The 253,315-nt window shown below is 46.0% G+C and overlaps 4 protein-coding genes and 1 long non-coding RNA gene across 18 annotated transcripts; 2 read left to right on the top strand and 3 right to left on the bottom strand.

Moving 5' to 3' along the window:
- The first annotated feature begins 17,994 nt into the window (after positions 1-17,994).
- On the top strand, positions 17,995-18,369 carry LOC141086082 (uncharacterized). The gene has a single exon (XM_073571776.1). It carries the CDS (start codon positions 17,995-17,997, stop codon positions 18,367-18,369), a length of 375 nt encoding a protein of 124 aa, XP_073427877.1.
- Positions 18,370-23,791: 5,422 nt separating this feature from the next.
- ABHD18 (abhydrolase domain containing 18) lies at positions 23,792-89,025 on the bottom strand. Of its 8 annotated transcripts, none has more exons than XM_073572067.1 (13): positions 88,908-89,025; positions 79,898-80,004; positions 73,072-73,156; positions 72,536-72,636; positions 63,604-63,682; positions 48,515-48,582; positions 46,969-46,986; positions 43,484-43,622; positions 36,969-37,058; positions 33,671-33,772; positions 30,858-31,191; positions 29,649-29,811; positions 23,792-25,090 (listed from the first exon to the last, which is right to left on the bottom strand). In XM_073572067.1, the coding sequence occupies exons 2-13, from the start codon at positions 79,987-79,989 to the stop codon at positions 25,039-25,041; spliced, it is 1,323 nt and encodes a 440-aa protein (XP_073428168.1). In that variant the 5' UTR covers positions 79,990-80,004; positions 88,908-89,025; the 3' UTR covers positions 23,792-25,038. The 8 variants fall into 8 exon arrangements, with proteins under 8 accessions (XP_073428168.1, XP_073428165.1, XP_073428167.1 ...); XM_073572064.1 differs by lacking the exon at positions 88,908-89,025 and adding an exon at positions 88,129-88,340; XM_073572066.1 differs by lacking the exon at positions 88,908-89,025 and adding an exon at positions 85,155-85,592.
- MFSD8 (major facilitator superfamily domain containing 8) lies at positions 87,754-184,627 on the top strand. Of its 6 annotated transcripts, none has more exons than XM_073572061.1 (13): positions 87,754-87,878; positions 115,058-115,142; positions 117,379-117,464; positions 137,477-137,520; positions 138,823-139,063; positions 147,618-147,731; positions 147,819-147,963; positions 148,073-148,131; positions 152,048-152,153; positions 155,542-155,676; positions 157,349-157,452; positions 159,936-160,171; positions 184,096-184,627. In XM_073572061.1, the coding sequence occupies exons 2-13, from the start codon at positions 115,081-115,083 to the stop codon at positions 184,300-184,302; spliced, it is 1,539 nt and encodes a 512-aa protein (XP_073428162.1). In that variant the 5' UTR covers positions 87,754-87,878; positions 115,058-115,080; the 3' UTR covers positions 184,303-184,627. The 6 variants fall into 6 exon arrangements, with proteins under 6 accessions (XP_073428162.1, XP_073428163.1, XP_073428160.1 ...); XM_073572062.1 differs by having other exon boundaries at positions 87,770-87,815; XM_073572059.1 differs by lacking the exon at positions 87,754-87,878 and adding an exon at positions 88,616-88,758.
- On the bottom strand, positions 102,670-103,325 carry LOC141086220 (uncharacterized). Its single transcript, XR_012231548.1, has 3 exons — positions 102,964-103,325; positions 102,813-102,891; positions 102,670-102,732 (listed from the first exon to the last, which is right to left on the bottom strand). It is a non-coding gene; the product is annotated as an uncharacterized lncRNA (long non-coding RNA).
- Positions 184,628-194,291: 9,664 nt separating the features above from the next.
- On the bottom strand, positions 194,292-252,388 carry PLK4 (polo like kinase 4). 2 transcript variants are annotated; one of them, XM_073572056.1, is made up of 16 exons: positions 252,179-252,386; positions 249,563-249,658; positions 249,346-249,441; positions 249,144-249,258; positions 246,965-247,988; positions 242,904-243,004; positions 235,050-235,357; positions 234,850-234,954; positions 227,119-227,221; positions 222,533-222,682; positions 215,805-215,938; positions 215,280-215,371; positions 197,545-197,692; positions 195,137-195,268; positions 194,900-195,006; positions 194,292-194,713 (listed from the first exon to the last, which is right to left on the bottom strand). In XM_073572056.1, the coding sequence occupies exons 1-16, from the start codon at positions 252,206-252,208 to the stop codon at positions 194,614-194,616; spliced, it is 2,841 nt and encodes a 946-aa protein (XP_073428157.1). In that variant the 5' UTR covers positions 252,209-252,386; the 3' UTR covers positions 194,292-194,613. The 2 variants fall into 2 exon arrangements, with proteins under 2 accessions (XP_073428157.1, XP_073428158.1); XM_073572057.1 differs by lacking the exon at positions 222,533-222,682 and having other exon boundaries at positions 252,179-252,388.
- Positions 252,389-253,315: the final 927 nt, after the last annotated feature.

The raw sequence follows: 253,315 nt of genomic DNA, 5'->3' as shown, positions 1-253,315 counted from the left end.
TGTATCTGTCTTGTTAGATGTTACTTGTTGTATCTGTTGTTATATATTATGTTGCCACAAAGAATTCCTTGTATATATGTAATATGTACTTGGCGATAATAAATTTGATTGATTGATTGGTTTTTAGGCACAGTGTGAACACAGTTTAATGATCTGGCTGCTGAAAAGATCACACCCTCCAGGACTGTTTTTTTTTCTCATTAAATGCATGTATTTTGGGCTAAATATAATCAATAGTGATGAGTGAGTATACTCGTTGCTCGGGTGTCCTCCGAGTATTTTGGCGTGCTCGGAGATTTAGTTTTCGTTGCCTCATCTGCATGATTTGCGACTGCTAGACAGCTTGAATACATGTGTGGAATGCCTGTTTGTTAGAGAATTCCCACATGTATCCAGCCTGTCTACAAGTCGTAAATCATGCAGCTGAGACAACGAAAACTAAATCTCCGAGCACGTCAAAATACTCGGAGATCACCCGAGCATGCTCGGGAAAACCCGAGCAACGAGTATACTCCCTCATCACTAATAATCAAGTTTCAAAACTATTGCACCGTTTGGCATTCAGGGGCTCTTTGTTTCCCTGCTCATTACTGGCTGCATGAGTTATCTAAGAATCCGACAGTAAGTTAGTTCTGAGTTTGTAATTCTTAGGCTAGACTCTTATTATTTTCCCCATTAAAATCTCTTCAAAAACTCTTCTTAAGTGTTTTCATGGGAAATCCACGTCACTGTTCATACAAGGTGCTTTTTTTTTTAGAGCAACAACGAGGTTGTGAAAAACATGTAGTAGGAAAAAAGAAAGTTCCTGTCTCTTTGAACTAAATCTTGGATGAAACCAATACTGTGGTACTGCAATATATAATGTAAGTGATAGGGATTTGAATCTGTGATTATCCCATGGGGACTAATGAAGTAAAGAAAAAAAAAGTTTTTCATAATAAAAAAAAAAGTTTACTAAAAACAAAATTTGCAATCATCGCATTCATAAAACTAAACTGAAGTAAAAAAAAAACTGTCAAAGATTAACCTTGAAAAGAATAGGAAGAGTCTTTCAAGCGTTTTTTTGTGTGTGTAGCGGATCCCCTTAAGTTGGCCATACACATTAACTGGCTGTTGGCCAACATTTCAGCTGACTCTCCCATACACAGGAGTGCGTCGCTCAGCCGAACGCACACGTGTTCTCTAGAAGTTTGTCGCAGACTGTCACATCGACCGGGGGCTTATCTCCAGGAGAACAATGCGATCGATATCTCCCCCGACCATCAGTTAGTGTCTCCCCCATACACAGACTGTCGGCCAGACCTGTTGATATCGGTGGGTTTAGCTACATGAGGCTAATACGCACTTACTCCGCTGTTGTCCAGTGCGGCCAGGAAACTCCGCCTAGGTCAGATAGGAGCGGTCCCCCTAGGCAAATGTGACTCCTCGCTACCCTTAACCATGTTGGTCCAAATAATTTTTGAGAATAGGCGCTACTCTGAGTTTGCATATGTGGATTCGGGCGCAGCAGGCAACTTCATAAGTCTAGAGGAGGTCAGTAAGCTTCAGATTCCGGTCAGAATTCTAGAGGTACCCCGGCTGATTTCCTCTGTAGATGGAAGGACTTTGCGAGAGACCATCACTAAGGTTACGGAGGAGGTGGAGTTGTGAGTGGGAGCCCTGCAGTGCGAGAAAATCGCATTCTACGTCCTGCCCAATTTGTCCCACTCAATTCTTCTCGGGCTACGCTGGCTGAGCGCGCATAAACCAATCTTTGATTGGCACTCTGGAAACATTCTTCGTTGGGGCCCACAATGCCATGATCGTTGCCTGTTATTGCTTCGTCCATATGGAGAGTTTCGACCTGTCTCTGCTCCCGTCGGATTTCCAGCTGCTTATTGGCCCTTCGCAGATGTGTTCTTCCTCCGCATCGGCTGTATGGCTGGAGTCACACTAACCTGCGCAAAATACGCTCCGTATTTTACATGCGTAAAACGGATCAATGACCCCTAAACAGTGCTCCGTAGGTCATGCGTAAGCAAGGTGTGGTTGCGTATTTTGCGCATGTGTGCATCCGTATGTAATCCGTGTGGCATCCGTATGCAATCCGTATGGCGAGATTTTCTCGCAGCCTTGCAAAATGGACATTTAACGGTTTTGAGGCCTGCAAACAATTTAAATCATTAGCCTGCACCCTATTTAGACACTCAGAAACAGGTGGCTGCCTACATTCTGTACATTTCTCACCTTGCTTTCACGAGGTGTGTTGGTGTTCTTTGTGCAGCATGGCAGAGGGTCTGACATTCAATACAACCGAGCAGGTTCTCTTTACCTGGCTTTTGTCACGGCGCTTTGGCCAACCATATCCTGTGATAGTGGATCCGCGGAGGAGGAGACGCATGTGGGTACATCCACTTTTGAGGCAACGACTCACAAGAGGTCATTTTCACCGCCTCTATTCGTCTCTGCGGGAGCATCCAGTGAAATTTTACCAGTACTGTCGTATGAGCATTTCCACATTTGATCGCCTCTTGGAGACAGTGCGCCCTGGGATAACCTTTCAGGACACTAGGATGCGCAAAGCCATATCTGCAGAGGAGCGACTTCTACTCACAATACGGTATGTACTACACAACCACATTCTCTATGTTCATAATGTGTGTGTTAATTTATGTTTTTTGGCCTTCTTGGACAAAGTTTAATACCCTCATCTTACTCAAAATATGTTTCACCTGACACAGCAGAATGTTACATCTAAGGCCTGTTTCACACTTCCGTTTTTGTGTCCGCCAAACGGATCCGTTTCCGTTTTTTTGACGGAAACTGATGCAAACGGATCCGTTTTTTTAAAAACGGATCCGTTTTTTTTACGGATCCGCGGTAACCGTAATGGAAGTCTATGGGACAAAAAAAACGGATCCTGCAAAAAATGGCGGATCCGTTTTTTTACGGAAAACAACGGATTTTGACGGATTTGAAAAAACGGAAGTGTGAAACAGGCCTTATATGTACTGCATATCACTTAGTCATTGTGCCACCAAATATGTGTGTGTTGTTCTCTCTCATTTCCTACCAAGTTTCGTCGGCATGTAACTGATTTTTTTTACTTTAGCCATTCTAACCTGTACTATTTCTGTTGTTCTACAGCTTCCTGTCCACTGGCCTGTCTTATGCCACCCTCCACCATGAGTTTCTCATTGGAAAGTCAACCATTTCAGGCATAGTGAGTTCTACATGTGCAGAAATCTGGACAAGACTCCATCAGGTGGTCCTACCCGAGCCCAGGATGGAAGACTGGTTAAGGATTTCAAGGGACTTTGAGGAGGACTGACAGTTTCCAAATTGTATTGGGGCCCTGGATGGCAAACATATCAGGGTGCGTAAGCCGCCGAACTCAGGCTCCCAATTCTTCAATTATAAGCAATACTTTTCTGTTGTATTATTGGCTCTGGTAGACCCTCAATACAAGTTTATAATTGTTGACATTGGGGCCTATGGAAGGACGGGAGACTCTAGAGTCTTCAATACTTCCATAATGGGTCGGCGGCTACGCACCAACCAGTTGGATCTACCACCACCACGCCAGCTACCAGGCTCCCCCGAACAATCAGTCCCTTATGTCCTTGTGGCAGATGAGGCCTTTCAGTTATCACGTAATGTCATGAGGCCATATCCCCGGCGCAACCTTGACCACAGGCGCAGAATTTTTAACTTGCGCCTATCACGTGCTAGGCGACTGGTGGAGTGTTCCTTTGGGATTCTTTCTGCCAAATGGCGAGTACTCCAGTCTGCCATTCAGTTGAGTGAACAAAATGTGAATGAAGTTGTCAAAGCCTGTGTTGTTCTGCATAACTTCACCAGGATACATGATTGTTCCTCCTCTGATGGTGTTGTGCGTAGGCCGGACAATGTGCGCAGGGTGAGACCACCTATCATCCCTCAACGTAGACCGCTCTCTGGCCTCAAAGTGCGTGATATATTCACGAATTACTTTATCTCACCTGAGGGGGCAACTTCTTGGCAAGAGGATGCTGTGTCTATGGTATAATTTTTTTTTTTTCAAAGTGTGTCTAAATATATATTACTCAAGCCTTTTTATGATTCTATAAGTGTTTCTTTGCATTGGTTGGTGTCTGTTAGTATGTTGTGAGGGATAGTGAGAAATCACACAGAGACGTTAACTAGAGTAGACAAATTTTTAGTTTTGCCTTTTTTTTTTGGGTTTTGCTTAAAGGCAAACATAATTTTGCCATAACACAAATTTGGCAATGGCCAAAATGACCCTTTTGGCCTTCTTTAACTTGGTGTAACATTAACATTACAGAAAAAAACTGCAACAAACATTATGCAATAACAACATTGCTGCATGCCTACATTAACCTTGATTAGGCAACAAAGGGTGAGCTCCATCACCTAAATAAAGTCAATAAGATAACACTCACATTTCCTCATAATGTTTTCCAATCATAGAAAGCTTCCACCATGACAGGCAAGGCTACCTCACATCTTTCACACAGATATTACCTGTCTGTAGAACAGACAATATTTAAGCATGCTATACTGGAAAGGATGAAAATACAAAACTCACTTGTTAAGACATAGAGAGAGCGTTATATTCTGTATGCTGGTCGCCTCAAATTGTTTTACTAGAGAATGCTAATAACAAAGTTGACTACTTAACTAAAGGCAAGCACGCCTTTCCTATGCATTAGCAAGTGATTAGTGTATTTTCATCCTTTCATGTAACAGTATAGCGCATTTAAATATTCTCTTTTATACACACATGTAATATCTGTGTGAAAGGCGTGAGGTAGCGTTGCCTGTCATGATGGATTGTTTCATATGTTTGGAAAACATTGTTTAAAAATGTGAGTGTTAAATTATGTTCTAAATGTTGGTGAAGGAGAACACCTGTTTTTTTGACTAGATTAGAAGCACCAGTTACCTATTACTGGACATCTCCAAACTTTGGATTCGTAAATCCTCTTATGTAGGGGAAGGGGAACGGGGAGGAACAGCCTGTGGGTGCTGCTGGACATTGTGGCCAACATCGCCCTGTGTGGGGCCATACTGTTGCCCATGATGCTGTTGTTGTCCAGCCTCCTGGGCCTGTTGGTGATACTGGCCAGAGTAATAATGATGATGGTGAGGGGCTTCTTGTTGGCTCTGGTAGGCCCGTGGCTCATACCCACCAAGATAGCCAGATCGTCCCCAACCAGGTTGGGACCAGCCTCCAACACTGGGTGGGTACAAGTGGCCATATTGGTGGGGTTGGCTTGATGAAGACATTTGGGGCTGCGGAATAGAAGGATGGGTAGGGGGAGGAAGGGGTTGAGGTGTTGGCCCACGTATTAGGGGCTGTTCAGACCCTGCTTGAGCAAGCATCTGTGTGGATGGTCTCATGCGCATTAAATTTCTTGGTGAGAGCTGCCACCTCTCCAGAAATTCAAACACCTCATATGGGGTATTGGGGGGGGGGGGGTGCTTGCATCAAACAGGATCTGAATACACCCCCTAATACGAAGCCTGACCTCACGGGTAAGGGCACGGAGATAAAGGGTGAGGCTACGTGCATAGGCCTCCTCACCATCATCTGTAGTGACTCTGGACAAGTAATTCAGCACCCCAGTGTCCACATTGGTCCTGCTCTCTTGAATGGTGACCTGGCGCCTTCTTCTTATTCGCCGTGATGCTAGAGCAGCCTGTGGGGAGGGCCTGATCAGGGCAGTTGGGCTGCTGCTCAAGTTGCCCATCTCTTCCAGGATGGGTGAGGTTGCAGCTGCAGACCGTCCTGGTGGTGTGTTGTGTAGGGCAGCTATTGTGTGTTCTGGTGATGCCTCCTCTTCAGCCATCCTTCTTGTAGGGGGAGAAGATGGGCCAGCCACCTCATCCCCTACAGGATCTATAATGGGCTCTGCCTCTGAGGCCGTTCCTCGATCCGTAAGGTTGGATTGAGTTCTGTTATGAAATAGAACAGAGGCAAAAATACATGAATATTTTTGTCCCTGTAAAGTGTTTGTGTAATGTTTTTGTGTCATGTGGTGTGAGGTATGTACTTACGGTCTCAGAGCCAGAATTGGGGCGAGGAAGTTCAGCCGGTCATAGTAGATATATTTGCGCTTGACATGGCCAGCATCCCCACTCCTGGACCGCTGCTGGCGTTCCCAGCGGTACTGGTCCCGGATGCTTCTCCACCGTTTCATCACATCTTCCACTGCAATGTGACAGGAAAGATTGTCAAAATCACATATTTGAGAGGTCACATTTTCAAACAGTAGTCTAGGCATGGGGCCTTATGGGGTGTGCGTTCTACCCATGGTGGCATATGTAATTGTGCCGATACCCAGGGTCTCATTAGCTCCCCTGAAACTAATTTTAGTGGCTAGGAGGATGAGGAGCTTGTGGCCTAACCCCTAATTATGGCTGTGTGAAGCCACGTGTCACATCCTAATGTAACGGCCTCATGAGGCTAATAAAAGTACATGCACAGGAAGGGGGGGGGGCTGATTGTAGATTCATTTTATAGCGCGCGCTAACGTTAATTATATTTTTATGGTTGCACTTACGAATTTTATGCTGCTCATCACGTGGTCTGTCACCAAAGTCATGGTACATCTGGCGACAGATGCGCCTCCATGACGCCTCCTTTCTTGTGCGGTTCGCATAGTTTGCGTCGCGTGGGTCCCATATTTCTGGACGCTCCTGCACCAGCACAATGAGCATCTCTACATTAATATATGTGGACGCCATGCTGCTGCTGTACTCCGTGGAGGCGTACTTCCTGGATGTCTGGAGCGCTTTTTGAGCTCATTTGCATGTCTAGGCTTCCTGATGATGGATTGGCCCATTTCCTGTTCACCAGCCAAAAGACCTGCGTATTGCTCGCAGGTCACACGTGTGTTCCGTGTGTAATCCGTATTTTTTGCGCACCCATAGACTTGCATTGGCGTACTACGGGCGTAGTACGCTGACAATCGCAGCATGCTGCGAGTGGCACGGTGCGTAGGATATGGAGGAGAAATATACGCCTGGTGCGAGTGACCCCATAGAGAATCATTGGTCCGTGTCTAATGCGTGCTTTTAGCTCCTCTCACTCTCCCGTATTCCTCGCCAGTGTGACTCCAGCCTATGACTGCCTGATCAAACTCATTCCTGGCTCTACACCCCCCCAGGGGTAGAATCTATCCTCTATCCCCAGCAGAGACACAAGCCATATCTGAGTATATTTAGGAGAATCTGGCCAAAAGCTTTATTTGAAAGCTTTATTTGAATCCGACAGTAAGTTAGTTCTGAGTTTGTAATTCTTAGGCTAGACTCTTATTATTTTCCCCATTAAAATCTCTTCAAAAACTCTTCTGTGTTTTCATGGGAAATCCACGTCACTGTTCATACAAGGTATTTTTTTTTTTTTAGAGCAACAACGAGTTCGTGAAAAACATGTAGTGGGAAAAAAGAAAGTTCCTGTCTCTTTGAACTAAATCCTGGATGAAACCAATACTGTGGTACTGCAATATATAATGTAAGTGATAGGGATTTGAATCTGTGATTATCCCATGGGGACTAATGAAGAAAAGAAAAAAAAAGTTTTTCATAATAAAAAGAAAATGTAAAAAATGTGTTTACTAAAAAAAAAATTGGAATCATCGCATTCATAAAACTAAACTGAAGTTAAAAAAAACTGTCGAAGATTAATCTTGAAAAGAATAGGAAGAGTCTTTCAAGCGGTTTTTTTTTGGTGTGTAGCGGACCCCCTTAAGTTGGCCATACACATTAACTGGCTGTTGGCCAACATTTCAGCTGACTCTCCCATACACAGGAGTGCGTCGCTCAGCCGAACGCACACGTGTTCTCTAGAAGTTTGTCGCAGACTGACACATCGACCGGGGGCTTATCTCCAGGAGAACAATGCGATCGATATCTCCCCCGACCATCAGTCAGCGTCTCCCCCATACACAGACTGTCGGCCAGACCTGTTGATATCGGTGGGTTTAGCTACATGAGGCTAATATGTATTGGGACCTTAAACAACAACAAGAGGCAATTAGGGCATGCGCAACCAATGCTCATCAGCAATGGCAACAGATGAAAGGGAAAACAAAAAATCTGGAAAAATCGGCCACACGTTATGATAAATTACATGTTTCCATTATCATAAATTAAAAAATATATATTTTGAAGTAACTTATTAGAAAAATATATAAAAAAAAACACACTAAAAGCATATCGGTCACCCGATTACACACTTTAAACTTTTTGCATAAGAGATTTCTTAGATCTGATATGGAGGCAATATGTAATTTGAAAAGATTAAAATGGCTGCATAATCTTTTCTGAAAGTTTAACAGCATTTTCCACCCAGCACCTCCCCTGCTGCTGTGATCTCACACTGTTCAGTACAAGCTGCAGTTGACAGTCAGGCTGGATAGGGGGGAGAAAAACCGGAGGAAGAGAACTACTCAACAAAATTAAATATAAATTCTTTATTGGGTAAACAACATTATTAAAAAACACAAAAAAACAAAACAAAGATATGATGCAGAGAAAAACTGTGGACTCTTAGTGACGTATAACAATACAAGGCATATAGGGCTCAGCCCCCCCAGTTGCATGAGGAAACTCAGATTTAAGACAAACAAAATAAATTAGATTAATAATGTGAATAAATAATTACAAAATCATATACTGCCCTAATATAGAAGTTATTCTCACAGATCTAAAATATCTGAATTATTCAATAGTATCCAATACAAGTAGCATATAACTCCACCTAGTGGCTGGATAATATATCACAAGCTGAATGTTATATGAAAGTGCTAGTGACTACAATAGAATAAATCAATAAAGTCATGATGACTAGTGAATAGATAACAAATCACGAGCTGAATGTTATAATAAAGTGCTAGTGACTACAATAACATAGAATAAATTCATGATGACTATGAAGTGGTTTTATTCAACGCGTTTCAGGGGCCTCATACCCCCTTCATCAGGAAATACCACACAGTACATACAGGCATCACAGACATATGTATGTACTGTGTGGTATTTCCTGATGAAGGGGGCATGAGACCCCTGAAACGCGTTGAATAAAACCACTGCAATCTTACAGCATTCTCCTAGAATTTGTCTCAGCAGCAGCGTGGAATATAACTACGAATTCCCTTTGGATATATAATTTCTTCTAGTCACTAAGGACCTGCGGATCTGCAGCAGCCGCTACCTACATGCTCTTATCTCATCCTAACCAGGTGAGGAAATTTCATTATATACTCTATCCTTTGTAACATGGAGAAGACCCTATTGCGCTTTCTGTCTGCCCCCCCCCCTTTTTTTTTTGCAATAGAAACCTCACTTGAGTATAAGCCGAAGGGGGAGTTTTCAGCACAAAAAATGTGCTGAAAAACTTGGCTTCTCGAGTATATACGGTACTTTAACTGTGAGAGACAGCTTCTTAAAAGAAAATCCAGAAAAATCACATTATATGATTTTTACAATTAATTAGCATTTATGCATGAAATAAGTATTTGGTCACCTACCAACCAGCAAGAATTCTGACTCTCACAGATCTGTTAGTTTTTCTTTAAGAAGCCCTCCTTCTCTGCACCTGTTTGAACTCGCTACCTGTATAAAAGACACCAGTCCACATATTCATTCACACTCCAACCTCTCCACTATGGACAAGACCAAAGAGCTATCTAAGACACCAAGGACAAAATTGTAGACTTGTAAAAGGCTGAGATGAACTACAGGGCAATAGGCAAGCAGCTTGGTGAGAAGGCAACAACTGTTGGCACAATTATTAGAAAATGAAAGAAACAAAATATGACTGTCAATCTTCCTCGGTCTGAGGCTCTATGCAAGGCCCGTTTGAATTTCACCAATGACTATCTGGATAATCCAGAGGAAGCATGGGAGATGGTCATGTGGTCATTTGAGACCAAAGTAGAACTTTTTGGCATCAACTCCACTCGCCGCATTTGGAGGTATTACCGCCATGTCCGCCCGCGCTACGGTCTCTTGACGGGCTGCTGAGATGGGGCGCGCCGCGCTGTCACTGTACCGCCAGCCTTGCAGTCTCCTCAGGTCCCTCGCTGTCCGCGCATATGTGGCGCCCCTGGGGGTTCAGTCGCCACAGAGGTACTGCACCTCCTCCTGAGGTGTGGTACCCCACTATTCAGGTAAGGTGGAGACTCCTGACCACTCTCCAACACCTGCATCCCACACAACATAGTAGTGTAGCAAAGCACCTTTGGTGGCTCCCTGCTTGGAACACGAAGAGTGCTGGGAGGTGGGTGGAGTTTAGTATGCACCAAAAGAGCGGGAAGAGTTTAGGATTTAGTCAGTCTGACAGAGTCAGTAGAAGAGTGAAGATCCCGAGTGGGATGGATGAAGGAAGTGCTGCAGCCGACCTCAGTGACCTGGGTCCGCTGGCACAAGAAAGAGACATTGATGGAAAGCCTGACTCTCTCTATAAGAAGGAAGGATTAGTACGGAACGTGAGGAGAGGAGGACTAAGGATCAGGGTTAGAGCAGAACCCTTCCCAAGTTCACAGCGCAAGGCCGGGGTCCGGTCCCCAAGGTTGTATGAATATTGTTAGGAGTCTGATTTCTTCCTTCCCTATGATGAACTCTAGACCCTTACATGCTGCAGTTTCCTGCGTTTCATCTGCGGTAGAGGAGATTGCAGAGGAGAGTGCCTTGCGGCAACTCTCTCCAGAGACTAAGTCCTCTGTTTCCTCCACTGGGCATGCTCATGGGACGAGCTCCCATTGGAGTTCGGGAGTCACATGCTCAGGTCCTGTGTCTAATCCTATTGGCTCCTCCTGGAGCCTTGGAGACTTCTGGAAGGTCCCGTTTGGTATAAAAAGCGCGGTATAAAAAGCTGTTCCGCCATGCGCTAGTATTTCATACTTGCTGCTGTATGTATGGTGATGGATGCTTGGACTGGTGACTGACTTATTAAGAAACCCCTTCCCTCTGATAATACGATTGTGTGAGTGTTTGGGTTCAGCCAGTAGCAGCGCTAGCGCCAGCGCGCATATGCTTCATCTAGCTCAGCAGCTTAGCGTCTACATTGCGCTAGCGTTATTGCAGCGCCTTGCCAGCGGCTCAGTTCCTGCCGCGCTGCAGTTGCAGCTTTCTCTGCGTCCGCGGTTGCGACGCTTCGCACTTTATTTGACAGTAGGTCTAGACGGAGTAGTCCCGCTGTTTAAGGCTACTCCTGTGACCGCGAATGCCGCGACTGTATCGCTGTGAGTCTGTGACACTGCACAGACTCAGCATTTAATTTGAGCTTATTTGCCTGCACCTCTGTGAGTATAACAGAGCTTGTTTTGTGCACTGGGTGCCGTCTAACCCTTGTGCACATTACCGCCTTGTGCTCTGCTTCTCTAGCAGCGGTTTTTCCATCCACCGCACGGTGGACCCCGGGTGGCGAAGGCACTTTATTTTTTATTTAGTGTTTTCCGCCACTCCTAACATAATACTAGCGCCAGGGTCTGGCTAGAGATGGCAGATCAGCAGCAACTGGTGCAGTGTGTGCGACAGCTCGAGGCTCGCTTGGCCACCCTTGAGAGGTCTCTCGCAGCTGCGCAGGCCACAGATGCTGCTGTTCAGGCACTCACAGATGCCGTGGGGCGTATGTCCGTGTCCTCCCTTGTGCCGACAGTTACCTGCCTCCCGTTGCCCGAAAAATTCTCTGGGGATAGCGCCTCCTGCAGGGGTTTCATCAGCCAGTGCTCTATACACCTGGAGCTGCTGGCTGCGCAATTCCCTACAGAGCGGGCTAAGGTGGCCTTCATTATCTCCCTACTGTCGGGCAAGGCTCTGGAATGGGCTACGCCTCTATGGGAACGTGGTGTCCTCGAGATTCGGACTGCGGCCAACTTGCTAACAGCCATCAAGCATTTCTCGGTCCTCGGGTCACGCACGATACGTCTCTGCAGCTGCTCGCCCTTACTCAGGGGTCGCTCTCGGTTTGCCAGTATGCCGTCTGTTTTCGGACACTGGCGTCCGAGTTGGAATGGTCCGACAGAGCGCTTATCCCCGTTTTTTGGCGAGGTCTAGCAGAGCACGTGAAGGATGCTATCTCCACTAGAGAGATCCCCACCAGTTTGGAAGAGCTAATTTCCGTCTCCTCACGTATCGACCTCCGTTTTTCGGAGCGCGGTATGGAGAGGGCTCACTCCAAGCGAAGAGCTGCCTCAGCTCCTAAATTTTTTGTACCTCCTGAGCTGTCTGAGCCAGAGGTTATACCCCCTGAGCCCATGGAGGTGTCTCGTACCGATCTCAACACAGACTCTGATCAGGAATCCATTTGCGGTTGTCCCCATGTATGTGCGGTCTCTCCGGTAGCCAGCTCCCCGCAATGGTCAGAATCTGAACCGGTCACCGAGACTTTTGTCCCTCCTCATCTTAGGGCTCAAGTTCTCACATGGGCGCATGCCTCCCATGCGCCTCAACATCGAGGTTACATGCAAATCTCGAAGCTCTTGGTCGGAGCGTATTGGTGGCCTCATAGAGCTCGGGATATTAAAAAATTTATCCAGGCTTGCACTTCATGTGCCCAGGTTAACCTTCCTAAGCGGAGAGTGGTGACGGTCGCCGATTCGCGGAGGCGTTCAGTTGCATCGCCAGCTCCTGCCATCTCCCAGGTGTCTCTGTTGAAACCTGGTGACTTTACTTCCACTGATGCCTTCCAGGTGTCCCGGTTTACTGTAACACCTACCAGGACATCAAGCTCGCCTTCGGGTGAGTTTGAGCCCAGGTTGATTGTTCGGAAGGCTCAGGGAGGAGGGGGCCCTAGGAGGGGGGTAATGTTAGGAGTCTGATTTCTTCCTTCCCTATGATGAAATCTAGACCCTTACATGCTGCAGTCTCCTGTGTTTCTTCTGCGGTAGAGGAGATTGCAGAGGAGAGTGCCTTGCGGCAACTCTCTCCAGAGGCTAAGTCCTCTGTTCCCTCCACTGAGGATGCTCATGGGACGAGCTCCCATTGGAGTTCGGGAGTCACATGCTCAGGTCCTGTGTCTAATCCTATTGGCTCCTCCTGGAGCCTTGGAGACTTCCGGAAGGTCCCGTTTGGTATAAAAAGTACGCATGGCTGTTCCGCCATGCGCTAGTATTTCATACTTGCTGCTGTATGTATTCTGATGGATGCTTGGACTGGTGACTGACTTATTAAGAAACCCCTTCCCTCTGATAATACGATTCTGTGAGTGTTTGGGTTCAGCCAGTAGCAGCGCTAGCGCCAGCGCTCATATGCTCCATCTTGCTCAGCAGCTTAGCGTCTACATTGCGCCAGCGTTATTGCACCGCCTTGCCAGCGGCTCAGTTCTTGCCGCGCTGCAGTTACAGCTTTCTCTGCATCCGTGGTTGCGACGCTTCGCACTTTATTTGACGGTAGGTCTAGACGGAGTAGTCCTGCTGTTTAAGGCTACTCCTGTGACCGCGAATACCGCGACTGTATCGCTGTGAGTCTGTGACACTGAACAGACTCAGCGTTTAATTTGAGCTTAATTGCCTGCTGCTCTGTGAGTATAACAGAGCTTGCTTTTGTGCACTGGGTGCCGTCTAACCCTTGTGCACATTACCGCCTTGTGCTCTGCTTCTCTAGCAGCGGTTTTTCCATCCACCGCACGGTGGACCCTGGGTGGCGAAGGCACTTTATTTATTTTTTATTTAGTGTCTTCTGCCACTCCTAACAGATACTAATGGTCCTGCAGCAGACACCGGAGGAATAGAAGTTGTCACCACTTTATTCCCACACAAGACTTGGGGGCACAACAGCAACGATAGTGAGCCGGGACTTGGTAGGAAGTAGTCCCCGAAGCAGGCTACAGCTGTCTGCAGTACAAGTAGAGTTCATAGGAACATCTGACAGGAGGAACTCCAGTGTAACTCAGTACTGAGAGTACTTCACTATAGGCACAAAAGGGAGACGTTCAGAAAAGGCACTTATGTTGGCGGAGTGTTGGAACGGAGGACTTCATCTTGCCTGGTGGTTGGCTGAGCCCCTGACCCGGAGGACACGGCACGGATGCGGGCACCTGTATGCTCAACAGACTGTGAATAAAGATTTGGAACTACATGCCCTGGTATCCTACACTTATTCCTGCGCCAACACACTCAGCACTGCTGCTTAACTGTGCCTGACACCACACCATCTACGTCTCCTCCCTATCTCTGCACCTACACTGCCCTGGGACTACAGCCCTACCTGTGGAGGGCCACACCATCATTGCTGCACCACACCATCTGTCCCAGAGGATCTGTCTGCAGCGTCGGCTTAACATCTTCATTGCCGAACACCACAGGTGGCGTCACGAATCATTCACTCATAAACTTTAAACAGCATTCGCACACTCAACATTTCCCCCTTTTACAATGGACGCCCAGGGCCACGGACCGGGTCACAGCTACCGTGACATCTCCCATTGAAATCCACCGGGCCCGGCTCCAAGTACCCCGCCGACGCCCTGGGGGTGCTCCACATGCGTACCCTTAGGCCTCGACTGCGCACTTGCCGGGGGTCCTAGACTTCTGCTGGAGTCCTGACCTGGAAGTGATCTTGCACGGCGCCAGGTATATCCGGCGGCTTCGGCCGTTCCTTTGTACCTGATTATTTCCTGCACGCAGTTGCCTTGTGCCAGTGCTCTCCCAGGTCCCTGTATGCCTCCAGTGCATGCCCTGCTCTGCTCTGTATGCTTCCAGTGCGTGCTCTGCTCTACCCTGTACGCTTCCAGTGCGTGCTCTGCTCTGTCCCTGTACGCTTCCATTGTGTGCTTTGCTCTGCACAGGATCCCGTGCCTTGTGTGTCACTCTGCCTTGTCCCGGACCCTGCGACTCTCTGTTCTGTCTGGTTCTTGGTGAGTACTCCAATTCTTCTCGTTATCTTTGAGCTGCCCCTGTGGTACTAGCTATTGCAGTATACCTTTCTCCTAGACCTGTCCCTAACAGTCCTTGAATAGGAGTCGGCTCCACCTCGCCCGGTACCGCAATCGAGTGGGTCCACTCCAGGATTCATAACAGGATAATCAGGCCACGGACCTCACTGGTGCCTCGGCTACAGTTCAGAAAGAGTTGGTGTACTTGTGGGAGAATCAGACACGTATAAATGTCTTTTATGAGACTATGGAGTCTTGGTTGTCTGTCTTACAGGCCTCTGACCCAGGGAATGCCTCTCAGCTCGCCAGTCTCCAACAGGAGCTTGCTCAGCAGCGTGACACCCAGTCTCACATTTTAAGCTATATGGCTTCTGTGGATGACCGTTTGCTATCCCTTCAGTCTACAGCCTCGGCTTCTGCACAAGTCCTGTCTCGTAATCTCGATCCCACTCCGCACCCTCCACCCCGGTAAAACACACCGCCGGTCTGTACAGGCCTCACATACCGCTGATACCGCAGTGTCTGCCAGAGCGGCGCCGTGCGCAGCTACGTGCGATTACCAGCACTGTTCTTATGCTAGTTAGTGGTGTCCACCACAGTAGACATTGTACCCGCTCTGAGCGGTATTTTACTTAGTCGTGATCTGTGACGTTTAACAGCTCATGCTTATACGCCAGCTAGTGCGGACTCCGTGAAGTAACGGAGTCTGTCCTTGCACGCACTGGGTCTGTGGTTACCCGCCGGTGTCCAGCTACCTCTTGTTATATATCATTCGTCATTGTCAAACTGCAGTTTATCACCTCTGCCCTCTGCATGGTGGACCCCGGGCTGCTAACGCACCATATACCATATACTATCTTGATTATTTGGTGCCAGCACCTAACACCCTCCTCTTTAAAAGATGTAATTTCCCTGGCCACATCTATTGATTTACCCTTCCAGGAGCATTCTCGTGAGTCCGCTCGAGTGAGAAGGTACTGTCGTCCAGTTCCTGCCACCAATAGGCCTCCCAGCCCGCGGTCCTCAGCGTCCCTTTCCGTTCCCGCACCTGAACCTATGCAGATAGATAGGGTCAAAGTGGCAGATCTATGGTGGAAAGAGAGGGTCACACAAGGGCTTTGTTTTTACTGTGGTAGTGCTTCGCACTTACTCCGCTGTTGCCCAGTGCTGCCAGGAAACTCCTCCGCCTAGGTCAGGTAGGAGCGGTCCCCCTAGGCAAATGTGACTCCTCTCTACCCTTAACCATGTTGGTCCAAATAATTTTTGAGAATAGGCGCTACTCTGAGTTTGCGTACATGGATTTGGGCGCAGCAGGCAACTTCATAAGTCTAGAGGAGGTCAGTAAGCTTCAGATTCCGGTCAGAATTCTAGAGGTACCCCGGCTGATTTCCTCTGTAGATGGAAGGCCTTTGCGAGAGACCATCACTAAGGTTACGGAGGAGGTGGAGTTGTAAGTGGGAGCCCTGCAGCGCGAGAAAATCGCATTCTATGTCCTGCCCAATTTGTCCCACTCAATTCTTCTCAGGCTACCCTGGCTGAGGGCGCATGAACCTATCTTTGGCACTCGGGAAACATTCTTCATTGGGGCCCACAATGCCATGATCGTTGCCTGTTATTGCTTTGTCCCTATGGAGAGTTTCAACCTGTCTCTGTCTCCGTCGGATTTCCAGCTGCTTATTGGCCCTTCGCAGATGTCTTCTTCCTCCGCATCGGCTGTATGACTGCCCGATCAAACTCATTCCTGGCTCTACACCCCCCAGGGGTAGAATCTATCCTCCGATGTCAGCGCTGCGGGGATCCGTGGCTTCGTTCTGCCCGTCCGCGAGCGCACCTCCATTCATTTCAATGGAGCGTGCGGCCCGCTGACGTCACGCCGCTGGATCACTGCGAGTAGGCCGCAACCGGAGGACGGGAGGCGGACGGTCAAAACGAAGCCACGGATCTCAGCGCTGCGGGGATCGAGGTAAGAGCGCTGCGGGGGAGGACATGTGCACCTTAAAAAAATAAAGGTGCACATGTCCTTTAGCGTTAATTTTCTGTGAAATATTGCCTTAACATAAATTTAAATTCTATACTCCAGAACTACCAGTGCTAGAAATTTTTCTTTTCATAGACTTTAACCATCCCAGTAAAATGTCTGTTAAAAAAATAGGTTGTAAATTAATTGCCAGACTTACCACTAGTACTAGGCTCCTGGTGCATAAGAAGCTGTGGGGGTTCATTGACATTAGTTGTATCACTATCAACATCTTCATTTCCCTTCTGGTTGCAGTTTTCATAATGTGATTTCAAACGGCAAACAAGTCCTTGGATATCCTTTTGACAGTATTTGCACTTTGCTCTTGCACCTTTCTTTCCAAGATCTGCTGCTGGCATCTCAACAAAATTAACCCAAATAGGGTCTCTCTTACGACCTGCTGCCATGGCAGGCTCACACAGATCACTTATGAAGTTTGATTGTTACTACAGCCTGAGCCAAGCACTGCTGATGTTACTACAGCCTGAGCCAAGTACTGCTGACTATCCAACAAGTTTGGGCATGTCAACTGAATGCAGGGAAAAAGAAACTAAACCAAAACTGAAACCAAGCTAGAAGTGTGGAATTAAAGGGGCAGTATGAACAAAATGTGGAGGCTATTAATAGTTTATACAATTAAGACATGCTGCTTTTAAACACCTACCTATTGCCATATAGTAAAACAAAAAAGATTTTTACTTACTTTGGGGTCCCCCCCTCACCCTGGCGTTAGATCGTTGCCCCTAGTTTCGTCCGTGTAACTATGGGCGCACATGCACACTGCTCTCACTTCTCAATTTAATCGTGATTTATATTAAAAAAAAACCTTTTGATTTAAATCAGTGATTTAAATCATGATTAAAATCATGATTTAAATCGATCCGATTTAAATAGAAAAAAATCTTTTGATTTAAATCGTGATTTAAATCATGATTTAAATCGGCGTGATTTAAATCAATCCACCCTGCCATTACCAGTATGTAGTTATGCCCTTCGGTCTCTGCAACGCTCCTGCGGTTTTTCAAGAGTTGGTTAATGACATCTTCTGTGATCCTGCTTGGTAGTGTACCTGGATGACATTCTAGTTTTCTCCCCGAATCTGCCTACCCACAGAATGAATCTTTGCCAGGTATTGCTACGACTGCGAGAGAATCAGCTTTATGTCAAGTTTGAGAAGTGCATTTTCAAACAGACATCCTTACGTTTCCTGGGTTATGTTGTCTCCGATTCCAGTCTCATGATAGATCCTGAAAAGGCGTCTGCCATTCTCATCTGGCCACAACCTCAGGCGATTAAAGCCATTCTACGCTTTCTCGGCTTCGCAAACTATTATCGACAGTTTATTTCTCATTTCTCGTCCCTAACTAAACCAATATCATCTCTCACCCGCAAGGGATCAAATCCCAAAGTCTGGTCGCCTGAGGCAGAGGAGACCTTCTTAACCTTTAAGCGAGGGTTTGCAGAGGCTCCTATTTTGCATCGTCCTTAGGCCTGCAAGCCATTCTTTCTTGAGGTGGACGCCTCATCCACGGGGGTTGGTGCTGTTATCTCCCAGAAATCTTCTTTGGGTCAATTAATCACCTGCGGTTTCTTCTCCAAAGCATTCTCCACTTCATAGCGCAACTATTCCATCAGGGACAAGGAGTTGTTGGCCCTTAAGTTGGCGTTGGAGGAGTGGCGGTATCTTCTTGGAGCCATACATCCTTTTACTGTCTACACCGACCACAAAAATTTGGCATACATTCAGTCCGCGCAAGGCTTAACCCTCGACAAGCCAGATGGTCCCAGTTTTTCACTCAGCTTGACTTCAAACTCCATTTTCTGCCAGGCATCAAGAACACTAAGGCAGATGCTATCTCCAGGTCCTTCCAGTCAGAGGATACTGAGGAAGGTCCTTTTCACATCATCGACCCCTCTAGGGTAATCACTGTGGCTCCACTCAGGTTTACCACTCCACCACCAGGTGAGACCTTTATTGCAGAGAACGACAGGGTCAGGATTCTTCTTTGGGGCCATTCCTCTAAATTGGCTGGCCATGTTGGAATCAAGAAAATGCTTTCTCTCATCTCTCGCTTTTACTGGTGGCCTTTCCTCTATCAAGATGGGGAATTTTACTGCTTCTTGCCTGTCCTGCACCAAGAACAAGACTCAGAGGCAACTGCCCTCCGGGCTTCTGCACCCTCTTCCAGTACCTTCGGCCCTCTGGCAACATATCGCCATCGATTTCATTACTGACCTGCCACGTTCTTCAGATTGTACGGTTATTTTGGTGGTTGTGTTCAGTTTTTCCAAAATGGCTCATTTTGTTCCTCTACTCGGTTTACCATTTGCTCGAGTTGGCAAAGATCTTCGTTTGTCATATTTTCAAGTTTCATGGTTTCCCTCTACCCATAGTATCTGATAGAGGTGTTCAATTTTCTTTGCGCTTCTGGAGAGCGCTCTGCAGACTCATGAGGGTAACTTAGGATTTTTCCTCAGGCTATCACCCTCAAACTAACCGCCAGGTAGAACGAGTCAACCAGGTCCTGACGTTTTATCTTCGGCACTATGCTAATGTCCATCAGGATGACTAGGTCTGCCTTCTTCCCTGGGCAGAGTTTGCATAAAATAATCATCCCAGCAAATCTTTACCAAATCTCCATTCTACATAGTTTCCGGTCAACATCCCGTTTCGGGCGTGCCAGCAGCTGACTCCATGTCTAAGGAGTTTTCTCTGATCTGGAGGGACTAAGGATACGCTTGAAAGAGCTTCCAGCAGGATGAAGAGGTATGCAGATAAGAGACGCTTGGATTCCCCCACGTATCTTCCGGGTGAGAGGCTTTGGCTTGCGTCCAAGTATATCAGGCTCAAGATACCGTCCTACAAATTGGGTCCCCGCTACATCGGTCCTTTTGAAGTCCTGAAGCAAGTCAATGAGGTTACCTACAAACTGAGGTTGCCTGCCTCGCTCCGTGTTCCCAACGTCTTCCATGTATCGCTCCTTAAACCCGTGGTTCTCAATCGCTTCCTCCAGTCACTCTCCTCCATCCATTGACACCGGAGATGTCGTTGAGGTAAGATATACTGGCCACAAAAAGGGTTAGAACTTTCTTTTTGATTGACTGGAAGGGTTTCGGTCCTGAGGAGAACGTGGGAGCCCCGAGAGAACATTCATGCCCCCTGTATTCTCGAGAGGTTCCTCTCCAAACATAAGAGGAAGGCGAGTAAAGGAGGGGGTACTATTACTACCATGTCTGCCCACGCTCCGGTCTCCCGATGGGCTGCTGGGACTGGGGCGCACCACGCTGTCATTATACCACCAGCCTTGCAGTCTCCTCAGGTCCCCTGCTGAACGTGCTTGTGCACCCTTAGACCTCGGCCACGCGCTTGCCAGGGATCCTAGGCTTCTGCCGGAGTCCTGACCCGGAAGTTATCTTGCACGACGCACGGGTCAGGTACATCAGGCGGCTTCGGCCGTTCCTCGGCGCCTGATTATCATTTCCTGCACTTACACTGTGCCGGTGCACTCCCAGGTCCCTGTATGCCTCCAGTGCTTGCCCTGCTCTGTCCTTGTACGCTTCCAGTGCATGCTCTGCTGTCCTGTCCCTGTACGTTTACAGTGCATTCTCTGCTCTGTCCCTGTATGCTTCCAGTGTGTGTTCTGCTCTGCCCAGGAGCCTGTGCCTTCGGTGTCACTCTGCCTTGTCCCAGACCCTGTGACTCTCTGACTTCTCTGCTTCGTCTAGTTCTTGGAGAGTATCCAAGTTCTCCTCGTTATCTTTGAGCCACCCCTCTGGCACTAGCTATTGTGGTATACCTTCCCCCTAAGCCTGTCCCTAACGGTCCCTGTAAAGGGGTCGGTTCCACCTGGCCAACTCGCCAGGGATCAGTCGGTACCGCGATCCAGTGGGTCCACTCCAGGATTCATAACAGGAGGAAGAAGGAGGCGTACGACCCCAAGAGCAACATCTCAACTCTTAAGAATGGTGAGGGAAACATCACACTTTGGCGGTGCTTTTCTGAACAGGGGACAGGACGACTGCACCGTATTGAAGGGAGGATGGATGGGGTCATGTATCGTGAGATTTTGGCCAACAACCTCCTTGCCTCAGTAAGAGCATTGAAGATGGGTCATGGCTGGATCTTCCAACATGACAATCACCTGAAACACATCCAAGGCAACTAAGGAGTGGCTCCGTAAGAAGCATTTCAAGGTCCTGGCGTGATCTACCTAGCCTCAAGACCTGAACCCAATAGAAAACTCTATGGATGGCGTGTGTTACATCTGTGGCCGTACCTCAGTGAGACCCTCAGCAGGGTCCCCGTCCCCATGTTGCAGTGGCTGTACCTCAGCGAGACCCCCATCCTCATGTACCTCTGCGAGACCCCCAGCGGGGCTCTAGCTCTCAATCCATTGCTGGCTGTCCTGCTTCTTCCCTTGCTCCCTAAGGCCGTGCGCGCACTCTCTCTAGGTCTCTTAAAGAGACAATGCGCATTTTTCAAAAACCAATGGCAGCGCACTGATTTCCATTTCTGGCTCCTCCACCATAGGAGGGTGCCGGAGCAACTTGTATCTACTGTTGCTAGTTCTGGTTCTGTGCCTGCTCTGTCTGCGCTTCTGCAGTATTCCGTTTAGTACTCTACTTACACTGTTTGTTTCCGCAGAATATCAGTGACCTGTTATTCAGCTGTCCAAGAGTACGTTTGTACCGGCTGCCTCAGTTCTGTCTCGTCCCATCCTAACCTCTGGAATACGCCAGTTCCATTGGAGCCAGCTTCCACCTGCATATCCGAAATTCGCCGGTCAGTCAGTGCCAGCTTCTATACGGTCAGCTCCACCCACCGGTCCGTTTACCCGTTCGTCCCGCTGGGACAGCTGCCACGTGTCTGGGGTCTAACTGGAGGTAGCACCTGTGTGCCTCTGGTATTCCATTCTGATTCTGTTAGAGGGGTCTTACTACAGATACCTGGGACTCACTAGTCACGCCCCTTCGGAGCCCCCCAGACCATGGTCCCAAGGTTCCACTCAAAAAAAAATTAATGTGAACTTCACCACCTGTGCCTCCGCTTACATTTGTTACAGTAAGGAGGAAGACCGGGCCGCAGGTACCTGTTCTGCGCTAGGTCCTGAACCATTGAAGCTGTCTCCTCTGTTGCCTGGGGGAAGGAAAGAGAAGCTGGACCAACCTCATGAACCGGAGAGGTGGGGCAAGATTAAAGAAAAAACGTGCGCAGCAGAGGGAAGCTTGGCACCAACCAGCCACAGCACCCATAAAGGTGTGCAGCGTACTGTAGAATAAGCTGCAGGCACAAACTGGCATAATATTTTTTTTCAAAGAAAAGTCCATGCTCGCCTCAGAACTGGCATTGTTAGTACCCCCAGAAGTTGTTTCTGGGACAAGGTCCATTGCTTGGATTCTCAGAGTTGGGCTCTCTCTTTGTTCAGGTTCCATGGTACTTTGCTCCGAGTCCTGCTCCATCAAGGCAACAATCAGCAGATCCTTGGATTTGTCTACTGCCTCTATTCAGCTATGCTCATAGAGGTTAATCAGGGCCTCCTTACTCTGCTTCTTGTATAAGGCTGCCATATCGGTATACAGCCTTTCACCAAATAAAAGTTAGAAAAGAAAAAAAAAAAAAAAAAAGAGAAGGGGAAACTGTTTGCAAGTATGTCTAAGTAAGCACTGAGTTGGACCTTGTAGAACTAGTGCACTCCTCACAAGAATGGCAGTTCTTTAGTATCGGGAATAATTGTTTAAATCAAGTACTAATGTTCTAATAGAAGCAAAAAAATATATATCATACAGCTTGCCATTAAGTTGTCAAGTACACACTTCTCAGTACGTGATGCGAGGTGCGCCTGCAGGGGTTAATTTATCTCCTCTCACTTAATCCAGCTCTCAACCTCTGTTTTTGGCTACAAGGGAGCATAAATCACACAGTCCACACACCACCACTCAAACACACAGGGTAACAAGACCCATAAATGTTACCGTCAGAAAATAAAAAGGTCACACACTCTGATCTTTGTGTGCTCTAAAGAATCCGGTTTTCAAACTTAAAGATTTTAAGATTTAATTTAAAAATATACAGTGCTTACAATAAGATGTAAAAAGGTAAAAATAAAACATGCAAAACAGTTATAAAATAAAAAAAAAAATACCTAAATTATTTCCATCTACAGCTATCTAGTTATCTTCTGTTTCCTTAACAGAAGGAGAAATGGATTATGGATCACACCAGCAAATGCAGCCCCCACGTGAACAACATCTTTTGTTCCACCCAACTTATTTTTAGTCCTGACCGTAGGTTGATATTTCCAGGATGACCTGGATTGGCAGATTTAAAAGTTGGTTAGTGACTGGACGATGGGTTAATTTATGGTCTTGCATTTCAAATATCCTGTGTCTCCCTCACTCCTCTCTATACAGCCAAAATTAACTATTCTTCCTGGTACCAGACCATTTGCTACCCCCTTTGAAGCTAAGGGTCTAATGGCGGAGTTGCCATGTTTGAGGCCTGTCAGTATTCTCACGAGACATACCCTGTGGTTCTTAGTGCAATAAGAGTAGGCAGATGTTATATATCCTTTGTGTGGAGTCATTTGGACTGCAGCCATAACTAGCTATTTTACTGATATTATAGTTTCTCTCTTCCTCTTTAAAGAGGCAATTTGTATATTACATTTCCCAGACGAGCATGCCTGGCTTATAAGTCTCCTCACTCTGACAAGAAAGGTCTGGTTTATCACTCTACAAGGAGAAATTTTACCCCTTAGAACTTAAGGTAAACTAGACACTCCATTAACAGATTTGAATAAGGAACGATTTCTGGAAGCACAACAGATTTGACCAGATTAAATATGGCAGATGTGAACTGAGCCCAACAACAATTATTGCCTTGTCTACTTGATTTCATAAAAGACAAAACATATTATGAATTTCTTTTATTCAAGATTATTCATTTCTTGATTAGTCAGGAAACGGTGTGCCATCATACCACAAGGAAATTCTTCACAGCAAATAATTTACAGTCACAAAAGGTACATTTCATTTTTAATTCTTCTCTGAATCGTGATATACTAGATTTTTTTTTTAAAAAAAGGGTATAAAAATGTTAAAAATTATTAAAGTGTCAATGTTCACACTCTTAAATTTGAGAAATAAGTAGTCCAATCTTTTTGCATCCAAAGCTTTTTTTTTTTTATCACAACCCTGAAATAAAAAAAAGAGGATTTCATGTATAGACAAACATTTTTCAGAACTAAAAAGGAGGGTACACTGAATTAAGGGCTGGGTGATTAATCAAATAAAATTGCCACTGGAGGTTGGCACAATTCAGATTTCTGTTCATGCAGAATCAAAAATATGATTTCAGCTTCCCCCCTCTGCTCCCATTTTCTGTAATAGGTGGAGCAAGCACTGTACGAGAGGCCGTGACTGGCAGGACTGCTCAAACCCGAGCGGGAGCAGAGTAATGAGAGCGGCGAGGAAAATCTGGCTGTTTATTGGTAAACTTGGAGGATGCAAGAGAACTCTGCACACTTCCCTCATTCCTCAGTGGTAAAGTGTGACAAGTAACTTGCTCACCTTTCTGTGTGTGTGCGGGCCTAACCCTTTACTTCCCACTGCATCTAGCATGTGAGCGCTTTGTTTTCAGTGCAGAAGTGAAGGTTAAGGATAACCCCCTCACAAGTGCCCCTTTTCCATTTAGCTTCTCACCTCTGCTCCATGACTACAATAAACAGTTGCTTCTGACCCCTGGCCTCTTACCTCCCACCACCTTCTCTTTCCTCTCTGACCAGCCCTATCAAACCTCAAACAAAGCAAGGTGATGTTGGTATCAGAATTTTACTCCAGTCATGAACTGGAGTAGAGTTCTGCTATCTTAAGCCAGTTTTGGCACAGATTACAGTAAAGTCAATGGGCTCTAGGCTGCCACGCACTACTAAGCCCCCACAAAAAAAAAAAAAAAAAAAAAAATATATTTTCCAAAAATCCCCCAGCACTAGTTGAATTAAAAAGGCAGCTGTAGCTGTTCCAAATCCTAAAAAGAATGTCCTCTTGTCTGGAGACGCGGCACATTACTGAAGAGTACGGATCTTCTATCAAAACCGTGCTTAAATAATGGTATCACCAGTCTGTAATATGAGGATGGAATGGATGTAGATACACAAAATCACATAGGATATTTCTGAAGAAACCGATTGAAGGCATCATAGATTGCTTGCCTGTGGGGGGAAAAGAAAATACTGTAAAATCATTGCATTCAACAGAAACAAGTAGAACATGGGCTACGTATCTATTGTTATTCATCAATTAACAAAGCTATATGGGGACTTGGCTTTAGGGGTAGAGTTGTAGTTTTCAATTTCATCATTTGCTTAACCACAAAGTTTATTAAGTGGGGAGGGGAAACATTAAAGCAATTCTGCCATTGCTCGTATTGTTGGGTTTTGTTTTCACGGTGTTCCGTATAACATGGCAGCATGATTCTACAGATTGATGAAAAATCTAGATAGATAATATATATATATATATATATATATATATATATATATATATATATATATATATATATATATATATATATATATATATATATATATATATTAATATAAATAGCAAAAAAATAGGTGTCAGTGATTTTTATCCTGGTGACAGGAGTTACGGCATAGTTGCAATATACCATAATTATATTATATTTAATGGGAGCATATATTTGGTTCGGAATAGATTATCCAGAAGAGTTAATTCAATTATAGGGGTTAACTAGTAATACTGATAATGATTTATTGTTCCTTGTAATCTTTGCAATTTTACATGTAAAGGTACTGTTTCCGCTGAGGCGGTTAAATTGTATGTGTTTTTATATGTCTGCACTTAACACTTGTTTGTTTCACTTGTTAGTTCTGTAGTGGCTGGCAGGAGGAGTGACTGGTGTGCATAAGTATCCGTCATTTCCTCCTGCACTTTGACCAGTGAAAGTGCTCGAGTAGCGTGAAACGGCCGTAGTCAGCCATTTGACACACTCTCTTTCACATCTCCGACGTGACATGTAATTCAGTGTCAATAAATATTCATCATTATCCCGTAGAGTGCGACCTTTTTCTCTTGGAAACTACTATCGTCTTGGTACGAGGTCAAGCACCTGGGAGTCCTGGATGTGAGCTCTCCGCCTGCTGCCAACCACGGACATTAGTACGGTAACAGCGGTGCCACCCGCTTTCTTGTATTGAGATAGATAGAGATAGATATATATATATATATATATATATATATATATATATATATATACACACACATATACATACACACACACATACATACACACACACACACATACTATACACATTTTTCCTAAGTATGTCACAAGATTTAAAACATGCAGAACATAGAAAATGGCAACACATACAGTGGGGAAAAAAAGTATTTTGTCAGTCACCAATTGTGCAAGTTCTCCCACTTAAAAAGATTAAAGAGGCCTGTAATTGACATCATAGGTAGACCACAACTATGAGAGTCAAAATGAGAAAACAAATCCAGAAAATCACTTGTCTGATTTGGCAAGATTTGTTTTGCAGATTATGGTGGAAAATAAGTATCTGGTCACCTAAAGACATGCAAGATTTCTGGTTCTCACAGACCTGTAACTTCCGCTGTCCTCCACTCATTACCTGTAGTAATGACACCTGTTTGAACTTGTTATCAGTATAAAAGACACCTGTCCACAACCTCAAACAGTCACACGCCAAACTCCACTATGGTGAAGACCAAAGAGCTGTCGAAGGACACCAGAAACAAAATTGCAGCCCTGCACCAGGCTGGGGAGACAGAATCTGCAACAGGCAAGCAGCGTGGTGTGATGAAATCAACTGTGGGAGCAAGAATAAGAAAATGGAAGACATACAAGACCACTGATAACCTCCCTTGATCTTGGGCTCCACGCAAGATCTCACCCCGTGGGGACAAAATGATCACAAGAACGGAGAGCAAAAATCCCAGAACCACACGGGAGGACCTAGTGAATGACCTGCATAGAGCTGGGACCATCGTAACAAAGCCTACTATCAGTAACACACTACACAGCCAGGGACTCAGATCCAGCAGTGACACACATGTCCCCCTGCTTAAGCCAGTATATGTCCGGGCCCATCTGAAGTTTGCTAGAGAGCATTTGGATTATCCAGAAGAGTATTGGGAGAATGTCATATGGGCTGAGGAAACCAAAGTAGAACTGTTTGGTTGTAACAAAACTCGTTGTGTTTGGAGGAGACAGAATGCTGAGTTGCATCCAAAGAACACCATACCTACTGTGAAGCATGGAGGTGGCAATATCATGTTTTGGGGCTGCTTCTCCTCAAAGGGACCAGGACGACTGATCCGTGTATATGAAAGAATAAATGTGACCATGTATCATGACATTTTGAGTGCAAACCTCCTTCCATCAGCAAGGGCACTGAAGATGAAACATGGATGGGTCTTTCAGTATAATATTGATCCCAAGCACACCTCCAGGGCAACGACAGAGTGGCTTCGTAAGAAGCATATGAAGGTCCTGGAGTGGCCTAGCCAGGCTCCAGATGACAACCCCATAGAAAACCTTTGGAGGGATTTTAAAGTCCGTATTTCCCAGCGACAGACCCAAAACATTACTGTTCTATAGGAGATCTGCATGGAGGAATGGGCCAACAACAGTGTGTACCAACCTTGTGAAGACTTACAGAAAACGTTTGACCTCTGTCATTGCCAACAAAGGATACAAAGATGAACTTTGTTAATGACCAAATACTTATTTTACACCAGAATTTGCAAAATAAATCTTGCCAAATCAGACAAGGTAATTTTCTGGATTTGTTTTCTCATTTTGACTCTCATAGTTGTGGTCTACCTGGTGTTGTCAGTTACCGGCCTCTCATCTTTTTAAGTGGGAGAACTTGCACAATTAGTAGCTGACTAAATACTTTTTTTCCCCACTGAACTATTTTTTTAGACCCATAATTTTGTATATTTTTCAGCAATGGAGAACGTTAAAATCTTTCTCCCACCTGCTTCTCCCTCTCTCTGCTTCTCCTCATTGCTGGCGACATATATCCCATACTGGACCCCTACAGCTCATCCCTCCTATTACTACACCCTCCTATCGCTTCCAACCCAATATAAACACTCAAAATCTTGCCCACTTCAAATCCGTGCCCCTGACGCCCACCACCCTGTTCCCTCTTTCTGAATCACTCTGGAATGCCCGCTCCGTCTGCAATAAACCCCATGTTATTCACAACCTCTTTACCTCTCGTAATAATTACTTCCTGTGCCTCACCGAAACATGGCTGACACCCTCCGATACAGCTTCCCCTGCTGTGCTATGTTACGGTGGCCTCAACTTCACCGACACTCCTCGCCCTGGCAACAGACATGGTGGAGGAGTGGGCTCTCTTTTTTCCATCTGTACCTTTAAACCAATCCCACCTCTTCCATCCCTTATCCTCTCTTTTGAAGTCCACTGTGTCTGCATCTATTCTACCTGCAACCTCCAATTGGCTGGCAAATACCGACCTGCAGTTCCGACCACTGCCTTTATTGACCAGTTCTCCACCTGACTTCTTCACTTTCTCTCTGCTGACATTCCCACCCACCATCATCATGGGTGACTTCAACATCTCCATTAGAACAAAACCGTTGGCACAACCCTGGTAAACGGAGGTGGTGCACAAGTAGGATCCCAATCCGTGAACTTCAATTTAAATAGACTTGGCACACACCAAAAAGATTCTGATGCAGAAAGGTGGTTTTAATGAATTGCAGTACATACATACAGACGTTTCGGTCTAGGACCTTCATCAATGTACAATAAGTTGTACTGTGAGCTCTTAGTGACTGGGCTTTAAGGGAGACACCAACACTGCAAGGAGGCACCTGCGGCCGTCCCACGTGGTTCTATATAACAAATGGACGCAGTATCCACCGCGAAACCTATGGGGTTTTGTTTGGTATTTATTTTGCATAATTTTCCAAAGGCCTCCTTAGGGACTCGTATGGTCGCTTGCACAATATAATGCAACATATTAGTTTTACAACATTTGGTGAAATTAACGATCTACCACAATCTCCCAGATACAGACAATGGCGTTCTGTTGATCCCTGGATGCTATGATAACCAATCAGCATCCCACAATTGTGTCGCAGGGTAGTGGGTGGGCAATTGGCATTTAAAAAAAGATCAGCTTCCCAGGTTAAAACAACTTACATTGGCATGTAAAATTTTGGGCACCCTCGGTCAAAATTACTGTTAATCAACAGTAATTTTGACCAAGGGTGCCTAAACTTTTGTGTACCGTTAAGCAAGTTGAAGACAAAACGATCTCTAAAAGGCCTAAAGTTAAAGATGACACATTTCCTAGTATTTTAGGCATAAAATCGGCATTTTGTTCCTTTTTACACATTCCTGAAATTTCTGAATAAATTGACACCTGACTGTTACCCTCTCCTCCATGTCACTATCCATTCTGGCGCTGGTAACACCAATTGGAAAGGACATGCACTTAAACTTGTGTGAATAAATTGCAACGGGGTATTACGAGTTTGGGTGGATGTCTTTTCCAATTGGTGTTACCAGTGCCAGAATGGGTAGGGACATGTAGGAGGGTAACAGTCAGATGTCAATTTATTCAGAAATTTCAGGAACTAGTAAAATGAACAATACAATACAGACTTCTATAGGAAGACTCCTGAGAATTTTTTAATGTGAAATATAAATACTTAATATATATGTAATAACAGCATCATTACCTGAACAGCCCTTGTTTAAAGAGGTAGGCACTGATATGGCCGCCTTCTAAATATCGGACCTCACACCCAGGCCAAACCTCCTGGAGGCTGCGTACACCAACCCTTGGGACGTAGGCATCCTCTTTGGCTTGAACAACTATGATCAAAGATGGGTCCACTGGAACTGTAACAAATATGATTATAGATTATTATAGTCAAATAATTTATCCACATGGAGGTGTGAAATTAGCAGTAGGAATTTTAATCAAAGGGGTTGTCAAAATTATAAAAAAAAACAAACAAACAAAAAAAAAACAAAAACACTCGCCATAAGGATTCCCAACCCCTCTCCCTACAGTATTACCTGGGCTCCCCACCAGTCTTCTTGCTGCTGGATCCAGATGAGAATCCAATCACATGTGATCACAAAGAGCAGGATCTGCAATGACTGGTGAGGAGCCTGGGTAGCAACTTAAATATTGCAGGTCTAACAAAAAAAAAAAAAATCCTTTAAGCACTTGCATTTTATTTAGAGAATACCCATCTTTTTTTTTATTTTTTTTAATTGCAGGCATGATACCCAACATGTGTAGCAGACCCAGTCCCCCACCAATTGATAAAGGAGTTGTTCCGTATACTTCTTACTTCACTTGGCAGGCCGATGTGTCGAGCTCCTGCCTGGGCAAAGCTGTCTATGGGGTCAACAGAAAGTCTATGACACTGTACAAAGAGGGGCTCAGACTTTGAGCCTGTACACAGTGCGCATGGTCAAGCACAAGCCCAGGTCTTCTGCCTGCTGAGCAGAGGGCTCTGTACAGCGCTTTTTGAGTGATCAGACTCTGAATGAGGGCCTCCACTAATCTGCTGCATGGTATGTAGTACATAAAAAAAAAAAAAATGTACGCTTTAAAAATCTTTGTTTTATGTCTTTTAGCCATATGTACGCTTAATTGGAGGATAGGGCATGCACAATAAAACGCTATTAAATTACTGTATACATTCCAAGTTGGGTGCCTATTAGTATATAGAGCTATGTGCCTGGAATAATTAAACACCATTTATACAGCTATTTTTCATCATTCTCTGTTGAGCGTTTTCTTTTTTTTTTTTGCAGTCTGAATTTTTACCATGTATCATATCACCTTGTTGTGTATTTACAGCTATTTGACTCATAGGTTGCAGAAAATGGCTTCAGATCTCCCTTGTACAGCAATTTATACATTTTCATACCAGAAAAGTTGGCCACATGTGTACATTCATCCATGACGCCTTTCATGAATAACAGTGACTCCCTCTGCAGAGCTTCACTTCTTTTTGCCTGTTCGCTTTTTAGGTGACCGTTAAGCCCGCCAGTCATCGCTCGCCTGATGTACATCCCTTTGGGGTCACTTTGAAACATCAGTTCATTGTTGTGGTTGCTTGAGGCTTGCATAGACTCCGCAGATAATGGTTTCCGGGTGCTGTTGAGGCGGAAGATACTAGCAGCATATTTTAAGTGGGTCAGGCTATCAACGCTTTTTGGAGAATTTTTCACAAAGTCTTGTCCCATCTTGAAAGAATCTGTCTGAAGATAGGGGAACAGATCGAAAACATAAGACACAGGTCATACAAATTAAAAACATATGTGACATGCACAAGTGTGAACAAGTCGGTCAGACAATGCTCACACCACCCAATGGCTGAAACACAAAATGACAAATTTGCAAAAATACATGACAGTAATCAGCAAGTGCTGTATAACAAATACAGGGTATTTAGTCAATCCGTTTTTTGCAAAAAATGTATACCAAGCCGCTTCACCACGTCACGGTAACCCTTCATGAAGCAGTCCCTATCTAATGTATTTAAAACCTGAACATGTGAACAGTTTCTAAATGAACAGGATACAGACAGGTGCCTCCTAGTGTATGGGCTTGTGGTGTAAGACAGCTCATTTATGTGTATGTCACACAGGAGAGGGGTGGGGTCTCCCAAACCATGCTTAGCAAGGAAAAAACGGATTAAAAACATATGTGACATGCACAAGTGTGAACAAGTCGGTCAGACAATGCTCACACCACATCAGATAGGGACTGCTTCGTGAAGGGTTACCGTGACGTGGTAAAGCGGCTTGGTATACGTATCGACTAAATACCCTGTATTTGTTATACAGCACTTGCTGATTACTGTCATGTTTTTTACTGCAGAGTATTTTTGCAAATTTGTCATTTTGTGTTTTCTTGTTGTGTTACAGGTCATACAAATGTATCAGCTGCATCACTATGCTTGGCATAAACAAGTATAAAACAATACATGTGATTTCTTTGTCAGCTCGGTAGTAAAAAGATTTTGTACATGTCTTGTCCCTGGCAATGTATAGTCAGCACAGTACGATCTGGACATGCCACCTTGCAGGACATATGGGAATTAGGGGCCAGAGTGGTTGGCTTGTAACCTACCCCATCATTAGCGCTCCTGTAGAGAGAAGCAATGGAAAACATACCAGGCAACCAACCACTTCCACCCCATCAGCTACAATGAACATTATTCCCACATGTATGCAGCACTGAATACAGCTGTGGGTCAACTATTATCTTACAAGAACACAATCTTTAATAAGATTCCTAAATATATTATCTAAACAAACATAAAAAGTAGAAAACATTGGCATAAATTGAAAAAAATAGCCCCATGATACTATTCTCAAGGGATTCCTGTGGCATTTTTTTTATGTTGGTTGATGGGTTGAGGGGTGGCTCAGTGGTTAGCACTGTTGATTTGCTGCTCTGGGGTCCTGGGTTCAAATCCCACCAAGGACAACATATGCAAGGAGTTGGTATGTTCTCCCCGTGTTTGCGTGAGTTTCCTCCCACGCTCCAAAGGCATACTGATAGGAAATTTATATTATGGGGCTCCATGATGATGATGCTTGTACAGCGCTGCAGAATATGATGGCACTATATAAGCAATGTATAATAACTACTGAGGCTTTCAACTTTTTTTTCACTTTACTGCTTTTCCCATTCTGGTTCATTTTATATTTTAAAAGATTGAACCTTTAAAAGGGAGTATGTCGCCTAAACTTGTAGAAAATCAACCGCACTCGCGGATTTCATTCAGTTTGATGCTGGTTTATTTAACACAATAGTTCACCCCAGGGATAGGTAATGGGACAGAAAATAGAAGCTGGACGTTTCATCCCGCCCCGAGTCATCTTCAAAATTAGTCGCTGAATCCTGGAGTACATGGGAGTAGGATATCGGCGCTGCATGCGCTCCAGCAGTGATGTGGTACACTGATACCAGCAGTCAGTGTAGTGGGCGGCTGCGGATACATGCATTCTGGCAGCGAGCAGCCACTACAGTCAGACCAACCTTGGCAAAAAGACATCAGTATTACATTGTAGACAGTCAGACTCTCAGCACCCCTTTTGACCTGCTGTTTGAAAAGGCCACGGCCCTCCATGTGGCAGTTTTTATAGTTTACTACATCTTGACCACCTCCCAAATTAATGGGTGTAACGAGGCAAAGTGACTACTAAATGTAGGAAGCATTGGCGGACTTTTAAACAGCTCAATAGTAGGACTGTCATAAAGGAACAATCTTTGAAGCCCTGAAGTTGGACACTAAAGTTAAGATTTTTACTAGGTCTATATCCTATACAAGGTGTAGGTTTCCATGGTTATGGCTAATAACAAGTAAGAGTCACTGTATGAGTGGTAGTAACCATGGATAACTAAGCTACTGCAATGCCCTGCACGTGGGGTAAGCAACATAGTTAAAAGAACTATACTACATTTCTAATTGGAGGTATTTGTTATTACTACTACTACTACTACTACTACTACTACTCTAATTACATATAGGGATAGGATCTTGGAGACGGGAATACAGCTTTAATGTATGGCATTGGTTTCAGTATAAAATCTGTTAGCTTCAGTATTAATACAATGTGTTTCACCCGGCGCTTGACTACATTTTCCAACTAAAAGTTATAAAGCCATTGTGAATGTGGTACTGAAAAATAAAAAAAAAAAAAACGAAGAGACATAAAATGTACCTACCCCACAGTACTCCAGCAGATGCATTATCTCCTCCTCGTAGACTGACTGTGTGCAGTATTGTTTTTCAAGTTCTTCCCAGCTAACAGCTTTACTTAGAACTCCCTAAACAAGAATATGATGGGAAAAAAATCATGTACGAAAGTACAAATTAATCCACACCTTGCTTGTAAAGCCCCCAAAATTTACATAGAATAATACAAACTGGAGCGGGAGAGAGAAAGGAATAAAAAGCACACAAGCAGTTTATAGATTGCATTGGTATAGATCACGAATATTAACCTTATCGATGTAGACGGATTGTTTACTAACCTGGGAACCAAATGATTGTCTGGTGAACAATCGTTACACATAACTTCATTTGAAAGAGGACCTTTTACCAGTATGAGCATGTGAAAACACCCACATCACAGAATGGTGGCTGCAAAGCGGAGTAAAACAATGATTTTTATCTCTCTTCTATGTTGCGGAAATATTAGCTTGTAAAGTTTAGATTTGAAATTGGAGGGCCGCCTGACTCCACAGGAAGGGCCGGGCTCTGACCCTCCTCACATACTGACTGCAGACATATGAGACCTGGCAGTGTTTGTAATGATACAGCAGAACTGGGTAGTGTATCTCTACACAATAGCTGCAAAGCTCAGGGAGGAGCGCTTGTTCTTTTCTCATGCCTGCTTACGGTTGCTCTATCTTGTGCAGAGGAAGAAGTAAGCACCTCCAGAGAAAAATTTCTGATAACACCCAGCTACAGTTTAACATAACAAAATAACTTAACCTTTATAAGTAAATATTTCTGCAATGAAAAGGAGAAATTAAAAAAAATAAAACTACTTTTTATACTCATCTCTGCAGCCATTATTATTTCAAGATGTGGACAGTTAAATATGCTCTAACTGGGGAATTCAGAACACATTTAAAGAGGACCCATCATTAGAAAAATGAGCAATTGTTTAAATCAGGCTTTTTGTATTACATGTATTATTTTTAATAAAAAATGAGGACTTGTTCCCTCATGTTATGATTATTTATACAAAACAAAAACACCTAAAATAGCAAAAAGAAATTCAGTTTACCTTTACTAGAAGACACAACGCAAGGAACCCTGAAGTGCTGCAGTCCAAGACCCCATGTAAAAAGATGAAGAAAATCCAGCGTGGTTGTCTTCAACAAAATTTAGAAGTCTTTATTTGCAAACCTTGCTTGTTCTGCGTTTTTTTATTCCTATGCACACTGTTGCGACTTAAGGTTTGCAAATAAAGACTTCGAAATTTTAGGGTATGTGCACACGTTGCAGAAAATTTCTGCACAAAAACCTGAATCCCTTCACAGAAACCGCACCTATTTTTCCGCGGCGGTTTTTGTGCGTTTTTTGCGCGGTTTTGATGTGTTTTTTACCGCAGCGGTTTCTAAAAGCATGGGAGAAGCCTAAACCACGGAAAAAACCGCAAAATTAATGTTCATGCTGCGGTTTTTACCGCGATGCGTTTTTTTCGCGGTAAAAAAACGCATCAATGTGCACAAAAAGTGCAAAATGCATAGGAATGACTGTGCACCTTATTTTTAGCGGTTTTATAGTGAAAACCGCGGTAAAAACTGCTAAAAAAACGCTGTGTGTGAACACAGCCTTATTGTTCTTCATTTTTTCACCTAAAATAGCAATCTTGAAATTTTCACTTTGGCCACTCGGGCTTTTATATACTCTACTTTCTGTCCTTTCATAAAGCATTTATAAGCGTTTTTTAAGCAGGATAACAATGACAGGCAACACCTCGATATGCCGCTGATAACAGGATCCACCAATCACAACTGCCTTGCTCCCTGGTCTTCACAGTAAATCATATCACAACTTCATTAGACACTTCAGTACAAAAGTTAGTGTCAGAGTCTGTCCACTGGAGCTAATGTACATGTGCATTTCCTGAGACAAAAGGATACAGTCTAAAATAGCTCCAGTCACCAATGTGAAAACAGCAAGATTTCAATTTAATACAGATTGTGCAAAGAGATATATAAAAAAAAGTTCCAAAATATTTTTTTAAATAAAATTAAAATCACACTTGATTTAGTCAATAGGTAGCTTACTGATGATAGCTTCCCTTTAAGTACATATTTGCGTTACAGATATTCCAACTTCGGAATGGGCAAGGGATTAAAGATCTTTATGGGAACATATTCTTCCCAAATTTCATGAAATAACGATGAAAATTTTAAACACAATGGTCTACCTTCCAGTTGATGAGCCTGTGCTATAGGTTTCGTTATGGCTAGTTTCATTAACGAGGTTGTCTAGCATCCACTACTTTTCATTGATGACCTATCCAATGTCTGATCTGTCTGTGTCCGACGTCCGCACTGATCAGCCGCTCTCGGAGGCGGCATCCAGTACTGCTCGACTGCGGAGCTGCTCAGTCTTCCGATAATGATGGCAGCAGGGGAATATACATCCACTGCCTATTGATTTGAATAGGAGACAGATTTATAGTACCCTGCGCAGCTACCATCAAAAGATGAAGCAGCTCCGCAATCAAGTAGTTCTGGCTGGCTTCCGCCAACACCATGAACAGCTGATCAGACATAGATGATTAATCCTAAGGATAGGTCATCAATGAAAAAATTGTGAACAACCTTTTTAAATGTAGTCTAATGTGTATGGGTTCCTTTACCCTTGCAAAAAATGTAAACCGTGGGACGTTTCCAATAGAAGCGCCTGTGTGGCTTTGAATGACCATAACTCTGGCATCATTTTGAGCCCCCTAGATAGTTTGTTACTTTTCCTTTCTTTAGAGTGGAATGAGGAGTAACATTAATCAGCTAGCCTGTGCATAAAACGTTTTCCCTGAGTGTTATCTACACTCAGGCCAACAGTAATGCTGAAGGGTATGTTTCCACGTTCAGGATTTGCTGCAGATTGAACGCTGTTGTACAGCCGCAGCGTCCATTCCGCAGCATCCAGATGTTACAGCATAGTGGAGGGGATTTTATGAAATCCCGTCTCCACTATGCGTGCAAGAACGCAGGTGACACACCCGAAATTACGGACATGCGGCGCATCTTTTTAGACCGCATTTCTATTTATCTTGCGTAGATGCTCCATATACGCAAGATAAATTACACAGTCTATGGATACGATGCGGTGATACCGCATGTGTTCAATGAACACATGCGGTATCACCGCGCATAGAAAGGGGGGCGGCGCTTTGGGCAGAGTGGGGTTTCCGCAGCGTTTAAAGTGCCGGCAATACTGAAAGTGGAAACCTACCCGAACACAATCACAACTGTACAAAGAACAGAAAATAATTACCGTAGTAAAGACTGCAGAGGCTGTTGACCATGACAGGCATGGAACTAATGGTATTGGTTTAGGCCAGTTGGTTACTGCTAAAGAAGCCATCTGAAATGTAAAGTAAAAATCAATAGAAAGCAAGTCAGATCAAACATTGTACCCACAGGCAATGGTGGGGGGTCGGAGCTACATTAATGAAGGATGTCTACTAAAGACTTGAGAGAGCAGTCACTGAAATAACTTGAAATTTGTCAAATTTATTTTCAATTTAAATTTATTAAATATCAATTAATGAAAATCAGACATTGCTTTTAAATTGTGGTTTAACAGAAAATTACAAAAAAAAAAAATAATGATAATGGCCAGAAAGTTTGTAGCCTTAATTTTATATTTTGTTGCACATTCCTTTAACGCAGTCACTGCAAACATGATCTGTTACACTGGGCAGCACAGTGGCTCAGTGGATAGCACTGCAGCCTTGCAGCGCTGGGGTTCAAATCCCACCAAGGACATCATCTGCAAGGAGTTTGTATGGTCTCCCCGTGTTTGCGTGGGTTTCCTCCCACACTCCAAAGACATACTGATAGGGAATTTAGATTGTGAGCCCCATCAGGGACAGTGATGATAATGTGTGCAAACTGTAAAGCACTGCGGAATATGTTAGCGCTATATAAAAATAAAGATTATTAATTTATACTTCGGCACCTGTCCACAGCTCATGACTTGCCAAAATGGTCCAGTTTTGTCTCATCTGTCCAAATAACATTCTCCCAGAAGCTTTGTGGCTAGTTTTCCATAAAGACTACTTTGGCCAAGACAACGACAAATTACGATCTGTCACTGACGTACCCGGATCTTGGAGTTCACCTCTAATTTCTTTGGTTACTATTCAAACTATAGGTCTCTTTAATTTGTCATGAATTTTCCTCTTGCTGTCACGTGCAGGGAGGTGGGCTACAGTCCATAGACCCTAAACGTCTGAATAATATGTGCAACTGAAGCAACAGGAACATCAAGTTGTTTGGCGATGGTCTTACAGGCTTTACCCTTTACATATTTGTCTAAAATTTTCATTCTAATATCCTGAAACAATTTGTCCTTAGCTTCCATGTTCAGTGTGATACACCATGATACCAAATAGCACAACGACTAGTCACCTTTTAAATATCCAGAGCGACTGATTACAAGTTTGTAGACATCAGTTTAAAATATCCCTATGGTCAAATTATTTTGATCATTTTCTAGGGGTAACAACATTTTTGTTCAGGCCAATTTCTTTTTTCTGATGAAAAACAATGTCTAATTTTCATTAGTTGATATTCAGTAAGTTTCCATTAAAAATTACTATTTTTCACAGTTTCATTGTGACCATTGTGGGTTTTACTTGCTTTAAAGCCTCCTTCACATGTCCATATTTAAACATGTACGTGAAAAACGGTACTGGTGTCAGAGTTTTCTATCAGTGTGTCATCGCGTTTTTCTGGTATGGACTAAAAAAATTTAATTACAAAACTTTTCCTATACTTTGCAATGTTAATCATTGGCAGCACGAGAATGCTATGTGTGTACTGAACGTTTTCACAGACTCAGACTTTTATTTTCCGGTGTCATCTGTGTTGCCAGAGGGGGAAAAAAAAAAAAAAAAAAAAAAAAAAAAGACATGTCTCCGTGTGTTTTGCATGGTGTACAAACACGAACATGTGAACAGCCCCATAGGTTATGATGGGTACGTGTGGTGGAGGAGACAGACATGTAGAGGAGGCCAAAGAGAAGGGTATCAACAATTTTGTCCACATGTGTACAACCACAGTAATTCTTTTTATCATCTCTCTTGCCATGTGGATTTATTTTTAAATCCTGTAAACCAGCTTAAAAAGTAAAAACAACAAAAAGAAAACACACACAAAGCAATTCTAGACCCAAGTTTACTACTAGGTTTGAGCGAATACGTTCGGAATTGGTCGCCGAATCTGAATTTGCCTATTGGTTCCATATTAGTGCCAAATTTACGTTTGATGATCGGTTCCAAAAATATTCGGTCACCACTTCTCCGTTGACTCCAATAACGTTCGGCGAATATTGCAAATACAATATTCGCCGCCGATCGTAATCGGAACCGAATTTCGAAAAATTTGCTCAATTCTATTTACTACTTTATTATCATGGTGCACAAAGGGGAAAAAAAAATGCAAAATGATCTTCAGCTGGAGTTAGATGGCACAGACATTTGTCATGCAAACAAAGTTCGTCACATTGCAATCATGAGGGTGCTGCGACAAGCTAATCGCAAAAAATCAGATGAGGATGGACTTCTTGAGACTAAGTTGACGTGAGCAAATTCACTTGTATTGCGCTGTGAGCTTTGGTCACACTAATATTGATATTTATAAGAAAAAAAAAAAACTGCTACCAAGTATGGTGGACTCATATGCAGCACTTTTGTGAATGTTTATTGCCATTTCTGCAGCAAAATTGATACAATTGCCATTACTGTATAACTCAATGACTGACTCCAGAGGTATCTTAGCTTAAGGACACAGTCAGATGGCCATATAACATGGACAACGATTGTAATTGCAGATGGCTCCCCTGACCATGCCATCACACTCAGGTCAGGAGAGCCGCCGCCGGCCAGTTCTAGCATTGCTATGCAATCATTGTCTGTGTTATAGGACCGTTTGATGGCGGCCTTAAAAGGGAATCTATGTATATAGAATTAAGCCTCCTAACCCGTCTATACGGGCACACAGGTCATAGGAAGCTGAATAAAATGATACCTTGATTAGAGCTGAGCGACTTTGGTCGGATCGGGTTTCATGAAACAAAATTTGTTTCAGATGAAACTGGTCCGACTAGGGCAAAAAAAGTCGGAGTTTCGTCAGAAACCCGACCCCAATGCAAGTCAATGGGGAATAAAAGTCGGCATTGGGTGGATGAATGTCATCCGCTCAATGCAGACTTTTATTCCCCATTGACTTGCATTGGGGTCGGGTTTCGGACGAAACTCCGACTTTTTTTGCCCTAGTCGAACCAGTTTCATCTGAAACAAATTTTGTTTCATGAAACCCGATCCGACCAAAGTCGCTCAACTCTAAATATAGATCTCCCTGAGAATCGATCTCCAGAGCTTATTTTAAATGACCGGGGGGCATTACCAGTGTGAGACATTTAATGACCGACAGTCATGATCCCACTGCAAAGCTCTGCTTGATTAAAATTTACAGAATGTTCACAATGAGTATTTGCAGCAGATTTTTCTACACGAAGAACGCATCTCTAGGCAGGGAAAACGCAGCATATAAAATGTGCACTCATTTCCTTTTTTATGCATTCACTTGAATGGGTGCAGAACACAGAATTGACGTGATGCAGATTTGAAAGAATAAAAAAAAGCAAAACTGATGTTGAAAGATAAAAAAGCAGCAAGTGAATGAGATTTCTGAAGTTTTATTCATATTACTGTAAAACGCAGTGTTTTACTCCATATGGAAAAAACAAACAAACAACTGCAAAAATGCAGTATGTGAAGATTCCCTAACACTTCAGCTTCCATCTCACAGGCAGCTAGTGTGAGGGGAGGTCAGTACAGCTGGGATAACAGAACAGTGTGGGGACAACTGCATACGTGCTTTCAGATAGAAAAAGCTCAGCTCTGCTGTACTGTGTAATCACATTCCACTCCGCATTGAGATCAAGAGTGCAGACGGTCAGTCATTACATGTCTCACACTGGTAACTCTCCCTTTCATTTAAAATTATCTCTGGAAGCAGATTCTCAGGGAGATCTGTGTCTGGCCTATAGATCTTTACAGCTCGTTTACCTATTAAGAAAAATGTGTCTCTCTGTAATAAGACATCGGTTCGCAGATATCAAGGTATCATTGTATTCAACTTTCTATGACATACATGCCTATATAGACAGCTTAGGAGGGTTGATGCTACTGATAACCCCTTCAAAGGAAATTTTTCTCATGAACAAAAGTACATTACAATCAATAGATCTAGGGATAATAATTTCCACAACTGGATGTTAATAAGATGTTCCTGTGCTGAGATAGTCTTATAAATGTGTCCTTGTACTGTGTGATGGCTGTGTCTGACTGTACAGGAACATGGTCTGATCATACCACAGCTCCTGGGCAGGACAGGAAGCAAAAGAGTATACAGACATTATATCAATGGAGCAGAGCGGACTCTGAGGTAATGCATTTGCTGCATGTTTTTAAAAATGTTTTACGTCACAGAAAGATCTGTTGTATATTCAGATTATGCTCCTACATGATGACACACAGCCATTACACAGTACAAAGCAGGGGCACTATGAAGAAACCAGATTATACCTTAATTACCCAGATGACTATGCTTAGCAAACCAAGAAGGATGGACTTTATCTGTAGGATGGATTTTGGATTTAAGTGTTGAGTTCTGGTTGGTCAAGAAAGCAAACTATTGTTTATGGAAGCCTGTAATATTGACTTGTAAGCTGATATTTGATATAACATAGTGTGCTCTCATCCTTGTTAAATAGTGAGGTCTACTAATATGCTAATTATACATTTATAAGCCCAGATAGTTTGTTGATTTTTAAAACAGAGGAGGAAGACCTATGCAAATAGATTATGTAATCAAACAAGATTGTTGCCATTCTTCTCCTTATCTGTGAGGGTGAACTGAAGGACACTGGGTAAATCAAAAATAGGTTACATGCCTCTGTATAAAGAGACTCGGAGAGAGAGCGACACAGCCGGACATTCTGAAAAACACCTGATGGACGAGAGACAGGAATGCAGCCAATTCATCAGGGACACAGATCTATCGTTCTACAGGTAACAACCTAGGGGTTTTCGGCTCCAGTTGGAAGGATACAGATCTGCTCCATTGACCATCGCTAAACAATGGACACGTTTGGAGAAAGTCAGGAATGGGACCCGCTGGTCTCCTGGCTCCATGGAGATGTTTGGAGAAGCCAGGTGGTGACTCTCGTGTCAATTGGCTTTGGACCTTCTATGGACTTAATGGACTGTCATCTTCCTATGCTTGTCATTACCTCCTCTCTGTGTATGTACCACAGGTTGGGTAGCCGACCCTGGGAGTTCTGAAGTAACATCTGCCATTATCCCGGTGGGTCAGCGGAAGGGTGAGACTCTGTAATATGCACCATCTTGGGCTATTTTGCTGGGACTGTTCTATGTGTTATATGCCTGTTTTGTGGTTCAATAAAGCATTACCACACTGTTTTACCCTCACCTTGTGTTAGACCAACAACCTAGTGAGGATCACTCACTTATCATACAAATAACATATGAGGATATTCATGAAAGATAATGAGAACCTACTCCGAAGAGTGAACAAACCATAAAAGTCCAGTTGGGTAAAAGACTTAAAAATATTTTTTATTTAATTACGCAATTAATTAAATAAAAAATATTTTTAAGTCTTTACCCAAATGGACTTTTTTGGTTTGTTCATTCTTCTGCGTAGACCCTCACCTTGTGTTGACCGTGTAGCGATATGCCCAGGTTAACAGGAGAGCGGGACGATTACTGGTCCATGCGGTTCCGACTAGTGGACTTGAGCGCCCGCCGCCGCGGCCCCCCCCCCCCCCCCCCCGTTTCCTCCACAGGCACATTTAAGAGATTATTTCAGCACAGGAACACATTTTTTTAGTAACTCCCAATTGTGGAACTTATTCTTATCCCAAGATCAATTCATTAAATTGTACTTTGTTCATGGGAAAACCCTTTTAAATCCAAAATATCCACGCAGAAGAAGCTGCTGGGACACTTTAATGGTATATAATTTTTACAAATAATGTTTTTTCTATTTTGCATTTTTATTAATATGGACATTTAGGCTCAGACCAATGTTTGGAAAATGTGGAAAATTGATTTTGGTAATGCAATTAGGCATAATGTAGACTATATACCGAAAATCTAGGCCAGAGGTCTCAAACACGCGGCCCCTGGGGCAGGCATCTGCGGCCCGCAGTGCACCACGTCTCACTCCCTGAGGCAGGGGGAAGGGCGCATTCAGGAGCGCGCTATGGCTGTTCTGTGTGCTCACACTGCACAGGACCTGGGATGAGGTCACAGGAGGGGCAGGAGTCAGGGGTCACATGATCAGGGGCCTCAGTGTATGCAGGAGTTGCTTCTGTGCTGGTTGTCATGGTGCTGGATAAAGGTAAGCTAATGTGTGGGATCAGGAGGGGTTTACAGGGTGGATGTAGCCGAGCCGCGCGTGCACGAGGTGTGCGGAGCCGAGCCGCGCGTGCACGAGGTGTGCGGAGCCGAGCCGCGCGTGCACGAGGTGTATTAAGTTTGAAAGGAATGCGGCCCACCAGCTCAAATTTTTTTTTTATGTGCGGCCCATTTACTCTGCCGAGTTTGAGACCCCTGATCTAGGCAGACAAGTACATGCGTAGAACCAAAGCACAGAAGGTGGAAGAATTGTTTCACTTTTTTCACAGGTTAATCTTGTAAGTTTTGTATTACATACAGATCAGAATGTATGAAGAAAATCCCATAAAGAACTTACATGTCCTCCCATTGAAATGCCAGTCATTAGCTGAGGGCCATATCCTTCTCTCTCCAGCCAGTGTAGGACGACGGCCGACTCCAGCACCAGAGCACCACCCATTACAAACAAGTCAGAAACGTTCTTTAAGCTCGATCTCCTTTTATTTCAGGTAAGAGAACACAATCACATTCAGATTACAGCAGAAATTGCCCTTTCCTTATTACTGCGGGAATAGAACTTCTTATTTTACAATCTGTGATATCGGCTTTGCTTTCTGCCACTCACTGCACAGCAGATTTAGATTAATTGGCTGAATACCGTCAGCCTCTCTTTTGTCCCCCATTCTAAAATCACATGACTGACCCGTCACATGTAAGGCTCAAAGACTATGGACACAAAATTAAAATTATTTCCTTGTTGGCTAGTACTAGCCAGTGTATTCACATTGGGATGGTCACTCATGTCAGTCTCAGCACCTTTGTTGTATTCCCACCCATTTCTTGCATGTCATGTGACCACAGCGCTCAATGATTGACTTCAAGTCTCCTGGACGAGGTGTGTTATACTATTCACATTGTGTCCCTACTATAACCCCAGCTCCTCCTAACCATGTTCCCTCCTGACAGCTCTAACTCCTAAGTTCATGATGCCTCCGCACAGCGGTCCAGATTAGCCAGGGTCTTTTCATCTCAATTCTGCATTGAGCTATGGTCTGTCCTGGTGTCTGTTCTGTGAAGGTCCAGTGAAAACTTAATAGACTTAATAGCTGTCTACAAATATCTAAAGGGCTGTCACATTGTAGAAGGATCAACTTTATTCTCATTTGCACAAGGAAAGACTAGAAGCAATGGGATGAAACTGAATGGGAGGAGACACAGATTAGATATTAGAAAAAACTTTTTGACAGTTAGAGTGATCAATGAGTGGAACAGGCTGCCACGAGAAGTGGTGAGTTCTCCTTCAATGAAAGTCTTCAAACAGAGGCTGGACAGGCATCTGACTGGGATGATTTAGCGAATCCTGCTTTGAGCTGGGGGTTGGACCAGATGGCCCAGGAGGTCCCTTCCAACTCTATGATTCTATGAAAACAAAGTAGTACAAACAGTCTATCCTGAACATTCCCTCTCTGTAAAACCTCCCCACAAAAAAAGACAAGAGGGTACTCCTTCTGTTTGGAGAAAGGGTTCAATCTCCAGAGAAGACTGTGCTTCCTCAAGTACAGGTTGAAGCGGGAACAGTCGATGCTTTAAGAAAAAAGTCCTTGTTCCAAACGTTGATCCAACAGATCGACACCTGCCGTATGGCCACGTTCACATTATCAGTATTTTGCCAGTATTTTACCTCAGTCTTTGAGAGTCAAAATTAGGAGATGAAAAATCAGAGGAAAAGTATAATAGAAACACGTCACCACTTTTGTATTATCACCCACTCCTGGTTTTGGCTTACAAATACTGAGGTAAAATACTGACCAAATACTGAATGTGGCCTAAAGGAGGGAGGATGAAATCTGCTTTTTTAGGGCAGGCTGGATCATGCATTATGGATATATCGATATCCTTTTCTTATATCCTCACCCATCTCTTGGCTGAACTTGATGGACATGTATTTATTCAACCATGCCAAATATGTAACCATCAGTAGATATGTGTTATGAATGGGTCACCGAGGAGGAAAAACACCACAAGCTAAGTCTCAGAAAACCAGAGAGGTTGGTAACTATGCAGATTGCAGATCCCAGATCTTAACCACACAACTATCAGCAGTCGTGGAGCGTACCTACGATGATCCTAGACGCCTCGTCACAACCGGAGAGCTAAATAAGCCTAAAGCAGGAAAAGAGGAAAACTAACTGCCCCAGAGCAGACCCCAAAGGAAAGACAGCCCCCCACATGTATTGACGGTGAAACAAGATGAAAACACAAACAAAGGCAGGAATATAGGCTGAGCAAACGATGGGGCCAAACTAACTAGAAAGGACAGGAAAGGAAAGACACTGTCTGCAATCTGCCAAAAACCCTATCAAAATAATGTCCAACACTTCTGATAGCAAAATGAACCCTGAAGTCACTAGACTTCTCCCACTATATCAACACTCTGAAATATTCTGAGACACAGCAAAAAGAGGCCAATCTAACAAAGGGACAAAAAAGGCAAATTGGCAAATACAGATAAATAAGAGTGGAAATTCAGCACAGCCCCAGCCGGGGCTGGCTGACCACACAAAAAGAGCAAGTGTGAACATTAGCAAAAACAAACTTAACTTGAGAAGACTGGAACAGAGCTGAAGTCCAAGACCTGAGAAGCAGACTGAATCACCAGCACCAGGATAGGGCGTCGGCTGTCTTATATCCTGTCTGATACTCCAGAGATCCAATCGTTATCCTCCTCACCAGGTGGCAGATCACTACCAATTAAACCAACCTCACTACCTCCTGTCACCACCAGAGGGAGAACGGAAGGAGAACTCAACTGGTGGAGCAGAAAATGAGTTCACAACAGATATGGGTTAGTGGGCAGACAGGGTCAGTCTAACCAGAAGGGCAAAGGCTCATGCTGATCCTTTGTAGAGTTCTGACGTAAGGAATGTGTGGTCTACTCTAGACCATCGATTCTCAACTTTAGTCTACAAGGCCCACCAGCAGAAAAGGTTTTCAGGATCATGCCAACACCTATACAATAGTAAAAGTAATATTGAATACATGATCTGTTGGGCCTTGAGAACTGATGTTGGAGAACACTGATGAAGTGAAGGCAGAAGAAGCTCCAGTGCTTACCAGTTCACATGACACATGGGAATCTGGTGGGATGACGCAAAACAGCAAAGACAGTAGTAACCACCTGTAAGTACACTGACCAGTACTAGCTAACAAGGTAATTATTAGTGCACAACCCCCTTTAAGAGTGAATCTGTCAGAGAGCTCTTCTGACAACAGGATCTATAACCCTTATCTCTCGAACCATCTTCTAAACAGATTAACCAATCCAATACTTTTGCCTTAAATCACCTTAGCTCATCATTCATGAAAGGAGAGAAAAGACTGCAGAAAGCCATCAAACAAACTCACTGATGGATTGAGCTGCAAAACTGATGAACATTTTGCTGATATGAAAACAGCTTATTACAACATACCTCATAGTCATTAAGACTGGTGATTTTGAGGGAGTGTAGTGGTGTCAGACAATCCGGATTCATGAAAAGGTGCACGCTTTTTCATGAATCTGTAGCGCCTGATGAGTGTTGTGCAATCAGGAATTGGAGTGAGATTTTGACGTACGAAACACCACTGATTGTCATGAATTAGACGAGCTATGGTATCACGCCCCAGTCATAACCTGGTTACGCTCACATTGGCAAAGTTGGAAGAAACCAGCATAAAAACATCAACATTTTGTAACTTTTCAAAGCTTTTACACCACTTTTTTAGCGTAAAAGCCTCTGATGACACGGGTTCCTAAACATTAGTTTTATGGAATTGGTAAATGTAAAACACATGCAGACTTACAATTGGTCCTTTGGTTTTCTGTAGCCATTTAAGAAGCCACGTCAAGGAAAGTATGAAAGGTACTTGTGCCTTTCATTTCAGTAAAAGAAAAAATAAAAAATGTTAGGTTTTTTTTCTTATTAGCCACTTTTATTGGCTGCTTAACTTCAGTTCCTTTGGACTAGATGTTGAACTGATGATTAACTGATTGTAGCTGCAAGGGCACCAGACAGACCCTGCTGAAGATCATGGGCCCCTTAACCCCTTCACCCCGAAGCTTGTTTTCACCTTCCTGACCAGGCCACTTTTGACCACTGTCACTTTATGAGGTCATAACTCTAGAACCCTTCAACAGATCCCGCTGTTTCTGAGACTGTTTTCTTGTGACATATTGTACTTTATGATAGTGGTAAGATTTCTTTGATATGACTTGTGTTTATTTGTTAAAAAAAAAAAAAAGCAAAACTTGGCAAAAATTTAGCAATTTTCAAACTTTGAATTTTTATGCCCTTTAACCCCTAAATGACCGATACACCTTTCAACGGTGGCAATTAGGGGTACTTCAACCACAACGCCGTTAATTAATGGGGCTGAGGAAAAGTGGTATAGCGACCCCCAGAGTCGGAATTTCTCGGGGGTCTCGGCTCCGGAGAACATGATTCTGGTCGTTTTTTACCGACCCCGATGTTGCGATCGGTAAAAAAAAAAAAAAAAAAAAAGTAGATTTTCCATTTAATTTCTCTCTCTTCTGATGTGATCGCATATCAGAAGAGAGAGCAATAGGGTCCCAGGAAAACATGATCGCATTGCGATGACCAGATGGAAGTGCGCAGGGAGGGGGCTCCTTGCACGATGCTTCTCTATGTCGCTGTCACTAGTGACAGCGGCATCACAGAGGTTAAACGCCTGCGATCGGTGCTAGCACTGATCGTGGGCATTGCTGCGGGTTGTCAGCTGTCACATACAGCTGACACCCGCACCCGATCACTGCAGCATTCAGTGTGAGGCCGCGCAGTACTAGTACTGCTGTTTGTGGGAACGCACCTCCCGCTGAGCAGTACTTGTACGGCTCATGTCGGGAAGGGGTTAAGTTTCCTTTGCATGCCTGTCATTTTAGCAGAAAAAATAAAATGAAATCACAGCTGCGTTTTTTATTTTGTTGAACATGGTGGAACCATGACAGAACTTCTTACACAAGTGGGGCGGCACGGTGGCTCAGTGGTTACCACTACAGCCTTGCAGCGCTGGGGTCTTGGGTTCGAATCCCACCAAGGACAACACCTGCAAGGAGTTTGTATGTTCTCCCCGTGTTTGCGTGGTTTCCTCCCACATTCCAAAGACATACTGATAGGGAATTTAGATTGTGAGCCCCATCGGGGACAGTGATGATAATGTGTGCAAACTGTAAAGCGCTGCAGAATATGTTAGCGCTAGATAAAAATAAAGATTATTATGAAAAAAAAAAAAAAAAAGTGGGGGCCTTTCCTAAGATGTTAATAACAAGATCCTTGGCGACCAACAGTTATAACATACAAAAAGACAAAGGATATAATAAGGATTTTCTAACATCAGGGAAGCAATACCAGCTTCTTTCAGCATAGGACGGGCCATTAATGTTCGCCTTCTCCAGAAATACTATAAAAGTGAGGAAAAATAAAAACATATTAGAAGATATTTCTTATGAGGTTACAGCAATAAATAGGTACACTTTCAGCCAATTTTAAAAGCATACATTTTTATTAACGTACTACCATTTTCTGCAGATTGATGGTCGTCCAGGTTCTGAGACTGATCAATCAAAAAACTGCTTTGAAGAGTTCAGCCGTGTGCATACTGAGCTGAGTGCTTCTGTTTGCTGAACAGGTTTTTTAGTGATCGGAGCCATATTATAAAATTTCACCCTGTGGAGCATATTGGAAAGCTTTTTATTATTAAATAAATTAAAAGAAGGACGTGGGCCCCCCACCATATTTTTTGTAACCAACAAAGGTAAAGCAGACAGCTAAGAGCTGATATTATCATGCTGGAAAGGTCGATGGTTATTGGGCCCTATTCAGCCTAAAAATACATTCTGACGGGTCGCCTTTTCTCTTCCCAATTGTCCTCCTGGTGTGTTGGCAATCGGGGTAATAGAGCTTCGAGATGATGTCAGCTGTGAATTGTCCGAAGAGAAGGATTTTTGGTACTCACCGTAAAAATCTCTTTCTTGGAGCCTTCATGGGATACATAGGTAACCATGGGTGTATTGCCGCTGTCGCTAGGAGACTGACACTATGCAAAAAAAAAAAAAAAAAAAAAGGGAAAATAGCTCCTCATCAGCAGTATACACCCACTGACTGGAACAAAACACGTCAGTTCGTGTCAAAGCAGTAGGAGAAGCAACAATAACATGATTATGTACAAGGCCAAAAAAATGCACAAAACCAGGCATGGTGCTGTGTCCCCAAGTGAAGGCTCCAAGAAAGAGCTTTTACGGCGAGTACCAAAAATCCTTTATCACTTTATAGGGGGACAGAGGTAACCATGGGACGTCCCAAAGCAATCCCGAGGGTGGGAAACAGAGCAAGTAGAAAAATTAAGTCTGACGGTGGGCGACTGCCGCCTGCAGTACCTTTCTTCCCAGGCCTGCATCGCATCGGACGAGGCATGGGTATGAACCCTGTAAAACCTCGCAAAACTGTGCAAAGATGACCAGGTCGCAGCCTTACAAATCTGAGAAACAGAGGCCTGGTGGAAGATGTCTGTCCTGATCGCGATATGCCCCCAGTATTACTGAGCAAATCTAGCGGGCAATGGAAGATTTGGAGGCTGGAAGCCCCTTACGATGACCCTCAGAAATGACAAACAAGGCGTCAGAGTGACAAAAGGAAGCAGTCCTTGGAGAGATAGACTGAGCGCTCTGACTAGATCCAGCTTGTGAAGAGACTTCGCCAAAGGATGGACTGGAGAAGGACAGAGGGAAGGAAGAACAATCTTCATTAATGTGGACTGAATAGATCACCTTAGGCAGGAAGGAAGGAATGGGTCTGAGGACCACGTTGTCCTGATGTAGACCGACAAACGGGGAACAGCAAGATAGTGCTGCCGACTCAGACTCTCCTGGTGGATATGATAGCTACCAAAAAGGAGAGAAAACGGAATGTCCTGAATGGGTTAGAAATGAAGGACGCTGAAGAGCGCCTAGAACAAGAATAAGGGTTAAAATCCCACGGCTCTACTGGAGGAAGAAAAGGAGGTGCCAAGCGAGCCACTCCCTGAAGAAAAGTCTTGACCTGGGGACGAGAGGCCAGATTTCGCTCAGAAGGATTAAAAGCGTGGAAACCTGATCCTTAAGGGTACTGGGTACGAGACCGGAGTCGAGATCTGATTGAAGAAAAGCCAGTATGGAAGGAAGGGAAAATGGCATTGGAACAGAAAGGTTTTCAAACTCTCCAATGAAAGAACGCTTTCCAGTATCTATGTTAAGTATGCGAGGATGAATGACCTGAGGAGAAAATCTGGGCCTCTTTCAGAACGGCAGCCTCAACAGCCATGCCATTAAATTTAGAGACCGTGAACAGTGATGGAGGAGGGAGCCTTATGAGGGCAGGTCTGGAGTGTGTTCACCAACTCCGAGTATCAGGCCATTCTGGGCCAGTCCAGAGCTACCAGAATTACCGGATGTCCTTCCGCCTTGATCTTTTTTACGACACTCTGACTCAAAGGGAGAGGCGGAAATAGGCAGGGCAGCTGTAATTGGGACCACGGAATTAATAGGGTATCCTAACCAAAGGGGTCTTGGGAACTGGCTACAAACCAAGGCACCTTGTGGTTCATCCGAAACGCCATCAGGTTGACGTCCGGGGTGCCCCATCTTTGACAGATCTGGTTGAAGACTGCGGTGTTGAGAGACCACTCGCATGATGCAAAACCTTGACTCAAAATCAGCTGTCCAATTGTCCACCCACGGTGTGTGGACAGTCGATATAGCGGGTATGTGATGTTCCACCCAAAGAAGGGTCCTTGCTACCGCTGCCATAACTGACATGCTGCGCGTCCCGCTTTGATGTTATATATACACCATGGCAGTGACATTTTCCAATTGAACGCATACTGGGTGACCTGAGAAGTGGTTCTGCCAGTGGAGAATGGTGAGGTAAATTGCTCTGATTGGGCAGAACGGCCTCCTGAGAATTCCAGCAACCCTGTAATGTGTGATGAAGAAAGACCGCTCCTCCAGCCGAGGAGACCGGCGTTGGTGGCGACGACTTACCAGTGGAGAGGAAAGATATCTTGCGCAGAACGGAGGCGGAGAGGGTCCACCGTGTCAGAGACTGTCTCACCCGGAGAGGAGGGAGAATGGGTCAGTCCAGGGAATAGGTCCTCTTGTCCCAAGCTGACAGGAGGGCCAGGTGAAGAGGATGGGTATGGAACTGGGCAAAGGGTATGGGGCTTCCATGGCGGCAATCATCTTCCCCAGTACGCTCATGAAGAGTCGCGGGGGATGTGGAGATGGCCGTCTCAGAGCACGGATCCCCAGGTGGAGAGATGAGAACTTCTCCCCTGGAAGGAATACCATGGCTTGGGCTGTGCAGAACAGCATGCCCAAGTACACCAGGCGCCGAGACGGGGTCAGGGAAAATTTTTCCCTGTTGACTATCCAGCCAAGATGGGCGAGAGTGTCCAGGGTGATCAGAAGGCTCTGACGGTAGTCTCATGAGGATCAACAGATTGTCTAGGTAAGGGATGACGAGTATTTCTCTGGAACAAAGGATGGCCAGGACAGCTGCCATAACCTTCATAAACACCCTGGGGGGAAGAGGCCAAGCTGAAGGGAAGGGCTGCAAATTGATAGTGCTCCTCCATGATCGTGAACCAGAGAAATCTCTGATGCGGGATACAAATAGGAATGTGAAGCTAAGCATCCTAAATGTCCAGAGAGCTGAGGCACTCCTCTGGGTCCATAGAGGTGATAACCGAGCATAGGGACTCCATGCAGAAGTGACGGAGCCGGACTTGACGGTTTAACTGTTTGCAATCCAGAATTGGACACAGAGAACCATCCTTCTTTGGAACCACAAAGAGATTGGAGTAAAACCCTGAAAAGCGTTCGTGAAACGGAACAGGTACAATTACTTCTGTCCGTAGAAGGAAGGAAACTGCTTGAAAAAAGCCAGAGATCTGAGCCGGGAGCCTTGGTGGATGGGACTGGAAAAAAAAGTCTTCCCCGGGGAAGGGGAGAAGAAAACTCAATGTTGTAGCCTGAAGTCACGATCAATCTAACCCAGGTGTAGTCAACCACTGACAACCAAGAGTCCCGAAAAAAGAAGTAGGCCCTACACTCTGGAAGAATTCCCGGGTGGAGTGACCTGTCACGTAGAGGAAAACCTGCTGGAGCGAAACCCAGAGGGCTTTGAAGAGCGATCCCTTGGATGCCAGAGAGGGGCTGGCTTGAAGGACTGCTTCGTCGTCTCCTGCTTGGCGGGAGAGCGGTACTGATGGGACTAGGTCTCACGGGGGGCAAAAGGAACAAAACTGGAGGGATTGCTTCCTGGTGAATGGGCACTTTGGCTTAGGCTGAGGAAGGGAAGTGCTCTTACCGCCAATAGCGTCTGAGATTATCTGATCCAGCTTGGATCTGAAAAGCCTAGAACCCTGGAAGGGAAGGTTTGTAAGAGACTTCTTAGAAGGTGGATCCGTATTCCAGGCCTTCAGACAAAGAATCCGGCGTGCCCCCTCATGCTGGTAACTGGAGCGGAGCAACTGGCCGCACCCAAGGACGCCGTCAGTAGATATTTGCCAGTGAGGTCTGCAAGGTCAGCTAGCTCATCAGGAGAAGCTCAGGCTAGAATACCCTGTCGAAGGAGTCTTTGTCAAGCAGGAATAGATTTCACTACCCAGTTGGAGGCGAAAATGGGACAGAGTTAGGCGCCGGCTGCTTCAAAAGCTGACTTAACCATGGATTCGCTCTGTCAGTGGAGTCATTGAGCGAGGGTTCGTCTGGCAGAGAGATAACCATCTTAGAGGACAGCCGGAAACTGGCGGATCGACGGTCAGGACTCTGTCCATTTGCTAATGAGGTTCGAGCTAAAAGGGATAGAGAATATCCAGTTGCTTTCTCCCTGGGAAGCGCTTTTCAGGGTGTTCCCAGTGCTTGGTAAAAATTGCTTGAAATTCCCTGTGGTTGGAAAACATCCAGGACGTTTTACTCGTTTGAAGGAGGCAGAGTGTTCCTGGGGAGGGACTTCGTTCTATAGGAAGTGTCTGGTTAATCGGCAAAATAAGGCTGTCGACCATATCCTTTAGTTTAGAATTCTGTCCCGCATCAGACTCAGAGTTTGAGTGGGAATCTGGATCAGAACCCAGAGCTGCCTCAGAAGAAGGGAAGTGGGAAATCGAGGCATCCTGGAGGATGTACAGGGGACGGGAGAGCTGGAAAGAACTCACTTCCTGCATTTTGTCCTTGATCTATCCTTATGAGGGTGGTGTTCAGGTGCATGCCAATCACCATGAGAGGCGTGCAGAGCACTGGTGGTGGCGGTCAGGCTTGGCAAGTGCTCTAGGACCTGGACCAGGGAGTTTGACACCTCGGTCAGATCAAAAACTGATTGCGGCATAGCAAGAGCCCACTCCGGGGGAAGGGCTGTGCTCTCTTCCTGGACGGTGGGGAGCTTCGATACAGGCATGATAGAATGGCCGTAAGTCAAAAAGAAAGGTGAGGACTAGCCTGAGGGCCACTTCCTTTTACAGAAGGTACAGGCGTAGTGATTATACTAGAAGCATGGCAGAAAAGGGCCTCCCTAGAGTTGGGCATAAGTGAGGACTTTAGGAATACTACTGTGGATGGATAATGTCCCGAAGAGAAAGAATAGGGTTGATAAAGGCAGAACCTACCAGATGTCAACGACGATCCAGCTGAAGCTGCGGTCGGCTGTGTCCCCCTGCAGGCTGTGGTGTCTGCAGAGCAGTAGCTGTAGGCAGCAGAGAGCAGAGCTGCATCCAGGCTGTATATTTGTGTGCAGGCTGCAGAGGTGAGGATGGATCCAGAGAGTCCAAGCATCAAACGCTGAGGGAGGAGTGGTCGGCCAAAAAACAGGCCGAGGATGAGCTGTAAGGGGCCTGCCCCTAGATTGTCTGTCTCGCCAACGGCGTGTACTGGCCAGGGAGAAGAGGTCTTATGATAGGCCTATAGGTGCGCGGAGAAAGCGTGCGCTGATTGCGACGTGACCGTAAGGGGGGCATGGCCCGGTAAGGACGAGGCAAAGAGAGAAATTGGATTAGAAACGTGAGATCATGAAGGAGAACTGTGAGTGGTCAGCAAGCCGGGAAGGGAGGTATTAACGAAGGCCCGAAGCCAGCCATTAAATCTAAACAAATGGCCTGGACGGGCACAGAGTCCCAAATCTTTTTTCGCCCTTGAGGATAACATCATGATCCCCTGGGTGGATGAGGGTCACTGGGATATGGCATCCTCCTTCCTGCACTATCATGGGTCCGGACAATGCTGAAGATGGTGTCAGCCCCTAAGAAAGTAAGGTGAAGGCCACCAATGGTGACCACAGTCTTCACCCAGCCCGCTCCGAGGAGAGGGCTGGGGTGAGGAAAAGGTTAGGACCGGCCATCGGGAATCACCCTGAAGCACTGAGAGGTGACATGGTATAAGGTTCTGCTTTGCTGGTCCGAGAGTGGGCGACACCACACTGTTCTCTCGGTCGCACAAGTGTGGGAAAACAGGGTGAGAAATTACACCCTGTAGAAGGAAAACGCGGAAGAAAAAGGGGAAAGGTTAATAAAAACACAACAGGTTACCTGAAAAGGAAAAGACAGATCTGTAATCAGATCAAACTTAGCCTCCTACTGACACTAAGCTAAAACTGGCGTGCCCTGTGCCAGTCTGTGTGTATACTACTAAGGAGGAGCCATTTTCCCTTTTTTTGCAAAGTGCCAGCCTCCTAGAGACAGCAGCATACACCCATGGTTACCTGTATCCCCCAATGAAGCGATAAAGCACAGCTGACAAAGCTGTGGTTCTAGTAATGGAAAAGTGTCTATCAGAAACACCCATTACTAACCCAATTATAAAAAATTAAAAAAAAAAACACAAGCATACTTTATTGAAATAAACTCCCCAGACACCATCCCTTGTTCACCAATTAATAAAAAATACTGTATTTTTCAGATTACAAGATGCACTTTTTTCCCCCCAAAATTTGTGGTGAAAATGGGGTTGCGTCTTATAATGCGTATGTACCTTATCGGCACCCTACTGCGGGTGTCCGGTGCTGCTGCCCTGCCCTGTGTCTGGCGGTGCTGTTGGGGATTCTGCAGACATCTTGCGAAATGCCAGAGCCCCTGGCAGTTCCATGGTTTCCTGTGCGGTGGACTCCGGGAAAATGGCCGGCCTTTCACAAAATGTCGTCAGAGGCCCCCGCAGCACCACCGGACACAAGGCAGGGCAGCACCGGACACAGGGCAGTGGTGCGGCACACCCCCTCATCCCAGCCTGCAGCAATGTTTCACTCTTGCTTCCTCCAGCAGCAACCCTGGGACCCCGCTTCACCGCAGCCACCACCCCCAGTAAGCAATAAGACGCATGGATTATAAGAAGCGCCCCCATTTTATTAAAAGTTTTTTTCCCCCATTTTTCTCCTCAAAATTTGGGGTGCGTTTTATAATCCGAAAAAAAACGGTATATTAAAAAAAAAAGTCCCCACAAAGGTCTGCCGGAGTCTATCAAATCTGTCGTAGTCCAGAGCGCAGAGTGACCAGAAATGTCTGAAGAGCTGGGTCACACCTCCCTTTGAAGAGCGCTCTGGACTACATGGATTCAGTAGACTATGGTGAACCTGAGTGGGAACTTTTCTTTCTAATAAATGAGTGACAGTGTCTTATGTTATTTCTCTCTGTTTAGGTTTTTCAGGTTTCTATTTGTGGACTACATCGAACTTGGACTATGGCGGCTGTGAATGAGGGCTAGTGTGGTGGTGGTTTGTGTTTATTTTAATGCGTGCTTTTCTTTTTTCTTACTGTGCTAGTAACGGGTGTGTCTGATAGACACCCCCCCCATTAATAACGCTAAGGCTTGATGTCAGGTGTCTATTTGGACACTACATACACAGCTGACATCAGGGCAATCAAAAAGAGCTAAGTAAAAGTATCGGAACTGGTGCATCTAATGTGATAAGTCACTTCAGGGGCGGCTCAGAGCTGATATTTTTAGGCTGGGAAGGGCCCAAAAACCATGGACTTTCCCAGCCTGATATCAGTTCACAGCTGTCTGCTTTGCTGATTACAAAAAAAAGAAAAAAAAAAAAAAAAGGTGAGATCCCACATAACTTTTCATTTATTTAAACTCATAAAAAGCTAGCTCCATAGGGTGCAATTTTATGTTATGTGTCTATCTCTATAGCATTCACTGCTGTCTAAAAACGCATGCAAAAGTCACAAGCAAGAACGCTACAAAAATGCAACAAATATGCAATCATTTTTAGACCTGCGGTTTTAAATGAGGTCATTGAAGTCAATGGGTGAAAAAAATGCTGCAAAAACGCTGAAAGAATGGTCATGCACAAATAAGCAACATGAGACTTCAGGATTCCCTTCAGGTTTTGTAAGAAATACTTGAGGCAAAAACATAGTGTGTGCACGCAGTCTTTGAGATGGAAGTGGGGAAGGACTAAGGCCAGGATCATGAAACCAGGACGGAGATAGCAGTAATCTGCAGTGGCGTAACACAAAGTTATGCCCCCCCATGCCAAAAAACAAGCGCGGCTCTGCACACCTCGTACACGCGCGGCTCCGCTCCGTCCAAAATTGTACACACAGCTCTGCTACATCCACCCTGTAAACCCCTCTTGACCCCACACAGAAACTTTACCTCATCCAGCACAGCAGAGTCCTACAGACACTGAGGCTCCCGATTAGGTGACCCCTGACTCCTCCCCTCCTGTTACCTCATCACAGGTCCTGTGCGCACAGAAAAGAACAGCCTAGGACAGTGATGGCGAACCTATTTCACGCAGAGCCCTCTCAGCTGGCACGCGGCCTCAGGGCCTCACTGCTCCGGAGCTGCAGCTTCCTCCTTCTCACACATTGAGCAGTGCGTCCGTGGAGCTGAATGATGCCATCGAGCCGCGCCTCTCAATATGTGAGAGGAAGTGAGAGGCGAGGAAGCTACTGGCGCGCAGAGAGGTGTGTGTGTGTGTGCGCGCGCGCGCGTGCCAGTGATATGGGGGGAGAGGGCCAGTGATATGGAGGAGGGAAATGATGGAGGTGGTGGAATGGGCATATTTCTACATGAAGGGGATCATGATGGGGCATATTACTACATGATGGAGATCATGATGGGGCATATTTCTGCATGAAGGGGATCATCATGGGGAATATTACTGCATGAAGGGGATCATGATGGGGCATATTACTACATGAAGGGGATCATGATGGGGCATATTTCTACATGAAGGGGATCATGATGGGGCATATTTCTGCATGAAGGGGATCATGATGGGGCATATTTCTACATGAAGGGGATCATGATGGGGCATATTTCTACATGAAGGGGATCATGATGGGGCATATTTCTACATGAAGGGGATCATGATGGGGCATATTTTTGCATGAAGGGGGATCATGATGGAGCATATTTCTGCATGAAGGGGATCATGATGGGTCATATTTCTACATGAAGGGGATCATGATGGGGCATATTTCTACATGAAGGGGATCATGATGGGGCATATTACTACATGAAGGGGATCATGATGGGTCATATTTCTACATGAAGGGGATCATGATTGGCACTTCGTCATAAATAATTGGGTTTTAGGTTGCAGTTTAGGCACTCGGTCTCAAAAAGGTTCGCCATCACTGGCCTAGGACGTCATTGCAGGCTGTGGGGGGCTGCGGTGGGTCTATCTGGGAGGGCAAAGATGGGGTGCATGGGGGGGGGGGGCGTGGCGGCTCAGTGCCGTGCAGGAAGAATAGACTCCCGGGAGGGACGCGGGTCGAAAACGGGACTGTCCCGCGAGAATCGGACGGTTGGGAGATATCATGGTCTGACCTGCCGGGCCCCTGACTCCCCCCCCCCCCCTCCGGTCGCAGTGGCGACTGCTGCGACCGTGGTAGTTACGCCCCTGGTAAGCAGTAAGATAGTGACCGTTGCAAAATAAACCAAAGAGTCCATTCTCTGGTGAATGTGATGCATTTTGTGAATCCAGTAAGATGTGACTTTCCGGATGGCTGGAAATCATGGTCTGGCAGAATTCAATAAAAAATCTGAATGGTCATCAGCTCTCCACTCTTTGTGGTGCACATGGAAATAAGTTTCACACGTGTTCAAAATTGTTGGTACCCCTCGTTTAACCCCTTTCTGCCATATGACGTACTATCCCGTCCCTGGGAATTAAGTCCCAGCGGCGCTCACATGGTCGCGGCCGGGTGTCAGCTGATAATCACAGCTGACACCCAGCACTATGTGTCAGGGGTGGTCAGGGACCGCCCCTGACACGTTAACCCCTGGCACACTGCGATCAAACACGATCGCAGTGTACTGGGGGTTTAGGGGGGCTCCCTCCGTGCTTCTCTGCGACCCCCCGCAGCAGCGCAATGTGCAGCGCCGCTGCTGGGGATCGCCTTCCCTGCAGGTCCCCGGATCCAAAATGGCGGCGGGGACCTTCCGGGGACTGCAGGGAGCTGGCTTCCTCAGTGCCTGCAAAGCGCAGGCACGAGGAAGCCTTCTGTACTGCCTGTGACAGATCGCTGATCTGTGATGTGACAGATCAGCGATCTGTCACATGACAGTTATGTCCCCCCTGGGACATTGTAATAAAGTTAAAAAAAAAAAAAAAGTAAAAATTAGTTAAAAAAATAGCTAATTAAAAAAAAATATTCCCTAATAAATTCATTTTTTGGAAATAAAAAAAACAATAAAAGCACACATTTTGGTATCGCCGCGTCCGTAACGACCCGCCCTATAAAACTGTCCCATTAGTTAACCCCCTTAGCGAACCCCTTAAAAAATAAAGCAAAAAAATAAAGTTTTATCATCATATCGCCGAACAAAAAGTGCAATAACGCGCGATCAAAAAGACGCATATAAATAACCATGGTACCGCTGAAAACGTCATCTTGTCCCGCAAAAAACAAACCACCACACAGCATCATCAGCGAAAAAAAAAAAAAAAAAAAAAGTTATAGCTCGCAGAATAAAGCGATGCAAAAATAATTAATTTTTATATAAAATTGTTTTCATTGCATAAAAACGCCAACACAAAAAAAAAAAAAAAAAAAAAAAAAGACATAAATGAAGTATCGCTGTAACCATACTGACCCGAAGAATAAAACCGCCTTATCAATTTTACCGCACGTGGAACGGTGTAAACGCACCCCCCAAAAGAAATTCTTGAAACGCTGGTTTTTGTTCATTCTGCGTCAAAAAAAAAAAAAAAAAAATATATGACTCGGTGGGTCAAAATACAGAAAAATTATAGCTCTCAAAATGTGGTGATGCAAAAACTATTTTTACAATAAAAAGCGTCTTTTAGCGTGCGACAGCTGCCAAAAATAAAAACCCGCCATAAATAGTAAATCAAACCCCCCCGTTATCACCCCCTTAGTTAGGGAAAAATAATAAAATTAAAAAAATGTATTTATTTCCATTTTCCCATTAGGGTTAGGGCTGGGATTAGGGTAAGGCTGTGTTCACACACAGCGTTTTTTTAGCGGTTTTCCCAATAAAACCCGCTATAAAACCACTAAAAATAAGCTTCCCATTCATTTCTAGGCATTTTGCACTTTTGGTGCATATTGATGTGTTTACCGCGAAAAAACCATTCGCAGCAAAAAACGCAGCATGCTCATTAGTTTCGCAGATTTTTCTGCGTTTCTGGCTATTTCTATGCGTCTTGAAAACGCGCGGAAAAAAACGCATAAAAACCGCGCATTTTTTGCGCAAAAAAACATGCGGTTTCTGGGAAGGGAGTCAGGTTTTCCAGCAGAAATTTTCTGCTACGTGTGCACTTAGCCTTAGGGGTGTGTTGGGGTTAGGGTTGGAGTTAGAATTGGGGGGTTTCCACTGTTTGGGCACATCAGGGGCTCTCCAAATGCAACATGGCGTCTGATCTCAATTCCAGCCAATTCTGCGTTGAAAAAGTAAAACTCTGCTCCTTCCATTCCAAGCTCTGCCATGTGCCCAAACAGTGTTTTACCCCCACCAATGGTGTATCAGCCTACTCAGGACAAATTGCAAAACAACTTTTGGGGTCCAATTTCTCCTGTTACCCTTAGGAAAATAAAAAATTGGGGGCAAAAATATGATTTTTGTGGAAAAAAAACATGATTTTTTTATTTTCACGCCCGGGTGTTATAAACTTCTGTGAAACACTTGGGGGTTCAAAATGCTCACCACACATCTAGATAAGTTCCGTGGGGGTCTAGTTTCCAAAATGGGGTCACTTGTGGGGAGTTTCAACAGTTTAGGCACATCAGAGGCTCTCCAAACGCGACATGACGCCTGCAGACCATTCCATCAAAGTCTGCATTCCAAAATGTCACTAGTTCACTTCCGAGCCCCGACGTGTGCCCATACAGTAGTTTTCTCCCACATATGAGGTATCAGCGTACTCAGGACAAATTGGACAACAACTTTTGGGGTCCAACTTCTCCTCTTACCATTAAGAAAATAAAAAAATTGGGGACTAAAAGATCATGTTTTTGGAAAAATATGATTTTTTTTATTTTCATGTCCGGGCATTATAAACTTCTGTGAAGCCCTTGGGGGTTCAAAGTGCTCACCACACATCTAGATAAGTTCCTTGGGGAGTCTAGTTTCCAAAATGGTGTCACCCCTTTACCCCCAAGGGTGGTTTGCACGTTAATGACCGGGCCAATTTTTACAATTCTGACCACTGTCCTTTTATGAGGTAATAACTCTGGAACGCTTCCATGAATGCCGGTGATTCTGACATTGTTTTCTCGTGACATATTGTACTTCATGTTAGTGGTAAAATTTCATTCATATAACTTGCGTTTATTTGTGAAAAAATGGAAATTTGGCAAAAATGTTGAAAATTTCACAATTTTCCCACTTTGAATTTTTATGCCCTTAAATCACAGAGATATGGCACACAAAAAACTTAATAAGTAACATTTCCCACATGTTTACTTTACATCAGCACAATTTTGGAACCAAAATTTTGTTTTTTTAGGAAGTTATAAGGGTTAAAAGTTGATCAGCGATTTCTCATTTTTACAAACCTGTTTTTTTTTTTTAGGGACCACATCACATTTGAAGTCACTTATGATAGAAAATACCCAAAAGTGACACCATTCTAAAAACTGCACCCCTTAAGGTGCTCAAAACCATACTCAAGAAGTTTATTAACCCTTCAGGTGCTTCAAAGGAATTTTTTGAATGTTTAAAAAAAAACGAAGAATATTTGTAATTGAGAGTCCTCAGTGGTTGATACCTTTTTCTTATCATTAACCCTTATAACTTCCTAACAAAAAAAATCTATCATAAGTGACTTCAAATGTGATGTGGTCCCTAAAAAAAAAAAAACAGGTTTGTAAAAATGAGAAATCGCTGATCAACTTTTAACCCTTATAACTTCCTAAAAAAACAAAATTTTGGTTCCAAAATTGTGCTGATGTAAAGTAAACATGTGGGAAATGTTACTTATTAAGTTTTTTGTGTGCCATATCTCTGTGATTTAAGGGCATAAAAATTCAAAGTTGGAAAATTGTGAAATTTTCAACATTTTTGCCAAATTTCCATTTTTTCACAAATAAACGCAAGTTATTTGAATGAAATTTTACCACTAACATGAAGTACAATATGTCACGAGAAAACAATGTCAGAATCACCGGGATCCATGGAAGCGTTCCAGAGTTATGACCTCATAAAGGGACAGTGGTCAGAATTGTAAAAATTAGCCCGATCATGAACATGCAAACCACCCTTGGGGGTAAAGGGGTTAATGACAAAAACCCACAATGGTGACAGAAATAACTTGAATCTGACAAAAGTAATAAGTCAAAAATCTATTAAAATGAACAAATGAAAGTCGGACATTGCTTTTCAACCATGCTGCCACAGAATGTTTTAAAAAATAAAACTCATGAAATAGGCCTGGACAGAAATGATGGTACCCCTGAATATAATGTGACAAAAGGGACATGTTAAATCAAGGTGTGTCCACTTATTAGCATCACAGGTGTCTACAATCTTGGAATCAGTGAGTGGTCCTGTATAGAGGGCTACAGATACTCACTGTCCTGTTTGGTGACATGGTGTGTATCACACTCAACATGGACCAGAGGAAGAGAAGGAAAGAGTTGTCTCAGGAGATTAGAAAGAAAATTATAGGCAAACATGTTAAAAGGTAAAAGTTTTTGATTACTACTTTTGTCAGATTCCAGTTATTTCTGTCACTACTGTGGCTTTTTCTGTCATTAAACAAGGGTTACCAACAATTATGACCACGTGTGTGTATATGCAGTAAAGAACTGACGGTGAGTGCTAGTAGTTCTTCATTCATATGGAAGTATTCAATAGACATTTTCAAGAGTAACTGTCAATTTAAGGTTTTTATTTAAATTCCATTCTTTCTCCTCCTGAACTGCTCATCATTCATTCTCAAAATTTTCAATTCACAGCTAAAATTTATCTTAATGGAATACAGATTTCCCCATTATTGAGATAGGGGATGACGGCTGGTGCTCAAAGTTCTACAGAGAGCGGCAACTTACAACAGAAAGTCTGACAGTTCCCCACTCCATAGAATGAGACAAAAACCTGCCATCTGTTCTCAGTAATGGGAAAATCTGTCTTTACTTAATACAGGTTTAACCATTAACTGTATTGATTTATGAAGTTAAAAATTTAAAAACGATGGTTACGGTACTCTAAATAGGGGTTATCCTGAATCACTATATTCCCCCCCCCCCCCCATGTAAAATAATAGACTATACCCTCTGCTGCAAGAGTCGCTCCAGAGACATCAGCGCCTGGTCTACTAGGGTTTGCTGACGTTGAACAAAACTGACATATGGAAGAAGCCAGAGAGCAGCAGCCATCACTTTCAGAGTGTCTGTTTTGTCCAAAGGAAAAACAGAGGAGCTTCAAAAATAATATATACACTAGAGGTGTGCCTGATGCTATTGCATCGGGAGGGTAGTGTGTGTGTGGAGTGTGTGTCCCGCCGCTGCCTGCCCACCCACCTCCATACAGTCACAGCCAGCAGGAAAGACTGTGGTTTGCAAGCCGCGGTCTTTCCTGCCGGCTGTGACTTTACAGAGGTGGGTGGGCAGGCAGCGGCGGAAACTGGCGTGTGTACTCAGGCGGCATCAGGTCCCGGCGGTGTCCCGCTGGTGGTACTGCGGAAGGGCCTGGTACCACCATCGGGGTTCCATATTGGAATACCCGTCACTTGGGTATTCCAATATGGCGGTTGGCGTACTTCCAGTGCGGCGCGGTAGATTTTGTGATTCAAGGACGTCTGGACGAAGTGGATGACGGACAATTTTAGGTAAGTATATATTAGATACTTCAAATGATTGCCACACATTTTCCCAGCAAATTAGCACATGAAGGTAGAGTAAAAAAAAAAATCACGGGCTATAAACAAAAATAAAATGCAGCTATATGAAGAGAAAAAAGAAAAATCGTATAAGACTTACATGATCACCTGTGCCAGCTAGATGGATGCATACAGGCCGATACTTGCTCTTCCATTCTTTAGGCACAATAAACTGAAATCTTATAAAAAAAACAAACAAAAAAAAAAAAAAAAAAAGTACAATTAATAATTTAAAACGATTATATAACACTGCACCAAAAAGTATGGCTGTTCACAAAGAGCAAAAATACAATGCAATTATACTATTTATTTCACAGACATTAAAAGCAAGTGGAGTTCCAGATTCACAAAATACAGTTATCACTGGAGGCCTTAAAGGTAAGGTAAAACATATAGTCATCACTAGTTCCCACCACATCATGAAGAGACGAATGCCACTATGTCATGTGAGGACTACAGACTAGGTCTCTCGTGACATCATGCCCAGGAGATTTTAGGAAAGGAATATTGGCCAAAGTAAAATCCAGCTGCAACAAAGGATTGAACAAGAGGTTGGAATGTGAGACTGTATTTTTTACCTCATATCCATCTGTAATACATCAAATCAGAGAAATAACAGGATTTTTTGGGTTGCTTACCGTAAAATCTGTTTCTCGGAGCCTTCATTGGGGGACACAGAGACCATGGGTGTATGCTGCTGCCACTAGGAGGCTGACACTATGCACAAAAAAGGTTAGCTCCTCCTCCGCCCGGCAGGAAATTCCTCAGTTAGTGAGAAAGCAGTAGGAGAAGTAACGGAATAGATTGAAAACAGAACGAACAACTCAACTGTAACCAATCGACAAACATAAGAACAGGAGTTGTAGAACATGGGAGGGTGCTGTGTCCCCCAATGAAGGCTCCGAGAAACAGATTTTACGGTAAGCAACCCAAAAAATCCTGTTTTCTCGTTCGCCTTATTGGGGGACACAGAGACCATGGGACGTCCCAAAGCAGTCCCTGGGGTGGGAAACAAACTTCCATCAGGCCAGTGGACTCACCACCGCGGCCTGCAGAATCCTTCTACCTAGGCTGGCGTCCGCCGAAGTGTAGGTGTGGACCCTGTAGAATTTCACAAAAGTGTGAACCGAAGACCACGTTGCAGCTTTGCAAAGCTGCAGCGCGGAAGCTCTGTGGCGCACCGCCCAGGAGGCACCCACCGCCCGGGTAGAGTGCGCTCTGATCCCTGAAGGAGCTGCACGATGCTTGACCCGGTATGCCTCCAAAATTGCCGATCTGATCCAGCGAGCAATAGTGACCTTTCCTTGCACCGTCTGGAATGATAAACAGAGAGTCTGACTTCCGCAAGGAAGATGTCCTGGCTAGATAGACTCTCAATGCCCTGACCAGGTCCAGCTTGTTCAAGGATCGCTCCCGAGGATGAGCTGGGCTCGGGCAGAAGGATGGCAGAACAATGTCCTCATTGAGGTGAAACGAAGATACCACCTTTGGAAGTAAAGAGGGCGGAGGCCGCAGAACTACCTTGTCCTGATGAAGTACCAAAAAGGGAGAGCGGCAAGAAAGGGCCGCTAATTCTGACACACGTCGGATGGAAGTAATGGCCACCAGAAAGGCCACCTTCCAAGAAAGGAGGGCAAGGGAAACATCCCTGAGAGGTTCAAAAGGAGGACCTTGCAGAACCCCAAGAACGAAATTAAGATCCCAAGGATCCACGGGCGCTCGGTACGGAGGAACCGTGTGAGCCACACCCTGAAGAAAGGTTTTGACCTGGGGCCGGGAGGCCAGCGTCTTCTGAAATAAAATGGACAGTGCCGAAACTTGACCCTTCAAGGAACTGAGAGCAAGCCCCGCATCCAGCCCTGTCTGAAGAAACGCCAGAACAGAAGGAAGCGAAAAAACCATGGCCGCGATGTCAATGGCCTCACACCAGGAGAAATAGGCTTTCCAAGTACGGTAATAGATCTTGGAAGAGGAAGGCTTTCTGGCGCGGATCATGGTATGAATCACTCGGTCAGAGAATCCTGCCCGTTTCAAAACCTCGGTCTCAACAGCCACGCCGTTAAATTGAGCGACCGAGAATTGGGGTGGCAAATCGGGCCTTGCGACAGCAGATCTGCCCTGTCGGGAAGCTTCCAGGGGGCATCCGCGAGAAGGTTGACAATGTCCGCGAACCAAGACCTTCTGGGCCAATTCGGGGCGATGAGGACGACTGGAATCCCTTCTGCCTTGATTTTCTTCAACAGCTTGGGAAGAAGAGGCAGGGGAGGGAACAGGTAGGGGAGCTCGAACTGTGACCAAGGAACGGCCAGAGCGTCGGCGCCCACTGCCAGGGGGTCCCGAGACCTGGACACGAATTGTGGTACCTTCCTTTTGAGGCGAGACGCCATGAGGTCTACGTCCGGGGTTCCCCACCGACGGCAGAGCAGATGAAACACCTCCGGATGTAGGGACCATTCCCCTGCCGCGAGACCCTCGCGGCTTAGAAAATCGGCGGCCCAGTTGTCCACGCCGGGAATGTGAACCGCGGAAATTGTTGGAACAAAGGTCTCTGCCCATTGAAGAATTCTGGACACTTCCGCCAGGGCTGAGACACTCCGTGTCCCCCCTTGTCGGTTGATATACGCCACCGCTGTGGCATTGTCTGTTTGAATCCTGACAGGCAGGCCCTTGAGGCGCCGTTCCCAGTGGACGAGAGCCAGAAGGATCGCTCGTATCTCTAGGACATTGATCTGCAGAGCTGATTCCGGAGTCGACCATCGACCCTGAACAGTGTGATTGCGGAACACTGCACCCCAGCCGATGAGGCTGGCGTCCTTTGTGCCAATCTGGGAAGAAAGGACCGCCCCGAGAGAATGAGGGGAGACGTCAACCACCAGTTGAGAGACCGCTTGATCCGGCATGAAAGACGAACCGGACGATCCAGAGATAGAGCCGACCTGTTCCACCTGGACAAAATGGCCTGCTGGAGGGGCCTGGCGTGAAACTGGGCAAAGGGAACTGCCTCTATTGCTGCCACCATCTTCCCCAGAATCCTCATGGCTGTCCTGAGAGATGAAAACCGTGCGATCTGTAGTGATCGGACGCCCTGCTGCAGGGAAAGAATCTTGCCTTGTGGGAGAAATACCCTTGACCGACGAGTGTCGAAAAGGCCCAGAAACACAAGGCGTTGAGTAGGGATCAGACAGGACTTTTTCCGGTTGACGATCCACCCAAAACTGGACAGGGTGTCTAGAACGATCGCCACACTTAGGCAGGCCTGATGAAAGGAGGGAGCCTTGATCAGAATATCGTCGAGATACGGAAAAAGAACAAGACCTCTGATCCTCAACAAGGCCATCAACGCTGCCATAATCTTCGTGAAGACCCTGGGAGCGGTGGCGAGCCCAAAAGGGAGCGTGACGAACTGATAATGTTCGTGGTGAATCGCAAACCACAGGAACTTCGGATGTCTGGGAAATATGGGCACGTGTAGATAGGAATCTTGGATGTCTATGGAACACATGAATTCCTGCTCCTTCATGGAGGCTATCACCGAGCGAACCGACTCCATCCGGAAGTGGCGGAGGCGAACTCTCTTGTTGAGTAACTTGAGATCCAAGATGGGTCGAACCGCCCCGTCCTTTTTCGGCACCACAAACAGGTTTGAATAAAACCCTGTGAATCGTTCCGATTCGGGAACGAGCACAATCACCCCGGAGCTGAGGAGAGAGGCGATGGCCGAACCGAACCCCGGGATCAAGGCAGGATCCCGTGGCGGATGGGATGGAAGAAGCGATCCTGTGGAAGAGAAACGAACTCTATTTTGTATCCTGTCGATACAACCTCTCTGACCCAAGCGTCCTCTACTGAGGCGAACCAGACGTCGCTGAAGAAAAGAAGTCGACCTCCCAATTGGAAGGGACCCACGGAAGACCGATGATAGTCATGCGGACGTAGACCGTCCAGATCTAGATCTGGGTGGTCTTCCCTGGGAAGAGTGGGACCGCCAGGACGGAGTGGGCCTGAAGGAGACCTTCTTTCTTTCCTGACGTGCTTGTGGCCTTTGCTGGTTGGAAGGGTTTTCCGCCGCATTGAAACGGCGGAAAGACCGAAAGGGACGGAACTGACGCCTTGGAGGAGGTCTGCGAGGCTTGGATTGGGGGAGAAGAGAACTCGTACCTCTGGTAGCGTCCTTAATAATCTGGCCCAATTGGGACCCAAAGAGATGCACTCCTTGAAAAGGCAGATTAGTCAGACTTTTTAGAGGACAAGTCCGCCTGCCAGGCCTTGAGCCAAATTGTACGTCGGATTGCCACGATGTTGCTTGACGCCTGAACCGCGCAAGATGCGGCATCCAAGGAAGCAGAAAGCAGATAATCCCCCGCATGGGAAATCTGATTGGCGAGATCGGCCAAATGCTCCGGTTGTGCCTTATCCAGAATGCCCTGCCGAAGGTCCTCTGCCCAAGCGGATATAGCCTTTGCTGCCCAAGATGAAGCAAAGAGTGGACATACCGCCGCAGATGCCGCCTCGAAGGCAGACTTTGCTCGGGATTCTATGATTCTGTCATTAGAATCTTTTAGAGACGCTACACCCGACAGCGGAAGAACAGTATTAGAGAGTCTGGATACGGGAGGGTCCACTGAAGGAGAAGCGGCCCAGTTGTCCGTGAGCTCTTTAGCGAACGGATACAGCACGCCGAGACGCTTTCCTCTTTGAAAGCGTCTAGTCGGATCTTCCCTTTCCTTGGTAAAAATCTTCCCAAACTCGGAATGAAAGGGAAACACCCTGAAAGGTGTTTCCGCCCGTCTGAACGAAACCTCCTGATCTGAGGATTTCGCAGGGGCGTCAGGGATGTCGAAGGTATGGTGAATCGCGGCAATGAGGTTCTGCACCGTAACCTTCATGTTCGCATCCTGATCCGAATCCAGCTCTAAGACCCCTTCAGATTCCGAAAGCGCTTCACCTGACTCGGGAGAGGAGGCCCGAGAGGGAGACTGCTGGGGAGTATGGGGTGAGGTAGGGCGAGGAGAGGACTCCGCCTGGAGATCCTGCCTGGGTCTCTTGCGACTGACACTGGCTGGCTCAGATGGGACGTCCTGGGACGTGCTAGGTCCCGCAGAAGCTCCCAAGGGCAACTTATCCAGAACGGCTACTAGGGACTGAGACACCTTGGTGAGGTCTGCCACCGACTGTGATAGGGAGGAGGCCCAACCCGGCAAGGGGGGCTCACTCACCCCTGGGGCTATGGATGGCTCCTGAGCGGCGTCGGGCTGGATTGGATTGCTACAGTCCAGGCAGAGGGGAGAGGACTGACCCCTGAGGTCGTGCCGGAAGGTTGGGGGACAGAGGGCGGAGAAGGGTCAGTCTGCCGTGCAGAGCTACTCACGGTCCGGTGTCCCCAAAAGCGATGCTGCTCGACCTGTCCGGGGATGCAGATCAGGGAGAAGTCCGGCTGGCCGTCCCAAAGAGGCAAAAAGCTGTTTGCAGAAACTGCTCAGGGGCTGGGGAGCGTCTCCAGCTGCGTCCGGCTGGCAGGCTGTGAAGATGGCACCTGCCTGTAGAAAAGCGCGGGTCCCGGGGAAGGGGAAGGGCGGAGCTCCTCGCAGGGTTAATAATTGCTGCCCTCTAGCCATAATATGCTGGGCAGGAGAGGGAAAGGTGGGGGGAGGGCCTGGGGAGAGCGGGAGAAGCCCGCTTAGAAGAAAGGGGCGGGGGGCGTGGCCGCGACGCTGCGGTAGGCCCGAACACAAGCCGGGGCCTAAATTAGTTGCGGCGGCCGCCTGTCAGCAGGGGGTCGGCGCGGAAGACGCGTCGCAACACCGGGCCGCGTCCCTGCCCAGAACTGCCCGACTCCAGCTCTACCCCTGCCGAGATGGAAAAAAGGGGGGGAAGCGCAGAACGAGGCCCGTGAAGACCCGGGGCCTGCATGGATGCGGTGACCGTGGGGGGATGCGGAGCGTGCAGGGACCCTAACGTGGTCCCCCTGGCGACCGCTCCAAGAGAAAATGCCGGGGGAAGACTGACATACTCACCCAGGCAGGGGGCCTTACAATAAAGGTACCTGAAAATCCCACGCTGTCTGTCTCTATGAAATCCGCGCCTCATCCAACCTTCAGGCTCTGGTAGGCGAGAGGGTGGGAGGCGGGGGGCAAGGACCGTCCGTGCGGCTGGCACCTACTTGTGCGAGGCTCCTGGTCCTGCTGCGGAGACCTATGAGGATACGGGGTGGCAGTACACGCCGTACTCATAGTCTCTTTGTGGGAGTACGGATGTGACTGTTCACTCCGAATCCCTCCGGAACCTGCAAAGAAACGACGCACACTGAGGTAGATATGGGTCTAATAAAAGACCCGTGTCCACCTCCTACTGACACGAAGCTAAACTGAGGAATTTCCTGCCGGTCGGTGGGGTGTATACGGCGGAGGAGGAGCTAACCTTTTTTGTGCATAGTGTCAGCCTCCTAGTGGCAGCAGCATACACCCATGGTCTCTGTGTCCCCCAATAAGGCGAACGAGAAACATTTCTTTTGCCACCTAGGAGTCATTTTTTGTAGCGATTTGGCAGAAGTCGAATTTGCCAAATCGTATGGATTTTACAGGGAAATCTGTTTGGCAGCAAAGCTATTCTCCGTGAATAGAATGACTCTGGGGTCTCTCTAAGCCCCAGAGCATATTAAAAAAAAAAAAAATACTATGATCTTCACTGTCCCCTGCCGGGTCCTCTCTTCTTATCACTGCCACAAGTGTTGAAAACCTGTGTCCACTCCTGCTAGGCCAGGACTTCCGGCTCTGAAGAGGTCCCGGACGGTTCTACACATGGGTATTTTGCAAGCATGCACCCATCCCAGGCTTCATCAGAGCAGAAGCCAAGGCCTAATAAGAGACACCAGGGGATTTCAGTGCTCAAAGCCGGATAACAAGTTGCAATGAGGACTGGATGGGGACAGCAAGGAGCGGAGGGACCTAACAGGTGACTGGCAAGGTGAGTATAAGTATTTTTTTTGTTTTTAACCTTTTGATGGCCCTGTATGATTTAGTGGGCAGAAGAGAATTACAAAAAAATTGTGGCTTTTTGTAAAATATGAGTAAAATACAATTCCACTAGAATAAATTATCTTGTCTCTTGTACTGATCATTCACTCTAAAAAATTGTTTAAAAAGGGCGCCGGTCACTTGATTCATGCTGCCCAAACGACGTGCAGCATGAATCAGAGTCTGGAGGCACGCTCCAGTGGATTGATAGGGCTCTCCCTAGGTATACACCTGCCAACCAGTGCAGGGTGTGGAGAAGCAGGCCAGGGAAAGGGTGAACAGGATGGGCAACCCCTATTATTCTCTCCCTGTAGTCCCTAGTAGGCTCTTAAAATATATGTGGCTGAAATCATGCAGACAGGCTCCGATTCAAGTTGCCCATGGTTTGGGCAGCATGAACTGACTGACAGGTTTCTTGACAGATTTAAAGGGAACCTATTTGCAGTCCCAATGGGGTAAAAAAAAGTCTAAAGAATGAAAGGCTGACGAAGCCCGAGGGAGAAAAGGAAGAGCACACAGAGAAAATGCTGAGAGTGCTAATGAAGAAAAAAATTGTTAAAAATGCCGGAAATAAGTCACGTCATGGCTAGAAATCATTATTCTTCAGGTACACAGACAGGCCTATTATGAAAATTACACATTAATGGGGTTACTTGATGAAAAAAAAACTATCACATGTCCACAGCTGATAACTAGAGTTGAGTGAATATGTTCAGAATCACTGAATCTGAATTTGCCATATTCCAGCCGTATCACCCTATTTGTGCTGAATTTCTGTTTCCGAACTTATTCGTTAATTTCTACTCCCATTGACTTTGATGACGTTCGGCGAATAGTGCAAAAACAATATTTGCTGCCGAAAGTAATCGGAACAGAATTTTGAAAAATTCACTCGACTCTAGTGATAACATATTGATCAGTGTGAGTCCAACTAATTGAAGCCTGCACTTGTAGGCAGAAAAATAAACTCTTATCCCAGTTAGGCCTCATTTACTAGTCAGTGTTTGAATGCCAAAACCAGGAGTGGAACTTAGTGAAATACTACTGAAAGATTGACACCTGTTGTGTGTTTCGGAGACTCCTGGTCTTGGCATTCAAATACTGATGTGAGCATCAGAATGTTTCAGCAAAAGTCATTCTATTCATTCTCTATGGGGCTGCCAGAAAAAGCCGAGCGCAGTGCTTGGCCAGTCCATACAGTGTGAATGAAGCAGCCATCAAGCATGCAAATTGTCGCTCTATTCTAATGGGGATAAAAGTGCCTCTATCACGTATAAAAGTTGCCAATTCACTGCTGGTCCCAACTATCAGACCCCCACCAATCTTTACGCCATCACCAATCCTGTGCTTGTTTTCACTTGACAAACCCTTGAAAGGCAATCTGTCACCAGGTTTTTGCCACCCCACTTCCGAGCAGCATGATGTACGGGAAATGCTGAGCTCTGCATAACGCCACCCACACCTCTGATTGGCGGCTTTCTGTGTACACTGTGCATAGCCAGAAAGCTCCCAATCAGTGGTGGGGGTTTTAGAAACCTCATGAATATGGAGGATTATATGGCATCATCTTTACTAGTCATGTAGTGATAATCTTACCAAAACCACAGCAATCAGACCAGTAAGAGACAATTCACTGGAATCAGGGTTTCTGTCCCTAAATCATGCTGCTCTCAGATTAGGAGGCAAAAACCTTGTTACAGATTCTGTTTAAAGCTCAGAAAATTCATGCACAAGAAATGAAACGTTTCGACCCAGTAACTCATTAGTTAATCGCTAAGGGTACGGATTTTTAAAAACTAGACAACTATTTAAACATAAGGCCAGCCACAAAAAATTACAGGACACCTTTCCAAGTAAATTGGAAATTTTAGAATACATTGTGGATCCGAGTTTGTTAAGGGAGGAGAATGCTTGTATCATACTAGATGTCTATTTTGGCTAAGCAAGGGGACGGTCCGCAGTGACAATGATCAGGTTTTACAGGTAGGTTATATAACTTCTTAAGTAAAGGTAACTTACCGAGCCGTTACGGTTTCAGGAGGCATAACATCTGGCACATAGTGGACCAATGGGGAGGTAAAATGGCCATCAAAAATCTTACAGTCAGTTTGTTCTTCAACCTAAATATCAGAAATATGACATGTGACTCCATACTAATGGAAGGACCAGCCAAAGAATTCTAGCAGCAATTTGCTAATAGGATAGGCTGCCAGGAGAAGTCTCGTCTTTACCCTAGGTTCTTAGGAATGTGTTGGATACCTTTACTTTAGGGATTATGCTTCTCCACTATATAGTACATGCAAATCTACCTAATTCACAATGAAGCAGATTCCCCATCACAGACAATGTGATCATTCTACCCATCACTGACCGGATACAGTAATTGCCTAATCCCGCCACATTAACAAAGACTCCGTACACCTGTTACAATTCATTAGGACTCATCAGGATTTCACATGTCACAGCTCGATTCATAATGGAAGCCATGACAAGCCTAAATGAAAAAAAATATATATATTAATCTCTAAAGAGTTCTAGAAGGCATGCAGCATTACCGTGTCAATTTGCACTGGATAATCTTTTGGCACCAGGTTCTGGCATTTCTCTCTGTTTCCAATGATTTTTCTAAATTCGAATAGCCTTTTCACAAGTGAAAATTAAAAAAAAAAAAAAAAAAAAGTTGCAATTATATTACAGATAGACAATCTTCAAAGCAAGTAACTAGTGACAAAAGAGTCAATTCCACAAAATTCCCCAGCACTTATCTGCTCTTAATTTTAACAAACATCAAAAAAGAAAAAAAAATCTCAAAATATGGTCTCCACTTATATTATCTATCAGGACATGTTCACACATTGCGCTTTTCAGTTTTGTTTTTTTCTTACACATGAAAAAAAAAAAAAAAAAAAGAGGTTTTCTTTCTATGTGTAAAAACACATAGCGTTTACAAATCACATTCAAACTGTTTTCTGTGCGTTTGTTTTTTTGCCACGTGCCTCTTCATGACCGGAGCTTTTCTTGGTTTTGCGTTTTCGTTTTTTGCTCCCCTTCTTCTCAGAGCCATAACTGTTTAATTTTTTAGTCAATATGGCCTTGTGAGGGTTTGTTTTTTGCCGGACAAGTTGTACTTTTGAACGACACCATTGGTTTTAGCATGTTGTGTACCAGAAAATGGGAAAAATATTCCAAGTGGGGTGAAATTGCAAAAAGAAGTGCAATCCCACACTTGTTTTTGTTTGGCTTTTTACTAGGTTCACTAAATGCTAAAACTGCCCGGCCAATATGATTTTCCAGGTCATTACGAGTTCATAGACAACAAACTTGACTAGGTTCTATTTTATGTAAGTGGTGAAAAAAAAAAATTCCAAACTGTGTTTAAAAAAAATAAAATAAATAAATTGCGCCATTTTCCGATACTCGTAGGGTCTCCATTTTTCATGATTTTGGTGTGGGGTGAGGGCTTATTTTTTGTGCGCCGAGGTGACATTTTTAAACATACCATTTAGGTGCCGATATGATCTTTTGATCGCCCGTTATTGCATTTTAATGCAATGTCACAGCGACCAAAGAAACGTAATTCTGGCGTTTTGACTTTTTTTTCTCGCTACGCTGTTTAGCGAGATCAGGTTAATCCTTTTTTTTATTGATAGATCGGGCGATCTATCAATATGTGTATGTTTAATTTTTTTATTATTATTTTATTTTGAATGGGGCGAAAAGGGTGTGTTTTGAAATTTTTTTTTTTTTTTAATTTTGGCATGCTTCAATAGTCTCCATGGGAGACTAGAAGCTGCCACAACCTGATCGGCTCTGCTACAGAGGAGATGGTCAGATCGCTTCTATATAGCAGATTTACTCACTTGCTATGAGCGTCGATCACCGGGTGGCGCTCACAGCAAGCCGGCACTGACAACTATAGAGGTCTCCATGAGACCTCTGGTTGTCATGCCAATTTACCGGTGACAGGCGATCATGCGACGAGGGTCACCGGTGGGCGGGTTTCCGGCCCCATGGCTGGAAGCACGAGTTAAATGCCGTTGTCAGCGGCATTTAACAGATTAATAGCTGCGGGTGGATCGCGAATCCACCTGCGGCTATTGCAGGCACATGTCAGCTGTTCAAGACAGCTGACATGTCCCGGGAAAGATGTGGGCTCAACACCAGCGCCCACATCAAAGGGAGGGAGTCCGATGTCGGCGTACTATTACGCCTGACGTCGGAAAGGGGTTAAAGAGCAACCGCTGTTCTAATCAGAAGCAGCCGCCATGTCCTATCTCAGTAATAAGACAGTCTGTCCTCACTGACTACAGATTTTTACCTCCGAACTGAGAAATTTGATAATGACGGATCAGTTCTGGCAGAGACAGAAGCAGATGTCTGTGATAATATATTACAAAATTATTTTCAAGTGTACTATTGATTTAGGAAGTACAAATTAAAACGACGGTTACACTTTAAGTTTTTGTTGTTTTTTTTACCACTTCACACAAATTGATTAAAAAATAGAAAAGATTGGTTTAATGGATGCAGTCACAGCATCAAGGGTTGTTTTTGCACCAGCGATCATGAGAATGGAAGCTATAAAACCTCACTGAAAGGAGCCAACATATAGCGTGTGAAAAAGTCACTAGTAAGGTAATAGAGGGGAGATGTGTCACTGTGCTTAATGGCGTCAGTGATAATAAACCAGAGTATTTTCCTCCAGCACACTACATGTTGTGAGGCTTAAGTTAAAAGTGCGTAATGGGCTGGTTTTAGTAGATCTTCATAGAGCGAGTGGGAGGAGGTCCACCGTATCTCCACATGATCTTGACATCACACAGGTCCTGTCAGGACTCTGCATGTGATCAGTCAAATGATGGAGAAGTCACATGGTCTTGGGTTTACACAACTGGGCTCTAGAGGCAGTCTTTGCTCAGCACGATTAAAGAGATGATTCTCCAGTGGTTTGGGTCTTGTGGAGGAAAGACTAAACCTGTGTTGCTCCAGAGCGGGATGTTACCCGCCATCAGGGCATTACAGCCCTTACTGCTGTATGGGGCCCGGTGAACACTAGTACAGAAGGGGGCCCCGCTCCTGTGCTTCTAGTCATCGCGCCCCAAGTGCTGTGCGCAGCGGCACGCCACGCACACATTAGCAGAGCCGCCACAGCGGCCATCATCAGAGCTGCCTGCAGAAGTGGAAGCGCTGGCTGAAGAACCTGTGGTGAGAGCACTACAGCAGCTGCATCTTTGCCGCAGGAGCGCGGCCAGGTAAGAAGAAAGTTTTTTTTTTAATTTTATTTATGGAAAGAGGCCAATATGTTTCCCCCATGTGTCTACATCCTGCCAGGGCAGATTGGAGGCACTTGGGCAGATTGGAGACACGAGGGGCAGGATGGAGAAGGGGCATGATTGGAGGCACCGGGGGCAGGATAGGAGACAGATCTTGCAGGCTCATGGGGCAGGATGGATACGATGGAGACAGATGGGGCAGGATGGGGAGATCATATAGGGCAGAATGGATACTCATGAGGGCGGGATGGGAGAACATATGGCTGAAGCCAGGAATGAGACACACTGCAGTGATGTATTTATTTTATTTTTGAGTATACTGCTTTAAATGGGGGGCGATCCTGTTACTGTGTAGAGTGATACTATGTCGCCTTTTTTTCTTCATGTGGTGTAATGTAGAAGTTGGGAAAAAAAATAAGTAATGTGTTCTGCAAGTGGAGTTCTAGATAACTGTTATTTCCTGCAGAGACAAGCCCTGGCTGGAAGAAGTGATGGCAGTCTGTGCTGGATGAAAGATGAAAAGCAAAGATGAAGGACTTCACCTAGAGACGTCACTGGTCAGTGTGTTACCCGTACACTGACACTATACACTGTATACTATATACAGAGGTCCTGTGTATAATGTCACAGTGATCACTGTATTACTTATACATTATATACAGAGTTCCTGTGTATAATGTCATTGATCACTGTATTACCTGCACACAGACACGGCATACCAAGTACATATCTCCTGTGTATAATGGCACTTATGGTGATAGCATTGTTTTTGGGTTTTTTTTTTATTACTGATCAGTATTCATTCACTATGTGGTGGTAATATGTGGTCTGGACATGTTGTTGCAGTATTTGTCCCTTGTATGTGCTATTATTTGGTCACTTTGTGGTGGTAATATGTGGTCTGGTCATGGTGTGGCGGTATTTGTTCCTTGCATGTGATATTATTCGGTCACTGTGGTGGTAATATTTGGTCTGGTCATGATGTGGCGGTATGTGTTTCTTGTATGTGATATTATTCGGTCACTGTGGTGGTAATATGTGGTCTGGACATTGTGTGGCGGTTTTGGTTTCTTGCATGTGATATTATTGGTCATTTTAAAAATTGAAAAATAAATAAAAATATGTCTAAATTGTATTGCATATTTTAACAAATATTTAATAGGTTACAGTAGAGTAGAGCTCGGCCAAAAGTGTCTACCATGTTATGGTGGCGGTTTAAAAAAAAATAATCTTTTGACCAAAAGAAAAGCTGCCGGCTATATGTGTGATCTGGTGATGGGAACTGTTAATGTGTGATTGGTGAGATGTGGAGTTTTTCCAAGAGAGAGCAGTGGGACTGTGGACAATTCGAGGGGTGGAGGCGGGGCTGGGGTGGAGCCTGGGCGGAGTCTCAAGGGGGCCCCGAAAATTTTGCCAGTATGGGGCCCTGAAATCTCTAGTGGCAGCCCTGCCCGCAATCCATGGGCTGTGTTACAGCATTGTTTTCTTTGTTGTTTTCCTGTTGTGCCCAAAGAGTTGTGTTTACTTTCCACTTCTAGTTGGTTTATGCTGCCATATAATAAACAAACTGAAGACTTAAATAGACAGTGTTCCTGTTTTTCCTACTTCCGTGTACCGCCACTTGAGTTTAATTACCACAAGTGCATGTAAAAGTTTGGGCACCCCTGGTCAAAATTGCTGATATTGTGAACAGTTAAGCAACTTGAAGATGAAATAATCTCTAAAAGGGCTAAAGTTAAAGATGATACATTTCCTTTGCATTTTAGGCAAAAAAATAAATAAATAGAGATATATATGTATATCTCTCTCTCTATCAGGGGACGTGAAGAAGCATTAGCAAAACACGTGCTGGGGGTCTCTCATCCTCTGCGTCTGTTGCAGGTTTGTTTTCCTTGTCTTCTCATGCCTTTGTATTTTATCTATCTGGCCTTTCTGAGAATAATTCTTAATTAAGATTCCTGTTCATGCCCCTACTACTGTTTGTCATTTCACTGTGGATATACCATTGGTTATTTGATTGTGGGTATATATTTTGGCCATATGCTTAGGCACTATACACTTTATATTATAATTTTATTCTGAATTTTTTTATTATGTATATTTATATACATCACCACTACCGCTGATATCTTCAGTGTTTTTTTTTCATGCCTTATTATTGTTTGTCACTTGACTGTGGTCATGTATACTGTTTGTTTGTGAGGCACTTGCATTTTGTAAAATAACCAATGATTATATGGATTTTTTGTAACTACTATTATATATCTGGTCAGACTTTCTTTAGGCTTTTTAATAGACTCTTTTTAACTTTCCTGTTCTGACATGGTAAAACAGGAAGCGATGCCTAATTATTTTTAATTTGTTCTGTCTACATTGAATTTATCTTGAATTTTGTAATAAAAATTTACTATGTGTTTTACATAGCTCAGGTATTCATTCCTTGTTGGTTTTCAAATAGTGATTTATGGATGAGCCCCTCTTATTGTTTGCACCTTCTTGGGTTAAATGGTTAGTACATAGTAGCACGCCCTTTAGAATGTATCACAGCTGTAAACTCTTTATAGCCAGCCAAGAATCCTTCTATTCTTTGAGGGATTTTCAGCCATTCTTTCTTGGAAAATTCTTCCAGCACTGCTATTTTGAGGTCTAGCTACAGATTTTGAATGATGTTCAGATCAGGGGGCTGTAAGGGCCATTGTAATACCTTCAGCTTGCGCCTTTTGAGGTTATCTATTGTGGATTTTAACCTGTGTTTAGGTTCATTATCCATTTGTAGAAGCCATCATTATTTCAACTTTTTTTTTTTTTTTACAGATCGTGTTATGTTTGCATCAAGGATTTGTGGAAATGTCACTGAATCCATTCTTCCCTCCACCCGTGAAATGTTTCAAGTGACGTTGGCTGCAATAAGCTTGTTTAGATGTTCTTTGCATACTTCTGACACTGAATAATATGGCAAGTATGAAGGAGAGGTTTTCTACTGATGATTCTTCCATGAAGGCCATATTTGTGCGGGTGTCTCTGAACAGTAGAACAATGTATCACAACTACAGCATCTGCTAAATCTCTCTGAAGATCTTTTACAGTCCAGCGCGGGTTCTGATTTGCCTCTCTTGCAATCCTAGCAGCAGTTCTCACTGAAATTTTGTTGGTCTTCCAGACCTTATCTTGACCTCCACTGTTCCTGTTAACCGCCATTTCTTAATTACATTTCAAACTAAGAAAAGGGCAACTTGAAAAATCTTTGCTATCTTCTTATAGCCTTCTCCTGCTCTGTGGGCCTCCACCATTTTCAGAGTGCTAGGCAGCTGCTTAGAAGAACTCATGGCTGCTGTTTTTTGGCACAAGATTAGAGGAGGCTGGGTTTTTTTATAAAGCTGGGAAATTTGCATGACCTGCCCTTTCCTAACACAAGCCATAACCCTAACCTGCTAATTAAGGTCTGAAACCTTGGTCAAAGTGATCAGTGCACACAAATTTCCAGGGGTGCCCAAACATTTGAATCGACCCATTTTCCTTTTGGTAATTTTTAAAATGTAAAAAATTAAATACCAGTATTTTTTTTTTTTTTGCTTAAAAGACAAAGTAAATGTGTCATCTTTAACTTTAGGCCTTTTAGAGATCATTTCATCTTCAACTTGCTTCACTGTTCACAATAACAGTAATATTGACCTGGCAGTGCCCAAACTTTTGCATGCCACGGTACATGCACAACCTTCAGTCACTGTCGATGAGACTGGCAGACATAGCTAAGCGCCGTACTATGGGGTCTCCAGTGGCCCAATAGACAATTAATGAAGCGAGCATGAGCACCTTTGCCCCATTCAAGATGGGACTGTGCAGAGTCCATTCTCGGAATCTCTGGGGGGCCAGCAATTAGCAAGTGAACCACTATCCTAAACTAACTGTTTAAAATGAAGCATAAAACATTTCTTATGTTGCTAGCCAAAAAGCTGACAACCTGAAGAGGCTATAACATACAAAGTGTAGTAAGTGGTAACTGATAAAACTAATCAGCTCCTTACTGCCATTGTGTAAACTATAGAGATAAAATGTATAAACCACATGTAGGGAGAAAACAAGCTTTCCTGTATTCCATTAGACATACTGCTTCAAGTCTTCTGGTTTGCCCCATCCTCGAATGAAAAATTTAGTAAGGAGTAACCGCCTGTAGAGAACATCCAGTTTACTCAATCCCATTTGTATAATTCACATCTGAAAATGAATAAGAAAATACATTAATGCTAGTCAGCACCTAGAAACAGACATCTGAATGATCACGAAGGGCAAGGCCACACAATGCAGTCTCGCAGAAAGAAAACATGGTTTTGACATTGCAATTCTGAAATCATAACCAAAAGGTAATAACCCATCTGTAATAATATTACTGATTATCCAGAAAGCTGAGGCATTACTCAGCAATGCACCAAAGACTTCTAGAGCGACTGGCCTGTATGCAAAGATGAAAGCCTGCCAGCAAAAATGCCACCAGATTAAGACGGAGGATTTTTGTTTTGTTTTTTTAAATAAAACACATTAGTTCTCACTCTCCACATGATACTCCGCTATTCACAAATTTTCGGGAAGCATGCCTAAGACTCACGTGGACGTCACACTGCCCAATGATAGTACATAATGCAACACTCCTGTCGGCTTTGCGGTTTCAGATGCAGCCAGAGAGAACATGATACTGTCGTGTCCATGTGCAGCTCTAACAGTTCATGTAAACTCTGGAATACAAAAATCATTAGTTCCTAGTAATCCACTAAGGGTGTGTGTCCACGGGCCGGATATGCAGTGGAAACACAGCTTCGCCCAAAGCGCCGTCCCCTGTTGTACACGCGGTGATTCCGGATATGTTCATTGAACACATGCGGAATCACCACATCCTATACATAGACTGGGTTATTTATCGTGCGTCTCCGCAAGATAAATAGACATGCTGCAGTCTATAAAGACACGCCGCATGTCCAGTTACGCAGGGCCGCCGGATGCGCCCATGCACGCATAGTGGAGACTGGATTTAATAAAATTCCCTCCACTATGTTGTAACACCGGGACGCTGCGGCTGTACGCAGCAAATACTGAAGGAATCCTGACCGTGGAAGCATATCCCAATGCCTACACAGTAGAGGCTTTATTATTTTATTGGGGCCGAACATTTGCTTTAAGACGAGCTTGTCCTAGTAGTGGACAACCCCTTTAAGCAGTATCTAAGGACTCTTTCAGGTGGCTGTGTTCCATCAGTGTTTTTCATGGATAGAACACCTACCCATGACAGTATATGGGGATGTTCATATGTTTGTTTACGTGGATGAGGCACCGCCATGAACAATTATACTTTAGGTCACGTTCCCATGATCAGTATTTGGTCAGTTTTTTACATCAGTATTTGTAAGCCAAAACCAGTAGGGGGTGATAATACAGAAGTGGTGACGTGTCTATTATACTTTTCCTCTGAGTGTTCTGCTCCTGGTTTGGGCTACAAATACTGAACATGGCCATATACTGCTTAAGAGATCATTTCACTTGGACAAGCTGGTTCACGGGCCGGCCAGTTTACACATCAAGCTCATTGTGAAACAACACTCATTCACGATCATGCAGTGTACAGACCCCTAATCCAAGCCACAAGACTAAATGAGCACCTTGTTACTGATGTTAGCGGATTTGCCATGATGGGACTCAATTCATGCAACGAGATAAATTGCAGCACTCACCAATACGAAAAAAATTCTGTAGACTAAATATTTAAAAAACAGCCAAAAGGCATAAAACCCCCCACTAAATTACATGGAAAACAACCGTGCTGCCGAACAAGCGCCTCTTCCTGCTCAGTGCGCCAACACTGCGATTATGCACTTAAAAATGGAATGATGTTTTTTCAGGCTCCCCATACAAACCTGGAGTGAAAATGCACCAAAATACACACAAGTCAGGAGCATCATAGAAAGCAAAGTGTTTTCGTCCTATCATAACCACTTTGCTGGAACTATTAAATGCTGTGGATTTGTTTTTCTATATACATTTAAAGGGAACCCGTCAGCAGGATTGTGCACAGTAACCTGTGAGGGCAGAGCAGAGTACGGCAGTGCACAGGCCCGGGAAAGGTCAGAGAGGCCCAGCACCTGCGTACTGCAGTACTTTACTCGGCCTTCACCAGGGCAGATAAGTACGCCTGTGCAGGAGCGCCATACCAGGGAGCGATGAAGCAACAGGAGGCCGGCTTTGCAAGAAGATAGGAGGCGCCGGACCCGGAAATGCAAAACCCATCGGACCGGACAGCCCCCTCCCTGGGTGAGTATAATAAAACGTATTTTTCTTATCTTTCAGGTCAGACCAGTGGCAGCCACATCTTATAGCTGCCAAACGAGGTGACAGGTTCCCTTTATTTTCAGCTTTGTGTTAATTAGATTCTCGTGCCCTATGGCAGGGTTCATGTATGTGGTGCTCTGATTAGCTGTTCATAATGCAGACTGCTGACAGGTCACTGATCCCTCACTGACCTGCCCTCTAGTTTGTATAATGAATACCTAACATAATGAAGAAAGACAAAAAATGCTTCTGCAGGCAGGCACATGTTTACTGTGCCAAAAATACATTTTCTTGATGCAAGGGTAAAAAAAAAACAATTTGAAAATGGCGCCCGCCGTGCAGTTTGCATTATGAATACCTAATCAGAGAACCATATACCCCAGCCCCACCTTAGAACCTCATTAACACAAAACTGAAAATAAAGATTAAAGAAACAACCACAAGACGGATTTCATCACCAGGTATCATTGTAATCAGTATAACGGTGCCGATCTGACACTGTCTGTAGGTTACTGGGCACAATAGGTTCCCTTTAAATGCTGCAATAAAAACACAACTACGTTTTTACATTGTTTTCTAAATTAAAACCTACACAAAAAAAAACAAAAAAAAAAAAAAACACGCAGCGTCAACAGTATGTAAAAGCAAGGTGACAGTAAATTTTCGTGAAATCACTTCTACTTTGAATGGTAGGTCGCGTTCACACAATGTGTTCCTGATGCAATTTTTATTGCCACGGTTACCTACAAATAGAAAAAGTGGAGCGTTTTTACAACATTTTCACCTAATTTCTACAAAAAACATCAGGAACTCGTCTTGTAGCACGACCTTACGCCTCGGATTTTCTGCACAAAAAACTGCAGCTTTCAAGCTAGGTGAGACCATGGTAGGCTGACCGCTGGGCGCCTATGGAGCATGAATAAAGCACATTCTTGACTCTAGAATAAAGGCAGGTGAAGCAATGACACCCTGGTCACAAACGCGCATCTATGTGACAGCACAGCAGACTTCCTATTTTATACCATCCATTACAGTTTGTGGAGCACAAGTCCTCAGATCACATTGTGACCTTCACATTTCACCCAGTTCCCAGTCTCCACCCTCAGCACAGCCCATGTATGGCGGCAGCCCAAGCACCAGGTCACAGGAGACTCCTGGAAATGCTTCTGGGGCTTACAGCACGTGCACAGGCGAGAAACAGAAAAAGCAGAACGCTCAAAGTAGTCGTTGTGTAATGGAAGCAGAATATCTACTGTGGGGCTGAAATGTGATCAGGAGCGCCGTTCTATCGGCTCGGGCTACGTCATCGGCGACCCAGCCACCGTGCAGCATAATCCCCGTGGATGGGGCCACAATGCAACCCATAGGTTACCACCAGCAACACACAACCACAGCTTGGATTTTTGTGACTTTCTTATTGCGGTTGCTCGACCTCATTCACCTGCATATGTCTGCAACGTAACAACTCCAGAGCGTGATCGGTGGGTGCGAGACCTATGTCGTAGCCAAGAGTCGCCATGTACCCCAACCCACCGACGAGCGACAGATAAGTCAGTACTGCGGCAATAAATAGATCAGATGCATCTGCAGCCAATTACGATACACCTCATTGATCCCGGGGGGAAAGTACGGATTATTATTAGGGATATTATTAGGGTATTTAAGAAGCACTCCCATGAAAACAAGAAAACAGATGACTAAATGAAGCCTAGGGAAAGTCACTGGACTGCAAGGAAGGGTAGAGTAACAACCTGTCAAAGGCGTTTTCTGCCAGTTAACATTTATCACTACCAAAGGGAGAAAGGTCACATCACTGGGAGACCCATCTGGAGCCCCCAACAGACACTTCATGGTAAGACATGTACACTCACTGTCCCATCAGCAATCATTGGCTGCAGTGATAAGTGCGGGCACAGATGGAGCCTGTGATTGGCTGCAGCAGGGAACTTGGGAGACTGAAGGGGAACCCTGACAGTGCTGGAGGTGGAGCGGCAGGGGATTAGAAGCAGCAGTTATTTTAACCCCTTAGTGACAGAGCCAAATTTTAAAAATCTGACCAGTGTCACTTTCTGTGGTAATAACTCTGGGCAGCGTCAAAAAAAATTCCAGTGATTTTGAGATTGTTTTTTCGTGACACATACTTTATGATAATGGTAAATTTAGGTTGATGTGTTTTGTGTTTATTTATGAAAAATATCAGAAATTTGACAAAAATGTAAAAAAAAAAATAGCAATTTTCAAACTTTGAATGATTATCCCTTTAATCCAGTCAGTCATACTATAGCAAAAAATTAATAATATTTCCCACAGGTCTGCTCTACATCAGCGCCATTTGTAAAATTGTACTTTATTTTGTTAGCCTTTTAGGAGGTTTAAAACTGTAGCAGACATTTTTCATTTTTTCAAGGAAATTTACAAAAAATTTTTTCTAGGGACCTATCCAGGTTTGAAGTGACTTTAGGGGTCCTATAGATTGTAAACCCCCCAAAGTGATACCATTTTAAAAAAAACACTTTGTGACATACTGAAAACTGCTGTCAGTTTATTAACCCTTCAGGTGCTTTTCAGGAATAAAAAGTGGCATGATAGGAATGAAAAAGATGATTTTCGCCACCTAATTGCCACTGACTTTTGAACATGTCACTATAGCCAGCAGACTAAGGCCGCTATTTGCTCGTCAATTGCCATGGCAGACATCAGAACCACACAATCATGATCTCAGGGCGCCAATAGGGATAAAGAGGGAGAAGCCACACTCTTTTAAACATTTATATGAAGTAGTCAGTATTGGCAGCAGCATCTAAGGGGTTAAACAGATATGGACGGTGACAACGCTGATCGTGGCTGATGCAGTGAGTTGTCAGCTATAGTGGACAGCCGACAGCTGCTGGATTGTCACCTGTATGGGGATGCTAGTCTCTTATATCTCAGGTCAGTTAAAAGACGCATTGACAGTCATTAAGGGGTTAAGGGTCAGTTATGTTTCTAATTTTTCCTGTAAGAAAAAAAAACAAAAGCCCATTGCGAACACAGCGCAACATGACAGTAACCTCAAGAAGTAGTTATTTTGGCTTCAATGGAATGATGATCCCCGAGGGTTAGAAGTGATCCATTCAGTGCGAATTGTCAATCCTGCTAAGGGGGTGACATCGGAAATTGCGTTCTCCATCCACCCAGCTCAGCTGGACCAATGCACCCCCTCACACACACCCAGCTCCACTAGACCAATGCATCCTCCCCTCACACACACACACACACACAACTCAGCTGGATCAATGTATCCTCCCCACACACCCACCCAGCTCAGCTGGACCAATGCACCCCCTCACACACACCCAGCTCCGCTAGACCGATGCATCCTCCCCTCACACACACAACTCTGCTGGATCAATGTATCCTCCCCACACACCCACCCAGCTCAGCTGGACCAATGCACCCCCTCACACACACCCAGCTCCGCTAGACCGATGCATCCTCCCCTCACACACACACACAACTCAGCTGGATCAATGTATCCTCCCCACACACCCACCCAGCTCAGCTGGACCAATGCACCCCCTCACACACACCCAGCTCCACTAGACCGATGCATCCTCCCCTCTCACACACAACTCAGCTGGATCAATGTATCCTCCCCACACACCCACCCAGCTCAGCTGGACCAATGCACCCCCTCACACACACCCAGCTCCGCTAGACCGATGCATCCTCCCCTCACACACACAACTCTGCTGGATCAATGTATCCTCCCCACACACCCACCCAGCTCAGCTGGACCAATGCACCCCCTCACACACACCCAGCTCCGCTAGACCGATGCATCCTCCCCTCACACACACACACAACTCAGCTGGATCAATGTATCCTCCCCACACACCCACCCAGCTCAGCTGGACCAATGCACCCCCTCACACACACCCAGCTCCGCTAGACCGATGCATCCTCCCCTCACACACACAACTCAGCTGGATCAATGTATCCTCCCCACACACCCACCCAGCTCAGCTGGACCAATGCACCCCCTCACACACACCCAGCTCCGCTAGACCGATGCATCCTCCCCTCACACACACACACAACTCAGCTGGATCAATGTATCCTCCCCACACACCCACCCAGCTCAGCTGGACCAATGCACCCCCTCACACACACCCAGCTCCGCTAGACCGATGCATCCTCCCCTCACACACACACCCAACTCAGCTGGATCAATGTATCCTCCCCACACACCCACCCAGCTCAGCTGGACCAATGCACCCCCTCACACACACCCAGCTCCGCTAGACCGATGCATCCTCCCCTCACACACACACACAACTCAGCTGGATCAATGTATCCTCCCCACACACCCACCCAGCTCAGCTGGACCAATGCACCCCCTCACACACACCCAGCTCTGCTAGACCGATGCATCCTCCCCTCACACACACACAACTCAGCTGGATCAATGTATCCTCCCCACACACCCACCCAGCTCAGCTGGACCAATGCACCCCCTCACACACACCCAGCTCCGCTAGACCGATGCATCCTCCCCTCACACACACACACACATCTCAGCTGGATCAATGTATCCTCCCCACACACCCACCCAGCTCAGCTGGACCAATGCACCCCCTCACACACACCCAGCTCCGCTAGACCGATGCATCCTCCCCTCACACACACAACTCTGCTGGATCAATGTATCCTCCCCACACACCCACCCAGCTCAGCTGGACCAATGCACCCCCTCACACACACACACCCAGGTCCGCTAGACCGATGCACCCCCTCACACACACACAACTCAGCTGGATCAATGTATCCTCCCCACACACCCACCCAGCTCAGCTGGACCAATGCACCCCCTCACACACACCCAGCTCCGCTAGACCGATGCATCCTCCCCTCACACACACACACAACTCAGCTGGATCAATGTATCCTCCCCACTCACCCACCCAGCTCAGATGGACCAATGCACCCCCTCACACACACCCAGCTCCGCTAGACCGATGCATCCTCCCCTCACACACACACACACAACTCAGCTGGATCAATGTATCCTCCCCACACACCCACCCAGCTCAGCTGGACCAATGCACCCCCTCACACACACCCAGCTCTGCTAGACCGATGCATCCTCCCCTCACACACACACAACTCAGCTGGATCAATGTATCCTCCCCACACACCCACCCAGCTCAGCTGGACCAATGCACCCCCTCACACACACCCAGCTCCGCTAGACCGATGCATCCTCCCCTCACACACACACACATCTCAGCTGGATCAATGTATCCTCCCCACACACCCACCCAGCTCAGCTGGACCAATGCACCCCCTCACACACACCCAGCTCCGCTAGACCGATGCATCCTCCCCTCACACACACAACTCTGCTGGATCAATGTATCCTCCCCACACACCCACCCAGCTCAGCTGGACCAATGCACCCCCTCACACACACCCAGCTCCGCTAGACCGATGCATCCTCCCCTCACACACACAACTCTGCTGGATGAATGTATCCTCCCCACACACCCACCCAGCTCAGCTGGACCAATGCACCCCCTCACACACACCCAGCTCCACTAGACCGATGCACCCCCTCACACACACACACCCAGCTCCGCTAGACCGATGCACCCCCTCACACACACACACCCAGCTCCGCTAGACCGATGCACCCTATTCCCCCCCAGCTCAGCTGGGCTGCTGCCTCGAAGGTAAGAGCTGCAGAGTACAGCAGCAGCCGGCAGAGGCTCTCAGGGTGGCGATTGCTGGTTATGGTGAGCATTACCCAATGACTACCCGGGCACTATTCACATCCAGATTGCTCCATGAGCCGGCAATGCCACCTGGCTTGGAGCTGACCATGAGTACAAATCAGGGCAGAGAGGAGGCAGCACGCCTCCACACACCAGCTGCTGCCGCCCGGGGATAGCAGTGACCCCCAGAGCTGGAAGGTGACACAACGAGCCAGCAGAGCGACTGCCATCCGGAGCGCGCCCGACACTGAGGGGCCCAGCACGTACTCACACGATACTCGGTGGGGGACCGGGCGGGCAGGAGCCGCGGTGCCGGCAGGAGGCGCCTCTCACAAGTGATGTGTCGTTCGTGAACGATCCAATACAAAGAGCCGGCTCCCTGATGTGAACGAAATGAGCCGGCTCTGCAGGGTGAATGAGCCGGTTTTATTTCTGGCGCCTGGAAGCAGTGAATCCTGACTGTGACTCATCTGGGGGGAGGAGCGGTCAGGAGAGGAGGAGCTGTGGATAAATGCACGAGAGTTAACCCTTCAGTCCCAAATATATCCTGCCAGTTCCTCCATGGCATATATGGTGTGTGACTATGTGTAAGAGGAGGGACGCAGCACATTGTGGTGATGATGATGATGATGGCAATGTGCTGCGTCCCTCCTCCTACACACAGTCAACACACCATATATGCCATGGAGGAACTGGCAGGATATATTTGGGACTGAAGGGTTAACTCACGTGCATTTATCCACAGGCTTCACTGCTTCCAGGCGCGAGAAAAAAAAAAAAGCGGCTCCTTCACCCTGCAGAGCCGGCTCATTTCGTTCACAGCAGGGAGCCGGCTCTTTGTATCGGATCGTTCACGAACGACACAGCACTAGGCCAGTGCTGTGCTGAGTGCAGGCTGGAGGTAAGGAGAGCTGCAGGACCCCCAGTGCTCCGCAGATGGAGTGAAGCACATTGTGTGTCCCGGCTGATCTGTGTGGTGTCCTGGTAGCCCCCAGTGACACACGGCCATGCTGAGGCGCCGGGCTGTGTCCTGAGGGATGGGGCTCCCACCTTTCCCAGCAGTGGTGGCACCAGGTGGACCCATCTCTGACCCTACAAGTCCTCTGCGGAATTCCTTCCTGTAGTTGATGAGGCAGTCTGTCATTCCTCCAGCAAGCTGTTGCTCCACTACTGGAGAAAGTGAACTTTCTGTATGCAAATGAGGCTGAAGTGCTTTCAGTGCGATTGGAGCACTTGCCAAGCCTCTGTCTCCCTGATCATGGCTTCAGGTTTTCCTTAGGACATATTCAGTATTTGTAGCCAAGACCAGGAGAGGAGCAATCAGAGGAAAAGTACAGTAGACCCTCGTCACCACTTCTGGATGTATCACCCACTCCAGGATTTGGCTTCCAGATACTGATGGAAAATACTGACCAAACACTGCCAGCACCACTCCAGTGTTTTTCTTGCACTGCTGCTGGAGTGGTGCTTTAACCCCTTCCTGACCTTAATGACCAGGCCATTTGTTGCAATTCTGACCAGTGTCCCTTTATGAGGTAATAACTCAGGAACGCAGCAACGCATCCCAGCGATTCTGAGATTGTTTTTTCGTGACACATTGGGCTTCATGTTAGTGGTAAATTTAGGTTGATAATTTTTGCGTTTATTTGTGAAAAAATCAGAAATTTCGTGAAAATTTAGAACATTTTGCTATTTTCAAAATTTGAATTTTTATCCTGTTAAACCAGAGAGTTATGTGACACAAAGTGCTCACTAAATAACATTTCCCACATGTCTACTTTACATCAGCACAATTTTGGAAACAACATTTTTTTTTGTCAGGAAGTTATAAGGGTTAAAAGTTGACCAGCGATTTCTCATTTTTATAACACCATTTTTTTAGGGACCACATCACATTTGAAGTCACTTTGAGGGGTCTATATGACAGAAAATACCCAAAAGTGACACCATTCTAAAAACTGCACCCCTCAAGCTACTCAAAACTACATTCTAGGAGATTATTAACCCTTCAGGTACAACGTGGAAAGAAAAAATGGACATTTTAACTTTTCCAGCAAAAATTTTCTTTTAGCATCAATTTTTTCATTTTCACATGGGCAACAGGATAAAATGGATCCTAAAATTTGTTGGACAATTTCTCCTGAGTACACCGATACCTCATATGTGGTCATAAACCACTGTCAAACATGTGCGCAGTGTACATTTATGCGCACGGCATGACTCAGAAGGGAAGGAGCACCATTTGACTTTTTGAATGGAAAATATGCTGGAATATTTAGCGGTTGCCATGTCTCGTTTGGAGAGTCCCTGTGTACCTAAACATTGGAAACCCCACACAAGTGACCCCATTTTGGAAACTAGACCCCTTATAGAACTTATCTAGATGTGTAGTGACCACTTTGAACCCCCCAAGTGCTTCACAAAAGTTTATAACACAGCAGTGAAAATAAAAAAATTTATTTTCCTCAAATGATTTTTTAGCACGCTATTTTTTTATTTTCACTTGGCTATTTTCACATGGCTAACAGGAGATATTGGACCACAAAAGTTGTTGTCCAGTTTGTCCTGAGTACGCTGGTACCCCATATGTGGTGGGAAACCACTGTTTGGGCGCACGGCAGGGCTCAGAAGGGAAGGAGCGCCATTTGACTTTTTGAAATGAAAATTACCTCTAATCGTTAGCGGACACCATGTCGTGTTTGGAGAGCCCCTGTGTGCCTAAACATTGGAGCTCCCCCACAAGTGACACCATTTTGGAAACTAGACCCCCTAAGGAACTTATCTAGATGCCTAGTCAGTACTTTGAACCCCCAAGTGCTTCACAAAAGTTTATAACGCAGAGCTGTGAAAATAAAAAATATTTTTTTTCCTCAAAAAATTATTTTTTTAGTGCGCAATTTTTTATTTTCACAAGGGTAACAGGAGAAATTGGCCCCCAAAAGTTGTTATCCAGTTTGTCTTGAGTACGCTGGTGCCCCATATATGGGGGGGAACCATTGTTTGGGCACACGTAAGGGCTCGGAATGGAAGTAGTGACGTTTTGAAATGCAGACTTTGATGGAACGGTCTGCGGTCGTCATTACGTTTGCAGAGCCCCTTATGTGCCTAAACAGTGGAAACCCCCCACAAGTGATCCCATTTTGGAAACTAGACCTTCCAAGGAACTTATGTAGATGTGTGGTGAGCTCTTTGAACCCCCAAGTGCTTCACAGAAGTTTATAATGCAGAGACGAGAAAATGAAAAAATCATTTTTTTACTCTTCGCCACGACAGCACCCACTTGGAGAGAGGGATCCGCCCATAGGAACAGGAAACCTACAGAGATAAAAGAGGGCGGTCCGCCTCTCCCCCTCAGTTGGTTTCCTGTTCCGAAGGGGAACCGCAGGATTCGCTACAGTCTTACCTGGGCCAAGGAACCGCCTGTGCAGTGTCTGCGAGAACGGCAGGGGTTCCGGTCCAGAGGCAGCGACGGGGGAGTGCTGGAATCCGGCTCCCTCCTCGGCTGGTATGGATGACGGGCAGAAACCCCGGTACCGGGTGGCGCCGACCGGGGTTCTTCTGTGGACGACATGACACCTGGCGGGAGGATCCATTCCGGTCCATGTGGGGGCGCAGGAACCGGAGAAAACGGCAGCCTCCGGTGTTCCTAAAGGGCTTCAGCGTCCAGGAGGACGCGCAGCAGGAAGTGGTAAGGAGGAACTTCCGGGTTACCGGAGGTTCCTCGGCTCAGAGCGCATGGGCGGCGCTGCAAGCAGAGAGGCGCTCCCCGCCCCCTCCAGAAAGAAGAAGAAAAAAAAACAAAAAAAAAAACGATTTGATCTGCAGAGCGCGGGCGGCTAGTCTCAGCGCTGTAGCGAGGAGCCGCAAATAGGCGCACCTGGAGGGGGAGGTACCACGTATGAAGGGGCTTATAAAAGGCCTGGGGCACAGGGATATGGCGTGCAATCATGTCTTCACCAAGGCAGGACACGCATCCCCATGCAGGCGACGCAGCAGCAGCCAAGGACCACGCAAGACGAGGGTCCTCGGATCGTAGCCACAGAAGCCATGCCAACAAGCCTCCTTCTCAGCCTCCTGAGCCGGTACCTACAGCTTCTCTGGGTGAGTGGACGACGCTCTGCCTATCAAGCTGATAAAATGTTTGTCTCTCTCTCTCTCTCTGCGCAAAAGATGCATAAACGAAACGGCAAAGCAGGCGTCAACATCAGCCGCAGACATAAGGGCTATAATTAGGGAAGAACTACAGGCCCTAAGTCAGTCTAGCAGGCCTACTAATATCGAAACAACTAGGCCAGCAGACGCCGTAGACACCGATGAGGGCGAAATAGCCTCGGATAGTTCTAATGCATCTACATCGGCATCCTCCTCAGAGATGGAGGGCCGTTGCTGTTTTCCCTTAGATCATATGGATAATTTAGTTAAATCCATGAGGAATACAATGGGTTGCACAGATACAAAAGAGCCGCAAACGACTCAGGAAATTATGTTTGCAGGTCTAACAGACAGAAAGAGGAGAGTTTTTCCGGTTATTCCAGCGATAAAAGCTCTGGTTAAGAAGGAGTGGGAGAGACAGGACCAGAGAGGGTATCTTCCCTCAACTTCAAAGAGAAGGTACCCCTTTAACGACGAAGACTTGTCGACATGGGTTAAAGTCCCGAAGGTAGATGCGGCAGTGGCCTCCGCCTCAAAGCAAACAATCTTACCAGTGGAGGACTCGGGCGTTCTAAAAGACCCTCTGGACCGTAAAGCTGACGCCTCATTAAAGAGGGCATGGGAGGCAGCTACCAGCACGTTTAAACCGGCAATAGCTAGTACTTGCACAGCTCGCTCTATGCTGGTCTGGATCGACCAACTAGACCAGCAAATAGACCAGAAGATCTCCAGAGACAAGCTACGAGCCGCCATACCTCTAATCTGCGGCGCAGCGGCATATATAGCAGATGCTTCGGCTGATTCCTTACGCTTGGCAGCCAGAACAGCAGGGTTGGCTAATAACGCCAGACGTAGCCTATGGCTAAAAAGCTGGAGAGGTGACACCCAATCCAAAGCAAAGCTTTGTACCATTCCTTGCGAGGGTGAGTTCTTATTTGGGAAAGCCTTAGATGAAATCCTTACGAAGGCAAAAGAAAGGAAAAAAGGATTCCCTAACCCTCCTCTCCCATTTTATAGGAGGGCGTTTAGGAGAAGACCATTTGGCCGAGGAAGACCAGCAGAAAATCAAAACCGCTGGTCCACAAAGGAAGAAAAGGGCAAAGGTGCCATGTTTAGGGGATCCTCCTTCCGCAGGGACAGGAACTGAGGAGCCAGTCCCTCCAGTAGGGGGGAGGCTAAAAAATTTTTTTTTTCGAGAATGGGAGAAAATTACGCTTAGCCCTTGGGTCCTGGGCATTATTAAAGAAGGGTTAAAGATAGAATTTCATCAAGTACCCCATAATTCGTTAATCATAACATCCTTCAGCTCGCCAAATCAACAGCAGGCCCTGGAGGCTGAGATTTGGAGCCTTCTGGACAAAAAAGTTTTGGTCCATGTGCCTAAAAGGCAGGAAGGGAGAGGATTTTACTCCCCTCTCTTTCTGATACCTAAACCAGACGGGTCATTCCGGACGATAATCAACTTGAAGAAATTAAATTCATTTATAATAAATCATAAATTTAAGATGGAATCCATAAGATCCACGATTAAACTCCTCTTCCCTAATTGTATGATGGCAGGCTTGGATCTGAAGGATGCTTATTATCATATTCCCATCCATTGCAGATATCAGAGATACCTCAGAGTGGCGGTCCTCCTCGATGGCACCATACAGCATCTCCAGTTCACAGCCATGCCATTCGGCATTTCCATCGCACCACGAGTATTTACAAAGGTGATGCTGGAAGTGATGGCTTTTTTACGCCAGAAGGACACACTAATAGTACCCTATCTGGATGATTTTTTGATAGTAGGGAATTCAATTCGGCAATGTAATGAGCGGGTTGCTGATACAATCTTGTCCCTACAGGCCCTAGGGTGGATAATAAACTTCAAGAAGTCCAGAATCGAGCCGCAGTCTGTTCAGTCCTTCCTAGGTCTCGAGCTAGACTCCATACACCAAAAATGTCTACTGTCTCAGGTAAAAATTTCAGCAATTAAAAAGAAAGTGAGGATAGCAATAGATCGGCCACACATATCTTTAAGGGAAGCAATGTCCCTCCTGGGATCCCTTACTGCCTGCATCCCCGCAGTTCGCTGGGCCCAGTTCCACACGAGGGAACTACAACACCAAATTCTCTTAGAGGAATCCCGGGATCGGGGGAATCTGACAAAGAAAATCACGCTATCCCAGGAGGTCCTAACCTCCCTTACATGGTGGCTAAGGGATGATAACTTAGCGGGAGGAGTACCTTGGGTTATAACACCCTCCCGTATAATTATCACGGACGCTAGCCCCACAGGATGGGGAGCCCATATGGGAAATAGTTTTGCCCAAGGCCTATGGGATATAGGCGAAGATCAGGATTCGTCAAATTTAAAGGAACTAAAAGCAGTCTATCATGCATTGTGTCATTTTCTTCCACAGTTACAAGGGGAAAACGTGAGAATCCTTTCGGACAACACCACAGTAGTCGCATATCTGAACAGACAAGGGGGAACTCGATCAGTCACCTTAATGTCTTCCGCAAGAAGGATTTTATCCCTAGCAGAAAAACAATTTTTGTCTCTCTCAGCCCTCCACATAAGGGGAAGAAACAATTGGGAGGCAGATTTTCTAAGTCGCCATACACTGCGACAAGGAGAGTGGTGTCTAAGCCGGGAGATATTCACACGCATCGTGGCACTATGAGGTCGTCCCCAAATAGATCTCTTTGCCACCAGAGAGAACAGACAGGTGCGAAGATTCGCCTCTCTAAATATGACAGACAATCCGGAAATTCTGGATGCCCTCCAGGCCCCGTGGCAATTCAAACTGGCATATGCATTTCCCCCAATCATACTTCTACCGCAGGTGATCAGGAAAATCAGAGCAGAGGAAGCACGAATAATCTTAGTAGCACCATTCTGGCCCAGGAGGCCTTGGTTTTCTTGCCTGCAAGCAATGTCAGTGACAGACCCATGGGTGCTTCCTTCAACCCCCAGGCTCCTCTCACAGGGGCCATTCTTCCATCCTCAAGTGGACAATCTCCACTTGACGGCTTGGAACTTGAAAGGGAAATGTTGAGATCAAGAGGATTCTCGGAGGGATTAGTCAATACACTCCTACAAAGTCGAAAAGTGACAACGACAAAAATTTACACCAGAGTATGGAGAAAATTCCTAGAGTCCCACGCAGAGCCGGATTTCGGAGAAATTCCGATTACAGCGATCCTAGAGTTCCTACAGAAAGGGAAGGAATTAGGGTTAGCTGTTAACACACTAAAAGTACAGGTGTCGGCTCTAGGGGCCCTCTATAGTTATAACGTGGCAGGCAATAGATGGGTAAGCAGATTCATTTCGGCCTGTGAGCGGAGTGAGCCGGTGCACATACCTAGAGTTCCTCCTTGGGACTTAAACCTGGTTCTGGATGCTCTAACACGTCCTCCCTTTGAACCTTTAGATTCAATATCCCTTAAACACCTATCCTTCAAAACAGTACTGCTAGTTGCACTAACCTCAGCCAGAAGAGTTAGCGACATACAAGCCCTTTCAATAGAACCCCTTTTTCTGTTGACATTTCAGGATCAGTTAATATTAAAACCAGACCCCTCATACTTACAAAAGGTAGCAGGGAAGTTTCATAGATCACAAGAGATCCACCTCCCGTCATTTTTTAGTAACCCTTCTACTCCAGAGGAAGAAAAGTTCCATACACTAGACGTTAGAAGAGCTGTATTACAATACATCGAGAGGTCTAGCAGCTGGAGGAAGAGTAGGGCTCTGCTTATTTCCTTCCAGGGCCAAAAGAAGGGATATGAAGTCACAAGGGGTACTTTGTCTCGGTGGATCAGAGACGCAATTGGGCTGGCATACTCCGAGAGCAATGAAAATCCTCCGGAGGGTATCAGAGCACATTCCGCCAAAGCTATGGCTTCCTCCTGGGCAGAGAGGGGAGACGTCGCAATCGAGTCTATATGTAAGGCGGCAACCTGGTCTACACCCTCTACCTTTTATAATCACTATAGGCTTGATTTATCATGCTCATCCGACCTAGCCTTTGGTAGAGCGGTCCTCAGCACGGTGGTCCCTCCCAGGTGAAGGTCTCTGAAAGTCTCTCCAAGTGGGTGCTGTCGTGGCGAAGAGTAAAAAGCCGGATTACTTACCGGTAATGCTCTTTTAATGAGTCCACGACAGCACCCGTTCACTAACCCTCCCTAGAAGTTAACATAATGTATATACACCTTCTTAGTTGTAAAGTTAATAAATTTAGAATATTGGATAATTTAATGGCCTAATAATTGGCGGTCCTCCTGGTACTCTGAAATCCAACTGAGGGGGAGAGGCGGACCGCCCTCTTTTATCTCTGTAGGTTTCCTGTTCCTATGGGCGGATCCCTCTCTCCAAGTGGGTGCTGTCGTGGACTCATTAAAAGAGCATTACCGGTAAGTAATCCGGCTTTTTTTCCACAAAAATAATTTTTTAGCCCCCAATTTTTTATTTTCCCTAGGGTGACAGGAGAAATTAGTCCCCAAAAGTTGTTGTGCAATTTTTCCTGAGTATGCTGATACCCCATATGTTGGGGTAAACCACTGTTTGGGAACACGTTTGACTTTTTGAACGCAAAATTGGCTGGAATCAGTGGTTGCACCATGTCGCGTTTGGAGACCCCCTGATGTGCCTAAACAGTGGGAACCCATCAATTCTAACTCCAACCCTAACCCCTATACACCCCTAACCACAGCCCTAACCCCAACACATCCCTAATCCAAACCCTAAGACTGAGTTCACACGTGGCGTTTTTTTCGCGTTTCCGTGGCGGTTTTAACTGCGCGATTTTGCCGCGAAAACGCGAAAAATAAGCATCCCATGCATTCCTATGGGATTCCGCAATGCTGTGCTAATGCTGCGGTTTTTACCGCGGCGGAATCGCTTCGCAGTAAAAACCGCAGCATGCTCATTAATTTTGCGGAATCGCGGCGATCCCGCACCCATAGGAATGCATTGTTCCGCTTACTTCCCGCATGTGGCTGTGCACACCATGCGGAAAGTAAGCAGAACATTTGCGGATGGTACCCACGGTCCGGAGGAGAGGAGACTGTCCTCCGGGCTTTGGGTACCATATCTCTGTAAAAAATAGAATTTAAAATAAAAAATATTGTTATTCTCACCTTCCGGCGTCCCGCGCAGCATTCCCGCCTCTCTCCACGCTCTCGTTCCCAGTAATCCTTTGCGAAAATGCCCGCGATGGCGTCCGTTCTCACGGGATCGCGAAGTCTCGCGGTCATTCACGCGACATCATCGTAAATTACCGCGAGAACTGACGTCATCGCGGGCATTTTCGCAAAGGATTACTGGAAACGGCTGCGCGGGACGTCGGAAGGTAAGAATAAAACCATTTTTAATTTTTTTTTTTGCATTTTATCTTTTACTACTGATGCCGCATAGGCAGCCTCAGTAGTAAAAAGTTGGTCACACTCGTCAAACACTGTGTTTGACGAGTGTGACCAACCTGTCAATCAGTTCTCCAAGCGATGCTACAGATCGCTTGGAAAACGCTAGCATTTTGCAAGCTAAATACGCTTGCAAAATGCTAGTTTTACCGCGGGAAAATCGCGGGAATTTAAAATGCGATTTTCCCGCGGAATGGAATTCCGGAATTCTAGCGGTAATTTCCACGAGAGTTCCGGTACGTGTGCACTTAGCCTAACCATAACCCTAACCCCAACACACTCCTAACCCTAATCCCAACCCTATTTCCAACCCTAATTTTTTTTTTTTTTTGATCAAATAGATTTTTATTAGTCAGAATTCAAAATACAGAATATACCATAAGGCTAAGTTCACACGTACCGGAACTCTCGCGGAAATTACAGCGAGAATTCCGGAATTCCATTCCGCAGGAAAATTGCATTTTAAATTCCCGCGATTTTCCCGCGGAAAAACTAGCATTTTGCAAGCGTAATTAGGTTGCAGAATGCTAGCGTTTTCCAAGCGATCTGTAGCATCGCTTGGAGAACTGATTGACAGGTTGGTCACACTCGTCAAACATAGTGTTTGACAAGTGTGACCAACTTTTTACTACTGAGGCCGCCTATGCGGCATCAGTAGTAAAAGATAAATTGTAAAAAAAAAAATTAAAAAATGGTGTTATTCTTACCTTCCGACGTCCCGCGCAGCCGTTCCCAGTAATCCTTTGCGAAAATGCCCGCGATGACGTACATTCTCGCGGGATCGCGACGTCTCGCGGTAATTCGCGATGACCGCGAGACTTCGCGATCCCGTGAGAACGGACACCATCGCGGGCATTTTCGCAAAGGATTACTGGGAACGAGAGCGTGGAGAGAGGCGGGAAGGCTGCGCGGGACGCCGGAAGGTAAGAATAACAATATTTTTTATTTTAAATTCTATTTTGTACAGAGATATGGTACCCAAAGCCCGGAGGACAGTCTCCTCTCCTCCGGACCGTGGGTACCATCCGCAAATGTTCTGCTTAGGCCTCTTTCACACTTCAGTTTTTTGCCATCAGTCAAAATCCGCCAAAAATTTGAAAATGGCGGATCCGCAAAAATGGAAACAAAACGGATGCAAACTGATGGAACGGATCCGTTTTGTTGAGGATCCGCCATACCGATTTTACTGCGGATCCTCAACAAAACGGATCCGTTCCATCAGTTTGCATCGGTTTTGTCATCCGTTGGATCCGTTTTTTTGCGGATCCGTTTTTCCACACCTCCAAAATGGGATGCTCCCAAATATGATTCGCTCTTGGAAAATGCTCTCAAATGTGATTGGATGCTGGAAACTAGGGAGAAATATATCTAGGGTGTTGTGATACAATTTCTTTGAAAGGTTTTAGAGCTAGTGGCAGCGATGGAAGGAGTTAGTGCGAGTCTGGAAGGAGTTATTGCGAGTATTGACAGCTTCTGTGTGGAATTGGATATTCACTTGAATCGGTTGGCAATTATTGCTATCGAGAGGGAGAAAAGAAGACTGCGAATCCTGCGTATGAGGAGACGGCGCCAGTGGATTCATCCCATTAATGCGCAGAGGTTCACCCGTGGCGTTTTTTCCACACTGTACCTGGAATTGAGGGAGAATCCGGACAAGTTCTTCAACTACGTGCGCATGCGGATGGAATTCTTTGAGATATTGGTGGATCGTGTTGGAGAACAAATCCGGAGAAGGGACACCTACATGCGGTTTTCTATATCACCGGCGGAGCGTTTGATGGTGACCCTTCGGTAAGTTATCTACCTTTTAAAATGTTTCAGATTCTGCAGGCTTTTATTGTTATGTTATGGCTTGTAGTTTGTATTAATTTTACTTTTTTTCCCTTTTTTTAAGATTCCTGGCAACTGGAGAATCCTTCACCTCCCTCCATTTCCAGTTCCGGATTGGGATTTCCACTATTGCTGGAATTGTACAACAGACCTGCCGGGCATTATGGGATTCTCTACAGGAGGAATACATCCCAGAGCCAACCCAGGAGAGGTGGCTGGAGATTGCAGAGAAGTTTCAAGATATCTGCCAGTTTCCAAACTGCATCGGTGCCGTGGATGGCAAGCATATCAGGATTGTGAAACCCATGGGATCTGGTTCACAGTTTTACAACTATAAAAAATACTTTTCCATTGTGCTTATGGCCATTTCGGATGCAAACTGCAAATTCATTGCCGTGGACATTGGTGCATACGGTCGTTCTAACGACTCGCAGGTATTCAAGAGTTCCACCATGGGCCGTCGCTTGTATGGACACAATTTTAACTTCCCACCTCCAAAACCACTCCCTGGAACAACAGGCCCACCAATGCCTTTTGTGTGCGTTGGCGACGATGCTTTTCAACTTTCAAAACACCTACTGAAGCCATATGGTAGTCGTGGATTAACACACCAGAAAAGAATCTATAACTATCGGTTAACCAGAGCGCGCAGAGTGGTGGAGTGCGCGTTTGGAATTTTAACTGCCAAATGGAGAGTACTGTTAACGGCCATGAAAATGAAAACAGAGACTGTGGATGAGGTGGTAAAGGCCTGTGTAATCCTGCACAATTTTGTCCTTTCAAAGGAACCAGTTTCCATCGATGAAAATGTGTATGAAACCACCTTGTGGGATTATGAGCAGCAAACTTTTCGGAGTACTGGTTCAGTGGCAAGAATTAGGGATACCATTGCAGATTATTTTGTTACACCAGAGGGACAAGTGGACTGGCAAGATGACATGATATAATTTTCTTCATACCAATTGTGAGTAATTTTTTATTTTTTTTTTTATCTGAAATTTTACCAAGTGTTTGCTTTGCACAAGCATTGTGTTTTACCATGTGATTTGGTTAGTTTTACACTTTGCAGTGTTAACAATTGTTGGGTACCAAGCGTAAAGTTATCCAAGTGTTGTGTACCAAGCGTAAAGTTACCAAGTGTTGTGTACCAAGCGTTTTACACTTTGAAATGTTCACAAGTGTTGGTTATCAAATGTTGTGCTACCAAGTGTTTTTTTGTACCTTGTACACCACCGGTGTACTGTGAAATATTACCCAGGGTTGTGTGTTGTGTTAACAAGTGTTGTGTTTACCTTTTACACCACTGGTGTAATTTGAATAAAGAAGCAAAAAATAAACATCACAATAAAGTTTTTTGAAAAAAAAACAGTTTATTTCTGACAATTTGTATTAACTGTATTTTTTTTTTTAATTTTTTTTTCTTAACTTTTTTTGGTATATTACCTTTTTGGTAACTTTTTTTTGGTATAATATTACCTTTTTTAATTTTTTTTGGTATATTACTTTTTTAATTTTTTTTTGGTATATTATAACAGAAAAATTACAAACTATGATAATGTTGGGTGGAGATAGTATTGGAGGGGGGGTTAACAGGGTTGACCACATCGAGGGGGGGGTAGGGGACTGGGGAGGGAGTTGGTGAGGACCAGAAGTGGAAGGGGGGTTTAACACATGTGGTTGGGACGGGAGTGGATGGACAGACGAGGTTTGTGGGTACATTGAAGGTGTATGTGGGGGTGGGTATGGCGAGGGCATTGGGGTATAATGCAATGGGGAAGGTAGGTACTGGGAAGAATGGAATGGGGAACTAGAGAAAGGAGAGGGAGTGGTAGGAGGAGGGACGGCTGTGTGATTGATGGTGGTGGAAGGATGGACGGGGGGAGGATGGACTGTGGAAGGATAGACAGGGGGAGGATGGACTGTGGAAGGATAGACAGGGGGAGGATGGACTGTGGAAGGATAGACAGGGGGAGGAAGAGATGCTTCAGCAAGCACTTCCACTAGAGCATTCTGACAGGCTTGCATCACACGCATCTGCTGGTGAGTACTTAAACCTTCCATTTGCCGGACAACAGATTGAAAAAAGGTATGTCTCGGTGTCTGGTTTGATTCTAAACTCATCTGTTCCATGTATCTTCTGAGTTCCATGATACTTTGATTGATCATGGTCAACCCAGAAGATAACCGTTGTCCATAAGTGTGGAAACCGTGTTGAACAGTTGAGTTTAGACTCAAACAGTCAGACAAGGTCAGCCTTTCCTGACTCCTCAGACGCTGCCGGCCAGAACCAAAAGTTGGTCGAGATGTTGCGGCAGTGTCTGAGGGGTGGGGAACAGGGAACAAGTCGTCACCAGCAGCTTCATGTGATGAAGTCTGCCCTGCTGCTCCAGTGCTGGTGGAGGGGATAGAGGGATCAGACAAGAGGGTAGGTACAGAGGGGTCGGATACCTCGATGTGGTCACCGGGGGCGGTCTCACTAGGGATCACTCCAGAGGGACGCAACTCTGATGCAGACTCCCGAGTGCTGCAGATGGTGCTAAAAAAAAAAAAAAAAGAAAAAAATGTATATTAAAAATATTGATATTTAATTTAAGTCTGCTGAAAAAAAAATTGGTTAAACATTTCTACTACAGGAATTGTTTGGGGAATATTTACCTTCTGCACGCCATTGTAGATCGCAGGAACGCCAGGGCTTGGTAGTTTTTGTACTGGGGTCCCCGGCGTCCTCCCGACGATCCACTCGGGGTCTGAATCTCTTTGTTGTAGTCCCTCTTGAAGCGATCCCGGAGCGACCGCCACCGTGTGATAACCCTGTCACCTGTGAAGCAAAAAAAAAAAAAAAAATGTTTAGTATTCAACACTTCACATGCTGGAAATATAAGTTACTGAAGTTGTAATACTTACGCACAAAATCCCTGGCCCTCGCATTGAGTTCCTCCCAGTTGTCAATAACTGAAGAACAGACTTCATCCCAGAGCCGTCGTGTGGTTGGTTGGTCGGCATGAAGACGGTTTGCCATGTTCCACAGCGGCTCCCGGATTTCCACCTCATGGATGAGGTCATCACTATCAATAATGACACCCTCCTCCTGATGTCTGCGGGGAGCACGCTGTGAAACCTGTGAAGATAAAAAACAAAACAAAAAGCAAAAAATTACATTATATTCAAACACATGATGTTCATTTAAACAATTATCAAAATAGGGTTACTTACCGTTTGCCGACCACCAGAGGCATCACCTTGACGACCCTGGGATGTCCTGGGAGTCACTCTAGTGCGGGCACCGGATTCTGAAGACTGTGGGGAAAAAAAAAAAAAATGTTTGGATGGATGCATAGTTATGGTGTGCACTGTGATGAATGTTTGTGTTGGGTGTAGCATTATGTATCTGTGTATGTGCTAAACTTACAATCTGTGCACCCCCTCCGTGTGTCTCTCCACCCTGCACGTCTCCTCCTGGAAGCTCCTCTGAATCAGCTTCCTGTTAAAACATAATAGGATAGTGTTTTTAACCACAAAAAAATTATTTTAAATAAAAAAAAAAAACAAAATTTTTTTTACCTCAGCTCGCTGATGTGAGGGGGAGCTTTCAGGAGAAGACATTACGGCTTGGGGCAGCTGTGTTGCTTCCTGAACTGATCTGCAAGTATAAACACACTTGTTAAGCTACTATACAAAGTATCATAATAAGCTTTCAGGCTTTTATACTTACAGGGAAAATGTTTGGCTGGCAGTATCTGCTTCGGCCTGGCTGGCAGTCTCTGTTGCGGTCTGGCTGGGCCTCTCTGCTGCAGCCTGGCTGGCTCTCTCTGCTGCTACCCTGCTGGTAGTGCTTGAAGTGATCTGCAAGTATAAAGAGACTTGTTAAGCTACTATACAAAGGATCATAATAAGCTTTCAGGTCTTTATACTTACAGGTAAACTAATGGTTGCCTGTACGCCGCGGTGTGGCTGTTCCTCTCTGCTGCGGTCAGGGTTGTTTCTGCTGCGGTCTGACCGGTCATGTCTGCTGCGTTGATCACTGCTGCGGTCTGAATCTCTGCTACGGTTGGGCTGGCCGTGTCAGCCGGTATGGTGGCGCTTCATTGTGTGAACTGAAAGAAAATGATATGAAAGTTTAAAAAAAAACAAAAAACCACATTTTGTATGTGTAATTCCCTGAAACTAATTATACGCAATTTTAAGTGTTTGCATGTCTACATTCCCTTATCTCAGAGTGTAACCAGTGATTGAAGGTGTATAATATTTTGTGTAAACCTACTTTCTTTGTGTTTTGTAACTGAGTGTAACCAGTAATTGAAGGTGTGTAATTGCTGTGTATACCAGTTTGCATTCCCTGAAACTCTCACCGAGAGTGTAACCAGTGATTAAAGGTGTCACCGTGTAACCAGTGATTGAAGGCGTGTAGTGTGTAATTGCTGTGTATACCAGTGTTTGCATTCCCTGAAACTCTCAACAGAGTATGTAACCAGTGATTGAAGGTGTTTAATTTCTGTGTATACCCACTGTGTTTGCATGGTTTTGAATTCCCTGAAACTCAGTTGTGTATACCCATTTTTTCATGGTATGTTGCAATCTCACTTTTAACCACACTTGTATACCAGAACACTTCAATTACCTTTATGGTAACTTAATTTTACCTTTTTTAAAATGATACAAAGTAGATTTTTTGAAAACAATTTAATTTTTTTTTTTTTATAATTTTTTTTTTTTCCAAAAAATAGGAGCTACTCTGCTCTTTATTTTAAATACCACAATACATGAAAAATAAAAAAACGCAAACACGCATAACACACAGCCAGGCTACACATTCCAGGTGTCTTGCAGGTGGAAGATTTGCAGCGGAGTTTGAAATTCTATCAGTCAGGCTGGTGTTTGATGTCTGGTTCGGTTTCTTCAGTGTGGCTGTTGCCAGATGTCTGGGCCCAAACCACATACAATACCATTTAGGCCGGTTTCACATTTGCACTTTATAGCGCAGCGATGGCCTGCACACGTCCGCCACAAATCCCCACCTACTACCGCACATGAATGCTTGCGATCTGCGCACCCTATCTTTATCATAGGGTGCGCTGGCAGGATTTTACAGTGTGCTGCGCACTTTTGAAGGTGTGCCGTGCGCGCCAAAATGCAACATGCTGCGTTTGGCGCACAAGGGCACACCTTCAAAAGTGCGCAGCACACGGTAAAATCCTGCCAGCGCACCATCTACGCACCCTATGATAAAGATAGGGTGCGCAGATCGCAAGCATTCATGTGGGGTAGTAGGCGGGGATTTGTGGCGGACGTGTGCAGGCCATCGCTGCGCTATAAAGTGCAAATGTGAAATCGGCCTAAATGGTATTGTATGTGGTGTTATTGGGCCCAGACATCTACATTAAAACACCAGCCTGACTGATACAGTCAGGCTGGTGTTTGATGTAGATGTCTGGGCCCAATAACACCACATACAATACCATTTAGGCCGGTTTCACATTTGCACTTTATAGCGCAGCTATTTCCTGCACACGTCCGCCACTAATCCCCACCTACTAGCGCACATGAACGCTTGCAATCTGCACACCCCATACTAAAGATAGGGTGTGCAGATCGCAAGCGTCCATGTGTGCTAGTAGGCGGTGATGACCAGATGGGACGGGGATTAGTGGTGGACGTGTGCAGGTTATCACTGCGCTATAAAGTGCAAATATGAAACCAGCCTTACACCACACAATCACAGCAAGAAATACAATATTAAAGTTGTATGAAAATAACATGCAGTACACATGCAACAGAAAAAAAAAAAAAAAAAATGCAACACACACGCTCCAGGGGTCTTGCAGGTGGTAGACTTGCAGCTGTGCAGACAGGTTTTATAGCTCTAGTTGAATCTTCTGTAAGGCAGGCTGGAGTCTGATATCTTGCTTGGAGTATTCAATGTTGCTGGTGCCGGATTGTCTGGGCCCAATTACACCACATACAATACACCACTCAATCGCAGCAATCACAGCATAAAAAATACAATATAATTACAGTTGTATGAAAATAAAAAGCAGTACACATGCAACAGAAAAAAAAAAAAAAAAAAAAATGGAAAAAAAAAAAAAATGCACACACAGGCCACACACATACACACACACACACACACGCGCTCCAGGGGTCTTGCAGGTGGTAGACTTGCAGCTGTGCAGACAGGTTTTATAGCTCTAGTTGAATCTTCTGTCAGGCAGGCTGGAGTCTGATATCTTGCTTGGAGTATTCAATGTTGCTGGTGCCGGATTGTCTGGGCCCAATTACACCACATACCATACACCACTCAATCGCAGCAATCACAGCATAAAAAATACAATATAATTACAGTTGTATGAAAATAAAAAGCAGTACACATGCAACAGAAAAAAAAAAAAAAAAAGGCACACACAGGCCACACACATACACACACACACGCTCCAGGGGTCTTGCAGGTGGTAGACTTGCAGCTGGGCAGACAGGTTTTATAGCTCTAGTTGAATCTTCTGTCAGGCAGGCTGGAGTCGGATATCTTGCTTGGAGTATTCAGTGTTGCTGGTGCCGGATTGTCTGGGCCCAATTACACCACATACCATACACCACTCAATCGCAGCAATCACAGCATAAAAAATACAATATAATTACAGTTGTATGAAAATAAAATGCAGTACACAAGCAACAGAAAAAAAAAATATAAAAAAAAAAAAAAACCAGACATGCAACACTCGCAGACCACACACACACACACGCTACACACTTGCTACACACTTGCAGGCCATACACAGAAATGTCATAGGTATACTCACACTTGGTAAAGCTGGTACTGGCAGGCCTCTTGATAGCTGTGGCTGCAGGCTTGGTGGGTGTCTGGCAGGCTGGGTGGTCTGGCAGGCTGGGTGGGTGGTCTGGCAGGCTTGGTGGCTGTCTTGCAGGCTTGGTGGCTGTCTTGCAGGCTTGGTGGTGGTCTGGCTGGCTTGCTGTCTGGCTGCTACTGCATGTCTGGGCCCAATTAGCCCATCTTATATAGTTTTGGGACTGTCTGGAAAAGTATCTTTTTTTCTGGGCATGCGCAGTGCGATTTTGCGGATCCTGCCGGCGGATTCCGCAAAATTGCGGATCCCGGCGGATCCGCCGCCCATAGGGCCCCATTCTACCGCATGGCTGATGACGGCGGATCCGCCGTCATCCGCCATTTTGACGGCGAAAAAAACGTTACATTCTCCGTCCCCCTCAGACAGAATCCGCAAAGAATTTTGCGGATCCGCCGAATATCGGACGCAACGGACGACCATCCGTCAAAATCCGCCACTAATGTATCACAATGGGGAAATTGGCGGATCCGCAACAAGAAAAAGCGGATCCGCCAATTTCAAATTTTGGCGGATTTTGACTGATGGCAAAAAACTGAAGTGTGAAAGAGGCCTTACTTTCCGCATGGTGGGCACAGCCACATGCAGGAAGTAAGCGGAACAATGCATTCCTATGGGTGCGGGATCGCCGCGATTCCGCAAAATTAATGAGCATGTTGCGGTTTTTACCGCGAAGCGATTCGCCGCGGTAAAAACCGCAGCATTAGCACAGCATTGCGGAATCCCGTAGGAATGCATGGAATGCTTATTTTTCGCGCCAAAATCACGCGGTTAAAACCGCCGCGGAAACGCGAAAAAAATGCAACGTGTGAACTCAGCCTAAATCTTCCATAAACAATAGATTTACAAATTGAACATCCCTATTCCCCCCCCTCCCACCCCCCCCCATGTAGACAGCATATATAACTCTTTTCTCCATATGATTTCTCTTACACCGTAATTTACCATTAGTCATCCTCTTTACCCATATTGTCAATCAAACCATACAAAACAGAAATTCCTATGTTCGGGTATTAATGGTTTATCCACAACACCAACATTGTAAAATATAGCACATTCCCATCAGTTAACTGTACCGTATTGTAACCATGGATTCCACAACCTCTCATAGGTTTTAGAATTGCCTCTTTTAACATATATCCTTTCCTTTAGCCGAATGATACAAGTCACCTGTTTCACAAACTCTCTCCCGGAAGGTGGTTCTTTCCTGATCCAGTTCCTCGCAATCAGCTTCCTTGCTACATAAAGCAGTCTGGCTATAGCAAGCTTTGCACTATTAACTATTTCAATTTCCTCTACATATCCCAGTATGCAGACCAGTGGGTTTTTGGGTATAACACATCCGTAAGCCCCTTCTATTCTGTTTAGTGACATTAAACCAGAACGCGGATAGCCTGGGACAAGTCCACATCATATGAAGGATTCCGGCATCAGACCCTCCACATCTTGGACAGTGAGAGTTGTCCCTCAGTCCCATTTTAAACATCAGAAGGGGGGAGCGGTACACACGATGGATCACATAAAGATGGGACAACCTAGCTAGTTCACTCATAGTGAGTTTGGGGGCATATTCTAGGACCCTTTCCCATACCTCGTCAGTCATCGCCCCAATCTCTCCCTCCCATTTGGATCTTGCTTTAAGTGGGAACCCCATTAAATGTGTATGTAATATATCTTTGTATGTGTTAGAAATTACCCCTTTCGTAAGTCCAGCACCACCCCATATATAGTCCAAAACTATGTCAGATTGTATCTGCAGGTTTCTGGAAAGTTTTTGAGCTTTAATGGCATGCCGTACCTGACAGTAGTGGTACCATTCAGAATCCGGCAACTGAAACTCACTCTGTAATTGCATTAACGGTCTCAGCTCCCCGTTATCCATAATTTGAGACTTTAATGTCAGCCCCCTACGTTTCCAGCCTTTCAGTCTCCCAAGTTTCCGAATCTCTGGGAGGTTACTATTATCCCATATAGCTGTGAATCTAGTCAACCCGGTCACCCCTCTCACCCTCTTCAGTCTGTTCCACAGGTCTTGCAAGAGTCGCAGAGTGGGACACCCGTCTCCCATTACACCCATCTTCCCATCCTCTAGGCCAAGTATCAACGGGCTTCCATTTAGTACGTATTCCAGTACTCCTCTGATGATGCCTGCCTTCTCTTGATTAGACCACCCTCTAAGATGTTGACTTTGGGCGGCTAAAAAATACAGTTCCGGATTTGGCAGTGCCAGTCCCCCTTCATCCTTTGGTCTCTGCAAGGTTTCAAGCCTTATTCTAGGTTGTTTCTTACCCCATACCAAGGCTCTGAACAATGAATTCACCGCCCCGAACCTTTTCTGCGGTATCCAGATTGGGGAGTTGTGTCATATATATATAAAAGTTTGGGCATTAAAACCATTTTTATTAGGTTAATCCTTCCCACCACCGACAAGTGTAATTTGTTCCAAGTATCCACCTTAGTTCTTAGAATTGCCAGTAGGGGTACCAGATTAGTATTAAGGTACTCAGTCACCGGCAAGGAAACCTGTATCCCCAAATATTTAAACATTTCCACACATTGTAGTTTATTGGCCCCTATGTCTTCCTGAGTCCATACCACCTTCTTGTCCACTTTAAATAGGCTTGATTTAGACCAATTTTTGGTCAGTCCTGAGATATCACCGAACCCCTCAATGGTCTGCACAGCGTGATCCAATGAAGCCGAGGGATCCCCTAGGAATAACAAAAGGTCATCCGCATATAGGGCCACCTTTTCCTCCAAATCGCCATATTGAAACCCCTTTATTGCCTTGTTGCGTCTAATAGCAGCCGCCAATGGCTCTATCGCAATGGTGAACAGGAGCGGTGACAGTGGACAGCCTTGCCTCGTTCCTCTGTGCAGCTGTATTCCTGCGGACATAACCCCATTAATCTTAACTCTAGCTGTGGGTTGAGTATACAATAGCTGAATCCATGCTGTAAATTGAGGACCAAAGCCCATACTATGTAGCACTCTCCACAGGTATGACCATTCTACAGAGTCAAAGGCCTTATGGGCATCAAGTGAGGCTATCACCCTCCCACCTGGGTTATCGACTGGCAACTGCAGATTGAGATATAGTCTCCGTATATTGGCTGCTGTTGACCTGTTGGGCATAAACCCTGATTGATCCATATGGATCAATGTATCAACAACACCAGTTAGTCTGTTCGCCAGCACTTTTGCCAGTATTTTCACATCATCTGTCAGCAAGGATATTGGCCTGTATGAGTCCGGAATTCCTGGATTTTTACCCTCCTTAGGAATCACCACTATCACCGCCTCCCGCATAGACGCAGGCAAAATCCCTTCTTTCATAGCCCCTTCAAACATTATCAATAGCTTGGGTAGCAGAATTTTATCTAGGTGTTTGTATATTTCGGTAGGAAGACCGTCTGCTCCCGGGGCCCTCTCATTAGTCATGCCATGCAGAGCCATCTCCAACTCCTCTACTGTGATAGGAGACTCCAACTTATTCCTATCTTCCATAGATAGTGTCGGAAGCAGTCCCGCTCCTAGAAATGCCTCCGCCCCTCCCATTCTACTCGATGAATAGAGATTCTGGTAGAATCCTGTGAAGACCTCCAGAATGTCGGGCGTCTCAGTAACCCTTGTCCCCTTTGCAGTATCCATACTATGTATAAATGATCTGCCTCTCTGGGCTGCAGCTATAATCGATAATAGATGACCAACTTTTTCCCCTTCTTCGTAGAATCTAATCTTCTGAAAAGCCTGCTTCTTAGTTGCTTTATCTAGTAGTAACCTATTGACCCTTTCATGTGCCTGCCTAAGTGTCAGTTGAGTGTCGGGTGTAGCGTGCTGTGCCATTTCTATTTCCGCCCTAGTTAGGGCTTCCATACTCTCCACCTCATCTTGCTTAGTTTGTGTCTTTTTCCTACATATATCCCTGTGTAGAATTCCCCGGAGATATGCCTTCATGGCGTCCCATACCACCAGAGGGCGAGCACTATCATCATTATGGACAAAGAATTCCCCAATCTCCCGCATGATGCCCTGCATATTTATATGTTGTATCAAGGCCGGATGTAACTTCCACTCTCCCCTTATTCCCCCTCTCAAACGCTCCCGTTTAATGGACACAAGGATGGGACTGTGGTCCGAGATCACTCTCGGTAAGTATTGCACATCCCCCACCACTGCATTCATCAACTCATTAGCCAATGCCATGTCGATGGGAGATACTGTATTATAAGAAGCTGAATAGCAGGAGAAGCACTTTCCCATCATTTCTTACTCTCCAAATGTCCATCAAACCCTTTTCCCGAACTAAATTGCCAAACGGGGTTATAGTGTCACTCAGTACTCCCAGCTGCCTCCTATTCCTGTCCCAATAAGAGTCTATTACATTATTATAGTCATCCACTATCAAAAGAGGCAATACTCCCCCTCTTCCTGAGAATTCCCAAGTCTCCCTCAGCTTAGTACTCGAGTAGGGGGGTGGAATATAAATAGCGGCAATGCACACAAGGTAGCCAAATAATTTACATTTGATGACTACACACTGCCCATCTGGGTCAATATGCACCTCTCTTTCCTCATATTGTACTGAAGTATGAATTAGCACAGATACCCCCCCTTGCGTAGCTAGAGAAAGTAGAGTGATAGGCCCTCTGTATCCATCGCCTATTCAAAAGTCTCGTTGTGTCCGGTAAGATGAGTCTCCAGGAGGCATACCACCGATGGACCCTGGTCTTGTATATATTTGAATATAGCTGCCCTCCTAGTTTTATCAGATAAACCCCTGACGTTCCAACTTAGTACTTTAATTTCCCTCCCCTCCATAGGGTTGATAACTGGAATTATTGATCGGTGTAGTTTTCCCCCTTGCTGTCTGAACCCATCCCTCCTCCCTCACCCCCCCTCCTCCCATCCCCCCCCCATCCTCTTCTCCCCCTTCCTAGTGCATATACTCTCAAAGAGAGCTGGGTAATCTGGTCCCTGGCCACCCTCCCCTCCCGCCTCCCCCACCACTAGACTTTACTTCTACATTCATCTAATTGCATATGTGGAGCAGCAAACTTCCCAGCCCCCCCCCCACCCCCAGTTTTGTTGTGCAGGATAGAAGATCCCAATGTATAACATCATCAATAATATAATAAAACATATAAACAATTCAAATTTTGGAAACTATAACAATAGACACCCCTGCTGTGCCCAACATTGGGCAACCACCAAATCTCAATCATCTTGCCCCGCCAAAGCCTCAGTCTCAACCATATGTCAGTGGATCTAAAGAAGATCATATTCAGGAGATCAAGAGGCGTATAATAAAAAGGCCAAAGAACCGATGGCAAAGAAACAAGGCCGAAATCTACCAAAAATCAGTTCTTCAACAGGAAAAAACAGGTTAGGAATTCCTTGCGAGACATTGAAAGATGTAATATGTCCTCAGCCGACCATCTCGGGCATAGTCCTCTTGACTAATCAATCAATTCCAGCTCATGTCTTTCCACGGAGTTTATGTGCATTAATGTCAATCCATTGGTTAGCTTCTATCGGATCGATGAAAAATTGCACTTTATCAAGCGCCACCACCCTTAGTTTGGCCGGGAAAATCATGGAGTACTGCACTCCCAGCTCTCTAAGACGCTTCTTCACTCCTCCAAATTGCATACGTTGTTTTTGGACTGCAATAGAAAAGTCTGGGTAGATAGCTACTTTTTCACCATTCATGGCAAGGTCCCCCATCTCTCTCGCCCTCCTTAGAATTATGTCTCTATCCCTATAATGGAGAAGCTTAGCAAGCATAGTGCGTGGTCCCCTACCCGATGGTTGTGGCTGCATGGGAACTCTGTGTGCACGCTCCATGGCAAAAAACTTGGTCATCTGTGCCAAATTTCTCCCTGAGCCACTCTTCCATAAATTCTGTGGGGTTTCTCCCTTCGGATTTTTCCGGGAGGCCAACAATCCTTATATTATTACGTCTAGAGCGATTCTCTAGATCATCATTTTTGCCCACTATTTCAGAGATTTACTGAACGAATCTTTTTTCTGCTTTCTGGAGTTTAGTTATGTGATCCTCTGCTTGCCCCACTCTCTTCTCCACCGCCTCTGTTCTGGTATCAGCTTTTTTCATATCTTTTTTTAAGCCAGCCACTTCAGATTGAATTCCCAGAACCGGCTGTGTCAGCGTGGTTAAGGCATTCTTACAGAAGGAGACCGCGGCAAATATGTCCTTCAGTGTGGGATTCTCCTGATCCTCCCCTGCCTCCTGGGTCTCACCTGCCCCCACCACAGCTCCTCCATTTTGCGGCTGCTCTTCTTCCTCCCCCATCTCTCCCGGGGAATCCTCGGAATCATTCTCCTCTTCCCCTTGTTTACCTCCAGATCGCAGGGAATCCTCCTCAGTTCTGGCAAACTTCTTCAGCTTAGCTGCAGCCTCCATACGTCTCTGACATTCAGTGTTGGCTCTCTCCGCCTCCTTCCTCGCCTCAGCGCCATCTTGTGAGCCGAGTCCATCTCCCCTTCCCGCATCTTTCTGTCTCCGGCGGGTCATGGCTCCTCACCAGGGATTCAGAATGCAGCTGAAGGTAGTCTCCCCCCTTATCTACCCGATCGTCCGGCCGAGGATATCAGTGGTGTCAGCAGGGCTGCGGATTACTCCAGGCACCAGAGGGAGAAACAGACCCTGCGTCCTTTCACATTGCCTACCAGGCCACGCCCCCTCCAACCCTAACTCTAACCCTAACCCTATTTCCAACACTAACCCTAATGGAAAAATAAAACTAATTTCTTTATTTTATTATTTGTTCCTGCCTATGGGGGTGATAAAGGGGGGGGGGTATTTACTTTTCATTCTATTTTGATCACTGTGAGTTTATCACAGTGATCAAAATGAATGAATGGAATCTGCAGCCGGCGGGCGCTCATGGTCCGGGACCGCGGGACACTGGGAGCGATAGCGGCGCTCAGTAGGTACCGGGGGGTGGGAGGGGAGGTAATCAGAAGGTGGGGGGGAGCGGAGGGAAGGGGGGGAGCAGATGATGACAGTGGTGGCACATCGCCGCTGGCAGGGGGCAGATCGCCCCCGTTAACCGGTGTGGGGGGGTCAGATCGGTGTCACCAGCCATGTCCGATGCTACTGCAGCATCGGCCATGGCTGGATTGTAATATTTCATCAATTTTCATTGATGAAATATTACTATCGCTCTGATTGGCTGTTTCACTTTTAACAGCTAATCAGAGTGACCGTAGCCACGTGGGGGCGAAGCCACGCCCCCTATATCTGCGGGCTGGGTGACCCTTCAGTGACCCCGGTCACCCGACCCGCAGGGGGGCTTTAAAGTCATGACGCCACATAGGCGTCACTGGTCATAATGGCACTGGTTTTCATGACGCCTATGTGACGTCATTGGTCGTGAAGGGGTTAAATGGAAGTCCCCTGCCTCATACTCAGCCTCATACTCACCTGCCGCCTTCATCTGTTTCCAGTATCGCTCTGGTCGCTCGTGAAAAGTAACCTGCCCGCAGCTCCAGTCTTTCATGGAGCGGTGCTTGGCTCACATTTCAGTACCATTCTAGGCGAGGCTCGTTCTGGCTCTGATAGACTTGCATTGACGTAGCTTCTGAGTTCCAGCCAGTCAGGAACTGCGCTCACAAGGTGACGCTGGAGGATGAGTATATGACCGGGGGCAGGGGACTTACATTTAAAGCACCACTCCAGCGCTGAGAAAAGACACAAACCCGCTGGAGTGGTGCTTGAGCGTGTGAACCACCTTTAATACTAAGGAATTCCTGAAACATGTTGATGAGCCTGGAGGACAGGAGCTGAGGAGCACGGCTCTGTGTGACAGCTGTTTGCAATATGCACACCGTCAGGATTCTGCTCTGTTGCCAACTGGAGCGTTCATCATGTAACAGCTTATCTGTGATGTGCGTATGTCATCACTATCAATAGTACATTGCGAGAAGCAGGAAACGTTGCTAGTTTGCACACAGCCACTAGTATGCAAATATATTTACTATCACATGGCAGCAGCTGGCAGCACAGCAGAATCCCGATGGTGTGCATATTGCAAACAGCTATCACATAGAGTACTGGAACAGTATACAAAGAGTCCAGAAAACCCTTTTAGTATCAGAATTAATACAGCCATGGTGTTAGTGACTATCAAAATAAGTCCACCAGTCTCATCAGGTCTAAGATCTGTTTAATTATGGATGCCATTTGTATTGTGAAATGTTGTACTGGTGTGTGAGTGAGTATTGAGCCCATACATATATGACCTATTGCCTCTTTAGTGTCTGGCTTGTACACATAGAGAACAGGATGAGAAACTAGGTCTTAGCTGAAAAAGTAAATTAATGTGTATGCAAAATGTAAATGCATATAAACACATGACCTTTACACAGAGAAAACCAAAAACAAAACACAAACATCCGAAAATAAAAAAGTAAAAAATAAATTGCAAAAATTGCATGAAGGTAATAATGATAATAAGGGTATTTCGTAAACATAATTTTGATCCAAAGAATGTACAAGCCATCCCGCCACGTCACGGCAACCCTTGTGGGACAGTCCTAACTCTTGTACTTAAAACCTTTCCACTTGTCAAGTGACGTAAATGTGAACAAGGACCGAGGGACTGAACCACCAGTAATAGCATTACTACCTTCATGCAATTTTTGCAATTTATTTTTTACTTTTTTAGGATATTTGTTTTTTTGTTTTTCACATGGAGAACAGGGAATAGCCTGACCCTACCAAGATGGCCAAACGCTACCACAATTACAAGAAAGAAATCTGAACTAGTGGCACGTATTGTCCATGCCCCGAGCACGCTGCTGATGGGTACATGACAGGGGAGCCAGCTGCTTCTCTAAATGATTCTCTGCCCCCCGTGTTGTTCCCTGGGTAATGTTCATCTGTTTGTGGTCATTTGTCTCTGCTTCATTGTTCTTCCTGTGTAGAGAAGGCTCCTCTGGTAGATGCCATGGCGTCCGTGGTAGATGAGGACGATCAGTGCACACCATTGCTGCCATCCTCAGATCCTGGGTAAGTTCACGAAGCAATGGCGTTCCTAGGCCTGCGGCGTTTCTCACTTTAACTGTTTGTTCTCGTATATCTTTATAAGGAACACAAGTTTTTTGTTGAGGCGGCTAAAAACTGCATGTTTTTTCCCCGAGTATGGCTGTGTTCACACGTGATGTTTTTACAGTTTACATGTCTTTGCAGTTAAGAAGCTGCAGGAAAAAAAGCAGGTTTTGTTTGTCTTTTCTTGCGTGTCGCTTGCGTGTTTGTCATGCTCCATTTATCTCTTGTGCGTGCCGATAAAGTTTAGTGACGAAAGAAATCATATTGTACTTCATAAGGTTTTGTACACAAAATGCAGCAAAACCTGATACCTGCGTTTTTTTCAGCATTTTTGCCCCACCAATTACTTTCATTGGGTGAAAAACACTGATAAAAGTGACATGCTCCATTCTGCAAAAACCAAGCAAAGCACAAAATCGTGAGGACAAAAAACCCCACTGTGTGTGCATGAGATTTCTGAAATGTCATAGACTTTGCTGGTACTGAAAAAAAATGCAGCTGGAAATTTGCATAAAAACCGTAGCAAAAACGCCACGTGTAAACATGACCTAAGACCCTTCAGGAATTGCTCCTCATTAGTGATGAGCGAGTATACTCGTTGCTCGGGTGTCCTCCGAGTACTTTGGCTGCTCGGGGATTTAGTTTTCCTCGTCTTATCTTCATGATTTGCGACTGCTAGACAGCTTGAATACATGTGTGGAATGCCTGTTTGTTAGAGAATTCCCACATGTATCCAGCCTGTCTACAAGTCGTAAATCATGCAGCTGAGACAACGAAAACTAAATCTCCGAGCACGTCAAAATACTCGGAGGACACCTGAGCATGCTCGGGAAAACCCGAGCAACGAGTATACTCGCTCATCCATACTCCTCATGTTTGATGTTCGCTAGACGTTTTATGCTAGTGTCTTCTGTAAACCATTTAATGTCTCAGTATTATGGCAATGGACTCCTGTTTTCTAAATCCATTTAAGAATAAAATGCCAACGTTTAATGAGGTGAAGAATTAAAAAAAGTGTTTACAGAATGCTAAAAAATACCTAAATACCGAGGCGTCCTTTGAGCCTTCATACTGACTTCTATTATAAAATATGGAGCGGCTTCATAGCAGAAAAGGCCTGAAGAATGGTTCATTCACTTCTTTTAAAGGTTTGGCGTCTTTGGAAAACTGAAGCTAATAATATTCCTTATAAAGTTGGAATGTGTGACCTGCAAGCGGTTCTTCAATAGAAATAAATACGAAGAGTCTTTCTAGTTTTTAATATTTTTTCAGGAGGTTTTCACAACGGACCTGGTCCTACAGACTCCTCCAGAAAACTCAGTGTGAACGTACTGTTAAAATAAAGCACTGACCATGTGCCCTTACGGCTGTTTTCGGTCACGATCCTCCATGTGTACTGAGACTGTCGCGATCACAAGCTTTCATAATAAGGAATATATAGCCGCTTACTTGTAGGTACTTGTCTTACATTGCAGCCCAATTGAGAGATCCCAAAGTAGTGTCCAGTAAAACCCATGGGAATTTGAGAACATTTTTGTTTTATTCTATATCCTATGACTTAAATGGAATCTGTCATCAATTTTTTTTCCTATCAGCTGCGGCCACTGGCATCAGGGGCTTAACTACAGCATTCTGTAATGCTGTAGATAAGCCCCCAATGTTACCTGAAAGAGAAGAAAAATGAGTTATTATACTCACCCAGCGGCGTGCCGGGTCCGGAGGGAGTCGCGGTCCGGTGCCTCCCATCTTGCAGCGATGACGTCCTCTTCATTCCTGGCCGTCGCGGCTCTGGCGCAGGCGCATTTCTCTGCCCTTTTGAGGGCAGAGCAGATTACTGCAGTGCGCAGGTGCCAGAAGAGGTCCTGCGCACTGCAGGACTCTGCTCTGCCCTCAACAGGGCAGAGCAATGCGCCTGCGCCGCGACGGCCAGGAATGAAGAGGACGTCATCACTGCAAGATGGGAGGCGTCGGACCGGACCGCGACTCCCTCCGGACCCGGAACGCCCCTGGGTGAGTTTAATCTAACTCATTTTTCTTCTCTTTCAGGTAACATTGGGGGCTTATCTATAGCATTACAGAATGCTGTAGATAAGCCCCTGATGCCGGTGGCCACAGCTGCTAGGCAAAAAAATTGATGACAGATTCCCTTTAAGCATCATTTTACATTCTTTTTATTATTTATTTTTTTTTTTTACAGATTCATTGTAGAAACACAACTGGAACATAAAAGCAGATGGCGGTCAATCCGAGTCATGTACCTCACCATGTTCCTCAGCAGTGTGGGCGAGTACTTCTTTCCTAACTTTATTTCTGGTTTGCTTTTGATTTAAGAATGCTGTAGGCTAGGGGTGCGCAATTAATTTTCCCAGGGGCCACATGACAAACCTTGACTGTCGTGGAGGGCCAAAGTCAATTCTGCTCATTATTATTATTTTATAATAAAGGGAATCTGTCACCCTTTTTTGGACTATTAGCTGCTGGCACCGAGATCAGGGGCTTATCTACAGCATTCTGTAGATAGATGTAATCTGAAACAAGAAAAAAGTTAGATTATACTCACCGCTGCATCTGGTCCGATGGGTGTCGCTGTCCGGTCCCGCGCCTCCCATCTTCATACAATGCCGTCCTCTCCTTCCCTTCCTGTCGTGGCTCCGCCACAGGCGCACTGCTCTGCCCTGTTGAGGGCAGAGCAAAGTCCTGCAGTGCGCAGGCGCCGGGAGAGGTCCGGCCCCTGCTCACTGCAGTATTCTGCTCTGCAGTGCGCCTGCGCAGGAGCCACGACAGGAAGGAAAGAGGACGCCACCGTTAGAAGATGGGAGGCGCCGGACAGGACGGTGACACCCATCGGACATAATCTAACTATTTTTTTCGATGACTGTGACGGCAGCTCATAGTCCAAAACAAGGGAGACAGATTCCCTTTAATTTTCTCACTTTGTATGGAGCAGAAATTAAGAGGTTGTCCAGGTTTGTGAAGAAAGTTAGCACTCACTCTGTGACTTCAGACTTTTGAATCCTCACGGCACCAGAACTGCTGAACTTTTTTGACGTTTTTGGAACTTCTGCAGGAAGCAGCATGGCGGTAAAACGCCTCATAATTTTTGCCACAAAAGTGGTGAAAAGTGCAACAAAAATGTACTCCAGCCATTATTATTATTTATTTATATAGCGCCATTAATTCCATAGTGCTGTGCATGAGAAGGGGGTGTTACATACAAAGTTATAGATATCGTTAACAGTAAACAAATTTACAATGACAGACTGGTGCAGAGAGGAGAGGACCCTTTCCTTGCGGACTTAAATTCTACGGGATAGTGGGGAAGAGACAGAAGGTCGGGGGTGCCGCAGCTCTGGTGGTGATGAGGCGGCAGCTCAGGTGGTGGTGAGGCGGCAGAATGGTTATTGCAGGCTGTAAGCTTTCTTGAAAAGATGGGTTTTGAGGTTCCGTTTGCAGGATCCGAGGGTGGTGGATAATCGGACATGTTGAGGCATGGAATTCCTTAAGATAGGGGATATTCGGGAGAAATCTTGGAGGCGGTTGTGTGAGGAACGAATAAGTGTGGAGGAGAGTAGGAGGTCTTGGGAGGATAGAAGATTACGTGAGGGAAGATATTGGGAGATTAGTTCAGAGATATAGGCAGGGGAAAGGTTGTGGATGGCTTTGTAGGTCAGTATTAGTAGTTTGAACTGGATTCGTTAGGGATTTGCAGAGGGGAGAGACAGGGGAGTAGCGAGGAGAGAGGTAGATTAGTCGGGCAGCAGAATTGAGGACAGACTGGAGTGGTGCAGGAGAGTTAGCAGGGAGGCCAAAAAGGAGAGTGTTGCAGTAGTCAAGGCGGGAGATGATGAGGGCATGTACAAGAGTTTTAGTAGATTGAGGGCTGAGGAAGGGACGGATTCTGGAAATATTTTTGAGTTGGAGGCGACAGGAGGTGGCAAGAGTTTGGACGTGTGGTTTGAAGGACAGGGCAGAGTCGAGAGTTACTCCGAGGCAGCGGATTTCAGGTGTGGGAGAGAGCGTGATGCCGTTTACCATAATAGATAGATCGGGTAGGGAAGATACGTGAGATGATAATGAGTTCACTTTTGTCTACATTGAGTTTTAGGAAGTGAGAGGTGAAAAAGGAGGATATGGCTGATAGACACTGTTATTCTGGACAGCAGAGAGTTGATCTCTGGGCCAGAGAGGTACATCTGAGTGTCATCTGCATACAGGTGGTACTGGAAGCCATGGGACTTTATGAATTGTCCTAGGCCAAGAGTATAGATGGAAAAAAGTAGGGGTCCTAGGACAGGGCCTTGGGGGACTCCAACAGAGAGTGGGCGGGATGAGGAGGTAGTGTGGGAGTGGGAAACACTGAATGTGCGGTCAGAAAGGTATGAGGAAATCCAGGACAGGGCAAGGTCTTTGATGCCAAGGGAAGAAAGAATCTGTAGCAGTAGGCAGTGGTCAACTGTGTCAGAGGCAGAGAGGACAGGTCGAGAAGGAGGAGGATGGAGAACTGTATGTTAGCTTTGGCTGTAAGTCATTAGTAATTTTGGTCAGGGCAGTTTCAGTGGAGTGGTGGGGGCGGAAGCCAGATTGCAGGATGTCAAGGAGGGAGTTAGATGAGAGGTGGGAGGAAAGTTGAGCATGGACAAGTTTTCAACAAAAACAAACTAAATAACATTTGTGCAGCTTATGAATTTGTTCTAAGAAATAGGATTGCCTCCATCAGATCCTCCTTCATAGATGACCTCAAATCTGACCCAATAATTTTAAGGCTAGAGAACAACCTCTCTAAACGTGTAATTTTTTAGTCACGGTAAATGGGTGATTAACCCCTTCACCCCCAAGGGTGGTTTGCACGTTCATGACCGGGCCAATTTTTACAATTCTGACCACTGTACCTTTATGAGGTCATAACTCTGGAATGCTTCCATGGATCCCGGTGATTCTGACATTGTTTTCTCGTGACATATTGTACTTCATGTTAGTGGTAAAATTTCATTCAAATAACTTGCGTTTATTTGTGAGAAAAACGGAAATTTGGCGAAAATTTTGAAAATTTCGCAATTTTCCAACTTTGAATTTTTATGCCCTTAAATCACAGAGATACGGCACACAAAAAACTTGATAACTAACATTTCCCACATGTTTACTTTACATCAGCACAATTTTGGAACCAACATTTTTTTTTGTTAGGAAGTTATAAGGGTTAAAAGTTGACCAGCGATTTCTCATTTTTACAACACCATTTTATTTTTAGGACCACATCACATTTGAAGCCACTTTGAGGGGTCTATATGATAGAAAATACCCAAAAGTGACACCATTCTAAAAACTGCACCCCTTAAGGTGCTCAAAACCACATTCAAGAAGTTTATTAACCCTTTAGGTGAGTCACAGGAATTTTTTTTGAATATTTAAAAAAAATGAACATCTAACTTTTTTTCATAAAAAAAATACTTCAGGTTCAATTTTTTTTATTTTACCAAGGGTAACAGGAGAAATTGAACTGCAAAAGTTATTGTGCAATTTGTCCTGAGTACGCAGATACCTGATATGTGGGGGGGAACGACTGTTTCGGCGCATGGCAGAGCTCAGAATGGAAGGAGCGCCGTTTGACTTTTTCAATGCAAAATTGGCTGGAATTCAGATTGGACGCCATGTCACGTTTGGAGAGTCCCTGATGTACCTAAACAGTGGAAACCCCCTACAAGTGACCCCATTTTGGAAACTAGACCCCCCCAAGGAACTTATCTAGATATGTGGTGAGAACTTTGAACCCACAAGGGCTTTACAGAAGTTTATAACGTACAGCGGTACAATTAAAAAATCATATTTTTTCCACAAAAATGATCTTTTCACCCCAATTTTTATTTTCCCAAGGGTAACAGGACCCTAAAAGTTATTGTGCAATTTGTCCTGAGTACGCTGATACCCCACATGTGGGGGTAAACCACTATTTGGGCGCATGGCAGAGCTCGGAAGGGAAGCAGCGCCATTTGACGTTTTTGGCTGGAATTGAGATCGGACACGATGTCGCGTTTGGAAAACCCCTGATGTACCAAAACAGTGGAAACCCCCCACAAATGACACCATTTTGGAAACTAGACCCCCTAAGGAACTTATCTAGATGTGTGGTGAGAACTTTGAACCCCCATGGGCTTCACAGAAGTTTATAACATAAAGCCATACAATTAAAAAATCATATTTTTTCCACAAAAATGATCTTTTCACCCTCAATTCTTATTTTTCCAAGGGTAACAGGACCCTAAAAGTTATTGTGCAATTTGTCCTGAGTACGCTGATACCCCACATGTGGGGGTAAACCACTATTTGGGCGCATGGCAGAGCTCGGAAGGGAAGCAGCGCCATTTGACATTTTGGGCTGGAATTGAGATCGGACACCATGTCGCGTTTGGAAAACTCCTGATGTACCAAAACAGTGGAACCCCCCCACAAATGACACCATTTTGGAAACTAGACCCCCTAAGGAACTTATCTAGATGTGTGGTGAGCACTTTGACCCCCCAGTGCTTCACAGAAGTTTATAACACCCGGGCGTGAAAATAAAAAATTCGTATTTTTTCCACAAACATGATCTTTTAATCACCATTTTTTTATTTTCCCAAGGGTACCAGGAGAAATTGGACCCCAAAAGTTGTTGTCCAATTTGTCCTGAGTATGCTGATACCCCATATGTGGGAGAAAACTACTGTATGGGCACACGTCGGGGCTCGGAAGGGAAGTAGTGACGTTTTGGAATGCAGACTTTGATGGAATGGTCTGCGGGTGTCATGTTGCCTTTGGAGAGCCCCTAATGTACCTAAACAGTGGAAACCCCCCACAAATGACACCATTTTGTATACTAGACCCCCCAAGGAACTTATCTAGATGTGTGGTGAGCACTTTGAACCCCCCAGTGCTTCACAGAAGTTTACAACGCCCGGGCGTGAAAATAAAAAAATTCGTATTTTTTCCACAAACATGATCTTTTAGTCACCATTTTATTCGGTCGTCCATGACAGCACCACCTGAGAGAGAGGGGATCCGCCCTTTAGGAACAGGAAACCTACAGATACAAAAAGGGTGGCACCTCTCCCACGCATCAGTTGGTTTCCTGTTCCTAACAAGGAGAGAACTCCCTACAGATCATCCGTCATGGATAACTGAAGACCCAGGCCAGCGGACCGGCTCAGGTAGCGGGGGGTTCTCCTACCTCGGTCCCGCTGGGAGCCCTGGATGCGCCACGGTGGGTCCGGGTAGGATTTCCACGGCAGTGGTAAGAGCAGGCGGAGACAGGGTCCGGCGGATGCCTTCTCCATGGGACCGGTGAGGTAAGTGGGGTCCCCCTGTGTCTCCTTCCCCGGAGCGGTCCGTTCGGGCGGTGGGCGCCGCCGGCGGTGTCCCACAAGGGAGCGACGGTTCCGAGCCGGCGGCGCGGTGCTAGCCCCTTGGCGCGTCCCCGCACGCGGCGGAAGTGACGCGGCGGAGGGGGCGGGGCCTAGCGCCGAAACCGGAAGTCGGATGCCGGTCGACTTCCGGTTGTTGAGGACACGCGCCGATGCGCGCCCGCCGCCTGGCGGGCCTGAAGGGGAGGGGGAGGATCGCAGAGCGGTCCAATGGGGGGCCCGAACACCGGACGCAGTTCCTGCTGATCCGGAGGGGGAGCCTTCTTAATGCAGAAGGCATCGCTGCTGAGGTGCTTCTGGAGGCCAGCGATGGACACAACAGAAGCCCCCATGGACCCACAAGAGGTGCAGCCCGTGGCAAAGCACCCCAGTGACCAGCCTAAGAGGCGGAAGGAAGGAAGTAGACAGAGCCACAGTAGTTCCTCTAGGCCAAAGGATCCTCCTGCAGCCCCCCGTGATCCGGTACCTATCCTCGTCTGCAAGGGTAAGAGATCTGCGAGAATGTACCCTGATGCAGTGTCCCTTTATATTTTTTTGATTCTCAGGGGAAGAAGGCCACAGGGACACAGAAGCACAAGGAATGTGCCCTCTGTAGTTGCCCCTTACCAGATGGTCACCCTAAGAGATTATGTCAGTCTTGCGTGAGACAGACGGTAGGGACGGAGATGAGGGGTAGAACGTGAGTGGAGTATCAGACTCTTACACTCTTCCCTATTTATGCAGGTAGCGGAAGAAGCTCCAAGCTTCGCTACGGACCTGAGGCAATTAATCAGGACGGAAATAAAAGCCCTATCAAAAGAAGATTCTTCAAAAAGAGCTACTGTTTCAGGCTCAGACTCTTCAGTCGGCCCTAGGAGGGAAGATATCTCCTCAGAGTCCTCGGCCTCCTCTTCTTCCTCCGAAGAAGATTCCAGCCGGTTCTGTTTTCCCTTGGACCATATGGATAAATTAATTAAAGCCATAAGGTCAACCATGGGGGTAGAAGAAAAAAAGACAGAACTGTCTGCTCAGGACATTATGTTCGGGGGTCTAGACCCCAGAAAGCAAAGGACCTTTCCGTTAAACGAAAAAGTCCAGAACCTGATAGACAGGGAGTGGAAAAAAATGGAAAAAAGGGGTTCTATGCCGCCTGCTTTCAAGCGGAGGTACCCCTTTGAGGACCCAATAGTAAGTCGATGGGATAAGGCCCCCCAAGCTGGATGCCGCGGTAGCTAAGGCCTCCAAAAAGTCATCTATACCCTTCGACGATATGGCCTCCCTTAAAGACCCCCTAGATAAAAAGGCAGATTCCTTTTTAAGGGGCACTTGGGAGATGTCAGCAGGCGCCCTAAGGCCAGCAATAGCAGCCACGTGCGCAGCCAGATCCATGATGGTCTGGCTGGATCAATTGGACTCCCAGCTAAAGGATGGGACCTCGCAAGCTTCCATCCGTAAGTCTCTTCCAATTATCCAGAATGCTGCTGCCTTTCTGGCAGATGCCTCGGCAGACTCTGTAAGAATGGCGGCCAGGTCTGCAAGCTTGTCTAATTCGGCCCGAAGAGCCCTCTGGTTGAAATGCTGGCCGGGAGATATCCAAGCCAGGTCCCGTCTCTGTTCTATCCCCTGTGAGGGTGAATACTTGTTCGGCCCCGTCCTAGACGAACTGTTAGAGAAAGCCGGGGACGAGAAAAAGAAATTTCCGAGTCTGCCGAATATATCCTGGAGACGTCCCTTTTCTAGGAAAGGGTATTCCCGCAGGAGGCAGGCCAGAGATCAGAACAGATGGGACAACAAGAAAACCAGAGGTACGGGCTTCATGTTCGGAGGAGGGGGGCGCCAAGAAGGTCCATCACGGGATAATAAGAAACCGCCCCAATGACTAGTAGCTCCGGTAGGAGGAAGATTATCTGCCTTCTACCCGGCCTGGGCCAGAATCTCAAATAGCAGCTGGATACTGGGGGTAATAGCTACAGGACTGCACCTAGAGTTCTCCTGCGTTCCCCAAGACCGGTTCAAGGTAACTCCGCTCAAATCTTCCCCGCTAGAACAGGCTGCCCTGGAAACCGAGGTCCTCGAGCTACTGGACAAAAAAGTCCTGACGAGAGTTCCAGAGGAAGAGAAGGGGAAAGGCTTCTATTCCCCCCTGTTCTTGGTCCGTAAACCGGACGACTCATTTAGGGCTATATTTAATCTCAAAGCCCTCAATAAATTTCTGGTCGTTCGACCATTTAAAATGGAAACAATTAACACCGCAATAAAAATGCTGTTTCAAAACTCCTTCATGGTGGTCCTAGATCTGAAAGACGCGTACTACCATATACCCATATGTCTAGCTCACCAACCTTTCCTTAGACTGGCGGTTCAGTTGGAGGGGTCAATCCAGCACTTCCAGTACGCGGCCTTACCCTTCGGGGTGGCAGTTGCACCCCGAGTATTCACCAAAGTGATGGCAGAGGTGATGGCCCATCTGCGCGAATTAAATATTCTAGTCGTTCCCTATCTAGATGACCTCCTTATAATAGGCAGTTCAGCCGAGCAATGTTTAGAACAGTTACAGAAAACAACGGCAGCTCTACAGCGGTTGGGATGGTTACTTAATATCAAAAAATCCCGTTTGCAGCCATTAAAAATTCAACAATTTTTAGGCCTAAACCCTAGATTCTAAAAAACAGGAATGCCGTCTGCCCCCAGAGAAGCTGCTGCACCTACATGGCCGGGTCCTGAACGCTTTCAACAACCCCTCCATGTCCCTCAGGAAAGCCATGTCCCTGTTGGGTTCCCTCTCGTCCTGCATTCCCGCGGTCCAGTGGGCCCAAGTTCATACGAGAACTCTACAGGGCGAAGTTTTGTGGTATCAGAGGATTCTTGGGGATAACTTAGAAGGTCGACTGACCTTATCCAGAAACACAATAGAGTCCCTGGAATGGTGGCTAGAAAGAAATAACTTGTCTAGAGGGGTCCCTTGGGAGTATAACATTACCCGCGTGGTCACCACGGATGCAAGTCCTTCCGGTTGGGGGGCGCATATGGAGGGAATTCTGGTCCAGGGCCTATGGGAACGGGATCAAATACAAATGTCTTCTAATTTTAAAGAATTGACAGCGGTAGCACACGCAGCTAAAGAGCTCCTTATGTATCTACAGGGCCATCACGTACGAGTTCTCTCGGACAATCGAGTGGCCGTGGCCTATATCAATCACCAAGGCGGAACTCGATCCAAAACTCTGATGAATGTGGCAGGACAGTTGTTCCAGCTAGCGGAGCGGCATTTTTTATCTCTCACGGCTCTTCACATAAGAGGGAAAGAAAACGTCGCGGCAGATTTCCTAAGCCGCAATCTGTTAAAACAGGGAGAGTGGACCTTAAACACCTCCATTTTTGTTCAGATCGTACAGAGATGGGGTCAACCAGAGGTGGATCTATTCGCTACCAAAGAGAACTCAAAAACGAGACAGTTTTGCTCCCTAAACCCCAGGGAGATTCCTCTGGCAGTAGATGCGCTACTGATAAAATGGGACTTCAGGCTAGCCTATGCCTTTCCTCCCCTATCTCTACTTCCTCTGGTGTTGAGGAAGATCAGGAAGGACAAGGCAAGAGTCATAGTCATTGCCCCGTTCTGGCCCAGAAGAGCATGGTTCTCGAACCTCAGGATCATGTCGATAGACGATCCTTGGGTTCTCCCGGACATCCCGGACCTTCTGTCCCAGGGCCCGGTCTTCCACCCTCAGGTGGCTGGCCTACATCTCACGGCGTGGAATTTGAGCGGTCACTCCTAAGGGGTAAAGGTTTCTCCCCAGACCTAATTGACACTCTGCTAAAAAGTAGGAAAGTGGTGACAACTAAGATTTACGTCAGAATTTGGAAAAGATTCCTCCAAAGCTCAAATATAAATAATGACGATTCCGTCCCTATAGGCCAGATCTTGGAATTTTTACAAAAAGGGCTGGACCTGGTCTCTCCACCAGTACCCTTAAAGTACAGGTATCTGCCTTAGGGGCCCTCTTTAGCTGCAACATCGCGGCTAATTACTGGGTCAATAGGTTTATCAAAGCAGCAAGTAGGTCCAGACCAATAGTAAAGAATAGACTCACGCCATGGGATTTGAACCTAGTCCTCACAGCTATGACAGAAGCGCCATTTGAGCCCATCTCGTCAGCCTCTATTAGGAGCCTGTCCCTCAAGGTAGCTTTCCTGATAGCCATAACGTCAGCCCGTAGGGTAAGCGACATTCAGGCATTGTCTAGGCGCCCACCTTTTCTTCAGGTAAAAGAGGATAGGGTAATACTTAGACCTGACCCAGCGTATTTACCAAAAGTAGCCTCCAGCTTTCATAGGTCGCAGGAAATAGTCCTCCCATCCTTCCTCCCTAAACCATCTAATGAGAAGGAGGGGAAGCTACACACTTTAGATGTTAGGAGATGCCTCTTAGAGTATCTAGCGGCTACCGATCCCTGGAAGAAGGACAATGCCCTCTTTGTCTCCTACCAAGGCCCTAGGAAAGGTCTTAGGGTGTCCAAAAGTACTCTAGCCAGATGGGTTAGAGAAGCAATCTCGTTAGCTTATACCTCAAAAGGTAGAGTAGCTCCGGAGAAATTGAAGGCGCATTCCACCAGAGCCATGGCGACCTCATGGGCCGAGAGATCGGAAGTCTCCATCGACCAGATTTGTAAGGCGGCCACTTGGTCCTCTCCGAGCACTTTTTATAGTCATTATAGGCTAGACTTGGGTGCCTCTGCAGACCTCTCCTTCGGTATCAGGGTTTTGCAGGCTGTAGTCCCCCCCTAAAGTAGTGATTACTCTCTGTGATTCTCTCAGGTGGTGCTGTCATGGACGACCGAATAAAGTCTTAGTTACTCACCGGTTAACGGTATTTTTCGGAGTCCATGACAGCACCCGTATATTCCCTCCCTTAAATTTAATTGGGGTGTGCACGTGTATTTCTTGTATGCTCACTGGTGATAAAAGTTTATAATTGTAAAGAATACTGTACATAAATCATGCATTAACCTTGGAAGTCCTCTTGTGCTCTGTAATCCAACTGATGCGTGGGAGAGGTGCCACCCTTTTTGTATCTGTAGGTTTCCTGTTCCTAAAGGGCGGATCCCCTCTCTCTCAGGTGGTGCTGTCATGGACTCCGAAAAATACCGTTAACCGGTGAGTAACTAAGACTTTTTTATTTTCCCAAGGGTACCAGGAGAAATTGGACCCCAAAAGTTGTTGTCCAATTTGTCCTGAGTATGCTGATACCCCATATGTGGGAGAAAACTACTGTATGGGCACACGTCGGGGCTCGGAAGGGAAGTAGTGACGTTTTGGAATGCAGACTTTGATGGAATGGTCTGCGGGTGTCATGTTGCCTTTGGAGAGCCCCTAGTGTACCTAAACAGTGGAAACCCCCCACAAATGACCCCATTTTGAAAACTAGACCCACTAAGGAACGTATCTAGATGTGAGGTGAGCACTTTGAACCCCCAAGGGCTTCACAGAAGTTTATAATGCCAGGGCATGAAAATAAAAAAATCGTATTTTTTCCACAAACATGATCAATTAGTCCCCAATTTTTTCATTTTCCCAAGGGTAACAGGAGAAATTGGACCCCAAAAGTTGTTGTCCAATTTGTCCTGAGTACGCTGACACCCAATATGTGGGAGAAAACTACTGTATGGACACACGTCGGGGCTCGGAAGGGAAGCAGTGACGTTTTGGAATGCAGACTTTGATGGAATGGTCTGCGGGTGTCATGTGCGTTTGGAGAGCCCCTGATGTACCTAAACTATTGAAACTCCCCACAAGTGACCCCATTTTGGACACTAGACCCCCCACGGAACTTATCTAGATGTGTGGTGAGCACTTTGAACCCCCAAGTGCTTCACAGAAGTTTATAACACTCGGACGTGAAAATAAAAAAATCATTTTTTTCCACAAAAATGATATTTTTGCCCCCAATTTTTTATTTTCCTAAGGGTAACAGGAGAAATTGGACACCAAAAATTGTTTTGCAATTTGTCCTGAGTAGGCTGATACCCTACATGTGGGGGTAAAACACTGTTTGGGCGCATAGCAGAGCTTGGAAGGGAAGGAGCACCATTTGACTTTTTCAACTCAGAATTGGCTGGAATTGAGATCAGACGCCATGTTGCATTTGGAGAGCCCCTGATGTGCCCAAACAGTGGAAACCCCCAATTCTAACTCCAACCCGAACCCCAACACGCCCCTAACCCTAACCCTAGCCCTAACCCTAGCCCTAACCCTACCCCAACACACCCCTAACCCTAGCCCTAACCCTAATGGAAAAATGGAAATAAATACATTTTTTTAATTTTATTATTTTTCCCTAACTAAGGGGGTGATAACGGGGGGTTTAATTTACTATTTATGGCGGTTTTTATGTTTGGCGGCTGTCGCACGCTAAAAGACGCTTTTTATTGTAAAAATAGTTTTTGCATCACCACATATTGAGAGCTATAATTTTTCCGTATTTTGACCCACCGAGTCATGTGAGGTCTTATTTTTTGCGGGACAAGTTGATGTTTTTATTGGTACCATTTTCGGGCACGTGAAATTTTTTGATCGCTTTTTATTCCGATTTTTGGGACGCAGAATGAACAAAAACCAGCGTTTCATGAATTTCTTTTGGGGGGGGTGCGTTTACACCGTTCCGCGTGCGGTAAAATTGATAAAGCGGTTTTATTCTTCGGGTCAGTACGGTTACAGCGATACCTCATTTAGGTCGTTTTTTATGTTTTTGTCGGTTTTATGCAATGAAAACTATTTTATATAAAAAATAATTATTTTTGCATCGCTTTATTCAGCGAGCTATAACTTTTTTATTTTTTCGCTGATGATGCTGTATGGCGGCTCGTTTTTTGCGGGACAAGATGACGTTTTCAGCAGTACCATGGCTATTTATATGCGTCTTTTTGATCGCTCGTTATTACACTTTTTGTTTGGCGGTATGATAATAAATCATTATTTTTTGCTTCGTTTTTTATTTTTATTTTTTAAGGGGTTCGCTAAAGGGGTTAACTAATGGGACAGTTTTATAGGGCGGGTCGTTACGGACGCGGCGATACCTAATGTGTACTTTTATTGTTTTTTTTTTTTTATTATTTCCAAAAAATGGATTTATTGGGGGAATATTTTTTTTTTTTTTCTAATTTATTTGGCGATTTTTTTTTTTTTTTAAATTATTTTTACACTTTTTTTTATTTTTTTTTTACTTTATTAAATAGTCCCAGGTGGGACATCACTGTCCTGTGACAGATCGCTGATCTGTCACATCACAGATCACTGTGACAGATCAGCGATCTGACACAGGCACTGCAGAAGGCTTCCTCATGCCTGCGCTTTGCAGGCACTGAGGAAGCCAGCTTCCGCAGGCCCCCGAAGGCCCCCGTCGCCATCTTGGATTCGGGGGCCTGGAGGAAGGGAGTCCCCCGCAGCAGCGCTGCACATTGCGCTACCGTGGGGGGCTCAGGGAAGCACGGAGGGAGCCCCCTCCCTGCCTATGCTTCCCTTTAACCCCCGGTACACCGCGATCGTGTTTGATCGCGGTGTGCAAGGGGTTAACGTGTCGGGGGCAGTCCGTGACCGCCCCTGACACATTGTGCTGGGTGTCAGCTGTGATAATCAGCTGACACCCGGCCGCGATCAGCGGCGCTCACCACGTGGGCGCCGCTGATCGCGCCGACGTACTATCCCGTCCCTGGTCATACGGGCCCGGGTACCGTGGACGGGATAGTACGTCGGATGGCAGGAAGGGGTTAAGCAATGCCTTCAATTCAGCCACCTGTGTCCATTGACCTTCATTTAGGGTTACCTGAGGGTTCGCCATATCTATAAGAAACGGTTTTAGTTCAAGCAATCGCTCAATCATTAAATAAGTGCTGCCCCACCGAGTGGCTTGATCGACAATTACCCCTAAGCACGTCTCTTCAAGATGGAATCAATTTTAGGGGTTCTGGCGGTAATAACCAATTTCCTCACTTTTCCAATCAGATTTCCAGCTTGTCCCTCTTGCAGACTGTCTCTTAGGGTACCGTTACACCTAGCGATGCACCAGCGATCCCGACTAGCGATATGACGCGGTCAGGATCGCTGGTACATCGCTAGGTGGTCGCTAGTGAGCTGCCCAACAGGCAGATCTCACAGCGACATCGCAGGGGACGGGGGGTCGCTACTTACCTGTCAGAGGCGGCGATCCTGCGTCCTCCCACCCGGCTCCACGCGTCGCTCGTTGTCACAGCAGGAAGTGCCGCAGGAAGTGACCGACGAGAAATGATCCAGCTTCTCGCGCGATCAGCGATAATCAGCGGGGGAGCGGTCGGAGGTAAGTATCACATGCAGCAATATCGCTGCAACGTCACAAAATCGGTGACTTTACAGCGATATTGCTAGCGATATCGCAGTGTGTAACGGGGGCTTTATTGCCAGCTGCAGCGTGTGCACAACTTTCTCACTTTCTCCAGCTCGGGGCCCAGGAATTGGATCCTGTGCAGGGCAGGCACCCCTCCCCCTCCTCTCTCTGGTGAAGATGGCAGAAGACAGGACAGAGGAGGGGAGATTGCCCCCTGCAGTCTGGAGCCGGTGCAGGACGGGAGCACTGCAGCATACAAGTGAGTTTTGATAGGTGCGTGCTTCTGGGGGGGGGCAGCTGCCCCCCCTGCCCCTCGCTGGCTACGGCCATGATTCACACGCAGCGTTTTTGCGGATCCGTTTTTTGCAGTAATATGCAGTGACTCTGGGCATCCCAGCAAAATCAATGTTTTTCAAGATGTGACATTCAGACACAACGTTTTGTGAGGATCCGTTTTTGGGCTGAATGAGTATGTCAGTTTGTGTGGCATTTTTCTAATCTGCTTTTGCTATTAAAAACATTATCTATTAGAAAAAACCTTTCAGGTGATGCTGTTTTTTAAAAAGCTGATCTGCTTTTGGAGCTGAAAAATGTATCCTCAAAAACACAGCAAAAACGCTGTGTGTGAATGTAGCCTTAGATCAGGAATAGAACAGCCATTAATAGGACATTTCATAACTTTCCCAAATTCCTATGAAAAAATATTCAGCACATTCTGCATTGAACTACTGTACCCAATTTATTATATATTTTTGGAGTCGGTCCATTTTATACCGACTCCAACTCCACCTCCACCAAAATGAGCACCGACTCCGACTCCACAGCCCTGGTTGGAGGTGGCAGTGGTGGGCGGAGGAGAGAGTTAAATGTGCTGAACAGTTGTTTTGGGTTGTGGGACAATGAAGATACAAGGTTTGTGAAATAGGCCTGTTTAGCAGAGGTGAGGGCTGGTTTAAAGGCAAGTGTAGCTTGTTTGAAAGCAGTGAAGTCGTCTGGCAGGCGTGTTTTCTTCCAACGCCGCTCCGCGACCCTGGATGCTTGTCGAAGTTTTTTTGGTGAGGTTGTGCCAGGGTTGCCTATTGGTTTGTCGCACTTTGCCATGCATGAGAGGAGCGACTGAGTCTATGGCTGATGTGAGGGTGGCGTTGTAGAAAGCGGTGGCACTTACCGTGTTGTGGAGTGAAGATATGGAGGACAGAGGTAGAAGAGAGGCTGAGAGTCTGTGAATGTCTAGGTGTGCGAGGTTTCTGCGAGGATGTGCTAGTGGCTGGACATGGGTGGGCAGGTGAGAAGGACAAGGATGAGAAGGTGAGTAGATGCTGGTCAGATAGGGGGAAGGGAGAGGTTGTGAGATTAGATGGGGAACAGAGGCGGGTGAAGATGAGGTCTAATGTATGTCCATCTGTGTGGGTGGCTGTGGAGGACCACTGAGTAAGGGCCCCGTCACACATAGCGACTCACCAGCGATCCCGACAACGATATCAACTTGTCAGGATCGCTGGTGAGTTGCTACATAATCGCTGGTGAGCTGTCAAACAGGCAGCTTCACCAGCGATCAGCACCAGCGACGCCGAGAGCGCGGCGTCGCTGTGTACGTTAGTTACCAGCGCGCTGATGCAGAGAGCTGGTAACTAAGATGCACATCGGGTTTCTAAGGGGCATGCGTCACTTAGAAACCCTATGTGTACCTTGGTTACCAGCTCCCTGCATCAGCGCGCTGGTAACTAAGGTACACATCGGGTTTCTAAGCACTGCCCGGTGCTTAGAAACCCTGCGTTTACCTTAGTTACCAGCGCGCTGATCGCTCGTCTCCCACCTGTCACATGCAGCGATGCGTGCTGGCCAGCGGGAGACCAGCGATCAAAAAAAATGTCCTGGCTGTTCCAGGACGATCAGCGATAACCCGAAGGGGGGCCGGTCGCTGGTCAGTGTCACACACAGCGATCTCGCTGGTGAGATCGCTATGTGTGACGGGGGCTTAAGTCCAAAGGATGAGGTAAGTGACAGGAGTTTGGAGGCTACTGGCTGGTGGGTGTCAATGGGGATGTTGAAGTCCCCCATGATGATGGTGGGGATGTCAGAAGAGAGAAAGAGGAGGAGCCAGGTGGAGAATTGAATGAAGTAAATTCCTTGCTGGGGCACGCAGCAGCTGAAGGAGGTGTACACCTCCTTGATGAATTTAGTGCACCTTGCTACAACAAACTGTTAATCGAAAACTGGTCCACAAAACACCATTTTTAAGCAGTCTTCTCTTTTTACAACTATACAAAAAAAATTCCTCACTGACAAAGGATGACCCCCTCCTAAACTACTGCAACTAAACCTACAGCGATATAGTGGGAGAATGCATGAGCAATACATAATAGAAATATATCTATGTAAATTGTTCATTTGCATATATAAAATACAAATGGACAGGATGAAGAGAACAATGCATATATACATCTGGAGGAGATTCAGAGAAAAACATGTAGCTAGGTGCCGTAATATTGAATAACCTAAGAATTGAACATGTAGCTGTAAGAATCAAGATACTCTCAATAATTACTGTTTATACTCAAGTATAAGTCGGCCTGAGTATAAGCTGAGGCTCCTAACTTTACCACAGAAAACTGGGAAAACGTATTGACTCGAGTATAAGCCGGGTCTGCACGGCCCCCTCATTCCCCCGTCCTGGTCTGCACGGCCCCCTCATTCCCCCTTCCTGGTCTGCACGGCCCCCTCATTCCCCCGTCCTGGTCTGCACGGCCCCCTCATTCCCCCGTCCTGGTCTGCACGGCCCCCTCATTCCCCCGTCCTGGTCTGCACGGCCCCCTCTTCCCTCGTCCGGGTCTGCCCCTCATCGAGTATATACGGTAACTGTTCACATGACTTGTAAACTCAACAAAAATGACTGCTTCAAAAAGATATTATGTGTGGAAAGAATATCACAAAGATTCTGCTAGCCTCAGTGTGCCTTATAAAGTGTAGTAATATGCAAATCATCACATATGATAACACAGTAAGATAAATAACATGAATAGTAATAACGTAAAGTTATAAATAAAGGCAGCCAGGCATATGTTTGTTATAATAACCATTACTTGTCGCCATTGTAATAATTGGGCAGAGAAATCACCTTGACGCGCGTTACACGCTGCCTACGGTTTCGTCTGGAGGGCAGTAAGCGCAGTGAGAGTAAGTTTAAATAGTACCGTAAGCTTAATTACCGGATGTATTGGCCGATAATCCAGGTGCACGTCATTGTCTTGATGCAGTGAGGCCAGCGCTTACCCCACGCTTCACACAGGCACATGATCCAGCGGGTAACATAGTCAGTTACCCAGGAGAAGCGGGCTAATGTTAATGAACAATAAACTTTGATATATTTCTTTTACGTATTGAACATGCATGCTTCATCTAAATCGCTGTTTAGTTTAGTTCTCTTTTTATGACATTAGTTGTGCAGTAAAAATTACTTTAACGTTATTCCCTGAGCCCATATTATGTTGCTAATCGTGTACAGCAGGGGTCTCAAACTCAATTTACCCGGGGGCCGCTGGAGGTAGAATCTGGGTGAGGCTGGGCCGCATCAAGTTTACCACAAGAAAAGCTCTTACAAAAACATTCCAATGTTATCAAATGTCTTTATTTTTTCATCTTATTTTGTGTTAAAAAATAAAAATTAACAAAATCATAAGAAAAAAAATAAATTAATCAGTAATAAATAAAATGAAAATGATAATAATACAGCAGATATAGAAGACTGAAGAAACCACATATAGTTGCTGACTAGAGAAATGTCATTATTATTCTGCAACTTTCTCTGTGCAAATAAGACACGTCGGGATGCCCCTGTGCTCATCAAAGAAATATTGCACTTCCCACTTTTTCTGAAATTGTCTGTGCTCATCACCAACCTTTCTCTTCACTGGAGGCTTTGAAAAAAACATGTTTGGGGCTGTGTAATAGATAATTCTACTTGGTGTCACTGTTTCAGTGTTAGCCGATGCGGCTTTTCCGCTTTTTTTCTGTCCCGCTGAGCAGCAATTTCCGCAGCAGCCTCCGCTTCTGAGCCCGGGGTAATGGCGCAAGTTCGCAATAAGGCCGGCTGATGTCCCGCCTCCGAGAGCAATATACCGCACCGCCCCACCGCTCATTCTGAACCCAGCGCACCTGAGTCTGTGGCGCGGTCCGGTCCCTGCTCGGCTGCTCTTGCTGCATGTGAGTGTGACTCATACGCCTTGCTTGCTGACAGCAGGCTGCTGTGACTGTCTAGCCATCATCATACTCGCCTCCTCCTGCTGCAGCTCCGATGGTCCAGTGCCGACATCTTCCTGTATGAGTGCGCGGTCACACGTCACGTGGAACTGCTCATTAAGCTCATGAATATGGGCGCCACGCCTATGAGAGTGGAGTGGCGTCCATATTCATGACCTTAATGAGTGGTACTACGTGTGACTGGGATTTCACATGCGAGACTTGGCCGTGTTTCTCGCATGTGTGATCCCGGCCGAGGTGAGGGCCGCAAACTTTTGTCCGGAGGGCCAATGAGGTGAGGGCCGCAAACTATTGTCCTGAGGGCTGCAGTTGGCCCGCGGACCGCGAGTTTGAGACCCCTGGTGTACAGTCATGGCGAAAAGTGTTAGCACCTTGCAAATGTTCTAGATAATGAAGTATTTCTCCAAGAAAATGATTGCAATTACACAGATTTTGTTATACACATGTTTATATCTATTGTGTGTATTGGAACAACACACAAAAAAAAACCAGAGCAAAAAAGGCGGATTGGACATAATTTCACACCTTCCTCAAAAATAGGCTGGACAAAATTGTGGGTAAACAACTTTGTTTCAACAATGTGATGCTCATTGATACTCACCTGTGGCAAGTAACAGGTGTGGGCAATATGGAAATTACACTGGAAACCAGAAAAAAGGAGAGAAGTGTGTCTGCATGTGCCACATTAAGCATGGAGAACAGACTGAGGAGTCTTGACCTGTCTGAGGGCTTCAGAACCAAAATTGTTGAAACAATCAACAATCTCAAGGCTACAAGTCCATCTCCAGAGATCTTGATGTTCCTTTGTCCAAGGTGCGCAACATAATCAAGAAGTTAACAACCCGTGGCACTGTAACTAATCTCCCTGGATGGCAGAGAAAAATTGATGAAAATTGCAATGCAGGATAGTTCGGATGGTGGATAAGCAGCCCCCATCAAGTTCAAAAGAAATTCAAGCACTGAAGAGTTCTGAAGTGACCAGCAATGAGTACGGATTTAAATCCCATTGAATACCCGTGGAGAGATCTTAAAATTGCTGTTGAGAAGGCACCCTTCAAACATGAGAGACCCGAAGCAGATGGCAAAATAAGAGTGGTCCAAAATACCAGCTGTGAAGTGTAAGAAGCTTGTTGATGGTTTTAGGAAGTGATTGATTGCAGTTATTTATTCGAAAGAGTGTGCAACCAAATATTAAATTGAGCATCACAACAATTTTGTCCGGTCCATTTTGGAGGTTTTGTGTGAAATTATTTTAAGTTTGCCTTTTTTTTTTTTTTTCTCTTTTCTTTTTTTTTTTGTGTTGTTCCAATACACACAATAACTGTAATAATTATAATGGGAGAAAACCAGAGTACCCAGAGGAAACCCACAAAATACAGGAAGAACATACAAACTCCTTGCAGATGTTGTCCTTGGTTGGATTTAAACCCAGGACCCCAGCACTGCGAAACTACAGTGATAACAACTGAGCTACTGTGCCCTAAAATATGATGTGATATTTTCTTAGTTCGAATCGTTGATCACTGGTACAGTATTTGTAATACTATTCTGCCTTGCCTTCAGCAGCACTGTGCCATCAGGTGTGGGTTCGTGTGATTACTCTAGAGAACTACATTCATGGCCTAGTAAATGGTGACTGTGGAATTTTAGGGGGTTAACTAGTTCTTTTGTAGCTAGCTCCAATCGCAGTAGTTATCAGCCGCATGACTACCCCCACTCCGTACACTTAAGCCCCCGTCTCACATAGCAAGATCGCTGATACGTCACCGATTTTGTAACGCAACAGCGACGTCGCCAGCGATCTCGCTACATGTGACACATAGCGGCGACCGGCCTCCCGCTGGATATTGCTGATCATGCTCGAATGTCCTGGGCCATTTTTTCATCGTCGGCGTCCTGCTGGCCAGCATGCATCGCTGTGTTTGACGCCGACGAGCGACCTCGTCGGCGACGCAGAACTCAGGGTCGCAGGCGGGAATCATCAGAAAAGCTGCTGTGTGACAAGGTCCCAACGACCGCCGAGGTCGTTATACGGATCGCCGGATCGTTGCTGCGTCGCTGAAGAGATCTGCCTGTTTGGCAGCTTACTAGCGACCATGTAGTAACGCACCAGTGATCCTTACCAGGTCGTATCGCTGTCGGGATCGCTGGTGCGTTGCTATGTGAAACAGGACCCTTACACTCGACATGTCTCAGAGGAGAAAAAAAAATGACACTGACTTTTTGTATTTACTAATATTTGAAAACTACTGGATTTATTCTTATATCTTATGAAATGAGAACATGATATTTTTTTTCCCCAGGATTTTCAATCGTGGTGACGTCAATTTGGCCGTATCTTCAAAAGGTGAGTGTTCTTGGCCTGTAGGAAATATACTGCCAACGAATTATTAGGTAAGTAAAACCACAGGGGGTTAAAACAGTAGAAAAAAAAACCTATAGAAAAAGAAAGTACCAATGGGCCAGTTTTTGCACTATACGTTCACAATGTATTTTTTAATGAGATTTTTCAAAAATGCTATAAAAACCTGTTGATTTTTACTGCGTTAAATGTGACCATGGTTTACTTTCTATGATCTATTAGCCCATATACACCACTTAGAAGGGCTGATGCTACCGACAGGTGGACAACCTTTTTAACCCCCCTCGGCTGCAGTAATGCCAGTTGATGTCACTGTAGACTAAGGTTTGACACCACCAGCCTGTAAGACAGTGGGTGGTCTGTTATTTGCCGTAAATATGTATTTTTTTTTTATTTGGTGTAAATGACGCTGTTCTGCTGAATCTTGCCCTGCTTTTCTTTTACTCCTGTGCCTCTCCATTCCTTTTGTCTGTATATAAATCTTATATTTTTATCCAAGTGAGCAAGATGATGTCAGACAGAGAAGCGTTTAGAATCATGTCCACTTGGCTAAAGTATTATATTTATATAATAAGAGAAAGGGGCCGTATCTCACAAATGAAGAGGCGCAATAACAAAAAGAAAACAACTCCAGGTTCAGGAGAACAGCGGCCCATATAAAACCATTACATATTTATGGCACGTGAGCGGTCCTCTTTAAGGAGTTAGACATTTTTGTGCGATTGACATTTTATACCACTGCCATTGGATATGTCTTATAAGAGCTGATGGAGATTGGAGTCTCATAGGTAGATATGTAATATTAATCGTCAGAATGTGCTTCTAAATAATGACTACCTAAATGTGTTCATGTTATCTACAGATACATTGTAGAATGTTCTATATTTAGTAACAATATAATCTTACAGGGAATGTATTGTCAGGAAATTATCTATTCTAATATCAAGACTTCATATTCTTTCCATGGCATTATCTTTAAAAAAAAATACAATCTTTCTGACTCCTGAGTCTTCTACTAAGCAGCACTTTGTGTTCTGCAGAGGTCACTTCTCAGCATTGAGTGCATTATTTCCACAGCCTGGAGAACATTGAACGCCATCATCTTCACTGTAGCTGGAGGCAGATAATATATGATCCACTATTGACAATAAGTGATGGCTCGTGGCCAGAAAATAGAATAAATACATCAGTAAAAATCATCTGTTTCAGTAACTGGTTTTAGGGAAAAAATCTATGTGATAATTGTCTTTCTTCTACTTTATTAACCTATCCAATCCTTTAATTTAGATTGACCCAAGTGCTAATACAAGCTTTCTTGGCTGGGTAATAGCATCCTACAGTTTGGGACAGATGTTTGCATCTCCTTTGTTTGGTTTCTGGTCTAACCACAGGCCAAGAAGAGAACCTCTGGTGGTCTCCATATCTATACTGGTAGCCGCTAGCTGCCTTTATGCCTATGTGCACGTTCCAGCATCACACAACAAGTATTACATGATCATTGCCCGAGCATTGGTTGGATTTGGATCAGGTATGTTATTCTAAAGTAAATTTCCCAAATAATAATTGAGGGAAATTGGCCTTGGGGTCATTTTACACAGATAATCTATCCATAACAAGTGGTTGTCATGAGGCACGCAAAAATGTCACTCATTACACTTAGGCCATATTCAGTCATCATGTATCATTGTGGGAGCAGTTACTGGCCGTAGGTACCCTGACTTAAACTTGACAGACTCATCTGCATATACAGTTGCTTCTCACTAAATTAGAACATCATCCAAAAAGTTAATTTTTTTCCGTTCCTCAATACAAAAAAGTGAAACTCTTATAGAGCAGTGGCGGCGAACCTATGGCACACGTGCCAGAGGGGGCACACAGAGCCCTCCCAGTGGGCATGTGCGCCATCTCCACAGGACTAGCTGGGGAAGGGGAGTAGCGGGTCACAGGAGGCAGGAGCCAACAGCTGCGGCTGTAACTGTGCCCACTGCTAAAGAGAAATTAATTTTCACTGCACTGGCAATGAATACTCATTTCTCTTATTCTCCACTCCCATAGGCATGGAGAGAGGTGAATATTCATTACCTTAATGAGCGGGGACACATAATCACTCGGCCACAGATGCTTCTGGCACAAGAACAAAATGCTGCGAGGTCGCGCAGGGAAGGTAAGTAGGATGGTTTTTTTTTTTTTTGCTTTTCTCATGGGGGCCATGCACACTAGAACAGGGATAAGGAGCCATGCAGACATTGCTTGAGCAGAAGGAATCAACTGTTTTTCCAGGATAACCTTGTATGCGGCTTGATCCATACGTCCTTCGCAAAGATTAACCTGCCCAATTCCAGCCTTGCTGAAGCATCACCAGATCATCACCAATCCTCCACCAAATTTCACAGTGGGTGCAAGACACGGTGGCTTGTACTCCTCTCCAGGTCTCTGTCTAACCATTAGACGCAGGGCACTTTGTGAAAAATAAGTGGATTTTGGATTGCAGTTTGGGCACTTGGTCTCTAAAAGGTTCGTCATCACTGATAGTCATTACAAACAGAGTGCTCTATTTCAAGTGTTTATTTCTGTTAATGTTGATGATTATGGCTTACAGCCAAAGAAATCCCAAAAGTCATTATCTCAGTAAATTAGAATAATTAACAAAAAAACACCTGCAAAGGCTTCCTAAGTGTTTAAAAAGGTCCCTTAAGCCCCATCACACATAGCGAGATCGCTAGCGATATCACTAAAGCGTCACCGATTTTATGACGCAACAGCGATATCGGTAGCTATCTCGCTACATGTGACACTTACCTCCGACCCAGCTCCCCGCTGGATATCGCTGATCGCGCGAGATCGTCCTGGTCCATTTCTCGTCATCGGCTTTATGCTGGCGCTGACAAGCGACTCCATGGCCCCGGGAGGAAGTCATCACCAGAGCTGCCGTCTGACAGGTAAGTAACGACCGCCGACTGCTGCTACGTCGCTGGTGAGATCTGCCTGTTTGGCAGCTCACTAGCAACCATTTAGCGATGCACCAGCGATCCTGACCGGGTCGTATCGTTGTCGGGATCGCTGGTGCATCGCTAAATGTAACGGGACCCTTAGTCTGTTTCAGTAGGCTCCACAATCATGGGGAAGACTGCTGACTTGACAGATGTCCACAAGGCAGTCATTGAAACGCTCCACAAGGAGGGTAAAGGCCCTTTTACATTTAGCGATCCGACCCTGTCAGGATCGCTGGTGCATCGCTAAATGATCGCTAGTGAGCTGTCACACAGGCAGACCTCACAGTGATGCAGCAGCGACGCAGCGCACAATACTCACCTCTCACACACAGCGATCCTGACGTCCTCCCGCCCGCCTCCACGCGTCGCTCGTCGTCACAGCAGGAAGCTGACGACGACAAATGGAGCTGGACATTATCGCGCGATCAGCGATGGACAGTGGGGGAGCCGGTCGGAGGTAAGTATCACACATAGCGATATCGCTAGCAATATCGCTATAACGTCACATAATCGGTGACGTTACAGCGATATCGCTATGTGTAAAACCCCCTTAAGCCACAAAAGGTCATTGCTAAAGAAGCTGGCTGTTCACAGAGTGCTGTATCCAAGCATATTAATGAAAAGTTGAGTGGAAGGAAAAAGTGTGATAGAAAGGGGTGCACAAGCAACTGGGATAACCGCAGTCTTGAAAAGATTAAGAAAAGGCCATTCAAAAATTTGGGGGAGATTCACAATGCGTGGACTGCTGCTGAATTCATTGCTTCAAGAGCCAACACACAGATGTATCCAAGACATGGGCTACAAGTGCCGCATTCCTTGTGTCAAGCCACTCATGACCAATAGACAACATCAGAAGCGTCTTACCTGGGCCAAGGAGAAAAAGAACTGGACTGTTGCTCAGTGGTCCAAGGTGTTGTTTTCAGATGAAAGTACATTTTGCATTTCATTTGGAAATCAAGGTCCCAGAGTCTGTAGGAAGAGACAGACAATTCAAGCTGCTTGACGTCTAGTGTGAAGTTTCCACAATTAGTGATGGTTTGGGGAGCCATGTCATCTGCTGGTGTAGGTCCACTGTGTTTTATCAAGACCAAAGTCAGCGCAGCCGTCTACCAGGAAATTTTGGAGCACTTCATGCTTCCCTCTGCCGACAAGCTTTTTGGAGATGGAAATTTCATTCTCCAGCAGGACTTGGCACCTGTCCACACTGCCAAAAGTTCCATTACCTGGGTTAAAAACAACAGTATCACTGTGCTTGATTGTGCAGCAAACTCATCTGACCTTAACCCGATAGAGAATCAATGGGGTATTGTCAAGAGGAAGATGAGACACCAGACCCCACAATGCAGGTGAGCTGAAGGCTGCTATCAAAGCAACCTGGGCTTCCATAACACCTCAGCAGTGCCACAGGATGATTGCCTCCATGCCATGCAGCATTAATGCGGTAATTGATGCAAAATGAGCCCCGACCGAGTATTGAGTGCATTTACTGAACATTTCAGTAGGCCAACATTTTGGATTATATAATCCTTTTTCAAGCTGGTGTTATAAAGTATTCTAATTTACTGTGATAATGACTTTTGGGTTTTCATTGGCTGTAAGACCATCCTCAATATTAATCATCAATATTAACAGAAACAAACATTTGAAATCACTGTTTCTAATGACTCTATATGAGTTCACTTTTTGTATTGAAGAACTGAAATAAATTAACTTTTGATATTCTAATTTAGTGAGAAGCACTTGTATGAGGCTGTCGTGTTCAGGCAAGGAGATCTGCGTCCAGTCTGTACTCTGGCTGTGATACACTGATGTCTGAATTCAGCTTTACACTTACAATGCCACAAAAAAGTATTCATACCTGGTAAACTGTTACACCCACAAACATAGAATTCCAATTGATGTGATATACCAACACAAGTAGCAAGTATTTGTGAAGTGTAAGGGAAAAGATGTATGGTTTTCTAAATATATTTAAAAAATATAAATCTAAACATTGTGACGTGCATTTGTATTCAGCCCCCCTGAGTCAATGCTTTGGAGGAACAAGGACCACCTTTCACTGCAATTACTGCTGCAAGTCTTTTGGGGTATTTCTCTACCAGCTTTGCACATCTAGAGGCTGGAATTTTTGCCCATTCTTTTTTGCAAACTAGCTCTAGATCAGTGAGATTGGATGTAGAGTGTCTGTGAACAGCAAATTTCAATTTTTTCCACACATTTTCAATGGGATTTTGGTCTGGATGATGAGTGGACCATTCACACACAAATATGCTTTGATCTAAACTACTCCATTGTAGCTCTGGCAGCAAGTTTAAGGTCATTGTCCTCCTGGAAGGTGAACCTATGCACCAGTCTCAAATCTTTTGTAGCCTCTAAGGCCACGTTCACACGTTCAGTATTTGGTCAGTATCCTACATAAGTATTTGTAAGCCAAAGCCAGGAATGGGTGAAAAATGTAGAAGTTAAGTGTTTCTATTACACTTTTCCTCTACTTGTTCTACTCCTGGTTTTGGCTTACACATACTGATGTAATATACTGTCCAAATACTGAACGTGTGCATGTGGCCTTGCGTGTTATCATCCAGGTTTGCCTTTTATTCCCATCAACTCTGCCCCCCCCCCGAAATAAGCCTTTCCACAGAATGATGCTGCTACCACCATATTTGATGGGGAGGATGGAGTTTTTAGGGTGATTTGCAGTGTTAGTTTTCCACCATATATAGTGTTTTGCATTTAGCCCAAAAAGTCCTTTGTCTCCTCTGACCAGAGCACCTTCTTCCACATGCTATGTCCCCCTACATGGCTTTTTGCAAACTGCAAACACTACTTATGGCTTGCTTTTAAAAAATGGCTTTCTTCCTGCCTGTCTAACATAATGGCCAGGTGTGAGGAGTATACGACTAAGGCCACATTTACATGTTCAGTATTTGGTCAGTATTTTATATCTGTATTTGTAAAGCCCAAATCAGGAGTGGAGCAATCAGAGGAAAAGTGTTATAGAAACACGTGTGCGCCACTTTTGCATTTTTACCCACTCCTAGTTTTGACTTACAAATACTGATGTAAAATACTGAACATGTGAACGTGGCCAAATAATTGCCCTGTGGACAGTTTCCTACCTGAGTTGTTGATCTTTGCAGCTTTTCCAATAGAGTGTCCATGGGCCTTTTGACTACTTCTCTAATTAGTGCTTTACTTGCTTGGGATGTTAGTTAGGTGGATGACCATGTCTTGGTAGGTTTGCAGTTATTATATGCATCTCTGGCAAAAATTAAGAGACCACTGCAGAATTTTCAGTTTGTCTGATTTTTCTCTTTATAGGTATATTTTTAAGTAAAATGTAAATTGTTGTATTATTCTATAAACTACTGACATGTCTTTTAATTTCCAAGCACTAAATTTGGTATTTATTTTCAGAAAATGAGAAATGGTCAAAATAACAAAAAAAAATGCTGTTCTTGCAGACCTCAAATAATGCTAAGAAAACAAGTTTATAATAATTTAGAAACAACAATACTAATGTTTTAACTCAGGAAGAGTTCAGAAATCAATATTTTGTGGAATAACCATGATTTTTAATCACAGCTTTCATGTGTCTTGGCATGCTTGCCACCAGTTTTTCACACTGCTTTTGGGTGACCTTATGCCACCTCCTGGTACAAAAATTTAAGCAGTTCTTCTTTGTTTGATGGCTTGTGACTATCCATCTTCCTCTTGATTACATTCCAGAGGTTTTCAATGGGGTTCAGGTCTGGAGATTGGGCTGGCCAGGACAGGGATCTGATGTGGTGGTCCATCATTCACACATTGATTGATCTAGCTGTGTGGCATTACGCATTGTCCTGCTGGCAAAACCAGTCCTCAGAGTTGGGGAACATTGCTTGAGCAGAAGGAATCAACTGTTTTTCCAGGATAACCTTGTATGCGGCTTGATTCATACGTCCTTCGCAAAGATTAACCTGCCCAATTCCAGCCTTGCTGAAGCATCCCCAGATCATCACCAATCCTCCACCAAATTTCACAGTGGGTGCAAGACATGGTGGCTTGTACTCCTCTCCAGGTCTCCGTCTAACCATTAGACGACCAGGTGTTGGGCAAAGCTGAAAATTAGACTCATCAGAGAAGATTACCTTACTCCAGTCCTCTGTAGTCCAATCCTTATGGTCTTTGGCAAACTTCAGCCTGGCTCTCCATTGCTTCTCATTGATGATGGGCTTTATTCTAGCTTTACATGACTAGAGCCATGCCTCTAGGAGCCTGTTACGAACCATTCTTGCCATGCACCCCAGCTGCCATTTGACATTCCTTTTGTAGGTCACTTAATGTCATCCTGCGGTTGCTGAGTGACATTCAAATAAGATAACGGTCATCCCGGTCAGTGGAGAGCCATTTTCGCTCTCTACCAGTCTGTAGCTTTGTTGTCCCCAATGTCTGCTGCTTAACCATGTTGTAATGGACTGCCGTCTTAGAAATTTTAAGGATGGAGTCAACATGACGCTCACTTTATCCCTAGCTAGTAAAGCCAGAATTGAGCCCTTCGCTTCCTCACTCAAGACTTGCTTTTCAACACCTTTGGAATGGTTAAAAGTTATTTTTTACATTCCTATTACTTTTGAGATATTACTAGCACTTGTTTTGCCATCCAGCCTGTCCTATTGCAAGAGGATTGTGAACACCACAGCAGGGTTTTTTTTTATACTTTCCTTTGTTAAATAAGATTTGGTTCAGGTGATCACCTAATCAGAAGCACATTAAGTAGAATGAGGAGTACTCTGGTTAGAATTCATCTGACACTGGAATGGAATGGCTGTCAGACATATAGAGAAGCTGATTTTTATAAAACTGTGCAGTGTTCTCTTAATTTTTGACAGAGCTGTGTATGTACATATATGTGTGTGTGTGTGTGTGTGTGTGTGTGTGTGTGTATATACACTCACTGGCCACTTTATTAGGTACACCTGTCCAACTGTGTGTTAAGACTTAATTTCTAATCAGCCAATCACATGGCGGCAACTCAGTGCATTTAGGCATGTAGACATGGTCAAGACAATCTCCTGCAGTTCAAACCGAGCATCAGTATGGGGAAGAAAGGTGATTTGAGTGCCTTTGAACGTGGCATGATTGTTGGTGCCAGAAGGGCTGGTCTGAGTATTTCAGAAACTGCTGATCTACTGGGATTTTCACGCACAACCATCTCTAGGGTTTACAGAGAATGGTCCGAAAAAGAAAAAAAATCCAGTGAGCGGCAGTTCTGTGGCCGGAAATGCCATGTTGATGCCAGAGGTCAGAGGAGAATGGGCAGACTGGTTCGAGCTGATAGAAAGGCAACAGTGACTCAAATTGCCACCCGTTACAACCAAGGTAGGCAGAAGAGCATCTCTGAACGCACAGTGCGTCGAACTTTGAGGCAGATGGGCTACAGCAGCAGAAGACCACACTGGGTACCACTCCTCTCAGCTAAGAACAGGAAACTGAGGCTACAATTTGCACAAGCTCATCGAAATTGGACAGTAGAAGATTGGAAAAACGTTGCCTGGTCTGATGAGTCTCGATTTCTGCTGCGACATTCGGATGGTAGGGTCAGAATTTGGCGTAAACAACATGAAAGCATGGATCCATCCTGCCTTGTATCAACGGTTCAGGCTGGTGGTGGTGGTGTCATGGTGTGGGGAATTTTTTCTGGGCACTCTTTGGGCCCCTTGGTACCAATTGAGCATCGTTGCAACGCCACAGCCTACCTGAGTATTGTTGCTGACCATGTCCATCCCTTTATGACCACAATGTACCCAACATCTGATGGCTACTTTCAGCAGGATAATGCGCCATGTCATAAAGCTCGAATCATCTCAGATTGGTTTCTTGAACATGACAATGAGTTTACTGTACTCAAATGGCCTCCTCAGTCACCAGATCTCAATCCAATAGAGCATCTTTGGGATGTGGTGGAACGGGAGATTCGCATCAGGGATGTGCAGCCGACAAATCTGCGCCAACTGTGTGATGCCATCATGTCAATATGGTCCAAAATCTCTGAGGAATGCTTCCAGCACCTTGTTGAATCTCTGCCACGAAGAATTGAGGCAGTTCTGAAGGCAAAAGGGGGTCCAACCCGTTACTAGCATGGTGTACCTAATAAAGTGGCCAGTGAGTGTATATATAATCTTATTATGCTATTTGATCCCTAATGTTCTAAAAACAAACCTCTGAGGCCTTCACAGAACAGCTGTAGTAATACTGAGAATAAATTACACATAGCTGGGCGCGATTTACTAATTAAATGACTGACTTCTGAAGGTAATTGGTCACTCAGGATTTTATTTAGGTATATCGGACTATAGGGGGCTTAATACAAATGCATGATTCCATTTTTTAGATTATTTTTAAAATGCATAGAAACCAATGTACAGTATCACTTCCTTTACACTTCACAAATACTTTGTCTTGGTATATCACACAAAATCCCAATAAAATACATTTATGTTTGTGGGTGTAACGTGTAAAAAATGTGGAAAGGTTTACAAGGTATAAATACTTTTTCAAGACACTGTACATGTGGCAACTTTCTGCAATTGCAAAATGTATGGTGATGAGAAGAGTTGAGCCAATTTTTCAAAATTCGGTTCCGAATAAGATCGGCGGCGAATATTGTATTTGCAATATTCACCTAACACAGCTGAATATCATTGGAGTTAATGGGAGTAGAAATGACTGAAAATGTTTGGAATTGATCGCGAAACACAAATTCGGCACAAATATGGGAAATTCAGATTCGGCGACCAATTCCCAACATATTCGTTCAACTCTACTGATAAGCAGTTTGTTCCTATAAAGTTTGCAAATTGTTGGCAACGTACCCCATTTGGACGTGTTTGCTGCTTATGCCTGTCTATGCAGGTTCCTGCTTATGCTTGTCTATGCAGGTTCTCTGCTGTTGTCTACGGAAGTTCTTATTGTTTGATCAGGCTTTCTAACTAAAGATATTTAAAATTTATTAAGCAATTTGATGAATAAGGAAGCTGTCTGCTGCCATAGTATTGAGGGCCTACTTGTCTTACACTGATAGTCTATATTTTATGTTGTGCATTCTAGGAAATGTAGCTGTTGTCCGGTCATATGTCGCTGGTGCAACCTCTCTATCAGAAAGGACAAATGCCATGGCTAATATTAGTGCTTTTCAAGCTCTTGGCTTTATCCTTGGTCCTGGTAGGTATGTTATTATTGTCTGTTGGGTAACGTTTTAGGCCTCTAATTTTAGGGTAAAACATTAAATAGAATAATTCTGATTTCCAGCATTTCAGGCTGCATTTACATTAATTGGAGAAGTAGGAGTGACCTTCACAGCCATCGACCTCCAATTGAACATGTACACTGCGCCATCTCTTCTGGGTGCTTTTCTTGGCATTGTGAATATAATTTTGATCTTTGCAATATTCAGGTAAACTGTTTTCATACAAGGACAGTCCAGTTGTGGGCTTTATCTGTCTTAAACTACCTGCACATGAAATATTCCTTATGAAGTCTAAACCCAAAATATCTTCTTTCAGAGAACATCAAGTTGATGATCATGGAAAGCGAATAGCAAGCATAAACTATGTATCTGAAAGTACGTATACTGGATTGGTTTTTGTTCAACCTCCAGAGTTATGTGAATGTGCTTATTATTCTATATGAAGCAGTACCCCCAGAACTGGCATTGGGATGGATGTAGCTTTCCAAAATATGCTGATTCTTGAATCTTCCTCTGTAGAGGCTGTGGGTTGTCATCAGTAGTGAGCAACACATACGTGCACATGCTTTATCGATATGAGCTTCTATTCTTAAAACCATGCAGTAATTTGGCTAGACCGGGTCAGAACATCCAGAAAACAGCAACTCTTTTGGGATGGTATAAGTGTGCAGTGGCTAGTACCTACCACTAGATGCCCAACGGTGAAACAATGGGCATGCGCACCTAAGGCTCATTGATCTGTGTGTGCGCAGCCTGGTCCAATCACACAGAAAAGCCACTAAGGCATATATTGCTGGCTATAAGGCCACGTTCACATGCTCAGTATTTTATATCCTTTTTTGTAATCCAAAATCAGGAGTTGGTGAAAAATGCAGAAGTGGTGACTAGTGATGAGCGAGTATACTCGTTGCTCGGGTCTCCTCAGGCATGCTCGGGTGTCCTCCGAGTATTTTGGCATGTCGGAGATTTAGATTTCATCATCTCCACTGCATGATTTGCGACTTGTAGACAGGCTGAATATATGTGGTAATTCCCTAACAAGCAGGCATTCCACACATGTATTCAAGTTGTCTAGCAGTCGCAAATCATGCAGCTGAGAAGACGAAAACTAAATCTCCGAGCACGCCAAAATACTCGGACACCCGAGTATGCTCGGGGAGACCCGAGGAACGAGTATACTTGCTCATCACTAGTAGTGACGTGTTTCTATTATACTTTTCCTCTGATTGTTCCACTCCTGATTTAGGCTTACAAATACTGATGGAAAATACTGACCAAATAAACTGAATGTGTGAACGTAGCCTAATATTATTAAGGTGTCGGAACATGACAGCTCGCTGTCTATGGGGCTGTGAACCCACAAATTGGTCAGAGTGCCCATTCCAATCCCCATCCACTGCCAGTAATAGCCTATGATGGGCAGGTGAGCTTCACTACTGAACCATCTAGTAGGTGGCATAATCTGATGAATAACTGTTTGTGTATGGTTGGGTGTGTGCGCGTCACTCAGCTGGGGATAAATAAAAAAGGGATTTGGTACCATGTTAGCCAGTTGGAAAAAAAAGAATGCTCTGATTTGGAAAAACAAGATAATCTTGTAGATGTGATACATTTTAATGGATCTCAAAATTAAAATAAATGATGTTACAAGGCAAGCTTTCAAGACTTCTTAGGTCCCTTCCTCAGGCATGATATAACAAGTATATGCACAAACAAAAAAAGGCATGGTGTGATAAACGAACATTTACATAAACAAAGAAACTGAGCTCAGAGAATGAATCCTTAATCCAATTTAAAATCCATCAAAATGTCATATGTACCCCATACTGGTATTACTAAAACAATCAGCTCACTATACAAAAATAAGAATTCTCATACCTCCATTGATGGAAACCTAAAACCATTGCGGGCAATAATACGCACCTAGGTAGAGGAGTAAAATAGAAAAAAATATGAATCAAAATGTAGACAATTCAGTACTAATATAGCCCATTATGTTACCATATTATTTGGATTATAAGACGCATGTTTTTTTTCCCCCAAATTTGGGGGAAAAATGGGGGTGCGTCTTTTAATACGGATGTGTCTTATCGGTGGTGCTGCTGGGGGCTCTGTCAACATTTTGGTTTCCTGTGTGGTGGACTCCGGGAAAATGGCCATGTGCAGATGGAGATCTCAGTGCTGAAATCTCATCTCCCAAGATCTTGGTGCCGAGATCTCCATCTGCGAATGCGCCGCCTTCCAGTGGCCACTTTCCCGGAGTCCACCGCACAGGAAACCCTGGAAGAACTGCCGGGGGCTCTCGCCTTTCACAAAATGTTGGTTGAGACCCCCCGCAGCGCCAGGGACAGAGCGCAGTGGCAGCATCCGACACCCGCAACCGTGCGCCGCACATCGGAACAACCCTTCATCCCAGCCTGCAGCAACGATCCACTCTTGCCTCCTCCAGCAGCAAACCTGGGACCTCGCTTCACAGGAGACACCACCCCCGGTAAGCAATAAGACGCATGGATTACAAGAAGCACCGCCATTTTATTAAAAAAAAGTTTTTTATTCCTATTTTTCTCCTCAAAATCTGGGGTGTGTCTTATAATCCGGAGTGTCTTATAATCCAAAAAATAAGGTGTGTGTGTATATATGTGTGTGTGTGTATATATACTGTGTGTGTATATAATATCCCCTATCCTGGTATGCATGGTCCCCTCAACCCCATCCTGGCTTTCATGGTCCACCATCAGATAAACATAAAAAAAAAAAAAAACATTCTGCTTAGCTTCCCTGCGCTCCCTTGCAGTGTCCTCTTCTGATGCCAGCAGCTGATTTATGCTTGTAAGCAGTGGCATGGCAGTGACGTCATGCGCTGCTTACAAGCCAAGCATAGCTGCCGAAATACTCACCGCCTCCCACACCCGGGACTATGGGCATGTGGAGCAGTGAATATTAATTTTAGTTTAACAGCAGGGACACTGTTAGCCACAGCCGTCAGCTTCCTGGAGCTGCTGGGTGATTAAGTGTACCTGCTACTAAAGGGAAGTAATATTCACTGCTCCCCACGCCCATGGAAGTGGAGAGGAGTAAATATTCATGCTCTTTAGTAGCGGGCACATGTGATCACCCAGCTGCTGCAGGAAGCCGGTGCCTGCGGCTAACAGTATGCCTGTTGAGAAATGAATATTCACTGCTCCACATGCCCATAGTCCCTCCCACCTCTCTGTGTCGGCGTCAATGCATAGAGGTGGGAGGGACTATGGGCGCGGGGAGCAGTGAATATTCATCTCTCTTTAACAGTGGGCACAGGGGTTTCTGCCTCCTGTGACCCACTGCTCCGCCACTGCTGCTCCCCCACCTCTCTTATCCACAGCCAGAGCAGGTACATCCAGACTACAAGACACCCCCCCACTTTCCTCAATTTTTGGAGGAAAAAAAGTGTGTCTTATAGTCCGAAAAATATGGTAATTCTTTTTTTACAAAATTCATATTTCACCTCTTCACACCTAAAAAAATCTATTGATGTTTGGTATTGCTGTAATTGTACTGAACTGAATCATATTTCCAGATCATTTATACAGTAAATATTGTATGAATTAAAAGACAATGGTGAAATTCCTTTTTATGTTATGCCAAAATAAGTGATGTAATTCAAAACTATTTACTCGTCCCAAAAAAGCAAGCCTTGATATTCGCCCATGAAACAAGAAAGGTGTATTTAGTCTCCATGTATAGGCCAAGTAATGTCTGAATGTTCACAAAGGAAGTTAGTTAGATGAGGCTTTAGAATGTGTTTAATTCCTTCCTTTGTAAGGCTGGGTTCACATAGCGTTCAGGTGCTGCGTTTAACACATCCATTACATAGTGGCATTAACGCTATGTAACGGATGCGTTAACACACCCATACACTCCTATAGACGAGCGCATCGCTAACGTATGTCATAAGCGGCATACGTTAGCGATGTGCCGTCATTATGTGACAGACCCTCAGACGCGGCCTGCAGTGTCCGAGGGTCCATCACTGCTAGCGCAGATGAAGCATCTGCGCTAGCGGGATCACATAACGCGATCGCGTTATGGGGTAGCATTAATGCAGTCCGTCAACACTATGCGCTGTGCTGCCGAGTCCGAGAACGTTAACAACCATTTCACCTTTTGCTCACTTGCCGGGTGATGTCCACCCTGATTAAACAAGCCGACTTTCGGTAACGATTGTTGCTAGGATCGCTCACTCCCAACAATCGTCCAGTGTAAATGCAGCCTTACTTTAATCTGAACAGATCTTTCACTGAATTTCTTGTAGGCACAGAGACCGTAAATGAGAGTGGAGAGCCTGTCGATCAGATCGCCGTCGTCTCATCAAATATTCTATTCTTCATCATATTATTCGTATTTGCCATTTTTGAGACGTACGTATACACAAATTGTCATTTACATGTATTACATATGCTGTGTGTGTCTGTGTGTGTATGTGTGTGTGTGTGTATGTGTGTGTGTGTGTGTATGTATGTGTGTATGTATGTGTGTGTGTGTGTGTGTGTGTGTATATATATATATATATATATATATATATATATATAATGTGTACATCTATTTACAACTGTAACTATATATCTTTTATACACTTTAAACTGTGTACATGTAGATTATACGGTATCTACATGAAAAGTGCAGGCACTGTCAGTACATGGTTCACAAAATAGAAAAAACACGGCACTCAGTGTGGAGGGAGGTGCACAAGTCGGGTATCCAGCCAACTAACAATGTAGTACAAAAACTTGGCACTCAAAAGAAAAATTGATTTGACAGTTCCTTTATTGTAAAAGGCATCCAGTTAAATATACTTCTTTTACTTCTTTAAACGTTTTCGGTCATACAATTGACCTTCATCAGAAACAGATTTTTTTCACAGTTGGTTTTAACTAGAATGAGTTTACAAGAAGACAAGACAGTATGGTTAGTGAACAAATAAGTATCTAACAAATATCTGAGCAACAGGATGCTGATAATGACCGTATGAACATCATGTAAAGTTTAGACGAAAGGTCGATGACTAGATAAATACTGAAATAGCGAATCCTGAGACAAGGTTCAAGTGAGCTTAGTGAAACTCCACAGGTTCCATGGGCAGTGATAGAGAGTCCGTGCTGTGATGGTATGTAAGGAACATATGTAAAAGACGTGCCCTAGCTGGTTGAAAACAAACAACAAGTGTGACACTGGTAAATAAAGGATACAGTGAGATTCGTGGTCGGCTGGTGCTACTGGATGTGCAATACCACATGAAAAGTAATAGCCGACTGGAATGAGTGCCAAGACAGGTGCCTGAGAGGAACTGTAATGGAAAATTCCATATATTATTATTAAAGAACCGCTGTCATAAGTAGGCACTATTCAGTACTGGAAAAAAAGAGAGAGAACAAGACGGTGAGTGACTATGGCACATAAACATATTGGGCGATGTTATGTGAATGAGGAAGGAGAAAAAATCCAAAACAGTCAATTAATACCTGGGTATATTCATTAATAATGTGGAGAAACAGACGTCTGGGAAGCAGCAGCTACTGAGAATGAAAGGACACTGAGGATGTGTTCATACGGTCATTATCAGCATCCTGTTGCTCAGATATTTGTTATATACTTATTTGTTCACTAACCATACTGTCTTGTCTTCTTGTAAACTCATTCTAGTTAAAACCAACTGTGAAAAAATTCTGTTTCTGATGAAGGTCAATTGTATGACCGAAAACGTTTAAAGAAGTAAAAGAAGTATATTTAACTGGATGCCTTTTACAATAAAGGAACTGCCAAATCAATTTTTCTTTTGCGTGCCAAGTTTTTGTACTACATACATGGTTCACAAGCTGCTAAGCTCCGATCAGACAAGTATTTGTGGTGTTTTTGATGTTGCATATTTTTTACTGCATTTCTGATGTCATGCTCTTAAAAAGCTGATTTGTTTTTGATATGTCCCCTGGTATTTAGTGTTGACACAGTCATGCGTGGATTACGTGTATTTTTAGTGCATCTCTGCAGTGGATTCTCTGCATCTAATGCAATTCTATGGGAAAAATCTCTTCATATAACTCGGCGTACTCGCAAGATAAATGTTATCATGTTGCAGATTTCAAACACGCACCGCAGCGTAAAAAGTAAAGCACAGTGGGCATCAGATCTGTGCAATAAAACCTGCAAGTGTCAAACTCATGATGGGAACGTAACCTTCTAAGCTATTTTATGCTAGAGCGGATTTTAATTTTTTTGTACATTATTCTAAATACACACACACACACTTTAAGGGTATGTGCACACGCTGCGGGTTCCGGACCCGCAGCAGTTTTAGCTGCGGTGTACAGTACCAATGAATGGTAACCAAAAACCGCTGTGTAGACGTTGCGGATAAATCCGTGCAGTTTTGAAACCGCAGAAAGAATTGACATGTCAATTCTTTCTGCGGAATCCGCAGCGGTTTCCTATCTCCACCATTGTGGAGATGGTGAAACCGCAGGACCAAACCGCAGGCTAAACCGCAGATAATCCGCAGGTCTTTTGACCTGCGGTTTTATCTGTTGTTTTTGCAAAATCTGTGCGGATTAATCCGCAGCGTCTGCACACACCCTTATGGTCCTAATTCAACTATTTATTAATGAATGTTTTAATGCAGGACGTCCTTTTTATATAGTTATCATAGTTATGTTTTCCACCAAAGAGTCTCATGGCATAGCCTAACCTGAGAGCGTCCTTGTTGCAGTGGTGGGACTCCCACCAACTAAATCATATATAATTAATCATCCCTTTAAAGCAGGGGTCTCAAACTCGGCAGAGTAAATGGGCCGCACATAAAAAAAAAAAAATTTAAGCTGGTGGGCTGCATTCCTTTCAAACTTAATACAGTCACAATTGATAGCAGTATCTAAGGGGTTAAATGGCCGCGATCGGTGCTAATACCAAACGTGGCCATTCAAATAGGTTGTCAGCTGCGATGTACAGCTTACCTCAGTGGATGATAGTGTTGGCTCTGCATGTAAGCTGGCTCTATCATCTCGCTGTACACGCACAGCCACAGTCACCTGCAAAATCCAGCAATGGGGGGAAGTCACGCCTCTGCTCTCTGCGTGCTGGTGTGATGTCATTACACAGCACCAGAGGGATGTCATCACTTAGGGCCACAGCCACTAGGGAGCGGCGCACTGCTCCTCTTTTCTAGGCGTGAGCAGTGGCATAACTACAAAGTTATGGGCCCTGGTGCGAACTTTCAAATGGAGCCCACCCCATGCCAAAATACACACACCTCTCCGCTCAGCACACCTCGTACACACGCGGCTCTGCGCCACACAGCTCGTACACACGTGGGTCTGCACACTTTGTACACGCGCGGCTCCACTTCATACACACGACTGCTCCCTAGACCTCGGTCCTTGTCCATGCGCGGCTCGGCTCCGTGCACCCCGTCCACGCGCGGCTCGGCTCCGTGCACCCTGTAAACCCCTCCTGACCCACACAGAAACTTACCCAGCACCATGACAACCAGCACAAAGACAGCAGTGTTCTGCATACACGGAGGTCCTTGATCATGAGACCCCCTGACTCCTCCCCCTCCTATGACCTCATCACAGGTCCCGTGCACACAGGACACACAGCCATCGCTGCTCTCCTGGATGGCTGCATGCCTTCCCCCTTCTACCTGCCTCAGGTGGTGAGATGTGGTGGGCCGCTTATTTGAGACTTCTACTTTAAAGTGTATGTCAGAGATATTTAAATGCTAACGTCTCCTAGGTAACAAGTGTTTCCCTCCAGGATCTCCACCCCACTGACAATGGATATGTATGCATGGACCAGGACACAAGCTGTGTTCTACAATGGAATTATTTTGGCCGCTATTGGCGTCGAGTCCGTTATAGTGTTCATTGCTGTGAAAATGATTTCTAAAAAGTAAGTTTAAAATGATTCTGTCACTAATATATGCACCTATGAGGTTTAAAGCTGTTCACTTTTTCTCAAGTGTAAATAGCGATTTTATTTATTTATTTTTTTGCTTACAATTAGATATCTTGCAGATTTTGTCTGCATGTAATAACGATCCCTGATTCTTTTGTTAAAGGAAATCTGTCAGCAGGTTTTTGGTACCTCATCTGAAAGCAGCCTGATGTAGAGTGAGAGACCCTGAATCCAAAGGTGTATCACTTAGTTTACTGGGAGGTGCAGTTGTGACACAGATTTCTTAGATTTAGCAAAGCGAAAAGGCTAATCCCACCCCCACCAGGCTCTATGTTTACATAGTCTACAGACAGTGAGCTGGTTATCACAGACGGGCAGAGTCGGACTAGAGCCCTTGTACCAGCTAGTCAACGCAATGATAATCACTAGGTGATAAAACCTTCAGTTGAAGTAAACAGCACACAAGCCGGACATGTCTTTGAATTTAGGGTTTTAACTTCAACGTCAGATTTCATAGAACCTGCTGACAGATTCCCTTTAATTTCTATTTGATTATAAGACCGGGGTTTGTTGTGAACTCCCTTGTTCGGACTTCTGAGCCAAAGCTCCCTCTGCTCCCCCTGGTGGTTACTAAGAGTAGTGGAGCTGGCCAGGTTGATGGAAGTTCCCCACCTGACGATAATTGGGAACCTGGGATTACTGGCTGGGAGCATATAATTGAGCTGGCTGCTCTTGGTGGTTGCTGGTGATTTCCTCCATGTGCATTTGGAGTTCTTTTGTCCCCTGCCTGATCTGCATGGTTCAGTTAAGTGATTCTTTTGCTAATCCTTTGCATCTAATCTGGTCGTGCCTTTTTTTTTTTTGATTTCTGCTTTGTTGCTAGTGTTTAGCGTACTCCCTGCTGGGGGCAGCGCTGGGCCCAGCTCCATATGTTAGCTTGTGTCAGTTTGTTCAGTCCCCTGTTATGTTAGTATATTTTGCTTTGCTTATACCAGAGTGCTGATCTAGCGGGGGAGAGGTCGTATGGCCTCAGGCTTTTTGTATGTTAGAAGCGTTGGATTTTTTTTTAGGGTTTTGTTCGTGATTGCAGACATTATCTTTTCTGTCCTGTCCTGTCTAGACATCTTGGGCCCCATCGTTTGCTCAGTCTGTTTTCTGCCTGTGTTTGTGTCTCATCTTGTCTAACCGAGAATATATGTTTGGGGGCTGTCTATTCCTTTGGGGATCTGTTCCGGGGCAGTTTAGATTTCACCTTTTTGGCTTTAGGCTTAGTTAGTTCTCCGGCTGTGACGAAGCGTCTAGGGCATCTTAGGAACGCTCCACGGCTACTGCTAGTTGTGTTGATAGGATCAGGGGTCTGCAATCTGCTTAGTTACCAACTTCTCTGGTTTTCTGGTGGCCTAGACTGCTCCTGCCATCCTCCTCAGTGACCCATTCATAACAGGGGTCACTCTTGCGACTGCAATGCGAGAAACTCGCCTCAATACCCTCACTGCCGCCGGAGGTTCGGACCGAAGCGTTCAGCTGCATAGAAATACACATTCCGGTCCCGAGTGCCAGCGGCAGTGCCTGGTATTGAGGCGAGAGACTTGCGCGAGTTTCTCGCATTGCAGTTGCAAATGTGACCCCGGCCTAACTGTGTTACAAATTGCACTTTATATTGCAGGACTGGAGAACGAATACTGCTTGTTGGGGGACTGGCTACTATTTGGGTTGGATTCTTTATCATGTTGCCTTGGGGAGATCAGTATCCCAGCATACAGTGGGTTGGTAAGTTAATATAATATACATTCCTCAACATTGAAATTGCAACACCTAGAAGAAAAAGTCATGGAATTAAGGAAATCAAAGGATCGAAAGACATGTAAGTGACGTGCACATCTCTATATATAAAACTGAATGTATGTATGTGTGTGTGTGTATCACCAACCAATCACGAAGCATCTTTCATTTCACCAGAGCTGTTCAAAAGAAGCTGAGCTGTGGTTGGTTGCTATGAGTGAGTTTTCCCAATTGACAACACCTCAGCAGACACTGACATGGTGGGAGAAATCTAGCATCCCTGGGAACATAAGCTCCCAGCCATTGTCTGCCCCCCAGAAAGGAGCACAGAGCACATGACAGAAATGAATTCCCCCTCCCGTGCCCATATACCCAACACATATCCTCCATCCCATAGGCACATCTTCCCTCTTAAAGGGATCTCCAGTATGGAAGTCAGGGAAATCCATCCAGCGCTTTGGTTTTGACCCCAAGCCTCTCTTAAAGAGATCCCGGTATAGAAGTCAGGGTAATTGCCTTCAAATGCTCTGGTACTGACCCCAGGCTCTCTTAAAGGGAACTCCTGTATGGAAGTTAGGGCAATCCCTCAGCACTCTATTCTGACCCCAGGGTTCTATTAAAGGTATCACTGGTATGCAAGTCAGGGCAAATCCATCCAGCGCTGTGGTTCTGATCCCAGGCTTTCTTAAAGGGATCCCTGGTATGGAAGTGAGGGCAAATCCACTCTGCACTTTGGTACTGACCCCATGCCTCTTTTAAAGGGATCCCGGTATAGAAGTCAGGGCAATTGCCTTCAAATGCTCTGGCATTGACCCCAGACTTTCTTAAAGGGATCTCCGGTATTGAAGTTAAGGTAAATCCCTCAGCGCTCTGATTCTCACCCCAGGCTTCAATTAAAGGGATCATTGGTATGGAAGTCAGGGCAAATCCACCAGCGCTCTGGTTCTGACGCTAGACTTCTCTTAAAGGGATCCCCAGTTTGGAAGTTAGGACCGTTCCACTCAGCGCTCTGGTTCTGACCCCAGGCTGATGGGATGATGTGGGATATTAGGGGTAGTAGTCCGGTGGCTCTGGCTGACGAGATGATGCGGGATATTAGGGGGAGTAGTCCGGTGGCTCTGGCTGACGAGATGATGCGGGATATTAGGGGGAGTAGTCCGGTGGCTCTGGCTGACGAGATGATGCGGGATATTAGGGGGAGTAGTCCGGTGGCTCTGGCTGACGAGATGATGCGGGATATTAGGGGGAGTAGTCCGGTGGCTCTGGCTGACGAGATGATGTGGGATATTAGGGGTAGTAGTCCGGTGGCTCTGGCTGACGGGATGATGTGGGATAATAGGGGTAGTAGTCCGGTGGCTCTGACGGGATTATGTGGGATATTAGGGGTAGTAGTCTGGTGGCTCTGACGGGATGATGTGGGATATTAGGGGTAGTAGTCTGGTGGCTCTGACGGGATGATGTGGGATATTAGGGGTAGTAGTCCGGCGGCTCTGGCTGACGGGATGATGTAGGATATATGGGGTAGTAGTCCGGCGGCTGCGACACGATGATGTGGGATATTAGTAGTAATTGTCCGGTGGCTCTAGCTGACTGGATCATGTGGGATATTAGGGGTAGTAGTCAGGTGGCTTTGACGGGATGATGTGGGATATTAAGTGTAGTAGTCCGGTGGCTCTGGGTGACGGGACGTTGTGGGATATTAGGGGTAGTAGTCCGGTGGCTCTGGCTGATGGGATGATGTGGGATATTAGGGGTAGTAGTCCGGTAGCTCTGGCTGACGGGATGATGTGGGATATTATAGTGAATGTGGCTATGCGGAGTGGGCAGGGCTATACACTCAGTTTTATATATATAGATATAATCATTATAATTTGTTATAACTAACCGTTGTTAGTTACTATGCCCGGGCAGCGCCGGGCTCTTCAGCTAGTGATAAATAAAATAGAACGACATTTAGAACACATCTCAATTTATTCAGTATCAAGTATGAGTGCCACACGCAGAAATGCAAGCGCTTAAATACTTTGGCCTGTGTGGCCTAAAGGTGCTACCATGGCCTACAGATTCTCCGGATTTGCATACCATCGAGCATATCTAGGATTTCATCGGTTGGGAATTGCAAAGACAGCTGCCAGCAGCATATCTTGATGATCTGCTACCCAAGAGCATTCAGTGTCGTAGATTATTCCTCAGACAACCATTAATAGCCTCATTGATGGAATATCAACTGTATTTCTGCGTGTGGCATTCATAGTCAATACTACATAAGTTGAGATGATTTCAAAATGTTATTTTTTGTTGTTTGAATATCAGTAACATACTGTAGCTATGGTTCCAGTGATTTCCATAATTCCATGACATTTCCTTTCTTTCAATTACAATTTTGAGGAGTGTATAAAAAAAAAAAATACCTATCAAAATGGAAAAATCTATCCCATCCTTATTTTGTTACCTGATGTGTTTATGTGCAGAAATCCAGAATACAACCAAGCATAACTCGACCTTGTTGGTTTCAAGTCCCTCAACTTCTGGCAATCACACAGCAGAACCAACGGGGTGTCCAGCTACTCAGTCCTGGTGTTTCTATACACCCATTATCCACCTAGCCCAGTATATCATGTCAGACATTTTGATCGGTCTGGGTTACCCAGTCTGTAATGTCATGTGTTATACTTTGTACTCTAAAGTCATAGGTCCGAAACCACAGGTAAGATTCAGAAACTTTGAAATTTGTTGTTAAGATTTGAAAGGTTCACTAAATAGTACTCTATGAATGAAGCTATAACTCAGTAGGTTATGTTGGGAGTTGTAATTTCACAGCAGTTAGCATGCTGATCACTGCCCATGAATACGGTTAACTTTAAGAAAAGACATCCTATTCTGATTCAACTCCTTGGCCCTGATTCATCAATACCACCGGTTTCCTGTTGAGAGTGTGCTAGAGTCAGATGTTCTGGATTTTTTAACCTTTTTACCCCCCCCCCCGAGGGTGGTTTGCATGTTAATGACCGGGCCAATTTTTACAATTCTGACCACTGTCCCTTTATGAGGTAATAACTCTGGAACGCTTCCATGGATCGCAGTGATTCTGACAGTGTTTTTTCGTGACATATTGTACTTCATGTTAGTGGTAAAATTATTTTCATATGACTTGTGTTTATTTGTGGAAAAAATGGAAATTTGGTGGAAACTTTGAAAATTTCGCAATTTTCCAAATTTGAATTTTCATGCCCTTAAATCACAGAAATATGTCAAACAAAATATTTAATAAATAATATTTCCCACATGTTTATTTTACATCAGCACAATTTTGGAAATAAGTTAGGAAGTTGTAAGGGTTAAAAGAGAAACAGCGATTTCTCATTTTTACACTGCCTTTTTTTTTTTTTTTTGGGACCACATCACATTTTTTATGTCACTTTGAGGGGTCGATATGATAGAAAATACCCAAAAGTGACACCATTCTAAAAAATGCACCCCTCAACGTGCTCAAAACCACATTCAGGACGTTTATTAACCCTTCAGGTGCTTCACAGGAATTTTTGGAATGTTTTAAAAAAAAATAAAAAAAAATTCACATTTAACTTTTTTTTCACAAATTTTTTTAGATCCAATTTTTTTTTATTTTGCCAAGGGTAACAGGAGAAATTGGACTCCAAATGTTGTGCAATTTGTCCTGAGTACGCTGATACCTGATATATGCAGATAAACCACTGTTTAGGGGTATGGCAGAGCTCAGATGGGAAGGAGCGCCGTTTGACTTTTGAATGCAAAATTGGCTGGAATTGAGATCGGAAGCCATGTCGCGTTTGGAGAGCCCCTGATGTGCCTTAACAGTGGAAACCCCCCACAAGTGACCCCATTTTGGAAACTAGACCCCCCCCCAAGGAGCTTATCTAGATGTGTGGTGAGGACTTTGAACCCCAAGTGCGTCACAGAAGTTAATAACGTAGAGCCGTGAAAATAAAAAATCATTTTTTCCACAAAAATGATCTTTTCGCCCCCAAATTTTTATTTTACCAAGGGTAACAGGAGAAATTGGACCCCAAAAGTTGTTGTGCAATTTTTATTGAGTAATCAGATACCTCATATGTAGGGGAGTACTACTTTTGTGGCACAGTGCAAAGCTCAGAAGGGAAGAGGCGCCATATTGGAGTTCAGATTTTGCTGGAATGGTTTGAGGGTATCATCTCACATTGGCAAAGCCCCTGAGGTGCCAGAACAACAAACTCCCCTATATGTGAACTCATTGTACAAACTACACTCCCCAATGAATTCATCTAGGGGGTGCAGTGATCATATTAATAGCACCTGTGCCTCACAGAATTTTAGACCATTGGGTAGTGAAGACAAAATAACTACATTTTTACCACCAAAATTTTGTTTTTGCCAAATATTTTACATTTTCACACAAGAAGTTAGTAAAAAATGGCACCAAAATTTGTCTCACAATTTCTACTGAACGTGGCAATACCCCATATGTGGCTGTACTGTGCAACTTAGCCATGTGGAGGGACTCGGGAGGAACAGAGCACTATTGGCCTATTCAAGTGAATGGGTCTGTGAACATGTCAATTTGTTTCCATGGACTGTGTGTCTGTGGGCAAAACACACTGACATGTCCATTTTTTAATGTCAGCACGCGCCACAAAACATCTTGCACACGTGCATATGCATAACACACGGATGTCAACCGTGTGACACGCATCAGCGCCGGGGAAGAAGCGTTACAGTAAGGCCGGGCTCACACTACCGTAGAATACGGACGAGTGCTATGCGAGAAAACATCACATAGTACTCGGACCAGTGTTAATCTATGGGGCAGCTCATATCACCGTATCTTTTCTCAGGTGTATTCGACGTGCGTGTAAAATCGCAGCATGCTGTGATTGTACCCGTATATTGTTCGAGACTCTCCAATGCAAGCCTATGGGTGCGAGAAAAACTCGGACACCACACGGACCATTCATCTAGCTTGCGACAAATACGCACACATTTTCCTCATTTCAGCCCATTGAGCCATTAAATTCAATGAGGAAAATAAATGAGAAATGTAAAGCGCATTGCAAACGGATTACACACGGATGACCATACGGAGAACACTTGCGCGACTCTCAGCAGGGAGACTCGGACCAACTTTTCATACGTTAAGTGTGCCCTGGCCTTAGTGCTGTTCCCCGGCGCCATCAGCCGCCGCCTGCTGTCTCTTTTATCACTTATATGTATCTCATCATTCTCCCCTGCTCACACCGATCGCCGGCAGAGCCGGGGAGAATGATGAAAGCTGTGTTCAGCACCCAGCGTCGGGGAACAGTGCTTACTGTAACACTTCTTCCCTTGTGCTCGTCCGTGTGATACTGATGCAGCACACGTGTGCCGCAAGTATTACACACACGAACACTGACATCTCCCGTAAATGAAATATCAAGATGTGTGAAACAGGCCTTATAGCGGGATTTTATGTTTGGCTGCTTTCACACACTAAAAGATGCTTTTTATTGCAAAAAATAGTTTTTGCATCACCACATTTTGAGAGCTATAATTTTTCCATATTTTGGCCCACAGAGTCATTTGAGGTCTTGTTTTTTTCAGGACGAGCTGACGTTTTTATTGGTACCATTTTTGTCCACATGACATTTTTTGATCGCTTTCTATTCCGATTTTTGGGAGGCAGAATCAACAAAACCAGCAATAGCTGAATTTCTTTTGGGGAGCAGGGTTTATATCGTTCTGCGTGTGGTAAAATTGATAAGGCAGTTTTATTCTTCGGGTCAGTACGATTACAGCGATACCTCATTTATATTTTTTTTATGTTTTGGCGCTTTTATGCAATAAAAACTTATAGAAAAAAATAATTTTTGCATCACTCTATTTTGAGACCTATAACTTTTATTTTTCCACTGATGGAGCCGTATGATGGCTTGTTTTTGGCTGGACACAATGATGTTTTCAGCAGTACCATGTTTATTTATATTGGTTTTTTTTTTTTTTTTGTTTTTGAACAATAAATTTTTTTTTATTGAAAGTTTATATTTTACAAATAAGGTGATTGCAAATCTCAATACAGAGCTATATTTGCAATATGCATAAGAGAGCATGTAAACGGTTGACAAACAGACAAACTAACAACAGGGTAGGAGGTAAAGGAGGGGAGGGGGGAAGCCCGAGGAGGGGGGTATGTTGTGTCCAATTATCGTTAATGATTCAATCAGAATCAGGGGGATTTGGGTTGGTTAGATGAAATACAGGTGTGGCAAAGGGGGTGTGGTTGGCGTACTCCGCCCAGGGAAGCCATATTTTCTCAAACTTACCGACTTTATCTGTAAGTATGGCAGATAATTTTTCGTTGATCATATACCAAGAAAGGCGTGTTTTAACCGCAGATAAATCTAAATTTTGTTTTTTTCCATGCCTATGGTTTGTTTGGCTGCCAGGAATATGAATGCAATGAGGGTTTGAGTGTGTTTAGGGATGTTGGGGATGCGTTTGTTGAGTAAGGCCTCCCAAGGGTTTTTTTTAAGGTTTATATTTGTTATAGAGGAAACCAAATGGTAGATTCTGATCCAAAATCTACGTACGGTCGGGCATAGCCACCAAGTATGGAACATATCTCCTGTGGAGTTGCACCCTCTAAAGCAATTTGGAGAGTAGTTGGCGACTGCCTTAGCCACTCTGGCTGGGGTCAGGTACCATCGGGTTAACACCTTATAGTTAGTTTCCAACATAAGGGTATTTAATATTCCTACAGTAGAGGAGGACCAAATTTGGGACCACTCCGAATCTGTCAAGGTGGAACCAATGTCGGACGCCCAGCGAGAAGTGTATTTTAAGCAGCGCCTATGAGGGGAGGAGTTGATATGTGAGTAGAGGAGAGATATAGTGGATTTTGACGGCATTTTTGTTCGAAGGGAGTAAAGGAGTAGGGAGGAGTAGAATTTTTTAGTAATGAGTTGACAAAGCTTTTAAGTTGTAGATAGCGAAATACCTCTCCAGGGGGGGAAATTATATTTTTCACTCAGGACTGAGAATGGAATAATCCCGTCACGTTAAAAAGATGGTGGACTCTGGTTATCCCTGCAGCGACCCATAAACGAAAGTTCCTAAGGGATTCCATGCCTGGGGGAAACTGGATATTGCCCCAAAGGGGGGCGGGGGGAAAAATGGTGAGATTAGCTGCGAGGAATATTTCAACGAGTCCCAAATCCTAAGAGAGTGCGTTATAATAGGATTCGAGATGTGTTTTCGCTGGGCTGGGAGAATCCATAATAGTGTGTCGAGGGTACCTGAGTGAAATTCAGGGGCCTCTAGAGATGGCCACAGTGGGGGTTCGGAGTAGGCATGATATAGGGTCAGTTGACCCAATTGGGCTGCATGGTAATATTTAGAAAGATTGGGAACTCACAAGCCTCCTTTAAAATGGTGAGGGTAGCTCTATTAACCCTGGGGAAGCCACCTCTCCAAACAAAAGCATCTACTAATCGTTGGGCTATTTTGAGGTAGTGTGAAGGGACAGGGACTGGCAAGACACGAAATAAGTGAAGTAATTTGGGGAGAATGGTCATCTTTAGTGCTCGTGCCCGGCCGAGCCAGGAGAGATGTAGCTTCTCCCATGACTGAAGTAGTAGACGGAGTTTGCGGAGCATGTGAGGATAATTGGCTGCATAAAGGGAGTCTAAACTAGCAGTCAGTTTCACCCCTAGGTAATCCAGATGGTTAGTGGCCCATTGAAACAGAAAGTCGTGTTGGAGCTGTGAAACAATAGGTGAAGGGAGGGATATATTCATGGCATAAGATTTTGAAGGATTAACCTGTAGACCGGAGATAGATTCAAAATTACTAAGGGTTTGAAGTAGGGCCGGCAAGGATGTCTGAGGGGTTGATAGAAGAAGTAGCATGTCATTGCAAACAAAAAGAGCTTGTGAGAAACTGATGCTATTTCTACACCCTGTATATTAGAGTTGAGGCGAAGATGAATAGCTAATGGTTCGAATTCCAAAAGGAATAATAAGGGCGAAAGCGGGCATCCTTGCCGAGTGCCTCTACTAATGGGGAAAAGTGCAGAGGAAAAGCCATTGTAGCGTACGTAAGCGGATGGGGAGCTGTAAAGAGTGTGAATCCAAGAAAGAAAGTGGTCAGGGAACTTCCACTTCCGCAAGACCGCAAACAGTTAAGGCCAGGAAATGGAGTCAAAGGCTTTTAATATCCAGTGACAGTGACATGCTTGATATGTTGCGCTGTTTGCAGAGGTGCAGCAGGTGGGACACCCTCCGTATGTTGTCTGAGGCTTGTCTACAAGGGACAAAGCCTACTTGATCTCTATGTATTAGGGTTCCCAAACCTGAGTTCAACCGCTGAGATAGAATTTTAGATAGTATTTTAAGGTCTACGATAATAAGGGATATTGGTCTATAATTAGACCAGAGTAAGTGGTCTGAGTTGGGTTTTGGTATCATGGATATAGCGGCCATTAAAGAGGCTCCTCCTGGATTGTTACCGTCCCTTAAAGAGTTAAAGTAGTTAGTGAGGTGGGGAATTAGTACCGATGCATATTTTTTATAATAGAGGGCCGTAAATCCGTCGGGACCTGGTTTTTTATTAATTTTCAATTGCTGAATAGCTAGTTCTATTTCACTAGGAGTAATGGCTTGATTCAGGAGTTCGATCATGTCAGAGCTAAGGGCTGGGAGGGTGGGTAGAATCTAAAAAAGCATCTAACGTTTCTGAGTTTATAGTGGTAGAGACGTTATATAACTGCCTAAGTTTTTGTTGGAACATATGAGTAATTTGTTGTGGGTTGGATGTAATGCCTGAAGGTGTATGTAAACGTATGGGGGGGCGGGGTAGGGTTAGGCATTTTAAGCAACAAGCTAAGTTAGAATTATTCTTATTATTAAGGGCGTAGAAGCGTTGTTGTGACCAGCGTATGGCCCGGTCCGCGTTCTCAAAGACAGAGGTCTAATTCTGTACGAGCGTGGGAAAGGTCTTGGTACGTAGCAGGTGAGGGTGAATTCTTCATCTGGGACTCTAAAACTGATACCTTGCTCTCTAATTCAGCTACCCTTGCACGTCTGTCTTTTTTCTTGCGCGAGGCCTCTTGAATCCAGAAGCCTCTTAGCACTGCCTTATGAGCTTCCCATAGGGAAATTGGCGAGGAAGCTGATTGTTGATTCAAGGAGAAGTAATCATCAAGGTGGTTTTTCAGTTTTTGAGTGATATCAGGGTAAGAGAGCAATGAATCGTTCAGAGTCCAGTTGAATGATCGGGGCCGTGGTTGGAGAGTAGAGCATGTGAGTTGAATTGGAGAGTGATCTGACCATGGAGTAGATTGAATAGAAATATTTGACACATTTGGAATAAAGGGTGGATGAACAAAGATATGGTCAATTCTAGTGTACACTAAGTGGCGTGAGGAGAAGTAAGTATAGTCTTTATCTGAGGGATGCAAGTCTCTCCATAAGTCCACCTAATGATGTTGGGAGAGGAGCTTGTTAAGGGCAGCTGAGTCCGCAGAAGAATATAATGGCAAGGGAGTAGGGGATTGAGGGCTTGTGGACTTGTCAAGGCTGGCTCTAAGTATACAGTTGGAGTCCCCGCATAATAGCGTAGTCCCTTGGGCATGTTCGGAGACTAGTTCCAATAATTGGGGAAAAAAAGGCAGCTTGATGAGTGTTAGGAGCATAGCAGGAAACAATAGTCACCGATTCATCTGAAATTGAGCCCGTCACCATTAAATAACGGCCTTCTTTGTCTATAACCGAGGATTTAAAAACGAAGGGAACCGATTTTTTGAAGCAGATAGCGACGCCTTTTGTTTTGTTTGGGGCGTTCGCTAAATAAAAAAGCGGGTGAGAGCTAGTTGAGAAGTGTGTCTCTTGGAGACATACCACGTCTGCTGAGATCTGTAGTAGCGGAAGGCCTTAGTGCGTTTATGTGGAGAATTAAGGCCTCGCACGTTGTGTGATAAGATTGTTAGTGGCATGGTGAAAAGATGATACACACCTTTGATAGCTGTTAATCGTGGTTTGTAGGTAATAGTAGAGGTATTAATATGGAATGGACTAAATTGGTGGAATTCACTCAGGCAAGTAGTAGGAATGGGAGATTGGGTAGACGAACAATACATGTAGTTTGAATAGGATAGGAGAAACCTATAGGGGAAAAAGGGGTAACTTTAACATTGGCTAAGCACGACGTGCTGAGCGGCAGTGTGTAAAAACACTGTGGGGTCATGTGGAATTAGGGACAACGCAGTATAATATATAATAAGTAAAATTAGATGCAGGGGGTGTATAAGAGTGAGGTGGGTCAAGGTGAGCTGGATATATAAGTCAACGGACTTAGGAGTATTCAAACAATTACCAGGATTTTGGATAAGTATGTTTATAATGTAGGGAATGTGGTACGGGTAATCAGAGAGTGGATCTAGTTATGGTCTAGTGTCCCTGGAAAAAGAATTAGACAACGCAATTGTAGAAGAGGTGTAATCCGATTAAGTAGTTAGGTACCCAAAGTGGAAGGTAACATAGCATAGTATATTACTGGATTAACAAGAGAACAATAGAATTAGAAGAAGTCGCATAGAGGTAACAGTATTAATTACCAACATAACCAAAGTAAACCGTTATAAAGCAATGTATAATATTTGGTTTGCAACAGTATAGTAAAATATAGAACAAATCTCCGGTATATAATGGATGGAGTAAAAACCATCGACATGTAAATTGAGCATAGTCACTTCACCTTCTTGGAGATCGAGTCAAGGGGCAATCACCAGTCCAGATCGCCAGAAAAAACGAAGAACTCGACTACCTCCGAAGGAATGAATGTTGGAACTGCGCGCTCCAAAGATACCTGAAAAAATTAATCTGAGAAACCATATATAACGACTTTGTCAAAGAGGACATTAAGATATTTCTAGAACTCGGGTGAATATGCACAGTCAAAGTTTCTAAGCAAAAAAGAATAGGCTGACAGTTGGTATATAAGGCCATAGAGACATCATGTAAAGTAGCCTATGTCCTAAACTCAAAGTAAAACTAATGTTTACATAGATTATCAAGGGGGAATAGGTGGATCTTGCGGACTGGAGTGGCGATTCCTGGGCCGAGGCTGTGAAGATGGTGGGGGGGGCGAAGGGGGATCCATGAGCTGTAGCTTAGTGAGGCAGCGGCTCGCCCCTTCGGGGGAGAGGACTGTGTGGACCATTTCGAGATGAGTGAACATCAGTTTAAAGGGGAATCCCCAACAATACTTAATGTTCTTGGAGCAGAAAATGTCTAGGTATGGTTTCATAGCTTGCCTTTTGGCGATGGTGGTAGGGAAAAGTTCGTAGTGGTGGCCTTGGAATACCAAAGGTGCTGACTTTCTCGCCGCCTGTAAGAGTTGTTCTTTTGTTTTGTAGAAATGCAGCTTAAGAATTATGTCCCTTGGTGGGCCTTCTGGCTTGCGTTTGCTCAAAGCTCTGTGGATGCGGTCCATTTCCAAGCGCTCAATTGAGATACCCGGTAGAAGTTCCTGAAACAGAGCTGTCGCCGTGGACTGAAGATCAGTGATTGTCTGAGGCAGTCCCCTGATTCTAATGTTACTCCTACAGGCTCGATTTTCAAAATCTTCTAATCTATTATTGAGGGTGTAGATCTCGTCATGAAGCATCTCGATATCTTTTTCATGAGTGGCAAGATTTGTGAGGGTAGAGTCCATCTTGTCTTCAAGGTTGGAAGTACGGGAACCCAGCTCTCTGATCTCTTTAGTTAGGTCTTTAGTCAATTTGTCCGACATTTTGAGTAATTCAGAGTGTAAAATAGACTGGAACTGCGAAAGTAGAGCTGTTTGGTCCGAAGTTGGGGTGTTAGGGATTCTGGTTGTAGAAGCTGGAATCATCTCTGAGTCTGCTCCATCTGGTATAGAAGAGTTGGAGGATTCTGACTGGGAGAGTGGTCCAGGGGACATGTTGGCGTCCAGATCCGTTAGTGCTAGAAACCTATTGCTAGAGTACTTTAAGTTAGTTTTGCGCAGTCTAGGCATGAGGGCGACTATATACTGTAAGGAATCCCAGTATTATATGTCCAGCTTTAGAAAAATGAAGTCAGAGGTGAAGCATATGACGCGTTGTCCCTGCAAGGTGTGAGGGGGCGTGGATTAAGTCATTATGGAAGTCTCAGGGTATAATATAGAAAAGATCTAGCCCAACTGATGGTATATTTTTCAATTGGCCAGTAGGTGGCGCAATTTGACTAAAAGTCTGAAAAGTGGCCAAAGTAGTAGAGTAGAATGGCTTTAGAGCAAGTTATATGGAATGGACACTAGGTGTCGCTATAGAATCATTGGAAAGAGATATGAATGCAGTTCGTGCAAAACAAATAAGATGCAGGTATATTGTTTTGAAAATCTTTGTATCCAAAAGGTAATGTAGTCTGTCCTTCTGCAATAATAAAAGGACTTTTATATTTCACAGGTTCTGTGAGTCTCTCCTGCTCAGAGCCTGAGGCAATATGGCTTCACAAACACTGCAGGGACTTTTTTTTTTTGTGCAGGGAAAGCGCTAGTCAGCGCCTAATAATTCCCCTGTATTAGCTGTGCCTCTGAGAGCGGCTTTGTGACTAATTTAATTCAGGGGATCTTGTCTCACAGCCCTGTATGGATGGCACTACTGCTCCTTACACCAGAGGATACAAAGAGAGAGCTTGTGATGCTGAAAACGTCCGGACCTATGTATATCCCTCCGCCTGTAGATACGATGCAGCTCACCCAGTTTTGCAGATAATCCCTTCTTTGTGCCACCCCTGGTCAGTTATCAGAGGGTCTCCCGAGGTTGGGGTAAGTGCCCACAGGTACCTTAATGTGCCACTAAGGCGGCACACCTAGTTTCTCACGTGCGGGGTGGACGCTGAGCGGTGGTATCCCTCCGCGTCTCCTCTGCTCTTCTCCGGGTCGGTGCTGCCGATGTTTCTGCCTCTGTGTCCCACAAGGAGGGTGGAAGGGCTCTCCTGGGGCTTTGGGATTGTTTGGTAGAGTCTCCGCTGCTGTCTTCTTAAAGTCTGGAAGATGTGGCACTACTTTTTTTTTTTTTTTCCTCCCTCCACGCCGAGTTGTTCAGGGCAGATATCCTCTCGCCTCCTTCACACTGCTGCTGACAGCTCCGGATTAGTGTAGCAGGAAAATTTGCTGTTGTGCCTCCATAAGAAGGGCAAAGGGGAATCTCCTAGGGCTGTGGGTACAGTTTAAGGCTGTGTGCCCACGTAGCGATTTTTAAGCGTTTTTGCCGCGATTTTCGGCGCAAAAACGTTTAAAAATCGTGTACAGAACGCCCCCCCATGCATTCCTATGGCATTCCGCACATGCTGCGCTTTTTTCCGCAGCGGAATCGCATCGCGGAAAAAATCGCAGCATGCTCATTCTTTTGTGCAGAATCGCAAAGAATTGCCGCGATTCCGCACCCATAGGAATGCATGAGAATCGCTGACTTCCCGCATGTGGCTATGCCCACCATGCGGGAAGTTAAGCGTCTCATGTGCGGTTGGTACCCACGGTGTGGAGGAGAGGAGACTGTCCTCCAGGCCCTGGGTACCATACCCCTGTAAAAAAAAGAATAAAAAATCGGGGTATATTCACCTTCCGGCGTCCCGCGCTGCATTCCCGGTCTAGCGTTCCCAGTAATGCCTTGCGGCAAGGCCCTGTAATGACGTGGTCTCGCGAGATCGCAATAGCAACGCGAGACTACGTCATCACAGGTCTCGCAAGGCATTACTGGGAACGCTGAGGCCCGGGATGGCAACGCCGGAAGGTAAATATACCCCGATTTTTTTTATTTTTTTTTAGCATTTTAACATTCTATCTTTTACTATTGAAGCCGCATAGGCGGCCTCAGTAGTAAAAACCTGGTCACACTTGTCAAACACTATGTTTGACGAGTGTGACCAACCTGTTAATCACTTTCCAAGCGATGCTTCAAATCGCTTGGAAAGTGCTTGAATATCGCACGCGAAAATCGCGGCAAAATCGCGATCATAATCGCGGTGAAATCGCGCGGAAAAAACCGTGCGATTTCTGGGAAGGAGTCCGGTTTTTAGTGAGCGTTTTAAAACGGCACATAGCCTAAAAGTGTCTTGAAGTGCCAATAAAGCGGCACCACTTTATTCTTCTTGTGTGGAGAGCTCTGTGAGGGTATATCCCTCCGCCCCTCCTTCACCACTGCTGTCTGTAGCTCAGGAGCGAAAATGCTTCTTATAGAAGTCCAAAATGCCAGAAACCGTTTTCAAGGTGGTCCCAATTCCCTCAGGAGGACTGTAGGGACGGTTAGGAGATATTTCCGTATTTTGGTCCACTTATAAGTCGCTTTATCAATTGACTTGATGGGAGCCTAAAACATCTTGCCTGGCCAGCGCTCAAGCCACGCCCCCTCTATATATCTGTCTTTTTGATTGCGTGTTATTCCACTTTTTGTTCGGCGGTATTATGATAAAACAGGATTTTTGGTTGCTTACCGTAAAATGTTTCTCGGAGCCTTCCTGGGGGACACAGGAAACCATGGGTGTAAGCTATGCTGCCACTAGGAAGCTGATACTATGTAGAAAAAAAAGTTAGCTCCTCCTCAGCTGTGTACACCCCGACAGAAACTAGGATATTCAGTTAGTGAGAAAGCAGTAGGAGAAGCAATATGTAAGAGACAGAAAAACTCAAACTCAAACTGTAACAATATAATACAGTAAACAGAGCTGTTCAACATGGGAGGGTGCTGTGTCCCCCAATGAAGGCTCCAAGAAACAGATTTTACTGTAAGAAACCAAAAATCCTGTTTTCTCTATCACTTCATTGGGGGACACAGGAAATCATGGGATGTCCCAAAGCAGTACCCAAGGGGAGGGAACAGCAGACAACTCCCCATCGTCACCTGCAAGGTCTTTTACCCCAAACGGCACCCGCCGAAGCTAGGCATGGGCTCTGAAAAACCTCGCGGACCTGTGGAGGACATATCATCACACTGCAGAGGTGCCGGGCGGAGGCCCCAAGAGTACTGCCAGGAGGACGCACACTGCCTGGGGAGAGTGCGTCTAAACCCAGAAGAACTCGGTCTTTCCTGACCTGGCAACTGTACCAATGCCGACCGGATTCAGTGAGCAGCCGCTGACCTGGAGGCCGGAGGACCTCTACACACCAATCCCGAGAACCGAATAAAAGGGGGGAAGGGCGTCTTTAGCCTGATGGGCACCGTTGCTCTGGCCAGGTAGCCTGATGAGAGAGCATCACGAAGGATAAGTCCGAGCTGGACGAAAGGAAGGGAGTTAAGAATGGTGGACACTGAACCTTTGATCCACAGAAAGTACACAATGGCTGCCACAGACTCTGCGAGACTTCGGGAGTGGTTGAGAGCCTGAAAGGGAAAGCTAGCCAGTGAAAAAGAAAATGGACCCGTCCCTTGCAAAACGCAGAAATCTCCGAAGCCCTGAAGAAATCAGGACCTGGATAAAGGCTTCATGGAACAAAAGAAAAATCATGCAATTCTCAGAAAGCAACTACTGAACGAACAGATTTCCTTCTGAAAGACAAGGATGGACTCAATCCTAGATCCCCAACGAGCCACACTGAGGAAAAATCACTGGAGAATGACAAGGTTTACCTTGAGGAAGGAGACAGCTTGTCCCTCCGGTGACCTCCTTAATAATTTGGTCCATTGGAGCCAAACCGAAGGGAAACCCCGGAAAGGCAAGTTGGTGAGGGACCTCTTTTGGGGATAAGTTCGCTTGTCAAGCCGTAAGCCAAATGGTCTTTTGGATGGGAACGATTTTGCTGGATCTGGGAAGGTGGAAAACCATGTACTTCCTCTGCAAGAGAAATTTGGGCAGTGAGGACGGTCATTTCTTCTGACCGGTCTCTAGAAAGAATGCTCTGATGAGCAACCTAGCCACTCGTCTATAAAACTTTGCAACCTGGGTGGAAGCAAGGGCAGGACACAATGTAGCAGAGAATGCTTCCAAGGATGACCTTGCCAAGGACTTTGAGTCTGCCGTTGGTATCCCTGAGGGATGCACGTCTGGGAGAGGAAGGACCGTATTGGTGGAAAAAATGGAAACCGGAGGGTTCATAGTCTGAGACGTAGTCCAATTTGCGGAGCGCTCAGGAGAGAAGAGATATACCGAGGCTCTACCTTCTTTGGAAACGGATGGACTCAGTTCTTTGAGAAAATGACAAGGAAAGACCTTAGAGTAGGCCACCGTGAACCTGCTAGAGAGCCGAACGCTGAAGACGTACTGAATGGGACCTGGGGAAACCCTGGATCTCATCGCCGCGATGTAGGCTCAGACTGACTAACAGAGCAGCACAGAAAAGGAGAACCATTAAAGAAACAATTGCTTGCCCGACTAAGCAGGTAGAACGTAGACTACTGGACGACTATGCAGACTGAGATTAAAAGAAAATTACCTAAGCATACAGGGATGAGGATGGGTATGGAAAAAATAGTCTAGATGGGCTTTGAAAGTACAACAAAAAGTGAGCAGTCAAACGAGGAAAGTCCATGAATAAAACATGGAGTATGTCAACTGCAAGGAAAGTTGGCTCTAGGAAGATCAGACTCCAGAAGACAACTAGGCTGACGAAAGGAAGATCATTCCCTATGACGATCTGAGCGACCATATCCCTCCTGGACCCTCAGGTAAGCGGGTCTACACACTACAATCCACTCCCCGTTCCAAAGTATAAGACGCCACGCGTCCGAGGATAACAGTGAAAAAGATACGAATCTAGCTGAAGGCATAAATTTGTTATCACCAAACTCCTCATTGGATCCAGGACTGGAGCAGCTTTCTACTCTGGTTGATGCTTGCGCAGAGTAAGATCCCATTTCTGTCCCAGGTGGGAGACTTGTTCCTGCCACGCTCGGAAGACATTCCGGAGCTGCTGGAGGCTTTATCCGGTGTCTAAGAAAGAATAGGCAAGTACTGACAAATGGATAGGGAGCTTCGGCAATGTGGTAGCTTAAAGGCCCTTAGGATAATAGTTGCATTATATATAACAAGTAGTGCACCGCGCTGAAGTTGCTGCTATACAGGTAAAGACTGTCTGCTAACAGTGATTGATGGCTGAAAAGGATGTAGAAAATGCGGCATGTAAATAAAATCCTGCCTACCTTAGGATAAAACGGTGCTTAGGCGATGGAAAGGTCCTGGGCACTGGAGCAGGAAGATGTGATCTGAGCCATACACCTGTGATCACACCGACACGTGGGATGGAATGAGTGCACCAGATTGAGGGAGGCTGGGGACCGTAGAGCGTCCTCCCCTGAATGGCACCCACCTGCCCTCGCCAAGGTCTTGATGCACGCGGCGTGCGCCAGCCGGGAGACACCGCTGACAGTGTCAGAGTGTGGAGGGGGCGTGGTCTGTGTGACGTCACCTAGAACGGGAGCTAGGGATAGAAAGACGGTAGCTGCGAGGGGCCATTCACCAACGCGTTTCGAAGGTGCACGGACCTTCTTCGTCAGGGCTGCTGGTCTAGCTGCCGTCATGACATTAAATAGGGAAAAAAAATGACCTTGGCGAGGGCAGGTGGTGGGTGCCATTCAGGGGAGGACGCTCTCCAGTCCCCAGCCTCCATCCCACGTGTCTGTGTGATCACCGATGTATGGCTCAGATCACATCTTCCTGCTCCAGTGCCCAGGACCTTTCCATCCCCTAAGCACCGTTTTATCCTAAGGTAGGCAGGATTTTATTTACATGCCGCACTTTCTACATCCTTTTCAGCCATCAATCACTGTTAGCAGACAGTCTTTACCTGTATAGCAGCAACTTCAGCGCGGTGCACTACTTGTTATATATTTTGCAACTATTATCATTACCAGTTATTAGCACAGTAACGGCTAGAGCACCTGCAGCTTTAGTGGGTACTGCTGGGAGCGCCGGTGTATTGTGATTATATTTAGCCCTTAGGATAATCTTTATTTTATTTTTTTATATAGTGCTAACATTCCACAGCGCTTTACAGTTTTGCACATATCAGAGAGAGACAACCAGAACTTGTAAACTACGATTGGCCAATCATTATTGATAGGTGTAACGCACTGGGCAGTAAAGATAGCCTGCGGGCAGTACTGTAAACTGACCAACTGGGTAGTTAGAGGTAAGCCTGAATAGTCAGAAGGTGTGGAAAAGCCCCTGTGGAGCAATTCACACTCAGGGCCCAGAGCGCGGCTGAAGGAAAAACTGCGACCATCCGGTACCTGACACGAGCGTGTGTGACCTACCTACCAACTTGAAAGTGGAGTATCCACTTAGGCTGCTGCCAAGATTCAACCTGTGGTACTGAGATCCACTCCGTTTGTACGTGGTAAATTTTTTGTTTAACTGTTAACAAACCACAGAAGTTATTGAACATGAAAAATGCAGCAGAAGGTGCCTCTGACTCACCTGAAGGCGGCCTGTAACCGCAGTTGCAGCCCACCAGAAGTGATAAATACCGGACACCTCTCACTGAGTGGCAATTAGACGAGAGCTTAGGCAGATTCTGCAAAAGACCCTGAGGAGCGTGATAGAGGGCGCTTCTGACTCACCTGACAATGGGACAGAAGAGCCATACCGATGCAGCCAATTGACCTCGGGTACGTTAGAGCCACAGGAGAGACGGCATGTATTGATTAAACGTGTCTGGTAGAGGACTATCTAAGTCCTGGATAACGGATAGAGTACTGCTGCAATAGAACGCGAGGAATATGAATGCGAGAGCGTCTGACTCGCCTGAATATGGTTTAGAACACCAGTAGCACTGCATCAGTCAACCCAAGTCACGTCTGATCCACTGAAATAAGACCGTCTCAAACTACTGTACCTGGTAGGTGGGGTGTCTGAAGCCTGGATAACGGATAGAGCACAGCTGCAATTGACTCTCCGTATCCTGTGACTAACTCATTGTGGAGAGGACCTGGAGAATGGTATAGGCGAGAGCCAATTCTGTGTTGCGGTCTAGGCCTGGATACCTGACGGCATTAGGCAGAATAACAGCTTCTCGTGTAATAAGCTGTACCACGAAGTTTGTCCTGAAGTATATTCTGACCTGTCATTTCTCCTGATGGTAGAACAGTAGGCTTGGAATCAGAGGGAGACTAAACTCTACTCTCTGTTGTGCGCCTGGGTTCAAACCCTTGGGCCTGCGACTTTTGGTCAGTTTCTTTATCCACTGAGCCACAGCAGACATGGCTGGTAACACGGACTTCTATCCAGCTGGAAGTCAGGCCCAAACACTGCAGTCGTGAAGGGGTAGGAGCAGCTTCCCTCTCTTCTTTGACAGGCCCGATGATCCGATCACCTATTCACGCTTCTGTGTTAGTGGCTGGGGTCCTGCCGGCTAGACGTATGAGGATACGAGGTGGCAGTACACGCCGTGCTCATATTCTCTGCGTGGGAGTACAGTAGTGAATTCACAATGTATCCCTCCGGAACCTGAAAAGAAACGACGCACACTGAGGTAGATATGGGTCTAAAGACTCGTGTCCACCTCCTACTGACACTAAGGCCTGTTTCACACTTCAGTTTTTGTCCATCAGTCAAGATCCGCCGTTTTTTTTCCCATTGAGTTGCATTACCGGCGGATCTTGACGGATGGCCATCCGTTGGATCAGTTTTTTGCGGATCCGCCAAAATTTTGACGTCCGCCGCCATGCCCGAATGGAGCATGTAACGTTTTTTCAGGCGGCAGGATCCGCACTTCACACTGCGCATGCCCGAAAGACTTCACTCAGCCTGAAAATTAACCCTAAAGTCTGTTCTGGCGGCTGGAAAAAAAATTCTCTCTCTCTCGACTACGGTTCCTTTAAAATTCTTCATTCATCGGATCCGTCAAAAAAAAAGGTCCGGTGGCATCCGTTCACATCAGTTTAGCAACGGATCCGCTTTCCGCCATTTTGGCGGATTTTAACTGACACAAAAAACTGAAGTGTGAAACAGGCCTAAGCTAAACTGGACATCCGAGTTCCCGTCGGTGGGGTGTACACTGTGGAGGAGGAGCTAACTTTTTTTTCTACATAGTGTCAGCCTCCTAGTGGCAGCATAGCATATACCATGGTTTCCTGTGTCCCCCAATGAAGCAATAGAAAAAGCATTGTTTTTTGCCTTTTTTTTTATGGTGTTCACTACATTGTGTTCCAAATTATTATGCAAAAAATATTTCCTCATATTTTCTCTAAATTACCTATATGAATTGCAGTCATCTACTATTCTAGTATAATTGCAATGTTTTTGAACAAACTGCCTATGAAAACAATATATTTTTAAAAATAATAAACACTCAAAATGCATGTTCCAAATTATTATGCACAGCAGAGTTTTCAAACGTTTTTATTTTTATTTTGAACAAAAAAATGGTCAATTGTGAAATTATAAGCATTATCAGCTTATTACAAAATGAAATCAAACAGTTTTCAAGTCAAAACTTTATTCTAGGTGATGTTACATTTGCACATAGGACCCCTTGTTCAAAAGAAGCTTCTGAACTCTCTCGTCCATTGAATTTGTCAGTTTTTGGATGGTTTGTGCTTCAATTGTTTTGCATGTGGACAGAATACCCTCCCAGAGCTGTTGCTTAGATGTTAACTGCCTCCCGCCATCATAGACACTCCTTTTGATGATGCTCCAGAGGTTCTCAATGGGGTTGAGGTCAGGGAAAGATGGTGGCCACACCATAAGTTTGTCCTCTTTTATGCCCATAGCAGCCAGAGATGCAGATGTGTTATTTGCAGCATGAGACGGTGCATTATCATGCATGAAAATGATCTTGCTGCGGAAAGCACGGTTCTTCCTCTTGAACCATGGCAGGAAGTGCTGTTTTAGAAACTCCACACAGATTCTGGAGTTCATCTTTACCCCTTCAGGGATCCTAAAGGGGCCGACAATCTCTCTCCCCATGATTCCAGCCCAAAACATTACTCCACCTCCTCCTTGTTGGCGCCACTGTGTTTTCATGGGGTGTCCATCAACCAGCCATCCTCCACTCCATCCATCTGGACCATCGAGCGTTGCGCGGCACTCATCGGTGAACAAAACAGTTTGGAAGTCAGTCTTCATGTATCGTTTGGCCCACTGGAGCTGTTTCTGCTTGTGTGCAGTGGATAGAGGTGGTCGACAGGATGGCTTACGCACAGCTGCAAACCTCTGAAGGACCCTGCATCTTGTTGTGCGGGGGACGTTGGAGGCACCAGCAGCTTCAAAAACTTGTCTGCTGCTATGACAAGGCATTTTTGCAGCTGCTCTTTTAACCTGACGCAATTGCCTGTTGGAAAGAGTCCTCAATTTTTCCTTATCAGCACGCAGACGTGTGCGCTGGGAATCAGCTACATACTTCTTGATTGTGCGATGATCACGATGAAGTGTCTTGGCAATGTTGATTGTAGTCATGCCTTGACCTAAATACTCCACAATTTGTTGCTTCTCAGCAGCCCACACATCCTTTTTCTTTCCCATTTTGGCAAAAAATGTAGGCTGCTTAATAATGTGGAACAGCCTTCTTAACCCCTTAGCGACAGAGCCAGTTTGCAGCTTAATGACCAGGCCAATTTTTACAATTCTGACCACTGTCCCTTTATGAGGTTATAACTCTGGAACGCTTTAATGGATCCCGCTGATTCTAAGATTGTTTTTTCGTGACATATTGTACTTCATGTTAGTGGTAAAATTTCTTCGATAAGTCTAGTGTTTATTTATGAAAAAAACGGAAATATGGCGAAAATTTTGCAATTTTAAAACTTTAAATTTTTATTCCCTCAAATCAGAGAGATGTGTCACACAAATTTCTTAATAAATAACATTTCCCACATGTCTACTTTACATCAGCACAATTTTGGAAGCAAAATTTTTTTTTGTTAGGAAGTTATAAGGGTTAAAAGTTGACCAGCGATTTCTCATTTTTACAACAAAATTTACAAAACCATATTTTTTAGGGACCACATCATATTTAAAGTCATTTTGAGGGGTGTACATGACAGAAAATACCCAAAAGTGGCACCATTCTAAACACTAGACCCCTCAAGGTGCTCAAAACCACATTCAAGAAGTTTATTAACCCTTTAAGTGCTTCACAGGAACTAAAGCAATGTGGAATGAAAAAATTAACATTTAACTTTTTTTTGCAAAAAATTTACTTCAGAACCAATTTGTTTTATTTTCACAAGTGTTAAGAGAAAATCAACCACAGAATTCGTTGTACAATTTCTCCTGAATACGCTGACACCCTATATGTGGGGGTAAACCACTTTTTCAGCACACGGCAGAGCTCGCAAGGGATGGAGCGCCGTTTGACTTTTTCAACGCAGAATTGGCTGGAATTGAGATCCGATGCCATGTTGCGTTCGGAGAGCCCTTAATGTGCCTAAACAGTTGAAACCTCCAACAAGTGACCCCATTTTGGAAACTAGACCCATTAAGGAACTTATCTAGATGTGTGGTGAGCACTTTGAACCCCCAAGGGCTTCACAGAAGTTTATAACGTAGAGCCGTGAAAATAAGAAATCTATTTTTTTCCACAAAAATGATCTTTTCGCCCCCAAATTTTTATTTTTTACAAGGGTAACAGGGGAAATCATACCCGCACAGTTGTTATGCGATTTGTCCTGAGTACGCCGATACCCCATATGTGGGGGGGAACCACTGTTTGGGCGCATGGGAGAGCTCGGAAGGGAAGGAGTGCCATTTTGGAATGCAGACTTTGATGGAATGGTCTGCGGGCATCATGTTGCGCTTGCAGAGCCCCTGATGGGCCTAAACAGTGGAAACCCCCCACAAGTGACCCCATTTTGGAAACTAGACCCATTAAGGAACTTATCTAGATGTGTGGTGAGCACTTTGAACCTTCAAGTGCTTCACAGAAGTTTATAACGTAGAGCCGTGAAAATAAAAAGTCTTTTTTTATTTCCACAAGTGATTTTTTTAGACCCCCAAAGTTGGCAAATAGTGGAAACCCCTCAATTCTTGCTCCAACCCTAACCCTAATCCCAACCCTAATCCTAATTCTAACCCTAATTCTAATTCGCCCTAACCCTAATTATAACCCTAGTCGTGGCCCTAGCCCAACCCTAACCCTAGCCCAACCCTAACCCTAACCCTAATGGAAAACTGAAAAAAAAAATATTTTATTTATTTCATTATATTGGCCTATATAAGGGAGTGATAAACAGGGGGGGTTATGTACTATTTTTTTTATTTTGATCACTATGATCGTTTATCATAGTGATCAAAATTCTGAATGGAATCTGCCAGCCGGAGCCGGCAGATTCCCGGCGGGCGCACTGCGCATGTGCCCGCCATTTTCAAGATGGCGGCGCCCATCGGAGGATGCCGGCGGGACGTGGGACCACCGGGAGGGGATGGAGGGCCACGGAGAGGTATCGGGGGGGGGGGGGGGGGAATCGAGGACCATATTTCTCTCTCCTCTGATGTGCGATCACATCAGAGGAGAAATTAAATGTAAAATCGCGGCTTTTTTTTTTTTTTTTGCGGTTGCCGTTATAGGGTTAATAACGGCGATCGCAAAAGCGGGGGTTGGTAAAAAACGACCGATTCATGTTCTCTGGGGTCTCGGCTACCCCTGGCAGCCGAGACCCCGGAGAAAATCCGACACTGGGGGGCGCTATTCACTTAAATCACAGCGCCGTGAATTAACGGCGCTGTGGTTTTAGTACCCTTAATTACCGCCGTTAAAAGGCGTATCGGCGGTCGTTAAGGGGTTAAGTAGTCTTGCCTTTATTTGGACACACATGCCAAACTAATTTGCACATGTATCTGCAATTGCTTTCAGTGATATAAAGAGCCCTGACACACATCACCATCAATGAGTTTAAATGACAAACAAAAAAATTCTAACCTTATCACTCCTAAACTCTTTTTGCATAATAATTTGGAAAACAGTTTAGTGGGACCATTTTATAGGTCGGATCGTTGCAGACCCGGCGATACCAAATATGTGTACTTTTATTGTTTAGATTTTTTTATTCAAATATTTATTTAGTGATAGATTATATATTGATTTTTAAAAAAATATTTTTACAATTATTTTGTTCTAACTTTTTACTTAGTCCCACTATGGGACACTCACTTTTTGCAGGCTGATCGCTTCTATAACATGGAGATGATGCAGCATCTGTATGCCATAGAAGCTGTCAGCTCTGCACTGACGGTGAGACTTGCTGATCATGCACTGCGCAAGATCAATTAGTTTCCTTGCTCTGGTAACCCAGATGTCATCATGACAATGATCGGGACCCCGCGTCACGCCGCATGGTCTCTGATCTAAAGGCAGAGGGGCTGTCAGCCATCTGTAGGCTTCCGTAATGATGCGATAGTGTTCGATTGCAGCATTTCTGGGGTTAATGTGCGGGAGCGGTCTGTGACCGCTCCTAGTGCCGGGTGTCAGCTGTCGGAATCGGCTGACACCCGTCGTCGATCGCCCGTGCACCCCTTGCAATGACGTAATATTCAGTCCCTGGTGAAATAGGCCCAGGTCACGTGGGCAGATTATTACATCTGATGTGAGAAAGGTAAAAGGCATCCTGAAATGTGGTGTGTGCCTTGCCACAAATCTGACATCAGTCAAGGATTGGAGTAAGATTTGCATAAGGAACTTTGAATTTGACAAGTAGGGCTTATCACGCCTCCGCTGTGCTTAATTTGTTGGCGCTGGGCGAATAATGGTAGGAGAATGCGATAAGTCACAACATTTTAGCACAGCATCGAATTGTGCCAAAAGTTTACAACTTTTTATGAAAGAATCCTGGTGTAAAGCTTTGATGAATCAGGTACTTTGTTCTGCTATAATTTTATGATCAAGGATGAAAAATGCAAAATGTTATGCTAGCAAGGCTTAGGCATTAGACTGGGCTCAGAAGCATCAGAAAATTGTCACATGCATTGCAAAAGGTGACCCCTAAGATCACGGAAAAATGAGCATGTTCATTATGTGTAAATGTGGATCAGAAAACGCACAATATGTTGCCGCAGATTTGGAGTCTGGAATTTGTACTGACTTACCGATATGGTGATTTTTCTTTTTTTTTTTTTTTTTTTATTCTGCTGTCGACAGACGTGTAGGGACTTGTTTTTTGTTTTTTTTTGCAGAATGACTTGTACTGTTGAATGACACCATCCATTTATTCATGTATTTTTATACATATACTGTACATTTGCGGAAAAAGCACAATTCCAAAATGGTCTTTTAGGATTTTTAACGTTCATTGTATGGTAAAAATGAATAAAAAAAACTGTTTTTGCCATGTCAGAACTGACCCTTTATCAAAATCAGGGAGTCAGCGTATGACACACCAATGTTATATGTTGTAAAAGTTAAAGGGAAGCTGTTATCAGAAAGCTACTTATTGATTAAATCAGATTTTTGATTAAATGGGTTATTTTTGCAATTTTTTTTTCTATTTTTGTTACATTTTGTATAAAAATGGAAATCCTGCAATTTTCACCCTGTTCATTAGGGCTTTTTTTTTTTTTTTTTTTTTAAATTTTTACCTCTGTTTTGTTCAAGGGAATGTGTGCATAGCCACAAGTCAGATTTTGACCCTACCACTTCTATTGATGTGTCTAATGACTGTGTGCAAAGGTCACTGTGAAATCTCTGACTCAGATTTTTGGATACTGTATTGTTATAGAAGTGTTAAATGTATTGAAAAAAAAAAGCCCAATATGAACATAAGATTACTAAAGTTTTTTTTTTTTTTTTAGTTAAGATCAGCTTCCCTTTAAAGAAGACCTGTCACCAGATTGAAGAGTATAGGTTCTGCTCTTATTTTATTTCTACTGCTCCCCTGAGTATTCAGGCAGTTTTGCATTAACGGATAGTCTGGTGATTGCTGCCTCCACTAGAGAAAAGCTTTTCTGCACATGTAATTATTATTGTTTCCTTTCAAAAGGAGCTGTAAAAATGACACCTGCAATGAGATACTCTGCTGGTAACAGTTATTGTTAGCAAGACATCCTGGGTGCCATGAAATATTTTAGTTGCAGTCATGAACTGTGTAAAGAAGCCCTTCCACAAACTTGTATCATGCATGAAATGTGTGTACATGCATGTACTGTGAGTGTAATAATGTACTCACCCACCGCTGCTTTCTCAAGTGTCCACGCTGTTTTGCTCAGCTTCTTTGTGACGTCACTACTCGGCATGACCCAGAAGTGACTTTTAGGGCTCATACGCACATGCGAGAAACTCTGACGAGTCTCGCACGTCAATACCCGGCACTGCCGCCAGCACTCAGATCGGAGCGTTCAGCTGCATAGAAATAAATGCAGGTAAACGCTCCGATCCGAGTGCCGGGTATTGACGTGCGAGACTCATCGGTTTCTCACATGTGAGTATGAGCCCTTACAATGAAAGCGTGGAGCATCCGAACAAGACACCGTACGCTTGTAAAATGGGCTTCTGGCTTATGCATAGCGCATACAAAGAGCCGGCTAGTCAGAACTGCAGTGACGTCACAGAGAACAGCGCTGGACATCTGGAAGAGCTGCCGTAGGCCCGTATGTTAATACACAATATGCATATACACACACATTTACTACGTAAAGTTAATGGGAGTTCTTTATTGAAAATGTTAAAATCCCATGAATTCCCATAGTTATTGTGGTCTAACTTGTTCTTCTATTTTAGGGCGTCTATATGGGATGGCTAACTGCTGCCGGTAGTGCAGCCCGGACCCTGGGACCTGTGTTTGTCAGTGAAATCTATACCTATCTGGGACCACGATGGACCTTTGGATTGATCTGTGGCATTGTCGCAAGTTCTCTCTTACATCTGGTTACAGTTTACAAAAGACTTATTGCCTTTTCAGTAAGATATGGCAAATTACAGCAATGACCAAACTTCCACTGAGAAACAAAAAAACAACTACTTTTTAAGAAATTAAAATGGAATGTGGGGATAAAATGTACACAGGATTCATTGGCTACAATAATGTGACTTTTTCTATTGTGTTCGTTAACAAATGAGAATATTTTTGCATTTTCTCTGAGAATAACGGTAACCGTTTCAATTTAACATGAATTACATTAGGAAGCAAAACTGAAGCTATGGAGCCAAGACTAACAACTGTTTAACAAATAGTAAATTATCTTAGGGTTACTATGTGGATAATTATGTATTGTGCTTTATTAAAGTCTGACAATTTTGGGTGCAGTTGAAATCCTCCCTAACTTCTAGGTTATTGAAGGGTATTTTTTTTTCCAGTTAACCTTTAAGAATTGACAGTCACTTCACCCCCCCCCCCATAAATTAATACTACTGATAAGATATACTGGAAAGTTTCTTATTCTCATCAGAAATATCTGCTTCTTTCTCTTCTTTTGGAAGAAGGTGGGGGATAACAGGATTTTTGGGTTGCTTACCGTAAAATCTGTTTCTCGGAGCCTTCATTGGGGGACACAGAGACCTTGGGTGTATGCTGCTGCCACTAGGAGGCTGACACTATGCACAAAAAAAGATAGCTCCTCCTCCGCAGTGTACACCCCACCGACCGGCAGAGAATTCCTCAGTTAGTGAGAAAGCAGTAGGAGAAGTAACAGAATAGGTTGACAACATAAGCAACTCAACTGTAACCATTCAACCAAAGTAAGAACAGGAGCTGTAAAACATGGGAGGGTGCTGTGTCCCCCAATGAAGGCTCCGAGAAACAGATTTTACGGTAAGCAACCCAAAAATCCTGTTTTCTCGTTCGCCTTATTGGGGGACACAGAGACCTTGGGACGTCCCAAAGCAGTCCCTGGGGTGGGAAACAAACTTCCATCAGGCCAGCGGACTCACCACCGCGGCCTGCAGAATCCGTCTACCTAGGCTGGCGTCTGCCGAAGCGTAGGTGTGGACTCTGTAGAATTTCACAAACGTGTGAACCGATGACCATGTTGCAGCTTTGCAAAGCTGCAGTGCGGAAGCTCTGTGGCGCACCGCCCAGGAGGCACCCACTGCTCGAGTAGAGTGCGCCCTGATACCCAGAGGGGCTCCGCGACGCTTAACACGGTAGGCTTCCAGGATAGCCGATCTGATCCAGCGAGCAATGGTGGCTTTTGACGCCGGGTGACCTTTCCGCGCTCCATCAGGGATAATGAAAAGAGACTCTGTCTTTCGCAAGGAAGTCGTCCTAGACAGACTCTTACCGCCCTAACCAGGTCCAGCTTGTTCAAGGACCGCTCTCGGGGATGAGTTGGATTCGGACAAAAGGACGGGAGCACGATATCCTCGTTGAGGTGAAACGAGGACACCACCTTCGGAAGGAACGAGGGCGGAGGCCGCAGAACTACCTTATCCTGGTGGAGAACCAGAAAGGGAGAGCGGCATGAAAGAGCTGCCAATTCCGACACGCGCCGGACGGAGGTGATGGCCACCAGAAAGGCTACCTTCCAAGAGAGGAGAGAAAGGGAAATATCCCTGAGGGGTTCAAAGGGCGGACCTTGCAGAACCTCAAGAACCAGATTAAGATCCCATGGATCCACGGGTGCCCGGTACGGCGGGACCGTGTGATCCACGCCCTGAAGAAAGGTCTTAACCTGAGGACGGGAAGCCAACGTTTTCTGAAACAGAATGGACAGCGCCGAAACTTGACCCTTCAGTGAACTGAGGGCAAGTCCCGCATCCAATCCTGCCTGAAGAAACGCTAGGACTGAAGGGAGCGAAAAGGACATGGGCGCGACGTTATTGGTCTCACACCAAGTGAAATAGGCCTTCCAAGTACGGTAGTAAATCTTGGAAGATGATGGCTTTCTGGCTCGGATCATGGTCTGAATTACGTGGTCGGAAAATCCTGCTCGTTTCAGAACCTCGGTCTCAACAGCCACGCCGTTAAATTGAGCGGCCGAGAATTGGGGTGGCAAATCGGACCCTGAGACAGCAGATCTGTTCTGTCTGGAAGCTTCCAGGGGGCGTCCGCGAGAAGGTTGACAATGTCCGCGAACCAAGACCTTCTGGGCCAATTCGGGGCGATGAGAATGACCGGAAGTCCTTCTGCCTTGATCTTCTTCAACAGCTTGGGAAGAAGAGGCAGAGGAGGGAACAGGTAGGGAAGTTCGAACTGGGACCAAGGAACGGCCAGGGCGTCGGCGCCCACTGCCAGAGGGTCCCGAGACCTGGACACAAATTGTGGGACTTTCCTGTTGAGGCGAGACGCCATGAGGTCTACATCCGGGGTTCCCCACCGAAGGCAGAGCAGATGAAACACTTCCGGATGTAGGGACCATTCTCCCGCCGCGAGACCCTCGCGGCTGAGAAAATCGGCGGCCCAGTTGTCTACGCCGGGAATGTGAACCGCGGAAATTGTCGGGACGAAAATCTCCGCCCAACGAAGAATCTTGGACACCTCCGCCAGGGCTGAAACACTCCGTGTTCCCCCTTGGCGGTTGACATATGCCACCGCTGTGGCGTTGTCTGTCTGAATCCGTACCGGCAGTCCTTTGAGGAGCCTTTCCCAGTGGACCAGAGCAAGATGGATCGCTCGAATCTCCAGAACGTTGATCGGTAGCGCTGATTCCCGATCCGACCATCGACCCTGAACAGTGTGGTTGCGGAATACAGCACCCCAACCGAGGAGACTGGCATCTGTGGTTACTATCTGCCAGTGAATGGGAAGGAAGGATCGACCCGATAGAATGAGAGGTGACGACAACCACCAGTTGAGAGACCGCTTGATCCGGTAAGAAAGATGGACAGGGCGATCCAGGGACCGAGGCGACCTGTTCCATTTCGACAGAATGGCCTGCTGGAGAGGCCTGGCGTGAAATTGGGCAAAGGGAACTGCCTCTATCGCCGCGACCATCTTTCCCAGGACCCTCATGGCTGTACGGAGGGATGGGAATCGCGAGGTCTGCAGCGATCGTACTTCCTGCTGCAGAGAGAGAATCTTTTCTTGTGGGAGAAAGACCCTTGACCGACGAGTGTCGAACAGAAGACCTAGAAAGACCAGGCGTTGTGTAGGAACCAGACAGGACTTTTTCCTGTTGACGATCCACCCGAAATTGGAAAGAGTGTCCAGGACGATTGACAAACTTTGGTGAGCCTGTTGGAATGAGGGAGCCTTGATCAGAATATCGTCTAGGTACGGGAAAAGAACGAGGCCTCTGACTCTCAACAAAGCCATCAACGCAGCCATGATCTTCGTGAAGACTCTGGGAGCGGTGGCAAGACCAAAGGGCAGTGCGACAAACTGGTAGTGGTGCTGTCGAATCGCAAAGCGCAGGAACTTCTGATGTCCGGAGAAGATTGGAACATGTAAATAGGCATCTTGGATGTCTATTGAGCACATGAATTCCTGCTCCTCCATGGAGGCGATGACCGAGCGAAGCGACTCCATGCGGAAGTGGCGAAGACGGACCCTCTTGTTGAGCAGCTTGAGATCCAAGATGGGTCGAACCGCGCTGTCTTTTTTCGGCACTACAAACAGGTTCGAGTAGAACCCCGTGAAGCGCTCCGATTCGGGAACGGGCACAATCACCCCGGAACTGAGGAGAGCGGCGATAGCTGTAGAGAACCCCGGGATCAAGGCTGGATCCTTTGGAGGCCGGGATTCGAAGAAACGATCCCGTGGGAGAGAGACGAACTCTATCTTGTATCCTGAGGATACGACCTCCCTGACCCAGGCGTCCTCCACGGCGGCCAGCCAAACGTCCCTGAAGGAAAGAAGTCGACCTCCCAATTGGAAAGACCCTTCGCGTGCCCGATGATAGTCATGTTGAAGTAGACCGTCCAGATCTAGATCTGGACGGTCTGCCCTGGGAGGAGTGGGGTCACCAGGAAGGAGTGGGTCTGAAGGAAACTTTCCTTCTCTCCTGGCGAGCCTGCGGCCTCTGTTGGCTGGAGGAGTTGTCCGCCGTATTGAAACGGCGGAAAGTCCGAAAGGGTCGAAACTGACGCCTTAGTGGGGGTCTGCGAGGCTTGGACTGAGGGAGGAGAGAACTCGTGCCTCCGGTGGCGTCCTTAATAATCTGGTCCAATTGGGACCCAAAGAGGCGCACCCCCTGAAAAGGCAGGTTAGTGAGGGACTTTTTAGAAGACAAGTCCGCTTGCCATGCCTTTAGCCAAAGTGTGCGTCGAATTGCAATAACGTTGCTTGACGCCTGAACTGCACAGGATGCAGCATCCAAGGAAGCGGAGAGAAGATAGTCCCCAGCATGGGAGATCTGATTGGCGAGATTGGCCAAATGCTCCGGTTGCGCCTTATCTAAGATGCCCTGCCGAAGGTCGTCTGCCCACGTGGCTATGGTCTTTGCTGTCCAGGATGAAGCAAAAATTGGACACACCGCCGCTGAAGCCGCTTCAAAGGCAGACTTCGCCAGGGATTCTATAATCCTGTCATTAGAATCCTTTAGGGACGCCACGCCTGAAAGCGGGAGAACCGTGTTATTGGATAGCCTGGACACGGGCGGATCGACCGAGGGAGAGGCCGACCAGTTGTCCGTGAGCTCCTTAGCAAATGGGTAGAGTACGCCGAGACGTTTTCCTCTTTGAAAGCGTCTGGTCGGATCCTCTCTTTCCTTGGTAAAAATTTTCCCAAACTGGGAATGGAAAGGAAAAACCCTGGAGGGAGTTTCTGCCCGTCTGAACGAAACCTCCTGATCTGAGGATTTCGCAGGGGAGTCAGCAATATCGAAGGTATGATGGATCGCAGCAATGAGGTCCTGCACTGTGACCTTCATGCTTGCATCCTGGTCTGAATCCAGCTCTAAAATCCCCTCAGATGACCTGTCCGAAAGCGCTTCCCCTGACTCGGGAGAGGAGGCCCGAGAGGGAGACTGGTGAGAAGGGCTATGCGGTGAGATGGGACTAGGAGAGGATTCCGGCTGGGAATCTTGCCTGGGTCTTTTGCGACTACCGCTGGCTGATTCAGATGGAACAATTTGGGACCTGCTTGGCCCTGCTGAAGAGTCCAGGGGCAACTTATCAAGAACGGCCGCCAGGGACTGAGACACCCTGGTGAGGTCTGCCACTGATTGAGATAGCGAGGAGGCCCAGCCAGGCATGGGGGGCTCACTCTCACCTGGGGCCGCAGATGGCTCCTGGACGGCGTCAGGCTGAATTGGATTGCTACAATCCAGGCAGAGGGGAGTGGACTGGCCTGAGGGAAGTTTGCGATTGCACGAAGAACATGCAAAGTACTTGACTAAAGTGGAGGGGGGAGCGGTAGAGCGGGTACGATCAGACTTAGACATAGTGAAAAGCTGAGGTAATGCCGGAAGGTTGGGGGACAGAGGGCGGAGAAGGGTCAGTCTGCAGTGCAGAGCTACTCACGGTCCGGTGTCCCCAGAAGCGATGCTCTGCGACCTGTCAGTGGATGCAGGTCAGAGTGAAATCCGGCCGATAGACCTCCTGAACGAAAAAACCAGCTGGAAAAGATGCTGTCCAGTGAGGAGCTGGTGCCCGGCTAACAGGCTGGGAAAATGGCGCCGTCCTGAGAAAAAGCGCGCCTTAGGAGAGGAGGGAGGGCGGAGCACCTCGTAGGGTTAAAATTCACCGCCCTCTAGCCAATAGCAGGCTGGGCAGGTGAAGGACAGGCGGTGGGAGGGCCTGGGAAGAGCGGGAGAGAAGCCCGCTTAGAAGAAAGGGGCGGGGGGCGTGGCCGCGACGCAGCGGTAGGCCCGAACTGAAGCCGGGGCCTAAATTAGTTGCGGCGGCCGCCTGTCAGCAGGGGGTCGGCGCGGAGGTCGGAAAAAGGACGCCGCCGCCGCCGGAAGCCGCGTCCAAGGGAAGAAGGAAGAGGCCCTGTACTCCCTGTCCCCAGAAAGGGGGGAGGGAAGGGGGGAACGCGGGGGCCAGCAATATGGAGCATGGTGTGCCTATGGGCGTAGGGCAACTGCGAGCGACCGCAGCGCCCGCTCCCTGTGCCACTGAAGAGGCGCACCCCCTGTCCGTCGGGAATGGGCAGCCAGGAAAATAAAAATAAAAAATCCATACTCACCCATCCCCGATCCGTTACCTGGGACTGAAGAACTCCTGCGTCTCATCCAACCGACAGGCTCTGGTAGGCGAGTGGGAGGGAGACTGGCGACAAGGACCCCTGGAGGCGCTGGCACGTCTTGGTGTCGGCGTCCGTCTGGCTGGTCCTGCCGCGGAGAACTGCAAGGATACGGGGTGGCAGTACACGCCGTACTTGCAGACTCCATGTGGGAGTACAGATGTGACTTTTCACTCTGTATCCCTCCGTAGAACCTGAAAAGGAACGACGCACGACGAGGTAGATATGGGTCTAATAAAAGACCCGTGTCCACCTCCTACTGACACTAAGCTAAACTGAGGAATTCTCTGCCGGTCGGTGGGGTGTACACTGCGGAGGAGGAGCTATCTTTTTTTGTGCATAGTGTCAGCCTCCTAGTGGCAGCAGCATACACCCAAGGTCTCTGTGTCCCCCAATAAGGCGAACGAGAAATGCCTTATGGTCCGGATAAATAATAATAAATCTTTATTTTTATATAGCGCTAACATATTCCGCACCGCTTTACAGTTTGCACACATTATCATCACTGTCCCCGATGCGGCTCACAATTTAAATTCCCCATCAGTGTGTCTTTGGAATGTGAGAGGAAACCCGCGTAAACTCCTTGCAGATGTTGTCCTTGTTGGGATTCGAACCCAGGACTCCAGCGCTGCAAAGCTGAAGTGCTATCCACTAAGCCACCATGCTGCCCAAATCATTTTCTTTAACAGCAGGCACATCTGGTAAGCTGCAGCAGCCAGCTCCTCCCACTCACAGGGGATATATTCATTGCTCTACACTCCTATGGGCATGGAGAGCAGTGAATATTCATTCTCTTTAATAGCGGGCACATGTAATCAGTTGCAGGGAGCTGATGGCTGCAGCTAACACAGTGCCTGCTATTAAAGAAAATTAATATTCAATCCCTAGCGCAGAGAGCAGTGAATATTACAGCAGCTAATCTCAGCATGTGACATCATGCGCTGCTTACACGTTGTAGGCCGCTGCTTGCATCAGATCAGGATGCCACCACGAGGTAGCGGAGGGAAGGTAAGTAGAATGGTTTCATTTTTTATGTGTAGTGTGATATATACCAGGATGGTGGCATAGATGGATGATTGATATAGAAACCTGATCTGTTTAACCCCTCAATGACTGCAGATACACCTTTTAATGGAAATAGTTAAGGGCACTTATTCCTCAGTGCCGCTTATCAGCTTTGAGAAATAAGGGTATAGCGTCCCCTAGTGTCAGAAAATTTCCAAGGTCACATACGAGGGCTGCAATGGGCGTTAGGAGTATAACTATGTTTGTTATTTTTAAATAAGTAAAAGTGTGTTTTTATTTCAAATAAAGGACTTTATTCTGGCTGTGTGTTTATTTACAATACAACTATAGGATTATAATGGATAGGTGTCTTATAGACATCTCTCCATTACTAAGCTGTGGGTTTGATGTCACCGGACAATAGAAAGGTGAAATCAACCCCACTTGCCACTGTCACAGGGCAATTGGGAACAGCTGGGCAAAGCGCCAGAATTGGCTCATTTAATAGATGTGCCTTTTCTGGGTGGCTGTGTGCTGCTATTTTTAGGCTGGATGGGGCCAATATCTATGGCCCCTTACCAGCCTGAGAACACCAGTGCCCAGTTGTCCGCTATCAAAAAGGAGGGTGGGCCCATGCAGTTTTTTATGTAAATTTAAAAAAAAAAAAAAACAGCATGGGGGACACCTCTATTCTTGATAACCAACCTTGCCAAAGCTGACAGCTGTCTGTTTTGACTAGCAAAAATACAGGGGAACCCGACACTGGGTTTTTTTGTAATAATTTAGAGCACTGCTGGCTCTTGCTGTAGTTAGCGGCAGCAGGCGTAGGCTGATGGGAGCAGTAGGTACTGCTGCTGGTTTCACAACAGGCTTAGATGCTTATTTTTTAGAAGAAAAATACTAATGTAGATGTGCAAATTGCCTCTTCAGAGAGAAAGAGGACTTTTACTCTACAGCGCCACCTATTGGTAGTAGCGATCCTACAAGTCACAATCAACCCTTTATCGAGTCTTGTAATATGACTTAGGATAAAAGCCAAATCAGAATCTCAATTTGCAGACACGGTGTTTCGAGCTATTGGCTCTCGTCAGTGCAAAGTATGAGATCTGATTTGGCTAGGTGAGAGGCTCTGGACTGAGGTCTAAGGGGTAAGGTTTCTCCTTGTGGAGAGTGACATACCAGCTCTGGCTTGTCAAGGTAAGGAGGCTTCTGGTATGTCACTCTCCACAAGGAGAAACCTTACCCCTTAGACCTCAGTCCAGAGCCTCTCACCTAGCCAAATCAGATCTCATACTTTGCACTGACGAGAGCCAATAGCTCGAAACACCGTGTCTGCAAATTGAGATTCTGATTTGGCTTTTATCCTAAGTCATATTACAAGACTCGTTAAAGGGTTGATTGTGACTTGTAGGATCGCTACTACCAATAGGTGGCGCTGTAGAGTAAAGTCCTCTCTCTCTCTCTCTCTGAAGAGGCAATTTGCATATAAAATTTCCCAGAGGAGCATTGCACGGCGACTAAGCCTCCTTACCTTGGCAAGCCAGAGCTGGTATGTCACTCTCCACAAGGAGAAACCTTACCCCTTAGACCTTAATGTAGATGTGTACACTTATTTTCTCATTATTTAGTCCAGTAAATTGGGAGGGAAAAATTAACTTAATTTAACATGCATTGTGGCTGTACATATGCCCCTTACCTTATTCATTTCACATCGCTGGGCTATGGCTGGTGGACAGGTGTCGTTTTTGAAAAATATTAACTACGTAACAATCATGTCTGAACATACCTAGTCCAGGTCTCCGCAGAGGAGTGGATACGATTGTATCAAATCCAGGCAAACTTCTATTAATACTGGTAGTTCAGACTGATACATTGTAGCAAATAACCAGAGATCTGTTGCTGCTGTATTTAAAGGGAATCTGTCAGCAAGCTTTTGCTATATAATCTGAAGACACAGATTTCAGCATGCCTCTCTTATCAAGCTCTGTGATTTTGTTTGCTTGTATTGATTGTTTTAGCACCAGGAGGTTATCATTGCTGGAATGCAGCAGTGTATGCCTCCAGGTCAGATAGGCAGCTCACTGTCTATGGACACTATATACAGAGCCTGGTGTGAGCATCTGGCTGCGTCCAGTAAATAAAGTGATACATTGTGGAATTCAGCTTCTCTTTGCCTACATCAGGTTGCTCTCAGGTGAGGTCGCAATAACCTGCTGACAGATTTCCTTTCTCTATCGCAGAATTATTCCAGATCTCAGGAGACAGTCGGGTGAGGAATAACCAAACTCTCGGGTTCACTAGATTAATATTTGGTATTTTTTTTTATGTGCTGTCTAATATCTCGGAGCCAAAAAAAAAAAAAAAAGCACTGTATTAAGAGTCTTAAGTGTATGGGATTTATAGAAAAATTATGTTTTTTGTTTTTACACTGTAGTGTTACACCATGTGAATTTTTCTTGCCGTAAATGTTTTATTTTCAAATTTTCCCCATGGACTTGAATGAGATGAAGAAAGTCTGCAGGTTAAAAAAAACTAATGTGTGTATTTGGTGCGTTTCTGCAGAGGATGTAAACCACACACAACCTATTGATAACATTTCATCAAAGATAAGTAACAGGAAGTAACCAAAACAAAGTAGCTTACTATGGAAGATACCAGTCAGTGACAAACCGCAGCTGAAAAAAAAAAAGCGCATGCAAAATCTGCAACAACAAAAATACACCAAGATAGTAATGATGAAATAATTCATTCTTATTTTAACTGCAAAATACTGGAGGATTTTTACTGAACGTGTAGTGCTTATTTGCTTTAATGCTACAGAACCATTTAATGAAAAGAAAATCAGAAGTCTGGTCACTGCATTTATTATGTAGATTTCTGCAGGAAGATTTCATCATGATGGTTACAATATATAAGTTAACAAGAATAAAAAAATACTTTCCATATTACAAGACCTACAACATTTACATATAGACAGTTCTACCACGGTGTTATTCACGGTGGTGGTGGCTCTCACACATTTGTGCATCTTACACCACAATGTAAAGCCATTATTAAAAAACAAACAAAAAAAAAAAAAAAACCACCTGATAAGAAGCAAGAAGACTTAAGACCAATGGCCATGTATTGGCGAGAGAAGGCACTTATCAGATAACACAAAGGGCTCAGGGTCACGAGTGGCTTGAAGAATTTGCAAAGAGCATCAAGATGGAGGAGAGACACTGTAATTTACTTTTGATGTATTCTGGGAGTTTGTCATTTTCTCCATGTCTGCAAAACAAAAATGTGTTATAGGCTAGAATATATTACATGATATTACATGGACATTATGGACATTTTATCTCCAATCAAATATTGAGAGCACAATAATGACATTTATCTTCAGAGGATGGATGCCATTAATAATTTGGTACAATGTCATCAATGCATATAACCCAGTCTAAGGTTTCTCCTTACCTGGTTACTTGTCCATTCGGTGCTGTGTATATAATGGATGAAACTCCAGGCTGGACAACCAACTGGGAGCCATCATTGAACTGCACCCATACAGCCCCCGTGTTCAGCTAGCAAGAAGAAGAAAACAGGAGGGATTGAAAATGACTGAACATGTCAGCAAGTGTGGTCTTTCATCCCCATATCATCAGCCCCAATCCTATTACTTTGTGCCAACACTGTAACAAATTTTCTACTTACTTGGGACGCCCAGCCAACATTTTTAACAAAAACGGACTTCAAGACTTGGCCAGGATCTGGAGTGGGACTTTTTGACGGTTTGCAGGAAGGGACACTTTGAGCAGAAAATACAGACCCTTCAAAGGAAAGAATCTATACAGGAAAAAAAAATATCCAAGTCACAAATATGGTCAAAGATTACAGGTGCTGTGTTTCATACATAGATGGAAAAAGAAGAATGGTTTTGTAATATATTCAGGACACAGTTTGCCACGTATAACGTAATGGTATGTCACGTGATGGGCCCAACTTCAGTAAAGGCTCAGTAGCTGAACCTGCATCATTCCACGCACATAATGGCTGTTACACTACCATCCTCTACCGCCATCAACAGCGAGTGGAATTGAGCGCTACCTGTTACTGTTAACCCCTTTGACAGTGCTGTTTATCTTTCACAATGGTATTTAAAGCACATGGTTCAGAGGAAAAGCAAGCCACAATCATAGGGTTCTGATGGGTCCACATGCCAGGCAAGGGTCCTGCTACAGTTCCCCACACCTGCCATGATGGTGCTGTTGTGACAACTAGCAGGCTCAAATCTCCCAAGGGAACTAAAAGGTGCATTAAAAAAAGTTTTCTTTGCATATAAATAAAATGTAATTATACATAATGTATATTTATTAAACCAAGCCTCTTTGGTTTAAAAGTGTACGTTATAATAGCACAAAGTTAATTAACCCAATCACTAAATTCTAAAAAGAATATTAATACCCCAGCACTGTATTCCTTTTTTTATTTTGGTTGCCTCAAAAACTGCAGAAAAATGCAATAGGTGATCAAAAACGTCACATTTGCTCCAAAAGATCAATAAAAATGGCAGCTCGCTGGAAAAAAAGCAAGCCCTCACACAGTTCCATCGACCTAAAAAAAACATTAATTAAAAGTCACAGAAGAGGGCTACATGCATGGAATTTTGTAAAAATTACATTACTCAATTTTTACATTAATTAAAAGGGCATCAGCGGGGATCTGACTGTCAATCAAAATGACATCGGAAATCCCGCACCATTGACAGAGACTTCTGCATGGCCGGCATGAGCAGTTTGTGACCGCTCTGTGCCAGGGAAGAACGGCGCGCCATGCACAACAGGCAGGTACAGTAAGTTGCAATTACCTGCCTGCTAGTGCTTAGGTACATTTTATTTATTTTTTTAATATAAACTCCCAGATTAAATGGGGGAAAAAAAAAAAAAACACTATACAAGTTTGCTATTGCTGTAATTATACTGTCTTTAACAATCACATTGCCAGGTCATTTTTACAGCATGAATGCCTTTAAAACAAAACCCAAAAAACAATTACAGATTTGTTTATCAATTTTCACTGTACATTGAATGCTAAAATGAATGGTGTCATTCAAAGCTACAACTCATCCCACAAAATACAAGCCTTAAAGGGAATCTGTCACCTCTTTTGGCCGCTATATGATGCGGCCACTGCCTTTCAGGGCTTATCTACGCATTCTATAATGTCCGGTTCGATGGGTGTCGCAGGTCCGGGTCTGTGGCCTCCCTCCTACTTGCTTCATCTCTCCCCGGCATCGCGCTCCTGTGCAGGCATACTTCTCTGCCCTGTTGAGGGCAGAGTAAAGTACTGCAGTGCACAGGAGCTGGGCCTTTCTGACCTTTCCCGGCGCCTGCGCACTGCAGTACTTTGCTCTGCCCTCAACAGGGCAAAGTAGTGCGCCCACCCAGGAGCGGGATACCGGAGAGTGACGAAGCAAGCAGGAGGGCGGCGTTGCAAGAAGATGGGAGGAGCCTGACCTGCAACACCCATCAGACTGCACCGCAGCGCCCCCCGGTGAGTATAATAAAAGTTAGTTTTGTTATCTTACAGGTCGGACTGGGGGCTTATCTACAATATTATAGAATGCCGTAGATAAACCCTGAAAGGCAGTGGCCGCATCATATAGCGGCGAAAAGAGGTGACAGGTTCCCTTTAAGGCTTGTATTTTGTGGGACGTGTTGTAGCTTTGAATGACACCATTTTAGCATTCAATGTACAGTGAAAATTTGATAAACAATTCTGTAATTGTTTTTTGGGTTTTGATTTAAAGGCATTCATGAAAGGCGGTGGCCACATCTTATAGCGGCAAAAAGAGGTGACAGGCTCCCTTTAATACAGCTAGGTTGATGGAAAACTAAAGCTATGGAACTTGGAAAAAAGAATGTAAATATTGGCGATGGCAGGAAGTGGTTAATGTAGGTATCGACTTTGGATACAGCATAAAGTAAGAGCCGGTGATCTTCATCAGTGCATTTTGTCGTAATATAACAAAAGAGAAAATATTTCTAGAATATAAAAAGCCCCATTTGTTTAAAATGTGAAGTGACTGATGTGCAAACTTATCCATATCCCAAATTACTCACAGAAGGATTGATGTTAGACATCTGGGGAGGGGAGGTTGGGCTGACCAATGCCCGATTAGGAGGGCTTTGATCCTTGTGTCCACAAACTGACTCCCCAGAAGACACCGTTTGTGCTGGAGGTTTGGGGGAGTCCGTGCTTATTGGTCTCCTGTATTTAGAAAATAATCATGATTATTCCGGGTGTTAAAAGTCAGTTTGTAAACATTCAACATGCAAAACAAAAACACACACAGTCCATCAGTAAGGGTTCTCACCCATTGGTCCCACAGAAGCTTATGTTTGAACGTACCGCAAAACAGTATTTGGCGGTATGAGCCACCGGGGCCATAGAGTATAATGGTGCTGATAGAGTGAACGCCTGAAAATAATGCATGACAGCACACATTGACTGTCAGCACCATTATAGTCTGGTCTTGTCGGCGCATACGCCCAAATCCTGTTTTGGGGGGGGGGGGGGTTCGGACATAAGCCCCGACGGGACCACGGAACCGGTGCTAGCACCTTAACAGAACGGATCAGAAAGGGTGGTTTCACCATGAGATTTCTTTGGCCCTATGATGTGACCACTTCAGCCTCTGTCATTACTGACACACTGAACTAGGGGGTGATAACCTATTGCACATAGAAAAAGAACTAGCTGATCCAAAGTTATTAAGAGCTCATTCCCCTGTACCAAACATCAATGGCCACGTGTATAGAATACATGATGTGTCCCCCATAATCAGTTCTCACACATTAAATGTGGTAGTTACAGCTGAAACAGGGCCTGTCACCAAGTCAAGAGTCCAGTTATTGATCTAATTGTATTCCCGCTGCTCCCGAGTACGCCACGGTTTTCCTTTTTAAGATGCATTGGTCATGTTACTTAGGCTGGTTTCACACTTGCATTTTTGGTGCTGCGTTTTTGCACAAAAATGCGCGTGTTTTTTTCCCTATATTTAACATGGGTGCGCATGTGGTTTTTTCTAGTGTGCGCCCGGGTGCACAAAATGCAACCTGTTGCATTTTTTGTGCATCCGACCTGTCTCAAAAAAACGCATGTGCACAGAATTCACCCAAAAACACATTAAAAGTCTATGGGAGCGCTGACGTACGCATGGTCATGCGCATGTCAGCGTTTAAAAACGCATGCTTTTTTTGTAAAAACCATGCGCAAAAAAACAAGAAAACGCATGATGCGTTTATGCGCTTTTGCACTGCACACGCAGCGCAAAAAAACGCAAGTGTAAAAGTAGCCTTAGGCCTAATTGGCGTGGCTGAATGGTTAATTATGCAAGCAGCCTTAAGAAGCCCCCAGAGAATCCTTTGAGCAATGTCCTTTTGTAAAGACCATAGAAATTGATACCAAATATAAAAGGCCTAGATGTGGAACCATATGGTTGTTTAAAAAAAATAAATAAATAAAAAAGTGGAATACTCTGTGGAACAGCAGGAATAAAATAAGAGTAAAGATAGAAAACTTTTCACCTGGTGACAAGTCTTTACAAAAATAGCTCCCACATCCATGTGGCTCATGCATAACTTAAAGGGGTTGTCTGGGCTTTCTGTATAATGTGTGTGTGTGTGTGTACCTAGGCTGCACAATGCTGACAGTGTGTAATATGCTCCCCATCACCATTCTGCATGGTGTCTTAGGTACCACACCTAGTCTGGTGAGCAGCTCACTCCCTGACTACAATTTCCCAGTTTCCTGTCTGGCAGAGACTGATCATAACATCACAACAGACACCACCCCCAGTCTCTGCCAGACCCTCCCCCTGCAGCAAGGCAGCAGGCGGGTGCATGCGCAGGCGAATGACTCAGCTGATAGCACAGAGACTGCTTAATTGAATGGTGGAGAATGAACTGTAGAAAGAAGCTTTCAGTTTTAATCTCAGGAAAGTCTGAAGTTTCTGCCAGGACCTTTTGGTCACATGATAGCCTCACATGACTGGAAGAGAGAAACAGGAATGTGCCGAACAACCAGTGCTCTCCTGAAACCCCAGGAAGGAAAAGCTTCTACATAGGTGAGTATAACAACGTACTGTGTCTGTCTATCCCATATCTATCCATATACCCCATATCTATCCATGATCTATTAATCATCTATATATATGATTATGTAATGTGGAGACATGTGAATGTCTATCACCACTGTGGATGTAATGTGGAGACATGTGAAGGTCTACCACCACTGTGGATGTAATGTGGAGACATGTGAAGGTCTATCACCACTGTGGATGTAATGTGGAGACATGTGAAGGTCTATCACCACTGTGGATGTAATGTGGAGACATGTGAAGGTCTATCACCACTGTGGATGTAATGTGGAGACATGTGAAGGTCTATCACCACTGTGGATGTAATGTGGAGACATGTGAAGGTCTATCACCACTGTGGATGTAATGTGGAGACATGTGAAGGTCTATCACCACTGTGGATGTAATGTGGAGACATGTGAAGGTCTATCACCACTGTGGATGTAATGTGGAGACATGTGAAGGTCTATCACCACTGTGGATGTAATGTGGAGACATGTGAAGGTCTATCACCACTGTGGATGTAATGTGGAGACATGTGAAGGCCTATCACCACTGTGGATGTAATGTGGAGACATGTGAAGGCCTTTCACCACTGTGGATGTAATGTGGAGACATGTGAAGGTCTATCAGCACTGTGGATGTAATGTGGAGACATGTGAAGGCCTTTCACCACTGTGGATGTAATGTGGAGACACGTGAAGCTCCATCACCACAGAGTGTGCAGAGGGCGGGGCTGGATACTGGGGCTGGGCGGAGCCAGCTTTGGCAGTGAGGTTAGATAAAAAAGCACAGGGAGCTGTCAAGTTTGGTAATGCCGCACCGTAAACAAAGTGGGTACAGGGAATGATGTGAAGTTCAGGAAAAACGAAAGGCAGAAACAAAGTATAGGGGTGCTATATTATAATACAGCTCAGATTAGCTAAAAAAAAAAAAAAAATTGGATTTCAGGATTAGATAACCTCTTTAACCCCTTCCTGACATGCGACGTACTATCCCGTCCACGGTACCCGGGCCCGTATGACCGTGGACGGGATAGTACGTCGGACCCTTTAATGCGATACCGCAATCGCATTAAAATTCCGACGCCATCTCACATTAGAAAAGATGGCGTCGGCATCCCGGGCTGCGATCCCGCCCCCCCGGCATCCAGAGCGCTGTGATTGGCTGTTCAATTCTGAACAGCCAATCGCAGCGTTTCTCATTGTTTCAGCCAATCAGCTTGGCTGAAACAATGATGTCCTAGGCTGGGATCGAGTACCGATGTACTCGATCCTAGAGCCGGTGCCTGGCAACACCAGGCACCGGCAAAAAGCACCCGGATTAGCGCGATCGCCGATCTGATCGATCGCGCCAATCGCAGTGCACAGCGGCGCTATATCGCCGCTGTGCCCTGCCAGTACCGGCCAGGATCGGTGCTATATTAGCACCGATCGTGCTGGAGCCTGATGCAGGCCCAGCAGGGCCTGCAGGAGTTGGCTGGCGCGATCGATTAGATCGGCGATCGCGCCAACCACAGGGCACAGCTGCGGTCACAATGTGACCGCTCTGTGCCCTGCTGGTGACCTGGGCATGACCTGCCTAGTAAATCGGAGCTGTGAGCTCCGATTCTAGGCAGTTGCCATGGTCACCAGGCAGATCAGGGATTGGTGGGATCGATGTAATCATTCGATCCCACCAATGACAGATCACAGCAGCGATGTGACCGCTCTGTGACCTGCCCCCTGACCTGACTCTGACCTGACTGCAGGGGTCCTCACTCTAGCTGAGGATTCCTGCAGAGAGGTCGGACGCAGCAAGAGCTCCTGTGCTGGGTATTGTGGTGCCACAGCTTGTAGCATCACAATCCCTGCAGAAGAAAGAAGAAGAAGAAAGAAAACTACAATTGTAAGTGTTAATTGATCCCTGATCCCCTGCCCAATCTATCTTCACCCCCCAATCTATCTTCATCCCCCCTCCACCCCCCCTCTTACCCCCCTTCACCCCCCTTTTGCGCCACCTCCGTGCGCAGCCGGCGAGCGTTGATCGGTGACACAGTTCACCAATCAACACTTGAGCTCGCTTTTTTTTCCTTAGCCCCCTTTGCGCCACTTCCGTACACACATCCCGCAGCCTCAAAAGTTGGATAAGTGACACACGTCACTTATCCAAGCTTGTGCCTGCCGTTTTTCATTTTTTTCACCCCCCTTTGTGCCACCTAACTACAACCCTAACTGTTGAACCCTGCCCAATCTCTCTTCATCCACCCCAATCCCCCCATCCCCCTTCCCCCTATTTTTACCCCCCTCCACCCCACTTTTGCGCACTGCAGCCGCCGAGCGTTGATTGGTGACGCAGTTCACCAATCAACACTCGAGCTCGCTTTTTTTTCCTTAGCCCCTCCGTACACACATCCCGCAGCTGCGAAACTTGGATAAGTGACACAGTTCACTTATCAGAGTTTGCCGTTTTCCTTTTTTTCCACCCCCCCCTTGCGCCACCCCGTGCGCACATCCAGCAGCCTAGTTTTGATAAGTGACACTTATCAGCTAGGGCCTGCTGTTTTAGACTTTTTTCCACAGCCTTTTCTTTACAGAAAGTTTACACCAATCACTCCCCCCCCTCACGTACACATACAGTTTTTAATAAAGTGTACACCCAAGCCCCATATTTACACAAAAATGTCATCAAATTCATCCCAACAGCGCTATACAATGGAGGAGGCATATGCTATACTTGCCTCCGACACTGATAGCGATTTGGATGACGATCCGACTTTTCTTTATTTTTCGGGTTCTTCATCCTCTTCCTCCTCCTCATCTTCCTCCTCGGGTCCTGCGGAACCGCCACGCAGACGCTCCAGGACAGAAGATGAGGCAGCGCCCACCATGCCCGCAGCTGACCCAGTGCTCCCCGTATGGACCTCGCCCCCCGAAAATTACGAGCCAATGATTCCTGATTTTGTGGCAGAATCAGGAATCAAGTTTGACACCACCGGCCTCACAGAAATTGACTTTTTCAAAGTCTTTTTCTCTGAGGATTTTGTTAACCTCATGGTGGAGCAAACTAATTTGTACGATCGTCAATTTTTGGAGCAAAACCTGCGTTCAACATTTTCAAACTGGTCTCCTGTAGACGCAGTTGAAATGACGCAGTTTTGGGGCCTGGTCCTCCATATGGGGATACTGAAGAAGCCGGAAATTCGGCAATATTGGAGTGTTGATATTTTATACAACACTCCAGTGTTCCGAATGGTCATGGCCCGGACGCATTTTGAGGCCATCCACAAGTTTCTGCATTATACTGATAATGCAGAGTGTCCCGCACAAGATGACCCCAACTTTGACCGTCTGTTCAAAGTTCGGCCGGTCATCGAACACTTCAACAAAAAGTTTGCTGAAGTGTACGTGCCCCAAAGGGACATCTGCGTGGATGAGTCCTTGGTTCACTTCAAGGGAAGGCTGCGATTCCGTCAATACCTGCCCAGTAAGAGGGCCAGGTACGGAATCAAACTCTGTAAGTTGTGTGAGAGTACCTCAGGGTACACCCACAAGTTTAGAGTTTACGAAGGGAAGGACACCCGGATTGAACCCCCTGAGTGTCCTCCTTTCCTGGGAGTGAGTGGGAAAATTGTGTGGGATTTGGTGCACCCACTGCTGGATAAAGGTTATCACCTCTACACTGATAACTTTTATACCAGCATCCCACTCTACAAATCCCTCTCTGAGCGACGTACCGCAGCCTGCGGTACTGTCCGCAAAATTCAGAGAGACCTCCCGAAGACGCTACTTGGGCAGATGCTCCGAAAAGGTGAGAGCAGAGCCCAATGTAGCGACCACCTGCTGGTGGTCAAGTACAAGGACAAGAGAGATGTCCATCTCTTGACCACCATACACGGTGATGGCAGTACCCTCTGCACTGTACGGGGTACCTCTACACAGGTCCTCAAACCGACATGTGTAGTGGGGTACAACAAAAAAATGGGGGGGAGTTGATCTCTCCGATCAACTCCTCCAACCGTACAATGCATTGAGGAAGGCCAAGGTGTGGTACAAAAAGCTGGCCGTGCACATCGTCCAAATGGCAATGCTCAACGCATTCCTGCTGTCACAATGTTCATGCCCCAGCGATACGACGTACCTTCAGTTCCAGGAGGTAGTGGTTAAGGCCATGATGTTTGGCGCTCAGGAAGGAGCGGGCCTCAGTACTTCAGGAACTGAAGGTGCTCGTATTGTCCCAGGTCAGCGTTTTCCGGGGGTGGTCCCGCCAACCCCAAGAAAAGGTAAGCAGCAAAAAAGGTGTCGAGTGTGTTACAAAAAAGGAATACGCAGGGACACCATTTACCAGTGTGACACCTGCCCCGAAAAACCTGGCCTGTGCATGAAGGATTGCTTCAAACTGTACCACACCTCCATGCACTACTAATTTACATTAGATTAGTTGGGGGCACATCTAGATTTGTTCTTTGGGGGTCTAGTATCCAAAATGATGTCATATGTGGGTTTTTTTCCTGTTTAGGCACATCAGGGACTCTGCAAATGGAACATGACGCCAGCAGACCATCAAAGTCTGCATTCCAAAACAACACTACTTCCCTTTCGAGCCCCAACGTGTGCCTAAACAGTTTTTTCCCACATGTGGGGTACCAGAGTACCCAGGACAAATTGGACAATGACTTTTGGGGTCCAATTTCTCCTGTTACTCTTGGGAAAATTAAAAATTGGGGACTAAATGATCATTTATGTGGGAACAAAACAGGATTTTATATTTTCACGCCTGGGCATTATAATCTTTAGTGAAACACTTGGGGATTCAAAGTGGTCACCACACATCTAGATAAGTTCCTTAGGGGGTCTAGTTTCCAAAATGGGGTCACTTATGGGGGGTTTCTACTGTTTAGGAACATCAAGGGCTCTGCAAATGGAACATGACGCCCGCAGACCATTCCATCAAAGTCTGCTTTCCAAAACGTCATTACTTCCCTTTCGAGCCCTGACGTGTGCCCAAACAGTAGTTTTCTCCCACATGTAGGGTATCAGGGTACTCAGTACAAATTGGACAACAACTTTTGGGGTCCAATTTCTCCTGTTACTCTTGGGAAAATTAAAAATTGGGGACTAAATGATCATGTTTGTGGAAAAAATATGATTTTTTATTTTCACACCCGGGTGTTATAAACTTCTGTGAAGCCCTTGGGGGTTCAAAGTGGTCACCACACATCTAGATAAGTTCCTTAGGGGGTCTAGTTTCCAAAATGGGGTCACTTGTGGGGGGTTTCCACTGTTTAGGCACATCAGACACTCGTCAAACGTGACATGGCGTCCGATCTCAATTCCAGCCAATTTTAGGTTGAAAAAGTCAAACGGGGCTCCTTCCCTTCTGAGCCCTGCCATGTGCCTAAACAGTGGTTCCCCCCCACATATTGGGTATCAGCGTACTCAGGACAAATTTGACAACAACCTTTGGAGTCCAATTTCTCCTGTTACCCTTGGGAAAACAAAATATTGGGGACTAAATGATCATGTTTGTGGAAAAAAGGAGATTTTTGTGTACTCACCGTAAAATCTCTTTCTCTTAGCCTTTAATTGGGGGGACAGAACCTTGGGTGTTATGCTGCTGTCCACTAGGAGGCGACACTATGCATAATCTGAAAAAGATTAACTTTGGCTCCTCCTCTGCAGTATACACCCCTGGACGGCGTCAGCCTTCTCCAGTTTTGTGCCAAAGCATAAGGAGGAACGTAACCAAATAACATAACCATGCCTGTAAGAAGGCTACTATGTACGAGCTCAAAGAACAATATGAGAACTCAACAGGAAACAACGGCCCGTAAGGGCAACAGGGTGGGAGCTGTGTCCCCCAATTAAAGGCTAAGAGAAAGAGATTTTACGGTGCGTACACAAAAATCTCCTTTACTCTGTCGCCTAATTGGGGGACACAGAACCTTGGGACGTCCCAAAGCAGTCCCTGGGTGGGAAGCAGTGGACGAATATTGTGCTGACAGTCCCCTAGACTTGGGGTACTGCCGCCTGCAGAACCAGTCTACCCAGGCTCGCATCCGCTGAGGACTGGGTATGAACACTGTAGTGTTTCGTAAACGTGTGTATGCTAGTCCAAGTGGCCGCCTTGCACACTTGTTGTGCCGAAGCCTGATGCCGAATGGCCCAGGATGCCCCTACTGCCCGTGTAGAGTGTGCCGTGATACCGGCCGGAAGAGGGGAACTGTTAAGTCGGTAGGCCTCATGTATGGTGGACCTGATCCACCTGGCAAGGGTAGCCTTGGAAGCCGGCAACCCCTTGCGACTACCTTCCGGAAGAATGAAGAGGGAATCAGATTTCCGGAAAGGTGCAGTCCTGGACACGTAAATCCGCAATGCTCTGACGAGGTCAAGCGTATGCAGAGCCTTCTCCACTCTATGAACCGGAACCGGGCAAAGGGAAGGCAGTGAAATCTCTTCGTTAAGGTGAAAGTTGGACACAACCTTCGGAAGGAAGGATGGTACCGTGCGGAGAACCACCTTGTCCTGGTGAAAGGCTAGGAAAGGCCGTCTGCAGGAAAGTGCTGACAATTCCGACACTCTGCGTAACGAGGTGATCGCCACTAGAAAAAACACTTTCTGAGACAGAATGGAGAGTGGAACTCCTCTAAGAGGTTCGAAGGGTGGGGCTTGTAATGCTGTCAGGACCAGATTGAGGTCCCACGTATCCGGCGGACGTTTGTAGGGAGGAACCAATCGGGAAACTCCCTGGATGAAAGTCCTTACTTGCGGTTTAATAGCAATGCGCTTTTGAAAAAGGACTGAAAGCGCCGACACCTGACTCAAGCGAACTTAAGGATAGCTTGGCGTCTAGGCCCGATTGAAGAAAACCTAGTACCTTCGGGAGGGAATAAGGGAGTGGGACTTGTCCATGAGATTTGCACCAAGAAAAGAAAGCTCTCCAGGTATGATAATAGAGCTTGGCGGAGGCAGGCTTCCTTGCCCTGATCATAGTTGCAATGACTGCCGGTGAAAAACCTGCCTGGGTTAGAATCCAGGTTTCAAGGGCCATGCCGTCAAATTGACAGCCCCTGAATTCTGGTGGAAGAACGGACCTTGAGACAGAAGGTCGTGACGGTCGGGTAGACGCCAGGGGGCGTCTGCCGTAAGTTGCACGATGTCGGCGTACCAAGTACGTCTGGGCCAGTCTGGCGCGATGAGGATGGTCGGAACTCCCTCTTGCTTGATCTTCCTCGCGACCCTGGTGATTAGGGGGAGGGGTGGAAAAATGTACAGGAGTCGGAACTGGGACCAGTCCTGGACCAGGGCATCCGCTCCGAGCGACCGCGGGTCGTGTGTCCTGGCCAAGAAATTGGGGACCTTGGTATTGAGATGGGATGCCATTAGGTCCACATCCGGGGTTCCCCAGTGTTGACAGATCTGGTAAAAAATCTCGGGATGGAAAGACCACTCCCCCGAGTCCATTCTTTGCCTGCTGAGGAAGTCGGCTTCCCAGTTTTCTACACCCGGAATGTGTACCGCAGAAAGTACCGACCTCGTGTCTTCAGCCCAGCGGAGGATATGAGCCACTTCTCTCATCGCCTGGGCGCTGCGGGTCCCGCCTTGGTGGTTCACGTATGCCACAGCCGTGGCATTGTCCGACTGTATCCGTATGTGCGAGGCTGCAAGCAAGTGATGAAAGGCTCTCAGTGCCAAGAGGATGGCCCTGATTTCCAGAACATTGATGGGCAATGTCACTTCCCTCGGTGACCACTTGCCCTGTGCCCTGTGATGTAGGTGCACCGCCCCCCAGCCTGTCAGGCTTGCATCGGTAGTCAGGATCTTCCATTGTCCTGAGAGGAATGGCTTCCCTCGTGTAAGCGAGGTTGGTTTGAGCCACCAATGCAGGGATCTCCTGGTTGATGACGTCAACCTGAACTCCCTGTCGAGGGAGAAGGGGTTCCTGTCCCAAGACCTGAGTATGGCTAGTTGAAGGACCCTGAGGTGAAACTGGGCAAATGGCACTGCCTCTATTGCTGCTGCCATCCTGCCGAGGATTCTCATGGCAAACCGGAGAGATCGAGGAGGACTGCGAAGGAGTGTGCGAACTCCCAGACGGATGGCCAGTGTCTTGTCCTTGGGAAGGAGCACCAGGCCCCTGGCGGTGTTGAATACCATTCCCAGGAATGTTAGAGTCCGAGTTGGGATGGTCGACGATTTCTGTAGGTTGACTAGCCATCCCAGGCGACTCAGAGTGTCTAGAGTGATTGAGACACTGACCTTGCAGTCTTTGAAAGTGGGAGACTTGACGAGGAGGTCGTCCAGGTACGGGACGACTAGAATGCCTCTTGAGTGCAGGATGTCCATGGTGGCCGCCATGACTTTGGTGAACGTTCTTGGAGCCGTGGCGAGTCCAAACGGAAGGGCGACAAACTGGTAGTGGTTTTGGTTGACCGCGAACCTGAGAAACCTCTGGTGGGCGGGAGCAATTGGTATGTGGAGATACGCATCCTGTATGTCTATGGAGGCGAGGTATTCTCCCTGCTCCATGGATGCAATGATGGACCGGAGGGACTCGATGCGGAAATGACGGACCCGTACGTAATTGTTGAGCTGTTTTAGGTCCAGTATGGGTCGGACGCCGCCTCCTTTCTTGGGGACTACGAACAAATTTGAGTAGAATCCTCGGAATCTCTCGTTCGCGGGAACCGGCACCACAACTTCTGATTGAAGGAGAGAGGAAACCGCTTGGTGGAAAACACGAGCCTTTTCTGGTGGTGTTGGAGGAACAGAAAGGAAGAACCGGTTCGGTGGAACGGAAGTGAACTCTATCTTGTATCCGGAAGACACTATTTCCCTGACCCACCTGTCTTCTGTAATAGGCAGCCAGACTTGCTGAAAGAGTAAAAGTCGGCCGCCTACTGGTGGGGTGTCTTCCGGAGGTCTCGAGTCATGATGAAGTGAAGTTCTGAGGTTTTCCTCCCTTGGGTTTCGCTTGGCCTGCTTTCGACTGCCAAGCCCTGTCCGGTCGCTGCTGCGTCCGTGGGTTGTCTCTGCGTGGAGAACGGTTGCGGTTTTGCACTGGGCGCGAAACGGACCAGCCTGAGGAATTCCGAAAGGATCGGAATCGCGTCTGGTTTCTTCGTTTAAACGTGCGTTTCGGTTTTAGTTGAGGGAGAGAGGTACTCTTACCCCCAGTGGCATTGGCTATCATGGTGTCCAACTTTTCGCCGAAAAGTCTTCCAGTAATATACGGAAGTCGCGTGAGGGACTTCTTTGAGGCCGCATCCGCTTTCCATTCTCGCAGCCAGAGGATGCGTCGGATCGTGATGGCGTTAGATGCTATTCCCGCTACACCTCTGGCGGAATCCAGGGCTGCATGAATCATGTAGTCTGCTACCACTGCCATCTGGACCGCTTGGTCCGAGAGTTCAGGATTTGAAGCCTGAAGACCCTCCTGTAGTTTTTTGGCCCAAGCCAGGATGGCCTTGGCTGCCCAAACTGAAGCGAATGCAGGGCCCAGAGAGGCGCCTGCCGCTTCGAAAATAGAACGAGCCATGCGTTCTACTTGCCGGTCTGCTGCGTCCCTGAGGGTTGAGCTATCCGGCAGAGAGAGTAAAGTCTGCGCTGCTAGCCTAGAAACCGGAGGGTCCACTTCAGGTGGATCTGTCCATTGTTTGGTGTCTTTCTGTGGGAAGGGGTACTTCGCTTCCAAATATTTGCGATTAGCGAATTTTTTGTCAGGCTGCGCAAACTGTTTGGTAAGTATTTTCTCAAACTCATCGTGATTAGGGAAGACCTTAGGTGGTTTTTGAACACTTTCGAAGCAAATCCTATGTTCTGGGACTTCCGGGGGCGACTCTGGAATTTTTAGCACCCGATGAATGGCAGAAATTATGTCCACAACTAGCGCTGTATTGCTAGGGGGAGAAGGTACCACGGACCTGACCGTTTCATTATCTGAGTCGGAGTCACAGATGCCCTCCGAATCCTGTGCCTCGCTAAGGTGATCCCTGGAGGGCGACCTGGGGCGGGGGTCTTCTGTGGTGGGGGATCCCTGTGGTAAATTGCACTGTCTGTCTGTGGCAGGGGACTGCCCAGGAGACCTGGAATGACGCTGTCTCTCCCTAGAGGGGGACGACCTTGTGCTATAGTGCGACTTAGGTGATCGAGACCTGTGGGTCCGCTTACGTCTGTGAGAGTCGGAAGCAGCATGTTCCTGAGACAAGCTGTCCGTTTGCTGTGTACCGTCCATAGCCGGGGCCCGACTCTGCAGAGCTTGCAGTAATGTAGCAGTTAGGTTGTCTATGGACTGTGACATAGACCGAGACATCTGAGTTGCTCATTCCGGCGTGGCCTGTGACACTGAAGGGTCAGTAGGGACTCCCTGGGGTTCTGACCCGGAGTTCTGGATGCAGTCCCGGCAGTGCGGATACGTGCTGCCACTAGGGAGCGTGGCTTTGCAGGCTGTACAGAATGCATAGAAACATTCCTGCCTGGTTCTCTTCCTCGAGCCCGGCATAGTGCACAGAGGCTGGCTATAAGGGATCGTACAGGGGTGGCTACGCAGAGGGAACCCACAGAAAGCCTTATAGGAAGTATAGATTCACAGCTGAGTATGAGAACCCAGCTGTGAGCTTACCCCACCGGTGTGCCTCTAGGTCCAGCGCCGACAGATCCAAGTTCTGTGCCCCCCGGAGACCGCTGTGATGCTCCTCTCCTGGATCTCATCCAGAAAAAAAAATGGCCACCGGGGCTCTGAGAAGAGGGAGGAGGGGGCGGAGAGCTGAAAAGGGCACGCTGGGCTGTGTAAAAACGCGCCCTTTCTGCTTCAATCCGCCCCTTCTATGACACTCCAGCGTGTCATTTTGGTCATCCGGGGGGCGGGGAAAAGGCGGCGGCTTCAGCTAGGCCGAAGCCGCGGCCTAAATTAGAAGCCTGATGCCCAGGAGGGCTCCAGAGCGGCGCGGTAGTCCGGGGGGGGGGGGGGGGGGGGGCGGATTTGTACCAAACCCCCCCAGAATGGTCGACTGGATAGCGGTGGGGGTAGCAGGGGCAGCGGTTTTTGTATGGGGTGCCCCTGAAGCGCTATGGAGCCGCTGCTGTTGCAGAGACAGGGATGCAGAAAAAACCCTGTCTCTGCTGTGCCATCCAGTCCGCACCCTCCCCGGCCCCAACAGGATCCCTCAGCCAGCCTGGGGTCCCTGGAAGCTGCGAAATGCTGCCTGATCTCCGACCCTACCTGAGGCGTCTCAACCTAATGCCCCCTGCGGGGGAATTAGGGAGGGTGCGTCTGTCACCGTCAGGGGGTCTTCATCCTCGCCTCAACCTCAACCCAGACCCCTTAAAGGGGTTGGGGAAGGAGGGGGGTCTCGACCTCGAACCAGGACCCGAGGGACTGGGGAGGGAGCGACATGGGGAAAAACCACCTCGACCTCAACCGGGTACCCCTAATCGGGAACCGAGGAGGGAGCCATGCTGGGAGTCTCGCTGGAGACCCACTTTTCTTCATCTGTATTTCCGGACGAAAAAAGGAAAAAACGGAAGAAAAAAAAAAGGTGTGCCTCCTTGCGACACTAAGCAAAAACTGGAGAAGGCTGACGCCGTCCAGGGGTGTATACTGCAGAGGAGGAGCCAAAGTTAATCTTTTTCAGATTATGCATAGTGTCGCCTCCTAGTGGACAGCAGCATAACACCCAAGGTTCTGTGTCCCCCAATTAGGCGACAGAGTAAATATGATTTTTTATTTTCACGCCCGGGTGTTATAAACTTCTGTGAAGCCCTTGGGGGTTCAAAGTGGTCACCACACATCTAGATAAGTTCCTTAGGGGTTCTAGTTTCCAAAATGGGGTCACTTGTGGGGGTTTCCACTGTTTAGGCACATCAGACACTCGTCAAACGCGACATGGCGTCAGATCTCAATTCCAGCCAATTTTAGGTTGAAAAAGTCAAACGGGGCTCCTTCCCTTCTGAGCCCTGCCATGTGCCCAAACAGTGGTTCCCCCCCATATATTGGGTATCAGCGTACTCAGGACAAATTTGACAACAACTTTTGGGGTCCAATTTCTCCTGTTACCCCTGGGAAAATAAAAAAATTGTTGCTAAAATATTATTTTTGTGACTAAAAAGTTAAATGTTCATTTTTTCCTTCCACGTTGCTTCTGCTCCTGTGAAGCACCTGAAGGGTTAATAATCTTCTTGAATGTAGTTTTGAGTAGCTTCAGGGGTGGTTTTTAGAATGGTGTCACTTTTGGGTATTTTCTGCCATATAGACCCCTCAAAGTGACTTCAAATGTGAGGTGGTCCCTAAAAAAAATGGTTTTGTAAGTTTTGTTGTAAAAATTAGAAATCGCTTGTCAAATTTTAACCCTTATAACTTCCTAACAAAAAAAATGTTGTTTTCCAAATTGTGCTGATGTAAAGTAGACATGTGGGAAATGTTATTTAGTAACTATTTTGTGTCACATATTTCTCGGTTTTAAGGGCATACAAATTCAAAGTTTGAAAATTGCAAAATTTTCAAAATTTTTGCCATATTTCTGTTTTTTTCATAAATAAACGCAAGTTATAGCGAAAAATTTTTACCACTAAAGTGAAGTACAATATGTCACGAGAAAACAATCTCAGAATCGCCTAGATCCGTTGAAGCGTTCCAGAGTTATAACCTCATAAAGGGACAGTGGTCAGAATTGTAAAAATTGGCTCGGTCATGAACGTGCAAACCACCCTTGGGGGTGAAGGGGTTATTTCTATCTTATACGTTGATGGGTGATCCTGTGGTTGTGCCATGAAGGTCTTATAGATGCAAATCTTTGAGGTAGGGACCCACATTTCTCCATTCCCTTGCACAAAAAGTCTGAATACAACAAAGCAAACCATGCTAGAATGTTTTACCAACTCCTATAAGCCATGAGATGGGAGTTGGAGACCCTCGTTTTAGAGGGACAGGACCCACATCTGTCAAACATCTATAGCATTTTCACAAGATACAGCGACACACCACGGTAGCGCCTGTAGGATGTAATATTACAAGACAAGGTACAATCTGCTAAAGTCAGGGGCGGACCTACCGCCCGTGCAGACCGTTCATTGAATGGGGGCCCTGTGGGAGAGGGGGCCCCACCAGCCTCCTGCACCACATGGCTAATTATTCAGTTTTCAAATTAGCCATGTGGAGGGCAGGAGGAGAGGAAAGGAGAGCAGCGCAAAGCGTTGAAGGAGCTGTGGTGACGTCATCACCATGTGATCAGGGGGCGGAGCTGATCACAGGCCTTCAGCATTGATCAGCTACGACCCCCTGATCACATGACGATGACATCACCACAGGTCCTTTAGCAATAGCTGAGCTCACACAGGAGCTGCATCTTCCAGCAGGAGCGCAGCCAGGTAAGAATTTTTTTTTTTTTTATTTATTATGTTTCCCCGCAGGATGGAGACACATGGACCATGTGTCTCCATACTGCCAGGGCAGATTGGAGACAGGGGGGAGGCAAGATGGAGATGGGTATGATTGGAGACATTGAGGGCAGGATGGAGATGGGGGGCAGGATTGGAGACACTGGGGGCAGGATGGCAGACACTGGGGGCAGGATGGCAGACACTGGGGGCAGGATGGCAGACACTGGGGGCAGGATGGCAGACACTGGGGGCAGGATGGCAGACACTGGGGGCAGGACTGGAGACACAGCGGCAGGACTGGAGACAAAGGGGGCAGGATGAAAGACAATGGGCATGATTGGAAATGGCAAAATGGAGACGGGGGCAGAATTGGAGACATGGGGCAGGATTGGAGACAGATGGGGCAGGATCATGGGGCAGGATGGATACGATGGAGACAGATGGGGAGATCACATGGGGCACAATGGATACTCATGAGGGTGGGATGGGAGAACATATGGCTGAAGTCAGGAATGAGACTCACGGGGGCCAGGATGGGGGATATTATTACCATAGGGGCTAATTAAAGGATATTATTACTGCAGTGATGTATTTATTTTATTTTTTGAGAATACGGTTTTAAATGGGGGGACAGTCCTGTTACTGTGTAGAGTGATACTATGTTGCCTTTTTTTCTTCATGTGGTGTAGTGTAGAAGTTGGGAAAAAAATAAGTAATGTGTTCTGCAAGTGGAGCTCTAGATAACAGTGTTATTTCCTGCTGAGACAAGGCCTGGCTGGAAGACGTGATGGCGATCTGTGCTGGATGAATGAAAAGCAAGGATGAAGGACTTTACCTAGAGATAGTAAGTACCGATCCCTGTGTATAATGGCACTTATGGCGATAGTATTGTTTGTTTTTTTTTATTACTGATCAGTATTGTAGTATTCAGTCACTATGTGGTGTTAATATGTGGTCTGGACATGGTGTTGCGGTATTTGTCCCTTGTATGTGCTATTATTTGGTCACTTTGTGGTGGTGATATGTGGTCTGGTCATGGTGCGGTGGTATTGGTTCCTTGTATGTGATATTATTCGGTCACTGTGGTAGTAATATATAGTCTGGTCCTGGTGTGGCGGTATTTGTTCCTTGTATGTGGTATTAATTATAGGTCACTATGTGGTGGTAATATTGTGCCTGGTCATGGGGCGGTGGTATTTGTCCATTGTATGTGATATTAATGGTCATTTTAAAAATTGAATACAAAATGTACCTAAATTGTATTGCATATTTTAACAAATATTTAATAGGTTACAGTAGAGTAGAATTCGGCCAAAAGTGTCTACAGTGTTGTGATGGCGGCTTAAAAATATTTTGGCGAAAAAAAAAAAATCTGCCGGCTACATGTGTGATCTGGTGATGGGAACTGTTAATGTGTGATTGGTGAGAAGTGTTTTCCAAGAGAGGGTGGTGGGACTGTGGACAGTTTGAAGGGTGGAGGCGGGGCTGGGGTGGAGCCTGGGCGGAGTCTTACGGGGGCCCCGAAATTCCTAGTGGCAGCCCTGCCCCTGCCCATATGCTGCAGCAGTTCAGGAATGTGCGGATAATGGACAGTGTGGAATGGATGGATCCCCTTGGTCTGGCCTGCCCTGCCTGCTCCAGGTAAGAGTACTATCAGAGCTGAGCAGGACTGAGGGACTGGGACCGAGGCGCAGGCATGATTTTGGGGGGCTCCTGGGGTGGGGGAGAACTGAACATGGCAGGCATGATTTTGGGGGGCTCCGTCCTGGGGGAGAACTGAAGCATGATGGCCTGGCTGCTCATGAATGGAAGGCCCCTGGCCTGGGGAGAAGGGAAGCATGGCCTTGACTGCTCATGTATGGGGGGCCCCTGGGGAGAAGCATGGCTGCTCATGAATGGGGCGGCTCATGGGGGGGGGGGAAGAAACATGAATCAGGCGGCCCACATAGGGGGAGAAGCAGCATAAACTGGGGGGGGCCACATGGGGAGAAGCAGCATAAACTGGGGGGGGCCACATAGGGCAAGAAGCACTATGCCAAAAGTAGACCGCATATGGGGGAGGGCATTATGAAACAAAGGGAAACGGGGGTGCCTATATATATTACCTATCTATATGTTTACATAACTTTATTGCCCTATGAAGGACGGGGGGGGCACTACAGTCTGTGTCCGCCCCTGGCTAAAGTGGACACTTGCCTGTATCTTTTGTTCTTGACTAGAGAAGTTTGACCATGGCCATCTCATAGAGCACTGAAGAGCTTGACAGCCAACAGCTGTCTATTGTGTATGGAGCCCTCAGACTCAACAATCTAAAAAATGTATATAAAAGCCTTAGTAGATGAAAAAAAATATTAAATCTTGCCTCCCAAAGGTGATTGGAAACAAGGAGATATTATCTCCCTTTTTTTCTTCTATGTTGATAGCAGATTCCAAAGAGAGACAGACCCGATGGCTCTGTAATAGACAATAACAGCAGAAAATAACCACCTCTAAGTGACTGGCAGATTGGATACCTAGTAAAAGGATTCAGGCAAATAATAAAAATAGGATGCGACATGGCAGCAATTCATCACACCAAAGATAAGGCAAAGCAATGGGTGTGCTTCAATCCTTGGTGAACAGTCCCTACCGATCAGTGTGTCCCCCCCAATTAACCATGTGGCTTTGAGGAATCACAGTTGCCATTTAGTGTGTACTATACATATTTTGATTTTAAAGTTGTATGAGTGAACAAAGTTACTGAAACAGCTCAGGTTCCATTCCTCTCATGTTTAGGGGCTACAAGGCACATACCGCAAACAAAGCTATATACCAGACAATAGCACACACCATTCATAGGCTCCAATGGATCAGTTTAGTATATGCCATGTTTGAGGATAGGCATTACCTCATTGGCATGATCCACATAACACTTTATTTCATCACTTAAACCATTAGCTCTGCTCCCATCTTTCAGGGTGTACGACTTTCCAGACTTCTCTATTACTCGAGTAACGTCGACTGTCTTGTGAATTTTTGCTCCTAAGAAAAAAAAAAAAAAAAGCAAGTAAAAAGGAGATTTTTGTGTACTCACCGTAAAATCTCTTTCTCTTAGCCTCTAATTGGGGGACACAGAACCATGAGTTCAGGTTGACGTCATCAACCAGGAGGTCCCTGCATTGGTGGCTCAAACCAACCTCGCTTACACGAGGGAAGCCATTCCTCTCAGGACAATGGAAGATCCTGACTACCGATGCAAGCCTGTCAGGCTGGGGGGCGGTGCACCTGCATCACAGGGCACAGGGCAAGTGGTCACCGAGGGAAGTGACATTGCCCATCAATGTTCTGGAAATCAGGGCCATCCTCTTGGCACTGAGAGCCTTTCATCACTTGCTTGCAGCCTCGCACATACGGATAGTCGGACAATGCCACGGCTGTGGCATACGTGAACCACCAAGGCGGGACCCGCAGCGCCCAAGCGATGAGAGAAGTGGCTCATATTCTCCGCTGGGCGGAAGACACGAGGTCGGTCAGGCTTGCATCGGTAGTCAGGATCTTTCATTGTCCTGAGAGGAAGGGCTTCCCTCGTGTAAGTGAGGTTGGTTTGAGCCACCAATGCAGGGACCTCCTGGTTGATGATGTCAACCTGAACTCATGGTTCTGTGTCCCCCAATGAGGCGACAGAGTAATAATGTATACGTTTCTTCACAGACCATTTGGCTACAATGTCATTTAAACATTTGATATAACAAATGTACGAGATATAGGCTGAGGAATGGAATGCCCTGCTGCTCGGGGTTCTTTAAATATAGGACAATCCAAAAGATGGCAGGCGATCAAGCAATTCGAAAAAAAGACAAGCTTTTATTTGAAATACTAAAACATATTCAGCAAGGCAAAGTCAGAGACAGAGGAAAAACATCCCAAACAAGGCTGTTATGGTTTACGCGTTTCAAAGTGATATTCTTACTCATAACCTCAGAACAAAGTGAAATCCTAAGATGATAAAAAGACCTCCAACAAAAGAACACCTCTCCACCCAGCTGGCGAAGGAAACCCCAATTATGCGAAGATCATCAAAAGCTACAAAAGGCATTCATTTTTAATTAAAACCGAAAACAATTAAAATGACATATTACCTTCTCAAGTTAGTAATGTAAGATTATCAGTTCTTTTATTTAATCCCTGTAGATATGATGTACTCATCATAAGGATCCAGTAAGGCTACTTTCACACTTGCGTCGGTACGGGCCCGTCGCGTTGCGTCGGGCCGACGGACGTTGGGAAAGATTTGCACAACGGGGGCAGCGGATGCAGTTTTTCAACGCATCCGCTGCCCCATTGTAATGTCCAGGGAGGAGGGGGCGGAGTTTCTGCCGTGCATGCACAGTCGAAAATGGCGGACACGACGCAAAAAAAAAGTTACATGTAACGTTTTTGTGTGCGTCGCGGCCACCAAAACACGACGCATCCGTCGCACGATGGATGCGACGTGTGGCCATACGTCGCAATGCGTCGCTAATGCAAGTCTATGGAGAAAAAACGCATCCTGCGGGCAACTTTGCAGGATGCGTTTTTTCTCCAAAACGGCGCATTGCGACGTACGTCTCACGACGCTAGTGTGAAAGTAGCCTAAGCCTCTCTGTTTAGGAGCGCTCCACTGTGATGTCCTCTCTCCAGTGAGCATTTTTCCTTTTCAACACCAAAGAACTCAAAGCTCCCCAAACTGCCCTTATGTTCCTTGGAAAAAATATTTAGAGACTTTGGATGGATCCCCAGCTTCCAGATTACCAGAGTCCCCCATATGTTCGTTAATTCTTAGTTTGCGGGTAGTACAGCCTATATATTTCACATTGCATTCCATCGATACATTTTAGCATACCTTCACGGTATGCATTAGTCATTACCGCATTTACGAAAGCCCGCTGCCGTAAGCCCGGTTCTCTTCTATGCTTTTCATGTAACCAAACTAATAGATAAAAGTTTTGAAAGTATAGGAGATTTGCTTGCAGAAAAAAGACAAGCATTAGATACAATTTGATTCAGCTGTCCATAACTATATAACATCGGTAAGTATTAATTAATAATCATTTTGGCCTGGCTATATGTGGTAACAAATACCGGCTTATAAATAGGTTTTTTTTTTATCTATTTAGCAGATCAATATGCGATTATTTTGCTACTGTATTTTTTGCCCTATCCCACATCCACTGTTGATAATCCTGTTTACATAGGCTACTACAAATGAGATCGCTTTCCTTACAATATTGTTCATTCGCTGAGCAGTTCCTCTTGGCCCCAATTATTTCCCCCACAGGCAGTCCAACAGTGGAATGTTTAGGGTGACATGAACCACTAGATAGTATTTACAGACAATTTCTTATGATAGGCAAGTTTTACAATTGTTTTGTATCCACAGGGATTACCGTATTCTTTGGACCATAAGACGCACTTTTTTCCTCCAAATTTGGGAGGAAAGTGTGGGGTGCTTCTTATGGTCCGAATGTAACATGTGGGGAGGGGACAGCAGCAGAGTGGGATCGCACTCCAAGGAGGCAAGAAAATGTCGCAGATGCAGGAATACGGCGTTGGGGAAACCATGTGGTCCCGATGCTTAAAGTGAAGGAATATTCATTAGCCGCTTCCCTGCCCACTTGTCAGCGCTGAGCAGTGGGCGGGGAGCAGCAAATGAATATTCCTTCACTTAAACAGCAGACCCACATGGTTTCCCCAGCGCCGGAATCCTGCAGCGGTTGGGGAGATCGTGTGTCCAGTGGAGAAGGAGGCGGCAGGAGCAGGGTGCCACAGGAGGGATCACAGTTGCATATCTGACAGCACAACGCGGGCTGAGTGCTCCCGTATAGGACCCGTGGTGAGGAACTGAAGAGGGCGGGCTGGAGCATCACATGACAGCACAAAGCCCTCCATCTTCATTATGTCAGCACAAGACCTCACTAGAAACAACGCAGCTTCCTCTTACAGGACCTGTGGTGAGGTAATAAGAGGGAGGGCTCTGTGCGGTCATGTGATGCTCCAGCCGTTCATTACCTCACCACAGGTCCTGTAAGCTGTAGAGAGAGGTACTTTCGGTTTTCTAGCTGGCTGCAGGACCTGCACTGAGCACAGCCTGTACAAGTAAGAATTCATTAAAAATTTAGTAATTACAACACATAAAAAAAGCACTCTTGCTACTCCTGTGGTGAACTATAACTCCCAGCATGCCATAGGATCTGCAGGACATGCTGGGAGTTATAGTTCTCCTATGAGATGGCAAAGCAGCACTCCAGTGTTATTTTTCAGTGCTGGAGTGGTGCTTTGAATATAAGCCCTGTGCCCCCATTCTTTTACTCACCCTCCAGCATCATCATATAGTACTTCACATGCACCACACTGGTCCCGCAGTACCATCTTCTACCCGTAGCTTCCAACATAATAACATACTATTATCCTCACCCACAAAGCTCTTCATGGCTCAGCACCACCCTACATCTCCTCCCTTGTTTCAGTATACCATCCTTCCTGTGCCCTCCGTTCTGCTGATGACCTGAGGTTAGCATCCTCAATAATCAGAACCTCCCACTCCCGTCTCCAAGACTATACACGTGCTGCGCCAATTCTTTGGCATGCACTTCCCAGGTCAATACGAGTAGTCCCCAATCCCCAAAATTTTAAGCGTGCCCTGAAAACGCATTTATTCAGACTGGCCTATCGCCTCAACACATTAACCTAATCCATCCCTGTGTGGCACAGCCAAAAGTTTTACCATAACCAGGTTCCCCGCATCATGTTCCCACATGCTTTATGCATCCATTAGCCCTCTGTGTTTGTACTGTTACACACTTAACATTATGGCTGGTCCAAACAATTAGGGCAATTGCTACCACCCACCTTTCGTGTCTCCCCTTTTTCCCTCATAGATTGTAAGCTTGCGAGCAGGGCCCTCATTCCTCTTGGTATCTGTTATGATCTATGTGATTATTGTTATGCTGTAATGTCTATTGTCTGTACAAGTCCCCTCTGAAATGTAAAGTGCTGCGGAATATGTCGGCGCTATAGAAATAAAATTTATTATTGTTAAATATTTTACCACATTTTTTGCTTCAAAATATTTTTTTTACCCTATTTTCCACCTCTAAAACCTGGGTGCGTCTCAGTCTGAAAAATACGGTAAATAAAAAAACTGATTTAATCTTACATTACTAACTTGAGAAGGTATCATGTCGCTTTAATTGTTTTCTTTAATTAAAAATGAATGCCTTTTGTAGCTTTTGATGATCTTAATACGCCCTCACATAATTGGGTTTCCTTCGCCAGCTGGGTGGAGATGTGTTCAGTTGTTGAAGGTCTTTTCATCATGTTAGGATTTCACTTTGTTCTGAGGTTATGAGTAGACGAGCACAAATTTTTCAAAATTCGGTTCCGATTATGATCGGCGGAGAATATGGTCTTCGCAATATTCGAACGTCATTTTAATCAATGGTAGATCAACTGAACAATTATGTTCGGAATCGATCGCCAAACAGAAATTCGGCTCAATTAAGGTACCAATATGGCATGAATATAGCAAATTCAGAGTCGGCGACCGATTCCGAACATATTCGCTCAACTTGTTAGGAGTAAGAAAATCACTTCATAAAGCAAACAATAACACCTTTTACTGGGACATTTTTTCTGTCTCTGATCTTGCCATGTCGGGTATATTTCAGTATTTCAAAACAACGCTTGTTTTCTTCCAGAAGTGCTGGATCGCCTGCCATCTTCTGTACTGCCATTAAAGTGGAGCCTGGATCCAGGCACTCAGCAGATGGGCAAGCTGGTTATTTTCTCTATATTTGAATATGCTATACCCTTCTTTAATATACCCTGCACAGAGATGCAGCTGACATTGTATATAACAATTAGTCTTTAACCTGTCATCTTGGCAAGCAATAAATTGTCAATCTGTAGGCAAGTAGCGTTACAATGTTGCCCGCCACCTTACTGAAAGTGCAGCTACAGGGAGAAAATGAGCTTATTTCCTCCTGGGAGCTGCCAGCTTTCAGTCAAAAGGGCAAACATGGAGTGACAACAGTCAGAGCTCACAGGACTGGGTCTGTAAATATGCCTAGGCAGTATTAGTGACAGCTCGCTGTCGATACATGCGCTGGATAGCAGGCTGACAATCAAGGTGATGGGGCGTGCTTACAGCTGCAGTACAGTGAGCGTTGACTGTACCCAATCAAGTTCATACCCACAAGACAAAGCTGGCGGCACATGGGAGGAAATAGGCTGATTTTCTCCCGGTAGCAGGGCAACATTGAAACTCTACTTGTAGACCAACCCTATATCTGCAAGTACATGGCATTTTCTGAGATGGCATGTTATCATTAAGGAAAGCATGTGCACAGCGGGCCTCAAAAATTTAGCTCCATCAGTCTCCCTTTGATGAAGATGAATTTACGATAAAAATACAGTCATGCACTTTGATGGAACTATCTCAAATGGGAATGATCATTCATTCTTCTTTGTAGCCTTACACAGGGTTATTCACTCACTTTTTTACTGGGAAAAATTGTAGTAAATACTAAAAAATGAGCCATTGTTCTGACATTTGGACTGTACATACCTTGATTAATAAGACACTGATGTTTTAAAGCAGGTGTTGAAAATGTCCACCGTTTGCATCCAAGCATGTGTGCACATGCTGGTCCATATTGATGAATGTATTCTGCAGGGCGTCTGGGGTCATAGCCTGAATTTCTCACTGTATGTTCTCTCAGAGTGCCTGTAATGTACGTGGCTTGTTACTGTACACTCAACCCCTCAAATGGCCCCAAGGAAAAATATCTGTCAATAACGAATTATCTTCTCTTAATCGGGCCCGTTCAATTCCTGAACGAGAGAGACTCTGTACGGGTCAACACGACTTTTCTTGGCTGCTCGCTGACAAGTGGAATACAACATGGAGGTTTCCTGGGAAAGGATGTGCAATGATTTACATGGAGATGCCAGAAATAGCCGTATCACATCTTGAATGGTTTCCCAGACATTTTCAGTCGTCCTCCTTCATGCCCATGTAATAATGTTCCTGTACTTTGCGACTTATTCACCAATGGCAGCATACACAGTTTGGATGGCAGATTTCAACCTCCGAAACTCACTTTGGTACCTCTTTAAGCACTCTGTTTTCAATAAGCTTTCACAATGAAAACACGCTCCTCCAAACTGTATCTGTACATTGTTAACAAATGAAGAAGGATTTTGGCAGGAGTGAAACGCAAGCAGCACACAAACTGTTAAACGTGCAGATGGCGTGCAGCACGTCTATGTCATCGTGGAAACGACCGGTGAGTCGAGGAGGTTTCACGTCGCTGAGGTTCATTGCATTCTCACTTCTGTTGAGCCAAAGTTTGGACAGTCCAAATTTCAGTACGGTCGACCATCTCTTTTAGAAGCTACAGCAATTTTTCTGGTTAAAGTAGCGAGTGCATCACCCTGCACATTATGATGACATTCCTTTAATCCAACATATCTAATAATAACTGTAATCTATTCTGAAATTTTACAAAACAAGTAATTGAAGACGGAGCTGGAATATTAAATAAGGAGATGTATTATTCATCTGATCTGACCAGTGTGTTGGAACGTCAGACTCACCATCATAGAAGCAGACCTCGACGTCAGCATTGGGGTAGTTCTCCATTAACATACATTTTGCGTATCTAGTGTAGTAGGTAACTTTTGGGGTTTTGGACCTTACAAGTTGGATGAACTTTGATGCATACTGGTATTTTTTCCAGTACTTTTCTATATGAAAAAGAATAAAACACGAACATAATGTTGGTAATACGTAAACCATCAGTCTGACCAATAGTAGAAAAAAGGGAAGAAAGTTCCAGCGCTAGGAATGGAAAATTAAAAATCCATTTTATTGTGCCAATGCATATTAAAATTCCAGCAGGTACAGCATATCAGTCGGATGACTGCAGAACAACGCGTTTCGACGCCTCAGGTCTTAATCATGTTCTGACATTAAATGCAACCAACTTCCTTATGTTGGATTCTCCCACCTCCAATAATCAGAAACAGATGTGTGAACTGCTCCAAAGGAGCTCCTGATATGGTAATGGTAGGAGAGCCAAACAGGATGGAAGGAAAAACAGTCAGTGTATGGATGGATTGTATGGATCGTTTGTTGTGTATTGGTTGGGGTTTTCTCATTTGGAGATTTATCAAATATTTTTATATAAAATAAAAAGAAAGAAAGAGAAAAGAGAAGGGAAAGGAGAAAGGAAGGAAAGGGAGAGGGAAAAGAAGAAAGGGAGAAAAGAAGAAAAAAAGAAGAGAAAGGGGAAGGGAAAAATTTTTAAAAAAGATTTTTTGGAGATGTTTTCATTTGGTTTTTTTTTTTTTTTTTTTCTCTCCTTTATATTAATCCCATAAATAAAAATATGATAAAGAAAGGAATGAGGAAAGGAAGAAGGGGTAGGAGGAGAGAAATAGGGAAGAGAAAAGACTGCTCTTTGATACAGTTCAGATGATGTGATTTTTGTGTATCCAGTAGACATCATACTTATTTAATGTGGATAAAAATTTCTCTTAGGAATTGTCCCTAATAATGATGGGATGATGTCTTGGTGGATACTGAATTTACCTATATATTTGATTGCGTGTTTTTTTTTTTTGCTTTTTTTTGTACATATCCTTTTGTAGTATAATGTATGGTACATTATTTATGGGACATGAATATGTGATATGTACTTTAAAATATGTGGTTGCAATTATTGATGTTCATATTCATCTTTTTTATTTTACATTAGGAGTTTTTATATCTCCTTTTAAAAGGAAAAAGGAAAAGGGAGAAAGAGGGGAAAGAAAGAGAGAAAAAAAGATAAAGTATATTATATATTATGCATGTTATTTATGTTATGTTGTCTACACTGACTGTTTTTCCTTCCATTCTGTTTGGCTCTCCTACCATTACCATATCAGGAGCTCCTTTGGAGCAGTTCACACATCTGTTTCTGATTATTGGAGGTGGGAGAATCCAACATAAGGAAGTTGGTTGCATTTAATGTCAGAACATGATTAAGACCTGAGGCGTCGAAACGCGTTGTTCTGCAGTCATCCGACTGATATGCTGTACCTGCTGGAATTTTAATATGCATTGGCACAATAAAATGGATTTTTAATTTTCCATTCCTAGCGCTGGAACTTTCTTCCCTTTTTTCTACTATTGATTGACTGCCTAGTCAAATCCGTGCGCAGGATTTGGATCCTATCAGCAAGGCAGTGCGGTGAGCTGGATTAATCTGTTCTTTTACTCCATCAGTCTGACCAAGTACCATTCCTTATAGCAGTGATTTTCAACCTTTTTTGAGCCGCGGCACACTTTTTATACGTAAAAAATCCCGGGGCACACCACCAACCAAAATGGCACAAAATGACACTAAAACAGTACAATTCAATACAATTCAAGCAGGACATGACTGCTGAAGACCGGCAAAATATCATTTATTATTCCACACATACAGCTCTCACGGAGTTCACTCTTGGGGGTTTTAAATCAGCTTCTTATCACCACAAGAGCTGCTTTTTAAGCCCTCAAGAGTGAAATATGCCTGGCAGAGGTCCTTTCAATAAATTATTTATTTTAAAAAAGTTAAATAAAAAAGGATAACCCCCTCATATATACAATCCCATGTAACCTCATACATACAGTCCCATGTATTCCCATATATATACAGTCCCATGTAAAGTCATACATACAGTCCCACGTATATGAGCCACATAATTATCAGCATATATTATATATATATATATATATATATATATATATATATATATATATATATATATATATATATATATATATATATATATATAGTATATGAGCTGGCGCTTGTACTCCAGCCTCATGGCCATAGTATTTCTCATTGTACCCCTTTATATTGCAGTATATGAGCCACATAATTATCCCTTTCTTTTAGTAATATGCCCCATCATTATCCCCTTCTTTTAGTAATATGCCCCATCATTATCACCTTCTTGTAGTAATATGCCCCATCATAATCCCCTTCATGTAGAAATTGCCCATTCCACTACCTCCATCATTTCCTTCTCCCCACCACCCCATTATTGCCCTCACGACAACCCCATCATTGCCCTCACCCCACCACCGCCTTCTTATCACCCCCATCACCGCCTTCTCCATTGCCCTCTCCCCATCACCGCCTTCTCCATGACTCCCATCATTGCTTCTCATCACATCCATCAACTCACCTACACACGCACACAAACACACACCTCTCACCTAGACACACACACACACACACACACACACCCCCACACCCACCCCTCACCGGCAGCTTCCTCTCACTGGCACAGCAGCCGCGGGGCTGAATGATGATGTCATCCAGCCGCGCCGCTGACTGCTGTGTCAGGGAGGAAGCGACACAGGAACACGGGACTGCTGCCTCTCCGACCCGCCGCCCTGCTTGCCTCCACATGGCTAATTTGCATCACATGTAAATTAGCCATGCGGACACGCGGCACACCCGACCATGTGTCGCGGCACACTAGTGTGCCGCGGAACACTGGTTGAAAACCACTGCCTTATAGTATCAAGATTATTAATTTAATTATCATTATCAATATTAATTTAGTAAAACATAAGAGCAATTATATTTAAAATGGATGTCTGGCACCACTACTTCAGCCTTAAAAGTTGAGCCGATACTTGATGGAGCACGACCACGATCTGTAGGTGTTGTGCATCAGTAGCATTCATTCAACAAAGACACGTTCACGATACCCAATGATCGCGCATGCGTTGTGGTTAGGAGCCTACCTCCAACTCAGAAGTGATCAGAGGCAGACAGACAACCTTTTTCTGGGGGCTTTTGAGGATTAGGAAATCATGGCATTATCACACTTTTCCATGGTTTGCATCTGGTACTGCAGCTCAGCTCCATAGAAATGATAGCGTTTAAGCTGTAACACCACAGATGTGGCATGGTTTTTATTTATGCCACTTTTCAATATAATTTTTGATTTTGCACAGCAAATAATACTACAACTATCATGCTGCAGAATGTTAAAAGGGAACCAGTCACCAGTTTTAAACTTTCTAAAAATTTGCCCATCATTCTTAAAAGCAAGATTTCCTACAAAGCCTTTAAACTCACATTGGTGCCCGTACATGCCTCTGAAAAACTATTTTATTCATGTCCTGCGCTGCATACAAACTGTCTGATCCGATGGGCGATTCCAGATTGTACTCAGTGCTGCCCCAATCCCTTCAGATGCCAACTCTTCTATCTACGTCTAAGTGGAAGACTTCTCCTAGGTTATTCACACAAGTGGAAGTCTGGCGCCTGCGCAGTAGTGAGAGAAAGGCAAAGCGAGGTCATGTAATGCGCAGGCACCGACTTCTCTTCTACGTCACCAGTTTCCTGGCTGTTCAATAGGGCCTGCGCAGTTCTCTGATTCCACTGACCAGGCACAAGACTTTTAACTCTGTGTTGATGACGTAGGACATATAATAAAGAGGTGGCATTTGAAGGGAGTAGGGCAGCATTCAGCAAAATCTGGATATGTCCATCGGACCGGACCATGAAATTTGAATGCAGCTCGGGACTTGATTAAAACACTTTGGTTTTTTTTTAGAGGGATGCAGGAGCACCTATGAGGGTATAAAGTGATTGTAGGAACCCTGTTTACATGCTTATAAAAGTGATTGGCATGGTTTAAGGTATACAACAGGTGACAGGTTCCCTTTAAAAAAATGGCTTAGGTTAGTTTCACACTAGCGTTACTAGGCGTAGCGCACGGCTGCCACTAGGCTCCTCCCCCTCCGGTCAGCTCCTCCTCTGATCGCACGATGCTGCATGCGATCAACGTACCCTATATTTAGTGTTGGGTACGCTGGTCGTGTGCTGGCACACTTTTGCCGGCGCATCCGCCCTTTTGGCGCTGCGCCGACGTGCACCAAACGCACTGTGCTGCATTTTTGTGCGCACGGCGCAGCGCTAAAAGGGCAGATGCGCCGGAAAAAATGTGCCAGCGCACGACCAGTGTACCCAACGCTAAATACAGGGTACGCTGATCGCATGCAGTGTCATGCGATCAGAGGAGGAGCTGACCGGAGGGGGCGGGGGCAGAGCTTAGCGGCGGCCGTGCGCTGCGCCCAGTAACGCTAGTGTGAAACTAGCCTTAGAGAGGATACCAGAGAGGTCCATTACCTGGCAAACTGTCAAAAGCATAACTTAACATGTTTTCAGGTGGAGATGGAGGACGATCAACCAAAGGAAACCCCTTGCCTTCATTTGGAAGATAAATATAAACCTGAGAAAAGAAAGTAAAGTACGGTAAGTTACATATAGTGGTGGGGCCATGCAAAACCAGTGAGGAGAACAGTGCCCTGAACCACAGAAACACCAAGAATCCTAGTCAGCAAGCTTGATTAAAAAGGAACAAGTTAGCAATATTTTCTTTCCACGAGACGAGGAAGTGCTGGATAGTGCAGTGCAGAATATTTCACTGGATATCCATTTCATCACTATATGGTGCACAGTAGTGCAGAAATTCGTATTTTATAAATAGGCAAACTAAGCTCACAAGTCCACAGGTGGCCGTATCAGCGCACCTGCTGTCCTCCGCGCTTCTTTGAGTCACCCCGCCAGTGCCACTCTCCACAACCCGAATGACAGTCAACAAAGGCTGTTCTACAAGTCGTCGCCTTTGCTTTCCACTGACAATCAAGTAGCGCAGAGTGGCACCAGCAAGAAGAAGCAAAGCGAAGCCGAGAATTTAAAGTGCACAGATACGCCCACCAGCAAGGTTTCGAGTCTAAATTGCATAGAATTAAAATGCAACTTTCATGCACTAATGTACAGAACACAAAATAAAGGCAAAATAGGTAACCATGGAAAGGTTTTACACTGCATTACCCAAAACTACCTCTGCTAGCCTAAGGCAAACGTCCCTGAGAGATTCCCATTAAACATCAGTTTATATGTAGAAGTTGCAGTGATTACAACACTAAGGGTGTAATATAAATAGGAGCCATTTCCATTACAAGATCATGTGCCTAGTTTATACTGTCACATTGGGTCAACAAACTCCCCTTAAAATTTTGAAAAAAAAAAAAATTTTTGTGTACTCACTGTAAAATCTCTTTCTCTTAGCCTTTAATTGGGGGACACAGAACCGTGGGTGTTATGCTGCTGTCCACTAGGAGGCGACACTATGCATAATCTGAAAAAGATTAACTTTGGCTCCTCCTCTGCAGTATACACCCCTGGACGGCGTCAGCCTTCTCCAGTTTTGTGCAAAAGCATTAGGAGGAATATACCAGAAACATAACCATGCCTGTAAAAAAAGGCTACTATAAAACAGGCTCAAACAACAATATGAGAACCCAACCGTAACAAACGGCCCGCAAGGGCACCAGGGTGGGAGCTGTGTCCCCCAATTAAAGGCTAAGAGAAAGAGATTTTACGGTGAATACACAAAAATCTCCTTTACTCTGTCGCCTTATTGGGGGACACAGAACCGTGGGACGTCCTAAAGCAGTCCCTGGGTGGGAAGCAGTGGACGAATATTGTGCTGACAGTCCCCTAGACTTGGGGTACTGCCGCCTGCAGGACCCGTCTACCAAGGCTCGCATCCGCTGAGAACTGGGTATGCACTCTGTAGTGTTTTGTAAATGTGTGCAGGCTAGTCCAAGTGGCTGCCTTACACACTTGATGTGCTGAGGCTTGATGCCGAATGGCCCAAGAGGCCCCTACCGCCCGCGTAGAGTGTGCCGTGATACCGTCCGGAAGGGGAGAATTGTTGAGGCGGTAAGCCTCTTGAATGGTGGACTTGAGCCACCTAGCAAGGGTGGCTTTGGAAGCCAGCAGGCCCTTGCGAACGCCTTCTGGAAGAAGGAAAAGTGAATCAGACTTCCGGAAGGGAGCAGTCCTAGACACGTAAATACGCAATGCCCTGACAAGGTCAAGCGTATGCAGAACCTTCTCTACCCTATGAACGGGAGCCGGGCAAAGAGACGGTAGTGATATTTCCTCATTGAGGTGGAAGCTTGACACGACCTTCGGAAGGAAGGATGGTACTGTACGGAGAACCACCTTGTCCTGATGAAAAACCAGGAAGGGTTGTCTGCAGGAAAGAGCTGAAAGTTCAGACACCCTGCGTAGCGAGGCGATTGCCACTAGGAAAACCACTTTCTGTGATAGAAAGCGGAGTGAGACCACCCTAAGGGGTTCAAAAGGAGGTGACTGTAGTGCTGTCAAGACCAGGTTGAGGTCCCACGTCTCCAACGGACGTTTGTAGGGGGGAACCAATCGGGAAACCCCTTGGAGAAAAGTCTTCACTTGCGGCTTGTTAGCAATACGCCTCTGAAAGAGCACTGAAAGCGCTGACACCTGGCTCTTCAGCGAGCCCAGGGATAGCCCGGCGTCCAGGCCTGACTGAAGGAACCCGAGGACCTTTGGAAGAGAATAGGGAAGTGGAATCTGCCCACGAGAGCCGCACCATGTGAAGAAAACCTTCCAGGTACGATAGTAAATCCTGGCTGAAGTTGGCTTTCGAGCCCTGATCATGGTTTTAACAACGTCCGGTGAAAAACCTGCTTGGGTCAAAACCCAGGTCTCAATGGCCACGCCGTCAAATTGAGAGCCCCTGAGTTCTGGTGGAAGAACGGGCCTTGTGACAGGAGGTCGGGACGTGTGGGGAGACACCAGGGAGCGTCTGCTGTGAGTTGCACGACATCGGCGTACCCTGTATGCCTGGGCCAGTCTGGAGCGATCAGAATGGTGGGAACACCCTCTTGTTTGATCTTCCTCAGGACTCTGGAGATCAGGGGGAGGGGTGGAAAAATGTACAGAAGCTGGAACTGGTCCAGTCCTGAACCAGGGCATCTGCTCCGAGCGATCGCGAATCGCGCGTCCTGGCCATGAAATTGGGAACCTTGGCATTGAGATGGGATGCCATCAGATCCACGTCCGGGGACCCCCAACGATGACAGATCTGACCGAAGACTTCGGGATGGAGAGACCATTCCCCCGAGTCCATTCCTTGTTGGCTGAGATAGTCGGCTTCCCAGTTGTCCACACCCGGAATGTGGACCGCGGAGAGTACCAACCTTGCAGCCTCCGCCCATTGTAGGATACGCGTTACTTCGGTCATCGCCTGGATGCTGCGGGTGCCGCCTTGATGGTTCACGTATGCCACTGCCGTGGCATTGTCCGACTGTACTCTGATATGAGAGTCTGCCAGCAAGTGATGGAAGGCCTTCAACGCCAGGAAGATGGCCCAAATTTCCAGGATGTTGATGGGCATGGTCGATTCCCTTGGTGACCACCTGCCTTGCACTCTGTGATGTAGGTGCACCGCGCCCCAACCCATAAGGCTTGCGTCGGTGGTCAAAACCTTCCATTGACCGGAGAGAAAGGATTTTCCCCTTGCAAGCGAGGTTGGCTTGAGCCACCAGTGCAGGGACCTCCTGGTGTTTGCTGATAACCGGAACTCCCTGTCGAGGGAGAACGGATTCCTGTCCCAGGACTTGAGGATGGCCAGTTGAAGGGGTCTGAGGTGAAACTGGGCAAATGGTACCGCCTCCATTGCTGCTGCCATCCTGCCAAGTACTCTCATGGCATACCGGAGAGATCTGGGGTACTTGCGGAGGAGTGTGTGAACTCCCAGACGGAGAGCCAGTGCCTTGTCCCTGGGGAGGATCACCAAACCCTTGGAGGTGTCGAATAGCATCCCCAGGAAGGTCAGAGACTGACTCGGGGTAGTCGAGGACTTCCGTAAATTGACTAACCATCCCAGGCGCGTCAGAGTGTCGATCGTGATCGAGACGTTGACCTCGCAGTCCTTGAGGGTGGGGGCCTTGATGAGAAGGTCGTCCAGGTATGGAAAGACTACTATGCCTCTGGAGTGCAGAACATCCATGGTAGCTGCTATGACCTTTGTAAATGTTCTGGGAGCCGTGGCCAGACCGAACGGGAGGGCCACAAACTGGTAATGGTCTTGGTTGATTGCGAATCTGAGAAACCTCTGATGGGCGGGAGCAATCGGTATATGCAGGTATGCGTCCTGTATGTCTATGGAGGCAAGATATTCTCCTTTTTCCATAGACGCAACGATTGACCGGAGGGATTCCATGCGGAAGTGACAAACTCGAACGTACTTGTTGAGTTGCTTGAGGTCTAGTATGGGTCGGACGCTGCCTCCCTTCTTGGGCACCACAAACAGGTTGGAGTAGAACCCTCGGAAGCGCTCTTCTGCTGGGACTGGCACTATGACTCCTGCTCGCAGGAGGGAAGAAACCGCTTGACGGAAGGCCTGAGCTTTGAGCGGGGATTTTGGAGGGACAGAGGGAAAAAACCTGTGCGGTGGGCTGGTAGTAAACTCGATTTTGTATCCTGAAGACACTATTTCCTTGACCCACTTGTCTTCTGTAATAGGCAGCCAGACCTGCTGAAAGAGTAGCAGTCGTCCGCCTACAAGTGGGGTGTCTTCCAGAGGGCATGAGCCAGGACGAGGGAAAAGTCTGAGGTATTCTCCTTTAGGTTTTGCCTGGCTTGCCTTTGATTGCCAGTTCCTGTCCGGCCTCTGTGCCGCACGTGTGTTGTCCCTGCGGGGGGAACGATTACGGTTTTGTGCTGGGCGTGAGACGGACCAGCCCGAAGAATTCCGAAAGGATCGGAAACGAGATTGATTACGCCTTTTAAACGTGCGTTTTGGTCTTAGTTGAGGGAGGGAAGTACTTTTGCCCCCGGTAGCATTGGATATCATTGTATCCAGTTTTTCACCGAAAAGACGGCCACTGAAGTACGGGAGATTTGTTAGGGACTTTTTTGAGGCCGCATCCGCTTTCCATTCTCTTAGCCAGAGAATACGCCGGATTGTAATGGCGTTTGATGCTATTCCCGCTATTCCTCTTGCAGAGTCCAACGCTGCAAGGACCATGTAATCTGCCACCACTGCAATTTGCACCGCCTGGTCCGCCAGCTGAGAATTTGAAGCTTGAAGGCCCTTTTGCAATAGAGCAGCCCAAGCCATGATGGCCTTGGCTGCCCAAACTGAAGCAAATGCGGGAGCCAAAGAGGCACCTGCCGCTTCAAAGATTGAACGAGCCATGCGTTCGACTTGTCTGTCTGCCGTGTCCTTGAGGGTTGAACTGTCCGGCAGCGAGCGAAGCGTTTGTGCTGCCAGCCTAGAGACTGGAGGGTCCACTTCAGGCGGATCTGTCCAATCCTTGGTGTCTTTCTGTGGAAAGGGGTATTTTGCTTCCAAATATTTGCTATTGGCGAATTTTTTCTCAGGCTGCGAAAAATGCTTAGGATTTTTTGAAATTCCGGGTGATTAGGGAAGACCTTCGATGGTTTCTGAACACTTTCAAAGGAAATCTTGTGTTCTGGTGCTTCCAGGGTTGGATCTGAAATGTCCAGCACCCGAAGGATGGAAGAGACGATATCCTCAACTATCGCAGTATTGCTAGGGGGACAAGGGAGCAAAGCGTTCTCGGTTTCGTTATCTGAATTGGAGTCACATATGCCCTCTGAGTCCTGCGCATCGCTAAGGAGCTCCCTAGCGGGCGAACTAGAGCGGAGGTTTCCCGTGGTCTGGGATCGTTGTGGAGATCCGCATTGTCCTTCTCTATCAGGGGACGGTCTTGGTGACCTGAGGCCACTGTGTCTTTCCCTGGAGGGGGAAGACCTATTGCTATGTGAGGACGCAGCTGAACGCGACCTGTGGGTCCGCTTACGCCTCGAACTGTCGGAAGAGCCCTGTACGTGAGACCGGACGTCCCTTTGCTGGGTAACGTTCATAGCCGAGACATGACCCTGCAGAGCCTGCAGTAATGTAGAGGTCAGGTTATCTATAGACTGTGTCATAGACTGCGACATCTGAGTCGCCAATTCCGGCACAGTAGCGGTCGCAGAAGCGTTGGTAGGGACTTTTTGGGGTTCTGCTCCGGTTTTTTGGGTACAGTCCCGGCAGTGCGGGTACGTGCTGCCGCTGGGGAGAGTGGCCTTGCAGGCTGTGCAGACTGCATAAAAGCAGTCTTGCCTGGTTCTTTTCCTTGAGCCTGACATAGTACCTAGGCTGATTAGTGGAGGCCCTACAGGGGTATCTACGCAGAGGAAAGGAGGAGAGCGCTATACGGTATAGCAATTCACAGCTGAGTACCAAGGACCCAGCTGTGATCTTACCCCACCGGTGCTCCCCCTTAGGTCCAGCGCTGATACATCCCACGTCCTGTGCCCCCCGGAGACTGCTGTGCTGTGTTCTTCCAGGTGCAGCAAGATGGCCACCGGACTCTGAGGTGGAGAGGGAAGGGGGCGGAGAGCTGGAAAAGGGAGCGCTGGGCCATGTAAAAGCGTGCCCCTCCTGCCTCGATCCGCCCCTTCTATGACACTGCAGTGTCACTTTCGTCATGAAGCCACGGCCTAAATTTGAGGTCTCCTGCCCAGCAGGGCTCCAGGACGGCGCGGTCGTCCACGGGAGGGGGGGGGGGGGGGGTCGGATTTAAACCAGACCCCCCCAGAATGAAAGGAGGGCTGGCGGTGGGGCCATATATGTGACTGGGGCCCTGTGGAGGGTCCCTTGTGGCGCCAGTGCTGCAGAGACTGGGGCGCAGGGAGCCTGGTCTCTCATAAGTGCCGGGCCTCGCTGCACCTCCCCCGGTCCCAAAAGGAGCCCACAGGTGGACTGGGGTCCCTGGTGCCTGGTACAGGCCCTACCTGCGGTGTCTCAACCTAATACCCCCAGAGGGGGATTAGGGAGGGTGCTGCTGTCACCGTCAGGGGGCTTCATCGTCGCCTCAACCTCGACCCAGAGCCGGACGGAACTGAGGAAGGAGGGGGGTCTCGACCTCGAACCAGTACCCGAGAGACTGGTGAGGGAGCGACATGGGGAATAGCCACCTCGACCTCAACCGGGTACCCCTAATAGGGGACCGAGGAGGGAGCCATGCCGGGAGTCTCGCTGGAGACCCTCTTTTCTTCATCTGTAGTCCTTTGGAAAAAAATCCAGGAAAAAGACGGAGGGTAAAAAAAAACAAAAAAAAACAAAAAAAAAAAACTCAGGTGTGCCTCCTGCGACACCAAGCAAAAACTGGAGAAGGCTGACGCCGTCCAGGGGTGTATACTGCAGAGGAGGAGCCAAAGTTAATCTTTTTCAGATTATGCATAGTGTCGCCTCCTAGTGGACAGCAGCATAACACCCACGGTTCTGTCCCCCAATAAGGCGACAGAGTAATAAGACTCATCTCAACTGTATAAATGGCCCACGGAACATGGAGTACTGCAGCCTCTTCTGCTGTTTACCTGCATGCTACCAATGTGCTAACAGCTCAGCTGGGTATTGCAGTGTGGACCCATTCACTTCAAATGAGCAATCTTAAAATTCCTAGCATAGCTGTTACTCTATAGACAGAGCAGAAGGGTGTAGTCGATTAATAGATTAATATTATAGCAGAAAAAGTAACCCAATCCTTCTTTCAAGATGTGGTTTTAATCCATAAAACTGGTTACATTGATAGTTGCGGAGGTGCAGGTGTCAGGGGAGTTGTTTCCCGAACAGTGAGACCTGCCGGACTTCGGCCTTTTCACCCCTTGCTGGCGCTTCTACGAGTCCATGACCCGTCCAAGGGGCGAAACAGCCGTAGTTCCTAAGGATCTGGTGATTGCTGCTTTTCTTGTTACTTTTTCTAATATAATACATGTTCTTTATGCATGCACCACCCAGAAGACATCAGACAATGCTGTTTGAGGATTTGGGTTGAAATAACACAGAAAAAAAGTGACTTGGTGCCTGGAATAACCCTTCCTTTTTTAAAATAGTCGATTAATATCCTGAACCTGGGAAATCCTTTTAATAAGAATCCTGTTGGTATTCTATTTGACCATAGGGTAGTTGATCTTGCCCCATGGATATTTAAATATATAGAAAACACCTACCAAAATTCCATCACAGGATATGCGGAGGACTTCTCTTACTCGTTCCTGAGAGTTTTGTTCTTTCAAAAATTCCATGCAAACTTCTCCGGTATCCAAAATGCTCACCTGCCAAAGAAGATTCACGTATCACAGAAATGAGCGGGTGGAGAGAGATCCAAGTCCCACATAAATAAGGCAGAGTATCAGCTAAAGGCACATACCACAGCATTCTTGGTTTTCTGCCTGATTGGCTTCAATCTTTCTGAATTAAGTGGAGAAATGATGCTCCTCAAGGAGCGATAGCTCGCAGCTTGTTGAGGCATCTTTGACTTAATATTGTGTGGATTTTCTTCCAATACCGGAAATTTCCTCATTCCTTTCTGTGTCCCACAAAGGGAAGAGTCGGTGACATTCTTCTTCACATCGTTCCAGTTGTACAGGAGAGCTTCCTGCTGTGCGGCTGCGTGGCCATAATAATTTGCTGCCGAGTTACTTATATTGCTCGCATCCTGGGATTTTTGCATGTGACCTAAAAAGAAAACAAATTAGTATGAAAAAAATTGTATGCTTTTCTCCAGAAACACTTTCTTTTTAACTAACAGAGCCCCCAACGCAGATGTGAACTAATCTAAGGGTGCAGTCACACCAACGGCCTCCAGACCTGAAACAAGATCTTCATATAATGAGGACCTGAAATAAACCTGGGTATGGCGGCCCAGACACAAGTGTAAGTCAAGAAATCCACCTCTGGCTATGCTTGGGTCAGACTTTTAGCCAAAACAGTGTAAAGAATGTTCTGTGCTCTTGAGACACAAGTGGGAGAAGCATGACCAAATACGCCAGGAGAAGGGTTTTAGGAATAGTGCAGCCAAGGCCACATTCAGTATTTTACATCAGTATTTGTAATCCAAATCCAGGAGAGGAACAGTGTAATAGAAACACGTCACCATCATCGTAATTCTGGCGGTTCAATTTTTTTTCTCGCTACGCCGTTTAGCAATCAGGATAATCCTTTTTTATATTGACAGGCCAAGCGATTCTAAACATGGTGATACCAACTTTGTGTATGCTTGATTTTTTTTTTTGTTTTATTTTGAATGGGGAGAAAGGGGGGCGATTTGAACTTTTATATTTTTAAAATCACTTTATTTTTATTTTTGGCATGTTCCATAGTCTCCATGAGAGACTAGAAGCTACCATGACCCGATCGGCTCTGCTACATCAGATCGCATCTATGTAGTAGAATTACTCACCTGCTATCACCGTAAGCCGGCAGTGACAATCATAGAGGTCTCCAGGAGACCTCTGGTTGTCATGCCAACCCACCGGTGATCCGCCGGGGGTGGAGGGGGGTGGGGGGTGTCACCGGTGGGCAAGTTTCTGGCTCGATGGCCGGAGGCAGAAGCTAAATGTCACTGTCAGCGTTTGACAGCGGCATTTAACGGGTTATTAGCTGCGGGTGGATCGCGATTCCACCCATGGCTATTCCGGGCACATATCAGCTGTTCAAAACAGCTGACATGTCCGGGAAAGATGTGGGCTCACCGCTGGAGCCCACATCAAAGGGAGGGAACATTCAAATCACCCCCCCTTGCAGCTTTGAAAATAAAAATTTAAAAAAATGAGAACACATTTGGTATTGCCGAGTTCAGAACTGTCCGAGCTATCAAAATTTGAGAAGTAAACAGCGTAATAAGAAGAAAAAAAAATTGAACCGCTAGAATTACATTTTCTTGTTTTTAGCAGTGGCAATATTGCAAAAAAAGGTGATCAAAACATTGTATCTATCCCAAAATGGTGTCAATAAAAACATCAGCTTAGTGCGCAAAAAATAAGCCCTCACTCAGCCACCCATCCTGCTGCGGAGGGCATAGGCATAACTCCTGTGCCAGGATTCATCATCACGCCACATATGTATGGCTTAGTGTGGTACATAACACTTCACCCCAACCTACATGAAAAAAAACAAAAAACCTCAACACTACACAAGTTTGTCCTTGTACTGTCCCACAGACTCATAATGGCATGTTCATTTTATCACGCTCTGAACACTGTAAAGATGAAAAAGAAAAACCAACAGCAGAATTGAAGAACTTCCCACCCCTCGTTTTAGGTACACTGTATGATAAGTTGTTGTCGAATGTATGTTTGATGATCGCTTCCGAGCATATTCAGTAATTTCTTCTTCCATTGACTCCGGGAAAGGTCAGAGAGGTCCGGCGCCTGCGCACTGCAGTACTTTACTCTGCCCTCAACAGGGTAGATAAAGTACACCTGCGCAGGAGCCGAGGGAGAAGTAAGGAGGAGGACGTCATCGCTAGAAGATGGGAGGCGCCAGACCCCCAGGTGAGTATAATGTAACTTGTTTTTCTTATCTTTCAGGTTACATTGGGGGCTTATCTACAGCATTACAGAATGCTGTAGATAAGCCCTTAATGGTGGTGGCCGCATCTCATAGGCCAAAAATGAGGTGACAGATTCCCTTTAAGTGTGCTCAGTGCCCCCATCTTGTGTCCTTTCTTACTAACTACACCGTCCATTACTTACATATACTACTATGGCAATAAACACATATATACAACCTACAATAATGCACAAATACGTAAGTTCAAGACATGCAAATATTGCAAACATGTTCAGCAAACAGTAGTATAAACTTCTACAAGGCTAGGCCCTGACCCTCTTACAGATACACTCCCAACACACTGTCCAGCTTCAAGAACCTCCTCTAACAGGTAGTACCATCCTCCAGCATACCATACCTAAAACATCTCTAAACCCCTAACACCAGTATCTGTGCATCCACATCTGTACTTCTGTGCAGGGCTGCTCAAAAATTCACCATTTTGAGATGCACTCTTCATACCTTTTTGCTAAACCTGGACCTAATGCACTAAGCTGGCAGACAGTCGTGACAATTCTTGGGACCGCGAGCCACATGTGGCTCCTGAGCTACAGGTTAGGGACCCCTGGTATAAGGTATGCTATAACATTATAATAAAAATGGATTCTTCTTCAATAAGTGCCTCATTTTAGCAAAATGTCAGCATGTAATATGATAAGAAAGGCCCCTATAAGAATTGAAACCTTTCACTAAGTCACATCACAAGCTGGGGGATACCTAATTATTTCCCTGCAACCTAGTAGTGAACCATGCATTACTCTGTCGCCTCATTGGGGGACACAGAACCATGGGTGCTATGCTGCTGTCCACTAGGAGGCGACACTATGCATAATCTAAAAAAGATTAAACTATGGCTCCACCTCTGCAGTATACACCCCTGGACGGCGTCAGCCTTCTCCAGTTTTTGCTTAGTGTCGCAAGGAGGCACACCTAAAGGATTTTTTATTCTCCGTGTTTTTTTTTTCTTCCGGATGACAGATGAAGAAAAGTGGGTCTCCTTTGAGACTCCCAGCATGGCTCCTTCCTCGGCCCTCTATTATGGGGTGCCCAGTTGAAGTCGAGATGGTGCTTCCCCATGTCGCTCCTTCCCCAACCCTGCGGGTGCTGGTTCGAAGTAGAGACCCCCCCTCCTTCCCCAATTCCTTTTGGTCTTGGGTTGAGGTCGAGGCGAGGAAGAAGCCCCCTGATGGTGACACCAGCACCCTCCCTAATCCCCCTCTGGGGGTATTAGATTGAGACGCCTCAGGTAGGCTCTGCCCCACGGCAATCTGCACGGTATCCAGGAACCCCAGCCAGCTGCTGGCTTCTGTCGGGGCCGGAGGGGGAGTGCTGGCAGGCATAGCACGTACAGACACAGGGCTCCCTGTGTCCCTGTCTCTGTGGCAGCATCACGTCTAGCGCCTCAGGAGGACCCATCACAGGGCCCCGCTTCAGATTGCGGCCCCACCGTAGCCTGCCTTTCAATCCGGGGGGGTCCGGTAAAAATCCGACCTCCCCCCGGACTACCGCGCCGGCCTGGAGCCCTTCCTGGGCATCGGTCTCTAATTTACCGTATATACTCGAATATAAGCCGAGATTTTCAGCCCATTTTTGGGGGCTGAAAGTCCCCCCTCTCGGCTTATACTCGAGTCATATACACCGGGGGGGGGGGGGGGGGTCGGAGGGGGGGGGTGTCAGGTCATACTTACCCGTCCTGACGCTGTCTCTTGAGCCCCCAGCTTCTCCGCGCTCTCTCTTCCTGCCTTCAGCGGTCACGTGGTACCGCTAATTAAAACTCATGAATATGCGCATATTCATACGTTTTAATGAGCGGTATCACATGACCGCAGGAAGAGAGAGCGCGGAGAAACTGGGGGCTCAAGAGACAGCATCAGGACGGGTAAGTATAGCGATACTCACCTGTCCTACGTCCATGGCTGCTTGCTGCTGTCTGTCATCGGTCAGTGACTTCAGACAGCAGAGGGCGTGGTGACGTGATTAGTGCGCGCCGCGCCCCCTGCAGTCTGAACGTCACTGACTGATGACGTGGCAGATAGCGGTGAGCAGCCATGGACGCAGGACAGGTGAGTATCTGACACCCAGCGACGGAGAGGTGAGTATGTCATTTTTTTTATTTTTACATGCAGCAACAGCAGCACATGGGGGAATAATCTAAGGAGCTTCTTATGGGGTCAGGATATGGGGGAATAATCTATGGAGCTTCTTATGGGGGAACAATCTATGGAGCTTCTTATGGGGTCAGCATATGGGGGAATAATCTATGGAGCTTCTTCTGGGGACACCATATGGGGGAATAATCTATGAAGCATTTCCCACCCTAGGCTTATACTAGAGTCAATAAAGTTTTCCCAGTTTTTTGTGGCAAAATTGGGGGGGGTCGGCTTATACTCGAGTATACTCGAGGAGGCAGAAAGGGCGCGTTTCTACAAAGCTCTGCGCGCCCTTTCTCAGCTCTCCACCCCCTTCTCCCTCCTCATCCTCCCGGCGGCCATTTCTGAAGCAAGCAAAGGGAGAAAATCAGCAAGCCAGTCTCCGGGGGCACAGGACGGTGGATCTTCGGCGCTGGACCTAGGGGCACACTGGTGGGGTAAGATCACAGCTCGGGCTCTTGTGCTCGGCTGTGAATCCGAGCTGTGATCTTACCCCACCAGTGCAAATCCACTCTCCCCAGTGGCAGCACGTACCCCCACTGTAGGGACTGTATCCAGAATACTACCAATGCTTCAGCGACTGCTACCACGCCGGAATGGGCTACCCAGATGTCGCAGTCTATGACTTAGTCCATAGATAACCTAACCTCCACATTACTCCAGGCTCTGCAGGGTCATGTCTCGGCAGTTTCTGACCCGTTCCTCTGCATCATCCCATAGCACACGGTCATCCCCCTCCAGGGAGAGACACCGTAGCTCCAGGTCACCTAGACCGTCCCCTACCAGGAGACAGAAAACGCAGATCGCCGCAGCGACCCCCGACTACAGAGGACCTCCGCCCCGGCTCACCCACCAGGGAATGCCTCAGCGATACGCAGGATTTGGAAGGCATCTGTGACTCCGAATCAGACAACGAGACGGAGAGGTCTCTAGTCCCTTGTCCCCCTAGCAATACAGCACTGGTTGAAGACATAATCTCTTCCATCCATCGGGTGCTGGACATTTCCGATCCAAACCCCGGAAGCCCCAGAACACAAGATTTGCTTTGAAGGTGTCCTGAAACCACCTAAGGTTCTCTCTAACCACCCGGAATTTCAGACGATCTTTACTAAGCAATTTTCTCAGCCTGAGAAGAAATTCACCAATCGCAAATATTTGGAGGCTAGGTACCCCTTCCCACAAATGGACACCAAGCAGTGGACCCCTGAAGTGGACCCCCCAGTCTCTAGACTAGCAGCACAGACCCTATTCTCACTGCCAGATAGCTCAACCCTCAGGGACGCAGCAGACCGGCAGGTAGAACGCATGGCTCGTTCAGCCTTTGAAGCGGCAGGGGCCTCCCTGGCCCCCCGCGTTCGCTTCAGTTTGGGCGGCCAAGGCCATTTTGGCTTGGGCCAAAGCATTGCAAGAGGGTCTTCAAGCTTCAAATCCCGGGCTTTCGGACCAAGCGGTTCAAATAGCAGTAGTAGCAGATTACATGCTTCATGCAGCCCTTGACTCCGCAAGAGGTGTAGCGGGGATAGCAGCAAACGCCATCACGATCCGGCGTATCTGGCTGCGGGAATGGAAAGCGGATGCGGCCTCAAAGAAGTCCCTCACGCATCTCCCGTACCTTAGTGGACGGCTTTTCGGTGAAAAGTTGGACACAATGATATACAACGCCACTGGGGGTAAGAGTACCTCTCTCCCTCAACTCAAACCTAAACGCACATTTAAACGGCGTAACCGGTGGTGGCATATGTGAATCACCAAGGCGGGACCCGCAGTGCCCAGGCGATGAGAGAAGTGGCACATATCCTCCACTGGGCGGAAGAGACGAAGTTGGTACTCTCAGCGGTCCACATTCCGGGTGTGGACAATTGGGAAGCCGACTTCCTCAGCAGACAAGGAATGGACGCGGGGGAGTGGTCTCTCCATCCCGAAATATTTCACCAGATCTGCCATCGCTGGGGGGACCCCGGACGTGGACCTGATGGCATCCCATTTCCATGCCAAGGTCTCCAATTTCATGGCCAGGACACGCGATCCTTTCGAACCCCTTAAAGAAGTCCCACTCCGCATTCTATCACAGAAAGTGGTTTTTCAGGTGACAATCACCTCGCTACGCAGGGTGTCTGAATTGTCAGCACTCTCCTGCAGATGGCCTTTCCTAGCTTTTCACCAGGACAAGGCGGTTCTCCGTACAGTACCATCCTTCCTTCCAAAGGTTGTGTCCACCTTCCACCTGAATGAGGAAATTTCATTGCGATCCCTTTGCCCAGTTCCAGTTCATAGAGTGGAGAAGGCTCTGCATACGCTTGACCTCGTCACGGCATTGCGTATATACGTGTCTAGGACTGCACCCTTCCGGAAGTCTGATTCCCTTTTCCTTCTTCCGGAAGGCGTTCGCAAGGGTCTGCCGGCTTCCAAAGCTACCCTTGCCAGGTGGATCAAGTCCACCATACAAGAGGCTTACCGCCTTAACAATTCTCCTCTTCCGGCTGGTATCACGGCACACTCTACGCGGGGAGTAGGGGCCTCCTGGGCCATTCGGCAGCAGGTTTCGGCACAACAAGTGTGTAAAGGGGCCACTTGGACTAGCCTACACACGTTTACGAAACACAGTGTTCATACCCAGTCCTCAGCGGAGGCGAGCCTGGGTAGACGGGTTCTGCAGGCGGTAGTGCCCCAAGTTTAGGGACCTGCTAGCACAATATTCATCCATTGCTTCCCACCCAGGGACTGCTTTGGGACGTTCCATGGTTCTGTGTCCCCCAATGAGGCGACAGAGTAAAGGAGATTTTTGTGTACTTACCGTAAAATCTTTTTCTCTTAGCCTCTAATTGGGGGACACAGTTCCCACCCTGTTGCCCTTGCGGGCCGTTGTTATGGTTGAGTTCTCATATTGTTCTTTGAGCTCGTACATAGTGGCCTTCTTACAGGCATGGTTATGTGGTTTCTGTTATGTTCCTCTTAATGCTTTTGCACAAAACTGGAGAAGGCGGACGCCGTCCAGGGGTGTATACTGCAGAGAAGGAGCCATAGTTAATCTTTTTCAGATTATGCATAGTGTCGCCTCCTAGTGGACAGCAGCATAACACCCATGGTTCGGTGTCCTCCAATTAGGAGGCTAAGAGAGAGATTTTACGGTGAGTACACAAAAATCTCCTTTTTGTATATACTGCAGGCAGTTTAGTGGTTAAAACTTTAAGGACAAGACACAGTAACAGTCAGAGCACTGTAGCTCCCAACTCAGGATAAGGCCTCATTCACACATCAGTATTGTTATGCCAAAACCAGGAGTGTCTCCAAAACAAAGAACAGGAGTCAGTCTTTCAATTATATTTTTTCTCGGTAAGTTCCATTCCTGGCTTTGGCATACAAACACTGATGCAAAATACTGACCAAATACTGACGTTGTGAATGAGCCTTTACAGCAAATTCTGGTTCAAACCACAATGGAAAGGAATCCAAACTAAAAGATTCTTATTTTGTTTCTCTCACTGAGAGCAATCATCCATGATACCACAATGGACACATACCATTTAATTGCATGGCTCCAAACCATTGCTGCACAGTTTCAGCTTGGCCCCTTTCATCAGACCGGACACCTGAGAGTTTTGGAGGACAGAAGAATTCAGACCTTAAAACAAAAATAAAAAAACAATGTTAAAAAAATGAAGAAAAGGGTCATGTAGCAATACAAGGTCCATGTATCTAATGTGCAAACTAATGTTCCCTGTGCCTGAAATAAGGACCTCAGGGACACAGCAGAGCACCCATCAAGATGCCAGGGAGAACCTGTGGACCAGGTGGATCAACTAAACAAGTTACCGTATATACTCGTGTATAGCCGAGATTTTCAGCACTTTTTTTGTGCTGAAAACGCCCCCCTCTGCTTATACACGAGTCATTGTCCAGAAAGCAGGTGGGGGAGGGGGAGCGGCGGCAAGAGGCGGCTGCTGTGGCACAGCAACAGCTGCAGCCGCCGGCTTCAAGAAGACATCATACTCATCCGTTGTCGCGCCGTCGCTGCATCTCAGTCACTGCATCTGTGTCCCGGCTCCTCTTCCCCTGTGCTGAGCGGTCAACGTGGTACCTTTCATTAAGGGAATAAATATAAAAGCGTCTCCACTACCATAGGCGTGGAGCGCATATTCATTACCTTAATGAGCGGTACCACGTGACCGCTGAGCACAGGAAGAGCTGCTGGAACCAGGACAACAGATGCGGCGTGAGAAGGAGGGGGGGTATTGCGAGCCATGCGGGACCGGGGAGCCATGCATACAACAGGGGGAGCCACACATAGCAGGACAGGACAGGGGAGAGCCAGACATACCAGGACAGGACGGGGGGAGCCACGCATACCAGGACAGGACGGGGGGAGCCACGCATACCAGGACAGGACGGGGGGAGCCACGCATGCCAGGATAGGAGGGGGGGGGGGAGCCACACAAAGAAGGACAGGGATAAGCAGTAAATGCATACCCGGCTTATACTCGAGTCAATAAGCTTACCCAGTTTTCCGTGGCAAAATTAGGTGCCTCGGATTATACTCGAGTATATACGGTAAATTGACCATGTTACTTTTGTTAAATAGACGAGGGGTGCTCAAATGACCACCTAATATCGGTTTTTGGTGACCTCCATTTTCAGCGCAGAAAGTATGCTTCATGTTCTGACCAGATCCCCACCCTTCTACAGCAAAAGTTCTTCAGCGTTCTCCATCGCTAATATAGTCTACTGTGAAATAGCATCTATGCCAAGTGATGCTAAGAGAAGAAACACTCAAGACTTTGGAAGCTAAGACACACTGAACACTGGAAGCATATGCAAGAGTTTATTTTCTTGGTGTCAGACACATTGGCTACAGGACATCTGACATGAAGCAAAATGGAACTACAGGGACAGTTTAGTGTGCAAAAAAACCCAAAAACCTCATTCCATTTAATTAGGTTCCGGAACAAAATAAAGCTGCAAAGCCTGATACCTGCATTTTTTGCTGCAGATTTTCAATGGTTTTTCACTCAAGACTTTCAAGTGACATGCTCTAATGTGCAAAAAAACATGCAAAGCTCAAAATACTGACAACTAAAAAAAAAAAACAATGTGTGTGTGTGCATGAGATTTCAAAAATCTCAGACTTTGCTGGTACTGTAAAAAAAACAACTGTAAAATTGTAAGGCTATGTGCCCACGAAGCGATTTTTAAGCGTTTTCGCAGCGATTTTCGGCGCGAAAACGCTTAAAAATCGTGTACAGAACGCCCCCCATGCATTCCTATGGCATTCCGCACGTGCTGTGCTAATGCTGCGCTTTTTTCCGCGGCGGAATCGCATCGCGGAAAAAATCGCAGCCTGCTCATTCTTTTGTGCGGAATCGCAAAGAATTGCCGCGATTCCGCACCCATAGGAATGCATGAGAATCGCTGACTTCCCGCATGTGGCTATGCCCACCATGTGGGAAGTTAAGCGTCTCATGTGCGGTTGGTACCCACGGTGTGGAGGAGAGGAGACTGTCCTCCAGGCCCTGGGTACCATACCCCTGTAAAAAAAAAAAAGAATAAAAAAAATCGGGGTATATTTACCTTCCGGTGTCCGGCGCTGCATTCCCGGCCTAGCTTTCCCAGTAATGCCTTGCGGCAATGTCCTGTGATGACGTGTTCTCGCGAGATCGCTATAGCAACGCAAGACTACGTCATCACAGGTCTCGCAAGGCATTACTGGGAACGCTGAGGCCCGGGATGGCAGCGCGGGACACCGGAAGGTAAATATACCCCGATTTTTTTTAGCATTTTAACATCCTATCTTTTACTATTGATGCCGCATAGGCGGCCTCAATAGTAAAAACCTGGTCACACTTGTCAAACACTATGTTTGACGAGTGTGACCAACCTGTCAATAACTTTCCAAGCGATGCTTCAAATCGCTTGGAAAGTGCTTGAATATCGCACACGAAAATCGCGGCAAAATCGATCATAATCGCGGTAAAATCGCGCGGGAAAAAAAACGCGCAATTTCTGGGCAGGAGTCCGGTTTTTAGTGAGCGTTTTAAAACGCTACGTGGGCCCACAGCCTAAAGCTGAAACACCACCTAGTGTGAACATAGCCTTACAATAAAACACAATTATATTTTCTGATTAGAGATAGAAAGAAAACACAACAGGCAATGAGAATGGAATAGCTACTAAATATTCTCCTATGGATAATGTACCTTTCCAGGCCTGCGGAGCACCATACAGTCATGTTGCCGTCATGAAACTGGAAATCTAAAGGAGATGTGATTTTATACCATGAGCACACAAGGAGGCATTACTGATATCCCCCGGGCTGCATCAGCCATCTGCAGGAGATACCCACTAACTGTCCACAGGGGACGCCGCCACCTGCACACACCTCTACATCCTGTGTAGTGCCCAATACAAGATGGAATGGAAGAGGCTCCAGGTACAGCAGGGTTTTGTCACATCTTTTTATTCTTTCTGAAGGACTGACAAACATTGACTATTACTATGAAGCCAATATACTTCATGGTCCCATTTGTAAAGTTATCTGACAGATGATCTGTCACAAACACCTTTTTTCTTCAATTTTAAAACACTTGTTAAAAAAAGAAAAAAAAAAAAAGCACCATACATTTCAAACAAATTTTTTTAATTGTCTGAAAAATTTGGGGACTTTTTCAGCTTTTTTAACTTACTAACCCAAACTAGGTTTAAAGAGAACCTGTCAGCAGATACTTGTACTTAAAACTGATGTAATCTATGTTAGATGGCCGTAAAGCAGAATAAATCCATTCCTTTGCTTTAGTAGCAATCCTTGTTTCCGTGGCACAGAAGCCCCCTTGCCGAAATTTCATATGAATGAACTGCCTGTGCCAGGGGCTTAGCCATACACATAGCTTTACGGCTTCCCTCTTTCACCCGCCTGACAGGTCACTCTTTGTTGCCTGCTAACCCTCCAGAGATCTTGAGTAAGCACTGTCGTTCCTGGGGGTGTCGCAGGACCGAATGGTGAGCTATCGCAACGTCATCAGGACCTTGCTAATAAGCATGCGCCACCGCTCAGAATGGTGATGCTTTCGCGAGGTTTCGCGCAGGGAACCATGTGACAGAGAATAGTGACCCATCAGTCAGTGAAAGAAGGCCAGTGGTGGGCAGAGAAAAAGTGAGAGGGGCTGGAGAGTTGTAGGTGTAGGTCTAAGCCACCTGAATTGTGGATTTCTCAGCAACAGAATCAATGATTTATAAAGGAAATGTATGGATTTATTCTGCATTACTGCGCCCTAAACATAGACATCAGTTTGGGGTACAAAAACCTGCTGAGAGGTTCCCTTCAATTCTGCTCATTTATGTGACTATACTACACAACTGGCTCCAATATGGGTACCAAGATTTGACCCTATTAAACTTGTGCCTAAAAGAAACTATATTTAGAGGGATTATTTTCCAAAATTACCTCCTCTTGACCAATAAGATATGGAGGGAGGCAGATTTCAGCAAACTTAGAAATATGACCATTATTGTAAATGCACTAGGTTTAAACCTATGAAATCGATAGATTAGGATTTGTTTCATAGTTGAATAAAAAAAATAAATAACTTACGGAGTTTTCTCCTTCACCGGGGGAGAGGCAAGTCTATTCAAAGAGCCGTGGGCAGCTTTTTCTGTAAACATCTGGGGTATATCGCCATAACTGTTGGCAGGAGAAGATGCGGAGGTCCGGTACCCACTCAGCTGACCAGCTTTATTCAATGTCTCCACAGAGTGACATCTGTCCACATAGCTGTTTGCTTTACTGTGTGTTTGGCTACGAGAGGCCCCTGTCCTGTCAGAAGAATGAGCCCTCCGGAGGTAACGAGAATGTGGCCTGTCTTCACTGGCAACTGCCTTCCTCCCCCTCTTGTCAGAAGAGTCATTTTCCTCTCTCTGACAATTGTGAAAGCTTCCACCATCAATCGTCAAGACATCATTTGGTTGTCTATCCTTGAACTGAAAGACATTCAGTTTGCTGGGAAGTGAAGGTCCTGATAAAATCCTTTTCTCCTGTAAGCGCCCACTAACGCTAACCCCAGAAGAACCAGTAAACCCAGTAGAAATGGTAGCATGGCCACTGTCAATGGAGTCTTCAACAGCCCCCATATCATCGCAGGTGGAAGAAGAATACCCTGTCATGAATGGGTGGTCCAGCACAGATGAGAGACTTAACCGATCTGCAGGGTTTTTGCGCAGCAGCTGAAAAATCAGTTCCTTAGCTTCCCTCGATACAAAATTGGGCATTTCATAGTCGGCCAAAACGATCTTATTCAAAGTGTTCTTCACAGTATCAGTGTCAAAAGGAGGTCTTCCCACAAGAAAAGTATACAACATGCAACCCAAAGACCACACATCGGACTCAAGGCCATGAGCGCTCCTGGTGGCTATTTCAGGAGCTATGTAGTTCGGTGTGCCGCACATTGTGAAGTGCTTCTCGTTGGGCAATTTCAACTGAGCTGCCAATCCAAAGTCTGCAATCTTAATGTTCATGTCACTGGAGAGAAGGAGGTTGGAAAGGGTGAGATCCCGGTGAAGAATGCCATGAGAATGTAGATACAGCATCCCCTTCACTATCTGCTCCATGAAATGACGTGCTGTGGAAGAAGAAGACTCCATGTAAGAAATGTATAAGGCTAAGGCTTCCACTGTGTATATTACGTGTAGTAATATCAAACACTACTGCAACTGGAGCGGGCGCCAAAGGATGAGTACAAATACCGAGGGTAGGGAAGTAACATTTAAAGCAGCACTCGGGGGGGGGGGGGGAGACAATCCACTGGAGTGGTGCTTTAGGCTGTGTGCCCACGATGCGTTTTGTTAAGCGTTTCCGCAGCGTTTGAGCCGGCTCAGACGCTGCAGAAACGCTTAGGCTGTGTGCACACGCTGCGGTTCCGCAGCGGTTTTGGCCGCTGCGGACCCGCAGCAGTTTTTGCTGCGGTGTACAGTACCATGATTCCCTATGGGAATCAAAAACCGCAATGCAGACGGTGCGGAATTTTCCGCACGGATTATCTGCGGTTTTCAATCCGCAGAAAGAATTGACATGTCAATTCTTTCTGCGGATTCTGCTGCGGTTTGCCAAAACCGCAGAGCAATCCGCAGGTAAAACCGCAGGTATTTTGACCTGCGGTTTCACCTGCGGATTTTACAAAATCCGCGCAGATTAATCCGCACCTAAATCCGCAGCGTGTGCACACAGCCTTAAAAGATGCATCAAATTAATTAGCATGCGTTTTTGGCTTTTTGTGCCAATGCATGCGTTTTTAACCGCTCAGGAATCGCTTAGCGGCTAAAAACGCAGCATGCTCATTAATTTCCGCATTGCTGAGTGTTTTTAGCCATCCCCAATGATCCCAGAAATCGCGTGTCAAAAAATGGGTCAAAAACGCGTCAAAAATCGCACAAAAAACGCGCAGAAAAAGACGCGCGATTTCTGGGAAGGAGATCCTTTTCCTGAGCGTTTAAAAACGCTAGCGTGGGCACATAGCCTCAATGAATAGGCACAAGACTTTCCAAAATAAAGTCTTTTACAGGACCCTGTTCACATCTGTGCCAGTTGTTGCTGAAATATAAGCGTAGCACTGTGCCCCTGAGTGCCAGACCAGCAGCGGCCCACAGACCCTATTGACTAGAATTGGGGCCATGTGGTTTTTGCCATGGTGCATTACATGTTACACCCTATAGGTGCATTAAACAAATCATCATTTATAAGGCCTATAGCAGAACATCACGAAACACTTTACACTGACCTTCTTTCTCAGCAAATGGCTTCTTTCTGTTCTTTAAATATCTGTTCATCTCTCCATTGTGACACATCTCAAGTATCAGGTAAACATAATTGCTGTCCTCAAAATAGTTGTAAAGCTAAAAACAGGGAAAGAAAATGCCGAAGAAATTTTCTCAAAAGAGGTTTGGAAAATCATGAAAACTCCACGCCATAAACTCTCATACCTCCAAGATAGACGGATGTTTTAGCTGACAGTGGATCTCCACCTCATTGCGTACCCTCTGCACCATGCCAACTCTCTGCATGGCCTTTTTATCTATCTAAGGTAGGGAAAAAATACAGCAAATTAAATGTTAGGCACAAATCAGATTAGGCTGATATAATATAGGAGTGTCAAACTCAAAACACATGCCATATTATGCAAGTTTACATGGGACTTACCATTTTGATCGCAACCTCGATGCCAGTATTTATGGACTGTGCCCTGTATACGCAGGCAAAGGAGCCTTTTCCCAGGAGGTTGAGGACCTTGAAGTCCTTGAGAATAAAAAGATAAAAAGGATCAATCACCCAATGAAGGGGCTATAGCTGCTGGCAGGTAACAATCAGTCAGAGAGTGTCTACAAGGATGGACGATCACTGGACGTGCTGCCATCAAAGCATAGGTTTCCAGGGTCTCCTAGTGTTATAGCAGGTTGATGATCAGTGGGGTATAACTGTGGAGATCCCACTAATCTGCAGCAGCAGCCTGATCCCAGAGTACAGGGGGAGCCCCCCAGATCTGCAGCCTGATCCCAGTGTACGGGGGGAGCCCCCAGATCTGTAGCCTGATCCCAGAGTACGGGGGGGAGCCCCCAGATCTGCAGCCTGATCCCAGAGTACAGGGGGAGCCCCCAGATCTGCAGCCTGGTCCCAGAGTACAGGGGGAGCCCCCAGATCTGCAGCCTGGTCCCAGAGTACAGGGGGAGCCCCCAGATCTGCAGCCTGATCCCAGGGTACAGGGGGAGCCCCAAGATCTGCAGCCTGATCCCAGGGTACAGGGGGAGCCCCAAGATCTGCAGCCTGATCCCAGGGTACAGGGGGAGCCCCAAGATCTGCAGCCTGATCCCAGGGTACAGGGGGAGCCCCAAGATCTGCAGCCTGATCCCAGGGTACAGGGGGAGCCCCAAGATCTGCAGCCTGATCCCAGGGTACAGGGGGAGCCCCAAGATCTGCAGCCTGATCCCAGGGTACAGGGGGAGCCCCAAGATCTGCAGCCTGATCCCAGGGTACAGGGGGAGCCCCAAGATCTGCAGCCTGATCCCAGGGTACAGGGGGAGCCCCAAGATCTGCAGCCTGATCCCAGGGTACAGGGGGAGCCCCCAGATCTGCAGCCTGATCCCAGGGTACAGGGGGAGCCCCCAGATCTGCAGCTTGATCCCAGGGTACAGGGGGAGCCCCCAGATCTGCAGCTTGATCCCAGGGTACAGGGGGAGACCCAAGATCTGCAGCCTGATCCCAGTGTATGGGGGGAGCCCCCAGATCTGCAGCCTGATCCCAGAGCACAGGGGGAGACCCAAGATCTGCAGCCTGATCCCAGGGTACAGGGGGAGACCCAAGATCTGCAGCCTGATCCCAGAGCACAGGGGGAGCCCCCAGATCTGCAGCCTGATCCCAGTGTATGGGGGGAGCCCCCAGATCTGCAGCCTGATCCCAGGGTACAGGGGGAGACCCAAGATCTGCAGCCTGATCCCAGGGTACAGGGGGATACCCAAGATCTGCAGCCTGATCCCAGTGTATGGGGGGAGACCCAAGATCTGCAGCCTGATCCCAGGGTACAGGGGGAGACCCAAGATCTGCAGCCTGATCCCAGGGTACAGGGGGAGACCCAAGATCTGCAGCCTGATCCCAGAGCACAGGGGGAGCCCCCAGATCTGCAGCCTGATCCCAGTGCATGGGGGGAGCCCCCAGATCTGCAGCCTGATCCCAGGGTACAGGGGGAGACCCAAGATCTGCAGCCTGATCCCAGGGTACAGGGGGAGACCCAAGATCTGCAGCCTGATCCCAGGGTACAGGGGGAGCCCCAAGATCTGCAGCTTGATCCCAGGGTACAGGGGGAGACCCAAGATCTGCAGCCTGATCCCAGTGTATGGGGGGAGCCCCCAGATCTGCAGCCTGATCCCAGAGCACAGGGGGAGACCCAAGATCTGCAGCCTGATCCCAGGGTACAGGGGGAGCCCCCAGATCTGCAGCCTGATCCCAGAGTACAGGGGGAGCCCCCAGATCTGCAGCCTGATCCCAGAGTACAGGGGGAGCCCCCAGATCTGCAGCCTGATCCCAGTGTATGGGGGGAGCCCCCAGATCTGCAGCCTGATCCCAGGGTACAGGGGGAGACCCAAGATCTGCAGCCTGATCCCAGGGTACAGGGGGAGACCCAAGATCTGCAGCCTGATCCCAGGGTACAGGGGGAGACCCAAGATCTGCAGCCTGATCCCAGGGTACAGGGGGAGACCCAAGATCTGCAGCCTGATCCCAGAGCACAGGGGGAGCCCCCAGATCTGCAGCCTGATCCCAGTGTATGGGGGGAGCCCCCAGATCTGCAGCCTGATCCCAGGGTACAGAGGGAGACCCAAGATCTGCAGCCTGATCCCAGAGCACAGGGGGAGCCCCCAGATCTGCAGCCTGATCCCAGGGTACAGGGAGAGCCCCCAGATCTGCAGCCTGATCCCAGGGTACAGGGAGAGCCCGCATTACCTCGATGCTGTTCTCCCCCTGGAGCAGAGGTTTGCAGCCCCCTCTGTCCTGCTGGCCACGGTCTCCCTCTGGGGACGGCTCCCTGGAGGTGAGGTTGGGGAAGAGGAAGGTGAGGACCCTCTCCAGCATGTTGCCAGCAGCAGTGCGCAGACACTAGTGACGAGGACTCAGCACTAAATCCCGGTACTGTTCCCGCTGTCCCAACTGACAGCAGCACAACATGACAACAGCTGCACAACATGACAGCCCCCGGGGACGCCATAGTAACTACGGCTCCCTGCCACCATAGCAACCGGGGAGGCACGGAGCCGGGGCAGCGCCTACCTCTATCCTCCCGCCTATGCTGCTCGCCATGGCTCATCCTCGCTAGCTCACTGCCGGAGCCGGGACTGTGGCGGTGACCGGGGGATGTCGGCGGGGAAGGCTGGGGCGCTCGGGTCCATTCCCGTGACTAAAGTTGTTGTTTGAAAATTCCGCCCGTTATAGTCAGTCACGTGACACGACGGAGGTGACGTCAGAGGAAGCGCCGCGCTGCCCGCTGTTGTGAGGAGCTCCGTGTCTGTTTTCAATAAAGTTTTGTATGTGTGACTGGAGAAAGTTTGCTTTACGCGGCTGCTTCACACTATACGGCGGTGACCCTGCCCGAGTGCGAGGACGGGTCCCGGGTGGGGCTGCACGTGATGTGAGCCCGGGTGACTCGCTCTGTATGGAGCCTGGACGCCTGTGCGTGTGATGCTTGGTCTGCACCGTGCATTACAGGGGCGGCCGCTTTCTGTTTAGGATGTGTGCACGGGGACCTATGGTGCCGGGCCGCAGGTATCAGAGTCTGGCTACAGAGTAAAGCATAACCGCCCGGGCAGACGGGGTCGCCAGCGGCTTCTCTGGGCTGACAGGATCTTCCCTGCATGTGTCACTCCGGGTCAGCTGCCCTGTCACACAGCGGGGGCCTGATCCCTGCCACCTGTATTTGTTGAAGACCTTTCTGCATCAAAAAACGTGTCTCTTGGCATTAAGGCCATGTGCACACGATGCAGATATCCAGCGGCTCCGCAGCGGATTTTACCGCGCAGAAACGTTGCATATCCGCATTGTGATGTACAGTAGCCTTAAAATCAATTTAAAAAAAAAAAACGCTGTGCAGACGCTGCGGATTTTTCCGCGGTACAAAATCCGCAGCATGTCACTTGTTTTGTGCGGTTTTCCATCTCCCCTGTCACCAAATCCGCAGGGGGGAATCCGCAGTAGAAAACCGCAGGAAAAATGGAAGAAATCCGCAGGAAAAATGCAGGTAATTTGTCCTGCGGATTTCTTCCATTCTGCACGGAAAAATCCGCAGGGCTAAAAAGTCCGTCTGCACTCAGCCTAAAAACTGCATAACAACCGTGCGTCTTTTTTATTCCTGTTTGATGCTTTTTTTTCTTTCAGTTATTAGAATGGGTGAAAGCCACTGAAAGAATTGAC

The sequence above is a fragment of the Dendrobates tinctorius genome, unplaced genomic scaffold (genome assembly GCF_039654945.1).
Source record: "Dendrobates tinctorius isolate UK_male_01 unplaced genomic scaffold, ASM3965494v1 ptg000030l, whole genome shotgun sequence".
NCBI classification, from domain to species: domain Eukaryota; kingdom Metazoa; phylum Chordata; class Amphibia; order Anura; family Dendrobatidae; genus Dendrobates; species Dendrobates tinctorius.
Note: the sequence above shows the minus strand (reverse complement) of the source record. Positions and strands in the feature narration are given on the sequence as shown.

Excerpts from the sequence above, each read along its gene's own strand:
- MFSD8 (XM_073572058.1), top strand. The coding sequence starts at position 110,064 with ATGGCGTCCCATACCACCAGAGGGCGAGCACTATCATCATTATGGACA. Across the intron at positions 147,732-147,818 it reads TGGCTTTATCCTTGGTCCTG|CATTTCAGGCTGCATTTACA; the intron begins GTAGGTATGTTA and ends TCTGATTTCCAG. Across the intron at positions 147,964-148,072 it reads TTGATCTTTGCAATATTCAG|AGAACATCAAGTTGATGATC; the intron begins GTAAACTGTTTT and ends ATCTTCTTTCAG.
- LOC141086082 (XM_073571776.1), top strand. The coding sequence starts at position 17,995 with ATGAATCTTTGCCAGGTATTGCTACGACTGCGAGAGAATCAGCTTTAT.
- PLK4 (XM_073572056.1), bottom strand. The coding sequence starts at position 252,208 with ATGGCGAGCAGCATAGGCGGGAGGATAGAG. Across the intron at positions 215,939-222,532 it reads CGAGGTCTGCTTCTATGATG|GAGCAAAAATTCACAAGACA; the intron begins GTGAGTCTGACG and ends TTTTTTTCTTAG. Across the intron at positions 195,269-197,544 it reads TGTCTAACATCAATCCTTCT|ATTCTTTCCTTTGAAGGGTC; the intron begins GTGAGTAATTTG and ends TTTCCTGTATAG.
- ABHD18 (XM_073572067.1), bottom strand. The coding sequence starts at position 79,989 with ATGGGATTGAGTAAACTGGATGTTCTCTACAGGCGGTTACTCCTTACT. Across the intron at positions 73,157-79,897 it reads AAACCAGAAGACTTGAAGCA|GCTATTCGAATTTAGAAAAA; the intron begins GTATGTCTAATG and ends ACTTGTGAAAAG. Across the intron at positions 25,091-29,648 it reads TTTAAACAAGGGCTGTTCAG|GCAAGCAATCTATGATGCCT; the intron begins GTAATGATGCTG and ends TTCCCCCCACAG.